At 37.2% G+C, this 288,358-nt stretch overlaps 1 protein-coding gene across 7 annotated transcripts; it reads right to left on the minus strand.

Annotated features, from left to right (window-relative positions):
- Positions 1–42,536: 42,536 nt before the first annotated feature.
- kirrel3b (kirre like nephrin family adhesion molecule 3b) lies at positions 42,537–235,949 on the minus strand. Of its 7 annotated transcripts, none has more exons than XM_028465170.1 (17): positions 235,703–235,949; positions 235,515–235,581; positions 126,675–126,824; positions 119,801–119,950; positions 100,500–100,657; positions 90,566–90,716; positions 80,425–80,530; positions 71,285–71,433; positions 71,028–71,155; positions 69,645–69,771; positions 60,521–60,621; positions 57,349–57,547; positions 54,108–54,215; positions 53,588–53,671; positions 53,166–53,281; positions 50,741–50,827; positions 42,537–46,653 (listed from the first exon to the last, which is right to left on the minus strand). In XM_028465170.1, the coding sequence occupies exons 2-17, from the start codon at positions 235,555–235,557 to the stop codon at positions 46,192–46,194; spliced, it is 2,319 nt and encodes a 772-aa protein (XP_028320971.1). In that variant the 5' UTR covers positions 235,558–235,581; positions 235,703–235,949; the 3' UTR covers positions 42,537–46,191. The 7 variants fall into 7 exon arrangements, with proteins under 7 accessions (XP_028320971.1, XP_028320970.1, XP_028320969.1 ...); XM_028465169.1 differs by having other exon boundaries at positions 53,172–53,281; positions 57,337–57,547; XM_028465168.1 differs by having other exon boundaries at positions 57,337–57,547.
- Between the last annotated feature and the right edge of the window lie 52,409 nt (positions 235,950–288,358).

Raw genomic sequence — 288,358 nt, forward strand, 5'->3', positions numbered from 1 at the left:
TCGCTTTTGGTTGCTCTACTTTGCATCTGTAGCCTCAAAACACACAGAATGTGTCCTTGAAGTGCAGGAAAATGGTTTGCAGAAGCGACTGATGTTAGTCATTGATATGCACTGCAGTATTTTATCTTTTCTTTTCCTTTTTTTTTGTCTTCCCACACTAGAGACCTCGCCTTCTGCTTTTAAAGTGAACCGCCCACCTCAATCAATGAGTTTATTAACATATTCTAGACTCGTTGCGAGGAGAGTTGACGAAATATATAACCTATTTCCAGCTGCAGTCAGTTACCCTGTGGAATAAGTATGGTTCCCAAGGTCAAACTAATCAGACAGCTGATTAAATTTATATCATGATTAAAGGACCGAGGAGAGGAAATAGTGGAGAACATTGAGTATATTGATGAATATTTAATAGCAGAACATTTTGCTTACATGCTGATGCACCGGTTTTGCTTGTCAAATTTAACAAAACTGGGCTTCATAGTTCACCTGAAAGCGTAATTCTTTGTTCAGTTTGCAAAAAAAAACACAAAATAAGTTCATACCGGCACATTTGAAAATGCAAAAGCTGACTTATTTTTCAGTAGATCTTGCAGAAATGGTTACATTTGATGGTCGTTGCAGCATAGAAGTAAAGGAAATCAGCTCATCATGCTTTGAAGTACTTCACTGCCTCCTCTTTTGTATCCGTGCCATGCCGTCCTCTGTCAGTCTCCATTGCTCGTTCCTGCTAACAACATCACCGACTTCCACTCTCTCTCTCCCTCTGTCACTAATGCTTACCCTTTAGGAAGGAATTATTTGCATCATCTGACAACCCATGCAGTGTTTAGGAGTAATAGAGCTTTAAGGTAAACTCATAGGCTAACAGGCATTCAGATCACACATCACAATCATTATTCTCAGCCTCAGGATGAGTAAACAAAATGGGTCAAGATGTTGATCCAAACGGTACAATATCTACCTAGCTAATCTAACAAATGGGCTTTAGCTCGATGAAATTTTGAGGGATTTCTGAGCAGTATACGTATAGTTTCTTGCTTGATTTATTTTAATCATTATATATGTACAGTATGTATGAGTTTAAAAAAAACAGTTTGAGTTAAGCTAGTGTATAAGCAGTTACTTGTAGTTAATCTATTTATTTCCTTTCACAGTATTTTTGCTGCCGTTTTTAATAATTTGTTTTGTTAAAGACAAACCGATACGGATTTATCTTTTTTATGCGTAATCTTTTTTTTTTTTTGTTTTGCTTTGAGCTCCATAGGCATTTTAGCTGCCAGGAAACATACCCAGATAGCACGCATACGTCTCGACAATATTGGCCTCAGATCGTGCGTCGGCATATTACTCCTAATGCATCATTTTGTGTGTTTTTTCCCCCCCAAAACTTATAAAATTGTAGAACTGTAAAATGTCACTTCCATGAAGCTGTTTTTGTGCTGGGGCTCTTTTGGCTATGCTGCTGAAAATATATTTATGATCATGAACTGTGTCTCTCTTTATTTTGTCCACACATAATAAGCTATTTAGTGGGAATATATTGTGTTTTGTTGTTGTTGTTGTTGTTGTGATATTACCATATTCCTATCAGATTTAAGTAAATACTTGACTACGGATATGGATTTACACTAACTGAATGATCCGAGCTAAATAAAGGTTAATATAAGCTGTAGAGAGGCCGCGCTGACCATCTTTAATCCATCGTCCAAACGCCAATATCACACTATAATGTGCATTATCCAAACATCTACTTTCTGTAATCATCAAATGAAAGCATTTACTTATTTATTTTCCACATTGAGGTAGTGGAGAGATACAAACTCTGAGAAAACAACCAATCATTAAAAAGGACCAAGAGAGATTGCCGTAAAATACATCTCAGTGATTGATAATGTAGGTGACAGTTTAGTGTTATCAAACAAATGTGTTCTGATGAACACGTGTAGGTCTTCAACCACTGGGCTGAAGAACAAATTGAAAATTGGGAGCAGGTCAATGCACAAGAAAACAGGAAAAAAAAATCAAGAACACAAGAGTGTAAACCTCCACCAAGCCCCAAATATTGGCACTTATCTATCTTAGTGTTTCCCAACCTTTTTGTCTCATGTACCCCCCGGGGCCTCTCTTCAGATTAGGAGAACCCCTTCGTCACTCCAATTTAGTAGCCTTTCTTGTTTTATTTACATGTTGTTAAGAGCTTGAAAATGTCAACCTGTACGTTTAACGCACACTAAATATTTTCATTTAATATATTAAAATATATCTATATAATATATATATATATATATATATATATATATATATAGAAAAAAATTGTGCATTACAATTATTCTATAGCAGATTATATATTTACCACAATTTTTAGTAATGTGTGTAACATGTTGGTAACAATTAGTAGGACATTAAGGCCACAATATTGTTTATTTCATTAATGCAGTTTATTGTCAACGGGTAAAGCTGTTGGATGAGCATGTACAGTGTCTGAAATAGGCTTAAAAATAACTCAGCATGTTGGAAATAGATACATCAATTTTTCCAAGTACCCCCTATGTGTTCAAGTACCCCTAGGGGCACACGTACCTCTGGTTGGGAACCACTGATCTATCTCAGTAATCCTGATCATGGTACCATACACATTCCAACTTTCAAGGCTTGGAAGAAATTTCTATCCCCATAAATAGCGATACAGTAGGTACTAATGGGCAGCCCCATTTTTCTGAAAAATAGCGAAAAAAATGTGCAATCCGTATCTGATCCAGATGAAACTCAACAACATAACTGAGTCAAGATCAGACCAATCTTAATGAAATTAGAAATTTCTTAACATTTTTGAAATTTTTTCAATGATGAAATAATTAAAATTCAGATTCAGTTCATGTTCCACATAAACTTTGGTTGAAGTGTTAAAAAGGAGATTGTTACTTTATTATGACCTTTATTTTACAATACTCTTCTGCATGTAAGATCATATTCTTCGGTATTTTGAAAGGTAGATTGCAAGTTAAACAACAGAGGGCATTCCCGCCCTCAGGAATAATGTGTATTTTGAATAATAATGTCGTCCTCTGTAACAATATATATTGAGAAATGTGAGAATTAACTTAAAAAGTAAATGCTTTTATTTTCATCACATCACAAAAGATGGGTATCTGGACTATATGTTAAATAGTTAAGATAAAAGGATAGCCATGTGAACATCCTACTGTGAAAGGCAGTACCTATTAGCATGTCAGACAGCGTGTAGCCACGGCCACTCACTGGGAATGCCCCCAACAGGCATTGCTAATCCTTTCGTTATGTCAAATAATCACATAAATCTCTGAGAAAAAACGTGAACTTGTGAATATCAAAGCAAAAATGAATACTAGAACATCATGATCTTTCAAGTGGGTAATAGTGGCTGTCACAGTCTAAATTTGACTTTTGCAAAGAAAACACAATGTTCTCAAAAAACATGCCTGTTCAGATTGCCCAACTGCCTTAATAAAGACAGTGAGCCAAGCTAATTCTTTCCACTAAAGCATGTTCTGATCTTTTGTGAAGCATGGTGAGACAGACAATTGCAAGATTCAATATGAATCAGGGACCAGAAAAAATAAATAAAAAACATCTTAACATCAGACCACACACATTAGCATGAAGCAAAGTTCGCTAAAACACCCCAAAGCAGCTTAAACTTTGGAAACTGTGTTGCAGCTAAGCAACTGTGAGGTTAATCTTTCTCTATAAACTTTAAAGATGCGCATTCCCTCGATGCTATACTCTTGCTTTTGGGTCGCTTGATTGTATTTATTTGGATTATTCTTGTAAAAAAAATCCAAGTCAATAACATCAGGGTATAAATAATGTTTTCTTTTTGTCAGGCAAAATATCAGTGTTTTATTTTATAGCTTCAGGGAAGAACAACGGGGTAATTCTTTTCATTCTGGCTTATAAAAGAGTTGTGTAGACGTGAAACATTTTGGGCCATGTCATAAAAATGCCAAAGCTGAAACATTTTCTATGACTGAAAATTTAAAACCTTTGTTCTTCAGAATGTCACTCAGTCCCAGAAGCCATCAGGAAATACCTTAACTCACCCTCAGGGAAACCTTCATTTTTCTCTTTTAGTTTGATACTGTCAAAACATCCACATTAAAGTCAAACATTGATCCCAGAGCTACCGTTTCGAATAGATGAAGTGAACTGTAATATACAAAATTGTGTAGTGCATTTTTTTCTAGAACGCTGAGGTTCAAGATCCCAATGACAATTATAACATGGATGAAGTGTGTTTTTTTTCCCATATGCCCTATCCTACAGACAAAATAAACATTTGTTCATAGCTAATTATTGTGTGTCAATGGTTTGAACTCTCACAGAATTAACTTCACCATAAGGTTAATGAACTAAACTAAATCACGTAGTGAAAATGGGTGAGATAAATCTACCAATTACCTTCATTTTCATTTGAGTTTCCACATTTTTTGAAGTAATTGATTATGTTAATAATACGCTTACAACAATTGAATATCTTAGCAATATCCACTAAATACCACTAGAAAATAATAAATGCCCCCCATCCTTTTAGAGCTGAATTCTTGCCACTCTCAGGGTTTGAAACCATGGTACCCAGCGGAAAAAAAAGAATAACAATAAAATAATAAATACATAATAATAATAAAAAAAATAAAAAAATAAAAAAAATAAAAAAAACAGGAAAAAATGCATGCTTTCTTTCCATTCACACAGGTGGAGTTCAATTCAATGCATTAGGGTTAACTATTACAGCAATAGAGAACATTTTGAATAGGATGCCAGATTATTTTATGGCTGACACTGTCAACACATGCATTTGAGACAAAGTGGTACCTCAGTAATTTACAGTATTTTCAGTAGCATGACCATGGGGTGGGCTCGGGGAGGCATTCTCCTCCTATAGAAGTCACACTGGTCATCCCAGTAGCCACTGCAAGTGCAACCCCTTCCCCAAATAGCTGGTCAAATCCATGAACCCAGATATTACACCTAATTACCATTGACACACACCTCTCAACCCTGTTCACAGACAATTTGACCAATATAACATTGGTTGGTGGCCACCTCTCATTAGCTCTGTGGCCCACCTTAGCCATTGTGCACTATATTTAGAATAAGTGAAACACGGATCCAGGACTCCTTGGTGCAACACGGCAGGTCTCGGCTTTTCTGCACAGAAACCTAAAAATGGAAAGGTTTTTGCTGTTGAGCTAAGAGGCTTCATGTGGACAATAGGCTAAATAGTGACTGTAGACAGAACTATAATTCCCACATTAATGTGTTAAAAAAATATTGATAGTTATTTTTAACCCGGGCTGCCGGACTCAAAACACCACTTGTTGTTGTTGTTGTTGTTGTTGTTGTTGTTGTTGTTGTTGTTGTTGTTGTTGTCCACACTAGTTAAAATTGCGACTCCTCTGTTATTTGTGAATGGATCAGGCTGACATTTGGTAGGTATAATCTATGAATGTGTACGCATTGACGCTCTGAGCCCAATTTTTGATTTGGGGTTTAGGGGGGCCCCAAGGAGCCCCAAAAGAATAACAAAAAGAAAGTTGATTTCTCAAATATTTGCGAGTCATATATTAGGGTTGGCTGTACTGAATCATTGGCACATACCAATATATGAACGAGGCCCACTAACCCGTATGTGTCACGGTGGCACCCGGGTGCCCCATTTTTCAAATGACTACTCCTCCGTTAGTTCTCGTTAGATCAAAATGCAGTTTGGTATGTATACTCTATGAATGAATATGATGAGACGCTCAGAGCCCTTTTTTTTTAATAGGGTCCGGGGGCCAATTTCCGGTAATTTCCAAATGTATAGGAACATAGTCGTGTGATATATCGTTTCAAAGGTAATTCAACATAGATTATGATTATGCCTTGCACAATTCGATTGGGTTTTTTTTTTTGGCAATTTCTATTAAAGTTCTTTTCTTATTTATTTGTGAGTCAAATATTGCGACAGTTGGTGCTACCGAATCATTGACACCAGTGACGTGCAGTCAGGATAGGCAAGGTAGGCAGTGAATTGATATTTTGATTATTTGTTTTATTTATAATATAATTATAAATTATTTATTTAGCTCATCAGAACTTGTTTCTGACAGGGAGACTTTAGCAAGCTAGTGACAATCTGGCTTTCCAGAAAAATGCATGCAAGTGTTCGAAAATGTACTACATTTATGTAGAATATTTCAAAAGTACAAAACTACACTGTTTCACAGGTCCAGTGTTGGATGAAATACTGGAGTGTTCCAGCAGGAGCTAAAGTGTGTTTGTGGGCCATTGCCCAGATAAAGTAACTGCAAAGTTTCAGAGGCTATTGCTAAGTGGGTGCTTTAAACTGCTGTCATATTGATGTGGAGAAAGATCAGGGACTGAGAGAAGATGTGGAGCAGCCTCAAAGGGACTCAGCTTATCGTTTACTCACGAGAAAGACAAAAGTGGTCAAGTATGTGGCGCTAATGTGACCACTGCACCTCCGTAGGCAATAACAGCTGTCTGCCTGTAAATCACACCTCTGACTAGCATCTGCACCTGTTTGCTTGATTGTCAGTGAATCTATGCAGATGCTATGCTATGCTTCCAAACTGTGAGTAATAACAGGAATACAGGTACAATATTGTGATTACTTTAGTTAATAATGGTAGTTTAGAAAATGAGAGCTGCTCTTTCCTGTAATGTGCACAGACTGCTGTGCCTCAGCAGCTGAATGTAAAAGTGCAATACTTTTTTTCTGAACAGATTTGAATGTTCAAGGTTCAAATTTATTATGCAGTTCTCTCATATTGAAACTATAATGTTCTCAATCTATAAGTTATATTCTTTGTGCACTTCAACAAAATCATTTTAAATGATATATATTTTTAGGAGTAACAGATGTAACAGATTATTTTTTTTTTTTGTGTGTGTTTTACACAGTGAAAACAAAAGCAACTGCATATAGTATGTTACCTTAGTAAATGTAACTGTTTCAAAATAAACACAATTTATGTGCAGTAACTTAATGATTCAGTATGTCATTTACAAATTCACATGATGCAACTAATTGTGATTAATTACGGTGAGATCTACAACTAATCAGTTTTAGTTTTTTATAATTCCACTCACATGCATACTTTTTGCATGCCAAACCAATTCATAAATATTTTTACAGGTTCTGGTCACATGCTCTCCAAGCACAAAGGTTTCTCAGATTCCCAAACCCTTTCACTGTAAGTGTCATTTCTCAGTAATTATTAGAAATTCAATAAATGGGGTTTCCATAGTATCATTGCAGTGCAAATAGAATAAAACCATTAAGTGAAGATAAAAAATGATGGCCTGAATAAAATGGATAAAGCTAAGTGTAAAGGAGCAAAGTGTAGAAAACAAAAGCTGGAATTCAACTGTGTTTTAAAGCAACAAAAGTCACAAAGCAGAAGTCACACTTTAGCATTTATATCATGATGTAATATGTTGAAAACAAGGAATTGTTACAAATTCAACATAATTCATGAACAGTATGCTCTAATTGATTTAAGTGTTTGCAGTGCTTTAGCAGAAAAAAAAAAATAAATCTGTATAAAACAAACTGTTACAGGTAAAACAAGTAAAACAATCGTAGTTATCACAAGCATCCAACCAGGTAATGTCTGTGTATTGCTAATGGCACGTTAATTTTTATGCTGCCTTTTCTAATTCTCCACTTGATTTTGCTGCGACTATTTATAAATGGTATCCAAGCAGTCACCCAGGTAAGTTTTTGCCACTGGGACTTAGAGGTAGGATGCACTAAAAGGACTGGGCTTGCGTCTTTAAATAATGTGCACAGAATTAGGTGCTTGGCTGGGTGCAGTTAGAGCATCCGTGACCTCCAGAATAACGCAGTGTCAAGGAAGCTGCTGTGTCTTGCTAACAACACAACTGGGAATGGGAGCTTGAGGATTTGCTCTCCTGGCTTGTACACTGGAGCCCGCCACCAATACAAGCAGCCGCTCACCTAATGAGGCGTACATGCTAATTAGCAGCGACAGAAGGCTGAACAGACACGCGCTGTTTTCATCTTCTTTTTACGCAAGTTATCGACTCATCTCCTAGCCTTTTCTCCTCACTTGTCTTTTTGATACACTTTCATCTTCATGCTGTTTTGTAACCTGCTCTTTTTAGCAAATGGATCCAGTCTATTTTAGGTTGGGAGATATGTTTCAGAGGAACCGAAGGAATGGTAAAAACAAATGATTACCATCCACAACCGTACCTTTAAAGTAAATTATCTCTCATCTCTGTGAAGTTTTCATATATATACTGTAGATCTTGCAGTTGAGCTATTTTTGTAGTTTGGATTGAGTATCTCTTACTTTAGGTGAGAATCTCGGTATATTTTTAAAAGAAAAAAAAAGTGCAATGCATTACTTTTGAATACTTTTGGTTTTAGCAATCAGATTAACAGCAAACCATGTAATTAATCATTGCAATTCCAAATTGTCACCGAGTTGGCCTTCTATTTACCTTTTCTTTATGTACATTTTCTTGGTGTTTGTTTGTTTTTTCATTGGGTACTTGCTTCTTGTTGATCCCACTGTTTAAAAATAATGAGTTTTACAGTAACACAGAGTAGGCAGGCAGTCAGGATGAAAGATCTGTCTGAACTGACATTTTTCCTGATGGAGCAATTTGTTTTAAGTCATAATACTCCTCAGGCTTACAATTTAAAGGTGCTCTAGGTTTCTACTAAAGGTGTCTTGGGGCAGGTTGAACATGGATAAAAAAGCTCTTTGCACATGGATGCTTTTCTCTACTGCGCTCAACTACTGTAACCGCAGAACTGTACAAAAACCTTAGAGGGGCTCAGTCATGCGGACAAATTAGAACAGGGAAAGAAAGGCAAGGATAGAACTGTGTTTATGTGATGTGTACATGTGTGTGTGTTAAAGGGGGGATTGGGGTAGTGAACGTGCCTCCGTCAGCTTAAAAAGAAGATTCAGATGAAGCCAGTGGAATGACCTTGCCCCGTGCTTGTTCTTGCGTGCATCTAACAATACTGCTATGGATTCTGTTTCCTAATGAGTTTTTCTGAGTCATATGGGATATTTGTCTAGTAAGCTTTGATTCACTATCTTTGCTTGATGAGAATGGAGATATCCTTCTTACCTTGGGATGATATTTGTTATTTTTCTGTTATATGTTGACATACAGTATCTGGTAGACAGCTGGAAGGAATGACAATTCATGGGGAAATTAACTCAAAGTATCAAAAGTAAGCAAGAAAACATTATATTTAGTAAAAAACGAAGTACTTACTACCTTTCAAAAACCTTAAACACGAGGAGAAAACATCAAAAACAATTATACCCAGTGAAGACATCCAACACTCCTTGAAAAGTGAAGGCAAGGTATTTAGAGAATGATCTTCACCTGTGTGAAGACAATCTAGAAAACTACACAACCTCTCTGCACTTACACAAAGACGAGACTGGATTCCCAAACTCAAGAAAGGACTACAATCATTTTTTTAATATTTAAAAAAAAATTATTTATTTTTTTTATTTTATTATTTTTTTTATTTAATTTTTTTTAATTTTTAAAAAAAAACAAAAACAATAATAATAATAATTTGAAAGGACTACAATCATAACAGAGACAGAAAGAAACATACATAGAATAATTACAAAATAATTCTGGATATAAAACATGATGAAAAAGAAAACAGAACCCAAGCAAAAGCAGCACTTGAACTCATAACTTCCAGAACTCCATAACTAATAAACCGACCCCCAACTGAGAGTGTCATCAAACAACTCAAACGCAGAAAGAATTAAAGACAAATGACCTTTTGGAAAAAACCCCGCCCCCTTATTACTTTTTGGGATGCCCGTTTTGGTTCCTGAGTTCGTCTTGTGTGTAAGGTTGAAGTCCTACCGGTGCGTGTTAGTGACTGTTTTTAAAGCAATACCTGTGCAATATCCTCCAGATCCAGGCTGTGGAGGGAAATATTCAATATATTAAAATAAACAATGAAAGGGACATTATAACTATCGAAGCAAAAACATACCAAACCAGTCATGCTCCTGCACTGCTGGGTAAGTTTTCTCATATTGTTTGTATCCATGCGTTACCACAGCTATAAAACAAACTACATTAGCTAGTTAGCTGAACCTACAGCTGACCCAAGGCTAATAAGATTGCAGCTACTAACGCTGGTAAGTGGTAGCAAAGCCTGTTAATAAAGAATAATATAGGCTGGGAGACTTGTATGTTTCAGAAGGTTGTCGACTGAAATATTGATAGTAATAATGTAATATGATAGTTGCTAATAACTGTATACTCCAGTTGTTGCTGTCGGTTTTTTAAGTGTCTTAATGGTCTTGGGCCTTCTTACCTCTCAGAAATACTTTTACCCTATGAGCCTTCTCGAACCCTGAGGTCCTCCTGCGCTTGCCTTTTAATAATCCCCAAAGTCAGGACACGCACACACGGTGAAGCTTCGTTCCAATTTTATGCCCCCCATCTGTGGAACAGTCTGTCGGAGAACCTCAGGGCTGCAGAGAATGTTCATGTTTTTGAAACCGGCTTAGGACCCACCTTTTTGAACTAGCGTTTAACTAATTATTTATTCATTTTAGGATTGTTAACTTTCATGTTTTTATTGTTATCGTTTGTGGTTTTTATAGTTTTAGTAATTTTAGGATTGTCTTCTTCTGTGTAGTTTATGTAATTTTTATTGTTTTAGGTTGTCATCTTTTTTGTTGTTCTTGTAGTTTTAGGATTGTTATCTTTTGTGTAGTTTAAGACTACTATCCCAATGTTTCCTCGGAGATAGCCTTCTGCACTGGGGGCTGTGATGGGCCGTGGGTGCAGTGGTACTGTACTGTGGCTTTCAGTGTTGGTGAATAGCGTTTGCTGTTTTGCTAGACTGGGGGATCTGTCTCAGTGCCCTCTGCCCACGGTCTATGTCCTACTCCTGGTGCAGACGGCTATTTGCGATGTTTCCATAACTAGATCCTCTGTGCCCATGTGCCATTGTCTTTATTTAAACCTGTGTGGCTGTGTGCGGTGGACGGGGTTTGTGTAATACACTTTTTCCAAAACCAAGCCTAATCTTCATGTAAATCATTTGTGGTTAACATGCAACTAGTGTGAAATAGTGCTTTGTTAATTCAGTAGTAGCCTAAGACACCTTAGGCCAACATGAGATGATATTTAACCAAATATTTTATTTTACAACTCATTACATGAGTATTAACTGGTCTAATTACCCTGCCTTGAGTCTATCCTCCTTGCTCCATGCTCCCCTCCCCCTCCACCTAGGTGTAACACTGCTCTCCCTTTTTATATCCTCCCTATAATAAAATGTTTCTTACCCTTCCTTAGGGAGGGCTGGTGATGGTCACAATTAAGCAATAAAATAAATTATTTAATTGCAATAACAAAACATACATTGCTGTCGCATAATGATTGCACTTCTTGTAGTGTTGACCTTTGACAGCTTGTGCAGACAAATGAAAAAAACAAAAAAAAAAAAAACTGGTCTAATTACATATTTGTTTACAGGGATTTAAGAAGCAGCACAGACGTGCGGAGCTGTGTAGTGTGGTGCAGTGTGGTGGTATGTGCTGTCAATGGGCCGTAAGCTCTGGTTTGTCAAGGTTTGCGCTCAAGGTTTTTTATTCATTTCTTTCAGTGAGCAAAGACATGCAGGTTGTGTGTGCATGGAAGGAATATACAAGAGACATAAGTGAATGAATGAAAATTGTTACTCTTTTGACCCCTGAAGGAAATTGTCAATGAATGTGCGTGATGTATTTAGTTTACATAGATATGTCTCTTTGTGTTTAAGCAATGCAAACAAGTTACAATGAACAGAGTTTCTGGAAATTGAAGTCTTGCCATCACTTTAACAACAAAAAGTAATACAATGAACACTGGATTGAATGCCTGTATCTAAGGTTTTTTTCTTTTCTTTTCTTCATTGTCTCCATTGAACCATTGCATTGCAATAGATATTTGTTGTTTTGAGTCACAAACACATCATCTGTGAAACACATAACCTTTTGACATTGTATGACATCAACTCTACCTTTCGTTGGTGTTAGCATGGCAGGACATGAGTCACTGAACAAACCTCAGCCACTGAACTGTAAAGTTTGTGTGAAACCCTGGAGGATAACAGTGAAGGTGGGATGGGTGAGAATACAGATCCCACTACCTGATACTGTGACCAGGTCCAGGATTTGGTTTTATTGCCATTTGATTTAGAAATATAACAGGTAATTAATCCTCTTCCCCACTTCATAACTTAATTTTGTGACAGGAATCAATTTGGTTATTAGCATGTATCCCTTTTAATGTGAATGACATGGTTTTGTTTTACAATTCCAAAGCTAACCCTGTAGCAGTTGGCAAACTACCAATATTTTGTTTCTAAATCTAAGTAAATACATCATAAAAAGAAGAGTTGTAAATCTTTTCCTCATGTATATAGTAGAGATGCTGACTATGCAGGGACAAGAATTCACAAGATAGACACAGAAGATAGAGGTGAACGGAAGAAAATGATTTACAAGTTCAAACCCTAAAGGAAAATGCAGATAGAAGTAGATTGGGTGAGGTATTTAGTTAACATGGACTTTTTGTGTCTAAGTGGGTTGGGAGGTGGATGGACGTATGTTTAACTTTACCAGAAGGAATAAACTGAAGTTATAATAACTAAAAGTAGCCAGTGAAGATGAGCAGTCTTTTCAAGAATTTTATCCCTAACTCAAAATATAAAAGCATGGTTGGGTTTCTCCCCTTACGACAGTACAACACTTTTGTTTGGACTCTAAGATATATTGCTTGTAAAAAGTGAAAACGTGTCTTGCCTCTTGTCAAGGCAAAAGGAATTTAGCTGCATTTGACACCAACTGTCTATTTCTCCCAAGGAGGTTTCTTAGTGATCTATGGACTAGACCCTGCAGACAAGGTTTCGGTACTTTCTTTGCTTTCCTTTGATGAAGCCAAGTGAAGACAACAAGCTTTGTTCATGCCTCTGTCAGACACTACCCGTATCAGGCTTTTCCAGCTAACGATGCATGTCTGCGGTTGTTCAACAGAAACTTTCCCAATACATTATTGTACGTCTGTTTGAGTGTGTCAAAGAAACCTGGATTAGGATAACATTTGCAGTATGCTTACTGTAAATCCAGAGAACACTTTTTTGATGATGTTCATTGGCTTTAAGATACATTTACCAAAAAAAAAAAAACATCACTGCTAACTATGACTCGCACTTGGTCTTGTGTTCATTTATAATAAACAACATGCTTCTAAAAGAAGTCCAGTTATTAAAATGGTCACTGTCTGTAACTGGTATAGAAGAGGGAATATAGTTCCCTCTGTCTTCATAGGGACATCCTAACTTAACAAAATATAACTACTCTGAGTTTACCTCTGCCATAGTTTTCAGTATCCATTGTAAATCATACAGATAGTCCCTATGAAACACATTTTTGGTACATACAGTATATTACTCTTTTCATTCTGACAGTAGCCTCTAGGTTATATATTTTATGAAAACACTGAAAGGCTATACACTAAATTTTACATTGTGCCTGAGATTGGCAAAAAGCTCAGAAGCATTAGACTCTACGCCAAACAACTAGTACAGCTTCAAGTCTGACTAACAAGTCTCTATAGTCATCATTAGGCCTGTATTAGCTGGACACATTGTGCTACCCACTGCTCCGTACAGTCAGTGACTACTGTGTAGAATGACACTGTGTCATAAACTGACCATGTCCTAAGAATTCTCACTTCCCCCTCAAACAGATGGCTCTACTTAGTGGAAATATGGAGAGTTGGAGACTGAAACAAATGACCAAGGAGACATCTTCCCCATGGTTCATCGTTGTTTGCAAGCACATGTCTATCTGGGGTGTTTGTCCAACAAACAATGAAAACCACAAGGGCTGAATCGCCAGCGGTCACATTCATTGAGTGTAAAGGAAATCTGCACGATAAGTTTAGAGGAAGTTTTAAAAAAACAGACTCGTTGTGTTGTGCAATGACAACACAGGCATCTTTGTCTTCAGTTCATTACGCTGTGTCTCCTTCAGGCAGCAAAACATAGCTTGGCTAATTAATCAAAGTCAATACATCCTGATGAGTAAACCTGAGGTCACTGTAAAGGAGCAACGCAAGACTATTTAGGCATGGGACTGTGTAATTAGACAAGTAACTTCAGCTGCAGCTAAACTTGATGGATTCTAGCTTTATCGTAACATTTTTTTAGTTATTCTCTTCTTGTCATCGGGAGCAGATGGCTTTAATGGTGTAACTCATTGAGTTGGCATGTGCTGTTGTGCCTAGTTTATCATATAGGTGTTCCACAATTGCTTATTTGGGTGCTTATATATAGATTAAGTGACATTATGTTCACCATGGAAGTTTTATGAACTAGATTGTTTGATTACTTCTTTAGATTGGTATTATGGGTCAATTCTACAGAACTTAATATTGATAATACAAGTATGAAAAAAATTGACGGCATCTGTACCTCCAAATTTGTTGTGATTATTTGTAATGATTTCAACTTCTAAAATACAAAGCTGTTACTGACAGTACTGATGTTTATTTTTTGACTAAAGCAAGACTAAATGCATTATTTAAAGGAACAAGACTAGAAAGAAAATGATCTTAAAGATCTGAAGTGTCTCTGAGCCTGAAGGCATGGAACATGAGAAAAATGTGAAAAACCACCTACCTTTCAGAGGTAAGGCCACATGTGGCCGAACCTGCCTGTCATTACTAAATCTCATCGAAGCTAAGCAGGGCCATGTACTGGTTAGTACATGGATGGGAGACCACCAAGAATCACCAGTACCACAATGGAGTGGTAGCGACTGGTAGATTCCTCAGATATAGAAATGACAATCACCAATAAATGGAGGTATGGTTATAGGAAAGCATAACAACTGCAATATGAAAAACACCAAACGTTGGAGTTAAGGCTATAGTAATGCATGAGAATAGAAGCTTTTTTTTAAGGTATGGTTATCGTAAGGCATAAGAATTGTAAGAAAAATGTGACAAAAACCAAAAAATCGGACTTGAGGCTTTAGTAAGGCATTGAAATGGAAGCGTTTTTTTTTTTTTTTTAAAAAAGGGGAATAAAAACATAAAAAATTGGAGGTAAAGCTATAGTAAGCATAAACATTTTAAAAATATGACATCAAAAATTGTAGGAAAGGCATACAAATTGTAAAGCATAGGACAAAAAATAAAAAAAAAATGGAAGTAAGGCATAAAGCATTTAAATGAAAACAATTAAAAAAAATTGAGGTAAGGCTTTAGTAAAGCATTTAAACGGAAACATTTTGAAAAAAAAATGTTTTGAAAATTTTTTTAGGTAAGGCTATACTTGCAGAATTGCAGAATAATGACAAACACCGAACATTGGAGGCAAGGCTAGAATAAAGCATAAAAATGGAAACATTTTGAAAAAAATGTTTTTTTTTAAGGTAAAAACCCATGTGGCCCTGCCTGTCTGTCATTACCAAATCTCACCAGATCTCAGAAGCTAAGCAGGGCCAGACCTGGTTAGTACATGGATGGGAGACCACTGACAATTACAGGTACCACAATGGGGTGGTCACTGGCAGATTGTTCAGATATAGAAATGGTGTTAAAATATATAATTTTTTATTTTTATTTTTTGGAGATAAGGCATAACTATTTCAAAAATATGACAAACACCAAACATTGGAGATAATGCTAGAGTAAGGCACAAAAATGAAAACATTTAGATTTTTAGTTTTTTTAAGGTAAGGCAATAGTAAGGCATAAAAATTGTTAAAAAATATGACAAACACCGAAAATCAGATGTAAGGTATTAAAATACATATATGTTTTTTTGGTTTTGTTTGGAGGTAAGGCTGGAGTAAAGCACAAACACTTCAAAAACAATGACAAACACCAAACATTGGAGGTAAGGCTTGAGTAAGGCATAAAAATGGAAACATTTAGATTTTTTCGTTTTTTTAAGATAAGGCTATAATAAGGCATAAGAATTGCAAAAAATCTGACTAACACCAAAAATCAGAGCAAAGGCTTTAATAGTAAGGCATAAGAATAAAACGTTTTTTTTTTTTTAAAGTAAGGCTATAGTAAGGTATGAAAATTGTTAAAAAAATAAATAAAAAAACATGAAAAAAAAAAAAAAATTGGAGCTAAGGCTTTAGTAAGGCATTGCAATGAAAACATTTTGAAAAACTGGAGCTTAGGCTATCGTAAAGCATGAGAATAGAAACTTTTTTTTTGTTTTTTCTTTTTTTTTTTGAGGTAAGGTTATCGTAAGGCATGAGAATTATAAAAATTATGACAAACACCAAAAATTGGAGGTAAGGTTTTTTTTTTTTGGTAAGGCTGTAGTAAATTATACAATTTGCAAAAATATGACAAAAATCAAAAATTGTAGGTACGGTTATGATGATTGAATTATTTATATATATATATATATATATTTTTTTTTTTTTCAAGTAAGGCTATTGTAGGGCATACAAATATATAATAAAACATTTGGGGGAAACAAATGAGGTAAGGCTATAGTAGGGCATAAAAAATGGAAATGGAAAATATATATTTTTTTATGGTATGGTTATAATAAGGCATAACAATTGCAAAAATATGACAAACACCAAAAATTGGAGTTAAGGCAACAATAGCACAGCATAAAAATAGGAGTTAGGGCATAAAAAAGACACATTTTGAAACAAAAATATTTTTTACTGATATAATGCGATGATAAGAACCTAAAACTAGTTCAAATTTGACGAGCAAACTTAAACTGTGGTGAAAATGCATTAAGGCACAAAAAATGAGAAAAATGTGAAAACACCTACTTTTCAGAGGTAAAACCACATGTGGCCATACCTGCCTGTCATTACCAAATCTCATCATATCTCAGAAGCTAAGCAGGACCTGACCTCGTCAGTACATGGATGGGAGATCACTGACAATTACAGGAACCACAGTGGAGTGGTCACTGGCAGATTGTTCAGATATAGAAATGACAAATGCCAAAAATCAGATGTAAGGTGTTAAAATATGTTTTTTTTTTTTTTTTTTTTTTGGAGATAAGGTTATAGTAAGGCATAAACATTTCAAAAATATGACAAACACCAAACATTGGAGATAATGCTAGAGTAAGGCATAAAAATGAAAACATTCAGATTTTTAGTTTTTTTAAGGTAAGGCAATAGTAAGGCATACAAATTGTTAAAAAATATGACAAACACCGAAAATCAGATGTAAGGTATTAAAATACATATATGTTTTTTTGGTTTTGTTTGGAGGTAAGGCTGTAGTAAAGCACAGACATTTCAAAAACAATGACAAACACCAAACATTGGAGGTAAGGCTTGAGTAAGGCATAAAAATGGAAACATTTTGATTTTTTTCGTTTTTTTTAAGATAAGGCAATAATAAGGCATACGAATTGCAAAAATTTGACTAACAACAAAAATCAGAGGGAAGGCTTTAATAGTAAGGCATAACAATAAAACGTTTTTTTTTTTTTTTTTTGTTTTTTTTTTTTAAAGTAAGGCTATAGTAAGGTATGAAAATTGTTAAAAAAAATAAATAAAAAAAACATGACAAAAAACAAAAATCGGAGCTAAGGCTTTAGTAAGGCATTGCAATGAAAACCTGAAGCTTAGGCTATCGTAAAGCATTAGAATAGAAACTTTTTTTTTTGTTTTTTCTTCTTTTTTTTTTTAGGTAAATTTATCGTAAGGCATGCGAATTATAAAAATTATGACAAACACCCAAAATTGGAGGTAAGGTTTTTTTTTGTTTTTTGGTAAGGCTGTAGTAAATTATGCAATTTGCAAAAATATGACAAAAATCAAAAATTGTAGGTACGGTTTTGATGATTGAATTATTTTTATATATATATATATATATATATATATTTTTTTTTTTATTTTTTTTTCAAGTAAGGCATACAAATATATAATAAAACATTTGGGGGAAAAAAATGAGGTAAGGCTAAAGAAGGGCATAAAAATGAAAATACATGACAAAAAAACAAAATTGGAGGTGAGTTTTTAGTAAGGCATGACAATTGTTTAAAAAAAAATATGACAAACACCAAACATTGGAGGTTAGACTAGAGTAAGGCATGAAAATTGAAACTTTTTTTTAATTTTTTTTTTTTTTTTTTAGGTAAGGCATAAAAATGGTAAAAAAAAAAATATGACAAAGACCAAAAATTGGAGTTTAGGTTTTAGGTAGCCATTGAAAGTAAAACCTTTAAATTTTTTATTTTTTTTTTCTTTCTGAGATAAGGCTATGATAAGACCCTAAAACTAGCTCATATATGATGAGAAAACTTAAACTGCGGCGACAATGCATTAAGGCCCAAAAAAATAGATTACCAGGTCTCAGAAGCTAAGCAGGGCCAGACCTGGTTAGTACCTGGATGGGAGACAAATGAGAATTACGGGTGCTACAGTGGAGTGGTAGTCACTGGCAAATTGTTCAGATATAGAAATGACAAACACCAAAAATAAGATGTAAGGCTAAAATAGTAAAGCAATACCCTTTTTTGTTTGTTTTTTTAGGTAAGGCTATACTTGCAAAATTGCAGAATAATGACAAACACCGAACATTGGAGGCAAGGCTAGAATAAAGCATAAAAATGGAAACATTTTGAAAAAAATGTTTTTTTTTTTTTTTTTTTAAAGGTAAAAACACATGTGGTCCTGCCTGTCTGTCATCACCAAATCTCACCAGATCTCAGAAGCTAAGCAGGGCCATCCCTGGTTAATACATGGATGGGAGACCACTGACAATTACAGGTACCACAATGCGGTGGTCACTGGCAGATTGTTCAGATATAGCAATGACAAATGCCAATAATCAGATGTAAGGTGTTAAAATATATAATTTTTATTTTTTTATTTTTTTGGAGATAAGGCTATAGTAAGGCATAACTATTTCAAAAATATGATAAACACCAAACATTGGAGATAATGCTAGAGTAAATCATAAAAATGAAAACATTTAGATTTTTAGTTTTTTTAAGGTAAGGCAATAGTAAGGCATACAAATTGTTAAAAAATATGACAAACACCGAAAATCAGATGTAAGGCATGAAAATACATATATGTTTTTTTGGTTTTGTTTGGAGGTAAGGCTATAGTAAAGCATAAACACTTCAAAAACAATGACAAACACCAAACATTGGAGGTAAGGCTTGAGTAAGGCATAAAAATGGAAACATTTTGATTTTTTTCGTTTTTTTTAAGATAAGGCAATAATAAGGCATAAGAATTGCAAAAATATGACTAACACCAAAAATCAGAGCAAAGGCTTTAATAGCAAGGCAAAACAATAAAAGATTTTTTTTTTTTTGTTTTTTTTAAAGTAAGGCTATAGTAAGGTATGAAAATTTTTAAGGTAAGGCTATCATGAGGCATACAAATTGCAAAAAAATATAACAAAAACAAAAACAGGAAGTACGCCTATGGTAAGGCAAAAAAAGACACATTTTCATCATTTCATCATAGCCTTATCTCAATGAAAAAAAAGAAAAGAAAATTCATTGAGATTAGGCTATGATAAGACCCTATAACTAGTGCATAGATGATGAGCAAACTTAAACTGTGGTGAAAATGCATTAAGGCAGGAAAAAAATGAGAAAAATGTGAAAAACACCAACTTTTCAGAGGCAAAAACACATGTGGCCATACCTGTCTGTCATTACCAAATCTCACCAGATCTCAGAAACTGCAGGGCCAGACCTGGTTATACATGGATGGGAGACCACTGACAATTACAGGTAGCACAGTGGTATGGTCACTGGCAGATTGTTCAGATATAGAAATGATTTAGAAATGACAAAAATCAGATGTAAGGTGTTAAAATATATATGTTTTTTTTTTTGGAGGTAAGGCTATCGTAAAGCATACATTTCCAAAATATGACAAACACCAAACCTTAGAGGTAAGGCTTAAAGGTAAGGCATAAAAATGGAAAAATTTAGATTTTTAGTTTTTTTTAAGATAAGGCTATAATAAGGCATAAGAATTGCAAAAAATATGACTAACACCAAGAATCAGAGGCACGGCTTTAATAGTAAGGCATAACAATAGAACGTTTTTTTTTTCTTTTTTTTTTTTTTTATTAAAGTAAGGCTATAGTAAGGTATGAAAATTGTTAAAAAAAAAAAAAAAAACATGAAACTGGAGCTAAGACTATCGTAAAACATGAGAACTTTTTTTCTTTTTTCTTCTTTTTTTTTTTTTTTTTGAGGTAAGGTTATCGTAAGACATGATAATTATAAAACCAGAAAAATTGGAGGTAAGGTTTTTTTTTTTTTTTTTTTATATATATATATATATTTTAGGTAAGGCTTTAGTAAATTATACAATTTGCAAAAAATATGACAAAAAACAAAAATTGTAGGTAAGGTTGTGATGATTGAATTATTTTTATATTTTTTTTTAAAGTAAAGGCTATAGTAGGGCATACAAATATATAATAAAACATTTGGGGGAAAAAAATGAGGTAAGGCTAAAGAAGGGCATAAAAATTAAAATATATGACAAAAAACAAAAATCTTAGGTAAGGCTTTTGTAAGGCATGAAAATTGCTAAAAAAATAATGACAAAAACCAAAAACAGGAGATAAGGCATAAAAAAAGACACATTTTGATTTATTTTTTATTTTTTAAACTATGATAAGACCCTAAAACTAGATCAAATATGATGAGCAAACAAACTGCAGTGAAAATGCATTAAGGCATGATACTTGAGAAAAATGTGACAAACACTAACTTTTCAGAGGTAAAACCTGCCTGTCATTACCAAATCTCACCAGATCTCAGAAGCAAAGCAGGGCCAGAACTGGTTAGTACATAGATGGGAGATTACTGACAGTTACAGGTACCACAGTGGAGTGGTCACTTGCAGATTGTTCAGATATACAGTAGAAATGACAAACACCAAAAATCAGAGGTAAGGTGAAAATATGACAATTGGAGGTAAGGCATAAAATGGAAAAAATATGGCAAACACCAAAAGTCAGTGGTAAGGCTAAACAGTATAGCATATATATATATATATATTGTGATGTGATGTAAAATGAGCCAATTAAACATAACATCTTTGTCCACTTTCTAATGATAAACTTTTTTTATGCTATTTGTTACTGTGTTTAGAGCACCCTAAACTTTTTTTAAGGTTTCAGATGAAAAAATAGAATAAAAATAAATAAATAAATAAATAAATAAATAAATAAATAAATAAATAAAAACAGTGGATAAGTGACGACTGTAAGTGAAGTCCCTCCACTGAATGTGATGCAGCCAATCGATTGGTCTTTTTGTGAAGTTCATCATTAGTTAGATTTTGTAAATTTGGGCCAGAAGAAGTAAAAAGGTTTGAAAAAATATGGTTTGATATTTTCTTAGGTAAAAAAAAAAAAAAAAAAAAAAAATATTTTGGATTATTTGCTAATCAACATTTTTGTCATTATAAGAACTTGATGAATATGATAAGTCATTTGCTGATTTTATACAATATACTTCTAATCTTCTTGGATATCAACTTTTCAACTGCCGATTCTGCTGTTTTGCAGGAAAATGTGCTTTCTTTTACATTTCTCAATATTAATTCCACAGCAATTTAACGGAAAACCATAAATAAAAGACACACAACATGATCTTATATAATCGTTTGTTCTCAGTCAACCTGCAAATGAAATTTTCGAAAATAAAACTTGATGTACTGTATAATGAACCGACATTGTAGCACTGCGTTTCTCAGAAAGAAGGGTTATTCAAATGCACTGAAGTGCATTGAAAAGTGACTAATATAAGTTCTTTGTATTCTCTCAGTATGAAAAAAGAGAGACTGGGTGAGTTTTCTCTTGAGTAAATGACCCCTGTTTATTAATAATATCCCTGTTGTGTTGAGTAGAAACTTAAAGCTGCAAAGTGCAAAGTAATGGGAGCTAAAATAGCAGTGTTGATTTGATTAATAACTTTTGCCTTGTTGGTGATGTTTTGCTGCTTCGCTAAGCAAGACTAACCCCCCTATGGTGACGGCATATGTTAATAGAAAGCCCTGCTGGGTCTTTCACAGTTTCCTAATATGCTGGTGCTGAAATGAATTTTGAGTGAATGCATGTGTGTGAGATTCCTCTGCAGCAGATCTGTGACAATGAAAATAAAACACAATCCACTCTGTGACCCGTAAGATGCTGCTGTGTGCATGAACATAGTTATTTTCTGTTTCTGTTCATATGCGTAACAGATGTGTGCGTGGATAGAACAGTGACTGACATTTAGCCTTATCTACGTATAATTTTACCTCATTTGAATATACTACTTATAGGTTGATGGTGGTGATAATTGCCTGTTGTGCAGCAAGTAGGGCACAGGCTCCCACTGGGCTTCGCTTTGTCAGCCTGGGTCATTGAATCACTATACAGTACTTTGGGGGAGAAGTGACGTTACATCATGACTCGAGTCCCACTTTTCTAACACGAACAGTAAGCCAGATGACTTCTTAACTGCTTAATTTCTACACTTGCATCCAACACCGCACTGTTAAAGTACTTTACTCATTCATATTTTTGTTTTAAACATACATGGGTTTTATGTGTTATAAAACAATCTTGACAATAAAGTTGAATCTTTATAGATTGAAATATTCCTTTTAGCAGCATGTTCACTTGGATGACGTGCTATGCTTATGGTAGTTATTAAGAGGTTGTATAGCTAAGTGTATATTAACACATTACAGCAGCGTTCATTTATATGCCAAAAAAATGCTTTATGGTTTAACCCAATTGTCATTGATTGTCATAGCGCCATCTATTGGTAAAAATAAAGTATAGCCATTATATTTGCACATACCATTGCAGGGAAATTTGCATTATAATCCTTTAAAATGGTCAACTATGTCTCAACACCTCTTTATACACACTACAACCATTGTGTTGATCTGACAAAGATAAAAAGGCATTTCAGCTGCAGGAATATTTCACCCACCTATTATCATTGACCCCATTCAATGTTTATCATTCAAAAAACAATAGTTGACATGATTTATCTGTGATCCACAAGATGAGAGTCATAAATGTACACCCCAAATTAGAAAAGATTTGGATGAAACTCTAAAACAGAAAGTTTGACCTGATGGTGGTGCTGCAGAAAAGGTCAAATTCATCACCACAACCATTATGGTTTACTCTATTGTGGTCATTAATGTTGTCAGTAGAGTTGAGAAGATTTGGATGAAAATTCAAGAAAAATTCATTCTAGTTTAAAAGTTTGGCCTGGTGGAGGCGCTAGAGAACAGGTCATGGTTTGACTATAAAGGGGTTATTTATGTATTCAACAAACAAACAAAGTTCCTGACACAAAAACTTGGTCAAAAACATTCTGAAAATCATTTTCTAAAGGTAATTATCCCTGGGGTCAGTTTAACTGCTAGAGCTACAGTATGTAGAATTGTGAGACTTGTATTGAATCAACCATGCCCCCCCTCAGTGTTTCCAAAACTATCATTATAAGCTCCCGGTATCCTCATGAACGTGCACAATTGTGGAGCTCTTAGCGACTATTTTCTCAATAGAGACTAGTGACAAATGTAGGGACTCTTGTGTTATTGGAGCATTTCCTGATTCGTATGTAACATTGAAAAATAACTGATTGATGGATGGATGGACAATATTTGAAATATCCATCCATTCATCTATGAATTTTCTGACCCGCTTGTTCCTGGGTCGCAGGATCCGCTGGTGCAAATCTCCAGCTCTGAATGGATGTTAGGTGGGGGTACAATATTTGAACTATTTGAACAATAGATGCTGTTATGTGGCCACAATAAAACCAGGCAAGAGAGACACACTGATTGATTGGACATCATTAAAACTCTACTTGGTTTCAGCAGGTGTTGGATAGACCTACCACTTTGTTTGTTGATTGTTGTTGAATCTTTCACTGTACAACAATACATTGTTACAGTGAGAAGGGTATATAGAACACGGTTCAGTTCAAGAATAAATTTAGATTCAGATTAAATAAGGACACAGACCTGTCACCGAATAAGCAGCAAAACATGTTTTCACGTGAGTCAGTCTGTCCACACGGGAAGTGTTTTTTTTTTTTTTTTTTTTTTATGGCTGCAACCTGAAGTTGCCACTGACCATTAAAAATGATCCCACTCATGTTCTACAGCTGTATGTTCTTTGTCACAGTTCGACCTCGGTGCTGCAGTCCAGCACTACGCTGTGAAGGGTCCACTAATGGGAAGAAACAGGTGTCACTTTAATTATGTGTCCTCTTGTAGGAGCTCTGGCACTGTCGAAATGGAAACTGGCTTGTTTAATTAACCTTGGGGCTCTTGCTGTTGAAACGCAGTGACAGTGGCATGCTGGGCACCTGTAAAAATAAAGTCAATATCTGCTAGTCCACGGGACTCCCCAGCTTTTAATTACGAGCACTGAGGGGGAGAACTCTCATCACTCATGTTATTTTCTCTCTGAGCGGTCAGCTTGCTTTACATAACACTGGCTTCATTTCACATGTATCGGTCCAACGTTTCCACCAGATTGGCCAATAGCCCATCTTGTGTCATTTTTGCCGTTAATTAGGTCATTCTTCCATTCATCGTTGGACCCTCTTGGCGTCTAGCAGTCCAGAATAATACAGCACTTATGCTTTCTACTATTCTGGTTCTGATATAGATGTAAATAAATGAGTTTGTTGTGCTCCTAATGTGAAAATAATGGCCCAAAGCCACAGGGATGAACATAATATGCTACCTTTAAATGTGTTGAAATACGTTCAGGTTAGGGTAAGATCAGCGGTAATTTGGATTTCAATTAAATCTGTTACAGAACAAGTCAAGTAAAACATAAAGTTTATGCATTTTCATTAAAGCTTCAACGGCTTGTCCTGTCTTCAGAAGTAGCTTTGATTGGATATTGTCCAAAAATGTTTTGATGTCGTTTTTGTTCACATGTATAAGTCATAATTTGGGTACTGACACTTTTCTAAAAAAATGTAGTCAACGATAACTATGAAAAGATTTTTTTGTAAACAAATTCCTCAAATGGACTTCCAGACTTTTCAATTAATCAATTTAATAAAATCGATTCCGTTGATAAAAGTAAAGACATTCTCATAGTGCACAGTGCATCTTTATTCCCTTGGTTTCATCATGATAAAGACGCCTGTTGAGGATCATATTTACTTTACCTGTAAAGCTGTATTGTATTTGCATACAGTTTTTGGAGTACTGTCTAGGGGCACGTTCACACCGCAGAATCCTTGATTGTTTTAACCGCTCAAGTGAAGAAGAAGAAGACCCAGCTCATTTGAAGGCGGAAAGCAGTAAATGGGGAACTTAGTCTAAATGTTTGAAGGAATTCAGCAGAATAACCAGGTTTTAGCATATTTATTTAGGACAGGCTTTGCAGATCATTTTTCCCTGAACGCAGTCACTAATGTGCTTTACCTTCACCTTCATGTATTTATTATTCACCTGTTTGGACTGAAACTACTTTGATGTTTTAATAGAAAAGACTGCCACCTTTTATGACCAATATATTTGCTAGAAAATGTTACCTATTTTTCATTCTTTCTCTGTTATCCCAGTTCCTTCATTTTTTCAGATACTCTGCCACCTTCTATGTCTCTAAAACAGCACCTAAATCATTTTTTAACGCATCGCAGTGTTGTCAGAATTGAGTTTTAGACCTTTGGGCTTGAAAGGTATTGCTCTCAGACAGCCTGCCTCGCACCTCTTGCTCTCTATTTTGAATTATACTTCTGTTTTGATTTGGTCCCCTCTTACTGTAGATATTAGATTTCTCTCGCACAAAAACCACCTCATACATCTGAAAAATAATAGAGAAATGCCCAAGGGCAGCATGTGTGTGTGTATGAACTTTTGTTTGCTTACATGAAACACTCACCATCATATTGCTCATCATGTCAATGTGCAAATGAAGTCAGGGTCTTTGCCCACGCTCAAATCCAATCAATAATCCTGTATTTGATCAGCATTCATTTTGCCTGCTGTACTTACCTAACAGGAAACTCAGTTTTCTGGCACCTAGATTCATTCTGTTTGTGTTGGAGGGTTAAATAAGGAATGCAGCCTTGCTTCAGGTGACAGATTTTGTCCATTTTCTCCTGCCGGTCCATAGAGGTACCTGTCAACAAGGCTGCTCAAAGAATTAATTCCTGAAAGGTCAGAGAGGAAAGAAATGTTCTGAGAGGCTGCCTGGAATAGCCGCTCCTCAACTCAGAACTGAATCGGAGCTGTTAAGGAAAACTTTGAAGACTTAAAAAATTGAGAAAATAAGTTTAAAGGAAAAGTGTGTGTGTGTATGTTTTTTTTCTATTTTTTTCTTTTTTTTCCCCCTTTGACATTAAATTGTGTTTTGGGGTTCTGTACCGACTTTTTTTTATTTACATTCTGCTTCACATTGTTGTTGCTGGACTATGCACTGGAATCATGGTATTAATTTCAACATTTTATAAGAAAAAATATTGACATCATTAGTTTACCCAGAAAAAAAATAAAATGCAGTACCCCAAATATGCATATAATATAATCATAACAAAATAAATTTTATCAATTGCATATACAAAAATAGAGAATATTAAAAATGCGAGATTTTAATTCATGACATTGGTGTGATTAATGATATTCAGACAATTAGTTGAACTGATTTTGGATGTTACTGTTGGGTCAATTACATTTTTCAGTTACAATTACAATTTGAATTATCCATATTCAATTACAATTCAGTTATGATTAGAGTGACCGGAATTTTTCCCATTTACAATGAAATTATGATGATTATTTATCCCCTGAAAATCAATTACAATTATGCTTTCAATTACTCAAGTTCATTTAGAATTAATTACAATTACTGAGTGTGAAATACATTACCTTCCTCTTGTGTTAGCTTCCTGTTAGCATCTCTGATGATAGCGGGTCTTTTTGACCCATCTTAAATCAAAATGAAAAATACATTAAAAATATTATCTATCATCTACTTTTACGTTTTTCATCCCAACTTTTGCAATAAATTGAATCATAATTGGCAGGATTTATAGCATTTTCATGCCAATTAAAATTACAAAGTAAATGAGCTAAACTCAATTATAATGGAAGAGATTTTCTAAAATTACAATTAAAATTAGACTGTTGCTGTTGACCAATGTTTGGAAAATGTTCCTTCTGGACATACAAACAAGGACTAAAAGGCTGGTATTGAACATAGTGTTTTATAGAACATGTTTAATAGAACATAGTGTTTAATAGAACTTATGTTTAATATCTGCAGGGGTCTCATTGACATTGTTTGTTTGATAAAGCAACTCAGATAGTCATTTGATGATTGTGATGCAGATTTACTCTTTTTTTTGTTGGACTGACTGGAATCCTGCATGCAGGAAATATCAGGTGAAGACCTTATAATTAAAGAATGAGTTTTGTCCATAAGCACATTGTGTGTATCCTTTGATCTGGAGGAATAGAAGTGTAGAATGGGAAAGAAATGAAATAAAACATGTACGTTAGCTGGCGATATGCACCTATTCAAGTTGGTTGCAACACGACAATAACCAAGAGAGTAGAATGACTGTTGTTTATGCCTGTACAGCAAGCAACAACATTTCTCGGCAGAGAACAGAACTATTTGATGCATTTTCACACAAGTCTGAGTATTTTATTGCAAAAATCCATATTCCTATCAGTGATGTTTATCTGCACCACACTTGTGTCAGATACAGATAATTATTTTTCTCATCAAACTTGGTAAATCCACCAAACCCTTCCTCCATAAAAGCATAATATTACAAAACAGAGGTAAGAACCTTTCTAACAGCACCCAGTCTGACAACAGGGTTTAATATTGTTTTAGTTCCTAAAGATGATCCCATCTGCTGGATGAAATATGTTTCACCAAAGGGTTCGGGTGAGACAGTGATAAGAGTAAATACAGAAAATTAATCAAATCCAATTAATTTTGTTTTTTTTTTTTTAACTGAAAAACACTATAAATATTTGTGTCATAATTTAATAAGGAAAAACATTTTATGAAATACGATGGAGACCCTATCCCCCGATCTCTCCCTGTGAATATTTTGGTTTTCCCATCAGACGACCCTGAAGAATACTGAGTCAAACGCATCCATTGTGCCTCATTGAGCATAAAATAGTGCGGACACCTCTTTATTTATGTTTACTTTTGTGTCAGGCACCTTAAGGAATTCAGTACTTGAGGGGATTGCTCCTTTTTTTTTTTTTTTTTTTTTTTTTTTTTTAATTAATTAAAGAAAAATAATGCACGAAAAATAAATGAAGCAACTAAATTCCTCAGTTTCATCAGTTGGTCAGTTTATTTCATGGCACAGATATTCTAACTACTAACTTCTCTGGAATGTTCCATACTAAGTGCTGTTTTATTTTAATCCAAAAAAAAAAACAGAAAGTTTACCAAAAATACTGAAAAACATGAATATAGCTTACTTAAATTTAAGTTTGTGCTTTGTGAACATCACAATCATAATATTCTTAATCTATATTTCACATATGGATAAGCACTTAGCAGTAAAAATAATGAACACAAATTTGTTGTTTGATTCAGTCATAAACCAAAATTAATTTAGATGAATCAAGATTAATTAATAATAATTAATTACAAAGTAATTAATTTTTTTTTAAATAGAGTTCCACCTCTAATATATATATATATATATATATATATATATATATATATATATATATATATATATATATGTACAATTTTCTTTGTCTTTTTTGCTTTGTTTAGTGTTTATTCTCTTTAGTATAATATATCTGAAACGGAAATAATTTCCCCCTGGCATAACTAAAGTACTTCTGATTCTGATTCTGGTGTTGACAACTCATTGACAGAAAATGTTGCCATTGCCAGTGAACACATGGGGGCAGTATGGATTCATACGCTTTGAGTGGCAGCTCTATTGTATTGAGCACAGTTCATGCTTTCTCAACAAGAGATCTGTAAGTCTAGTATATTTCATCCATAGTGTTTGATTTCTGCTCCCATACACTGATAGGTGATTTGGGTGTAATCACCAGCACCATCACCACCCCCCTCCCCTTAAAAAAAAACCAATAAAAAGGGAACAAAGACAATAATATGGTTTAAAAACTATTCACGCAATTGTCCCATAAGAGACCTTTTCTGTTTCTAATTAACGACTTTCAGCCACATAATGTCATCAGAGAAGATGTTTTGTGATGCCACTGGTTTCCATCTGACTAATCAAGAGACACTTGGAGGGGAATGTTCATCTCATTAGAGAAATGACTCACTATTTTTCTCTTCTTTCCTTGACTGCAGTCATGGTCCCAAGCCTTGTACCAAACCCTGCTCTTCTTTGCTTGTGTGAATAATGCACAAACCAACTCCATAGCACAATTAACGCATTATCAGACCCTCAGCTGGAACTGATGCTCCGGGTGAAGTGTGAGAAAGGAAGGGGCCAAACCCCCCTGACCTCTATTCCATCATCCCAAGGCCCACCGTGAAGCCCTGGCTACTGTTATCTCTGACCCATTTTACACACACACACACACATACACACACACATATTCCTTCTGACATGCACAGACACACTTAAGCCCCCTCTGTTGTCTCCATCCAGCAGGGCAAAACATGGCATTGTGAGTCACGTCAGACTCAGCAGCTGTGCCATCGGCGCCTTGTTTGGCGCCTGTCCGGCTAAGCGGCGGGTGGGTTTGAGGGGTGGGGGGTTGAGGAAGAAGAGCATAATCAGAGGATGAAGGTTGATGTGTGGGCACCTTTTCTCTGTCTGTGTCTTCCCCCCTTCTCCTCTTTTGGCTCTGCATGAAGGATGCCATCTGCCTACTGCCAGTCATCTCATGGCTGCGAGAGAGTCGGTGATACTTTGCACTTTGAGGTTGTCTGTCACCCACCCACCACTCATCTCACGCACACAAGCGGAAACTGCTGACCGTCTTTGATTTCTTATTTGATCTGACACTTCTTAGTCTCAGCCTCAGCTGTTCTGATACATTACATTCCATATCTTTAACATATATGTTCAGTTGTAGCACTACAAATGTCTGGTAAATCTTCAACATAGTTTTTCGTCTAGAGCAGGGGTGTCAAACACATTTTAGTTCAGGAGCCATATACCAAAATGCTTGATCTCAAGTGGGCCGAACAGGTGAGGAATCAAACAATTTCAACGTTAGTCTTACTTTGCATTTACTAAAGCTTGATTTCCATTACAGATTTTTGCCAAATAAAACCAATGTTTTTTAATGTCAGAACCTCTTCATAAATTTTTAAGTATAATGCTAATAAATGTCCCGGTCTCCTCTTCTGTCTACACGTACCGTGCCATGTTTTCTCGGAGAGGAGTGGTCATGTGACCAAGTACCTGTGACATGTACTTGTGGAAAAAGTGTTTCTTTATTGTTTTTGCAACACATTTCAGTATCGAAATGTCTTTATTCCTCCTCATGAAAGCGTAAAAACTTTTAATTAATAATTGAGTGTTTTTTTTCTGAATTCTAAAGTGTTTCCATTATCAGTTTTTATTGTGCTATTTTTAGATTTTGCGCATTCCCAAGAGTAATGAAAACGCAGCTTGATATAACAGTATGTAGTGTATAAAGCACCGACAATATTCGAGCAATAGGTGACAGGTAAGTGACTATATCTATTTAATTTGGGGAAATTTTGTCAAATCATTTGTGGATTCAGCAGGATTTTGGTTTCTTTCAACAATTTGAGTAAAAATAATGACTTTCATTGTTTTATACAAGCATAAGAAAACTGCCAACCCCTACACATATTGTAGTTTCATTGTGACAAATTCAAAGAAACTCCACTTGAATAATTGTAAAGTTCTACTTCCATATATACCAGCATTTATGCTTGGATATGATACAATGATTTAAAAATACTCTCAATTTCAATAAATAATTCCCATGAAAAGTTTCTTTTGAACATTGCCAAAATTCCTAAGCTTAAGTTCCCGTGGAAATCTGCCAAATATTTTACACCCCTTTGCAACCCTACTGTGATATCCACATCTAAATTCTTTGGTAATGTACACTGTTTTCTCAACCATTTTTACTTTCTTCTAAGGACCGATTTGGATGTTTTAAAGCAGTGGTTCTCAACTAGTGTCACCCTGGGACCCACATTTTATCATAGTCATTAAATCGCGAACCACTTTTTTTTTCTTTTTCTTTTATAATTCAACCAACCAAATGTAGTTTTTCAAAAATAGCTGTTGAACAAATGATTAAAAACTGTTGGGAAATGTTCCTAGTTCTTTTTTAGGTTTTTTTTTTTTTTTTTTTGCAAATTCACCACAAACTACCTGTAATATTGCTCAATAAATTACTATATTTTCTTGTAATTTTTTTAAACAGGATTATTTTATGCTGTAGAGGCAAATTTATCACACTTTTGGCAATAGGAGACAATTATTAGCTACATATTACAAAGAAGACACTATTTACTAATGTAGTTATCACATATAAGTTGCATGATATACTCTTTTTAAATAATTTACACTTTGCACACATTGTTTTGAATTTGTAGGTTAAGGGTTAGGAAACCAATGTTTGAGAGACATTTAGGGGTTTATGAGAGCCCACTGTTCCACATATAAAAAAGCATATGAAATTATGGACAGTACTTATGATATAAAGAGGGGGTACACATGATTTAACAGAAATGCAAAGGGGGTACATGGGACGAGAAAGATTGGGAGACACTGGTCTAGATCAACTGCCAGCCTATGTCACTCTCTGCTGATTTAATGTATGCACGGTACGAAACACTGAAAACTTTAAATCAATATTTGTGCAGCCACTTTCCCTGCACAGCTAATCAGCAGCTGAACAAAACACATCCCTTTGTTCTCTGTCTCTGAAGCTGCACTAGCCTTCTTTGTTGATAACATCTGAGACCTGAGACTTGTTTTGCAATATTCTAGCTTAAGCAAAAATAATTTTCTATTTCAGCAGATCAAGTAAAATAAAGGGCATTCCTGTTTTTAATCAAACTGCCTCAAATGGTATTTTTGCAGGAATTAACAAGCCAAGTATGATTTAAAAACAGCTAAATCTCAAGCTGCCAAAGAACTCATCTCATCTCTTTCTTAAGAATGTCTCTCTGTGTCCACAGTCAGTGAGTTATTAAAATTCCTTCATGCTAACAGTTTCCTTGAATGCTTCACAAGCAAAAGAAGTGAATCTAATAAAAAAAAGAAGTCATCCGATTAACGCTTTGCATACAAAAAAATGTCATATCTCTGATCTATTCCATTTGTTCTCAATGCACTCCAAATAGAAAGCATTTTGAAGAGCTGAAACCATCAAAAGCAGCTCTCACCATTGAAGTGCAAAGTAAACGTTGATTAGTAAAATAGATAGAATAGATCAGTGCCCATGCTCATTAAGCTTTACAAATATCCAAACCTCTTTTTCTGACTCCAGCCTATTATCATTTATACACCTCAGCCCGTTAATGTTTGCAAAATGTCATATTGTAATATTTGAAGGTTGCTTTTTTTGTTGTTTGTGTTTTTTTTTTTTTTTTTTTTATCTAAGGACTCATCACATCAATGCTGACACACAATTTACTGGTTGACATTTCTCTTCACTAAAATCTGCATAAAATGACTTTATCCAGACTCAAATCTATCAACAAGCCCTGTCGAATATTAAAACACATGATGGACTTAATAAATCAAATATATTTCATGAATTTAAAATGTTATCCCGCATGAGGAAATTAAGAAGCATGTTAACTTTGACTAGTATTATTTTAAAAGCATGTTTTGATACAAAACATGTATTTTCCTTTACATTTACCCTGATAAATTCACTAGATAAAAGACAAAGTTGGATGTTACCTCATCAGCTTGACCCTGTGTCTTCTGGAGCAAATGTACAGACACAGTAATAAACATACGGAAAGATAATGTTTGATTTATTCAAATTGCCAACAGTGCCTGAGTAAAGTCAGCGAAGCCGAAACAAACAAGTGCAAGCCTCAAGACAGGGATAGGTCAAAGGATCAATAATTCATTTAAGAACCTTCTTGGGATTGACTCTGCAGTCAGCCTGTAATCAGGAAAGGGGATTTATTTATCTTGAGCAAATTTGAATGCACAGCGTGCAACAGAATAACAACAAAAACCTTGTGCCACTTCATTTGATTTCCAGTGCCCTCACAACGCTAATGATCGGTTTGAGTTTGATTCACACCATGATTTGACGAGAATATGTTCTGGGTATTTCAACCATCAACGGAGCATTGATGAACGCTTTGGGGTATACGAGGAAGGAAAGTGTGGAAAACAAATGTAAAAACAAAAACTGCAGATACCATTACATATTAAAACACAGTTTGGAGAAGTTCGGTGTATCTTCATTACAAACTTTACTTGAAGTTTTATATATAAGGCTGACATCACGCTGTCATTATATGTCATTAGCATGAATAAGATGTCATGAAGACTGTCATTGAAGCTGATATCCGCAGTTTCTGAGAAATCTATGTTTATGTATATATATATTTACTATGGTCTACTGCCGGTGGTCATTCATATACATTAATGTAAATAAGTCCCTCCTCCGTCCGATGGCATTTTGAGACTGTCAATCAAAGTGAATGCTGAATTATGCGTCACATCAGCAAACAGGTAAATATGATTTTGGCTCATACCTGACTCATAGACTTATATCAATGCAACCTTGTTATGTTCCGTGATGCGTGTGCAGTTGAGGCATGGCTTCTGATAGATTGGTAGAGGGAGGACATGAAGCTGTTTAGGGCGGGACATTGAGACGTCTCTCAGAAACTCCGAATGGCAGTTTTAAGTGTTGTTTGCAAAAATTAGGACACGTTTGGAGCTATTTTGGCATTTGGCATTTGGTGGAGGGATCTAGTGGGGTTAGGGTTTGGTAGGGACAGACATGTTTAAAGGCATGGGGTACAGGAACCCCTTCTCCCACCTTATAACAGATTTAAAATAGTAAAATCAAAATAAAAATTAAAAAAAAAAAAAAAAAACAGGTCCAGGACTCAATAAAAGAGGATACGGTCTGAAGCTTCCTGTGAGAATAAAAACCAGATTATTGCCTCACCCAATTAAAAAGATTCAGAAAAATAAAGTGCTTGCATCATATAGGATTAGGGTTAAGGTTAGAGTTTGGGGTTAGGGAAACAAAGGGTTCAGGGTTAGGGTAACGAACGACACTTAATTACTGTCTACATGACATGCTAATGACAGGTGTCTTGTCATAATAATGACCGCATAATTTCAGCCTTAGGTATAAAGCTTCAAGTCAAGTGTTACCAAAAATCAAACCTTTCATAAAAATAGGGTTTGTTTAAATGTTTTTAAAGACTCAACATTCAGAGAGCAGGCTTTTTCACACATGCAGCGCACACTGGACAAAGTGTTTGATTCACAGGCATCTGCAGTGGATGGATCCAAAGGGTCTGAGGGGTGGGACCATTCTTTCCCATCTGCTGCGATACATCCCAGCTGACTTTATTAACAAGGTTGGGTACACTCTGAAGACGGAGCTAGTCAAGCACACAGCCAATTTTCATAAACAACTACACACACGACTAATTGACAGACTCCTAACTACCTAAAATGTGTGTTTTTGGAAGGTCCCAATGTACTGGGGTAATCACATTTTTGGAGTTGAGAAATTCCCCTAATTAAATGAATGAACAAACACATTGGCCCTCATTTATCAAACTTGAGTGAAAATGGGTGCAAATTTGAGTGAACATTTAGTCGTACGACAGTAGCCTTGTGTGATTTATGAAACATTCATATATGACCAATCCCAGTGTACCAATGATCGAGTGTTGATAAATCCAGCGGCTGAATTTGATCGTCATTAACATGTTACGCCTTTAAATATTCCTGGTCTGGAGGTTATGCTCACTGAGGACAAAACAAACACTGGCAAGAAAACAAGGGAAATCCTCACATCAGAGTAAGAAGTAAGTAAGTAAACTTTATTTATAGAGCGTTTTTCACAGGTTAAAACCACAAAGTTCATTTCAGTATCATCCCATCTAAAGAAGACATGGAAAAACAGTCACAAATAACATGGGAGACAAGAACGGGAGAACTATGAGTCACCAAGGGCATTGGAGGCACCCCGAATTCAGACGAAAAATGAGAAAAACAACAAAAGGAGAGATTTGGGGAAAAAGCAGATTTTGAACTGAATTCCCTAAAGGAGAGTAAAGTATAAGAACAGGAAAAAACCTCTCGACATACAAAAAACACTGTCAGGAAAACGAGAAAAAGGGGAGGTGGTAGATCTGGGAAGGGGTATTGGGGCGAGGACTGGGTGGAGAAGAGGAAAGGGTATCCAGCAGCCAGTGGGTGTGCCACCAAAACCTTCCATGGGCACGGACGGGAGGGAGCAGGGAGGTGGGCCAGAGAAGGCGTAGACACAATAAAACTTTGCTGTCCTCTGATACAGTCAGATGTTATGGTTTAGAAGATGAGAGTCAAGCTGGTAATCGAGGAAAGGAGGCGGGGAGGAAGAAGACCTGTAAACAGCCCTAGTGAAATTAAAACACATCCTTGAGCTGGCGTGTTGGGGGAGGACAATTGTTGATAATGAGTTGTTTTCATTTCAGGCTAGCATTCTTTTCAGTAGCCATCAGAGTCCAGGTTACAGTAAAATCCAATAGTGTGGGATCAAACAGCAATTGGCTCCATCCTTTCCAAGATCAATTTGATTCTATGCAAACGTTCCAAAGTAGCCTCTTGCTTACTTCTGAGTTTATTCATCATGATATTCTGAGAGTTCAGTGCCCTGTCCTATCCTTCAGAGATGACTGGCAGCCTTCCCAAAACAGCTGCCAACTTAATACAGACTTTACGATAGATCAGATAGCTGCCAGCTTCAATTAGCAGCATCCCTGGAACCATGATTTCAATCATGTAAATATCCTTGATGTCCTCAAAGCGTTTAAAGCTAAGCACACGTACTTCCACTGTCCCAGGAATCCATTGTGTATCTGGCTGTAAACGTTCCATCAGGACACGCAGGCTCACCTCGTCCTGGTCTTCTCATTGAGACAATTTGGTCAATTGCATTAAGTGAACAGCTGACAAATTCCATAGTTTCAGTTTTTGGAAGCATGAGAAAGAGAATCTCGTATTAGCCTCACAAGACAAAACAAGCAGCGAGGGCAGAAAGGGGAAGAAAGCAGGAGCAGAAAATGCCTTCAAGAGAAGCAGAGGAGAAGAGCGAAACAAAGATGTGCTTTTTGACAGAGTGAACACTGGACTTACAGTTACAGTTTTACAGCATTCCTGTGTTTGCAGTGTTTTGCTGTGTGCTGTACGTCTTCCCCTGCCGTCCAACGTACAATGTGGCTAATTAAAACTGCTCTGTGGAAGAGGATCAGCAACCAAGCAGGTGACGTCTGCCCCCCTGTGCGCACTGTAAACAACAACAGCAGAGATCCTGTAGAGCAGCATGGAAATATTCCATTCATGTTGGCTTCAGTTGTCTGGACACTTTAGGCAATAAATAACACATTAAAATACATTACAGAAACCCTTAAAAAAGCCTTAAAATGACTAAATGTTGTCCCTTGTCTATTTTTGTATGCCTTTAGCCAATTTCACCTATAATTTATTACATTTCTGATTAGAGAGATATTAGGTAAAACGGAAAAAAAATGCTCTCTGTAGGGAAAAGGGCTTTTTGTAAATTATTTGTATTTTGTTTCATTTGTTTTAATGGTCTGTTTTGACAGCTGAGTTGTTTAATAGTTTTTTTTTAAAGTCTCAGTCAGGCTTTGCTGTGCTGCACCACAGATCCACTCACTCAGATTTGCATTCAAGCTCAGACCTGACGTGAGGTCTGATCGAAGCGTACACTCACGTCACGTCAGAATTGAAAAATACCGAAGCATGCACAAATTTGGTCGTACGATCAGATCTGATTAATAAATCTTACAAACTTCCATTTATAATTACAACACATGTAATCAAAGTTGTATCAAAACAATTCTTTAGTCAATATGTTAAAAAACTGAATATTGAAAGAAAAATATAAATTAATAAATGATGTGGTTTTTCTGATGTACTGATTTCAAACCAAGAGAGCAAGACAGAAGAAGAGTGTAAGTGTAAGTGTAATTTCTCTGTTTTAAAATTAAAATGGTGAAAAAAAAAAAAAAATGTTTGTATTTTTGTGTATTTACAGGAACATTCCGAGATTCCCAGCTTCAGAATAATCTTAATGCTTGTGGGGGAAACCTCGCAAAACTGCCTAAACTACACTTCAATGTATGACCGCCATGTTTTTGGTGGTTTGTTTTCTGTTGAAATTTGCTGCTAAAAAACAACTGCCGTTTCTGTCTTGTCTTCATTTAAAGATGTTAACACATTTCAAATAATTGATATTGACAGAAACACAAAGCAATTTATACGATACAATCGATTTTATGAAAACAACAAAAGCTACATATATACTAGTAAATAGTGTCCTCTTTATAGACATTTCTTACAAGCTTTGGAAGTGTGAATGATCATGGTACCATGATAAGAATCACTGAGTCCTAGCCAGAATATCAGACCAAAAGGATATTTGGCTCTTGGTTTGAGGTTTGAGTTTTGGTTTAAGGTTTGAGTGTTTTTTTATTTTTTTATCAATGTTTTGTTGAAAGTAAAGTGTGATACTTGGTAAATTATGTTTACCTGCAAACTTGTGAACAAATATTTTCTTGAGGATGCGTGTCTACGTGCTGTCCTCAACCCACGTAATGTGCAGTTTGAAATTTTAATTGCTCATTTTTGGGGGATCAGTTTGAGGCTCCACATTTGTTTAAAAGACAGATGTTGGTTGACTGACAATTTTTGCTGAAGCAGCTGTCTCTAATAACCAATAGACGTGGGGAAAAAAAGGTATTTCTTTAACAATTGCACGAAGAAAATGGTGATAAACAGACCTGTCACTCATCTCTTCTTTTCAGTTTGTATTTATACCATATGGTTCAGAGTCTAAGGACAATAAACACTTTCAATTAGACAATCTTATTGGGCTGTCTTTGTGACAAGACAAACGGAACATTTCTGTGAATACAAATGCAGGGCCAGAGACTCAGAACATGTGACTTCTACTAATGGACTATTGTTCATGTTTGCTCATGCTCAGCCACCCAGCTCCTATTCTTTCACACAATGTAGATATCTGCCTGTAGATAATTTTGTAATAAAGTGTGTTGGCACACCAAACACTTAGTCTGCCATTTGCTCCGCGGTTATGCCTTTGTTAAATTGGATTCCAAATGCAATTATCAGCCAAGGTAATTCATGACTGAGTGGCCTGCCATAGCTGCTCATTTGAAAGGATGCAGAGTCATTTATGAGTCATTTTCAACCAATACTGTGTCTCTTGGATGAGGTGAAGCCCTTGGGGAGCTCAACAAGCTCTCCACTCTGTCAGGAAACGCAGGAATGAATGATTAGTGCCTCCCAATAACCAATTCCAAGGAGAGAGTTTAAAGCAATATTGTAAGCAAATGTCTGGCCTAGATCTGTTCAGTAATGAGTTGGAGCGCTATGATTAGTGAAATCCATCACAAATGGCTGTCTTTGTTTGCTTGCAATATACAGTCATTTCATATGTATCATGGGGATGTTTGTCAGGAAAAGCATGTTGTTAGCAGATTGATTCTCAATATCAAGACCACACTGGTTAGTGCTCACTTTGAGGAAACCTTATGTCAGCACTCAGCTAGGTTTGTTTTTCAGTCGGTGGCAGGGTTGGGGTCAATTACATTTTTCAATTACAATTATGTTTTCAATTATACACGTTCAATTGAAATTCAATTATGATCACAGTAACCTGCACTTTTTCCAATTACAAAAATAATTATTATTTTTCCCCTGAAAGTCACTTACGATTACGTTTAAAATGACAAAATTTCAATTGCAATTTTACTAACTTTTATTCATATAGCGTTGTGATGATTGTATGTGGTTTTGTATGCGTATGTAGCATCTTTACATTTTAGTGCGCTTATTACTTTTTGATCATGTAAAGCACATTGAGTTGCCTTGTGTATAAAATGCGCTATATAAAAACATTTGACTTGCTTTGCCTTGCCTTTAGGTCCAAGCGTAAACATTTGCTGCTTCGTCTCTTTGTGTCCAAGGTAAGGCTAATTTGGTCAACATCCTGAGGAAAATATATGCGCTCACTCTCCTGTTTTCCCTCAGAGTAGCGTTTCGGCTTGCTGCTCTCAGACCTTGCCATAGAGGGTCCAATTCTAACACTGCTCTTTACTTTGTACTAATAAAAATGTTTTATTTATATGAAGAAGTTGCCAGCGGAGAATTCACATCATCGCATCAACATTTAGATAAAGGGAAATCCACAACAAAAACAAAGCAGTCATGCAACCATAGATAATATTGTACTTTTAACTCCTGACTGTTGTTTTTTTTTTTTTAGTTTTGTTTTGTATTGTACAACTGTATGTTATATCATGGTTAGCTGCCTTAGGACAATGGATGAAATTTAGCTATTGTGCTAACTCCAGCATATTTATGTTAACGCTGACACAATGATTAATATGTAATGTCCTAATTTAAATAAATAAATAAATAAATACATGAAATGAAGTGAAATAAATGAAACTTCAAATTACTTCCAGGTCATTTCAAAGGATTGACCTGGAAATTATATTTTATCAATATTATTTTCATAGATCTTGACATTGGAGTCTACATCCTAATGCTGCGTTCACACCGAATGCGTCTTCTGCAGCACCGGATGTGTCTGCCGCACGAAACGTTCTGTAGGTTTTGCAGGATCAAGAAATGTCCCCATTCGCTTCATATGTGCATTTGAAGCGAAGCCCCGCCCACCAGCAACACATCCAACTCGGTGAGTTTCACTGCCTGCTGAAGCGAGGAGCTGCGCTCTTTTTTCTCCTCTTATAAACATAAACCACCAGTGAAAAAAGCTGGTGTGATTAGCGGCTAATGCTATCCTAGCTCAGTGCCGATTTTCAAAGATGAAAACTACAGAGAACTTTTACCTGCTACTACCACCTCCATGGTTGAATGGGTGAACAGACCGGTGCCTGTGTTGATGGCCTGACATCATCATCAACAAAAACTGTGATTGGCTTTCGTCATGCAAAGCAGTCGCATGTGCAAATGTGCGAATACGATGAAAAATTGACAGCGCGCTCGCACGGCCAACGCTCTTGACGAGCGGATCGGATTGCACCGCCGCACAGGAAAGATTTTGTCTCTGGGCCGTGTCTATCCACTGACTTTGTATGTAATCTGGTCGCACGAACATTTTGTGACGCATCTGGTCTGAACGCAGCATAACCCCTAAACCTCTGAACCTACTAAACTGGTTTAGCAGGGATCGGTTCAGGCCGTCTTGAAAACAAACCGAGTCAATCTTTTCATTCATCATCTCTGCCAAGAAGGAAATATTTTCATGGGAGCTTATTTGTTTGTTTGTTTGTATGTTAAATGTATTCCATCAAAAGTACTTAAAGAATATTGACAACATTTTCACCAAAGAGAAACTTTAGGCCATGGAAGATTCACTTTCTATTTGTAGGGAATTTTGATCAATATACTGAATCTGGATCAGTTTTGAAAAACTGAAAAATCACTATTTATAATTTTCAAAAAGTCATATCTTGGTTAATAATTGATCAATCTTTATGAAATTTTACTTACTTATGTCAAGTTGGTTTTTCATTAATCCCAGGTTTTAATTAGATTAGATGCAGGTTTTGCAGTTCATCACAATTTGGACTTATTGTATTGTTATTAATGGGGATACAAATTCCATGCAAGCCTTTAAAGTGTGAATCATAAGTGATCCCATGATCAGGAACACTGATCCACATATATCCTGGCAAAGAGGATATTTGGTGCTTGGCTCTAAGTGCTCTTGATACCACTAAAAAAAAAACAAAAGAGCCAACAGCAAAATATACACAAACTCAAACATCAGTTTTATTCTCCAAATATACAGAGCAAAAGCATCATAGATTCACAAACCAGTACAGTTAAAATACAACCTTTTTTTCTTTTTTCTCAGATACACAGGGCCACTGCCTAAAGATAGCGGTTCAAAAGCATATACATGTTGTCACTGTTACAATTTGTTCATGATCCTCTGTACAAATTGTTGAAAGTCTGTTTTCAGGACTTTGTCATGTAATAATAGCAAAGTATGGTAGTTTGCATTATTTGGAGTACAGCACAATTTTGCTTAAAACAGATAAGTACTCACATTAGACTTCCATCAGGTTTTTGTAATCCTTTCATTTCTGCTGAATGTTTTATCATCTGCATACCAGGCTACTCTCATTACCAGCATGTTGTGCAGACTGTTGCAAACTCTGGGCATTAGTCGCGTTATTATGTCCAGGCCCAATCCACATATAGTATAACAAAACACTAAAAAAGTAGTGCTTGAAAAGGTACAAAGAAAAAATAAAAGCAAACTAGAAGAAGTTGGTAATTTGAAGCATTTACACAGTTAAAAGAAGGCCGTATATGATTAAATGGTTCAATATCCTTCTAATATGCTTCATTATTTTGGGGTTAACATAGGGTTAAAGATAGGTGGTAGCCGTACAATTAAATTATTAAAATGCTGGCCCAACTTTAAGTTAATCAACAATTAGATTTTTTTTTTTTATTTTTCCTGAATAAAACCCTCTCACAGATTTGATTCTTGGTCTACTGATTTTTTGTTAGGCTTTTAATTTTTTGCTCTGTTATTGTTCTTCTATTTAGTACACAGTTGGTAGTCAGTTTTAGTGTTTTTTTCCTGTCTATGATTCTGTGGGTTTAGGCTGGGGACACATATACAGATCATTGGGCTGTCGTTGCCCTGATTATCCACCGTTGCAACTAAGCATGCTACAGCTTATTTTATTAGATTATCCTATAAGATTATCCTGTGGTCTGAGGTGTGTTCAGAGATAATTTGTTGATAATTCTCTCTGAACCAGGTCGGGGCAGAAAATCATAAATATACAAGAATATTTACGACCCAAATTTTTTGTATGTGTGGGGAAAGACAATGACTCCAGACTCGTGAATGGAATGCAGCCAAACAAGAAGCGAGCTGATTGAGAAACTTAAACTCAAAACTCTGCATTTCTGACTTAAAAATTCAACCAAGTTCAGTGGAAACACGTCGAAATATCTCAAATAAGGCTGACCGAAAAAAATATTGATTTTTTTTCCCTGACTTTACCGAGAAGGGGCCCAAACTTCAGGTGGCGTTCCAAGTCACTTCTTCAAGTAGGAAGTTGGAAAATCACAAGTTCTAAGTTGCTTGGAATGCATTAAATCCTGTTTGATCACAAGACAGAGATTGGTGGTGAGGCAGTTCCTGTTTTTTTTTTTTTTTTTTTTTAATCTTCCTTTGTGGGGTATGTAACAGATAAAAAAAAAAAAAAAAAATCTTATGCTTATGCTTTTTCTGAATTTCGAGCCACTCCCTGTCCTGTAAGTATGTATACCACAGCAATGTTTGGTGTATATTCAATAAGAGATGCCTGTGTTTGAGCCCATGTTCTAATACTCATGTTTATGACCTCGGAAAAGATTAAAATCAGTAACATATATGCATATTTAAGAAAAAAATAATAATAAAAAAAAAAACAAGTGAATTGTAGGCTACCTGGCATCCTCAATTGAAATAGAGTTGCTGTTCTTATCAAGGACGGTAACCTCTTGTAATTGTTCTGGGTCTTTGTGTTTGTTCATCTGTTATGCCCTGGCATCTGTGCCAAGCTTGCAGCAAGGCAATCAGACCGTGCCAGCACCAGCCGGCTGGGCATCCACAGGTGAGTGAGGCAGCTTTTGTCCTCACATGGGCTTTGAGTCCCAAAGACTAACATGGCACTCATGTTCTGTTGTCCTCTCCAGCCCAGTGGAACTGGTGCCATTGGGTTAGGGGGGTGGAGAATGGGACAGAAGGCTGGCCTATCAAATATTTATCTGTTTTCTTTGCAGGGTGTGTATTCTACGACCTGGGAAAATGTGTTTGGATCAGTAGGAGCTGCACCAGATTGAGGAAAAACTGGACCATTTGAACAGGATTTTCAGGGAGATAAGTTTTGGAACGTGACAAACATGGTGGGACAACAATGATGATACCATTGCAAATAGAAACAACAGAGAGTATGGCCCTTCTAACCTTGATCACTGTCATTTAAAGGCTAAATATGTGACAAAAGAATCCATCCTTGTGCATATTTGCTTGGAAAAAATGGCACAGATATACAGTATAATTTTAGTGGTAATTGCTATGTAAACTAATGGACACCTTGTAGAGGAGCTGATAAAGTATAATAACCTCTTGGTAAGTCTTATTTTCAAGCTGACACAGCTAATATCAGCTTGCCATCCTATAGCTTCATGAGCGCCTGGTGTGAAGTGTCAATTTTCCCTGTGATATCTGAGTGAAGAGAAAATCAGTGGTGCATGTTTATGTAACTCGTGCATGGTTATTTCTTGAATGAAAACAAGGAGGACATGATTGTCTTCATTATCTCGTAATGATGAGATGTTTTGCTGATTTCCTACAGTATAGCAGGATAGAAGGATAGAAGGATAAACCAGAAAAAAAAAAAAACACATACAGAACAAGACAGCATGAGAGATTTATATACAGTCTAATAAGTGCCAAGCTGGATTATCAGCATTGAAACACAGCTTTTTGTCTCAAGCTTCACAATGGGCACCCATCCATTTGTAAAATTAAAGCTTTCCACTAGAGTTGCCACTCCAATGAAAACCCTATTCAAATGTGCTGAATGGAATCATTGGTAAAGTGCTTACAACAACTTGCTATTGTTCAAATATCATCAACTTTTCAGCAAGTTGAGGGGCACATTTGACTGTAATAGACACACAGGGGTGTAACTGCTGCACTTTATACATAAAACCTGATTGGATGTTACAATTATGTAAACTTTAAGCAGCATAGATGATAATGACACATCTAACTTTAATTTATTATTATTTTTAATTCATATTTTACTTGGATTGGTAATCTAAAGAGCTTATTGAATGGGAAACAAGGGAATTCTGACATGGGATACCAAACAGATGAATAAGGCTTCAAAAGACTCCAGAAACTGCCATTTTTGATGATGTAGGGAAGAAGTAGTGGCAGTAGCTTAAAGCAGGTAGCGGGTTGTTTAATGATATGAAGGAGAAACACATTCGGTGGTGGTTGGAAAGGCTGTTAGAGCAAAACGTTGGACTGTGGCGACTGATGTAACAATCTTCCACCAGTTTGACTACTGTGTAACATTGTTTCTATTCATTGGCCACTACTATTGTGATAACAGCCTAGTATGATGTTTATCCATGATGCAACTGCAGTAGTGTGCACAATGCCATGCATGGTGTAAAGAGTTGGACGTAGAAGAAGGTCAAAGTTTTCTTGATCTGGTGCAGTAGCATTAAGCGTAAAAGAGAGGATTTTTATAAAAAACATATTTTCAATTTTAATGGTTTTTCTGTTGGAAAAAAACATCCAACATGACTCTGCCACTACGGCAATGAGCTCCGTTTGAAATCTTCAAATCCGTAGACTTTGTAAACACCCCACTTAGACAAATTAAATGTCAGTGGGTAAATAATTTTACATTGCAATGCAATGATGTAACATACAGTTGAGAACAAAAACAAAACAATGCCCCAGAGAGTGTTTATTTTTGCGTGTTAAAAAAAAAAAGAAGCAGCTGGTATTAAAACTGAAAGAAAAAATACCTAACACATGTTTCAAGTTATCTTATCATGTTCCTTTAATGACCCGCACAATCACAAGAAGTTATGTAACCAGGACAAGCTAAGCTCCAGAGTCAACAGCGATATTGACGACATGGTATAACAACACAATAAGAAGCTAAAATATGCTTACATTTCTGTCAACAGGTACCCTCGAGTATGTTCTGTATTCTGCAGTGTCAAAACAACTCACAATTACAACACACAGTCATAATTCAAGGGCTTCCCTCCTGCGAGACTCTGTTAATGGATGAATGCCGCTCTCTATAAACAAAAGAGCTGATTGTGTGTATGCCTGTCAAATTTGGTCAAACTATGTTGACCTTGCTCAAAACAAACCCTCATGGCAAAGTAGATATGGACAAAAAAACAAGCGCTCCTTTTTCATTTAGTCATTTATGAGGAAACTCAGAAACATTAGAAAAGAAATTGCAGTCACGTATGTACACTGATATTGTTTTTTATAAGAACTTGTTAAAGCAAAAATATTGACTCAGGAATTTGAAAGGAGATCTCAGCTCTTCATTATCAGTTCAGGTGTGTGGCCACAGTAACGCTGTGGAGATAGAAAACACCCATTCGTTTCAGTGTGTGAAACATCTGTGGGCAAAGGGACGAAGTTTTACTCCATTGGGGCGCAAGTTTCACTGAAGCCAGGCTTTACACAGTGTTAGGGAAAAGACGGTAGAGAGGAAATTCTATTCCTGAAACAAAGGAAAAACCACATGCACATTCATTTTTTGTGCTTTGAATTACATGTGAGCTGCAGGACATCAGCTTGCACTGCTCGGGCAGTCTGTGCTGAGTACATCAACACTTACACCAACAATCTTTGCGATCTTCTGAAGGTAAATCTCCAAAAAACAAAACAAAATTGGTCCAATGCAAGTATGGCTGATTGTCACATAAAGTCTTGTAATCCTGCTCCCTGCTTCGCAAACAATCACACTGAAGTAGTAGAAGTAGATAAAGTATCATTTTCCATCAAGTGTAGTGATTCAGCTAATAAATAGCCTCCTTGCGGCATTCTGGGTTAAAAATTGAGTTAGTTAATGAATGAGCTAAGAATGAGGGCGGTATAAGGCTCCTTGATCCACTTTATGGGGACATTGAGAAGTAAAACAAGTCACAATGGTCATCTTTGGGCCCAGATTGTTGGGCTTCTTTCTGGAACGCAGTGTAACATTGTTAGCTTAGGGCCTCCGGGTGAAAATTCCTTTTCACAATTTCAGTTTTACAATCCTGGCTGCATGCCACTCTCCATTTAAACATCCTCCACACACCTGAGGTCAGACGTGGGTCTGCATACGCTTCTGAAGTGGCCGCGTGAGGTCTGAGTTCTGCGAGGATGACTGGGAATAGTGGGAGGAGGAAGAGGCTGATGCCTTGCTGTCTTTGTCAAACTGGACGTAGCCGTCCGGTTTGCTGTAGCTGCTCACGCTGCTGTCGCACTGTGTGTCGATGAAAGAGCTGGAGTCGCTAAGCGAAGCGCGCTGGAACTCTCGCTCGCACAGCTCAATGGAGCTGCTGCCCATTCCCAGCACGAAGCGCTGGCCGTAGTCATAGAGGCGATTGGGACCCGCTCCCAGGGTGGAGTAGAGATTGGTGAAGGACATGCCCGTTGGTACGCGCTGCTTTCCCAGAGTCCCAGTGTTGGTGGGGTTCCTTGCTTCAGTCGTCTGATTTCCAGCCATCGTAGGTGTAGAGTGCTCCTTGAAGGTGTTGACACTGTAATAGCCATTTGTGGGATCCTAGGTAACACATAAATAATGAGAAACATAATAATAATGAGAATTTTCACTGCTTTATTCGCACTAATCAAAATAATACATTCCAAAAAGAAACATACATTGAAATTAAGGTGCAAAGGTTACACTAGCAGTAATTACTACTTACAATGTTGGATAAATACGGATGCAATTTGCTGTGAACGCGAGCAGGAAAAAAAAAAAAAAGGCTGGTGATTCTTAGTGCTATGATTTAATTAACCCCCCACAATAACCTTAATGTCATGTCTCCAACTAATTAACCAGGGCTTGATGATGCATAGTTTGGCTTCCAATGTGTCACTGCAAAGTTCACTCACACACTAGTTTTAATTGGGCCTCAATGAGTTGCAGGGTCAGTCATTTCAGTTACACACTCACAGGCCCACTGAGGCTTGAGCTGTGCCACATGTTTGTCAGCTAGCCTGCAGGCGTTAGGCTGCGCTAAGGATGCAGCGGGGCCACGCGACTGTTTATTCCATGTCGTTGTGTGAAAAAGATTTGAATGTTTAGTACAGTGAGCAAGGTGGCAAATCCCTGAAGAAGAATCCTTATGTTGGTGAAATGAGAGAGACAACCTACGAGGACTCTCGTTATGCTCAGACGGCAGAGTGTTTTCCACTGGCCTCTTGTTCACTTCCCTTATGTTCTATACATGCTTTCATTAAAAAGGTTTGCTGGGAAAACAGGTTGGAAATATATTCCAGGAGGCAGCATGTGTTTGAGATAGAAAAAAAAGGAAACAGGAAGGACATGTTTGCTCCTTTGACTCTGACAAGCCTCAGCAGGATACTAAGTACGAATGGACAACGCCTGAATCACCAAAGCATCAGCAATCGCATGATGTCTAAATATCTACGTGTGAATTCAGCACCTTGCTGACAAGGATGCAGGTTGGAGGTGGTAGAAACACCTGCTGCGATAATCAGTCATGGCTGATTTACCAAAGCGACTATCCTTAAAGCACCCAGGAGCTCTTCTTAAATAGTGGGAGGCACTTTCACCTCATATGTGGAGCATTTCAATAACAGATGGTGTCAAAAAATCAGGTTTTTCATTAAAAGAAAACAGCTTTTCTTAAGTCAGAGTTTGATACATTTTTTGGCGTTTGAGTAGCCAAAAAACATGTTTGTCTTTCTTTTTTACATTTTTTTTTTCTATTCTGTTTGTAAATGCTTTGTATTTTTGTGTATTTTGTTGTTGTTTTGAGTGTGGTTGAGGTCATTTTGTTTGTTATGTGTTTTTGTGTATTTTATCTTTTTTTGTTTATATTTTATTTCGTTTTATAATGTAGTTATTTAGTATTTAGTCATTTTAGTAGTTTTTATTGTTTTTATTCATTTTGTATATGTTTCTTATGTTTTGTGTTGTCATTTTGTGTGCTTTTGGTGTTATTTTGTTGGCTAGTGTAATTTCCTGTAATTCTGTCATTTTGCGCATTTACTTTGGGGGCCACACAAATTTAAGTGAGGGCTGTATGTGGCCCCCTGGGCCACCAGTTGCCCTCGTTTGCAGTATTGAGTAGGAAAATGGACCAATGACGAAATGCATTTTGAAATTAAGAAAAAGTAACAGATTGAGCAGTTGTCAGTAGGTGGAAGCTAGAAATTAATATTTTAGCAGTAAATCATTTTTGATATGTTTTCATTCATCATGAACTGCACAGAATGGGTTATTGTAAAGTGTATATCTGCAAAGAGCTGATGCCTATGGGTTTTATTTACAAAGAAATGTTTAAAACTGGGGAATTGTAATTAAAAAAAAGTTCTATGTCCTATTCTGGAGAACTACAAATACACAACATTCTAATTCCTCATTTTTAATTATTTTGAACAGGACTCCCTTCTTTGTTTTTTTATGTTTATGTTTCAATAATATAGTGTTAATATTTTTTTAATTATTTCTGACTATTTATGCCTTTTTTCTGATTATTTATGCCGTTTGCTGAAAGCAGAAACTACATTTCCATTGTGTGTATGTAAGCGTATGCACAATGACAATAAACTGATTCAGATTATAAATATGTTTGACTAACTACAGCAAACGTGTGTTTAGTCCATATCTAAACATATCAAAAAGTGCACAAAAAGTCTAATAATTTACTAAGAAAAAGTTGAATAACCTGGCAAAGAAAACAATATTTCTAATAATAAAACATGAAAGCAGTTTTAAATTCATTTGTTTCATCACAGGAACATAGGATTCTATAAGGTCTTATGTGTGGCACTTGGGTCACCTCATTCAAGTGTTTTATGTGTTTTCATCAGCGATAATGGGATTGAACGCGAAAAGACTCATTTGTGCAAACCGAGCCCATCAGTCCCGTATAACTGAACATGCAGCAATGAATGGCACTGACACTCTTATTACTTTTTCTCAATTCTGGCTCCTGCGAAATAAGTCATTCTGATCGTACTGGCATGTCACTATTTGATATAAATCGGCACAGCAGCAGGGCTATTATCAAAGGATATATTCCATACAGGTGCTGGAATCAGAGGATGGATACCTGCAGTCAAACTCGTCTGCCTCATCATGCCGTTATATTCTCCTGTTACTGTCAGGTAAATACATTGTGTTTACTCTCATTCCTTTATGTTATATGTGCTGCTGCTTAATAGGCAGTATCGTCATTAAATATATTTATACTGTGATGCAAGGTGTAAAAAGGGCTAATATTGATGTAGTTAAATACAATGACTTATGTTGGTTCTCTCCAGGTTTCATCATAAAGTTATGTCATTTGCAGCCTTGAAAACGATCATCTAAGTCAGGGGCCTGCAACCTTTATTTTGAAAGGAGCCATTTTGCCTCATTTCGCCTGTATTAAAATCCTTCCGGAGCAAAAAAATTCAAGAGAAAAAAAAAATCTTTAGGGTCGCCAAAAATTCTTGATATCAAAATGGGGTCAAAATAAAAAAAAGAAAAAAAAAAGGTGAGAAACCAGAGGGGTACTTGGATTCAGGAATAAGAGAAAGCTATACTTGAGCTATAAAAGTTTGAGAACCACTGACTCAAATCAAGCTCTTATTCCTTATCGGAATTATTTGATACACACCTCGATGTGTTGCTGCTTCTTTATTCACACATGAACAGAAAGTGAGCATCACCAACATGTTTAAAGGGACAGCGTGCACCCACTGAATGGATATTAAAGCTGTTCACAATGAGCTCACACATTGTTCAAAACATCAGATGGAGTTGATTTATTTACATCAGCAGCACATTTTTCATTCATGATGCCCCTCTTTTCAGATCAAATGTATTTTTTAATTTATATTTTGACATTGTATGTAGTTTGGCAACCTGGCTTCAGTAACAACTGTATTTTTTTTATGTCTCTTAGTGTCTGTAACATGTCTGTTATACAACCTAAAGCTTCACTGTATCCATCTGTAAATAATCCGATGATTATTTTAGGTATTTGTATTATGTGACAGAACACTGTCCTTGTACATTTGCTTGGATTTTATTTTTATAGTAATAATTTTCTAAACTTTGTTTTCTTTACTTTCTTAGAAAAACATCCAGAAGACAAACTAGCCTAATAACTATTTTTAGGGAATTGCCAAATGAAAACAAGCTACCCATCTGACATCACACATTTAATGTAAATAAACAATATCACCTCATTCCTCATCCTTCTACTGAAATGAATTGTATTTTTCCATGTTCAAATATGCAGCCAAGTGATCCAACCTAACCCAGCAAATGAATACTAAGCATTTTTCTGATTCGAATAGCTATTTAAAATCCTTCTCTCATCTGCTTGCACTTACGACATGAATAAAAGCAGAGACGGCAGCTTGAGGGCTGAGCACTTTGATTCCTCAAACCTCCTAGAATACCAAACTAATTATTAAAACCAGACCTACAACAGCAATTATTATGCCTCTGGACATTTCTACAGGAAAAAAATATAATAACTATGTGTAACGGGCAAAGAATTAATGCTTTTTAGCTATTTTGGTTCTTCGGGGTGGCGGCCCCCCGGGTTATCCCACTACCTCTCCCACCTTAGTGCTTTTTTAATTGCATTCATGCTGTCACAGAGTCATTGTTCATGCTGTACCTTAATGTGCTGATACTCCTTCTCCTCCTCTTGTAACACCTCCAGCTGCTTTAGAACAGACTCCTGCTGAAACTCTCCTCGCTCCACCTGAACAAAGAGGAAGCAAAACATGACAGTGAATGTTTGGAAAGTTATTACTCCCCGAAAAGAGACACGTTTTTGGAGACAGTAGGGTATAGCTTTCATCACATATACATACTGTACTTCCCATTCACTCATCAGAATTAAAATCAGAATCAGTTTTATTGCCACATAGTTTTTAGACAATATAAAACCAAAACAAACACCAGTAACAGTATAACAACAACAACAACAACGACAACGACAACGACAACGACAACGACAACGACAACGACAACAATAACAATAACAATAACAATAATAATAATAATAATAATAATAATATTTATAATAATAATAATAATAATAATAATAATAATAATAATAATAATAATAATAATAATAATTATAATTATAATAATATTTATAATAATAATAATAATAATAAACGTCAAAGCTTCAGTGTTATTTTAGTGACATTTTCATCATAGTTTTTGTTGTCTGGACTAGACAATGAAGATTTAAAAAAAAATCAAAAAAAAAAAAAAAACAAACAAAAAACAAAACAAAAACAAAAAAACAAATTAACTAATAAAAACAAAGCTATACTTTTGTCTCATGGTATGAAATCAAATCCAAAGTCACATCCGTCTGTGTGTGTCTACAAATATTGATACCATCCCATATCTGGTTGCTCAATGGTCATCTTAATAATGGATCTACAATAAACCACATACATTCTTATTTTAGTCAACTATATCTCAAACACAGTGGTTCCCACCCTTTTTTAGATCATGACCCCATTTTGATATCAATAATTTCTGACCCTAGACATTTGTTTTCTAGAATTTAGTATTTTTAGTATTATAATTAGTTTGTTATACTGCTCTACAAATATACAGACTACCCAGGATGAGTGACAAACACTGCATCTAAGTGCCAGCTCATATCATTTTTATTGCATTTTATTTGAACAAGACGAGAAGTAAAGAATACAGTTGTTTAAGATTGTGTGTTGTTTTAATTTGAAAAAAGAATCATAGTTAAAACATTCCAGAAATGTATTTTAAATCTGAGGAGACTGACCGTCTTTCAACAGGTCATGTGACCTGGAGAAGGCCTCAAGAACGTTTCACTTTAGGGCAGTCAAGTGACCACAGACTCGGATATATATAATTCCCACGCGACGTCACAACATACGGGCATTTCCCAACCCGGCGCCATTGCTGTGGGCAGCTGAAACGAGTTAGTCTCTGTTTACAGCCAAAAGAGCACAATATGGTAGTTTTGTGTTGGGTTAATGATGCACTAATCGCTGCGATAGTTCAGTTAAATGTGGATTCTATACAAAGGGAAGTCAGCAAGTCAGACCCGTAACTTCGGGATAAGGTTTAATTTGGCTCTCTGGGCTGGGCTCGCGCCGCGGCTACAGTCTATGGGCTGGAGGAGCAGCCGCTACAGCCTAACCGCTGCAGACCCCGGCTCGACCCGCGTCGGTGGTGCTTCCCCCCTACTCCCTGACCTTGCGGCCGTTGTCGGCCCCCTTCGCCGGCAAAGGGGGCTGACGACTGCGGCGAGGCCAGGGAGTAGAGCGGGAGCGCCACTGTCACGGCAAGGAAGGCCAAGTGCTGGGCCTCCAACGGCGGGGAGAGGAGGGGGGCGGTGGCAGCTGCTCCTCCAGTCCATAGACTGTAGCCGCGGCACAAACCCAGCCCCACTTAGCGACCCAACCCTAAGAGCCAGTCCTTATCAGTCTAGCGCCCCTAGTGGCCAAAAGTTACACAGTGTGCTAAAGTACTAAACATTTCAGGTGACCCCTTTTAAACTCCAAGCAACCCCAAGGTTGAAGAACCCTTTAACAGATTCTTGATGCCATTAAAAACTAGACTATAACTGAAATAATCCAGATGACGACATTTTGACTAAAACTAAAATGAACACAGCACGCAAGTGAGCATTTATATATCATCGTTAATGTCAGTGTTAAAAACTGAAGGTTTGTGCTCGGCATCACCATCCTTAAGCACTGACTGTGTTAAGTATTTGAAATGAAAATGCAAACCAAAGGCAGTGCGTACAAATAGCCTCACCCTGGAGCAAACTGTGTGAAATACCCAAACACTGATAGAGCTGAAAGGAGGAAACCATTGTTGGTGTGGCCAGGAGGCACATGCAGATGCTGAGGTACACCCACTGTAGGATTACCCAGTGTGCATCAGCAGAGGTAAAATGAATCAGGCTCATTTGACAAGTAAATATAAATATAAACCCTGTGCTTTGACTATGACACAAATAGCAACAACATTCATCCCGTGACAGTATATTGGACATCTAAAAGTGAAAAGTAGAATGCTGTGACACTCACACTCACCATCAGTTGTTTCATGGAGGCGTGCTCTTCATTTTCTCGCACTGCGTTGTGGTCTTTGTGCACAATTTCCACCCGGATATCATTTTTCGCTGACACCACTCCTTTCAGATCTGGTGGAGACAAACAATCATATCATAACATGTTGGTTAATCACCAGCCTGTATTGGTTGACTCCATAATGTCCCCAGTGCAGTTGCAGAATTACTTTAGCAAAGAACCCTGGGATTGTGTCTTTGTTAGTGCTTCCCCCATTTCCAAAAAAAAAAAAACTAAAAAAAACAATAGAAGGCATTAATATTCATTGGCTTCCCTCCAACATGAGATTAACATTTCTGCACATGTATGCAATCTCGCACAGCCGCTAAAAAGTGGCTCACTGAGGAGTGGGATAATGCTGTCATATAACAAAGTCTTACTTTCTGTCTTAATTTTGCTTGCAAGTTCTCTCTGGTGAGCACAGATGGACACGGGCAGTGAGGGCATAACCAGGTGCGCTTCTTCTGTAGTGTACAGACAATAGACATGCTGAAGGGACCAGTATCACAGTGTGGCTCTTGGATATAGAGACAGTGGATTTGGTTCTAATCTAATGAGTTGGTGGCGGTGAACATAAAGCTTAATGTAAATAAACTGAAGAAAAAAAAAAAAAAACACAAAGCCAGACTAAGATTGCATGAAATGAGTTTCTATCACAATCTGTCTATGACCCTCAAAAATTTTCATTTCAACACTCCTGCTTTCAATATGAAACCCTTCTGATTTGATTCTGAAATGTATTCACAATATATATGAGTGTCGGTGTGTGTGCGTTTCACTCTAAATATTTTAGATATAATTTTGCAAGTAAAAAAAAAAAAAGGTGATTAAATGAACATTTTTGTGAAGTTGTAAATAATTCAGTTCATTGGCATTCATGACAAGGGAAAGAGGACATACTTCTCTGGGCACGAGTACAACAGAACGCTCCGATGGTGCCCATGAGGACAATGACGGCTACAAAAGCTCCTACAGCAATGCCGATGATCACAGCCACTGGGAGCGATTCTGCAGAGAACAACAAAGAGATATGTCCGTCTTCAGCCACATACCATAAACAGCCCGTACCCACATGGCACTGAACATACAGCATGGAACAGAAGCTTTATCACAGACACATGGCCTATACAATGCAGAGGGTGCATTTATTTTGTAATTTTGTATTTTCAGGGACAAAATGCACCATTTTTTTTTTCTAGTTTTGTGTTAAATATATGCAAAGGGAAGCTTTGTCATAACTTTTTTTCTACTGGGAACTTGGACAGTATGTTCTGCACAGTCACAGGTATTAACACACACACAAGCCCATCACTCAAGGAAAAAAACTTTTTTATGCAGCCCGGCTCTATAGAAAAATGTCTACCTTTTCTTTTCTTTTTTTTGTGAACATCACTGGTAACCCAGCAGATATGTCAAAATTATGTTCACCACTGGAAGAAAGCATGGACATTTGTACATGTTTTTTTTTTTTAAGTATGCTGAATCCATTTTATTCATCAAAATGAATCAATTAAAATGAAAAGAAAAATACAATAAAAAATGAAATTACTGGGGATAAGGATTTCAAATCACACGGGGTCACAACTGTCTTTCCAAAAGGTCTCCTCTCAGTTCACAATGTTGTTGCTCTCGTTCCTGTATAATGTCCATTTCTCCCATTTATCTTCCAACTGGGTTCTCTACAGTCTCAACATGTGCCAGACTCTCCATTAGGTAAAACTCCTCAATAGTCTGGATCCATTGTTCCATAGGTGGGGGGTCAGCTTGATACATCTTCCTTGTTATATATTTATTTATTTTTTTTCATGTCACTGTTAACATTTTTAACAAATATTTAACTCTACAGTGTACATGTTCAGCTGGAAAATGGCACAAGTACCAGTTACAGTATATTAACATTCAATGGTATACTTTATCCCAACATTTTTATTATTACTTTATTCAAGTTTTTCCAGTAGTTACTTATTTTTTAACACTGCCAAAATAGATGGCTATGATTAACATTTTGCAGAATAAATTTTTAATGGGATCCATGCCGGCAAGCCAACGGTTCCCACTCAGAATCAATAAATCCAAGATGGCCACCATCCTTATGGTCATTTTGCATATTTAGTCATTACTCAGATATCTACATCAAAAGTTTGAGTTTAATCATTGTAGATGGCAAGTGCTGCACAATAAACATGTCATCAGAATAATGCTTATGCATGCATGCATATAATGATCATATAATGATCTTGAGAAAAAAATAATAAATAAAATAAAATAAATATATACATTTTTTTTTTTTTTTTTTTTTTTCTTGGGTGATTTTAATTAAATCAATCACCCATAGATCAGACTTATATGTCAAATAGAACCAAAGTTATGACAAAATAACCAAATTGACAATACAGATTGTGGTCATCTTGCATTTCTTGATTTTGAGAGGGAACTGTTGGTTTGCCAGTGTAGATCACATTAAAAATGGATCCAGCATACTCAAAGACCCCCATGCACACATTTTCATGCTTTCCTCCAGAAGTGAACATCTTAGCCTAATATTGCTACATATCTGCCGGGCTCTGGTAAACATTAATTTTGCTAATTGTCTCACATTGTCTTTTTGCCTAACAACATTTAATCCACACACTTTTTGGGCAATTAAGACGGAACGGCTTTATTTTCATTAAGGAGGGCATGTGTGTACATTGGAGCATAATAGCGTAATAGTGTGCCGGTACACAAAGTGTTGCCCATGTAAAGACTCTAAACCAGCAGGCTTGTATCTATATGTGGCTACAACTTTATTGGTTCTCATTAAGGCAGACTTTAATAAGGAACCTGAATTAACCAGCCTGTGTTTACAACCGTCTTGCATTTAAATAAATGCAGAGACCTGCTTAAAAGCCTTTTCTCTCTATGGATCACTGTCACTTTCATATAAGCACTTCATAATTTATCCTGAGTAACGAGAGGACAGATGATACACTTTAACCCAGTGAAGAACTGAAAAGGTCACATGTAGTATTAAAGAAAGAGTTTTTAACATTGATGTGTGATAAAATAAATAAAAGTGTTTTGAAGTAATATCAGTTAATACTATACGATCAACTTGAAAAAATATGTACAATATATTTCATATCATTTGATATAAAAAATGTGTTTTGAAATACCAAATTTTAACATTTTGTCAGTAAATATGCCTTGTCCATTTTTAAAAATTCCTTTATTTATCTAAACTTTTACCAATCACTTGATAATCACCTATTTTTTTAATGGTTTTACCAAAAAGTTGTAAAATAAATGAAGAAAAACGTACATTTGATGCTGTTTTTCTTTACTGGCTCCTGCTGTAATGCATGTTGCTGGCAGTTCACATGATGCTCTGGGTCATATGTTCATATGTGTCAATTATGTGCATGTCATTTAGGAGTCATCACTGCTGTAAGATGATAAACCATACAATTATACATATTACAATCATAAACTACTATTATAATTGCTTTTTTTAGTAGATATATTGTCGTGAGATTATTATTCAACCACTTTTTGTTGGCATCCATTAAAAGTGGCTCAAAGAGGGAACACGATCACGGAGATAAGCCGTCAAGATGTAAATTAGAAAGAAGCCATGTTTATTCTGAAGAAGTTGTATTTGGTTAAGCTATTTAGGAAACTGTCATATTTTTCAGTTTTTTTGCTAACGGGGCATGCAAAGTAAGAAAAACTTGCACAATGTTTGCAGGTAATCATAATATTATTGCTCGCATCCATCTAAACTCATCATTAATAATGCATAACAATGTAAAACATTGAAAACTAATAACTAAATAATGCTGATTATTGGCCACCGTTACCACTAGGTTTACAGGTATGTTGACAAGGCAGAAGAAGACATAGAAAAATAAGAAATTAAATAATGAAAAAATTACACAGCAACTTCAAAAAATAAAAATCAATTCAGATTTAAAAGAGAAATAGTAAAATAGTCCTGAGCTTCGTAATTGCGATTGTCACAATACCCAATGTGGAATGGTAAAACACTGAGCAACATGATCATCAGCACAACCATTACAAAGAACACAAAGAAGAGGCTGGTTATGATCGCCTTCAAAACTGAAGAAGAGGAAAATGGAACCTGTCGAACCTTGGCTCCCACCTTGTTCCTTCAGACGTATGATTTCAGTGTCGGAGCCAAAGCTGTTCCACGCTGTGCAGTTATAGATGGTCTGAAAGTCGGCAGGGACGATGTTGCTCATGGTTAGGGTAGAGATAACGCCTTCATCTGTGTTTACCGTCTCTACGGTGTAGCGGCCAGATGTTCCAGACTCCAGCACTGTTTCCTTCCATGACCAGGCCTATAAGCAAAGGGGAGATCACAATTAAGTGACACGTCATTATCAGCATTTCTGCGTATATATACATTCCTGGTAAAATCAGTATTTATAACTTTGTTTTCAGCATGCAGCCAAGAACGCTGCCTTGCATTAGCAAGAGATGTACGATGTGATGACTAATGTTAGCGTTACACTCTGTAACTGGGTTTCCATTACAGTTTTTCGCAAAATAAAAGCAATGTATCGGAAGTTTCGACAAAGAATAATTGCGCTTTGAACGTGTTTCCATTGAAGGTTGTTTTGGGCAGGAGCCTCGTAACTTCCGTGAAATCTCATCCTGCGAGACTTCTCTGCAGGAGCATGGACGCTCCAAACCTCCTTATAACACTCCGTATTCATTTGTTATTGCTAACTATTATGGCAGTGATAATTTAAAAGTATAATGCAAATAAATGTTTCAGTCTCCTCTTTTGTCTACATGTACTACATCAAATTTTCTCAGAGAGAAGTGGTCATATGACCAGGTACGTCAAAGTGTTTTGCGATACATTTCAATATTTAAACGTCTCACATACCTCATCATAAAAGCATTGCATTTTTTTTTTGCAATATTTGAGGCATTTACACTAACATTTTTTATTGCGTTATTTAGATTTCGCGCATTTCCAAGAGTAATGGAAACGTAGCTTGTGATGCTCGGTCATGAGTGTAGGCAGCGAGACAGTGCGGATCGTCGCGACGAGTGTGGCCAATATTGCAGAATAGGCATATTTTTGGCTCCACACACACCCAAATTCATCCTAGCATCACATCTTGGACAGTTCACATCACTCCACATCCCTCCATATTCCTCTGTCTGGTCATCAGGCTGCTGTTATGGGACTGTAAATGATAAAGTCCATTGTGAAAACTGGAGGTGATGCATGTGTGGAGGGCGCCAGCTGCTGTCAGGTCTTGGATTTTGATGTGTTTTTCAGCTGGGGCATTATAAAACAGTGAAATATTAAGTAAGGATACACTCCGAAAGCTTCCCAGCTCTGTTGCGTGCCAAAATGGCTCATCGCGAGGCGACACATGAGCTGTTATACACTCCACCAAAATGGCCACATTCGTGCAAAATGTTTTCACAATGTCAAAAACTTCTCCACAAATGCAACAAACAGCTACGTGCTGTTACAAACCTTCTCTAGTTGCTCTCATTGCAAGTGTTACGAATGTGTCACAACTCAGGCAGATCCGACATTCGTAACGTGTCAGGGCTCTGGGTGATATGATATGTCGCTACAACTTTGCGCAACACTCAATGTTTAACTGCATTAAAGGTGAATAAAGCAAATGAGTGTTCCCAGAATACTTTTTACAACTTCTTATTAGAGAATCTGTCCTTCCATGTGATACAGAAAACTCTGTATTTCTTGAAGCTGTGTGGGCTAGAGGTCATTAAGTTTTCTCACCTTTATGTGTGTAGACGTACGTGTGTGTGTAGATGTGTGATGTGTGTGGTTTTTGCTGTTATGTGAGAAGATAAAAAGAAAGAAAACCCATTGTGATCAAAGCTGTGCAATAGCACACTGTAGGGGAGAAAGAATCACATAGATAGATAGATAGATAGATAGATAGATAGATAGATAGATAGATAGATAGATAGATAGATAGATAGATAGATAGATAGATAGATAGATAGATAGATAGATAGATAGATAGACAGACAGACAGACAGACAGACAGATATATAGATAGTAAGGCTCCCTTACTTTTAGTGGACTTGGACTTATTAAAGGCTATTTCAGGTTATTGATGCATCAATATTTGAAAAAGGACTTCGTTCTTCACCTAGAGAAGCTTCTTAGCCTTATGAAAATAGATATTTCCCCCTATTAACCTCAAAAGAAATATACTGACTGGAGTGTTTTTCAACACACACTCATTTTTTTTTGTAAGTGATCTCTTGTGGTAAATTGTTGACATGTGTTAATGGGGATTCTGCCACAAAGGAAAACAATGGAGACTATTTGTGTTTGACTGCGTGTGAGTTAGTTTCTGCAGTGTATGAACTGTTGAGACACAAATTGTTCGGCGAGCGTTTTAACGCAAGATGTGTGAGGAAGAGAATGGGGAGAGAAAGGGAGAGAGTTATTTCTTCATACTGTGGAGGATTACAAGATTTATTTTCACTTCTTTTGCTTTGACTCCAGTGAATTTCCAGAGAGAAGATTTGATGTGTATAATTCAGAGGAGATAAAACACATTCAAATTAAAGCTTCCTAGCAGGTGGTGAAAACTATCTGTGAAAAATGCGGTGTTACAGCGTTACAATTTCTGATTTGGTTCAAGTATTTTCACTTTCTTACAAGTAAGAGTATGATGTGGAATCAAAAAAGACTGCAAAACTCAAAATTAAAAAGCTTTAGTGCATCCGTTTTGCAGTCAATCCAATATGTGTTGCAAGACTCAAGTTTGAAAGCTTTTTAGATTTTTGTTTAGATGAAAAGTTCACAGTCAGAAAATGAGGAATTCCAAACACACCACCCCGAAGCATCTCATATTAATTACTCTGTGAGTTAATGTTGGGTAACAGAATAATAACAATACACGAGATGACAAAGTATAGCAATTAGCCACATGCGTATCCAGACATGTGTATGCACACATGCACTTGTGCACACAAATTAATAAATGTGCATAGCGAGAACAGCGACTTTATGGACTTTTATGTAAGTCCATAAATCTTAATAGGATTGTGTGTTAACAGAGTGTAAGTGTGTATTAATGAGAAACCAAGGGTCGGAACTGAATTTCCAAGACTTCCTATTCCTCTAAGAAAAAATATGGCACCAGGAATATGAATTATTACTATTTAGCATTCTGTGTGTATTTAGCAGATCGATACGTAGGTTTTGGAAATGAGTTAGATTGCAACAGTAATTTAATTAGGGTGCTGATAAATTACTCCATGGTCATAAAATGAATAAAAATGCAGAAGGAGCTACTCACAATGCGATCCGGAGGGGGTGTACTCCGAATGAAGCATTTGATTTGTCCTTTCTCCCCATGTAAAGCCTGCTGTGTCTGTGTGCTGGAGATGGTAGGAGGTCCTGAAAGAAAACAATTGCAAATGTAAAAGAGGAACAACAAAAGCTGATGCTACATTGATTTTATTTTCAGCTTTGGGATTTATAACAGTTTGGCTGAGTGAATACAAAGAAGTTTATTATACTGTAAAGACGGTGTTTTCAAGTCAGTAACACAACTTTTTTACTCGTGTAGTGATTTTTATTTTTTATTTTTTATTATTATAAAGAGAAACAAAAACGCCTCATTCTCCTCGGTACGCTCCAGCCAAGGACACGCTGGCCTTGAGCAAAGAGTGAAAAGTAGTGGCCTGAACTTCATTTTATATCAAGAAAGTGTTGATTTATGGCTGGGTTGATTTCTCCCACAGAGATAAATGTTGTTCTCTGGTGTGTAATCAGAGCTGCACAGATGGCAGAAGAAAATGCCATTGTGCGGAGAAAACCCGCTTGCTTCACCTCAATCAAATTGTTTGCAGCAGTGTTGATCCCTCCACCAATGGGTCAGCAAACAAACAATATAAGGCATTAAATGGACAAAATGACAGAAGAAAGAAATGGACAACACATTTGTTTATGTGATTGAATCATCTTACATTCATTTTTTTATATAATTTTTATATATAATTTAGATGTGTTCCCACTTCCATCAGACTGTTTAACACCACTGTTTAACTCAATAACTGTAACAATACTGTACTGATCCCCCACCCAACCCCACAATTATATTGCTTCATTTCATCATATGCTGTAACGTGGGAATTTCCCCTATGGATCAATAAAGGTTTATTCTATTCTATTCCATTCTTTTCAGTTCCATTCCCATCCAATTATATTCTATTCTATTGTATTCTACTCTATTCTATTCGATTCTATTCCATTAAATGTACTCCGTGTCTTTATCAGGGCTTCAAAGGACCTAAAATGACTTGTTTATCCAAGTGGTTTGAAGGGATTGACGTAGAGCCAGCACATGTTAAATCTGAGTCAGCCTACAAAATCTTCTCTGCCAAGGGTGATTCAGCCTAAACGACTGGTCTGCCAGCCATCTGTGCTGAAGGCTGCTCTCACCAGGTGACACGCTAATATAAAGAGAAGTTGTCACACGTAACCCAGTACTGTCACTCAGGAGTCGGGAGAAGTCGAAGTCTGAATGTCAAGTTTAAAGAGTGCAAACAAAAGATAGATAATAGAAACATCAACAATAGAAACACACAATTTAGCAGAGTAAATGAACAGATTAAAAGTACTCACGTTGATGAAATTGAGTTGCTCTCATGGGTACTAGAGTATATTTCTAAATCGGTCATTTTACTTTACTTAAGTTTTAAAATAAGTAATTAGTTACATTTTCACACCAAACCATTACTAAGTAAATTATTATTTTATTTTTTTGTTTTAGAATGATCAACGGACATTGTGAAACAAAAAAAAATGAAATGACCAAACAACAATCAGTTGCATCACATCATAGCCAGACAACCAGATTAAACGTATTGAGTCAGTGCATACATTTTGACATACTTAATGCCTGGAAATTTTGTTTATTTTTATTTGAATTCATTGGTATTTTTTTTTTTTTTTTTTTTTAAATAATTGTAGATTTTGACAAACCTTTTATTCTAAACAGATGCCTTTGTGGAAAATAACTTAATTGTCAATGGTCCAGTTGTGCAAGATTTTGTCATTTTCGTTTTAACTTTAAACATGAAATGTTTACTGTATGCAAGGGAACATTGGCAAGATTTATTACCAAAAATACATGAGGGGGGTTAAAGTAACTAGTAACTTTTACTTTGAGTACTATTTAATTGAGCTACTTTTGTACTTGAGTATTTCATGTACGATTTACTTGTACTTGAGTACATTTTCAATAAAGCAACCGTACTTCTACTTGAGTAGGAAATATCAGTACTCTACACTTCTGCAAATTGGCTATTTTTAAATTTTACAAATATATCTTATTCATCTACATCTCTACTGTGTTACCCATGTTCAAGGCTCAATGGGGTACACCTTGGGCTTCACAATTACAGATAAACACGCATTTACTTTGAAATTTACATCTAAAGAAAAGAATCCAATAAATTTACAGTACATGCTCTAGGACGAAACCCATTCACTTCCTGAACACATGCTGGATTTCAGCTGTTTGTGTCTAATCTTTTCATGGTAATAGACAAAAGCAAGGCTCCTGATTGACTGCTCTCACAATCGGGTTGACCTTTAAAAATTAGGAAAGCCGCAGAAAAAAACTGAAACTCAATGATCCTGACACAATCAGACAGATTCGAAACCATCGCAATCAGCATAATTGTGTCACTTTCCTGTATAGATTACCAAAAAACAACAAACAAGTGATATTTCCATCATAACATGCAATGCCTGCTAACTTTTCTGGCTGTATTCCTTAGATTTTTGTCCCTTTATTAATATACAGTGCTAATTATGTACAAAATTATTCAGCAATACACTTTCTTTTGTGTTCCCTCCCCATTAAACAGCTTGGCTATTACAGAGAATTTGGCACAAACTGGAGCCAAGAAAGATCTCGATGGCACCCTTTTTTCTTAATAGGAAGAAAGTCTTAAAATCAAATGTTGTCTCTTGTGATGGTTAAGGTTAAGGGTGTGGGTTTGAGGGGCAGGCAAGCGTGGCTGCTTCTTGATTAGTGAGACAACTCACATCCTTGCCGACTTCCCTCGAACTCCTGCACTCTGCCATCTCTCTGACGATACATAATTGCAGTTTATTACCTGTCTCTTATTAAAATGAATTAGCATTTTAATGAGACTTTGCCAGATGGTGTCTTGGTATGCTATTGTAGAATGCTGGAGGGCTGCTAGTGCTGCGTGTCGAATGGTGCAGACAACCTAAGAGGAATGTTTTGAACATGGCCTCTCCTTTGCCCGATTTGCCAAAATGCAAAATGGCATTAATAAAATGCAAATGAGCAATGCCCCATATGAGGAGGCACGTTTGATCTACAATGGTTAAAGTGTGGTTAAGAGATGAAACACAAATATATTATGGTTAGTATGAGCTCTGGCTGTCAATGTACAGCAAGATCAGTTGCTCGCAGGCTCCAAAGGGCTGGTGGTAGTGGCTGGGGAGGATCTAGTCTCTAGATCAGAGCTGCAAATGAGGAATATAATTAGATAGCTTTATCTCTGCGGCTCAGCCTGGGATGAAAGTTTGTGCTCATCTGCGTGTGTGTGTGTGTGTGTGTGTTTATGTGAGTGTGAAACAAGGTATGCTACCACCCTGTAATCAGAGCGCAAACACGTCAGTTTTTGTGAGGTGGGTGGCACTAGAACATGAATGCCAGCAGCAGGGGTGGTAATCAAAATGCTCGGTGCAATGTTTCACTCATTCATCCGAGGAGGTGTTAGCTCTGGAGTGGACATTGCAATCTGATTACACAATATTACTGTGAGTGTCAAAATGCCAGGACTTATGTTTGTTTTTAAAAAACTGAGGTGTTTGCTTTGAACAACAGCTTGACATTTCCTTCCTGCATCGGTGCAGCGCCTTTGATTCTTTTGTTTGATTTTTTTGTTTTGTGTGTTTATAGAGAGCAGAAAAAAAAAAAAAAACTGCTACAGGGCCTGGAAAACAAAGAGGAGCTGTCTGAATGGTTGGTGGGGGACAGCCATGACTCGAGGACAAACTATAACTGATGAGTTGTTTTTGGCACGAAATGTGTCAAAGCTACGACCAAGTGTTCCCTTTCAGTTGAAAAAATTGAAGAAAAAAAAGATTGATGACTACATGTAAAAGCTAAATACTCTTGTGACTTTGAAAAGCCCCACTTGGTTCAGAACTTTAAAAGTTATTTGATGTGAGTTTGAATGTTCTCCTTGAGCCCTCATGGGTTTTCTGATGGTTCTCTGGTTTCCCCCCACAAAGCAAAACCACATATATTAGACTAGTGAGATTTTCAGACTTGGCTATAGGAGTTTGTGACATTGATATAAACAGTATCACTGTGTATTGGAATTGTACTGTATCTCCGGTGAAGCCCATCTTGGCCCATAAGTCAGCTTTGGATAGATTATTGAAACAGCTGTGTGAAAATACTGTGAAAGAGAAGTAAGGCGTTTCTTTTTGTATGATACTATCGAACCGATTGCTAATAATGACTAATATCAGTAGTATAAGCTCGCCTGTGGAGACTCTTGACGAAGTGTTGCCTCATAGTTTGCGGTGAGGAGACTACCAGAGTGCTTGTAAACCAAAGGAAGTACAAGCCAATCAACAATCTCAGAGTACAATAATTCAATGAATTTACCGATTTCAAAAATGGTTAGATTTTTCTCCTAATTTCTAGCTATGAGAAAATTGTGTCATTTTATTCACTGAAATACAGGATTTAAGTAAGATGTAGTGCCTGTTTTAAGTTGGATCGACTTACTTGATTGTTTTAAAAACAATTGTCATGAATAAATGTAACATGTTTTACATAATATAAGTTAATGTATTTCTCTTATTTTTGACAAGAAATGATAACTAATGTTAAATCATTTTCAGCTTTGTTAATTGCACTACATAAACTAGATGATCTCTACAATCATGTGAGGTGTGAGGTAAAGAAATATTGGTATTGCCATCGGTTATCGGCCAAATGAGGTATTACATTTTGGCATATCGGACATCGTCCAAAAAAATCACTGGTTTTTACCTTCTTCCCAAAATTGTTTATTTTACTTCATTTACTTAGCAGCACAATGGCTGCTGCCTTAGACCAGGTATGCCTTGGGTTCAAGGTGTGTTATCTTGTCCGTTATCATGAGCCAGAGGAGGCGATTCTAGAATACCCAAGACAAAAGATCACCAGTCCATGATGGGGCAAACCAATGTCAGCTTCGTGGAGGAGCATTCGCGGGCCATGCCCCCCCAGCTGACCTACTGTGCCCCCCATACTCACACACACTCTTCCCACTACAGGGGGAGCTTTTTATTAATCAAAGATATCTGATTGGCTATCGCAACTGACTGCCCAGTCACTGACAGTGGATGGGAGTCTGCTCTATAGATATAATATACTGTGGTGTAATTGTTTTACATTCGTGCTATTGAACGTACCATAGTGCTGTTGTTAGGATCAACCAATAGAATGTGTATATGTCTATGGCCTGCTCTGTTGATTCATGTGACGTCACTCACATTGCTGCATTGCAACAAAGCGAAAGTGCAAAATTCAGATGGACGACAGGAAGTGAAACTTGAGAATCTGCCATCTGAAATAATCCAATTGTCCATGTTTTGTAGAGTTTACAGCTGCTCCAATTGTTCTAACCGAGAAAAGGAAAATACATTTTTTAGAAAATTGTCGTTCACAAAGGTGAGAAATGTAAAAAGCTCACAGAACAACGCCGTAAAAAGTGGGCGACTTAGAGCAGAATGTTTTTGTGCCCCCCGAAGTTTTCTTAATGCCCCCCATTTAATACCGCCTGGCGCCAACTCTTGGGCAAACACAAAGATACAGATGACAGGCACATAATATGAAGTTCAACCAATCTGGTGTATCTGGATCCCAAAAATACTGATGCATGTAAAGGACCTATTATTTTAGGTGTCAGTAAATCAATTCACATTTCGTTTTCAATTTTCAGACTGTTATCCCAAATTCAACTGTGCTTGCTTGTCTGTACTATTTCTTCAATGCAAGTCAAAAAAGTCTTACTGCATTTATAAAGACCCCCTCAGTGTCTGCCTACATCATTAATGTGTGAGCCTTACTAAACTTTATAACAAACCCTCAAAACCCGTTTGAAGCTTTTTTTTTTTTTTTTTTTAAAGAAGGGTTTTAGAAATAAATTAAAGATATATTTTTTTTTCATATACAAAATATATTTTCCCAGTATAGCAGCCAGGGGTTGTTTAAAAAGTGCACACAGTGATAAAGCTAGTTCAAAGTCCTTCAGATCATATCGTACTCTGCCTAAATTTAGCCGGTCAGATAAAATGTGCTGCAGCTCAAATGCAGTTTTCCCCCTCATTAATTTGCCCTTTTCTTTTACAAACGATGCCAGTGCCAGTTTAAAGGAGGCTGTAATGCTAATAAAGCAGGCGCATAAAGACCGTCTCGAAAGACGAAATGGTGTAAAAAAAATCTATGAAATGTGAACGCTCTGTGGGATGTTTGGGGATTCTCTTGCCCTCCTTCCCCTTTACGGTGGTAATGGCTTTTTCCCCCGTAGGCTGGCCAAGCACTGAAAATGTGTCATTATACAAATTACTTTGCCCAAAGACACACAAAAGCTCACAAACACATCTGACTCTCTACTCAGACACGGTGATACAATACTTATTATGTGTTGCATGAACTAGTTTTCACATTTAACGCAAAATCTTTCAAGCATGTATGACAACTTGGGTGGTGGAAAAACATACATATTGTATGCAAAATAAATAATAGCATGTATTAAAGTGCAAAACCATCTGAGCGTGTCACAATTCGGTGGCCACTTACATAGTATGGAAAAGCCTCCCTTTCTGAAAATTTTTTCACTAAAATACACAATTTGTATCCATTAGCGACTTAAATACAAACAGCCTCCCCTGCTAGCTGTTTGATTATAATTAAATTACATTTCTCCCTAGGGAAAGCAAAACTCTTATGTTGATGTGGGAAGACGCAGTGGGATCCAGTGACACAAAGCGGCAGAGAGGGTGACGCAGAGGAAGAGACAAGTTATAAACACATGTAATTTAAATGATGGCATCAAAGAACCAGGGGATAACTGCAGGGAACCCTAACAGCCAGGAGTCAAATTGTGCTGCAAACAGCATCACATTTTGACTCCCTTGCATTAGCATGGCATTAGTTCCTGCTTTTATTAAATTAATTCTGATGATTTTATTATTTAATTGCTATTATGATCCATCAATGACCCAAACGTACTTAAGGAATCATGCATAAAACCTGATCCGAGTTAATGAAGGTCGTGGATATTGTTAATTTTGTTTGTCATAGTTTAAAATAAATAAATAAATAAATTAAAAAAAAAATATATATATATACATTTTTCTTAACTAAAAAAATGAAAACTATAATTTTTTTTCACACAGGAAAAAATTCAATCAGACATCATGTGATGCATTATCCATCTTTGTGTTTTTACAAAGATTAATACCATCCCATATGAGGTTGATCAATAGTAAATACATTTTAGTTAATGAATAGTTAATAATAATTAACTAAGTTAATTTTGTTGACTAAAAAATTGGTAATAGTTTTCGTCAGCTGCATTATTTTAAGTGACAATAACTAGACTATGACTATATAAAAAAAAAAAATATATACATATATATATATATATATAACTACAATTTTGTCACATGGGACGGAATCCAATCAGAACTTCTGTGATCATGTGGTCTGATGCATTATCATACCAAATCTGTTTGTGTCTATTTACAAACATTAAAACCATCCCAATTCAGGTTGATCAATGGTACATTAATCTCCAAATGTTACGTCATTTGAAACTAGACTATAACTGAAATAGTCCTAATAATCACAGTTTGACTAAAACTCAGTTACATTATAGTCTAAGGACAATGACTAAAACTAAATTAAAATGTGCTGTCAAAATTAACACACAATCATTGAGTGAATTTTAAATCCCACCATTCTACCCAGAATGCACCATGGCCTGTTGGATAGAATAGGCTTCAGGAATCCATGCAATTCTGTACACGATGATGGCAATGATTAATAACGTGCGTAAAACATGATTGAAGATTGCCCATGCATCACAAAAAAAGATGTGTTTGGATTATTCAGAAGCGTAAATTGAAAAAAGGCTTCAGAGACCGAGGTGAAAGGGAATTATTTCCTGCTGCGCCTAAAATAAGGACTTTTTCTTAGCTTTGCCGCGTGTTTGAAACGTTTTCTGAAATGTGTTGTCATTAAAATGAATCAATTTGTCTTTCTTTCCCACATAGTGTCATATTTAACAACCATATGTTCCCCCCCAGTCAACAGACCATACAACAATGTATTTTCTTTAAAATGTAAAGCTGCAGAATAAATGCTATTGTAGGTTGGTTTCAAAAGACTGAGAGCCAATGGAGTTAGTCATGAATTCACATGTTCTGCTTGATTATATGTGAACAGCACGCTGTGGATGATGACGCTCTTTGCAGTTCATAGAGAGCCATAGTTCTGATCAAAGGATGGTAGGGGGACCGCTGTCCCATTCTTTCTGATATGTAAAGCTAGAGCCTGGATTTAGAAAAGCATATTTTTTTGACACACTGTTTGAAACTTGATGTATCTCCATCCTAGAATCAGCACAAGCATTGCTTACGGGCAAACTCTTGTTGGTTTTCTAAATAAATGATGATACACTACAACAACATCTTGCCAGCATCGTAAACCTCATTCTTGGGTGTTTGTTTTCTTCCCTTTTTTCAATTCCGAGCAGGTTTCTTTCTGATGGACACATTGGGAAAATAAGAAACATGTAAATCCCACAACTAAGAACCTCTGCCACATTGAAGCATGCTTCATGAATATCAAGCACTGATAATGAAGTCATTTGTTTGAGAGTTGCCAGGTCTCCCACCAAGGCTGGTATTCATTAGTCAGTCAGTGCCTCGGAAAAGCCAGCTTCCCGGTGACTCACGCAGAATTTAATTAGCATTTAAGTACATTTCACCTGCTTATGAAATGTGTGACCACATCTTGAAAAGACAAAAATCTACATTTATGTGCTTTCATATTTGAAGCCTTCACAATAATGATAGCCAATGAGACAGCTGGGTTTTCACCACAATACCTTTGTAGAGGAATTTAATTTACATTCTTTTGTGCCTTGACGCTAGGCTCTGAGGGAAGGCATGTGTTTTGATATTATGCCTGTGTTGTAAAATTACAATGCCTGGAAGAAAAGGGTATGTTAAATAAACAAGAAAGCACTGAGGGACCGTCAATTGGACTGTAGTGCTTATGTAAAACCAAAAGACAGCACAATGCTAACAACCGTGACTGCATCAGGATCAGTTTAGGAAACAAAGAGATCAATGGCCCTACTCACCATTGACGGTGAGAGAGACCTCTTTCTCCCCAGCTCCAACACGAGGCACCACAGCACGGCACACATACTTCCCAGCATCCTCTTGCCTCACAGATTTCAGCGTTAGGATGTTCTCATTGCTAAGAACCTGTGACACAGGAATCAGAGATCATCAAAATGTAAAAGTACCTTTGCATCAGTAATGGTAACAAGAAAGCTAGGAGGGGAGAAAACCAGACCACTATATGAACCATCCAATGCCTTAAAGGGCACCTCTTTTCAATTATTAAAATCCAATTTAGGATGTGAGCTTAGAGAAATAAGGCTTTGGCATCTGATGTTGACAAAGGCAAAGGTGGAATGAGTGCGAATTATTGCATCAAGTCTACAAAACTTGTGTGAGAACAGGTCACAGAGAGGCTGGGATGCCAATGGCTGCCATCCATCCATCTATCCATCCATTCATCCATCCATCCATCCATCCATCCATCCATCCATCCATCTTCCGAAACGCTTGTTCCTGTTTTCAGGGTAGCAGTCTGCTGGTGCCTATCTTCAGCACTCAATGGGCGTTAGGCGGGGGTAGTCATTTGTATCAGTTAAACCTCAAAAGCAGTTACTGTGGCATTCTGCTTCACTTCTTTTTCAAAGACCACATTAAATCCATAGATTAATTGAAATTATATGGATTACGGTTCGTATAAGTCTTTTGGACTTCTTGTTTGATGAGCGTCTGCAGCTTAAGCAGCAGCTCAAACCAAGCCTGCCTCATAAACATACTATTATTTACCGTATGTTAGTGACCATTAGTCGAGTCTAAAGCCTAAAGGTGAATTTGTTATCTGTAACCAAACTGTTTGCATCTTTAGTAGCCTGTCTGTATTTTGAAAAGATTCAACATCTGCTTGGTGAGTGTGACAGCCTTAGGCTAGAGGCCAAAGATGAATTGTACCACTTGTTTTTAATAATAACAGACAAACAAAATATCCCAGATGATCCCATTAATATACAATTTTATAATATGGACTAGTACTAAATGGTTGAATTTAGTTTTCTTTTTTCAGCAATTTAGAGACTCCAATCAACCTAACAGTCATGTTTTAAGCCAGAGTACCCGGAGGAAACCCACAAAGCACAGGGAGAACATGTACAGTAAACTCCACATAGAAAGGATCCAAGTCTCCATCCCAGGACTTAAAAACCAGGACCTTCTTGCTGTGAGGCACACATGCTATAAGCCATTGTGCACCCAATGGCTGCAAAACTTTGAAATTAAATTTATATATATATATATTTTTTTTATTTTTTTTTTTTTATTTATTATTATTATTTTTTTAAACCTTGTCCTTGTCACCCTAAGATGGTAAAAGAATGATTCATAACTTCACAAAGCTCAGTACTTACCACACCTGACCCCCTCTTCATCCACACAATGGTAAGAGAAGGGTTTCCTGTCCAGGCACAGTTGAACACAGCATCCGATCCAAGGTCGACCTGCAAGGACTGAGGCTCTGCTGCCATTCGAGGACCAACTGTAGAAAGAAACGACAACCACTGTCCATAACACATCCTCTAAATTGATTTTTTCTTCAATCTGTGTATTCCCTGCAACATAATGATCTTCTTTTTGACACTGGAAAGCTAAATGCACATCGACTCACAATAGACGTCCACGTTGCGGCTGATGTTGGTGCTCCCAAGAGGGTTGGTGACCTCACAGGAGACTGGTTCTGTAAAGAAGGAGTGATCTACCATCACCTCATAAGTGTCTCCTGTAACATCCTTGATGATACTCGCTCCTTTGGCCCATCTGGTGCGAGAATTAGAAAGAAGCACAAAAGGGAGAGAGGAAGAGGAAAATGAAGAACAAGATGCAAATGCTTGAAGAGGTTGTTTTCACCGTCCCTTATGCCAATGGTGTACTTTTATGTGAATAAATCATAATTCTGGGGCAGGTTGACGGTGCTGGCTTCAGAAAAAATAAAAAATAAAATTTGTGGCAACCTTCCATGCTGTGACATGCTCGCTGACAACTCAGAGCAGACAGCACGTTCCTCATTATGGCAGACAGTGAGTGTAGCACAGAGTGCCAGCTAAGAAAAACAAATCACAGGATGACAAATGGGTAGCTCCCCCACCTTTGAAGACATTGTTTGGCACATATTGTATTAAACACAACAGCTGAAAATTAATTTGACACGAGAGCACATAAAAAAACATCTGTTTGTGTTGGTGAATGATGGACCCATGTGACAATGATGCAGAGCTTCTCCGTGAGTGAAGGAGGGACTTTTTATCACGACAGCAGCAGTTCATGCTGCATGGCGTGGATGGCTTTCTCACACTACTGCTGCTGCTGCTGCTGCTGCTGCTGCTGCTGCTACTGCTGCTGCTACTGCTGCTGCTACTGCTACTGCTGCTGCACACATGGATAAAATTAAAGCAAAAGTGTCTTTGGATCTGTCAAACCTTTTTAGGAGAATTTAAATGGTGCTTTAGGACCAATAGTGCATCACTTTCACTGCTATCAGACACAAAAGATTTGTGGCCGCATGATAGTGTGACGGACAGAGACAATGACAACGGCAACAACGCTTGTCCACATTTTATATTCAAGGCAGGAGGGTTTCACAGGATGGGAAATGCATTTGTTTTTAATGACTATAGCTGGCCCCATGCAAGACTGATTTGCTATCATTTAAATGAAAACAGATTACTCTATTCAATCATGAATGAAGTGAGGAGATATCTAGAAGAGCTTCGTATTTTTTTCCTCTTTTGCTCTTGTTTATATTAAAGCCATAGATCTATTTAAAGGAACAGAGCGGAAATCTACCTTCAAATTCTATTTCCTCAAAATGTTGTAATCAAGGCAAATTGTCCTTTTTGTACGCCTGAATGAGAAAAAAGTTGAGATTCATCTTATTTACCATCCAAAATGATCTTAACAGAATAAATCAAACACATTCACATTCAGAGGTATAAAGAGTACTGATCTATAAAACTCAGGTAGAAGTACTGTTACTTGATTGAAATTATACTCAAGTAGAAGTAAGTCATACATAGAATAGTACAAGTAAAACGTAGCTCAATTAAATAGTACTCAAAGTAAAAGTTACTAGTTACTTTCACTTCCACAGTTCTTATTTTTTGAAATGAATCTTGTCACGGTTCCCTTGCATACAGTAAACATCTCATGTATAAACTTAAAAAGGAAGAGACCAAATATTGCACAATAGGAACTTTTTTTTCTTTTCCCACAAAGACATCTGTATAAAAGAAAAGGCTTGTATAAAATATTATTTATTTTTTAAATAAAATAACACCAATGAATTAAATTCAAAATAAATAAAAAAATTCTCAGACTCTAAGTAAAGCTAAATTTATGAACTAAAACTAAGAAATTAACCTCCATTCAATGCTGTTTTGGCGCTGTGCATTATGTTTAATCTGATTGGTCGGCTATTATATGATGCATTTGATTGTTGTCTGGTTATTTCATTTTTTTGTAATTTCACATCGTCTGTTGTTCATTTTAAAACCAAAAATAATAATTTAATCAGTAATGGTTGGGTGTAGAAATGTACCAAATTACATTACTTCTTTTAAAACGTACTTAAGTACAAGTAAAATAACTGATTTAGAAATATATTTTTTTTTTTTTTTAAAAAAAAAAGATTTAGAAATATACTAAAAAAAACCACAAGTATCAATAACAGCAACTCAATTACAGTAACTTGAGTACTGGTAATACATTACTTTCACCTCTGTTCACATTTATGAATGTAATATTTATTGAACTTACACCAACATAAACACAGGCAAACACCGTATTATGATTATGATCATATGCATGATGGTGGTTATGATAATGACAATGACAAAAAAGTAGATTCTGAATTAGAGAATTGCAATAATCAATTGTATAATGGTAAAAACAACCCAAACTAAACTACATTATCGTCATAATTATCATCATCATCGTTGTTGTCGTATTTTAGACTTTCACTTAACTGAGAATATGGACCATATGTCAAAATGTTTCTTTTTGTTGGTTTAATGAGTACCCAGGGCATATGTTTCCTATTTTTATGTTGATAAAAGCTCATGTTACCTTTTAATTTGACTCTGCAGTGAACAGGGAATCCACAAATATTTGAAAGTACCTGCAGGTAAAAGAATTGTGGACAGTATTAGAGCAGAGACAGAATGCAGCTGTCCACTGGGAGCATCACGGCTCCTTTGGTGTGCTGGGCATTATCCAACACTCATGTCTAAACATAGCTGGCCATGGCTAACACAAACACCTGTACTCCCTTAGGGAGGTCAGAGGAGCCAGGGCAAGCTTACTCAATAGCTGACTCACTTTACGCTGTTACATCCTATTCAGGGACTCAATTCACAGACAAGTAGTGTGAATCCCATATGCTTGAGTGTCTCTGCAAATGTGTCTGTGCTTGGATGCAGGGCATGTGTGTTTATATGGATGTTCAAAGGTGCGTAAGCTAACACTGTTAAATAGATAAAAGGTCTGCCGTTAATGGAAGCAGGGGATGAAAGGGACACGGAGGAAGAAAGAAGAGTTTTGTATTGACTGAAAGTGATTAGGGCAATAATGGAGTAACAATTAAATTAGGAAGGTATCAGTGCCATCAGCATCAGGACGCCCAGTAAATCAGGCCCTACGGTTATTATCAGCATGGTTAAGCACAGCACAGCACAGCACAGCAAGGCACTGTTCTGCTTTCCATGCATATTCAAGGTGGTGACTTCAATAAATTCACAAGTTCAGTGGTCGCAGTTATTTTTGACGAATACATAAATTGCTGAAGTGTTTTATTATAGCGCAATAAAAAAATGTGTTCTACACATATAAGCCTCAGTGCCAATGTTGGACATGCTAGGTTGATCACAGCTACTTATGGGGGTTGACTGGTTGAAGTTTTTGGTCTATTGCTATTATTATTATTATTATTATTATTATTATTATTATTATTATTATTATTATTATTATTATTATTATTATTATTATTATTATTATATCTATGTCTTTTAGGAGTTTTTTTTTCAAATCAAAGATAGACATTAAAGCTGATATCCGGAGTTTCTGAGGAATCTATGTTTATGTATGATTCTTTATGAAATGCGAAAAAAAATACCTAACTAGTCTTTTACTATGTCTACTTCTGGTGGTCATTCATATACATTCATGTATTCAAGTCTTGCCTTCGTCCTATAGACATTATACAAATGGAAACGAGCGGCATGATCGCCCAGCCAATAGGCTTTGACTTCCTGTTTTTGAAACTGTCAATCAAAGTGAATGCAGAACTGTGCACGGATAGAATGTCGCGCGTCACAACAGCAAACAGGCAAATATGATTTTGGCTCTTATCTGATCCATAGACCTATATCAATGCGATTCGATGCAACCTTGTTATGTTCTGCGGTGCACGTGCAGAAAAGTAGAGGCGTGGCTTCTGGTAGATTGGCAGAGGCAGGGGGAAGAAGTGAAGCCGTTTAGGGCGGGACATCGAAACCGGATAGCAGCTTTAAGCCATGGAAAATTCCATTAAATTGTGGATGGTATCCAGATCAATTAACTGATTCTGGATCAAATTAAAAAATTGCTATCTTTCAATATTCGTAAAATTTAAAAAATTCTAATCTCTATTCCTAATGAATTCATCTTTATGGAATTTGACTCGTTACAGTATGTTGGGTTGGTTCCTCAATTACCACACTGAGTTTCATCCGAATTGAATCCATATTGCGTATTTCATTGCAACTTCAAAAAAACAGGGGTGTCCCTGTCCATATAATATATTTGGACTTACCGTATTGTTATTAATGGGGAAATACATTTCTTACAAGCCTTTAAAGTTTGAATGATCATTGTACAATGATCTAGATCAGTGATGCAGATAAATGAAAATATCTGGTAAAGAGGACACAGCTTTGCAGAGGTCTGCGTTCCCTGAGTGTTTTTGTTTAATATTCAAACAACAATTAGGTCAACAGCATGATTTAAAAACCATGTTTTTTTAACAACTCAACTACACATTAATGAAGACAACTTAATAATATACATCTGTAATAAAAAAGGTTTATAATAAAAAATTAAGAGTGAAAATTGGTAACAATGAGATTCCTTCAAGCGTCCTAATCAGCTATGGTCATTTTAACACCTTTGGAAATAAGAACAAGAGAAAAGAATCCACCAACAGTAATGAGGACATAAATAACGGCACACATAGCATGTTATTTGATGTGCAATGCTGAGGTAGGGTCTCTGTCGTCTGTGTGTGTACTTGTATGTGCAGATGAGGAAGTTGATTTGCTTTGGTTGTTTTTCTTCCTCATCTCTCAGGTGGGTTCTTGTTTGGATGTGAGAAAACCCTCTGTGTCTTCATCAGATGGCAGCTGACTTATTTGCCAGTTAGCCCTATTCCCATTACAAGTCCTAATGAAGATGTTCAAACGCATTTCTCTCGCCTCCATTTCTGAGTCCCGAATTGTGCCAATTGTCTGAACGCAGAAATAATCCAATGCTTCCTGTTATTACTTCATTTGGTGTCACTTTTCCAAACCTCTATCCTCACTCCCAAAGCACTTCCCACCATCAATGAACTGGGATTTAACAGGAGTTTAGGTATTACTTCCATTCATGTTTATGTCTCTACTCAGGTTTACTGAACCAGTGTGTTGATTCAAATGGGTTAAAGGCATCAGGGGACACTGTCCCTCTGGCTTGGGTCACCACTACGTCTGATTGTGTCATAAGTGTCCATTGAACCAGAGGATGGCTGAGTGGCACAGTGCATACGGGGAATGGATGGGTCATATAGGGATGGAAAAGAGACCATTCGTCTTAAAACTACTCTGGCCTGGTGCTGTATCTGATCATGGGTCGACAGTGTATTAGCCCTGAGTGATGGCCACACATTGGTTGACCAGCTCCCTACTCGCCACATGTGACAGTGTATCAGGGCCTTTTCCTGGTCACAATCCCTCAATTGCCACGGTTACATTATGTTTTTTAATTGGGAATTAATTATTCAGAATATTTTTTTTATTCATTAAAGTGTTCTGCTTTGTGTTTACATGGAAATAGTAATTCAAAGTGAGGTTTACATGGAAAACAGGTTTATTCAATTTTATTCATTTCGGCTTTAGGTCTGGGGGTTGGGAAGGGTTCTGATTGGACATATTCGTGTCTATCTGGAAAAAAAAAACACAACAAACCGTTTTTTTTTTAGCTACAACATAGAAGACAACAAATTAAGAACTGTTGTTACTTTTATTTTGATTGTACCTTTGAAACAGCAGCTCGACGATAACATACTTTCACTTTTCGCATTTCACTTTCATCTGCTAAGCAGAAGAAAGGAGAAAAAGTACAGAAGAAGGGAGGCAGATAACCGTACTTTTGGCCAAAGCCAGTGGTTATTGCAATGATTGCTCTACCTCCACTCTACAGTGGAGCTTAGTGAAGCTCTGTGTCGTGGTGCAAGGTTTCATTTCCCCGATGTAGTCCATTTTGTTTACCGATGTCTGTGTGTGTGCAATAACTCTGTGTGTTTGCGTGAATGTCCGCATGTTTATTCTTCTGTCCATCTACTCTTTTATATTATATCCATGTCTTCTAAAGCTCCTATTAAATAAATAGTCTCGGCTCAAGTCCAGGGGGCCATCTTGGATTGTCATCACGACAGGATGATCATGCGCAGAATGATCGGAATTAACTCAAAGCGGAATTAAATATTTACAAGATTGAGAAGCTATTTAATTCGGAATTAAAATCGGTCACCTAACTCAGATTGAAGTTTAATTCCGGATTACCATTTTCATTTTCAATTAAGTGTTACAAGGTAATTTTAAACATGGCTGATAACATATTAGAAGGCCAAAAAGTTTATGTATTGTTCTTTTTCATAAATGATGCATCTAGATAGGAGAAGATATAACTGTAAGGCTGGCAAATCTAACAAGTTTGAAGTATAAAAACCTATTTGTTGAACTACATTGCATTTCAAAAGCTATGGCACATTGTGTCAATAACAGAGAGCCGGACAGCAAAGAGACCACGACAGAGACAGGAAAAATATCAACAAGTTCAAAAGCTGTGTTCTCAGTCTTTTTTGGCTACTACCACGACAACATTTCATTCTGTACTTTGTCAAACCAACAGAAAAATCCACCTCAGCTGTCATTGCATTTTAGCTCTTGATACCCTGGGGAGAACTCTTGATTCCAGCATTGATCCAGTCCCATAATAAGGGAGGTGAAATCCCTTTGCAGGCGAAATAGACGTTCTGTCTCTGCTGTGCACCGACACAATCAAATACAAACCTTGTTTTCCCACAATATCACTACCCTTCCACCCCTTTTCTTTTTCAAAAGGCCAGGATCCATCAAAAAGGCAACATCTCTTTTCATTCTTTTTTTTTTTTTTTTTTTTTTTTTTTTTTTCCCACCTGTGAGTGTGTTGTACATCCGTTTCATTTCCCAGTACTATTACAAGATTCTGAGCCAGCCAATTCCCTCAGCTATTGATTTCACTCCATTTATTGTTGCTAGGTTTTATAAACCCCAACATAGAAAGCCACGGCTGCACAAAAAACCCATTTAGATTTGCAATTGTGGTGAGTTATACAAGGCATAATGACATTAATTCATGTCCAGAATCTTTTAAGAATTTTAAAGGGCATCAATCAGAGAAAGTGTCACTTAAAGACTCCAACAATGCCTTTGGTCGCGAGATCACTTTTAAATACAAGACACTGTATCGCCATTGTAAATATTGATACACACAACCAACAAAAAACAGGCATGACAATAAAATTGAACTGAAATGCAATGACAGATTTTCTAAATTGCTTTTCAACATTCTTGAAATATCGGCTCCTGGACCTTGAAATTAAACAAGTTAAAAAAAAATTAATGAGTAACCTTCACATGTTGGTAAATAATGTATTCATTTTATTTTTCTTCAAATATTAACTTGAATCAAGAGATTTTGTTAACATATATCTTGAGAGATAACCTTCTTCCCTTAGTTCACTGAAAATAAAATGAACCTTTTTAATGCAGAAAGATTACATTTTATGACATTAGCCTTTTGAACACAGTGCAGTGACATGAGTCATGATGTTTTTATTTGGTGATATCCAGGCTTTCTCATTCCCTTGCTACCAGTCCTTCAATCCAACTGCAGGCACATTGCTTTCATTGTACATCCTTACGTTAACTTAATTCATTGCTCCTGAAAAGCCTTATATTAATCAGGATGAATGTCCCAATTTTATCCTAATTAATAAATATAAAACAGTGTTGCACACATTAAATACAAATTAAAACTAAAATGGTGGCACACCAGATTTGGTTTGATTTTTCAATTTGATGCATATATAATTGAAAAATGATAATTTTACCTTTGTATTGCTAAATTCACCAAGATAACCCAGTAATCAATTACTGTCAAAATATGATGATTCAGCTATACAGTTAAGGTCATTTTGGCATTTCATTGACAATGCAAAGTGAAAACTTGATTAGCCAGAGAGCAAATATGTAAGAAAATGTTGATTTATTTAATGATTACATGACCCTATGTTTGTCAAAATAATCTGTTCGTAGGTTTTAACCACAGACTGTAAATAGAATGGATGACGCACGCTCACCGTGAGGTTACACTTTTTTTTAGAGCTCCCCCTGCTGACTGGCTGCAGTATTTGTTATAAACCCTGCCTCCTCAATGATAACAGATTGGTCAAACTGTAAAGTTAAAATACTCGTCATGCAATTTTTTTCCAAATCTAAACTCTGGTGTGATCATTAGTTGTTATTATTACCCTACATTGTGTTCAAGTGCTCATTTTTCAGCTACAGTGCGCGCCCACTGGTTTTAACCACATAACATTAACTTCTGAAATCAAAAGAAGGATACAATTGACCTATTTCTTCAGCTGTTTAGGGTATTTCCTTCCAAATTATGCTCCTACTCTTGTTCCTGCCACTTCTTCCCAAACCCAGCCAACAAAAAGGCTTATTCGCAAAAAAAGTTTTTGACAACCCCCTACCTGCACCTATTCCCATGAAGAGATTATCACACACTGATTTATGATAATAACATGTGCATGTTGTTTATATACCTGGCCTAAAAAAGAGTAAACAAATGCCTCAATTTGCCCTAAATTATTGTCTGCAGAATTTCAATTTCATTCCTCGTTAGCTGTATTTAACAGTAACACATTGCAATAACAAATAACTTGCAAAAAAATAATGATATACTGTATATATATATAAAACATAAGCATCACAACTTATCATTTTAAAAATCACTATGTCAGTGGGAGCAGATGTGCTTTAATCCAATCTCAGCACATGTAAAAAATGTCAACACCATTTTTTCTGTAAACAGACTGATACAGTTAAAGTGAACAGATAAGGCTTCAAAGCTAAAGTCGACAGCTTTGCCCCACTCTGAGTGGAACCTAGAAGTGCACAGCAAACCTTTCCAAATGTTGACTTTCTAATATCTTTATGTGTGACCTTTTGCGGTGTGACAGCACCTTCTACTTTAACTGTAGTATAAGATAGTCTTCATTGTCTTGTATATAAAAAAAAGCACGTCTAAAGCTGAAATGTCTAAATCTAACCATATCATTGAGTATTATTATAAAATATGTTTTACTGTAAGAAAATCCATCAGACAAGTCCCACATTTTGACATATCACGTACATTAAAATCCCTCGTTCATGCTGCGTCAATGTGATTTTTCTCTTGTCTCATTCTCACCTGTACAGTGTGACAGGAGGATTGGCCTTTGCAGAGCAGTGGAACTTGACAAGGTTTCCCTCCAGGACTGGTTGAGGCTCCACAGAGAGGTTGACCAGTGGGAGATCTATGACAAGGTGCAGACACAAAAGTGCAAATTTAGTAAGGTGTAAAAACGAGATAATTTACTCTTCACTTTTTCTTCTAATAGGTCCACAGGCATAAACATAGATTTATTACATTGCAAACAAACATAATGAGGAAAAAAACAGTTTGGAAAAGACACACAACTTTATATTTTATAGAAAATGTAGATTTGCCTCCTTTGTATTCGTCTTGTTTGAAGAGGCTTTGCTTTCTGACCCTAAACAGATTTGTCAAGCTATTATGTATTTGATCACCACATAGTTTATGTAAAAACGCCCATCTTAAATCCACAGACAGAAAGTGTTTCCCGTTCTAATGATCATACATTATGCCTCGGTCGCACTTAGAACTCCTTTAGAACTCCTTGACAACTTATCACAGTTTGTAGCAACATTTTCTAAAAATAATAGGCAATTATTCCTAAGTTTTTCAATACCTTTCTTTTTATTATCCTCAATGCCACCAGGGGGTCTATGTCTAGCTGTTGAATAGTGTGCCTTTGCTTAAACAGGTGTGGGAAATAACTACTGGTATTAAGAGCAAATTAAAGGAAATGTTGACTTGAAAATGAATTCCCATTAATGGAGATTTGCTCACAGCAAAAAATTATAGTCCAATCCACTGAGAAACATAACAAAGCACTAGGCTTACTGCATTCCTTACATTTACAAACATCCATATTATGCAAATTAAATTAACAGCTTATTTTACCCTAATTGACAAAGGTACAAATCTTTTTGAAGATACAAACTCATTTACACATCAATGAGCTCCCATGTGAAAGAGATACACCATGGAGACAATCAGGATTCATTTCCAGCCAGGTTTCACTTCTTCACTTTCATTTTGAAACGTGTAAATGTACATTGAATATTACATGTGTTAACAATAATATACCTTGACTGTTTTACCAATACCACTACTTTTCATAATAAAGTTGTGAAGACATTCTTGGTGTAAAAGACACTCCTACAGCTACACCTGTAAGGAAAATTATATGTATGTATTTAGATTTTCACTTACTGCATTTTTATGTTCATTTTTCATCATTAACTCAAAAAGCGTATAGTATTTTTGACATATACTTAATCATTACAATTCCTGTTCTAGCAGTGTTGGCAATAATACTATTTAATAGGTCTCTCGATACAACTTTTTCACTTCTATTACAATACTGATATTGCAGCCTTTATTATTGTCCAATGCTGACATTGATCTGATATATATATAGGCACAAATCTTACATACTTGAATTCCTTATTGTGTAATGTAGTGTGGAATATAAGACTTGTTCAAGTGATATAACTCAAAGAATCTCAATAAAAAAAAATCAAAAACAAAACAGCATATATTATATGGGAGATTTTAGATGCAGGCTGATTTAATTAGATACTCATTATTTTGGTGATGTTGGACCAATATTCAACATCAATATCAAATCGGGAGACCCTTATTATTCAGATTAAATATCTCACTGTTAAACTGCTACTGTAATGTTCAACTGTTGGCATTCGCCTCTCCAGAGGTCACTGCATGTACCTGGTTTAAATAATGAGTCTAGTAATTAGTAAAAAAAAAAATGCAAAAAAAGAGGTAAAACCGTGAAAAATGTATAATATATATATATATATATATATATATATATATATATATATATATATATATATATATATATATATTTTTAAAGGGGAAGTACACCCCTGCCTTCTGCTAAGCTGCCATTAGGAGAGAAATTCATAGAAAGCTATGATTATGGGCGTTACTGCTGTAGCAGTAATACACGCCCAGTTACTTTCAGTAACCACCCCCTCCCATCTGTCCCCGCACACACAGAGTCAAAACCCATCACAACTACTAGCTAACGAGCAAAACATGAGCGAGTCCGACAGTGCGGACACTTCTGCCACAGAGAGGTCATTTGAGGTGGAGGACTTACGTGCTACAGTTTGCAAGGGGGCGGGTGTCAGGTTTTATAGGAGAGGCGGGGCCAACAGTTAAAGTGATGTTGCAGGGGTTTCAAAGGCTTACCGTTCAACCAATAGCAAAATTCAGTTGTAATAACCGGCGTTCAACCCTTAGTGGCCATTATACTGGACATTTTAAAGCCAAATACACAAAATTAAAATACTTTTATGTTAAAAGTGGGACTAGGATCAATCAACAGCACTACTTAATACCTAAATATACAGGTATATGTATTCAGCGAACTTACTCTTTAAGTTGTATTTTTAAAATATACATCACACACAATAAATATCAAACAACTGTATCCTATACTTAAACTTTCTCAAATACATAAAAATAAATAAATTAGAATGCAGTATAAAAGTATCTGAGGTGGCGCACTTGTCACTTTGTGCACTAATACTGGCTACGATGTATTTGTAACAAACTTTAATAAAGATGATCAAAAGTAATTCTTGAAAGGAAAAAAAAAAGTGTCCGGGGTCACCAGACATTTATGATATCAAAATGGGGTCATGACCCAAAAAAGGTTGGGAACCTCTGAGTTAGGGGCACATTTATCCTTGCTTTAGTTCCAGTAGTATAACTAGTGAGATTCCTAGGAAAGCAAGTGAGAGAGAAGAAGAAGTGACTGGATCTGAGTTGGATGCGGGTGTGACCATCTGTTTCAAACTTATAACTACTGTGTGTTCAGAATAAAACACTCAGTATTAGACAGGATTCGTTTTTAGATGTTGTCGGAGAGCAGCGTGTTTGTTTTAAAGCCCATCTACATATGGAGAGTGAATCACCGTGTGTGCGTGTGTGTGCGTGTGTGTGTGTGTGTGGGGGGATGGGAAAACAGTTTTCACCCTGTGGCTGTGCAGATGCTCTAGGCTGCCTCAGCTGCTATGGACCCCTCAGAGAGGCGGTGGTCCAGGTGCCACATTCCACTCACACACCACATTTCCAACGCTGAGACTTGCGCCCTTCCCTCCCAACTGCCTTATCCACAACAACACCTTGAAAATCCAGGTAGTCCACCTGTGTCAGTATTCCCTAGGTATTCTAAATAAACAACACGGCAGAGAGAACTCTGAGTGTTTGTGAAGGCTGATGGTTACAGGGGGTTTATGTGCATGTGAATGAGCACATAGGTGTGCGTCATCACAAAATAGTACACCATCAACGGCTTGTGTTGAAGTGCTAGCTGCCCACTAGGTGTTCATAGTAGGTAAGAGAGGGAATCAAAAAAAAAATGGGCAAATGGAACCTTGGGGGCAAAACAACAGACTTGGCCGTGATGCGGGTGGGAATGAATTTTTCAAGAAACCACAGCAGTAAAGCAAGAGGCAGACATTAAAAATAAGTGTAGCAGATTTGAAGGTAGTGTCCTCACTAATTAACATATTTCAAAAGCCGTACTATTTAATCATGCCAACCATTTCCTTGCTGCCAAGAGACTTCTAAGGATTCGCATGTTGGTTTATCGTTACCGTCAATGTGGCAACAAAGTAAAGTTCATTTGAAATGATTGAACTGACCTTGCTCAGATGAAGTATTCATGCCACGATGACTCTACATCTATAAGTTGGATGAGCAATTTGTTGTTAGATTTATAGCCAAAGAACTAAACAGAAATAGCCAGGGGAGGAACAGCTGTTGACAATCTGTCAGCTGTGGATCATGGCTGAGAATCATAGACCATGTCTTATTCAACCTTTGACACTTTGAATCATGCTGATCTCTTCTTAATGATGAAGTTTGTTTGCCACATTTATGCGTACATGTACAAATTACTACTGTGGCATCATGCAATTGTACATTATTATTGTTATTATACGTGACTCTTTATTCCTTAAAATCATCAAGAGAGTGGACTAATGAAGGGACGGATGGATCAGAGCTTCAGTAAAAACAACGAGATGAATCAGCAAGGCTGGTGGATAGTTGGCCGATAGCTTTTGATCAGTTAGTTCAAACTGGAGACCAGATGGTGTTTTTGGAACAATCTACTAACTTTACTGTTTCCTGTAAAAAGTGCCAGCATAAATAGTTTTTCCCCTTTCTAAAAGCTCAAATTCTAATCTCTCTGGGTCACTCCACACAGCTGTTTTCTAGCAGGGCTGGCTTCAAACTCCAGTAGTGTTGGATGTCTCTGAAGGATGTTGAAGCTGTTTATGGGACATCTGCTTGGGGCCTATAGCCTTAGCAATATGGGCACGCTGTCACATGGCTGGCTGAGTAGAATTCTTGGAGGGAGAAGAGGCTGACTGACAACCTGAGGTCTTAGAAGCTGATCATAAGCTCTTTACTCAAGTAATTTTTTTCAGAAATTTAATCAAACCCGAGGTTTAATGAAACCAGATGTTCTCACAAGCATCCAATATAATAAATGTTTATTTCCTTTTAGCACATCTGTAAAAGACTAAATATGCTCGACAAGGCTTTGTGACCAACTAATCCAACGCAGTTATTCTGTTAAAATTTAGAGCACAGATCTGTGGAATCAATAAAATGTGATATTTTGTATTCAAGTCATCAAACAACAAAAAGCCTCGTCTAATCGCCTTACCCCCCACATTCGTCCCCCTCCGCCACCCTCACCTTCAGATTCTGTCACAGATAAATTTGCCATTATCTGCTTGATTAAGCAAGGAGAGTGTGTAGCTGAGCAAGCTTCCAAAACAAATCCTCCCCAACTGCACATCTGCATGTTCTTTATTAATTAGTCTCGCAAATGACATTCATTTCCTCCCCCTCAAGGCTCAGCATTTTTGCAATGCAAACACACCCAGAACCTTGGCTCGGATCGTCCGCGATGCATTCATTTCCCACCACGTGTATCAAAGCATGTTTCTATGTGGGTAATGCTCTGAGCATCGGCAACTGGACCGGAAAATATGTGAAGAATTTTTTAAACTGTGTTGAGTGGGAATTAGCAGGACGTGAAACTGTGGCATCAATCACAAATCACAGCAGTGGTAACCCAGACATTAGGGGGGTGGTCAGGTTACTGATTTAATGTGAGTCATATTTTTGGAGAAAACAGCATCAGGGGGTAATCACCTCTGAGCAATCAGGCAATTATAGTTGGCAGCTGGACTGGAATGGACAACTGAAGTCAGCAGTCTATCCCAGTTCAACTCTATTGGCTCTAATCCCTTTTATATTGGCACCATCGCTAGCGCATGCTGCATTTAGATGCTAAACCGTCCCTATAACTGTGTAAACTTGGTTGTGCAATGAAAGTGCTGAGGTTGATTATCATAAAGAAATGATAAAGGACAATAATGTAGATATATGCATTTAGTTTCAGGCAAATGGTCAGGGTGTGATGCCATTACTTTGTAAACTGAGAGTCGACTGGATTATGATAAACAAGGGAAAGTAGATGGAAGATGGAGTTTTATTCCTTTTTTGTCATCATTTTACAAACACAGAGCGGTTCCAGAGTGTTTCGAGGAAAGAGTAGAAATGTACGATTTATTCTCTGAGTGTTTGATGGTGTGGAGGACATTGTCCACATGTTCAAGGCAATCACAGCTATTTGCTTTTTTATTGTCTCACTGTGAAATGAGACCATCAATGTCAGTTTTAATTCAGATTCATCACAGTTCAATTACATCGAATGAGTAAGAATTTGTAGAATGTGTTACCATTGAGTGCCAGTTCATCTTTCAGGATAAGAAATACAACAAAAGGGGAGAAAATTATATCTTTTTAACTACATCATTCAGTATGAGATAGAATTTACTTTTTGCATGGTTTGACTGTAGGATAGATTATTCACAATATTCAACAATGGTTCATTTCAAGTGATGTTTGATTTTTGCTCTGACCTATAAAGGACTATATTTGGCCTGTTAAGGTATATCTGCTTTTTTTGCCAATTCACTGACAAGGCCACATCTTTAAATTACAGTTGATTTCATGAGCACGTCAACACCTGTCCTGATAAAGGGCACAATACAATTCCTAAAGACACGAGCGAAAAAAAAAAAAATAAAAAATCATAGCAGTGGTTTTATAGAAGAACATTTTCTGTTCCAGCCACCCACCCCCACCCCCTTCTCCTTAAAAACTCATAAAATAACGTATTTTTTATGCTCAATGTTTGGCATTGCTATCCCTTGCGAGGGCCCTAGTTTGGGAAAATCTGTATTGGAGTATTAAACCCTGAATGAGCTGAGTAAGAAATTTCAGTTTAGACAACTAAGATGTCACATCTCAAGGAGCTAAGACATGATTAGTAATAAACCAAAACATGTCTTTACTACGCAACATTGGATTTAACTAGAAGCAGATTAAAAACACAAAAAAAACACATATTTTTGGGTCATCATGAATATAATTAAAGATGGTGCATCACACATAATGTACTGTTGCTACAGAGTAACAACTTAGTTGAAAACAGAAAATCTTGCTGAATGTTATGCATTGGATGTCTGGCTGAACATTTTTTTTTTTTTTTGCAAAAAAATACATCACTCCTAGCAATTACGTTCCTGTGTTTTCAGATGCTTGGTTGTTTGTAGCAGTAAAAGAGAAAGAACACCTGAACACGGTTGTAAAGATGAAATTGCCAAAAGTGTTACATTTATATCACAAACTGACAGGAAGCTCCTGAAGGAACCATTGTCTTGATAGGTGATGTGATGGCTTTCAGCTACCCAAAGACAGGCTCACTAAGAGAAAAGCAGAAGTTCTGTTTCTCTCACCTATAAGAAGTAACAACCTGCTTTTACTGTTCACCGTGATTTGATACATGGCAGGAGTTTATAACCCTGCTCATTTACGGTTACAAGAGAAAATGGGTAAGAAAATATATACGAACCACAGTAGTGGGATTAACATGAAGGAAGCTGGTGGTGAATTTTTGATTTGTAGGAAATTAATTTCACTTTAACAACAAAGTATTGGGTCAGTGTTTAGCTGCTGTGTTGTGTTATATTAGACCAGCGGTTCTCAACCTTGGGATCACGAGACATTGGGTGGGGGTCGCCAGATGACCAAGAAACTCAAAACATTTTTTTAACAATATGAGTCCGATTTTGCTTATTTTTTTTTTTACCATTTTTCACCAAACTTGTTATATTTTAACATTTTTTAATCACTTTTTCTTGCCATACTTTTGCTCCATTTAACACATTTCTGCCAAATCTCAATCATATTTCAATGACTTTTCTTCACATTTTTTCCACTTATAAACCCTTACCACCTAATGCTGCATATGTTGACCAATTATTGTCACTTTTAACCTCTTTTCACCATATTTCATGGTTATTTTTTTTGTCAATTTACCCACATTCACATTTTGTCATGGCCATTATTTACCAGTTTAAGCTAATTGTTCCAATTTTGACACTTTGAACCCTTTTTACCACTTTTTCTGTCTGTTTTTGCCCACTCCAATCTGCAACTTTTAACCAATTTCTGTGGTTTTTAAAATTCCATTTCACCACCTTTTTGGTCACTTTTAACCCATTTTTTTTTTCTGATTAAAACAAAGATTTACATCCTTAGGATGACTATGTACTATGATGCAAATAATAAACTTCCTGTATAACAGTGGATATTAATCAGATAAATAAATAAATAAATGAGGTTATCACAGATTCACAGAACAAGGGACCATCATTTTGCTGACTTTAAGGATGAGCCCCAAAAAACACAGGCTGAAAAGGTTGAGAACCACTGTTTTAGACCAGTGCATGTAATGATGTGGATACTAACTTTGATACTAGCTTTGAGTTTGGGTGCAGGTGCCTCTTTGATTTGATTTCCGGTGCTGTGTGCAATCCAAAACCAAATATCAAAACCAAATATTCAAATGTAGTGGATTATAATCAACTTTTGAAGTACATCTTTGCTGAACTCTACCGAACACTACCTGTCACTGGGGAGAGGAGCGGAGGAGGAAGGGGGAGGTAGGCAGGAGCCGAAGCTTTGAGTGAGACAATTTGATTCTTGACAATTAGTCTCTGCTGTGGCACAGTTTGATCTCAGACAGAGAGAAATCTTCTTCAGGAGCTTTAATTGTGTGAAAAGCACATTTCCCGGAAAGCTAATCAGAAAACAGCTCCTCATGCTTATTCCAGGTTGAATCCCACACACACACTCTAAGATAGCAACTGTTTATAGGAGACAGTGTTATATGTGGTAATTTCCCTTCCTGAAAAAAAGTTATGCTCATGCAATGCTTATTCTCACTACGTTTGCCCTTTGTCGAGCACATAATGAAAAGAATGGAGCCGTCAGTCATAATGGCTCTTTAAATAGCATGTTCTGCTTTATTAGTCATACTTAATGGTCTCGACTGGGTTGCGAGCGATGCGAAAACCTTTATTCACAGACCTTGTCTTACTGTGAGCACTTTTTGATCGAAAAAAAAACGAGATTCCCTGACAATTGAGGTTGAAGCGTTTTACACGGTGGGTTTACTCTGCCAATTTTAGAGGGAAAAAAGGTGGATGTTCACTTCAAAAAGATTGATGGCATCAGCCTAGAAATAAAAGAGGGAGAAGCAGTTTGCATGGTGCCACAGCAGGCGGGTATAGCAGGGCAGACCCAAGCAGATTTGTTTGTTTTACATGGTTGCCTTTTTTGTATATTTCTTCAAGGAAACATCTCCATGTTGCATGTCATTAGAAATGCTGTAATGTGCTCAAAAAGGAGGCTTGACGTTTGCAGTGTAGGTCAAAAAATGCCTCTCTAACAACATGAAGAGTCGTCTTTTTGGTTGTCTTCTGTATTATACACCAAAACACGTACTTTTAAATCAAATCAATTGAAACTGAAGGTAATTTCACATATACCTCTTTGGTCCACGTCATGCTCCGTTTCCTCGGATAGACCGGTACCTTTGCGGTGGTGTGAAAGCTCAGTGGAAGTCTGGTGCGAACCAAACAAGCAAAGTCTGGTCTTCTGTAAAGTTTGGGACTCAGTTCGCCTCAAGTGAAGTCTGGCACAGTTTTCATGATGTGAGAAAGCAAGGCCAAATATAGGAAATGGAACCAAATAGAAGACATGACGTTGAAACTTAATTGTGATGGAGCAACTCCTTTAGCGACTGGCAGGCGGCATTTCCACACTGCTTTCTGTTGACTCACACATCATAGATATAATTCACTTCTCTCTTTTCCTCAAACTTCTAACATAGTCAGCCATGGGTGCAAACTTTGACTGCTCTATGCTTCACCTGCGCATACATTCTTACGTCTACACACGTAGATCTTCCAGCGGCATGACGCCTGAGCGCTGACAGGCGAGACGGGGCGGAGTCTTCTCTGTACTTTTGAAATATTGATAGATAGATAGATAGATAGATAGATAGATAGATAGATAGATAGATAGATAGATAGATAGATAGATAGCTTTATTTCGGACTCGGGGTCCATAAAAACCATACAAACACAAATAAAAATGTCTAACAGTAGAATTCTAAAGGGCACTTATACCAGTGCTTCCAGAGCTGAGATGTGCAGCGGGCATTGTTTGCAATGTTCACTGCTACAAGAACAATGTCATTTTCAGAGTCATTTAGCCGACTTATAAACCTATACATTAGATGTCTCAGTGCAGCTTGGAGAGTTCACACGGGCAGCCACAAACTTTCACCTTTTGGCATTTTTAGCATTATTCTCAGTGCATCATTATAGTCCAGTTTTTTTTTTACTATTTTCTGAAGGCTCACTTTTTTATACTTTGTCCACAGATGTGCAGTGTACAGAGGTGTGCAGAATGCTTTGAACGGAGTCAGTTTCACTCCAAGGGTTTCCTTTGGAAAATTCATTTTTCTAACTAGAGTGTTGTTTTTGTCTTATTCTCTGCCTGAGTGTTGACAGAATTTCACTCAGGCAAAAGAAGAAGAAGGCAGAAGTATTCTGTCCAATAGGTTGTTTTGACTGTGTGACGTTGTTTAGAAAGTTTGGTGCACTTGGCAAAGAGTAGTGTGAAAGCAGATCATACCAGATTAAAATGCAACACATGTTGCAGATTTACCGCAGGACTCTATATGTAAAAGCAGCCTTAATTTTAGATAAAGAAGGAAAAGAAGGGGCTTGCTTACGCTGGATGTCAATGGTGACACTGCTCTCCTTGCCATTGGGGACAGCCTTGTTGGAAGCCCTACAGATGATTTGTTGACCCGTTTCGATGTTGGAAGGCGATAGGTACAGCGTGCTCACGGTGCTCTCTCTCCTGCCATCACGGAGTAAAGTCTGCAAAAGGAGTATGCATACACACAAAATTAAATCCACATCATGCACACGGATTGACGTTTTTACTCCTGCAAAGGCATTAGAATGATTGTTTGTCTGCTTCAAAACTTCAAAACAACCAACTAATGCTTGTTTAAGCCTGTGATTAAAAAAGCCATCATGTACATTGTCGTGTGTCTTCAAAAGCACTACTTGAAGTAAGGATTATAAAGTGTTCAACAGACATTACAACAAAGATGAGTTGTCGAACAAACACCCTGTCAGACAAGCTTTGTTTGAGAGGCTACAAAAACATGCTAAAGTCAGCAAATTAATGAATACACACACTGAGATACTCCCTCAAGGAACCAGAAGCAAAAAACCAAAGAACTCCTCTGCTTGTAATTTCACTTTAAAGTAGATTGAAATAAGAGAGAAACATTTTAAGTAGAAGTATGTTTTTGAGCTCTTCTTCTTTGTATGAATAGAGAGCGGCGCTCGAGCGCATGGCTTGTCATACTACACAAAGAAAATCAATCTTCTTTTCAGCGTTCATCCTCTGAGCCTTACATTGTGAAAGCCATCTGGAATCGGTTGGTAGCGCTCAGTAGCTCACGCTCTCTCTCGAACGCTCAGGGGAGGGCTATGGGAGTTTATGTTAACCAGTGCGGGACAGAACAAAGTCAATGACTAGAACAAATTGCGTGGGCAAACAGGGCACTGTGTGGTCAACCACAAAGTCAAAATGCATTTTCCTGCCTTGTCTTTAAAGCAAACTCGCACTTGCTCTCGATTCTACTAGTAAGAAGACCTCATGAGTGGAGCACATCAAATATTTTCCTGAAATAGAAGCAGAACGGCCTTATTGACCAATGAAGGCTCACAGTGTGCTTGCTTTAATGTGCCTTCGGATTGCACCAATATTGATTAAATGCTGTACTTTTTCCACTGCACAGCATGACTTGGAAAGTTTCATTTCAAAGATTTGAAGAAGTATTTTTTTCTCACAATCACCCTATAGGATAATAGTAATGGCTTTGATTTATGTAACATTTATCAGAGAATAAACTTAAAGAATTGGGAAAAAAAAGGTATATATTCCTTCAACACACAGACACAACAATGACAGAACTGTAGCTGTAAATCTGTGCAAAACAACCTTTTTCACAAAACACAAAACATCAAGTCACATTTATTGAGTGCTTTGCCCAAGGACACAACAGCAATCAATGGCAATGCGTGAATAGAGAACAAACTTTGTAGCTAAGTGTGCAAAATGTCGACGCCATGATAGAAAGTTAAAAGCATTAGACACCGGTGGATCCAAATGTTAAGAAGAGCTACAGAGCAAATTTTTCTACACATTATATCATTTTAATCATCAGTCGAGTCAAACCATGCATGGCTCAATGTCAGAGAGCAAATCACAGGTAATTATCCACACATTTTATTGCCATGGTACCATTTCATTAAAGCTCTACTCTTTCACACTTAAGCATTCATCATATTCTGCATCATACAATTAAAATGTCACTGCACTTGTAAAATCCACCGGCATTCATTTCGAAGGAAATCTTTTGATCTACCACTTAATAGTTCAAGTACTATGAGATACCTCTTCAATCCATGAGAATGTGAAAGTAAATCTGCATCACTGAAGGTGGCTTTTCAGAGGAATGAAGTGCATTTTGTTTGAAGGATACATTAAAAATATCATAATTACACCGCTGGAGCCCATTTGTATCGAGAGAATCATGCAATAAAAATTCTTCCAAGTTGTGCATATACGTCACATTAAAAAGCTGAACACATTAGCTGTCAGACACAGAATATGTCAGTGTAATATTCTTTCTGACACAGTCAGGATTGTTTCGCTCGCTCATCGCCCTGGACCTGTCGAAAGTCATTAATCCTGGAAAGGGGTTAGCTGCCTGCTGCACTGAATGCAACACCATGGCAGAGTACAAATGGACGCGTTTCTCTATCAGCTGTCAAATCAGACGAAAAATGAATATTTTCCCGAAGCAAAATAGGAAAATGAAAAAACATGACCATCGGCCAAAAACGTTTAACGCCTGATGAAAAAACAAACAGACAGTGAGAACGCCGGCTTCAAGTTACGTGAAGGAAGAGGCGTAATGTTTCTTATGCAATGTGCTTTTTTGTTGTCCTTGTAGATGAGACTTAGCAGTAGAAATGTGTCTGTTTTGCAGACATATTTCTTTGATTATAGATTTCAAGGTATATACTGAAACTGATTGCTCTCTGCACATCAGTGCAGATCAGCAAACCTATGAAAGTGAATGCCTGAATAATCCCTGCTGAGGCACTTCACAAAATATGAAGTGAAGTATAATAAAAAAAAAAAGAGAATAGATAATTCAACTTGTTACTTAGCATAGTGTCAGCCAGTGGTTTAAAGAGTGCAGCAGTACTGGTACTTGATGGCGATTGTACTCAAGTACACGTACAAGTAAGTCGTACATAAAATACTCAAGTACAAGTAAAAAATAGCTCAAATAAAGAGTACTCAAAGTAAAAGTTACCATTTACTTTCACCCCCCCACATTTATTTTGGTAATAAATCTTGCCACGGTTCCCTTGCATACAGTAAACATCTCATGTATAAACTTATAAAGGACGAGACCAAATCTTGCACAACTGGAACTGAATTTATTTGTCACAAAGGCATTTGTACAAAATAAAATGTTTTTATAATGTTAAGCTGTCTAGAAATCACAGAACAAGGAATTCTCCCAAGGCTTGTAAATGTCATTGAAAGTACACTTTTAATTTCAAACGCCTTCATTGATAAGCAGTGGAACAAGTTGATTTCATCAGTTTATTGCAGTGTGAGGAAAATGTTTCTATCCGAGCCAAAGTTAAAATCTCTCTTTTTCCCCTCATATTAACGACAGATTAACGCTTGTTTGTGTGAAAAGCCTGATTTTATTAACTTCTTACATTCCTGCATTCAGAAATGATAAGCGCGCATCATCATCGTCATCATCATCATCATCATCATCAGCCATCAATGTTTCACTTGTTATTCACTCTTGTAGTTTGATCAAGCTGTGGCTTTACATTATACACAATGTTAAAATCGTTGGACATCAGTCTGACGTCTGTCAGAGTTTCACTGTAACGAGCTGTAGCTGCCAAGGTGCGTACCGCGGCAGCACACAGCTGATAAGCTCCCTTCCAGAACAAGGAGTCAGTGGCACAGGTAAAATGTAATTAAATCTAACACATTTTGTCCCGTCTAGAACTGGTAAATGTGAACATTTTAGAAATGCTAATGGTCAATCCTTTGGCGTGCTTGTGTGACTTCCCCCACCCCCGTGATAGCGTGACTGTGTCGCTTTGGATAAATTCTTTCCGGGCAGTGTTGCCAACCCCTCAGTAAGGAATGTAGCTAGTGGCTGTCCCAAAAGGCGCTACAAGTCGCTAAATGACGTCATCGCCTAATTTGCATTATTAGCCATTTGCATGTAATTGTAACGCTGCAGGAGAAGAATTACCTCATGGGAGAGATGAAAAATTATTAAAAAACACAGTAATTTTTGTATGTTTAGACAACAAATGAACTTTCTTCTGTTGATTCTTTTTTTTTTTTTTTTTTTTTTTTATGATGCCATTGAAAGAGGCCATTATGTCTCACAAGAACTTCACTAATCAATTGATCTTTATTTGTATAGTACCAATTCATAACACGCGTTATCGCAACACACTTCACAGAAAGCAGGTCTGGACGCAGAGTGGTGTGGGTCAGGGTCTCCTCTGTTCTGACTGCAGCTGGGAGAGCTCGTGAAGCTCCTGTGGGATTGACAGCCTGTGAGTGCTTTGGAACAGTGGAGGGGCTCAGGGCAGCACCCGCTGCTCGTTGAGGACAGTAACTGCAGAGCGATACATGCTCTCACGTCACGTCAGAGTCTGAAAAAACATCAGAAAAGTCTCAACTAATACTGGGAAAAGTAGCTAGATTTGTAACCAAGAAGATCTGAAAAGTCACCAGATTTAGCGAGAAAGTCACCAAGTTGGCAACACTGTTTCCGGGAGTCTCTTCTGCAAATTTATGAGTGCGTGTGGCTTAAATTGTAACTAAGTCCATTGGACTCCATTTTTCTAGTGCAATATAATGTTTCACCTTATCGGGGCGCTGCACTTATTCCAGGGTTAGAAGCAAATAAGAGGAAAAGGACTCACGCACACGGGACAATACGCGTAAAGCCAGATTTGAATGGGAACGCCCACATTTCAGGGCTGCTCCGCCCAGAGTGCATACCTGGGATGGAGGCACGCAGTAACTGACTTAAGTACAGGGCGAGAATAGCGCGCAGCCAAAAACAGTGCAGCTGCGCAGCTTTTTGAACTTACGCGCATGGGAGAATCGAGCTCTCCTTTTTTTTGTAGTTTCACAATGTCCATTAATCTTTTTAAAACAAAAAAAAAATAATAATAATAATTTACTCAGTAACAGTTAGGTGTAGAAATGTAACAAATCACTCTACTTTTATTAAAATGTACTTAAACTACAAGTTAAATTACTAATTTAGAAATATATTCAAAACAAAAAGTACAAATACGTTAGCATTTCTGCCTCTCTCTTTGGTAAATCTCCCCCTGTCTGGAGAGTATGCATGTTCTCCCCATGAACATGAAAAAATAAATTTTAAAAAATACAAAAAAATGTGAATTTATTTTTCTGAAACTCTGAGGAGCTGTTTGATCTACACTGCATGAAATCCTTCATTATTTATTTACAGTTTCATTCAGTGACCACAAGACAAGGACACTTTGGAAAAGTCATCAGAATATCACAGGGTTAAGTTAGAGAGCAAAGGGAAATGTTGGAAGATTCAAATACATAAAAATAAAACTGATACCACCCTGGATCAATATATAGTCTTTGGTATTTTTACCAAGTTTAATGTATAATCAAAATGTATTACTTGTCGTTATACTTTTATAAGCATAATTTATATCATGATTTGTTTTCTTTCTTCAATGAAATGAGTTTTCATCCTGTTCAGTTTCTTATTAAAAATTGAAGTTACCTCTAATATACAGATGCAGAAAGAAGCACCGAGGGGACTCTGAGGTGGAATAAATTGAGCTCCTTAATTGTTTTGCTTAATATGCTTTAGTATTTTGCCTAACAATATAAAATAATCTAAAACATTGTGCAGAAAATAATTAGTTACAAATAGTTCTAGGCTTATCTTTTACTTATAGGAGTTAAATGAAGGAGGTTAATTGGCAAATCATATCACTGTCAAGAGTAAAGAGCCATTTAATTTACACCACACCTGTCTTAAAAAACTTACATAATCGTACCCAGCCAGCAAATCTTTAATTAATTACTTCCTTTTTTTTTTTTTTTTTACCTATTGCTCAGTGAGTGTAATGATTAAAATGCAATAAAGTGCTCTAATTGCACTAAAACTCCTGGGGATTCACAAGGGAAAAAAAAGAAGAGGATAGAGCAGGATAATTAAACCTGCTTTGAAGCAATGAATCTGAAGAAAACCCTTCAATAAAAAGGTGGCTTACTTCTCTCTTAAATGAAAGTGATATTTACTTGCGTTAAAACAACAATGCTTATAATTAGAGTAATAACATAATTTATACCTATTGTAGTGATTGTTTTGGGAATTAATCAGTAACTAAATTGAAATGCTGACTTTTGCATTGAAGAGCGATGGGGAAAACCTCTCAAAATTTGTACCTTGTGAAAATTAAAATACTAATTACACTATTTGAGTGTAAAAATTTCTATTTAGAGTTTTTATCCCAATACAGCAATTGGGAATATACTTTTTACATCATACCCTTACAGAACAAAACTGTGGCATGGCATTTAAATATTCCATAATTTAGAGGAGGAGTTTCATTTCATTTTAGTTCAGGGGCCAATTATGAACCAGTTTGATCGTAAATTGGCCGCAGGTTTCAGGCGAGAAACGAGTAATTTCAACATTGTTGTGCCCTAGGTTGAACTTCCACATATAAATGTTATGTACAGTGTGTAAGACACCGATAATATCCAAGCAATGAGATCAGTCCCTGCAGGATCTTCATGATTTCCTTGATTTTGTGACCAATTTCTATTTAATTTGGGGACATTTTGTGGCATAATTTGAGGAAAATTGTAGGATTTGGGGAGAATTTGAAAAGTCTTTCAGCAATTAGAGCTTAAAAACTATAGCCATTGTGTGGTATAAGCATGGGAAAACTAAGAGCGCTAGCAAATATTGTAAAGTTTCATTAAATGTTTGTATTTGGAGGGGATGAAATATCTGTAACTAAATTAGTTGGTGGATTACACAGTGATTCATGTTTTCTCTGGCTGTGTTTCCAATACAGATTTCCACAAAATAAAAAAAAATTTTCTAAATGGCGACAAAGTATAATTGCGCTTTGAACGTTTTTCCATTGAAGGTTGTTTTGGGCAGGAGCCTCGTAACTCCCGTGAAATTTCATCCTGCGAGACTTCACTACAGGAAGACGGATGCTCCAAACCTCCGTATAACACTGTATTTCCTACTTCTGTTTACAAGTAACGCTTTGTGTTTTTTCGGAAAGAAGTGGTCATGTGACCATGTACGTCACATCATGTGACCATGTACATCACATCATGTGACCATGTACGTCACGTTCTGTGACGTGTATTTGCTGAAAAAGTGTTTCCATAGCGCTGTTGCAACACATTTCAGTATTGAAACGCTTGAAAAACCTCCTCATGAAAGCGTAAAAAGCTTTTTTGCGATATTTGAGTGTTTTTTCAAAATTCAGGTGTTTCCATTACTAGTTTGTATTGCGCTATTTAGATTTTGCACATTTCCAAGGGTAATGGAGACAGCTTTTGTCAATTTTGACATTCTCCTGCAGGCTGAATTGGATGCTTTAAAGGGTCCATGTTATGCTAAATAAACTTTTTTCGTTAGTAAGAGGGTGATTTGCTCCTTTCTTACTGCAGGGCGAGCCCAAACACCTCGCTCCAATTTGATGTCGAATTTGAAGCGGCACTGGGCTAGAAAAGCCACGCCTCCAAGAAGCTCTCTGCTGTGATTGGCATGTAAACAGACACACCCACGAAGGTGAGCATTTCAGCGTAATTAATATTTTTGAATATTAATTACCTTTTGTTCCCCTACAGCGCAGTGCTATGTATGTATTTTCTACAGTCTATGTATGTACTGGCGAACGCCCCGCCCCCACGTTCTGTCTCATGTTTTTAAAGCAGCATGAGCTCGGCTACGGAGTGGGTGGCAGGGGGACGGGCCGTCCTCTGGCCCTACGTCACCGTGCGAGGAGGAGGAAGGCAGTGTCCAGTCTATAAACACGCCCACTAATGAATATGCATAAGTAGGCTGCAAATCAGCCTGTTTGTGTAGAGTTGCTCAGAGGCTAAAACTCTAGCATGACATGAGACCTTGACCTTGGGCCTTGACTTTCATACGTGATTTAGAACAAGTTGGTTGTATGTGGTTTTGCAGCATTGCACTTTTTTTTCTTCTTTAAAACCTTTTTTCAAAGTTACCCTTATAAATGATAAACACTATTATGGATTGATTGGATCTAAATTCCACTTTAATTAAAGGATAACTTTACACTTTTCCCCTTACCTAGTGGTCCAGCAAAAATATAAATTTGACATCACATTAATGAGGTTTTGGAAGCCCAGTGGGGGCAGATATCATTACAAATGACATCATCAGGAAAGCTAGTTTTTGAGAATTTTCAACCACATCTGTTCACATTAGTCTTCTTCACCAATGGGATATGAGAAAACTATCAGAGCAGAAGATTATGGTTACTGCTCTGTCATCCCACGGCGTTTTAGACCTAAAAAAAGAGTCATCTTCCTTTAATTGAACCCGCATATTTTTATTATCGGGCAATAGAGTTAAGAGAGGAGAGTCACAACCCGAGCATATGTACATCCATCAGGCACCAGCAGAAAATGTCCCCGTATGAGCCTTCGCACAGAGGGGAAGTGAAGGCAGGAAGCGCACTCCCCGCCCACCATTAGCAAACAACACCTCCAGCAATCATTTCATTCAAAATGACTTGGTGCTGCTCCCCAGTCCAATCAATGACATTTATCTGCTGTTTAAAAAAAGCCGATAATGGGAAGAGGCAGTGCAGGGGGGAGAGAGGTGGCAGAGGAGGTGTTAGCACTCTAAAGTGCCTCATCTTTTTATGTCCTTTGTTTAAATGGAAATGTAACATGACAGCACTGAATGTGTAATTAGCCTTTAAGGCTAATGTCAATCAAGAGTACCTATATGAGTTCAGGTTATCCTAACACCAGCCAAGTGCGAACAATGACAATTATGTCCTGAGCCATCTGACCGGGAATCACCAGGGATCTGTGTGCTTTGAAGGGGACACAGGAGATTAGGTATTGGTCAATTATTGACGCCAGGGTCTACAGCATCCCAAGTCGTTTTACCTCTCAGGCCAATAGGGACGTCGAGGGGATGGGTTCAAACATTAAAATATGTGAGAAGCAACTCAGCATCCAATTATAGAGGATTTCAAGCAACACTAATGGAAGTCTAGATAGTGAATGTTGCTAGTTTTACAGGCTGCAAAGTGTTATCTACAAGGTACCTCAGTCGTTTCACAGCATTTAGTTGATTAAGTGAAACAATGGAGAATCTGGACCAGAACTAAGACTAATTACTTAGAATTTTTGCTAAAATCAAAACCACTAAGATGCCATGGTCCATATCAAGGTTGAATCTGACTAAAACAAAGTAAAACTATACTTCCAAAACTACTCAGGCTAAAGGAACTACTAAGCTAACACAAGTACCAGGAGACAAAGAGGAAATAAAGAACCCAAGAACAAAGAACAAGTATAGTGAAAGCATGCACACAGGGTGGCCGGAAGCAAAATACAGCAAAAAAAAAAGCATGAAAATGCAAAAACCCAAAAATACCCAACACAAGCCAATGAAACCCAGACAAGCACAGAATCATATGTTCTAAGTCAGTGTTTCTCAAATGGGGGTATGCAATGGCACTACAGGGGTCACCTAATATTACCAGCAACTCACAAAATGGCAACAAAAACACACAAAATAAGAGGAAAATATACTGAATAATAAAAAGAACAGAAAGAAGAAAATACACAAAATGACACCAAAAACACACAAAATGATGATAGAAATAATCTTGATTAAAACATGAACTGAAATTACAAAGATCAGTCTTGGTCCCACACCAGGAGGGAGATGACTGGAAATGATAAAAACTACAGAAATAAATCTATTCAAAAGTTCTAAATACTGCTTCATTGCACTTATTTACATATTAGATTAGTGTGTTATCACTCATTCACTCCATCATTATGCTCTATAGTTGTTTTTCATTTAATTCTTAGCAAAACGGAGTAGTCAGACATAAGGGGGTTTTTGCATTCAAAAGTAAGTGAAACGGATTACTTGAGACAAAAAAGTTTGAGAAACACTGTTCTATGTCATTTATAACAGCAACAAGTGCCTTTATGTACGACTATAAGTGTTTCCTCAAGTTCTACTCTTAAACAAACACAGTAGTGTATTGATATCTGTAAAACAATCTACCTAATAAAGTAAAAGTACAATGTCATTGCCAATCTTAAGCACCAACCGTAGAAATCAAAACAATCAACACTGTCATGATTGTTTTATGGATGTCACATGAAATATATTGACACCATTGCCAATATTAAGTCATCTCCTATTATCTAACACCACCAACTACTTCTCAGGTGATCTACGTACTTGGAATGAAACACACCTCTGTGCTTACCTTGGAGTACATGGCCCCATTCAGGACCTCTCCATTACGAATCCAAAGAATGGAGGCGGCAGGTTTGGCGTTGTCAGCATGGCAGGTGAGATTGAGAGGGTCACCGGCCCTTAGGCTCACCACAGGTCCTCCACTGATGACTGGATTTTCTGGGGGAACTGTTATAAAAATGAAAATAAAAAGACAAACACAAAAAGTTAGAGTTGTGCATGTGCATGTGATGATTGATAGATTGTATTACAACAAGAAAATAATAAGCATATCGTCTTGATTTATAAATTAAGACTATTTAGTGTGTAATTTACACTTAGCAAAGACCAAATTGATTTACCTGCACTTCAGTGGAATGGATTTATGCTTCAGGCCTTTTATTAAAAGCTCAACATTTTTAAAATGTTATGTTGTAAATTTTTCGAACAGGAATACTACTTTTAGTGCTAATAGGAGGTATAATTTTTTTTAGTTTATTCCATTCTTTTAAAAAACACAAATAGGTAATTACATCAAAGTCAGAGAAGTTTGTCATTGTTGTTTTTTATCATTATATTTTATGGGAGACAAATGCTTGAAAGATAAACAAAAGATTTCCAGCAACCATGAAATAAAACTCTGAATCTAAATAACTCAAAGCAGATGAACAACACAGATACATGGTGGTTATTAATAAAAATAACTAAACAGCCCCCTACATACTGTGGGCACCAATGTATAATACTTCTTTTCTCCATTCCTTTCAACTTTGACAAACAGAAAGAAAAAGAAAAAGAAAAAGAAGATGAAGATGAAGATGAAGAAGAAGAAGAAGAAGAAGAAGAAGAAGAAGAAGAAGAAGAAGAAGAAGAAGAACAAGAAGAAGAAGAAGAACAAGAAGAAGAAGAAAGTGTCACAACACTGTGATATGTGCTCCCAATTGTACTGATCAAAGTCTTATTTCCTTTTTACTCATGAGTTGATCTGTTTTTTTTTTTTTTTCCTGCTCAGTTTTTTAATAAGCGAAACTACAGTGAATTATTGATTGACCTGAGTGCTCATTACAATGTAGATCTGGGGCAAGATGAAATCAAAGGCTAGAGGCAGCTGCCATAGTCCTTTGGAAAAGCATCATCACTGGAAGAAAGGCTTGATTAACGCTGACAAACTGATCAAACATTAAATAATAATGTAATTTGGCATTATTTGTACATTTAATGACAATTCGAATGCATCTCCTCTTTCTATAAAAAACAAATGACAGCAACAAGGAATAAGAATGCATAGAGAATATTAATGCTATTCTGTGTTATTTGGGACAACTCAATAATGGCATAAAGCTATTTTTTATTTATTTATTTTTTTAACAATTTCTCCTTATAAGGGTGGGAACAGAACAATGTATTCTGTCAATACATTACAAAATAATATATCTTATATACCGTAATTATTATGATGCATTGTATATATCGTATTGTGTAATTATATTTGTAATAATAATTAACAATAATAATTTTTGTATAATAATGACTAAGAATTGGGACTACACATTGAGTTCACAATAGGACACAATAGCCGTTAATGATCTGAGTCAATCAGAACACCAAGGTTTTTGACTTGGTCTTTAGCTTTTAAAGATAAAAACTCAAGATAATTGCTGACAGCAGTCCTCTTTTCCTTGTTACCAAAGACAATCACCTCCATCTTGTCATGGTTTAGTTGAAGGAAGTTTTCACTCATCCAGCAGTTTACTTTTTCTAAACAGTCACACAACACCTCAATGGGACCATAGTCATCTGGATTCAGTGATAGTTATAGTTGTGTGTCATCTGCGTAGCTCTGATAATCAACCTTACAGTTCTGTAAAATTTGTCCTAAAGGAAGCATATAAAGGCTAAACAGAAAAGGTCCAAGAACAGATCCCTGAGGAACCCCACAGGACATTGGTAGTCTGTCAGATTCAAAGTTTCCAATGCTTACAAAATAGCTTCGCTCCTCCAAGTATGACTTAAACCATTGCATTACTTTTCCATTTAGTCCAACCCATGTTTGCAATCTGTGCAACAAAATTGTATGATCTACAGTGTCAAATGCAGCACTTAAATCCAACAGAATGAGAACAGATACTTTTCCTGAATCAGTGTTCAACCTTATGTCATTGATCACTTTGATAAGAGCAGTTTCAGTGCTGTGATGAGAACGAAAACCTGACTGAAATTTATCAAATATTTTGTTGAATGTTAAGAATTGACTCAGTTGGTTGAAGACCACCTTCTCAATGATCTTGGCCATGAATGGAAGGTTGCTGATTGGTCTATAGTTAGCCAGTATAGAGACATCCAGTGTTCTCTTTTTTAACAGAGGTTTCACAGCAGCTACTTTCAGGGATTTTGGTACGGTGCCTGATTGGAATGAGCAGTTAATTATCTGACACAAATCAGTGACAATTGACTTTACAACAGTTTTAAAGAAGTTTGAGGGTATTGTGTCAAGGCAACACGTTGATGGCTTCAGCTGCTGAACAGTCTCCTCTATTGTTTTTGGGTTCAATGTAATAAACTCTAACATTGTAGTTGACTCATCCCTCAGTGGTTGAAGCTGTTCAAGCTTTTTGTGATTTTGCTGGTTTGTTCTGATGTTTGACCTTATTGATTATATTTTTTCATTGAAATATACCACAAATTCATTGCATTTTCCAGCTGACAGTAATTCAGGGGCTATGTGATCTGGGGGTGTTGTGAGCTTTTCAATTACAGAAAACAACGTGCGAGAGTTGTTGACATTTTTGGCAATAATTTCAGAAAAGTATTGCTGCCTTGCTTTGAACAAGCCATCATTGAATTTTCGCAGACTTATTTTGTACAGTTCTAGATGAATTTGGAGTTTTGTTGATCTCCATTTATGCTCAGCTCTTCTACAGTCAAATTTCAAATTCTGCATTGTCTCAGTCCTCCTCCAAGGTGTTTTCTATGTGTTTGGTTTTCTCTTGGTTTTGATTGGAGCCACCACATCTATGACATTACAGACTTTTCTATTATACTCATCCAGAAGATCATCAACTGTCTCAGCACTCAATGTTGGTGTCATTGCTATGGCTTCCATAAACTGTGCACTTGTGTTCTCATTTATGTACCTTTTCTTTAAACACACATAACTAGGGGGAACAGATGTTACAGTCTCTAGGTCAAAAAAGACAGAAATGATCAGATAGAGCTAAGTCTCTTACATCAACAGCAGAGATATCAACACCTTTAGAGATAACCAGATCCAAAGTGTGACCTTGAGTGTGTGTCGGACCAGTCACATGTTGTGTAAGACCAAAAGTATCCATTAAAGCATACAGTTCTTTGGCAGTATTGTCCATGTTATTGTCTACATGAATATTTAAGTCACCTGTTATTATTAAAAAGTTGTATTCAGTGCATACAACTGACAGCAGTTCAACAAACTCATCCATGAATTCTCCAGAATATTTTGGGGTCTATAAACGACTAAAAACAGAACTCTTGAATCACCCTTCAGTAAGAATGACATATATTCAAAGGAGATAAAATCCCCAAATATTATTTCTTTGCACTGAAATATTGATTTAAAAATGGCAGCAACTCCACCACCTTTCCTGCAAGTACGACACTTATTTAAATAAATAAAGTCTTGTGGTGCACTTTCATTGAGAATAGTATTACTGATACCATCATTCAACCATGTTTCATTAAGAAATAAAAAGTCCAAGTGATGTGTCAAAATAATATCATTAATTATTAGTGACTTGTAAACAAGAGATCGAACATTAAGAAGAGCTAATTTTAAAAACTTTACTGGAGACACTGGTGGACTTTTTGGATGACATGTTATAGGAGTCAAATTTTTATCTCTATAAAGCTTTTTGCTTTTCTTTAATTTCACAATTTTACCTGTGTCACCTGTCACCACAGGAATTAAAGAAGCTGCATTAACTCCATAGGGCCCTGACTTTTTCTGGTTGTTCCTAAAAATAGTCAGACCTGTGTTGCTCTAAGATGAACACAGCTGGCCTGAGGAGAAGAGTGATCCTGTGCCTGGTATCGTCGAGGAGGGATGGGTGGTGCAGATTGGTTCTTTAGAGGAGATAAGATGGGACCATGGTGGGGTAAAGGATGGGGTGTCAGTCTTGTGCCAGCCAGAACCAGCTCGTTCATCTGGGCAGTTAAATCCAAGAAGGCAGGGGTAGGAGAGAAGCTGGATGAGGTGGAAGTAGGTGAATTTTGGGGTGAAACAGGTGGGTCCTGAGATGTGGGGGTTGGGTTGACCTCTTAATTTTGGCGATTTTTATTTCTTGCTGGAAGCTCATCGACTCCATGTTCTTTCCTTGTTATTTTGTTCTCTGATGGTACATGTTGTCCTCTGTCTTTATCAGAACTGATAGCAGTGTGACTGGTGAAGTAAAACAAGTTGGATGTGAAGAGTTTTACTCCAGCCTTGTTTAGACACAGTCCATCTGCTTTAAAAAGATGACGATGTTCCCAAAAAAAGGAACATTTTCTATAAAATTTAGTGAAAGGGCAGCACAAGCCGAAGACAGAAATTTATTCAAAGAGTAAATCCTTGAGAATTTCAGATCTCCTTTGCGGACTGGAGGTATCGGGCCACTGATGAACACTTTAGGCTGTAAACAGCTCACAGTTTTTAGCAGATGGGTGAAATCCTGCTTTAACACCTCAGACTCCTCCTTGGCTAAATCATTTAACCCAAAATGAATCACAACATTTTCCAAATGTGGGAAATCTGCAACGATATGCAAGATTTTGTCAGCCAGGTCTGATACTGTGTCATTAGGTAAACAGATCACTTTCACGTTGCTGCTAAACATCTTCTGAGCATCTTTAACAGAAACGTCTCCCACTATCAGTGTGTGAGGTTGTTGCTTTGGCCTACCATGTCGCTTTTGTTTTCCTGAAGCACTTTCAGTCTTCGCAGTTCCAGAAGGTTTTGTGTTGACCTCATTAGAGCCAGATCCTAGGTCATTCAGCAGTGGGGCGAATCGATTACCCAGTTCTACATGAAACTGGGTTTGTGACTTGGTGATACTCCTGCCTTTAGCAGATGTCCACTTTTGTGCCTGGGCAGACAAGGGAGTTGATGTTGAGGCTGCAGTCTGCGAAGCCAGTGCAGGACAGTCCGTCTCATTATTGATATCAGGGCGCTTTGCTCGGCCCGTTAGCCTTTGAAGTGGATATGACTTTTTCTTAGGCTTAGCTCCCAGGGTATTCCAGGGAGGACTCGCACCTGTTGGCTTATCAACAGGAACAGGATCCTCCCTAGGCCTGATACCTTTGTTAGCACGGGCTGGTAGCTAGTTAGCTTTATCCACTCCGCTGTTTTGAAACAGCGGCACAGTCGTATCATTATCATATCCACAGTGTCCATTAACCTCAATGTTCACTTGTATTCCTCGCACTGTAGTCTCCAGTTCAGTAATCTTTTGGAGAAGACTGCTGTATTCTGTTGTGGAAAGAGCCATTCTTCTGCTAGTTCTGCTAAAGCAAAACATGACCTAATCTGGTGTGGAGTCGATCAGGGAATTTTTTTATATAACTGAAAATAAACTGGCACATATTATATATTTAGGTTACTCTGAGCTTTCGTAATGCATTTGTGCAGATTGATTTGAATTTCCAGGACACAACAATCAATTACAATGTGGTTTAGCAAAATGCAGCTCGAGGGGAGTCAGATTCGTATTACTGATCAGCCTCCTTAAAATGTATGTCAGAATTTTACTTTTCATAAAGTCTGTTTAGTATACCAAAGACACCTACCAGACTTACTACCAATTTGCTTAGTTATACCATGCATTTCCTCAGTGCAACATTCAGTCACTTGCCAATCCCCTTTGGTGGCACGTCAGGTGTTTACTGTGAGAATAGACGTGACCTCCTTCTCTTCACACAACCTCATTAATAACTTTGTTTAACGCTCCAAGCCACACTTTATTACAAAAAAATAAAAATAAAAAATTTGTCTGACTATATATGACACTACCCACAAAAAAGTGTGGTTAAAAAAAGGCTCTTCAGCAAAAGCTGCGAGTGACGTTTGTCTATAAAAAGCCTGTTATTTTAGCATGCTACTGGACAGGTGAGATCCTTAATATAGATGCAAAATCCAATGAGTCTCCAGATTTAGCTAATGCTAACTGTACACCCACAAACTTCACACTTATATTTGATTCATGTCCATGCACAATGGTTTTGATATGCACATATTTAATTGGAGATACTTTTTATTTATTTATGAAATGTAGTTGTTAATTTTTTATAGAAAATACATATTCCCTGGGAGCTAAATAAACCTATTCCAGTTTGAGCTTAAGTAGGCCACAGATTTTATGCGTAAAAACGAGTAATTTCAACATTTTTTTGCACCCCAGAATCTTCGCTTTACATTTCCTAGATTTTTTGACCAATTTCTTTTTCATTAAAGCAAGTATTATGTTGTGATTTGAGCAAAATTGAAGGAATTTTGATTATTCCAACAGTTAACATAAAACATTTCTGCATTCATGCGATATAAGCACCAGGAAAACTGTTACACTGAAACGTGTTCTATTCCAACTAGACTGAATGATTGCAACCCTGACAACTTGGATCAGTATAATTCAGTGTTCTGAGACATTTAACATTCATTTATCCCATACATGTGGCTCATGGAAGGCTGCAGCCAATCCTAGGCAATAGTGCACTACACGCTAAGATCCCACGTACAAGTGTTTGTCTAATGTCGTCCAGTTCAGACTGACTGGCTCTCACAATGTGCTTTAGTTTGAAATGCAGCGTTAATTCCGTCTGGCTACCTTTCATCTGGTCTTCATTAATATGCGTAATAGTGGCAGAGAAGGAATCCCGGGTCAGCACAGGAACATCAAGACAAGAGAATGTGCTGATCTAAGCAAGTCAGACAGAATCTTTGTGAGAATGTGGTCACCTCCTGGTCCGTTATCAGCAAATGGAAGCAAGGTCAAGAAGATCACATTAGTTTATTCCAGCGCTAAGAATAGAGCTACTGCATAGTATGCAAATGAGACAGGGAGCACGAGAAAAGCATTATTAGCAGAGACTTTTTAGACAGCTTTCACATTCTGTGGTTGAAGAATCCGAAGGAGGAGTAGGGGGGAAAAAATGAACGTGACACTCATTGATAGGAGCGTGACAGCTGATTATTTGGGGTTATTGGTTTGCTGTCAGCTCTCTGTTACACACATGACTGAAACATTAATTAAATGTCAAGCACATAAAGCAGCTCTAGAGTTCGGTGTAAGAAGAATAGTAAGGAGGGTCTGACGGTACAGGACTGACAGCTCTCAAACTTAGACTGTGCATTTTTGTCAGATCATTTTCATGCATAGTAATTGCCCAAAGTGAGATCAGAAGTGGGTTTATTTTACACAGATTGATACTCATGGTATGTATAATAATGCACTATGGTCTGTAAAACATGCCACTGTAAATGGTTCTATCATTGTCATCATTGTTTTTTTCTCACTCCCTCCATTCCAGCTTTTGACCTTATGGTCTGACATGTCTACTGTCATTAAACAGTAGGTTTTCCTTTGAAGGTTACAAGACTGTACAGCACAGCTGGAGTTTATGCATTGGGAAGTGACATGGAAGAGGAAGTCAGAGTCAATCCATGCTCTGGTACACTTCCAGGTCATGTCCTTCTGGAGGGGTGCCAACAGAACAACAGGGGTGAAGAGAAGAACACAGAAAGAGTGCCCGGTTGCCTCCATCCTGTAAACCTTTTGAGAATTGTTTTTGTGTTAAGTCTTACAGATACAGTTTGTGACAGTCAGAAATAAAAGCCGACTACCTTAGGCGTTCTTTAGAAATTCCTGAAATGTGATGAACTATTTTCACTAAAAAGCAGATGATAAATGGTAGAAGAGAAGCTTTGATCTTTTTGTTTTGGTGAGGATGAATTGGTTTTGTCCACGAGGAAAAATTCTGCCTTTAGCTGAACATCAATTGAATTGGCTCTACAGACTCAAACAATATTCAAAATAGATATTTTGCTCTTCCTTTTTAAACAGAGAACACCCATTGATGGGTCTTATTACTGCCAGGTCTGACAGTTGTACGGAGGCCAAGCCTTGAACTTGGATCAGCAGTCATCATTACTGGGCTGTTTGCAAACTCGGCAGTCCCTAATGGTTCTAAATTAGCTTTTTACTGCAGCCATTCAATGGATTTGGCATAAGTAGTGTGGTCAGTGGTACAGATTGATTGCTCCTCTTTAATTACTGGCTCGACTCACTTGCAAACTCAACTTCACTCACTTCTTTTTTTTTTTTTTTTTTTTATCTTGAGGATAATAAAGCAATCCTTTTCAACACTTTCACAAATTTGCATTCTTCTGGGCTTTCAGGGACACCTACACTGTAGCCATGAACATATGCTGAATACAGCCTTTAATGAGATATCAGTGATTACAGGTTTTCAGCACATCACAGCACAGGGATGGCACTTCAATTGCGAAGGTGTTTCTACAGACGGACTTGATGAAAAAAAAAATAGTTACATGATCATAAAGAATGCAAATCATTGGATAGATTAAGTCCATTCCTTTTCTATCTGATCCCTTTTGATTGTCTTTCCTTTAATGCTCAAGGGATCCAAGGAGGAATTATATCTTACTCCAACTTTTAACACTTTTCTAGTTAATAATGTCCAATTGTTCTAAGGTAAACTATACTCAACGTAATGTAGTTCAGTGTACCCTTTCTTTCTTTTTAGATTTGATTTTTTTTTTTAAACAATTGCTTTCTTTAAACAGTTATTTATGAAAATAAATAAGTATATGCACACATATTAAATACATATATAATAGAGGTGCACTGATTGCAATTTTCTGGCCGATCACCAATTTTTAAAAAGCCTGATCTGCCCATTCTGATTTTTGGCCAATCCTAATTTTTTATTTTTTATTTTTTTGACAACTGACATACACCTTGAATGTTGCAATCTTATTTTATTGTAAAACATTAAACAATACTAATGAAACAATACAAACTTGAGGCAGTTATTGCAAGTTTAGAACAATGCTGTCCAAACTACTAAATTATATCAATTCCTTTAGTCTTTAATTTTTGACATTTTGAAAATAAACAAAAGTTGTGCAACAACTTACACTGCATACCTGTTTTGAGCTCTTTGCCAAAAAATAAAGTGCACAGCAGTATTTTGCTCTTGCAAATAAAATTGGCACAAAAGATCGGTTTGATATGCAAGGATTGGCCGATCGCCCGAAATCAGGGAAATTGGTGGCCAATCGATTGGTGCTTCCTTAATATGTTCATGCTTTAATGATGCATTTCCCCTATTATAAGCTGACATTTGTCCATGTAACACATGGCAGTAAAGTTAATTGTCAAACATTAACTTTGAATATGTTTCATCAGAAATTATCCTCCAATCAGAGAGCTTTCCTACAAAGACATGAATTAAATCCTAAAAGAACTTTATGTTGTTCAATAGCGTAACTGAAGGAAGAAAATGTGCTTTAAGGCAAATAAATGAGCATCACATAAATGTACAGGTTTATGAAGTTGAAGGTGAAGCTCGGCAACATGTAGCAGTTGCTGCGCTGTGCTTCAGCAGACGCGTCCCGATCAACAACAACTTGCTTCTTGACTTTTCTGTCTTCTTCACAAGAATGTTTGCAGGGGCTGCTTGTCACCTCACTGTGACAGCTTGTAGAGTTCATGATAGATAGATGGGGGGGAACGTATAGGCAAGGCGAGGAATATAAAAAGCAAAGCATGCGCAGGTGGATGAAAAAGAAACACGTGTGGTTCACTGGCCCAAATCACTGCCCCTCTGCAAATGCTGTCATTGTACATCTGTTTGACAACCAGAACATCTTTAGTCATATGGCCTCAGACACATTCAAGAAAATGAAAACAATAAAAGAGAAACATCTTTCACAATGATGGATAATCATATGTGTCTATTTATTTCCTACTTGAAATATGTTATATTGACTTATTAACCCTCCTCTTATCCTTAGGGTCAATTTGACCACATCCAAAGTTTATCATAAAAAAATGCTTACTGTTTCATGACTTTTCCTAACTTGATAGGTATAATTGATTGAGCATAAAATTATTATTATTATCATGATGGTATTTTTCAATGTGCTGAACACATTGCATGCAATGGTGTTCCGCTGGGGTCTAACTAACTATTCAAGATAGATTAATTCTAATTTAGTTTAAGCCTGAGGGTAGCGCTGGATAACAGGTCAAAGTTTCATTATCAAGGGGTTATTTATTTATTCAACAAATTAACAAAGTCTTGGTCAACAATTTTCTTTACTGGAGGCAAATGTGAATGGTATATGTGTTAGGCTAATAGGAGAGTTAAAGAATTGTCTTCTATGAATATATTTACTGGTATTACAACAGTGTATAAAAACAAGTTGTTACCGTGCATACATTCAAGGTTTTATTTCCAACTTTGGTAAATGACATTAGGGAGAATGACTCATATCAAAGGCAAAATTAACACCTCCATGCCCATTGGTTTATCAGCCATACAAGCTATTCAAAGAAAGACAGTCAGAAGGAGAGAGATAATAACAATGGCAATGAGGACAAGGACATTTTGTAGGACAATAGAATGTTCAGTACTTTAAAGAGGAACTAAACCCCAACTTTCTGCTGACCTGCCTCTAGAAGGGAAATTCCAAAAATGCCTTGATTATGGGCATTACTGCTGTAGCACTAAGACACGCCCACTCTGTCAACCCACACCGCTGTGCGCAGAGACAGACGGCAATACACACAATGATGCGTTTGTAGACACACATATTGAGTTAATAAGCTAAAATGTGTGACTACGACTACAGGCACACACAATCACAATGTGAAGCTCACACACAGCCTTACAGACAGCACTCAGGGACAAACAGACCTGTTCTCCTACTGCCTCGCACACAAAGAAATAAGACGGACTACACACGTCCGTACACACACAGAGACAAACGGGAATACATTCATAGCATAGATGTGTTTGTAAATACACACATAGCTTGATTAACTCTCTGATTAGCGCAAAATCTGCTCTTTATAGAAGCACAAAGTCAAAAACATCACTGCACACGAAACACAGTGGATCTTCTCATTGAGGCTGTCAATCAATGCTCACTGAGGGCTGTGATTGGAGGAAACCCTCCTCCCTCCTCTCAGCTTTTATAGGAGGGGCGGGGCCAACTGTGAAAGTTCAAATTACTTGTAATAGCTGGCGTTCAACCCTTAGTGGCCAGTATATCTGACATTTTACAACTAAATATGCAAATTTAAAATACTTTTACTAAAATGTGAAGAGTGGGACTAGGATTAATAAACAGCACTACTTAATACCAAAATACACATGTATTCAGCAGAAAAAAGTGGGTTTGGGGTTTAATACTGGTCACATTGTAAGTGCTTGAAAAGCTGTCATTTCTTTTGGTTCTGCACAACTCTTGGTTTTCCGTCATTTTATTTATGAGAAAGCACCATATTATGCAAGGCTTTAAAGAACAGACATTTAGTTGCTCTGCGTCTTTTTATTTTTTGGTAAACTTTAAGTACATGTCACATTATTTATACATCAGTCCTTTCTGTTTCTCCTGTGAGGTGGTATCGGACAAAAATAAAGGGCACATTGCAAGCTTTTTATCGAAATGATTTCCATCAAATATTGTTAGTTTAGTTGTATTAATTTTTTAAAACTCCTGAGTGTCACTTAAGTAGGAACATATTTCAACAGATATCATCCAACAATAATTTGTTGGCATAATATATACTTCTGATTAGCCGAAAAATGTTATGATCACCCACGCACCATCCTTGGATTGTAGATCCATTGTACAAAAATCTCTGCAAATAATGACGTTCAAGAAGTAGATAACGCAGGCAAAGGAATTAGAATGAAGATCCGATTGGAAGTGTGTGAGCTAGAAAGGCAGAAGATTAGTGCCAGTTAACATTTTATTAAACTCCATATGGAGGCACTTCTTACGCTTTTGCTAGTCTTAGTGTCATGATCTCTCTAAACAGCGCCACAGAAAAATGGAAGGAGGGATGGATGAAGATGAGATGAGGAGCGGGAAAATGCCAGAACTGTCAGAGCTGTGCTGCGTACGCTTCGTCACAGTGCAGCCATGTGCAGCCCCAGAAGCTGCTCTTCACAGATTGGGAGGGTGCTGACATCCCTGTTTACCACCCGGCTGAGCTGTGCTCGAAAACTTTGTGGGCATCTGTGAGTGTGAGCAAAAAAATTAGCATTCAGCTTTTAAACTTTGATTTAGGAGCTTCTGGATTGCTATTTTGTCTTCTGGCTGGACCTTGTTTCAAAAAACTTAATAATTAGTATGAATTAAGAAATAGTTCTATGATGTGTGAATTGGATTCAGCACAGCACCTGCTCACAGTTAGTGCTTTTGTTTTGTAGAACAGATGAATTCACGTCAAATTTCCTCCTGGTAAAGACTGTTTTTTAAAAATATATATATAATAAATCCTACATGCAGCCTGTCTCCTATAATGATGCACCTGTTCGCACTCACTCAGATATTATAGATGTAGTTAGGATCCCATCTCTTGTTGCAGACAAAATGGCAGAAAAGGCAGTGTAATTTGAATTCTACCGTTAACTTTTCTTCAAGAACGACTGCCATTTAGGACACCTTATCTCTTCCTTTAGCACTGAGATGCCTGACTGGACTTAAATGGACTTTTATAAAAGACAAATTGGCTACTTAAGACGCAATACTGTGAAATTCAATCAGTGTTTCTGGAAATGAGGCTTGGTCAGACATTTATAATAGTAGTACTGAGTATCAAGAATACAGGAATGAGTGATTTCATTCACCTTAAATAGTGATATCAATTCATCCAAGAAAGTGGCTTTTTAAAGTTTCACAAAGCGTGTGTTTGAAGCAGAATATAATGCACAATATATTATTTTAGTGGATGCGCATCTGTGAACATGATGTAAAAATCCTTCATAATGCATCATACATACAGTACACTGCTCAATGTAAATGACCAATTGTTTTTAAAGGGGTTACGTAAATGAACCCAACAAGCTTCTGTTGGTCAACAAAAAACAACAACCTAAAAATCATTTTTATTTCAACAATTGAAAAATATATAATAAACAAAGCCTTTCCAAATATTGTCTAGATTTTTATTATAAGGTACCTTTGTCAAAAAGTGCATTTATGGATTTGGTTGAACAGTTGAAGCTTTTAATAAAGCAGAAAAAAAAACTTTTAATTTAAGGCTTTTTTTCTTCTTATTTTATTGCCCTCTGAGTTCATTTCCATTACTGGAATGATGGCAGCGTGATCCTTGAGAAATAATGAATTCCGACTCATCCACTGAAATGGCTGATTCAGCTCTGGCAGTCAGAACTGATGATAACAAAAGATACCCTTGGGCTTTTGTGTACATGAATATCATTAGTGGAGCATAGGTCCACAACATTAACAACGCCAAAAGTGATAATCAAATATCTTGAACAAAATATCGTCTTATGCTATCCATTATGTTGGTTTGACAACCAGCATCACATTGTGATAATAAATGCTTCTCTTTGTGGAGTCTTTAGGTTTCACCACTTGCAACAATTACTGGAAGATCTTTTTTTTTTTTTTTTTACCACAAGCAGGCCATAAGGGAGCTCTAAGACAACAAAAAAAACCTGACATCACACAACAAAAAATATTATTACAAAAGCACATGCACACAAAGATCTGAAAGCATCAGGAATAATTACGTGTGGTTGGCATTCAATTTGCTGTGAGAGCTGTTCATTAAAAATGAAGGACGTATAAGAACTTAAAACATTTCATTCATACCTAAAGCTCTTATCCATCACTGAAGATCCTTTAAAGGCTTTATATAGAATACTATCAAACGTGAGAAAAAAATATGATTCTTATGATACATAAAGTTAAAAGTAAAAGAAAAAGAAAAGTAAGAACCTTTAAGATGAGTTTACAAGAAAAAGACTGAGATACAACAATAGTAAGCTCCTTAAAGATGATTCTAGTAGTCCTCACTTCAGGCAGAAACATTAGATCAAAAGGTCAGAAAATGGTGCCAACTTGCTGCAAAGGGAAATAATTAGCCTCTTGGGTCTCCCCTGGCCTTAAATATCACTTTCTCTTTTTTCATGAGTAATTCACAAGATCTTGATTCTTTTGTGGCATTTGTGGAACAGGAGGGAGTCTGTGCAAACACCTGCTTAAAGCTTGTTTGGTGTCTAATTTGTCAAGGTTTCATTTATTCAGACAACTCTTTTCAGGAAATGTTTGATCTCCTGATATGTTGTGACTGCCACCTGTGTCATCTACTTATTGGTTTCATGTGTCCTTATAAGTTATTTCTGTCATTGGGCCCCGTCAGTTCCCCCAGTAGATGCCTCTGTGGAAGACTGACAGTTGGAAGTCGAAACATATCAGGAGGTCAAAGTAAATTTCAAAGTACATTTCCTGAAAAAGAAGACAAAATAAAGTTGTTGGAATTATGTTTTTTTGTCTCCTTACCCTCCGCAGCTATTTGGAACTTAATAACTACAGAGATGTGTGTTTGATTATTTTTAACTTGAATTTTGTTGGATTTTTTTTTTTTTTAAAGAAATACTAATAAATAAATTATGGAGCATTACAGACAAACAAACATCATGTTGATTTGGAAGTAATGTAGATACAAATTTTGTTTGTGAATGGATGCATTTTATTTATCAAGCTTATCAAAGTCAACAGCAAAGGAGCTCATTCAATACAGCACACAAAGGCATTCTGGCTGGTATTGATCAATGAAATGTGTGTGTGTGTGTGTGTTTACCTTGCTAGGTTAAGGTGTGTTTAAGAATAATGTGTTGAAGCCTATACTCATATCTCTGTGCGTGTTTGGCCATCGCTGTCTTGCAAATAAATAGACACAGTCAGTGATGGCAAAACATTGACAGCCTGAAGTCTGTGGTGACACAAGTCCAGCATATATTTCCTATATTACCTTATGTGTATGTCATCTTAGAGTTCTTCTTGGATTCAGGAGTCAGCGAGTGTGGCAAGGGATTAAACAAACATCTTTCTATTCAGGCTTTCAGGAAGGAATGATAAACTTTCTCAAGCTCAATAAGCCAAATAGGTAATAAAGGCTTTCTTGAAGCCGTTCTAATTACATAAGTAGAGTTGGGCCAATTGCTACTTTCAGTTCAAAGTCAAGCACTTGCTAATAATGTCTCACTGTTTTAATTACTCCAAGTAGTCTGCTTAGGTTTTCTATTGATTTTTTTACACTCAGTTATCCTGATTAAGGTCACGTGGATCAGAAAATCTAGACAAGATCTGGGGCTTGTATACCTTGAATAGGATCACACTGGGGACAACATACACATTTATTTTATTTGTTTTATGTTTTTGTGTGAATTTAATTAAACTCATAACGGTATATTTTGACCTAAGAACCCATTGTAGATTTTTGACAAATTAAAGAGTAACTAAACCTCAAACCAACTTTTTTCTGCTGAATACATATGTATTTGGGTATTAAGTAGTGCTGTTGATTGATCCTAGTCCCACTCTTCACATTTTATTAAAAGTATTTTAATTTGTGTATTTAGCTGTAAAATATCCATCATACTGGCCACTAAAGGTTTAACGCCTAGTTACAACTGAATTTTGCAATTGGTTGAAAAGAATTCTTCCGGATTCCTCTGCGTCATCAATTTTCACTTTTGGCCCTGCCCCTCCTGTATAAGCTGAGAGGAGGGAGAGGGTTTCCTCCAATCACAGCCCTCAGTCAGCATTGATTGACAGCCAATGAGGAAGTCCACTGTGTTCCGTATGTAGTGATGTTTTTGACTTTGTGCTTCTATAAAGAGCAGATTTTGCACTAATCCGAGGGTTTATCAAGCTGTGTGTATTTACAGACACATCTGTGCTATGTGTGTATTCCCGTCTGTCTCTGCGTGTGCGCGGATGTGTGTGTTCGTCTTATAGTTATGTGTGTGAAGTGGTGAGAGAGCAGGGTAGTTTGCCCCTGAGTGGTGTCTGTAAGGCTGTGTGTGAGCTTCACGTCATGATTGTGGGTGCCTGTGGTTGTACTGACACATTTTAGCCTATGAACTCGACATGTGTGTCTACAGATACATCATTGTATCACCGTCTGTCTCTGCGCACAGCGGTGTGGGTTGATCAAGGCCTTTTTTGAATTTCCCTCCTAGTGGCAGCTCAGCAGAAGTCAGGGGTTTAGTTACTCTTTAAATACTATATATATATACTGTATAAAAATGGAAATTGTAAAACAAACAAATCACAAATGCCTCTGAACAGTGAAATAGTGGTCTTTTGATTGGCCAACTACGGGGCCATATAACGTGTGACAGGATATTGCAGTATAATAATGTCACAAGATGTATCGTCAATGGTAAAAGTGGTTTCGCGAGATGGGGGACTGATAAAATCAACACGATCTACTATACACCAGATTGTTATGTTTTTTTTTTTATTATTTATATTTATTTTGAGTTGAATGCTCATATCCAGAGTAAGTATGTTCAGAATTAAAGTCAAATACAAGTATGTTTATTTTTCCAACGTCTATATTATTGTATCATGAACACACTGTATCATCCCACCCCTACCAACTACTACTGTAGGAGAATACCCCAAAAAAATAAATCGAAACATGTATGGGTATGAAGAGTATGTGCAACACATCCCTCAACCTCCACCCCTAGAATCAATGGTCTGTTTGAATACAAATACCAACAATACAAATACCAATAGTGAAAAAAAAAAAGTGGGAAACTCAAACATCTGAGCAGCAAATCATTTTAGGAAGTGTAGACCTACAGGTAGAATAAAACCAACTGTAGCAGAAAACTGAAAAGTGTTGCCACATTGGCTTTTTCAGCTCTTTGAGTGGAAGGATCCATATTTTATTCACTCATCCATTTGCACGGGTCTTGGCTGCCAAATAAATGTTATACGACAATTTTTCTCTCCCTCTCTCTTTTTCTGACTGCTTTCTCTCGTACAAATTGTTAGTTTCACTTTTCATTAGCCTGAATCAATAAGGCAGATCAGTTCCTTGTGTTGAATACTGTGTAGCAGACACCCTTCTCTCTCTCTCTTCTCTCTCTCTCTACTCTTTGTTCTTGTTCCTCTTTTTATTCTCTTTTGGCCTGTCATTGACTCCACACGTTTTCTTTCTACCATCCCTTTGTTGGAATAGGCTGTGAGTATGAATGAGTTGTGCCCAATAAGGGAAAAATGGCAACACTGAATGATGACCCAATACATTTTAATTAAGAGCCTAAAACCTCTCAAGCTTATGGTGGTAATGAAAATGGAGGCTGGATGCAGAGGGCGGGAATTGGAGTGAAAATGTAAGAGTCTGTCGAACTTTAGTCATATAGACATTGTGCGCTGGAGGGGAAAACATTATCACTGATTAAATTCACTTTGGTGATTAAAAATACATCCTTTGTCTAAGAGTTGTCACAGTGGACAATTTATTATGCTCTTTATCAAGACTGCCTCGGGGTAAAGGTAGCTATGTGTATATCTGCTCAACGTTATTCATTGTCACCATCCTATGGATTTTTGTTGTCATAAGAAATAGGTATTCTGGTTTTGACTTGGTTAGTATCTTTACACTTTATTCATGCATAGAAGTGTTTTTATTTCATTCTTACCGTGATTTCTTGTGTTTGCCACCAAAAGCTCTGCCAAAGTGACTTCCCAACTAGGCATAGGCAATATATCGAGATTTCTATTTTAGCGATATGGAAAATTACAATGTTGCCTCTCATGATGTATAGTCTACTTTCTCTACTTTTGAGAACAGCATAAAATGCACATTTAAATGGATTTCTGAGTGCGTCTTAACCCAGACCTTGACTTAAACAAGCCACACTACAGGACACACTCACTCGTGCTGTCCCTTATGGGAGGAAAAGGCCAAAAGTGGGACATAATTGTGCAGCTGTTTGTTAATAAATGTGCCTATGTGGCATTTTGCATCAGCAAATTTAACCCATATAAGACTGGTAAGACTTTGTTGAAGTAAAAATATCAAGATTCATATCGTATTTTGAGAAAAAATATGGAGAGTTTTGGCCCTTTTGAGTGGCAAATTTAACATATATATCTTTTTTCAAGCAAATAATCTTTGATTTATGTCTTCTGTCTTAATCAAATAAAAAGATGTTTGTCTCCAGTAGCTTTAATAAACAGCACCATATTGCCCCAATGCGACCATTACCCGACTTTGTCTTCAAACAATTGTGCTTTGCTAAATAATTGTTAGACTACAGTAGTAGTTCCTAACCTTTTTAGGGATTTTGATCTCAAGAATTTCTGGCGACTCTTGACATTTTTTTCTAGAATTACTTTTTCATCATGTTTTTTATATTGTATTACAAATTTGGAGATGCCAGAATTAGTAGCAAGTTGTTCCTGCTCAGATATTGTATCATTGACCTTAAAGCTAGGGTAGGTGATTTTCTCCAGATTCACTTTATAAGTTATTGGATGAAATTTTCTTTATGTACTGACAGAAATTAAGATCTTATGTGTTCTGAAAAAGGAACAAAAACAATCAATCATCTATAGCAGCTGAAAGCCTGTAAAAACTTTGGCCAATGAAAAGAGAGGTTGACCTCTCCCTGCTCATTCTCGACCCCTCGCATGCACGAGCCCACACTCAAAGTGCGTCACCGGTGACGGACTTAAAACAGAGTTTTTAGTCAAGTTTTTTTTTAACATATACGTATAATGATGAGTTTAGTGTGTACTTACTGCTGAATGAGACGTTAGACGACAAAGTTTCTACACAATACAAGCGATGGGCTGAGGTCTGCTTCTGGAGCAGCGGCGCTAGTGCATGTGAGTGAGACGGAGTGCAAAGGGGAGGGGTGAGGGGGTAAAAGCGGAAACGTTGTGGAAGCTACATTCAAAATCATGCTAGCTTTAGAAAATCACCTACCCTGCCTTTAATAACTAGATTTATATTTGACAAAGTGAAAGTATACAACACAGTTGTTTAAAAATGTGTGTTTTAATTTGAAAAATTATAATTAAAAAAAAATATGTTTCTAATCAGTAATTATTTTCCAAATCAATTACTAGACATTTCAGGTGACAGCAAGGTTGAAAAACACTGGACTATAAAGTGAAGACACAAATAAGAAGGAGAATGTGACCCAATACCAGTCTGTTCCTATTTCTTTGATATTAAGAAAACAAAATGGCATTATTTGGTGGGAGCTTTTGTGTTTAACTGTTCTTACCCAGCACAGTGAGACGCGCAGGACGGGACCTCATGGCAGCCTGGACAGCCTGGCACTCGAAAAGGGCGTCATCCATCAGCTCGACACGCTGGATTCGTAAATGATGCTCTCCTGAACTGTGATCGCCGATCACCGTGTAACGAGGATATCCTGCAGAGTGAGCACATTTTGTTTGTTTAAAACTCCTGCAAGATCAAAGCACGACATCATTACCAACGAAAAACACTACACAAGAATATGTTGTGTACAAGATTTAAAAAAAAAAACAAAAAATATAATTACACGCAGGTGAGAAGCCCACAGCTTTATCACTGCATGTAGATTGTTCATTTCTCACGTTTTATAGCATCTCTGACAATGTTAATGAGCTGCAGGTGAAGTTGCAACATTCTTGAGAGTGATTTTTTACTGCAACCATAAACAGCAACAGCTCAACTTTGAGTTGTCTGAGTATTGCTCACTGAGATGATATATGGTTTAATAATGCAAGAAAGCAGTGCAATTTTCAATGGTCCTGAGCATTTTACTCATGTCAAGCGAGAGAGTTTCAAAGACATCCCTAAACTACAATTCAAATATGCATTGTGGGTGTGTGTTGCCTAGTAAAATTATCCGCTGGGGCAAATAAGCAGAACGAACAATCCCCTTTAACCAGGAAGCGCAATGGAGTACTTCACACAGTTACGGAAGTGCTCTTCTCTGAAGACTTCCTCTCCTGTTTCTTGTTCTAATTATTCTGGATACAGTCTGTGGAATGAGATCACAATGTCTCTTCATGGAATAATGTTCCCTGAAAAATGTGAATGATTTTCAGCTAAGAATGAACTTTTCTTCTTCACCAACTTATGTAATACATTGATCAATGATGAAACTGCAGGATTGGATTTGGGTGTTTTATCGGAGGACACGGCCAGAATTTTAATACAGCTCGGCTCAAATGATGTGCTTTTAAAACAGAGACCAAACGTCTGTGCACGTACATATGCATACATACAATCTCTACATTTCCTGGAAACTTCCATATACTCTCTGCTTTGGTCACATTTGTTTAGTTTATGGTTGCATGAAGTGATAGAGTTTCTGCTGGCACGTTCTTGGTTTATTGATTCAATTAATTTTCTTGAACCCCAAAATTGTGTCTATAATTAAAAAAAAAAACCACATGAAGTTTTATATATAAGGCTGAAATTATGCTGACATGACATCTGTCATTAGCATGAATAAGGTGTCATGAAGGCTGTCATTAAGTGTTGTTATTCTATCTCTAACCCTTCGTTAACCTAACCCTTAATCCTAACCTTAACCCTAACCCCACTAAATCCCTCCACCTAACTCAAAAAATGCCACAATAGTTTCAAAGGTGTCATAATTTAGTAAACAACACTTAAAGCTGATATCTGGAGTTTCTGAGAAACTTCTCAATGTCCCGCCCTAAACAGCCTCACTTCCTCCCCCTGCCTCTGCCAATCTACCAGAAGCCACACCTCTACTTTTCTGTAAGCGCATCGTGGAACATAATAAGGTCGCATTAATATAGGTCTATGGTTCAGTTAAGAGCCAAAATCAAAGTTACCTGTTTGCTGTTGTGACGCGCAACCTTGTTTTCGTGCACAGTTTTGCATTCGCTTTGATTGACAGTCCCAAAAACCAGAAGTCAAAGCCTATTGGCTGGGTGATCACGGCGCTCGTTTCCATTTGTATAGGGGTCTATGGGACGAAGGTGGGACTTAATGACCACTGACAGTAGACCATGTACAGTACATAAACATATATTTCTCAGAAACTCCGGATATCAGCTTTAATTACAGCCTTCACAACACCTTATTCATGCTAATGACGGATAATGACAGCGTAATGTCAGCCTTATATAAAACTTCAGGTAAAGTGTTACCAAAAAACAACGACAACACTCCTTCAAAGTCTGATTATTGTTGGTTGTTTCATTGGATCTGAAATATAAAAGGGCCTTATTTTATGATACAAGCTATTTTAAAAAACAGATTAGATGATCATTGCATAAGATACTTGTGTTAAAACTCCTTTAAACTGCCTATTTTTCATTGTTTTAAACTCTTCTGTGCAGCTTCAATAGTCTCTATTCACATTCATTTGCTAAAGGGTGCTTTCCACTTTTATACGGCATTGAACAATATCAGAGGACAAAACCACAATGTCCAGAGGGTCACCGAGAGAATCATTTTGCTTCAGTTTTATGTTCAATAATGGGATTTGAAGCAATAATGTCACTAGAAATCACAAGGGTAATGATCATTGCACGAATGAGAATGAAGACACCTTGAGTTGACTCCATACTTCATATGCAGACTGCTTTGCTGGTTCAAAGGGTTTTACAGGTAGAGGCCATGTATGGTACATCACTGGCAGTCAAACAAAGGACTTTGTGTTTCTTCTGTGCCTTTGACTGAATAAAAATAATTTTGTTGAACGAGAACGTGGCTGATTTCTAGTTTTCTCTCAATGTATTACCTGTTTAAAGAAAAAAAAAAAAAGTCATTTGAACTTGTGGTGTTGGATTGTAAATGATAAGAATCCTTTAATCTCATTTCCGTAGAATAGAAACGCCCTTTAATGCCTTTGCATTACCTCATAAGATCCTGTGTTTTGTAAATCAGATTGAAATGACTCTGTCACTGACAAAGACTGAAGACCTGTGTTCATGTGATGTATGCCTACGCAGGGCCATTGATCTTAAGATCTCAGCGAATTCCAAAGACATAATGTGTTACCCAAAGCCAACAATGTAAAATAGGCCCATTAAGGAGTAATGAATCCATCAGGAGGGAATGGATTTGTCTTCAGGCTAAATCAATGGCGTACGTGCATGCACGTGTGTGTGTGTATGTGTGTGTGTGTGTGTGTGTGTGTGTGTGTGTGTGTGAGTATGTGTGTGGTTGTGCAGATGTGACAGACACACAAGCCTGTTGATTTATAGCATGTTTCACACAGTGTAACCAAGAGAGGACAGAGGGGTGGGTTTACCATGGCAGGTGACCAGTATTCAATGTGCTGCTTCCCAGAAGTGAAAGTAATAGATTATTAGTACTCACGTTACTGTAATTGAGTTGTTTTTATGAGTACTTGTACTTTTTTAAGTATATTTTAAAATCTGTAATTTTACTTGTACTTAAAGCTGATATCCGGAGTTTCTGAGAGGACGTCTCGATATCCCGCCCTCTACAGCTCCACTTCCTCCCCCTAGCCTCTACCAATCTAACATGAAGCCACGCCTCTACTTTTCTGCATGCGCATCACGGAACATAACAAGGTCGCATTGGGTCGCATTGATATAGGTCTATGGGTCAGGTAAGAGCCAAAATCGTATTTACCTGTTTGCTGTTGTGACGCGCGACCTTGTTTCTGTGAACAGTTCTGCATTCACTTTGATTGAAAGTTACAAAAACAGGAAGTCTCAGCCTATTGGCTGGGCACACTCAGGGTCTATAGGACGAAGGAGCTTCTTATATACAGTAATTTATATGAATGACCACCAGCAGTAGACCATAGTAAAAGACTAGTTAGGTATTTTTTTGCATTTCAAAAGATTCATACATAAACATGGCTTTATCAGAAACTTTGTATATCAGCTTTAAGTACGTTTTAAAAGAAGTAAAGTAATTTGGTAATTTCAACCATTACTGAGTAAATTATAATTTTTTGTGTTTATTTTTTTTTTTGTTCATTTCCATTTCATGGTCTACATTGAACATATGGATTACATATTGTATTATATATCAAAGCCCAGCCACTTCTTTGGGTTCAGGATTCTACCTATTACGTTGTTACTTACATAGCACATTTGGCATGGCACTGTTTTAGAGTTCATAAATGTAGCTCATACTTATATATATATATATATGAAGAAAAAAAATTGGCAAACCTTATATTTTATACAGATGCATGTGTGTAAAAATAAATTAAGTTCCAATTGTGCAAGATTTGGTCTCTTCCTTTTTAAGTATATACAGATGTTTACTGTAACTGTGGCAAGATTTATTAGCAAAAATAAACATGGGGTGAAAGTAACTAGTAACTTTTACTTTGAGTACTATTTAATTTAGCTACTTTTTACTTGTACTTGAGTATTTTATGTATTTATTACTTGTACTTCAGTCCAATTTCAATCAAGTATATCCGTACTCTTCACACCTCTGCTGCTTCCAAAGGTCTACTGTCAACTGCTGTATTCAACAGCTTATTCTCATATTCCTACAAAAGCAATTAATGATGTACACAAACACTTCTTTCTCTATCTTGCTCTGTGTGCACAGCAAGAGAATTCACTTAGAGCTGCTTTGTCCATTTTCACCATCATCTCCTGTAGCAGATACGTGTTGGATCATCCATATTCATGACATTGATTGGTATGTCGAGCTGCTGTGGGGCTACTTTACTTTTCTTTAATTGGAGTGGAAAAGCGTGACACAAAAGGGAATGAAAAAGGAAATTCAGAAACAGATAGAAATCATTGGTTTTTGTTCTGCAATTTCTTGCGCTGAATGGTGACAGAGTTCTCGGGGTTTAATCACTGCTCCTGTGAATGGAAACAGGTCCCAGGCTGAGTGTGCTGCCAACGCAGCTTCTTTCTATGAATAGCCCAGCAAACCTATATTACTGGAACGCTCCGTGTAACATTTGATTCGTCGCACTTTTTATGTATACAGCTGCCACTTTCCTTTCCCTTGTGCGAGTTTGCAGCGATGTCGCTGCGTCACTTTTTTTTTTTTGTTCTTCCTGCTCTGTGTTTAGGTAGGCAGGAGTGATAAAAGAGGACAGCTGTGGAGCACTTTACTTTTTTTTAAGTGTCATTGGCTTTAATGGAAGGCACTCTGCCACTGTCCCAGTATCATGCTGTTGATTCCAGCTCACTATCTTCCTATGGCAGGCACACATTGCTCTTCAAATGAAGCCCCTGCACATTTTTTAAGACTTTGACGCTCCATCTTAAGCCTGAATGTCCTTTTCAAACGTCAACAGGATGATGTTGTGCGGCTGCCAAGGATGCTTTATCCTGTCCGTGAGTGTTAAACTTTGTACTGATATCAGACAGATGTTCTTAATAGTGTGACCTAAGATACTTGCTTCTTCTTTTTTTTTTCTCTCCTTCTTCAGCCCACAACCTTCACCACGGCAGCAAACACGTCTTTTCTTGATGGTCTTGTCAAATCAATAAAAGAGAAAAAGATATCTCTACTAAACTCTGACCTAAAACAAAACTATGCTTTCTCTCTTTTGCTCTCAATAGCTTTCAGTGTGTCTCAAGCTATCAAACGTAGTTGTTGTCAGCCTCGTTCTCTTACAAAGAAAACCAGGCCTCTATGCCTTCACCTGACCTTGGTAGGGAATGGGTTGACTTGATTCAGGCTGTACTGGTCACTGACAGTTAATTACGCAAACATTGCTCCAGATGTGTTTTCCAAAGCCAGAGAGCAATGGATTTATATCCGTTGGTGAAAGTCATGCTTAATCAATCCTGATTGTTGGAGAAATCAGTGGTTTGACAACAAATTGTGTCATTTAGATCAGTGGTTTGCAAACATTTTTGGCTCAAGTTTCACTTTTCTCTTATTGTAGTCGGACAAAGTACCCCCTTTGTCCGACTACAACAATTTTGCTTAAAAAACTATCTAAAAACAACTATAGAACATAATGATGGAATGAATGAATGTAAACACACATTTTAAATAATCACATTTTATAACAAAGTGGAATGAAACAGTTTTTAGTGCAGTGGTTCCCAACCTTTTTTTGGATTGTGACCCCATTTTTGGTATCAAGAATTTCTGGCGATCCTAAATATTTATTTATTTTTTTCTAGAATTAGTTTTTGATCATGTTTGAGCTCATATATTTTATATTTCACAAAGTGAAAGTATAGAATTACAGTTGTTTAAAATTGTGTGTTGTTTTAATTTAAAAATAATAAAAAAATCAAAAAATAAATTTACATTTTTCAGAAAATAGAGGAAGATTTTTCTGAAGTTTAGAAAGAGAGTGTGCACGAGTCCAAAGCTCTGTTTACAAGTGTGTGTCGGCATCGCTCATGCAAGCTTACTTTCCAAAAGAAGATTTGCACTTTTCCCACTATGTCAGACTCACCATTGGTAAGTGACAAGTGTGCATACGCAGCAAGCAAAAACTAACTAGAGACTAGCACGTACGAAGACTTTACGTAAACATATCACCAGAATGATTGACAATTAGGACCAAAAGTCTTGATGAACCACCCGGAAGTTGAAGCCAAAAACACATCGTCCCCAATACCTTTAAACTCCACATGGGGTCCTGACCCCAAGGTTGAAAAATACTGATTTAGTGGCTCCTGAATAGATATATATTCTATAGTTTTTTTTTATCATCTCTCTCTCTCAAGTATATACCCAGTAGTGCAATTAGGTACACATATTTAAAAAACACTGATTTAGATCTTGGTTATTATTATGCCTTGATTCACGATTCTGCAGAGCAATTGTTACCCAAATCCTATTTGTTTTTTGGCCATATGTGACCTATGCTGTATCTGATCGGTTAAAGACTGTTTGAACAGCACAAATTTGATTTTGTTCAAATCTGAGAGAGGCCACTTTTGTATGTGGTCCTATATCTGATATGTATTTAATATGAATAGTGCATTAAAACCTGCTGTCTGATTGTAGCCTAAAATTATTATAATAATTAAGGCTGTGTACCATTATACAGACATAATTTTTACTGCTTCATCCTGCTCTGTAATAGAGCCAAAACATCACACTAGTTCCCCATTTGAACATACAGTAAGCCCACATTAGAGACCTGGTGGTATTACAGGAAATAGTGGGAACAGAGAAACATAGCATGTTGTGTTAATGACTTCTACCTGAAAGGTCTCGGCCCACTCCGAGTGCCAGCCCGTCTTTAATCCAGAGGACGACCCCATGGTATCCGGGAATGGTGCACGGTAATGTGACTGGCTGGCCTGCAACCACTACCAGGTCCTGTGGTTGCTGGGAAAACACGGCTTCCACTCCTAGAAAGCAAAAAAAAGAAACAAAAAAACTATTTATATACAGTTGATATTTTTATCTATCAGATTATTTTGCAAAAAAATTACAAAACAGTGGGAGATATATGCCTAAAGATAAACTTCTGCTGCAAGTGTGCTATCTGGCTCTTGTAATGCTGAATGCGGTCAAAACAAGGTACATGAATAAAATGCCCATTTGCACCAATTTCGCTCAAACCGTTAGTCTGAGTCATGTTGAAGTCTGAACTCGAAAGGTGATGTGACACGTTCCTTTACTATTCATGATTGGAAGACAAGACACAGTAAAGGCATCACAACAGGGCGGCGGCACTGATGCACAGGCTAAAAGAGACAGCCATCACAGCTCAGCTCACTTCATTTATGAAAGATACCACCGTACAGATGGGCCGGGCCCATTCGCACAAACTTGTCTGCCATCACTATTCCAGCTGCATACATTACATCAAGCTCACACCCATGTATTCCAACTGTGCAACGGCTATTAGCCGCACTCCTCCGCGGTGTGCTCGGGCGGAAAGTGGTGTGCAGTGAACTCCATTAGAGGCCAGAGTGTGTTAATGGGGAGAGGTATGTGGTTGAGGTAAGGTGTGTTGTGAGTGTGGTGTTGGTGATCAGAATGGAGAGCACTGAAGGGTACTGATGTGTAGTTAGAAACGCTGGCAGCCTGCCTATCAAGCCTTCGCTCACACAGAAAGCCAGCGTGCATTTGTTCCAACACTCTCAGTCTGCTATGGAAGCACAAATCCCAGCAGAAGTTACAACAAGCTGGTGAAAACATCGCTAACACGGCTTGCGTCGCAAATTTCATTTGTTCAAACTAAATTGTCTATTATTTCTCTAATGATTTGTTTTTGGTTTCATGTTCAACTGCAAGAGCGGCTACAATTATTTAAAAGTTATATTTGTTATTGCTTTCAAATGAACTCCTACACACATACAGTACAAGAACACAAGCACACACACACACACACAAATGAAATGGTGTTTAAAGGGTTGCACAAAGAGAGATACACAACTAAGCAAAGCAAAGACTGCTGCTGCTTGTTGTCATGGCACATCATTGGATGAAAATCCCTCATTGTGTATTATTCAGATTAAGTTAGTAATTCATTGTGATTGTAGGCCTCAATGTGATTTTTTTTTTTTCTTTTTCTTTTTTTGTCACACAACTAACAGATTTTGAGAAAAGCTCAGCAATCTCTTTTAGCATGAAACCAACTCTCCAATCATGTGCTGGATAGTAAGGGAGGCTTATTGTGAATGCATGTTTCTTGTGTAGAGAAAAATCAATCTTGTGACTTGTCTTCTTTCAAATACATTTATCACTGAACTTACATTAAGGAAAAATAAGATTTTTTTTTTTTCTTTTTTTTCTTTCCAGTGTTCACCATATATGGGCTTTTAATCATTTTAAAAGTCGACACCTTTTCTCGGCTTTTCATATAGCTTTGTGTATTGGGTGAGACTTTATCGCTCCATATGTATTGCCCTTCAAACCCAGACAGCTTTGTTCAGCCTTGACTACTCGTTCCCACACGAGGGACTTATCACGGCTGTAATACTCTGCAGTCAGTGCCAAGATAAAGCACGCACCCATATATACAGACGACCAGTTGACTGATGACTTTTCTCCTGTTCATCAAAACATTGTAAACAGCAAGAAAACCCCTTCTGCGCACCTGTCTTATGGATCAAACACATCACGTGCAGCCATCATTGGTTAAACGCAGGCAGAATATACATTTGTGTGCTCCCTGTATAGCTTATTGCCGTAGCGCCCATTTGGACGCGTCAAGATGAACAAAAGATGCTTTTAGTGATGTCAAATGATCTGGCCTGGAATTCGCAATGTTGCGATCGCAACTATTAAAGCTGCAATCTGCAACTCTTATAAAAGTGACTTTTTGTTTGCTAAAGCTGTCACTATATAAGGACAGCTTTACATGAAACTAGTAGTGTGTGAAAAAAAACAGACTCATTGAGTCCCCCCCGTTGCTCCTGCAGCCTTTGGCAGATTGCCAGAATGCACTGCGACCGAGCAAAAAGAACCAATCCGAGCCAGGATTGAGTTTGATGGGCTGTCTGACAGGTGTTGCTCACAGTTCCCTGCCACTTTCCCAGAGCAGTGTATGGTCTGGGTCTGGAGGAGTAGAAGATGGAATTGGTGACTTTTCTGCTTGAAAGGTAATTACTGCTGCTTGATTTACATTATTTTTGATTTGTAATTGTTACACTAGAACTCTGTGGTGCATGTGTTGTTCATGTGTGCACAGCAGTCTCAGTGTGGGCTGCTGTAAGTGACACCGTGTTGCTGCTGCTGTTGCTGAGGTGTGTGCACATAGAGAGAGCGAAGCGCTGCAGTAATATGCTTTTAACAGAGCACAGTGTTGCTGTCAGGCTAACGTTAGCTTGTTGCTTCTTTTGAGGGAGCGACTTTGGAAAGTTTGGAGGCAGGGTAAGAGAGCAGCAGGGATCTGAAAATTGCGGACTGCACTTTTAATGCAAATTCAGCCAATAGCCGGAAATTCTGTCCAATGAAACGCAAATTTCCGCAATTTTGACTCATCTGACTAAAGATTACGGTCGATTCGGTGGCCAATATCACTGGTGCTTGCGCCCCCTGGTGGTATCTCCACGCACAAATTTACAAATTGCTGAACGTTTGGACTCTTCTGCAGCAAAAGTGTTTGTAGCTAAAGTCATGAGTGCATTGATGAGATTCTGAAAGGAAAATAACCCTTACTTGGTTTGTTTTTTGCTCTATTCTGGTTTGTTATGAAAGAATTCAAGGGCAATCAGGTTTTTTGGCAAATTGACAAGTTTAGGTTAAGTTATAGAAAATAATAAAGCCTCAAAATGGTGCAACTTTTGCCATAGTTCACATCCATACAAATACAGCATACGGTTAAATGCAATGATATTGGGAGACATATTTGAATAATTAGGGTAATTATCTCGGCACTGGGTATGCCAACTGTTCTTTTTATGGTAAATAAATTACGATCAGCCAAGTGCTTTCTTTTGGTCGCAGTAGTAGAAACTGATAAAACTTTCTTTGCCCTTTTTCACTCAGACTCTCTATTAAAATGAGTTTTTGAAGATCAGAGTTTTGATCCTTCTAGAACAACACAAATATAGTTTGGAATAGATTTACAGTTTTGGTAACAGAAAGACAAATACAATTTACAGTATTTTACAGTCAATTGGTGGTGCAACAATTAAGGTCCCTACATTTCTTTCTTTTCAAACTTTTTTTCTAAAAATATCCAACAGTCATTTCCAGCTGCGATTTGTGTGAAAACAATAATAATTCCACGCATGTTATGAAAGTCATATCATCTAACTTTTGTAAAAAAAATATATATATATATATATATATTTTTTTTTTTTTTTGGACACTCAATTCACAATTGTGTTTATTGTGTTTGGTTGGATAAAAGCATAGGACAAAACTGAAAAAACACACTCATTATTTTCTGCAGCAGGTAGAAAAAGCATTGAGTTCATGATGTAGTTTTTTGTGAATACATGTGCACAAAGATAAACATTTGTTTCAATAATTTGCACTGCGACGTGAGTTTTTCCCTTGGCACAAAAAAGTTAACTTCTCAGTTTGCCTCATAAGAAATTCTGACAAGTGACAGCGAAATAGACAGGTTTCACCTAATCTCCTTAGATTCCCTAAATCCATCCATTGGTTTATCCAACGCTGATATTATACTAGAGCAGTTACATTCTCACAGCTTGACAGTGAAAGTGTGAGTGATGACCATTACCAGCATCATGCAGCGGGATGGATTCCTTGAACATTGGATACAAAAACACAATTTTGTTAAGTTCTGCAATTTATCTATTCATCTATTTTTCAAGATTTCCAAAAGAATGTGATTTTTCCTACAAAATTGCTTTTACTTTGAGTAAAGTTTGTTACCATATAAATATAGTTGTTGCTTCAGGCTGAGCGATTATTCTCCAAAGACCTTTTTGACGAATACGGCTCAGTTGGTTCAAAAGTGTGTAAAACAAACATGCGGTTGGAATATGCTCACAGAGGCAAATATGTAACACAAACTGGCACTTTCAATTGCCTAATGTTGTCATTTCACTTCAGATAATTTGTTTACCAGTTGACGGCGGCTGCATTTCCACACACTCCAACACTATTTTCCCCTCAGAGCTAACTGCCCCCAATTTCATCGCTCTTTGTCAATCAGGCTTGGAAATTACCATTACGGACACACATCCTGGCCACTTCAGAGACTTAATCAGCAGCCTGTCTGTGCAGCTTGTGGCCACATAGCACCAAAGCATAGCCCAAGATCATTATCAAAAACTATTACCCCCATGGCCTGAGCATTTTACACATGCAATTCAAAAGCATAGGAGGGCTTCAGAAAATAGAATTGAGGCTGATTTAGCCATACGTGTTTCTGCTTGGTGACCATTGAATGCAGTATTATGTTAATGTGGGTTTTGCTGGTAGTTTTCTGCATACTGAAAGTGGATGTTGTCGACAAGTTAACAGGTATAACACCAAGAGTTATTTTTATTGTGCAGCTCTGGTGGTGTTGCTTCATAGGCTGCTCTGCTTGTTAAAAGTGTGATATAAGTGACTGAGCCTTCATTATACTTTTTTACAAACAAAAACCAAGTCAAAGTAGAACTTGCATCTAATCCCTTTGCTGGAACAAAATAACTTGCTCAAAGCAAAGCAAATGATTTTCAATCATCAGAAGAATGTTAAAAAAAGAGATCTATTTTAGTCTTTTGATTCAATACAATCATATTTTTTTGCAAAAGTTATTGCTAATCGCTAACACTATTTATGAAATACACAACAATATTACATTTTCCTTATAATGAAAATGACTAAAAGAATAATAATCAAAAAGCCAAAAATTTTATGTTGATAAAGTTCTGATGTCACATTTTATTGAAGTAGTTTTCCTTGACATAACCACTCAAGATTATGGATGAAAATACAATATTTCATGATTAGAATTTACATTATGAGCTAAAGTCATCCAATAGCTAAATTTTGTCTCTTTTTATAGTGTAAATCGGTGAAGATTATTGTACAGAAGTGTAGTATTAGATATTACAAGAAGTAGGGTCATATAAGTTTGTACTTCCTCCTAGTCCTTTTGAACATGTACAGGCTTCACGTGCAGGATTTTGTAACCAATTTGGTAAATACACTGCTGTTGTGTTCATGTTCAAAATCAAATCAAGCCAAATCAAATTTATATATATTCTTTTTTTTTTCTTGTTTCTTGTGTATGCCTGTTTATCAGTTGTAAAATAGCATAAATACTGAAACCTTGTATTTTTGGTGTCACTATTGTCTTGCATACTGGTATTTATTAAAAAACTATCTGAAACATAACTTTATTAATGATAGACACAAACTTTTCAAAACTATATATTCGTTTAGTCTGCCACTGATTCCACTACACACCAAGCAGTGCCCCCCACTGCCTCAAACAGAGAATATGAGACACTTGTCCAAAGATGAAAGTATATGTGCTGATGAAAATTTGAGATGACCAGACTGAAAATGCATGAATTCTTCTTGGCGGTAGGTAGACGCGGCGATAGTTCAGCAGGTATCCAGCTTTGGGCATCCAGATATAGACACATGCACACCCGCACACACACACTACTCCTATGAGCTACAACTAAACCATCAATTCAAACAGAAAGTTACATTCAAGTCTTTTTTTTTTTTTTTTTTTCTTTAGGTTTGAAGATACATTCCAATGAAAATAAAAAGAGAAGAAAGAAAGAAGCAGAAGGAATGATTCTGTAAATGTTGGTGGTGATAAATTCAATATGGCTTCTCTGATGGAATGAATTCACAGAGCTAGTGTTAGTAGTTTTTTTGTCCAAAACAACTCCCAACGTACTTTTCCCAAGGTTTCACATACAAAGACATGCAGACTCTCGAAGCAGTTCTGCTTTTGTTACGCAGACTACTTTATGAATATAAAAATGTAATCCCTCAGACGCAGCTGTCAATGTACAACAATAGTAAGCAATAATGAATATTTCATAAAGCTGTACCAAGCCCATTAAATGAGGCATGTTCTACAATGAATCTGTTTTCTTCATCAGAATGTTCAAATACACTTTTTTTTCCTCCCTCTCTCCTGTCTGTCCACTTGTAAAACAAACACTGCATACTGGCTGATAATAGAGCGAGCCTGTCATCATCTTGATGCCCACCATTATGAGTACATTTTGTCGGTGGGAATGCAAATTCATGAAGCAAGGAAGATAAACATCAGTGCTGCCGGAAGACACTGCGTTTATGCCCTCTCTCATACTGTGCATTAGTAGAGCATGACAGTTGCCAAGACACAATCAAGATAGATCGCTTCTGATGATGACTTCTAAAAATTACAAATGACAACAGTGAGAAGGCCTTGCAGGCACTCATTTCATCATCAGTTACACAGCTCGAAGAAGTCCGATTTCACAGACATCAGAAGCTAAAGTTACCGAGGGTCCATAAATGACTTATTCAATTTCTCAAGGCTGCATTTTTCTGGTTGTTTGCTGCTCTAACACTGGAAGGTTCAAAGGTCATGAAGACACCATGAGCATTGACGTGGATTTCTAATCCAAAATACACACTGTTTAGAAAAAAAAGCATCTGTTTCAACATGTATTGTGATTGATGAATGTAGAGTTTGCTCTAATGAAGTGTGAAGGTCACGAAGGTCAGCATTCTAGAAGCGAGGCATGATTTTCAAACACACAAAATGGTTGGTATCTGTAGTTTATAAGATGTTCTGCCAGGGTACTTTTTTATTTTTTTCCCACAAAAAAGACCAACCCTAACCACTGATTGTAGTTCATGTTATAAAACACTGTCTTCTGTTGGTTGTTTCCAGGGTAACCAGAGTTCAAAGAGAACAGCTTAAATATTCTAGCTATCATAAATGCAGCCCAACACTACATAGCCCTCATACCCGACTGGTATTGATTAAAAACAGCAGGGAAATAGAATGGCTCACTTTGCAAGCTGGGCTACTTTTTTAACCTATACTTTAGCATAATAGGAGGAAAAGACCTAAAAGAAATGCAAATTTGAGCAGGAAATGGAAGATAGTCTGAGTTAGCATGTTGAGATTGACCTGATTAAAGAGGAAGGGTCCCTTTCTTTTTTTCACTTCATCACTAAATCAATTTTTCTGTCCACTTCGCAGACGTTAGTACTTGGGCAATTGTCTTGTTGTTGTCGGATACAGCCTGTGTTTTTGAGTGTATTGCTCTTGAAAAAGTTCAAATGACTTACAAGGAGAACACTGCTGTTTGTAGAATGAATAAGACCTTGAAGGATGAGAAAAGTGGGCTTGCATCAGGATTGATAATGTTCATTAATGCACGATGAGCATTTGAAAAAGACTCAGGTGGTTGATTTGATAGATGCATGGTAGAGAGGGTCTTAGTCCAATATGAGCTAACACGTATTGTAAGCCAAAGTTCCATTTTTCTATTACACAATGTGTCAGAAGAACAGAGGGCTGTATATTAAACAGCCTTTTGTCCAGCAATAATTCATATTTTCAAGGGCTGACAAGATAAAAGCGTACCTTGACTTTCAAGACTTGGGGCATCTTTGTCTCTTTTATCTCTATTGAGTAAGATTAAATCAGGTGACAGATCAAAGCACCTACAAAAATATAAAATGAAATAGATCTACTGGTCTACAAAGGTTGGAAAGGATGTTGCCTATTATTTTAAAGGATTTTGTTCAAGGAAAACACATTAGAAAAAAAGCTACACTAACAACTACATTGTGTCCAAGGTTCTCACGCAACAGCAAGTGCATTTTATTTACTCACCTCACCATCCCTCCAAAATACATGCTACAACTGTCAAAATATCTTTCATAAAACCGTACGGTATATTTTCACTCTGTTCTCAGTGAGCTGCAAAGTGCATGTATCAACGTTTTTGTTCTCTGTGAAGAAATATTGGGCTACATAAAATAGCAAGTTAAGACTACAGGATGAACGAAAGGTTTAGCATCACATTGTAAGATGTAGAGAGGGGAGGAAAACATAAGCTCAGCAGGTTTGCCTTCACTTATTTACATCCTTTAAGTAGAAAAGACGATAAAACACGAGGTGGGCTTCTCCGGAGAGAGAAGGATGAATTGATATGGCCCCATCCACTGTCAACGTCAGTGATGACAACAGAAACCGTGGCAGTATGAGCAGAACATTTGCAAATAAATGTGCTTTTTACAAACCAAAAGGAGGAATCATTCAGACATACTGTTGTCTAGGTTTGGCAGTGGTGCTCAATCTACAATGCAAGCTTGATCTTTTTCTCTGTTTGGAGGTTTCATAGTAAATGTCCTTCAATCACTGAGCCTTGAGATGTTATTTTGGAAGAAAAAAAAATGTAGTCTTACTGAGTTGTCTAATTGACTCATAAGTCCCATTCGACTTCCTCCAAACAGTGGAGATGTCCATTTTTCTCCAATATACTTCAACCAGTTGCTTCCCTTTGAGATAGCCTCATCTCATTCTTCCTTGCCAGCTGCTGTGACATTGAAACAGACCCTTAATCAAAACATTTGTCTTTCTTTCAGCCTGCACTCAGACCGGTGAATGAGAGCTGACAACAGAGGGATACGTATTTGTCCCAATCAGTGCCTCGTCTCCGTGTCACCGCCAGGCGAGTGTTTCATCTCGACAGGGCACTGATGAATCCGCCACTTAGCCTTGATTTGGAGGAGCGTTGCACGGTTGCCAAAGTGCTAGGTTAAATCACAACATATGGGCTTGTACAGGCATTTTGTCTTTACCATAAATGCTTATAAATGTTGCAATGATCTTCCCTGCCTATCATTCCTTGCCTATCATAATTACAGTGCGCGCTAGGCAATTCTGAAGGCTTTCAAGATTGTATTTCTATATTTCCTAATTACCTTCTATACAGCAGCCTAAACAATTTACAGCTGTAATAGCTGGATTTTGCAACATCATTCTAAGCTAGACATTTTTTTCTTAAGAATATAAATTATTCAAATGGTAAATAGTAAAAGGACTTGATTTATATAGCACTTTATAACCACCTAGATTTAAAAAGAATGAAAAGACTAAGACAGATCAGCATATGATTTCATTGGGTGAAAAAATGTGAAGGCTTTTGTAATTGTATATTTTACCAACACCAGCCACTCCTTATGGGTGACATTTTAGTTGGTCAAACCAGAAACAGGTGCTGAATAAAGTAGGTAGGCTGCAATAATATAACAGTTTATTGCTATATTATGGTGTGTATTAGAGCAACCAAACTATCGGCAGGAAATTCAAATTCCAATTGTATTAAACACATCGCCATTTTATTAGTCAATATATTTCTAAAGATGCTATTGACATTGAATCACCAGATGTTGGCAACAACCCATGTAATCCACACATCAAATCAAACCATCACAAACCTCACCACGCAAGACTCCAATGCTGAAGAAAAAGCACGTTGACGCTTGTTTAAAGTTTGCTGCACAACATTTGGACAAGCCTGTAAAATACTATTTAGTCTGGTGGTCACTCTTTGGATGCCAAAATACACACCATGGTTGGAGGACAAATGGCTCTGCACATCATCCCAAAAACACCATACCAACAGTAAGGTTTGAAGGTGGGAACATTATGATGTGAGGCTGTTTTTCAGCATACGGTACTGGCAAACTTCATATACTGTAATTGAAGTAATTGAAGTATAATGAAGATGAAACAAAGGTAGACATTTCAGCAAATCAATGGAAAGAACTAAAGACCAGAGTTCATGAAAAAGGCCCATGGAACCTTCAAGATTTGAAGAGTGTTTGTGTGGAACAATGGGCCAAAACTCACCTAAGCAATGCATGTAACTAGTTTATCCATACAGGAACGTCTTGAAACTGCTATTACCAAACAAAGGCATTGACCTTTGTTAGCTGCTGTAGTGTATGTTACTCTGTTGCTCAGCACAAACCTTGTAAGTTCTCGAAGGGAAATATTGTGGTTGATGGGACACGCGTTTGTGTATGTGGTCAAAATAGGCACACGACCTGAGGAAAATCTAAACTTGGTTAGTTTGAAGTGGAGCAAAAAAGGCTGGCCTGATTAATGTAATAAAATATCCACACACCACATGGTAGAAACTTTGATTAGAGGTATCTGCTCTATCATGCCATCTGAAGAACTTAGAAGATTTACCTAAAGTAAGGAGAACATGCCAACTTTGAGACATTTATCACACATTACATTTTCTACTGAGGACTGCAGCGATTCATCAGCTTTACACATTAACAGATTGAGATATGCCAGCTTCTAAATGCTTTTGTTTTAACTGAAGGCACATGAAATCTTTGTGTGAAAGTAGCAAATGACTTGTATGTGTCTAAGAGGTAAAGCAGTGTGAGCGAGTATGGCAACAAAACAAAGAAAAAAAAAAAAAAAAAAATGAAAGGAGGCTTCTGCTGTCTACTGCACAAATTGGAATGTTGTTACAAGACAAAGGAGGGAAGGACGCTTTTTTCAAGGTGTGCAGGATAACACTGACATGAGATAAGAGACTCTAGTGGGAACTACATTATGCCACACCTTCTCGAAGACGGCTCTGTCAGGGGTAAAGGGATCCATTTCAGTGCAGGAGCCACCTTATTACTTGACTGCTGAAAGCCTTTACCTTTCAAGTACACACTCAACCTTTAAGTGCATATAAGGCATTTAGGAGACACTAAATGTATCTTGTAATTTCATTTCGATTCTTCAAGCTTTTCTCAGAAATTTTCTCTTTACTTTACTACACCAAAAAACATTACTTCCTGAGGGCAGAACTCAGGCTAGACCCAGAAAGCCACTTTTAAGAGAGTCTGATTTATGTTACCCCGGATGAGAGGATACTCTGCAAATTCTGTTCATCATGCTTCAGGAAATGAGTTTAGAGCTCAACAAAGAGTCCTATAGAGTCCTCAACTAGTTCATGTGCTTCTCGTGCAATTCATCACCTCACTAAACCTGAGGTGGAACCACAAAATGTCTCCCAATGGAAACACTTTTACATCACCACATTATACACACCACCCTTTCCACAGAAATCTGTTAATCAATGCATAATTTGCATTTCAAAGTAGGACTTTACTGCTATGGTGGGGGCATAAAATCACATCTGCCCTCAAATAAATAAAAAGGGTTTCTAAAGGGTGTAAAAAATGATATAAAATTAAGAGGTGGCAAAAAAAAAAAAAAAAAAAAAAAAACTGAGCATGTCATTTTTTAATATACTGTACAGTAGATTAGAAAATATAATAAAACTGCACAGCTGCATTAAATGTAGCAGTCAGAGGATTTAGGAGACTTAAATCCGTAAAATGAATTGGAAAGTGGAGATTGGAATAAAATGTGTCATTAACTAACTTCAATGCAGGCCGAACACTATAAAAGCATGCATCTCCTTTTAACTAATACTCATATTGTAATTACAAACATGTAGTTATTCAACTTGACAAAAAAACAGCAAGGGATAGAATATTTTATTAGTTTAAAGTTTTACTGCACTGTGGATTATTCAGTTTAACAGCTCAGGATTTACTCCTGTTTAAGATCTGTATTTCTTTTGAACTTTTCAGAAGTATCACCATCATTAAATACTAAACCTATAATAAATCAAAAATATTACCTTTAATTCATCCACCAAATGTACAAAGGAACTGTGTGAATGCTAAAGCTATGGTAACTCACAATTGTTCGTTACAGTCTTTCAGTGCTTTTGGCCTCCCCTGGGGCCCTTTCCCACATCCAACTCAGCATCTTGGTTACTGGGCTGTGAAGCATCAAGAAACTTTTCCCCCTTGCTCGTTTACTCAACACCTCTTGAACCTTTTTTTTTTTGCCGTCAGCAATGCTTCAGGGTATAATTCTTCTGCTGACAATGTAAGGGATTTGAATCCCTAGTGTTCTTCCTATTGCTTCCTCAAAGCCACTAACTACCACATCTCAACCATATATTCTTACCCATTTATCTGCATTGAAGGTTTTTTTTTTTGCTTCTTAAACACTACCTAATGCTTTTTCAGTTAAAAAAGGAACATGTTTACCAAGCATTCGTCCATTCCAACATTATTAACAATTTTTGCTCAGCTCGGTGTTGATTTTACCGACACCAATTACCTGTAACTGTTCATTTACGTTACCTCTGCAACCAACTTAGCTCATCTATAGGCTTAGTTCTTCTTTTCTTGACTTAGCCTTAGTTGCTTTGTCTGAGTACTATATTGTATGTTGTTTTGTTAAAGAGTAAGTACACCCCAAACCAACTTTTTTTCTGCTGAATACTCACTAAGGAAGTCTAATGCTTTGTGCGTTCCTGCGGTGATGTTTTGGACTCTGTGCTTCTATAAAGATCAGGTTCTGGTCTAATCAGAAGGCTCATCAAGTTAGTGTGTATGTACAGACACATCTAGGCTATGAGTGTATTCCCGTCTGTCTCTGTGTGTGTGTCCGTCTTATCGCCTTGAGTGTGAGGAGGTGGAAGAGCAGGGCTGTTTGCCCGTGACTGGTGTCAGGCTGGGCGTGAGCTTCATGTTGTGGTTGTGTGTGCCTGTGGTTGTAGTGACACATTTCAGCTTATGAACTTGCTGTGTGTGTGTATCACCATCTTTCTCTAAGCACAGCACTGGGCAACCAGAGCGGGCGTGTCTTACTACTACAGCAGTAACGCCCATAATCAAAGCATTTTTTTTTTTAATTTCCCTCCTAGTGGCAGGTCAGCAGAAGGCAGGGGTGTACTTACACTTTAAACCGAGAATATAATATAACCCAGACTTCGCAACACAACATATGATTATATAATTATCGACAACACAAATAGACTTTAGCTAACAAAAAGCTTTTCAACTCGACTCAGCCATCTTGGAACCCCAGCGTAGTAGTAGGTACAAAATACACACCTGAAGAGCTAAGACAAGTGGAGCTGAGTGAGTACTAGTGAAAAAGCCCTAAATTGGACATTTCTGACCCAATGAGCAATGATGATTTAAGTACATTCAGCTCTCATTTTGTATTTAATTAACCGGAAAAAAAAAAATATAATGGTCCTGCTTACACCTAAGAGATCTATATACAGGGTATAATACAGAATAAATATTTGAATGCCCATTACACTATTTAGAGACATGCTGAACAGCCTTTTCCATAATAAGCTCTCATTAGGAGTACAGGCCATTACAGCCAGAATGCCAAGTATTAAAAACAGCCATAAAGCTGTGCCATATAACTAAAAGTCCCCTGCAGAGAATAGCTAGAACTTAGACTGCCAAAGGGTTTCCCATTTAAACCATCTCATGATTCAAGAAAGTGGCTGCCCCCCTAATGTGCACAGTCATTGGGTTATGAAAGCTTTTATCTTAAACCCTTTAAAGTGTAAATGCCATGGTTTCCAAACTGATCCAATGGCTAATACTTTATCTCAGCCTTTTGCAGGTCTGTATGCACTTACACCCTTCTCTACACTTGCCTTCCACTTGTTCTCTAAACTACTACTTTGACTCTATTACTAGTGGACTTCTTCTTGGAGTTTACCTTTGGTAGCCATTGCTCAGGTTTTCCAGGCATCTGCCTTGCTCCTGGGCCGGGGGCCAGAGGTAAGCTAGAAAATGATATTTCTTAGAGTAACTAAACTAAAATGCCTCGATTATAGGCGTTACTCCTGACGCAGTAAGACACGTCCACTCAGGCAGCACTGCGCTGGCAGTGACAGACCGCTACCTGCTTAACTACTACACACAATACACAGCTCACAACCATAAACACACACACACATACAGCCCCACAGATGCTATAATACTCACAAACTATCCCTGATCTACTCCTGCCATGAGCGTCAGAACACTGCGTCCTCACGCACACACAAAGACATGCAAACAGCACCGATAAGTCCATGCACCCTACTTCTGCCGCCTAGCTTTTATAGGAGGTGTGGGGCCAATAGTGAAAGTTGATGACGCAGGAAAATCCAAAGAATCTGTTTCAGCCAATAGCAAAATTCAGTTATAATAGCCAGTGTTCAACCCTTAGAGGCAACTAAATATGCAAAATTAAAATACTTTTACTAATATGTTAAAAGTTGGACTAGGATCAATCAATCTCACTACTTAATACCCAAATATATATGTATTCAGGAGAAAAAAGTTGGTTTGGGGTTTAGTGACTCTTCAAGCATTTTAAAACTTAAGGTGTATAAAGTCATGATTTCATGTAGTAACGCCAACAAAGAAAATCTGAAGGTCATTTTTGTCAACACTAATAGAGATAATAGTACTGTGAAAAACCAAGTGAGGTTAGATTAGAACAGCTACCATACCGACAGCCCTGACCTTTAGTGAGCTGGTCTACTCTTCGTAGTGAGACTTCTCCTCTGTTAATGTAGAGCAGCTCTTTGGCCATACATTGGTTACACAACCCAAATTAATACACTGTCATAGTGTAAGCCTGATTTCTACTTAATAATAATATTAAAGTAGCATTTTGAACTCAGAAATAATTTTGAAGAAATTAAAATATTTAAAGAGTAACTACCTAAACCCCTGCTTTCTCCTGACCTGCCACTAGGAGAGGAATTAAAAAAATTCCTTGATTATGAGCGGAGCTCCAGGAGCAGTTAAGACACGCCCACTCTATACTATACAATCTCCAATGAACAGTCTATGCAATGCTAACTAGCTACTCATTACTCAGTATGCCTCTCTAATAACTCTTCTCTCAGAGTACTCACCACAGATTGTAGAGCCCACAGGTGCGAGTTTTAATGAAAGGGGCGGGGCTAACAGTGCTTGTTTGTGACGCAAGACGATCCATAAAACATCACATGATCTTGTTCTCTGTAGCAAGAATCAATTGTAATAGCTGGGTTTCAACAGGGCCGTCACTCTGACATTTTACAAATATGTCAAATTGAAATACGTCGACTAAAATGTTAAAAGGGTTGAACCAAGATCAAATCAACAGCACTACTTCAGACCCAAATAGATTTTTGAGCTACAGTTTTGGGGTTTAGTTACTCTATTTGGAAAAAAAATGACTTAAAAACAATTCCTGATTTGAAAAAAGTACAAATCCAACAGAGTGACACATTGAAGTACGTGCACATTTCAGTCAGTTTGTATGCAATCAGTTGGAATGAGTTGGACTGCTGATGCCCTCGAGGGTGTTGAACATCACATTTATTTCAGGGTTTAGTGGACATTGCTGTTATGTGCCAACAGCTGTGTGTGTGTGCGTGCGTGTGTGTGTGTTTGTTTGTGTCAGTGCTACCTTTCAGTTTTAAAAGAAGTAAAGTGGAGAGTTGGCAGTTTCAGACCCTGCGAGATGACAAGTCTTTGCTATATTGAGCTGGAAAGGAGCAATTAAACTCTCACTATCTGAACCTTCTGTCATAAGCCTCCTCTGGCTCTTTCTGTCTTCCCATGTGTCTTTTTCAATCCCTCCATCTCAAGCTACTCCTTAACTGATTTGTCAACAGCCGCACATATACTGAAATGTCGGAATAGCCATGCTTAGGTCTGTAAGAGCAATTAAGTCTTACATGTGTTCACAATTTACAAAACACTTGTATATGTAAAGGAAAAAAAAAAAAAAAAAATATATATATAAATCTTATCATAAAAGGAACCACAAAAGCATAGATCAATGAACATTTAGCAATACCATCGACCCCTTGTATGGACACACACAGTGTGACCTTCCTTTACACCTACATTTAACCATTGCACAAATATTACTTTTGTGCATTAATTAGTAATCCCTTTGATATACCTCACATGAATGGAATAAAGTAGTAGTTATTCATAATGCCTCTCCAATTATTTTTAGCTACACTTTTTTTCTGAATAATTACATGGTTTCTCATATATTTCTGATGTCATACAGGACAAGCAGGGAGATACAGTGGAGTGTATAGCCTGTATCTGTGGTGGAATGATGGGTGAAGGCATCAACAGAGGGACCATATAAAAATACTGCAACTTTATATTACCTGGATGAAAAGATAAAATGAATTTAATAAAGGTCTGGCTGTAGTTTGTTGATAAAGTAGTGTGGCTACTCAGACACTCCTTTTTGGCTGGGCTACTGGACTCAAAACACCACTCACTTTGTTCTTGTTTTTCTTCTTCTTGTTCTTGTTGTTGTTGTTGTGTACACTAGTTAAAATCGCTACTCATTTGTTATTCGTGAACGGATCGGGCTGAAATTTGATAGATATATTCTATGGATGTGTACGCGTCAATGCTCGGAGCTCAATTTTTGATTTGGGGCCCCAAAATTAAAACACAAAAAACACAAACGTTTCTCATTTACTGTATTTGTGAGTCAAATATTATGACGGTTGGTGATACCAAGTCATTGGCACATACCAATATTAAATAGACCCACTTACCCTGTACGTGTCACGGGGGCGCAAGGGGGACCCCGGGGGCCCAATTTTTCAAATGACTAGTCCTTCATTAGTTTTTGATAGATTGGAATGCAGTTTGGTATGAATACTCTATGAATGAATATGATGAGACACTCAAAGCCTTTTTTTTAAAAAATAGGCCCCGGGGTTCACCTCCTATTTCTGTTAATTTCCAAATTTATGGGAACATAGTCCTGTGATATATCATTTCATAGGTAATTCAACGTAGATTACTATTATGCCTTGCACAAGTCGTTTTCTCATTTATTTGTGAGTCAAATACTGTGACAGTTGGTGGTACCAAATCATTGACACATACCAATATATGAATGGGGTCCATTATTCCGTATGTGCCACGGGGGCACCAGGGGGAACCCGGGGGTCCCATTTTTCGAATGACTAGTCCTCCGTTAATGCTCGCTGAATCGGTCTGTAATTTGACATGAGCGGATGTCAAGAGCCTCTCTGAGACCGTTTTGAAAGGGGAGGAGACGAGGCCCCACCCCCTTTTCTGGTCATTTCTAAATTCATCAGTACATAGTCAGGTAAAATATTGTTTAAAAGGAAATTCAATGTAGATTACAATTTGACGTTGCATGATTTAATTTGTTTTACTTGGTGGAACCGAGTCATTTCACTGAATTCTTGGGAACATGCTACGTGCTATTTGGCGCAGAGACGTTCCGCGGGCCTGGCCGTAGTTCATCAGAACTTGTTTCTATCAAGCTTGCATGATAGACTGAGCAGTAGTAATCTTCTTAGCTCAGCGTTTTATTCTGTGCTTAATAAAGCCGCGCTGCATCTGTGTTATAGAACCATCTATGTTTCAATTATGAATTTTAAACTTTATTCAAAAATGGTTCATACTAGCTCCTGAATTAGATTAAATGAAAGCCTTTTACAATTTGAAATTCTGTTCTGTAGCATACTAGTGTCACCTAGTCCTACCTAGCTAATCCTCAAAGCCAAAATCGTACTTCTAGAAAAAGAGTAGAAATGTGTGCTTTAGTGAAACCTGTTGATTTGAGAATGTATGAATGTATTGTTACAGTTGTCTCAAATTTCACTAAGTGAAAATGAGTGCAGTGGTAATGACCACTAATTGCTAAAGGTTGGTGTTCGACATTTAAATGAATTATATAGATTTCATTTATTTTTTAAAATCTTTACAGGAGATGCTGAAACAGACACTGTGGTTTCACCAACAACACTGATCGGACAGTATTTCTACCAGCAGCCTCATCTGCTAGCAGCATAAAGCTCAAACCGAGGCTTGATATTATGGAACTTATAAGCTTCTTGCTCTCGCTAACAAAGCTATAATCAATGTCCTTCAACTTCTTCTCTGTCTGCACACTCTCTTTCATTCAAGTGCAAAGCAAATAAATTGTCACCAGGAAAAAAAAATTAAAAAAAAGTTTGCCCATCTTTTCACTTGATAAGAAAGCATATTTAAGTGATCCTTTGAATTAGGGGTTTTCAATAAAAAAAAAAAAAAAAAAAAAAAAACAAAACTATATCATCATCAGACACTGGCTTCACACTGCAAGGCTCTAATGAGCCCTAAGCAAACGGGCTGACTATTTTCTTGTCTCTACCAATTGAACTGTGACACTGTGAGACCTTACAATTGAAAGACATCTTGATTCTTCTCATTATTTACTTGCAGCAGTAAGGCAAGAAACATCATTAAAGTAATCCAAATAAAATGCGGCAGGAAGGGAACGCATTACGCCCGATATTATCATATCTTTGTTTTGCAATTCAATGCCTAAAGATCATAACAGCCAATTAAAAAAAAAAAAAAAAGAAAAGAAAAACAGACTCTCTATCACAATATGTACAGAGGTTTTTGCGTCTGCCAGTGCAAAGCAGTGAAAGTTGTATTGTTGTCACTATACGCAGTGGCTGTGGTATAAGTATGTGAAGATGAAGAATAATTGTTTTCCTGTCTGTCTCTGCGGACGATGAAAAGATGACTTAGCTGTGTCGGTGGCGCCATCAATCATTGCGTGGATTGCACTTATCAAGCACCTTCAGTATCACGGAAAGTCACTTTGTCTGTTACCACATTGAGTCACTTTGCTAAAGAACACCCAGAAGGTCAGTTTCCTTGACACGCCTTTTTTTATACATGATGTCATATCAGAGAAAGTCATTCCCTTATCAAAAGGTTGAACACATAATCTGCTGATGGACACAGTGCAAATTAAATATTTAGAATGATTATCATCCGCTTATAACCACTGGTTGTGTATACCGAGTATCACAATATATGGCAATCTGACAGTTTCAATCATGGAATTATGCCGAACATTCATATTCTCTAATCAGGAAAGACTCTGATGTTGAAATATATCTGAAACATCCTCTTTTTTTGTGTGCACAAACAAACATACTTGCCATACACAATTTACCCATTAGAGGAAAGCTTTTGGATGTCATGGCAACATGTCCTAGAGGAAGACATAGAACATGTCTTCAGGGAACTCTGAGGATAGAGAGAAACCAGTATGCTCTTTACAAATGTGGAGAGAGGCTAAAAAAAGGCTGGGCATTTCATTTAGGCAGCCATTAAAGTCAGCTTCATTTAGTGCATTCCTGGCATGCCACAGAGGGACATATAAGACATTGCACACATTTGCAACCATGCCAGTGATCATTTGCTGGACCTGAACAATATGCTGTGAGGCAAATTCTGTTGAATATAATTAATAGGACGTCCCCTTCCTCCCAACCCTGAGAGTGAAGAATGCATATATTGTATCCTCCACCCACTTTCCTAACACACACCAGAGCCATCCGTCATTCTGCCTTAATGTGTTTAGTTGCACCACACAAGGACGAGGGATTTTGAATGAAATCATAAAGGACACTTAGATTGCCGTTACATGCGAGAGGGGATCCCATATATCACACCCTAGTGTATGTTCATTTCCAGGAAATGACTTGTGCCTTATGCCATAATAAATGGAAGATCTATCTCTTCCTCCACTTCTTTTTCTCCACCTCATAATAATAGAAAAAGCTAAAAGATGGCAACACGCAGTAATGCTGGAACTTTATTATTCTAAAGATTAGAGTGCATCATATATAGAATTTATTCATTTCCCCGTTTTTTTTCCTAGCGATAAACAAGCTTATCGCGTTTCAAAGCTGTGTGGAAGTTAAAGTAACGGTATTCGATGTGATTCTCGTTCATGTCAGTTTAAACAGAGCCATTGACTCGCTTTACACTCGCCTGCCTTCTACTCTTTACAGTTGCTGATCCCTAAACTTGAACCTCTGACTACAAGTCCTCCCCTGAACGTTTAAAAAAAAGACTGGTGGACTAGAAAAAGAAAAAAAAAAAAACAAGTGAAGAAGAAGCTTATAAAGTCATCACTGATACTAAGTGACAATTTGACAAGGCAGTTTGCTAAAAATATGTCACATTGGTGAAAGAAAGCATGAATAAATGATGCAGAGAAGATGTCAGCTAGCCACAGACGAGTGAAAGAGACAGAAAAAGGAGTTAAAAAAACTGGAGAGGCACAGCAAGGGGACGGTGAAATGTTTGGACACCTCTGGCTCAGTTCCCTTGCCCATTACAGTGTCAGGATCTGACTTCACTTGCTATTAGAGGCTGTGTAAATCAGCAATTAGGTGTACAAATGAAGAAATGTCAGCTATTACCTGGAGCACAACAGGCCAGCAGATCTTACATGGTGCATCCAAGCTTATCTTGGATCACATCTTCCAGCCCACTAGCCTCACACACACACACACAGACACACACAGGCATGCATGCGCACGCACTCTAAAAAAAAGTTAAGTTTATAGGTGAAAAGTAGATGAATCTAAGTAAATAGTATTGATAGTAAGTAAAAGGTCAGTGTATGTTTGGGTCAGTAGATTACATTGCATTACTACATATAATGCAATCTTTTTGCAACAGCAATGCATGTTTTATCATTGCAATTAAATTCAGGAACTGATTTTATTGCATAGCTGTGACCATCACCAGCCCTCCTTAAGAAAGACAATGAAACTGGTGACAGTTTTGCATAATGTGTTTTGTGTTGTGTCAGTTAGGCCAGTCTGGTGACAAGTGTGGAAAAAATGAAATTAGTCAGTGGATTTTCCATTTAGCAAAATATATGAAACTTTTTTTTTTACTGTGCCTTTTTTTTTTTTTTTTTTTTTTTTTTTTCATTGTGTGACCAGAAGTTTCTGTGTTTAAAGTAAGAGCTGATTTTGGGATGCTGATAATACAAGGTGTCCAATGAGAGGTTTTGATTGTTTTTGATTTAGTTTGCTTTTGAATCACAGTTCTTCCGTTGAAGAGTCAACACATGGAAGATACCATTTTTTGATTGGCCTTTATTTTTATTGACCCGTCAGAAACTCAACTTGTAATATTGCTTTGTGCTAAAATCCCTTTTAATTATATTTACAAGTTATTGTCATCTAAGCCCTTACCTCCCAGAATTGATACACGCAGTTTTTTTTTTTTTTTTTTTTTTTTTTTTTTTTTACAAGAAAAGCACACAGAAAAGAGGGGTCGTGCTGAAAAAGAAGGCCATTTAGCACTTCTGTCAACACAGTTGTCCTATTTATGCAGCCACCCAAACAGAGCCCCTTCTAATCCACTAGCAAATATCAACAACTCTCCTACACAACACGCCACCAAGCAGACTACACATACAATCACAGATCTTGTCCTACATCAGAAAAGGTATAGCATTACAGATTTGGAAGAATTCCACCGCTGTGATAATGACAAGTGCGATCTTGTTGTGCCCTAGATTGCTCGAAGTGTCAGCTTGCCATTGTAAAGGCCATATAGTAAGAACTCAGGGGATAGAAGCGTTAGACTTACCCCTCCAGGGATGTGCTTACTGTAATGCAACTTATTAAGGCAAACAGCTGCATTAGCCATGGGAAACCTTTTTGTGTGAGTGCCTTTTTGCTTTATTAAGCAGCGTGAAAATTCACAACTGTGTCATAAACACACAGTGCTGATCTAGGCCGATCAGAGAAACTCCATATTTGCTTGATTTTTTAGATGGTACACAACATTTTTGATACATTGATATGTCCCTTTGGTTTTGTTCTGCAATGAATGTAAGAATATGGCTAGCCTAGTGACACAAGTATGGTCACGGATACATGACTATCCAATACATTAAAGTGATTATCTAAATATTGCAGAATGTTCTATAGAAAGCTAGATGGTCATCAGGAAGCTCAAACTTATAACGTATTGTAAAGAAAAAAAAAAAAAAGGGATGTAGCTACTGTAGTTTTGTAAGTTTAGTAACAAGAAACAAGGATCCTAGGCAGGGAATAAAGTCTGCTCTTTCCTGTTTCTGGGCAGATCTTTTATGATCCAGATCTTTGATTCCTGTCTGTTTCCGGGCAGTTTGAGCAGATTGTTCATGATTCGGATCTTTGATTCCTGTGTGTTTCCAGGGAATAGAAGCAGATCCTTTATCATAAACCGGCTCACTTGATTCCTGTTTTCTTATGAGATACTGACAGCGAATAGGAGTTCCGGTGAATCCTCTGTTAATGGTAAGTTTGTTGACTTAATGTACTATATTCACCTAGCAGCAGCCTCTCAGAGGACTCATATTATCTGGATTAGTAGAAACTAGGGATCCATGAGGCCTGATTCAGTACGAATATTCCAGATTTGAATCTTTAACCTGGATTGTTCATTAACCGACCAGCTCTACATGCAGCTGACGACAGCAACTCTTTGCATAACAATTCCACTTTTTGGCTCAACCTAGCACAAAATGTACTCTACGGTATGTACTCTACGGTCCCTGAAGGTGTGATGGATGTGGCATATAGAGAAAAGGGGAATTACGAAATTTTCACTCCTGAGCATAAACATAGATTCAGCTTAGCAAGCACAAATTTGTATATGACTTTGTCCAACTTTGTTCCCTTTCCAGATGCCGTTTGTGTTCAATCATAATGCTTATAGTATCTGCGACCATCTGAGCAGCCCTGCATGAGAAATGTGAGATGGCGTGTACAGAGCTATGTGTTGAGAAGGATTAATGTGACACAGCCTCCCAAACGTGCCACAGAACCATCATCTTTAGCACTGGCAGTCAAGAACCTACTCTCACAAAGGGGAGTTAGGAGGACAAGCTAACTGGATTGTTGCAATCTACCGCAATCCTCTCTTGCCACAACTAAAACGGGGAGATGTATGCAAATGAGACATCATAGACAAGCAAATGACAGGGCGGAGAAAAATGTGCACGCTATTAAATCATGGCTCTTCTAGCATTTTAAATAACAATAATGGGTATTGCTCTGAGATGCCTCTTGATATTAATGTGTCTTTTATGGCGTGCCTCAATTGATGACAGAGTGACACTAATGCATGTACCCCGTGGCAGAAATGAAAAGAAAAACCATTAGAGAGCATCTGCTGTTCCTTTAATTGTATAGTGTTTTAAGAAAATATGATGAATACATGTTTTTTTTTTCTCTCTCTCATATTTAGTTTTGAAATAGGATTTATCTGCTTTGCAAGAATCAGAGGTATCATGTCACAATATGCCCAACATAAATGCAATAAATCTCCTAATGGCTTGGGTGACGAATGCTTACCAAGCTGGCTGGATGGGAGATCTATTGGTTAAGGTGCCACTCTGTGTCTGTTGGGCTTACGCACATTTGTTCTTACCCAACTGGCATTACTAAGAGTCCACCATATGCTGTGGAAAAGCAGGTCACATTTTAGGCACAGCTGGCTCTGTCCAGCATTCCACAGTAACAATTAAGGCATTTTATCTGCAGTTCTATGTGATTAAAGTGGATTATTTGGTTTTTAAAGCACACAATCATCCATCATTTTAAGGTAAGGCTTTAAGCAAATCTGGCAAGCCATAGCACCCCTGAAATAATGGGTTGAATAATTATTCACAGAGGACAGAGGACATCTTTTCTTTCTGTCAGTAGATTAAATTGCAAATCTTTGAACTCAAGATGAATTGCAAACAACTGGAAGCTAAATCTGTTGAATAGAAAAAGTGTATTTTGATCATTCTTGATTTGTAGCACACAGACACTTTTAACACTGGAATCTGACTCCGAGGTTATAGAACAACTGGAGCTTTGGTTCTAATTCAGCTCGCAACATTTTGTGTTGCATACATTTTTACACTTAAGACCCAAATTCTCAAAGATCTTCACCTGTATAACCTCAACCGCCACCTATGACCCGACCATATAAGGAATCCTGAGCAGGATCTCTACAGGCTGCATATGCTTCCCTCTGAGGGAGGGTGTAATGGAATAGTGTTTTCCTGGGGCAAAGGCTGAGTACAGAAATGGTGGAGAGCATGGTTAAAAGCATATGAGCGTACTTATAAGAGGGAAAGGCCAGGCTGCTCAGGAAAGGGCAAGCTTTTATGGGGAAAACCTTTGGCTACGAGTGAAGGCAATCAACATCTTTTCTGTCTTCAAGGCTCTCAGGACTCCTGATCTTTTTTTTTTTACCCTTTCTGCTGTGTGTCCTTAAGTTTGTTGATTTACTCTTGATTTTTACTCTTTTCCTATCAACAGCCAAGCATTGCATTTCCAATGGGGTTTTGGTTCATTGCAAGCTATAAAACAACAGTTTAAATTATGACCTAATATCACAGTGTTAATGAGGGGGCAAAAGTGACTTTAAAAATAATAGCATACACCCAGTTCTCTCTCTCGTTGATTTGCAGTCAGATGGATTAAAAAATCCACTTCTAGGTCATTGGGGACGATTGATAGTGGTTTGCAGACTAAATTTTGAAAACAGAAGCTACATGGACACTGCAGGAAGGTGGTAGAGATTGAGAAGCAAATGAAAAACAAAAATAACAAGGAGAAGCACTGCGATGTAAGTTTGATGATTAAAGTGTTTGTTTTAATTAACAGTAGTGACTGCACAGAAGGTGAGCTGTTAAACAGGTTTGGGGACGTAAGAAAAATGGGGACACGGTGACCGCTGAGAGCAGGGGGATGAACAAACAAATTGATGAGAAGGAAGCAACAAAGGCATGGTTCACTGATTGCAACGAGTGGCCTTGTAGCAAAGACCTTGAGTGAGTGGTCGATGTCAAATCACTGCGGGGCCGCAATGTTGTAGAAGAAGGAAAAAAAACTCTCGGTGTTATCATCTTGAAATGATTGCTTTGTATCCATTCATGTAAACATAAAGACTTCCATTTATTCCAAAAGAAAGAAAAATCGTTTCAAACTTGGTCTGTGAACAAGGCTTGCTTATTATATGTGTGTGGGTGTGTGTGTGTGTGTGAGGGAGGAATAGGTAGCTGAGAAAATAATACAACAATGTACTAAATTTATCTTTAAGCATTGATTTTATGTGACTTTTTTTCCCCCACACACAGCAAACCTCAGTAATGTATCAGTGAATCTTCTTGCTTATTCTTTTAAGCTTCGGCTACATCGTAACTCATATTTATTATCCTTGATATTGCAGTTTCCTTCAACTCAAGCAAGTTCCTATAAAAGAATAAAAAATATTTCTTCTCACTCACTCGTGCTCACAAGCAGCGAGAGAAGAATGTCTTTTTGTCACATTGTGACTTTCTGACAAGTAGTGTTGAACGCGTTGCTCAGAATGATTTCTTGTTTTAATGATCTTTGCAGGAATCATAGTAGAGTTGTGTTTAAATGACAGCAACATTGTAAAATAGAAAAAAAAAATGCAAATTAACAACTAATGCATCATTTCAACACACGTAAAGTAGATTACATCTGTTTCAATATCACGTAATGTTGATATCTATATTTAATACGCATCACTTCCTTACAAACATGTATTACCACATCTAAAGCCTAACCTGACCTAATTTTGCCCTATGATGAGGAAGTACAAAAAAACAAGTGTACAAAGCATACTGAAATAAGCTTTTCCTGATATTTTTACATATTTTCATTAGCATTCACCATGAGCCACGTGTTGCTCCAACAAAAGCAATGGAAAACAACAGTTTTCATTGAGGACTGACTTGAAAAGAGACTCAACTTTACATATGCATTCGTCTCAGGTGAGTTTCAATGGATGTACTTTCATTTGTAGGAAAGCCTAATTTGACACCTGCCTCATCATTTACAATTACACATTATAGGATCTAATTGGCCATCTGCCTCTGCCATCTTGTGGTTCTGGAATGGGGCCATGTTTGTCTCCTGCTGTTTGGAGGGCCGGTGCGCTTAGGGATGCTGTTGCAATGTGTATGACCCTTTTTAAACTATAAGCCTGTTGTAAACAAGGGAGCTAAGTGTCATTAAATCCAATAATATGAATATTGAAATGTTATATTATGAATAAACAAGACAAACCCTAATTTTATTACATTTTCGGGACGATAAATAATAAACTGACTTTCTAGTTTTCTTCCTGTCTGCATTCGTGCTCCTTCACCGAAGACTCAAAGGCAAGTTCTAAGACGTAATTAGTCAGGAGATGCAGGGAGTCAAAGTGATTTTCAAGGAAAGAATATTTGGCACACGTCACATATTGCCTCCTAGATTTTCCTCACCTCCAGTGAACCTAAGAGGTGCTGTAATTGCTCTGTTCCTTCTGTCAGTCACAGTTAACACTCTTCTTAGCTGTTCCCACTTTTGGCTCCACCTGCGTCTGCTCGATGTGATGACAGGCACCGCATTTTTGATGACAGGCAAGAAAATCTTGAGTGACAGTCACTTTCAGTCATTCATCCAGGCCATGGGGAACAAATGTTTGGGAGTAAGTTTTGTAGTCTCTATACCATGAAGGCTTAACATGGACAGGGTGGAATTACATCTCACTATTAGCATTCGTCAGAAATAGGATGTGCGACACGCGGCTACAAAGAGCTGGCAAGGTGCTTTTGCCGTAAATAAATGACCTCATACTTAATACAGAGATGAAAGGAGAGTCTGCTAGTGGGTTTTCACTAGCTTCAAGCAAAGTCCTGCAGTTCGAACAGTGCCTCTGAAATCACTGCTGTTTCTCTCAAAAGTGGAGTTCATTTTTCAGTTCACTGCATCATGGGGTGACAACACCTGTGAACCTTTTGAAGTGTTAATCCTTCGCCATGTAGCTGCATAAATATTGGCTCCTACAAATCATATAAGCATAACATATACCTTTTCACATGTTTTTTTTTTTTACTAAACCCAAATAATATCTTTTTGGCCCCAGTGAGATACGACACCAAGTGAGGCAGTACATAGATAATAGATGAGAGTACTTCCCTTTAAAGTCCAGTGGGATGCACCACACCAGTTGCCTGCCAAAATAAGAGCATTTAGATGTCTCAGGATATACGCTCTTAAAAAAGTCTTCATGGAACCGAAATAAGTAATGAAATCAAACATGTGCAGTAGGTGGCGATATGCACTTATTCAAGTTGGTTGCAACTTGCCAATGAACAAGAAAGAAGAAGATACGTCTTTATGTAAAACTATTTCTTCTTCTGTCAGATTTGTCACTCACAATGTCCACGTTCATATGACAAACATAAGAGGCTACATCTGAAATGGAATTAAACATATCATGAGATCTGATAAATATTCAAACTGTGAGAGCCCGAAAATCTGGGGCACCAGTTTAAATAATGTTTGCATAGCATAAGTTATTAATTGTGTATTTTGTTTCAGATTTTAATGAGGCTTAATGGCTCCTAAACAAAATAGCATGGGAAAGTTTTCTATTAATTGAGGTCATTCGAAGCAAGTTCATGTTTGTGGACACTATTAAAACATGCCTGAGCATGTTTTACTTTAATTATTTTTCTTTCATTTAATTTCCTTAATTCTTACACGAGCGCTGATAATGTGAAAATAATAAGATCAGCTTAAAATCTGTTTCATTTTTAATCCTTTTTCTTCTGTTGGTTGTTAAATTAGCCAGCTGAGCCAACAGGATGTGATTTTAAGGCCAGTACATGCAATATAATGGTAAAATCAGGAGTTGTTTGTTATTTATTGCCAGTACATGGCTTTTCTTTAGTTTTTTAAGCAATAGCTACATCTAACTCCCCCTGTATCCACTGCTATTTCAGATTTTTACACTTTCAAAGTGCAGTCTTGGTAGTTCTCAGTAGTGTTATATACTGTAACCCCTGTTGCACTGATCTATGCCATATCTGTCTATATCAACGTTTTTTGGCCCTTTTAATGCACTCAGACGTTGCTGCACTATATAGTGGCATATGTCCTGCCATAGAGGTGGGTGACGGCTCGTTGCTGTGTCACAATGACAAAACATGATAGATGAGTTCAGGCAGTGGAGTGCCGAACCTGCCATGTGGTATTAGTCTCACATATACGAAAAGGAGAGCACTGGGTATTCTCCCACAAGAAGTCAGATAATGGACATAATAATAGTTTCTCTGATGTGAGGTGTCTAAGGGTGCCATGAGAGCTGGATACAGCCTAACAGAAATACTAAAAGTCTAATCTTAGCTGATATAAGGGATTTACAAGCAGTTCTGTTGAAGACTTTGAAAAACTGTATTTGATAAGAGTTGTTGTTCAAATGATTTTCAATAACTGTTGACTAGTATAACATGCAGATAAATGAACAAATGTAAAATGATCAAAGAACATCTCATCATTCTTTCAACATTCATTAAGAATTTTCACAAACAGCCAGATGATTATTAATTCATAATTAAGAGAAAAAACGAGCGAGCTGTGCACATCAGGTTTGGAAAGCTGACAGGTTTGACAGGTAGCTTTTCATGTTCACGTCTTCTTTGCGTATGGGGCAGACTATTAGTAAAAAATATCTGGGATGAGTTTGATGAATAATAAAAAGCATTATAAAAGCTGTGAAAAACCTTTATTTTAATGGAGGCTAATGGTTAAATACCTTATGCAATGTCCTACTAACTCCATTAAAGACCTGACCAGGACAAGTAATGAAAAAAGTAACCCTTTACTCCCATTAGGGACCTACCTGGGCTAAGCTTTCCTCTACTGAATGATTGCTAAAAAGGTGGGTAGCCTCAGATAACCACTTCAGCACTCTCATGCCCAAAAAAGACAAAAGCATGGCTTTCAGAGCAAGCTTGAAATAGTGGTGCATGGGTTGCTATAAAATTAACTGCCAGATTCAATATACAATATATTCAGAACATGTCCGTAGGGGAAAAGCTTTGATCAAATATACTGTATTTAGCTTTGGCTTGATTACTACAGTATTTAAAAATCAAAAAGGATCAAGCCAACATAATGTATATCTCACATATATGAGCAAAACAAAGCCCTGTAAAGGACAAGCATTGCGAGATGTGTATAAATCGGTGGCCACAACCGTCAAATCTGTCAGTCAACAATAAGTAAACTGTAAAATGTTAATCTCTTTAATTGGCTCTTTCCTACATCTGCTGTGTTAGTTACTTGTGAGCAAAGTAAGATGACTGTCAACAAAAAAGAACAAAGCTAAAGCAGCTGTTAAAGATTGTTAGACTGGTTATGAACACAGCTTTTTCAAAACAGGGACAAAGAAAACAGATATTGTTGTCAATATATCACACTACCTCTCCAAGACAATAAAGAAGTACTTTAGAAGCTGACTCTGACATATTGAAGATTTATCAACCCCTTCATACATACACACCTTTTCAATGGTTTGACAGTTGTGTACAATGCAAAGAAATTTCAAAATACACAATAGAAAAATACAAGAACTGGCTTTATTGACGTTTCTGGCTATAGGCAGACTATGTGGTTCGCAGCTCAACTAGTCTGGAACACTCAGGTGGACTATCCCTCTATCCTATCCTGTTGGTCATTCTGTTCACTAACCCCAACCAGTCAAAGCAGTTGTCTTCCACCTCTGAACCTGGTTCTGCTGGAGATTTCTTCCTATAAAATAGAGGGAGTTTTTTCTTCCCACTGTCACTAAATGCTTGTTCATGTGGATCTTGTTGGGTTCTTTTTCTTACAAAGGAAAAATCCTTTATTTAATTTTATTTTTACTTTTCATGTTTGTATGCATGTATATTCAGTTTGAAATTTAAAATGCTAATACAGGGTTTAAAGTCTAATGAATTAAATTCAATATAATAGTTATAATCGATAAATAATGTTTTTTGGTCTTTTTGTATACTTTATTTATTTTATTTTTTTCTCACTAGACTTTATTGTGAGTGGTGATGTATTCTGACTAGTGGAGATGAAAACAATTCTGAGAAAGAAAAGCTTTGTCAGCTTTAGTCTTTGGTATTGAGTTATATATTTCACTGTAGTCTTGAATTAGAGTTGAGGCTGGACTCCATAAGTCTCTCTATGAAGCCTGGTCTCATCTCTGAAGGATAGTAGACACACCAGGCCTGGGGGGCCATGTGTGAAGTGCAGCCGCTGTCAACACAGCTGTGGTCAGAGCAAAGGTCAGTTTACTCACACCCACTGGCTAAAGAATGGGTCTCTTTCACTTGATGCCATGTATGAAGCTCTCACTTACACAAATATGGGGAAAAAATGTTTATTCCAAAAAAAATAAAAATACAAGCCACAGAAAACTTATTGGCCTTCAACCCAGAAAAGCCAGTAAAATACTTGACCTATTTTTTACATTATTTATTTTTTTACTGTACGGTAAAAGGTGATAATAAATAACCAGAGCTGAAAGTAACAGATCACAAGTACTCACACTATTGTAATTGTGATGCTGTTATGAGTAATTGTACTTTTTGAGTATATTTCTAAATCAGTAATTTTACTTGTACTTAAGTACATTTAAAAAAAAAAAAGTTAAATAATTAATTACATTCCTACACCCAACTGTTAAGTATATATTTATTTGTTTTAAAATGATCAAAAGACATTGTGAAACTTTAAAAAAATAAAATGACCAGACAAGATTCAAATGCAACACATCATAGCCAAACAATCAGATTAAACGTGATGCACCGCGTCAAAAACGACATTTAATACCGGTTATTTTCTCAATTTAAGAGTTCATAAATTTAGCTATACTTAGCGGCTGAGAATGTTTCTTTTATATTGAATTGAATTTATTGGTGTTATTTTGTTTAAAATAAAATTTGTGGAAAATAAATCAAGTTCCAATTGAATAAGATTTGGTCTCTTTCTTTTTTAGTTTATAGTTTATACATGAGATGTTTACTGTAAACAAGGGAACCATGGCATTATTTACTACCAACAATAAACGTGGGAGGTGAAAGTAACTAATAACTTTTCCAAATGCGGACCAAAATACAGAAGTTGTTCTGGTAGCTGGAGAGGTGCCAGGGCACTTCTCGAGCACTGTCGAGGCGCCCTTGAGCAAGGCATCAAACCCCAACACTGCTCTGGTGCGCTCCCTTCATTGTGGAAGCAGCCTCACTCTGACATCTCTCCATTGATGCATGTTCACAGGTCCTGTTTGTGCATGTGTGTGATTCGGGCCTGTGTGTGTGAGAAGCATGTCCCTAAATACAACAGTGTGTAACATAATTTCCTTTCAGGGATTAATAAAGTAATTAAAATGAAAAAAATAAAAAATAAATTAAATTCATGTATGACTTACTTGTACTTGAGTACAACTTCAATCAAGTAACAGTACTTCTACTTGAGTAGAATATATCAGTACTCTTTATACCTCTGTAAATAACCTCAAACTGCAATATCACCATAAACCACAACTGAGGAATATAGTTGCATGCAAATATGACAGTGAGTCACAAGCTTACTAACTATTTCTATCCTGAGACACTTAGCTGTCGCCATGGCAATTGAGTTTCTTGATGAAAGCTGTCCACCATTGAGATGCAGACGTCACTCTAATCGGTCAGGCTGTCTGCTCTTGCTTACAGCCTTCCATATACCCATTAATTTGTCTGCCGCGAGCTTTGAGAATCTGCACATTTTCTTTCTTTCTCTTTTCACATCACAAGTACAAAAGATGCTAATGAGAGCCCACATGTTCAAGTCTAGACTGAAAGTGGTTCTGACTTTGTACCGTAAGCTACCACTGAATTCAACACTTGATGCTGCTGTGGAGTTTGACATTTCCTGGGCAAGGGCATATTCACACACCTTTCACAAGCCTGTGCTCTGGGCAAGATTCTAAAAATAATCTGAGGATGTTGTAGTGATAGAGTTTCGCAGCATAACCTCCTGAGAGCTTTGGTCCTTACTTCTCTCTAATTAGCTACAGGACCTTCTTAACTACTTCATTGGATGTTTTGACTGATTAAAAGACAAAGGACTGCATCAGCCCTTAGGTTATCATTTGTTTGAACAGTGTTAGAATTTATGAATCAAATGATGTTTAATCAGTTTCTAAATTGAAATCTGCACACAAAGCCTTAATGTCATTACAATATGCTGACTGTCAATTATATTAGTTATGCAGTAAAATAGTACATATACTTATCTATTATACTTATCTATACTTATTCAACATGTTCTTTGACACTTATTACAGTTGCATTAGGCTACAAGTTGCAGTACAACCTGCAAGGAACAGCAAACAGAAAGCCAACACCGAGGTAGACAATTTACTATTCATTGCAAGCACCATATTGAGAAAATGCATTTCAAACCCCATCTTTATCTTGAAATTATAAGAAGTTGCTTCCAAAAATACATGTCATAATAATAATAATAATAATAATAATAATAATAATAATAATAATAATAATAATAATAATAATAATAATAATAATAACTTCTTTTGGGACTCAAAGCCCTTTTACAGAATGCAGAAAAAATAAAAAATAAATAAATAAATAAAGACATAACAATAAAAGTATAAGAAAGATAAGGGAAAAGCTAGTTTGAAAAGGGGAGTTTTAAGGAACGTTTTAAAATTCTGTAATGAGTGCATTCTTGATGGGTCGAGGGAGTGAGTTCCAGAGGGCGGGGGCGGCGGCAGCAAAAGCTCGGTCCCCCAAGGTTTGGTGTGTAGTGCGGGTAATGAGTGTAAGGAGGTGGGCATAGGCACAGTGGAGCTGGTGGGTGGGACAGTGTTGTTGGACATACGTATATTGTAATTTATGTTACTAGTACAGTGCCCGTCGGAGGTATGTATTCATATTGACATTAACAGTAGTTCCTCATTGTGGATGGGAAAATAAATAGGATATGTATATATATGTATATTTATATATAGAGATTTTTTTTTTTTTTCTTTTTCTTTTTTTTCTTTTGGTAGACAGACCATCACCAAAATTTAAACAGCTGTTCCTTGACCCATTATCAACATTTCCTGACAATTTCATGAAAATTCATTTAGAACTTTTCAAGTTTTTGTGTACAGACAGACAGCGTTGCACTGCATTAGCTTAGCATCAGCACTAGCATAGAATAGAACACTGATGATGAAGTCACTGTTGTGTTCCTAAACAATGTTTGACAGGAGTTCCACAGTGTGGATTGGTCATTTCAAATTGGTTTTGGAATGACAAAATTACTCCAAAATGACAGATGCACACACTCGAGCTATTTGGAAAAAGTTGACAAAGTTTGAGGTCGAACACACACAGGCGTCGGGGAGATATTCGCTCCACAAACACACACACACATGCACACAGATGTTCCTTGCTTTTAGAGATAGATTTACGTTGTACTTATTTTCCTAGTATTACAAATATTTTATTATATTATATTGTTTTCCCCAATGTAATGTTTTTTTTTTTTTTTTTTTTTTTAATCATTATTTTTTTATGCAGGTAATGAAGTCTTCATTATGATCTCAATAATTTCCACTTCATGCAATCCTAATTTCAGTGATTTTTGTAACACGCGATTGTGGCAGCCTATCAGATATAGTGCAATGTAGCACATGCATGAAAGGGTAAGGGAGAAAAAGTAATTCCTTTGGTGCAATTGGCATCAAAGACACCAAAGAAATACCATCAAGCTTGACAGGATGTCTAGCTTCACTGCATTGCCTGTCGTCCCTTAAAATGCATTGCAGAACATCAGGGTAGAACTAGGTCTAGCTAAACGATGTGCGACTGAAGCATCGATAAAATCACTGGCTTGTTGGCTTTGGTGAAACGTGTTCTATCATTTTTTTTTTTTTTTTTTTGGCTGCATGGTTTCTATTTTAGTGACACTTAAATATCAGCTTAATTTTAAAGGAACATCAAGCAAATGGATATGATCCGAGCAATAGCTCAGAGTAGCAGGAAAATTAGAAACAAGGCCTGTTCTATTTAATTGTTAAACATCCGGTGTTGTGCCAAGTTACGCTACCAAGCCAGATTGCTTTCTCCCACTCTTAGAGCCTTTTAACCGTAATTGTTTTCAGTCAACTAAAAAAAAAAAAAAAAAAAAAAGGAGATACATAGTAAAGACAGTATAAATAGATTAAGAGGTTTGTGTGGCAGCTTTTTGCTGTTGCATTATGAATAAACAAGTACCCGGTATATAATGAGGAAGGAGGAAGACTTTTTGTCTAGACTGCTCCCTTTTGCCTACAATCTAATTGATACTATTGGCCTTGTGGAATTGCCTCTTCCTTTCAAGTAGGTGAACTCTTTAATGTGCTAAACACATTTACTACAATACAAGTTAACTCATAAGCTGGGTAACCATCTCTTCTGCCTCATCTCTTCTCTTTGCCCAACTGTTAAATGCTGAAATCGACTGAGCCATGCTAATCAGTGGAAAGAGGCGAGTAAAGCTACTGCTAATCCATTCTGGAATTACGGAGGAGAACAAATTAAGAAACTTCAACTCATTAGCTAAGCTTTAATTCAGCACCCCACTCCGAGTAATCCCTAAACTCGGGAGCTCCGGTTAATTATACCCAGGCCCTGGATGAGAGTCCCTTCATTGTGTGCCTCTTGTTGTTGTGCTGTGTTGAGTCGGTGAGATGTAGATGTGCGCCTTTTTCGCCTTGGTGATTTCAACACAATAAAGCAAAACAAATCAATATCCAGGGTGTATGCTACAGTGAGACTTAGTCAATGCTAAATATTCATTGGTTCATACAATAACTAAAAAACTTGAAGATGTCCTGGTCATTTCTTGTAGTTGTGTGAAAATGGTGGAATTTTGGGTATTTTCCATGTCATATGAGGCTTTGAGACCCCCCCCCCCAAAAAAAAAAAAAAAACAGGGCACATTTAGAAGAAAGTAAGCATATACTATATTTGTGATACAGGTTTAAGGGATTTCTGGGGCCTTTACAGAAGGCAATGTTTGAGTTTGATGCCATGAGGAGAAGCAAACATCAAGAAATTGAAAGATATCTTGCATGCTAAATAATTTACATGCCTTGGCATCTCCTCTCTGCTCCGAGTATTGATCTAAACAAGTGTATGATGCTGGCCTTTTCGGATATTCATCCAAGTGCAATTCAACAATTTTCTTTGAAAGGGCGATAAATAGTTTGAATCATGCAAAAAAAAAAAAAAAAAAAAAAAAAAACTAGTGCACTTATGCTCAATGCAATGTTATTTTATTGTTTTATTGTCTATATGCTGTTATATAGACAAGTAAAGGTAAATAATTATGTTGGTGTGTATTTAAAAACTTAAATACAATCCCATATCAGATTGATAAATATCAATTGATTTGTTAAAAAGTTAATACTGTAAACTCGTATACCTATATATGTTACTGATTTAGATGGATAAAATGTTGATGTAATATAGTAAGACTATAGTTCTGGTGACAACATTTTGAATAAAACATACTCCAAACACTATGACTAAATCCAAATTTGCTGCTAAAATTAACACTGGTGGCCATCAGCATCGTTGAAGGAGCATTTCAATGGCTTTCTAAGCTGTGCTGATGGATTCACATTCGAACTTTGTCATTACATGGGTGATAAGCCACCATAAGAGAGGCTTTTGTAATTTCAAATATGGCTAAGAGGCAGGAGAGGATCAAGCTGGATCAAAGGATGGCTAGATGAATAAAAGGATAGATGAGCAAGCCTGTGCGATAAAACCACTTCATATACTTCACTTACCATGTCGAGAGATGCATGCAGTGATTGTTGTAATCATACAAACCCCCTTGGATAGCCTAATATTACACTGCATAATACCTGTTTTGTTTATGCTACATTTGCACGAGAGCATCGACCATTTGCAATCACTACCTTAATAATAAACCCCAAGCATTACAGTTCAATGGACAGGATGGATGTTTTTTGTATCCCTTCCTTCCAAACACCTTATTGTGCGCTCATTGATTTGTGGGCAGTGGGAGGTTAGTTCGGGTGCTCCCATCAGACTAATGAGGCATGGCGTGACAGCTTTGGTGATTAGGTGAAGAGAGGATGCTGCTTGTGGCATGTTCTGTCACTAAGCCCTACATACTGGTGCCAATCGCTTGTCAGTGCACTGTTTTTATCCTTCTACAGGGTCTTGTTAAAAACAAGGGTCAACCTTTTAAACAGCTTTGATGCACATTCTAGTGGGCATGTGATGTGCCTGAAAACAATCCTTTGTGTATACAACACTATGTTCTGTTCATGGACATCAACAATGGCAAGCTTTTTAGAGCCCAAACAGAGGAGAGAAAGCAGCAAGTACAGTTTTTGTTTGTTTGTTTGTTTGTGTGTGTGGCATGTGATAAAAGACAATCCAGTTTGTCAAATTAAAATGGAATGTGTTGTGTACTGGTTCAAAGTCACAAAGAATGAACTTAATGGAAGCATAACAGAAAACCTTGATCTTTTTTTTACAGTTTCTAATTAGTTTTTTTCTGCATATCAAACAGGCTTTTGTTCTGTTTTGCCTAGACAGTATTTAGTAAGAACTGTAAGTTTTCATTGAGTTGCAATCTGAAGGTACAATAAATGTAACTGGAGCCAAAAAAAAAAAAAAAAAGAAAAAAAGCCCTTGCCTATCAGCGTGATTGAGTTAGAGCATTTGAACCCTCTGATTTGCACGGAGGATTGCTCTTTTCTCATCACCAAATTCCATTTCTGCCAGAGCTTCAATCTGACGCCAGATTGCATCTCATCTAACGCAGTTCAAGACCACATCCACGCTTACGCCAGCAGCTAGACGGGGGGATAAATAATCTGGGTTTAATACCTGAACCTAATTGGAGCTTTAATCTGAGGTTAATTATACAAAAGGAGGTTAAAGTAAGTTACTTGGATTTAAGTGACGACATTCCAGATCAAAAGAGCCTCTGTCTTTCTTTTAGTCACTCATCTTTGCTATCAACAAAAACGCTATTTTATCTACCTCCACGTGTATTCAAAACCCATTTAAATACCTTGTGTAAATAACACTTGTTCAGATGTATTTATTTGTTCTCCTGTTGGGAACAAACTATAAAACACACAGGAGAGCAAAACTACTGTTGAGAAAATTACCTTGTTTGTAATTTTCCCATTCAGGTATAAATATTAGTTATCAAGTTAGGTCATCCTATCTTGTTTACTGCTGTCTGTCCAATTACTTTAATAAAAACTGTATTAATATACCTTGGTTTAGCAACACAATTAAAGCAAGCAAGAAAAGGAAATGAGGGGATTGCGTTGCTCTACAGAATGCTTGACTGACAGATCAACTAATAACCATCAAGAAACCTTTTGGGAGGCCTAATGAGTCTACCAGAATACACTAAGGGAAAAGGAAAGTTACTTTTCTGTCATATACATCAGATCAAGTAAAAAATTTATTCAAAACGTACATGCAAAGCCTTATTTGTAATCTCCATCTACAGTCCCACAGGCTCAACATGCTCACACATACTAATATAAAACACAAAGTAACACTTGAATGGAAACCAATTCAAAGGGATTGTCTTGAAATGAAGAGTTGAAGAGAATGACACTTTTAACTCAGCAATCTAAGGGCTAATTCAATCAATCACCAATGCTAAAGCCCAATTTAATCCTTCAAACTGTGAGTTTGGAAATGAGAAAAAAAATGAGGAAAAAGAAGAAATATGCTGTGAGATTGTCACTCCTCCTACATTACCCAATAGTTGTAATCATCAATACAACAAAGAGAATACAGATTGTCCTCATTCACATCATCCTTGTCCTGATCTTTCGACTTTGAGTCCTACATTGAAACCAATAAAATAAATCATTCAAGTTTATTTTGCCATGTACAGTTTAAAAAAAAAAACAGCACAGGGAATTTGACTCGGTAGTCGGTGCCCAGAGCAAAAAAAAACTAAAAAACTAAACACAAGCCAGCAACAGTTATTATAATAATAATAATACTAATAATAATAATAATAATAATAATAATAATAATAATAATAATGATAATAATAATAATAATAATAATAATAATAATAATAATAATAATAATAATAATAATATACAGTATAACGGATAAGGTATACATAAAGGATAAATAGAGGATCAGAATAAGTTATTTCTTTTTTTTACTTTTATTTTTTAATTTTTTCCAAAGATTAAAATAAGTATAAAAATATAAATATATAAACATATATAGAGTGCTGTAGGTAATATTGTCTTATGGAGATGGTGATGAAATGCATTTCTGACCTTAATAATAAATAACACTTGTAACAAAGGCTGTCCAATTATCAGGCTCATTTTTGTTTTGAACAGTACTTTTTTTTTTTTTTTTTTTTTTTTTGGTGATAACCTTTGGTGGGGGATAGAAGAAGCAAATTGTCCATTTGTGCTTTTTTTCAGGACAGAGGTGACATGGTGATATTCTGGCTATTGTTGGCACTTGAAAGCCCACTACTCGTATGGCTGCCACCTGTGTTTGTTGCAGAGCTTTGTTTGCACTCCAGCTTTAAGTGATGCTTACTGTCCCTGCTGTTTGCTAATGATGGTTGCTAGGTTCAGCTGTCTACTCAAACCACAATGCATCTAACCCTTAGCTGGAATATTCTTTACCCACAAAAGCAAACTCTAAACAACCCTGAAATTTTTTTGTTGGCTTTTTTCTCAACAATAAGTCCTAATTCCACCTGGTATACTTTATTATTTTTGTCTATATAGTAGCCCAAAGTGTGAAAGACATTTCTGAGGAAGCATTTTATTGTTTTTCTTTAGGCTACCTTAGGTGAACCACAATATGTGCTAATTATATCATAGGGTTGTTATACTTCAATTTCAAAAGAAAGCCCAACCAGCATAGAACTTCTGATAATCACTAAATTCCACAGTTGGTTGAAGTTTACTTTCTTTACAGGATATCATTACTGAGAAAAGAACTATAAACATCTGTCCTATTATTCTTTCCCTTAGCCTGTATCTCTGCAGGCTCCACACAGTATACAGGTAGAAAAAAAGTAGCACAGTTGAACACTCACTCTGTGTGGCCCCCAATCTGTCCTTTACCGCTCCGCGCTCCTGCAGGATGAAAGAAACACCCTGAGGGGGGTCATTTGTATCGGCCGCCCCAGTTTCTTGTCTTAGTTGTCCAGCCTGTAGGCTTTTCTAGTCACATGGAACAAGGTGTCAAAAGGAGTAATGGCAAAGGATGGACTAGCGATGGGGGAACATCCTTTTTATGACATTTTTCTCTTCCCCGTGGATTTAAAATACCCCATTGGGAATTTATTTTGACCTATCTAAGATTAGGCGTTGCTGAGAGGTTAGAGGGCAATATGCAAACATTTCTTCTTCGGCTCATTGTGCAAGCCACTTGCCCCTTTAGCAGAACATAAAAGTATAAAAGAATGACCACATTAGGGCACTTTTGTAGTTATGGGATTTTTTGATATCTCCATGTTGGTCTTGGTTCGTGGGATGTCACTGAAGTAAAACATAATTTTATTTCTACATTTTACAAAAAATCGTTCCCCAACAAAAGCACATTGTTTTGAGCTAAATAAATGGTACTCAATCACACCTAAAGTTGTCAGATAGGATGTAAAGATACAATATTGGTAACACTTAGTTTATTAACGATCTAATAAAGGGAAAAGTTGATGGAAACCCCTTGTTTATCAAAATTTGATGAACAAAAACCAAGACCCAAAGAAATTTTTTACCACAGGGGGCGACGATTCCAACTCTGCTGTTTTGTAGGCAGCATAAAGAAGAGAAGAAGAGCAAAAAATCAAGACTTAAACCATTAAACCATACCTTCAACTATTTCTGACAAGAACACCGGTTCTTTGCAGCAGATCAGATTCAACTTGGGTCGGCGTTAATGAGCAGCAGTCGATCCTGGTGACCTGTATTTACATGCATGGAGCTCTTCTTCTCTTCTTCATGCCGTCTACAAAACAGCAGAGTTGGAACTGTCGCCCCCTGCGGTCACAGATTTTTTTGGGTCTTGGATTTTGTTTAGCCTCTTTTGCGAAACAAAATAGGTTTACATCGACTTTTTTAACTTTTACTGATTTTTAGAGCAACCCAAAGCAGCACAAGTTGTCATTTTGACTGGAAAAGCTCCTAAATGATCCTGAATGCTTCACCTCCTATAGAACTCAATGGATTAAAAGGGGCAGTTCGCATCGATGATGTCATTTCAACATGGCGGCGCACAGGATCAGAAATGGTAAAGTAGTCCCATTTTTAAAAGTTAATAAAACAAATATGGTGCAAAATAATGTGTTTTGTTAGGCATAGATCTTCTAATGAGGACATTTCAAAGGTTTTAGGCCACATTTGTAAAAACAGTGGAGGATTTAACTTCTTATGATTGATAGTTATTATAAAGTGTTACCAAAATATTAGTTTTTTCCAGCTTTGTTTCTCTCATAAAAGTACATTTTAATTGGAATAAGAGTAAGAACTGTACAATCTATATTTTGATGCCAGGTCTGAAAATACAGCCTGAGATCATATTGATAGCTGGTTATGATTTACAGTCCGCATAAACAGGACTGAATCATAACAATCTGATTGCCAGAGCAAACATGGGCTCAACTGTAAGCGGCCGCATTTTCTGGTTCAATAAACAGGAAGAGATTCAAATTCTGATGTAGCTGGTTATGATTTACAGTCCGCATAAACAGGACTGAATCCTAAAATAACCTAACCAATAGAGCGGACATGGACTCGTCTGTGAACGATCACATTTACAGACCTTGGAGTCACTGTTAGCATACCAATAAATGGGAAGAGATTCGTCACCTCAGATTTGCCCAAGGCCAAGGCAGGCTGACTTTATAATACTGTATCTTGTTTTTCTGCAGTCAGTGCCTTCTCCTCGCCCTTCTCTGTCTGCTGTGTTTCAGGTGTCGTGAAGCTGATGATGGCAGTTCTTGATCTGTGGTTCATGGCTCAACTAGTCTGGGACACTTTGATGTTCTATCTCTCTATCCTGTTCTGTTGGTCCTTCTGTTCACTAACCCCAACCAGTCGAAGCAGATGGCTGCCACCTCTGAAACTGGTTCTGCTGGAGATTTCTTCCTGTTAAAAGGGAGTTGTTTCTTCCCACTGTTGCTAAATGCTTGTTCATGTGGATCTTGTTGGGTTTTCTATTTCTTATTATGAATTTTGAAAAGCGCATTGAGATTACTTTGTTGTAAATTGCGCTATACAAATAAAGTTGAATTGAATTGAATTGACAACATAACATTTTATTCATGAACTTATCACTACTAAAGTTGAATACAAAATAGTTTACATTTGTAAGAAAACTTTACCATGTCAACTTAGGTGAATTCATTTAAAAAGTATTTGTCGTCGCTGTATTCCCTTCCCAGCACCGAGAAATGGCCACACCAATGTACACTTCCAACTGCTCTGTAGACCAAAGGCTTTTGAAAGAGATTACCAGAGTAATCATCAGAATGTGGTTCCTTCAGGATTCAGCTACGAGAATGAATGGATTACATGAAAGTAATTCCAAGCTCAATATCAGAAGCTATCCCGAAGCCAAGAAAACAGAATCTGATCTCATACTTCTGCTGTGTCCTCTGGCTCTCTGTAGCTGTCTAAGTACCTTTGAGACTCTCTAGTGCATAAACCACCTTTGGTTTATATCACTATCAAGGTCACAAGTTCACTTCATTCCTTTGCACATCTTTCTACACAATAGCACAATGATAATAATATCAAATTTGATTAGTAGTCTTTTTTTTTTTGTAATATTGCCCAGAGCATCAGATTTCCTCTTCATGTAGTTTAAACAAATGTTTAATCTCTGAGTATTGTTGTACACCAGTGTTCTTTTTTACTGTAATGACATGAGTTTTCATCTGTCGCCTTTCGTCCAAAGACCCAATCTCCTGGGAGAGAAGGAAACAGGCAGATAATAAGTCCTCTTTGACGCCACACACAAAACCACAGACCCACTGAGTTGCACACGTGTGGACACAGCAAACACACACGCACACACACAAGCCTGAATAGCTACAGACTTAGGAAGAAGTGCAAGCTGATAAAAAGGATAATGGTGTTCTTCAAGCCTCACTTTCAGACGCGGAGTTTTTGGGGGGCGGGGGAATTTTTTGTAGTCAACATTATCAATTATGTTTTTAATATTTTTTGCATTATTGTTTATGTTACACACATTATGGTTGGTGTAAATCTCAAAATGTTCTATGTATTTAATTGTGTTTGTTTTTTTGTTTTTTTTTGCCCCCCCCACCGGCAAGAATCTCAAACTCCGCCGATGTCTTCTTTACCGTAAGTCTCACAGGTTAAAATCTTTAGAATATGAAATAAACAGATTCCACTGGGCAGAACCTTCCTGCAGGTGGAAGATTTTTATGAAATGTTGCGTAACCTGATGATCCTAAGTCTGTTTGACATTATGTTTGAACCCATCAAAAGGCGTCACAGATCCATGACAACTCATCAATCAAAGCATGAACAGCAAAGAACAGACAGCCGACCTATCACTGACTATCTTACCCATCAATTACCTTAAATCAAAGTTGTTTTTTTTCCATCATCACATTTTAGCCTATGGCCTTTCAGATCAAATATGACTTTTTCTATCTAGTGAATAACTGGAATGTGAGGGTAGCAGCTTATTCCATTTTCAGATGCACTAACAGATTTTTTTTTTTTTTTCCTTTCGATACAGATTTGTTATTTGTCCTTGAAGTGACCTAACATTAAAGATCAGCAGCATACAGGAATGAATTAAAAGAGCAAATTAGGTTTGATAGTAAAAGTAGCCATTGGCAAGCTGTAGTCTGTGATGGATAGTCGTCATTTGGTTAGAAATGCATTCTAAAAATGAATGTTATCCTCATTGAGGTGTTCCCTCACAAAGCCTGACTGCAACACTACCTGGAGTAAGTTTTCTATAGAAAGCATATATCATAATGATATATATATATATATATATATATATATATATATATATATATATATATATATATATATATATATATATATATATATATATATAATGTATTTCATATGAAAATCTAGCATTTTCTATATTGGGATTACAATGACAACCCTGTCAAGTGAAAAGATTTTCTGCACTTACCACTATCTTTTTCCTTTTCCAATACGAACCCTTACAGGCACCTGAAATCTCCTGACATTTTATAAAATGTCAAAGATAAAGAGAATATTGAGCAAACTGTAGTGACAAAAGTGCTTTTAAAATTCAATTTGGTTGGAAACTGATGAGGTAACCGGGGACCTTCATTAATCTAAAACCTTTTTTTTTTTACGTGACTCGTTTGTGTACTGGGAAAGGCTAACTGAAAAAAGAAAAACAAAAAAAAAAAAAACCAGGTATGGTTTTTTGAAGTAAATGTGTGAGAAGTTAAGTGAGGGTAAAGATGACTGCTACTGCAGTATGAGAACCTGTCACTCAATCATTGCTATGATCTCGGGTAAGCTAAGCATTAGCTCGACATTAGCTGAACCTTGACACACTAATCTTTGAGCAGAGGACAAGCACCTATTGGATATTTTGTCGGGAGCAGCTGCGATGGCAACATCTGATGCTGAGGAGAGGTAGAAGGAAAGTCATAAGGTTAAAAAAATATTTTTTTTTCTGGCTTTACGTAACCTTTTGCTCATAGATTTTAGACATCTCCTATTTTTTTTTAACCATCCATTAAAAAACCTCTTCACCTAAACCAAAACAGTGCATTTGCCTATTTTATTTATTTATTTATTTTTTTACACAAATACAAACTCACATGCTGTGTCATGTCCTGACAACCAATGGGCCAAACCTAGCATTTACCTCAACAGCTGGGTTTACCACCAGCTACAATTACAACCATTAGCATGCTTAATTAACAGATTCGCTGGCAGCTCATGCAGGCTGAGCATGGGTAACCCTCTCTGCTTTAACCACCAGGCCTCCAGGGATCCACCTCCCACGCTGCTCCCCCACCATGCAGCACAAGGTGGGCATTTAAAGGAAACCGGAAGAAGACCATTTTACAATGTATGCTCGTATAGCCTCAAAGGAGATGGATTTTCTTTATATATATATATATATATATATATATATATATATATATATATATATATATATATATATATATATATATATATATATATATATATATTATGACTCATTGATCAGAGCTGGACCTCCACACAAGTATTTTCAATTATTTATTTATTTTTTTTATTTAAAAAGCAAATAAGGTTGACATCATTTGGTTACCATGCTTGTTTTAACACCTGTACAATACAACAGCAAAGGACTACTTTGAGACATTTGTAACATTAACTTTTTTTTCAAACAATTAGGAAATCACTCATCGTCATTAGAAACGCACCAAAATGTTTGGCCGAAAATTGCCCAAAAGTGCATTTGTACTGTACTTAGTCCGCGTTATAAAGATCATTACTTAGATGGGATTAAAATTAAAGCAGCGCACGCCATAATCAAAGCACACGGAACTCACACTCTGTGTGTGTCTCCACGAACATGCTTGGATAATAATAAATGAAGTTAAGAATGGTGATTTTCATCAATAACTTCAATGCTTTTTGTGTTTTAATGAGAGAACATATTTAATTTGACTGTCTTTTAGCAGCCCAGTCAGTTATAGGCTTGTATATTATGACTTATTGTATGAGTGGGGTCAAGTTAAACATTATTATATGCGTTTTTGGTTTCGGCCAAGAGTTTCTATTTCGGTGCATCCCTAATTATCATCACTTTTCTATCTCCACTCTTTGTTCCCTCACTCTAATAAAAGTCAGATGGTTCCAAGTTTTTACTCACTAAGTTAAACAGCAAAGAACAAATTGTTTAGTTTAAATGAAATTCCTCTATAGTCTGAACAATGGGATTTTAAAATATCCTTCTCTCTGTATTTTCATTACAAAACAAATAAAAAGATGAACAAGGAAAGTGCCACGGTTGAACAATCCTCAGTGAAGTACTTGGGGATAAGAGTCCTACTTTATGCTATAATATTAAAACGCAACACTGATGTTAGAGGAAGCAAACCCAATTAGACGCAGGCACTGGAGCACAGTTATCTTGAGGGATCGACTGGCTCTGTTAAAGATGTATCAGAGAGCTCGGCCTATTAAGATGTCATCTGTGCAAGCTCTGCAGGTTCAGGGTAAATACCCTCATGGCGTATACTTCTGTGGGCACGTCGATCCACCCCGTCGACACTTTTGCAGCCGATGGCTCTTTAGTGGCTGTCACCGCCTGCCTAAAATGCTTCATAAACATCTTGAGCATTTTCACATAATTAGGCTGTGGGGATTTTGTTAAAATATTTGTGAAGGAGAGTTTGTGGAGGTTTGGCTTTCTGTTTGCCTCGGCAAAGTTTAAGATCCTGCCTCCACATATCATCAATAAGACTCTAAGCTTAATTTGGTTTTGTTTTTGCTCATGTATTATATACGTTTACTCTAATGGGTGTTTTGTTTTGTGCTTTCAAAACACAAAAAAAGAGAAATAACAGATCTTCATAATGGTTGCAGTCTGTGTACAGAGTTAAAAAAACGTTTCAAATACTTTATACAACTCAATTTGATTTCCAATAAATTGTTGCAATACTCTAACAGAGTAGTTCCCGCTCTTTTGCTTCCCGTGCTCGTCGTATGCCCTTCAAATAGTGGTGAGTAGGTCTATAGTGTTTCATATTGAAATTGTGTTTGTGAACATGTGGGCCGCTGTGCCAGTTTTACAGGATCTGAGTTGAAATGGTTAAAGTGGGTGTCAAAATGATATGGCCGCTATCCGTGGTGCTGAACTGCTTTGCATTTATGTTGTTTTAATATTAGTGACCATCCTAATGTTTTTGTTGTTCTCTTGTTTTGTTATACTTCATGTCTGTTTGATGGACTTCTAAATGACATTGTCGCTCTCCGTGGTGTTGAAGCTTGTAAGCCCCGCTGTTGCGGGCATGTGTATGTTGTAAAATTATGTTATCATGAGCTTTATTATTTGGGTGTAAAGGGCCCAGTTATTTGCCCGCCCCCAGCCTGGCTCTGATTTGTTCCGCTAGTAGTCAGAAGTATGATAAAATGGCCTCTACAGCATGAAACAATCCTGTTTCAATGAATTACAATTATCTTTTACTGAGTACTGTTAGTTTGTGGTCAGTTTGTCCAAAAAAATAGCCTAAAACAAGAAACATTTCCCAATTTGTTTTAAATTATTTGTTAATCTTTTCAAGTATCACCTTCAATGTGCTCCTGTACGCCTAGGGGTACACACACCCCTGTTTGGGAACCACTGCTCTAATATAAGTACTGGTAGTATTTTGGTAACCTTGCCTGCAAGATGGATTATCCTGGTGTTCACAAACACTGTTCCTGCCTTTGCCTTTCGAAACCGAATCAAACCAATGTGAACCAATCGTGAGGCAGTGTTGTGGTTTAGGGCGGGATATCCGGGTGTGACCAAGGCAGAAGCGCCGAAGCAAAACAGGCGCATGCACAGTTGCTGGGAGAGGAACTAGCTTGGTTACGCTATTAGCATAGCTCCAAATAAAAATAGAAAGACGTCGACGCAGGAGGATGGTTAACTCGCATACTTGTGTTGCAAAAATGGCAAAAGTCACTCAATGACAGCAGCATTACTATACCAAAAGAAAGTTTTCACTAGCGGAGCCTTGTTGTTGTGGTTGCAGCATCTCTGTGGCGCATGCCGCTGACGACATCATTTGTTACAGTATGATTGGCTAAAACAAATCATGGTGGACAGGTGCTTCGCCCAATCAGCTTCAAGCATTCTGTTCATGTCCCTCCCTGGTTCCGGAAGGATTCGCCAGACACAGACCCAGATTGTTATGGAGAACTCGTGTTAGAGGGAGGGGCTACACATCAATCTGGCTTTGCCCAGGTTATTATTTTGGTGTAGTGACTACGTATATTAAGCTGTGTCTACTAACCACTCAGACCCACAATGTCATTTCTCAGTTTCATTGTGCAATTCCCTTTTTGTGATTACTTTCATTGCATACTTCAAGTGAATTATCTAGAACTGTGTGAATGAGACGTCTACATAACCAGACCAGCTGACCAGAGACTCACAGAGCTGCTGGTGACTCCAGGGAGAAGCATAATAGAGTTTCTCCTGCCACCTTCCTGTTAATTACAACACACCTTGGCTCAGAAAAAAATATGTATTCATAGGATAAGGCTATCAATGAGCATATTGAACACAAATGAGCTGTGGACAGACAGGACAATGGTGGTATTGCTGTGGGTAACCAGCATCAGAACAAAAGTATATATTTATGTAAATAATTGTGGGTTTTATGATATGTTGAGCCAACTTGATGGTGCTTTTAATTACTACCTCGCCAAAATGTCCCTTTGTGGCTGGATTAAATCGTAGGTTGTCCTATTGTGATGTTTCCTTACCTAGATACTCTGTAACCAGCCATGTGCCATTGTCCCTATTTTAACCTGTGTGTCTATGTGCGGTGGGCGGGGTTTGTACAAGGCGGATGTTCTGTTTGTTGTTGTCTATGTGAGAGCACTTTGAGCTGCATTTTATTGTGGGGTGTCCTGTGGATCGTTTGTGTGTGGTATTTTTTCATTGTATGGAAGGTTTTAATGATGTAAAGCACTTTGAATTATATTGTATATATGAAAAGTGCTCTATCAATAATATTTGATTGATTGATTGATTGAAAGTGTATGTGGTTATATAATGTAGAATAATCTACATAAGCTTGAGGGTGGCTGGGTGCCTCCATACATAGTTTTATAGTTGTTTTCTTTTCCCTCTCTTTCTCAGTGCAATAATAATATACATAAACACATCTATTAATACTAACCATGTGCAATATGTCTATGTGTCAAAATATTAGCACTATTATTCGCTTTGAGTAAAAGACCCAATAAACTAAATAAAGCTTGTTCTGATGTAAGAATACCTGAGTATAGAGAGTGCTAAATGTGTTAACAAATTGGAAGTGAAATAAACAGTAATAAAGATCCTATACACCAATTCACTGCATCAACAATTACTTCTACAATTTTTCACATGCATTGAAGGCTAAGAAAAGCTCTTAGCAAAAAGTTCCATTTACCTCAAGTTATATGCCAGAGCAGTGTCGGCGTCATGGGGGGGCATTCGCGGGCAGTGCCCCCACATGCACGCACGCACGCACTCTTCCCGGCCACTACAGGGGAGGTTTTTACTAATCAAAGCTATCTGATTGGCTAACAACTGAATGTGTCCATTCACGTGACGTCACCCACATTGCTGCTTCGCGACAAAGCTAGAGCGCTAAATTCAGATGGAGAGCAGGAAGCTTGGGAATCTGATGTCTGAAATCATCAAAATGTCCATATTTTGTGTGGTTTACGGCTGCTCCAATCTTTCTAACCGAGAAAAGGAAAAGAGATTTTATAGAGTACCGAAGATTGTTGTTCACAAGGGTGAGAATCGTAAAAAGCTCAATAACGCCGTAAAAAGTGTATTTTAAACCTACGTCTGTGGTCGGGAGGAGCAGAGTCTGCTGATGCTGTAGCGACCACTTCATAAGGTATGTTAGCGAGCTAACTTTGTTTTTGTGGTTGTGTTTATATAGCATTGGGAATCTGTGTACTCTTTGTTCTTTGGTAATTTTGTTTTAAAACCAAATCATAATAACAAATACACAGTGTGGTTATTTTGTTTTTCTGATTTAAAACCAAAACAGAAATACAGAAAAAACAAAATACAGATAAACAGCGTTTTTCATTTTTTTTTTTTTTTTTTTAACTTGTTCTGTTTGTGTGACATTTATGGAGAATTAGAGTGAGAACTGAAGTCCGCTGCACCTGGTTTCCCTCCCCATGTCCTGGACCAGGTCTCCTCATACAATAGGACTGTTTAGGATTTATTTCAGGAGTTTTCTGGTCCTGCTCATGTTTTCATTCAGTCTGTGGAAGTTTTAGCTCGTAAAATGCTGCTCACACTGTAGTTTTGTTTTGCGGTGTTACGGTCCAAATAGTATCCAAATAAACTGGTGACTGGCTTTTAACTGTGAGGCTGGTGTGAGGAACAATGGGTGTTAGAACTTCTACCATTTGACAGTTTTGCAAAAAAAAAAAAACTTTACGGTAGTAAAAATATATATATTTTGCATGTTATAAATACCACTAACAGCAGCCATCAACACACATGGAAGAGAGATGCTACTCGGAATTGAGTGTTTTTGTGCCCCCCACTGTTCTCTTAATGCCCCCCCAGTTAATGCTGCCTGGCACTGACTCTGTGCCAGAGCCTCTGCATTTCTCTGCATTTATTGTGATTTATACTATATACTGTGTATATTCCCATCCATATTTGAGGCAGACCTTTCATTACTAAAGTGCTTGACAAGCCTAGCCTAATTGAAGATGAAAAACTCATATGTATCAAATGTGGTGGATATATTGAGGACTATATATATAGGGGATAATGGTTTCTTACATTAACAGTTTCCGCTCTTACTTCAGCAAGTGGTTTGGTTAATTTTTCCCCATTAAGATTAAAAAAAAAAAAACCCTGCTGCAATACTTCTTTTTAATGGTATGTATCAGACTATATATGCTACCAATCAATTTTATGTATATGTCATAAAGTTAGTTGTGCTAACACTGAGATGCAACAACAAGGTACGGGATGGACTGGAACAGCTTTGATGATGATATATTACGTTTTCTGAAGTGCTTGTCAACACCTTGGTTCACCTGTTGAATAAGTCACAAACTGATGAGTACTGTGTGACTATCTTACAGCATCTGCTTTGTTAATTAACTATGTTATAAAAAATGTTTAGTATTATTTTTCCTCTAACATATATAGTTTTTCACTGTATGTTAATAATAACCTCTGCTATGTGTTTTATTATCTTCTTAAGAGGCCTCTGTCGTTAATTGGAGACAAGATGACGTCGTCTCTAGAAATAAAAGTTGGGGGAACAAAAAAAAACAAAAACATTTGGTTCGTCAGATCTTTTATGTGGTGAGAAAATGAAATGTCAGATTTTATTTGGTCAGAGTTATGTCAACACTTCCTGATCAAACAGTAACAAGCAGTGTCAACAGCAAATGAAGCAAGTTAGCCACTTCAGCTATAGCTGTTTTCACTAACCATCAATGTATTTCTGTGGCTCAGAAGCTTCTCTCAAAGCCAGAAAAAGGACGTGTTTTTAGAAAAAAGCAAAAAAAAAAAAAAAAAAAAACATGCTGCTGTTCAGTTTATGTTTTTCACCATTTACAGAAATCCAGTCAGTCAGTCAATACGGCTCAAAAGCATTGACTTTCTTTGGTTCATTTTTATTTTTTTTTCCATCTGTGCACACCTGGCAGTTTCTTTAAACTACAGCTTCATTGGATAAAAGAGAAACCAAAAATCAATAAAAGAACTGTCTTTTCATCCAATCAGTAATAAACACACAACCGAATTCATTTCCAGAGACATTGCAGATGCAGCACAACTCAAGACAACAGCAAAACTGCAAAATTCAAACTCCAGAGGAGTTCGGCATTATTTGCTTTGCACCACCAAGGTGCTGCTATAGCTGCTGACTGTACAAGTGGAAAAGCAACTGAATTAGGGTAATAAATAAAAAGTGGCCTGATGAAAACACAGGGCAATCATTGAGAACAGAGCCCAGTCAAGGACAAGCAGTGAGCAATACCATGTGGGACAATCTTTTATCCCCCTCTGATTAATTCCTGGTCGTCTGCACTGAACGCTGAATACAGTGTCATCAGCAACCTCTATGTTAATGGAAGTTTCACCTGGGTTGCAGGAATTTGCCCTGTAGAGAGCTGTTACCAAACACAGATTAACCTCCTGGCCATCAACGATATTTGTTGGCTGTTTTTTCCAACCTTGCATCTGCTGCAGTTTTTTTTGCATTCACTACATTTAGAGTTTTGGAGCAACGTGATTACAGGATGTTGTGGCTTTAAAGGATTTCATTCCCCATGAGAGAAAATCAATATTAGGAATGTATCTCTAAGAAGCCATCAGTAAACATCTGGAATGTGAGATCACACTACAGAAGGTCAGCATTGCTTTCTGTGAATTCAAAAAAACAACAAAAACAATGTCACTTTAAAGCTGCACTACCTGATTTTTGAACCATGACAGAGGGGCATGGCTGAATTTGAACCGTAAATCCCGCCCCCCACTCTGATAATCCCTACCAGTCCCCTCCTCTCACGGAAGTGCACGAAATCGCACACGAGAGCTGAACGTGCACTACTGGTAAAACATGTCGTCAAGCAAAAAGATGCAGACAAAACATAGGAAAAGGGAACAATAGATTACTTGTCTAAAAGGAAAACCGCCACTTGCGCGTCCAAAGTTAGTCTAAGACTGAAAACAAGTTTGCACCGTGCACACACTTCACTATATAGCGCTGCAGCCAATGAGGAGACTCCTTTGTGGGCTCTGCTCACGCCTCCTTTCTCTAAATCCTGTGATTGGAGCCTGAGGGGGTGACCGCCAAGACTTTGTCTTCCGGAGTGTCTTCTTATAAAGCATAAACAGCATACAGACGTACAATTTTTTCAGAAGTGATTACTTGTATAATATACTATATGATGCTAATAAGATTGGTTTTGTTTTTTTTAATTAAAGAAAATAATTTGTGTACCCCAAGCTTTAAAGTAGTCTGGGGGAAAAAAATTAAAATGTGTAACACATTACGTTGTCATTATCATGACATGACACATGTCATTAGCATGAATAAGGTGTCATGAATGCATTAGGTGAACCTCCCTCCACTTAACCTGAAAAATGCCAACATAGCTCCAAAGGTGTCATATCTTAGTGATCAATTATTGACAGCCTTCCTTTTTTTCTTTTTTTCTTTTTTATTTTTTGAATTAATAATAATGACAGCCTTCTTGACCCCTTATTTGACAGATAAGGACAGCATAATGTCAACTTTAAGTATAAAACTTAAAGTCTCACCATAATGTCTTTATAGAAGTATCGAGCCTCAGAAAATTATTCAGGAATCACAATTCAAAGGAACCTTGGTTCAGGAATTAAAATTTTTGGAGAGTCATAATGTTTTTTTTTTGTTTTTTTTGCTTTTGGGAAAAAAAGGAAAAAAAGACATAATTGCTAGTTTGTTGTTGTTTTTTTTTTTTTTTTTTTAACAGTGGTGTTTTTTTTTTTTTAAATGAGCACAAGTGCCACTTTTCATTTCTAGAACTACATCTGAATTTTACTCTTTAAAAGAATAGCCATAGTGATCAAAAACCCCTGAATTAAATAAAGTTATTGTGACCTTGCAAATTGTTCTCCCAATGTCATGACTTGCTTTCCCAAATCTGCCTGATTTATCACATCAATTGGAGTCAATAAATTTTGATTTAACCACCATTTAATTTATTCTTTCTTAATCTGGACAACCTCATACTACATATTACCGCACATATTCTTTATTTATTTGCTACTTAGGATTTCTCTCTCTCACAGCTCTTATCCTTGTACCAAATCCTAGATGCTTGTGAATGATAAACTGCTCCTTCAATACAAATCTTCATTTATCACGCAAATAATGGTGTGCACTCTCATAGCCCACTTGAAAGCTAGTGATGGATTGTAGATGCCGTAGGGGTAGCACCAAATGACGCACCCCATTAGGTGTAAGGTAGAGGTATTCAAATCAATACCTCTGTCTTGTAAGAGAGCACCTCCTTCCCTTGAGGTCAAGACCTGTCAAGAAATGACGCTTTCATTTGTTTATCTTGTTGCACACTAACCTCTTGTTTTATTTTATTTTTAATTTTTTACCATATACTGTTTACTACAAACTCATTATGTCCTGTGGTAGTGTTTTTGTACCATCAACTGTTATTAGCATGAATAAGGTGTCATTAAGTTTAGTTCGCTAAATTATGACACCTTTGGAGCTATGGGTTAGGTGGAGTGATCTAGTGGAGTTAGGGGTTAAGGTTAGGTAGAGGAATGTTTTTTTTTTTTTTCGATAAGAGGGTTAGGGTTGGGGGTTAGGGTAACAAATGACACTTAATGACAGCCCTCATGACACCGTATTCATGCTAATGACAAGTGTCATGTAAAAATATTGACAGCGTAATGTCCGCCTTATGTATAAAACTTCAAGTAAAGTGTTACCCAAAAATCTTTGTAAATTGTCATTTTAATAATTTCCTAAAAGAAAATGTATTTATTTATTTTGTCTGAGTAGTTAGTTTTGGAGGAGCTGGACCCCCCCACTGCGCTCAGATCTTGTAAAGCAGTTGAAGTTGAAAGCAAAGAGGTAAAACAGGAAATCAGAGTTGGTTGTTCTTGATTGTTTTTGAGTAATCCCTCCATACACTGTGTTAGATCCTCCAGGCCCGCTGCACTGCATCTGGTCCAAGACAGAGCTAATCGCAGGCGACGGCAATGTGAGGGATTCTGGAAGATGGCTCCACCGCAGGGCAGCGAACTCATGCTGGGTGTTATGTTTGTGTGTATAAATGTGTGTGCATGCCACTTTGATCATGAGCCTGGTGTGGGGGTGGGGCGGGGGAGAGGGGTGTGGGGGTGTCAGTGAATAAACATCACAGACACTAACCTCAATTTTTTTTTATTTTTTTTTTTTTTATCATGCACATGTGGCTTGTTTTAATATATTATTTTATCATACAAGACCTCAGATTGCCTGAAGCTGTTTTCCAGAGCATAAAACATGATTTCTTCCATTTTGCTTTGCTGAAAAACAAACATTCATCATATGAGACATTTGTAGATATCACACGAGTTTACCAACACACCAAAAAAATGGGTTTCATTCCCCTATGAACACTGGCTACTGAATTTGACAAGATCTTTTAGAGCACACGTGCTAATGACCCAGTGTTGCCGTCATGGGGGGGCATTCATGGGACGTGCTGACCTACCGTGCCCCCCCCACCCCACTCTTCCCTTGCTACAGGGGGAGCTTTTTATTACTCAAAGTTAAGATATGTGATTGGCTTTCGCAACTGACTACACACACTGACAGCGCAAACGGAGCCTGCAGTGTTGATTCACGTGACGTCACTCAGACTGCTACATTGCGAGAGCCAGAGACAAATAGAGATATAGAGCGCTAAATTCAGATGGAGGGCAGGAAGTGGGTAGCTTGAAGTGGGGTAGTCCGTGCGGAGCGTTCTTGTGCCACCCCCATTTAATACTGGCTGGCGCCGTCTCTGCAATGACCGCTTCACTGCAAAGCATATTAGCCAGAGTGGGCTAAATTTAATCTTTCAAACTCAAATCTAAATGGCAGTGCTCTAGAAATGGAGGAGAAGGAAGAAAAACTGAATGATTTTGGGATGTATGTAGCAAGGATGTATATAGATAAGGATTTAGCAATTCCGATGCTTTATCGATTCCTGCTGTGATTTTTCATCGATTCTCTTATTGCTTCCCAAATAGGTTGAAAAACAAAGTAGTACATGAGTACAAATAAGAACACAACCTGGTTCATTACAATAAATAAATACACCTCGGGCATTTCCGTGCCTGCCTGGCTGAAGATGGGGGCTAAACAAGGTCCTCCTGCTGCACTGCCATGCACTGACGTTATCTGCAGACTGACTACCAGAGCCAGCAGCAGCCTGACTCTGACTGCCTCTGCTGTTATCTACAATACATGGATGGAAAATGCAAAATGCACAAGTGAAAGCTGGTGAATCGTGGCGCTAAATTAACCTCATTTTTATCAATATCACACAATGTTAGCCAGTTGTTTAATTAGGGTCAACAATCTTGGTTTTCATGCAGTGTTACCTGCTGTGCTAATGCTAGCACTGGGGCTGCTAAGTGTGTCAAAGACATTTAGGGGTTGCCACCTTTCTGAAAAGAAAATAAGGGGCACCTAAGGGCCCGGGAACACAATCCTCAAAAATTGAACAATTTTGACATAGAACAGTGTTTCCCAAATGTTATTGCCCTATGCACCCCTTAACTCATGTTATACATTATTTATTTGTGTCTGCAGGCTCGTCAAAACTCTTTCCTGGGTCTCGTTCAACATTAACCTTGAATTTAGGCCTTTTTATTCATTTATTTCTGATGTTCTGCTCATTTTAAAATTTTAATTTCCCCTTTTGATGTATTTTAAAGAGTTGTGCCACAAATTATTGATGGATGAGAAAAAAGTCTGTGCGCATGTAAAAAAAAAAAAAAATCTACAATATTGAAAAAAAACTGAAATGTTTCTGTATACCTCCTGAAAGGTGTTCAAGTACCCTAGGGTCATGGGAATCACTAGATTATACAGAAATAATGTTTTACTGGTTTATAAATGTATAAAAAAATATTAATGTATTTATGAATTTATTGTTACCCTATTGGTATGATTTGTTTGTTAAAAGGCTATACATAATATGACTATTAATATTGCCTAATGCTTCTGTAATAATAAATAAATGATCTTTCATTTGACTTTAAAACCTCCACATCCTAAATATTAAATCAAATCCCAGTATTCTAATAAATCAATCCAACTATGATGTGTTTTACTGTTTTGCCTCAGGAGATGATGGATGTATGATTGTTCATATCTACAGTGTTGTTCTCCTGAGGCTGTTTGACGTCAGACAGTCCACCGTGGGACACTGAAAACTCTCTAAAGTTGGACACATTTAGGGTCTGAGCAGCACCGGTGTGGGGGATTGCATCGTACTGAGATTGTATATGAAATACATTATTTCACTTCTTAATACACCATATCAATGTCAATCACAATTAATATATCATGGCAGATGGCAATTCCAGCATGGGTACAATCGCAGTACATGACTGCTGCGTGCTCAGATTGTTTACAAACTCAGTACGTGACCCCGTGTGTGTCGTCTCTCTCTCCAACAGTCTGTGAACGTCTCACACACACACACACACACACACACACAGTTTGTGTGTGTGTGTGTGAGACGGTCTGACGGACATGTCTATTGTTCTGGTCATTTATGCAAATACGGAAGAAACAGCGTTCCATTTTGGCTCAGTACAGGATGCACCATTTAACGGCCTAATAAGTCCATATTTTAAGAGACGGGTGGCAACCCTACAAAGACATGGCATTGCTTGAGTATAATGCCGTGTTGTGTGGCCAAATGTTTGGATATATTGGTTGTGTTACCGCCTTTGGCGCACAGATCCCACTTGCAGGAATTACAGGTGACGTTCCCAGAGGTGTCGTCCTTCTTTGTGAAATGCAGCCAGACTTTAGATTAGTTTTTGCCAGGACGACATTTCTCCACAGTGCATCGCATATAGAAGTTTGTGTGTGTGACGTCATTGCAAATTTGCGAGTGGAGTACGTTTCATTACAGTGTTGGAGCAGCTCGGGAACAATCGATAGTGGCCAGGGAGACAAAACCATTGATTAACCCTAACCCTAAAACGAGCAAAAATATGGCAAGAAAAGTAATTAAAATACGTTAAAAATATGGTGAGTTTGCTGTTACTGCAGAAAAAATGTAAAAATAAGCAAAAATGAGCTTGAATTGTTCAAAAAATATTCTTAGTTCATGCATTTCTGTCATTTTAACTTTCTCCTGTGAGCAAAAATTAGATGCTCTAAAGGACCAGCTTTGGACTCTGGGCCTTGAGTTTGACACGTGTATTAATGGCATAAAATGTGATAATATTATCACGAAGGAAAATGCATGTTAACGTGACGAGTTAGCACAGGATGGGCTCGCAGCAGTATTGTCACCATCCACGGTGTCTTCTTGTTCGACAACTTTTGACACATATTTGATAATAACTCATTATGGGGAAACTGACGTTAAGAGCAACATACAGCAGGGCCTCTGCACTGACTGACAAAAACTCAGATTTTTATTTTTGGGGGATTAGGGAGGAGTGCCCCCCCCCCCAGGCGTAGGCCCGGTGCAATTGCTCATGCTGCTACCCCAGTAGAACCAGGCCTGGATAGCAAAATCATGAAGGATTTTTGTTAGCGATTCCAAAGAATCGTTTGACTTTGAACAGGTTCCCAAACGATACCGGTTAATGATGCACATTCCTAGTAGGTTGTCATTTGTGAACTTTTAAAACTATGTGGAGGCAAAGTCAAACATAAGGGATAAAAATGAAGGAGGCACCAGTGAAATAGAAAATGAGAAGAGGGCAGTAGCCGAGCAAACATGGAAAAGCTGTGAAGGCAGTGAATAACCTAATTAATTAGAAATGGGAGTAAGATAGCGATGGATGAAAGGCCCAACGGACAGGGTCAGGAGGAAAAAAAAAAGCCAATCACGAAGCAGTGAGCTGTGAGCCCCATCCATTATGTGGGGACTGACAAGTTACTACCAGTCAGAGCAGGAGCTGCACTTAATAAATCAAAGCTGACAACTCCTCCCTGGCCCCATCTCAAGTACAGCTTTCCTACTTCCCCTTCTCCTGCTTCCATTAAGCTTCACCTTCTACAAATACGAGCCCCACTGCTGCCCACCTTCCATGGGTTTGAAGTTGGATTCGTTGATTCCTTGGTTGTATTTCCAAATAAATTCTCCACTCAGGATTATATGGGTCGGTAAAGGCTTGTGGATTAATAGTTAAGGTACACCAAAGAACAGTGCAGGTGTTCAACTTAAAGTTAATGAGAGGCCTGTGACTGTGGTTCAAAATATGTTTGATACTTGTTGAATCTTGAACACACAAAATGAGTCACTTTTATATTTTAACAAATGGGAGAAGCCATTTTCAGCCCAACCACACAGTGCAGTCAATTTGGGAAGAGTATTTTGACGTGTGTGACGGAGCCACTTTCATATTTTTGTATGTCTGTATATATGTGGCTAGGTATGTACTAGCACATGTTGAATTTTAACATTGTTGTTAAAGCGAACCTGTGCACAACATCAATTGTGTTTTTAGTATTTCCAATAAACAAAATGAACACATTTGAATAACTTGATAAAATGATTTTAACAATGTAAAGAAGCCATTTTCAAATTACACAGTACAGTCAATTCAGGAAGCGCATCTTACATCAGTTTGTAACTTCTTTTTTTTGTTTTCTTCGTTTTTGTTGCGTTTCTTCACAATTTCTTTAATAAAGTTTTCATTTATTATTACAGACAGCACAATGTTGTGGTTTGTCTTTAAACTTACTTTTGTAGACCAGATAATGATTGTTTGACATGACACAAGCTGGCAAAAAAGACTGCATGTCATGATGGAGGAGACAGAGGATATTCAGGTGATTCATAGGAGCATAACTCTACCAATAGCACTAAATGAACTTTTTTTTTTTTTTTTATTAAGAGTAAAACACATTTCCTTATGTTTTGTTTACATATGCACCGTATCCCCTTACCCTTTGAAATTATGTTTTAAAATTATATCACCAAACATAAACTTGTGTTAGCTTTCATGAGAGTAAAGTGCAGAATGTATTTCCCAGTTGTTATATTTTAGTTAATTAATAATAATGTTGTAGTTCGACTGAAGTACATTTTATTTTTTCTAAATGTGCTCCCAGGAGGTCTTAAACATTCCTGTGTAATTTATCAGAGTCTAAGGTGTTTCTTTTGCATTTACAGTCAACAAAGGCATGCGCACATTCACATTCACGCATGGAAAACAATTACTACTACAGGTCTTATGGCTGTGAAACTTCTTGGGGATCAATTGTAATCAAAATTCTAATGAAAGGAAATTAGCCTTGGCATTCCCCTTTTACTTTATATCAGTTTCTAACTGATTATACGAAGGAGCTGATGTTTCCTCGGTAGGTCTTATAACGATTCATCCAGGTACAATCAGCATGGAAAAAACATATTGCTTTTATTCTTTATCTAATCGAATCCAAATGATTCTAAACACATTGTTATTATTATTTCAAATGAATAGTTATTGTTTTGTTTTAGTGTTTTCTCTCTCTCCTGAGATTTTCGATTTTTCTTTCTCCCCTTTTAAATAATTTATCGTTTCACCCCATGAGGTAGACTTTGTTGCAGGTTGCCTTTTGTTGAAGTTAAAGAAAGGTATCACTGCCTCTAAAAAAAAAAAAAAAAATTGCTATTGCTATTGCACTGGCTGTAGTTCAGAATGGCTATAGGCTGAGAGCAGATAACAGCTGCTGAAACACTGGATAACTGCAATAAGCTCATTGCTCACACCCCGAGCACTCAGTTACTCTCCAACCTCTGCTGACATGCTGTGCTGAACTGTAAACCTGCAGTTTTCAGAGATCAATCAAATGTAGGCAAAACCGTTTATTTATTTATTTTTTTTAATTTCTAATCGCTTTGTTAATTATTTAAAAGTGACCAAAAAAAAAAAGCAAGCAAATTAGACAAAATGCTATGAGGTACTTTTTTATTATTTGTTTTTATTTGTTTTTGTCATATATAATTATTAGTCCTGGATTACAAGTACTCTCATTACTGTAATTGAGTTGCTTTTATAGATACTAGCACTTTTTTTGAGTATATTTCTAAATCAGTATTTTTACTTGTACTTAAGTAGGTTTTAAAAGAAGAAAAGTAAGGCATTACATTTCAACACCCAACCGTTACTGAGTAAATAATAATAATTATTATTATTATTATTATTATTATTATTATTATTATTATTATTATTATTATTATTATTATTATTATTATTATTATTATTATTATTTTTAAATGATCAATGGACATTATGAAACTACACAAAATAAAATGACCAGACAACAATCAAATGCATCACCTCAATCAGATTAAACATAATGATCAGCGCCAAAACAGCATTGTTTTAGACTAAGAATAGTTTTTTTTTTTTTTTTTTATTAAATTTATGAGTGTTATTTTGTTTAAAAAATAACTGTATATTTTTGACATACCTTTTATTTTTTACAGATGTCTTGGTGGAAAGAAGAATTAAGTTCCAAAGGTGCAAGATTTTGTTTCTTTTTTTTTTTAAGGTTATGCATGACATGTATACTGTATGCAAGAGAACCGGGGCACTTGTACATTTTATTGTGAGTTTGATGTAATTGAGCTACTTTTTACTTGTACTTGAGTATTTTATGCATGACCTACTTGTACTTGTACTTGAGTACAATTTCAATGAAATGACAATACTTCTACTTGAGTAGAATTGATTGGTACTTTTTACACCTCTGTCCATGGTTAACTCAGTATGACATTGACTTCATCCTGAGTTTGGGTAATAGGTGTGCCTGTCCCTGAGCCCAGAAGGCTAAAGGTTATATGACTCAAAGGAATGAAGCAGGGATAGTGGCAATGGTTCACTGGCAGCAGGTATGCCTTCACAGAGTCTTTCTGACGAGGTCCCATGAGCTCTGTGCATCTGCTGCTTCAGATAAGCATGCCACTGATGCCACTGGGAGAAGGAGGAAAAAATAGAAAGATGGATCTTCTACTCAAATTTCCCTTTTCTGGAAGGAAATGTAGAGAGAACTTTTGCTTGAAGTCAAACACGCAAACCCACAAAGAACAGCCAGCATCATGTTAGCAGTGCCTGTAACTATGCTCATAGAGCAGTGCTGTGCTCGTTTCAAATGGAGTGCACATGTTGTTTTCCCTCCTCAGTTTCTCTGTTCTCAATCAGTGTTTCTCAAATGGGGGTACACGATGGCACTACAGGGGGTACTTGAAAGACAGAGAGAGGAAAATTAACAAATGAAAGCATTAAAATATGGGGTTTATTTTTTCATTTTAAAATGATAATCCTACTAAATATTACCAGCAACTCTCAAAACGACAACAAAAACACAGAATAAGAGAAAAATATACTGAATAACAAAAAAAAACAAAAACAAAAAAACAGACAAACAACAACAAAATACACAAAATGACACCAAAAACACACACACTTAGAGAGGAAAATACTCACATTACAAGCAACGCAAAATGGAAACAGAGACACACTAAATGATAGAAACATACACAAGATCACTACAAAATAGACAAAAATAATAGAGAAATTACATAAGAAACAACCAAATGACACCAAAAACACACACAGAGAAAATTTTTTTAAAAAAAACAGCACCGACACACAAAACGACAACAAAAACACAAAATAAGATAAAAAATATACTAAATTATAAAAAAGAACAGTCAAACAACAACAAAATACACAAAATGACACCAAAAACACACAGAATGACACAGAAAACACACAAAATGATAGAAATTAGCTTAAATAGAACATGCACTTAAAATACAAAGTCTTGGTCCCACATCAGGAGGGAGATGACCATAAATGATAAAAAAAAAAAAAAAAAAAAAAAAAAAAAAAGACTATAGAAATAAATCTATTCAGGAGATACTAATCTACTTATTTACAAAATTAGATTCTTTAAAATGTGTGTTATCACTCCTTCATTCTCGTATTATGCTCTAAAGTTGTTTTTCACCGATTTCTGAGCAAAATGTGGTAGTCGGACAAAGGGGGTACTTGGATTTAAAATAAAAAAAAGGGGGTACTTTAACCAAAAAAGTTTGCGAACCACTGTTCTCGATAATCACAATTTGGAACCAGCTAATTTCTAATGAAAATTCAAGAAACTGTCTATACTGTTCAATTCTCAAATGTTGGAAGTGTGTACACTTCCAGTGGTCAGAAGTGACACCCAGAAAGTAGTGATACATTTTTTGGCAGGTTTGACATTTCCCTCCCGAGGCCCCGTGACACACAGATGGAAGCTGAGATTACAGAAGCTGGATGTGCTGCCTGCTTTCTCCCTTAAGTCATGGCCTTTGATGTTGCAAGGCCAACACTTTCAAAATAATAACAGACACACGGTCTGGCTCATGCATTATGAAGACAGGAAGAAAAGCGCTGCAGAACATCAGCAACAATAATAACATTAACTTTGGCAAGAAAAACAGCAGACTGTACAGCCTTGAATAGGGGCTGAGCTTTGCACAATGGAGCTTTTCTACCATTTTACTTTCAAACACACGGACCACATTCTAGGGACAGTAGCAACCTGTTATATTGGAATAACAGTACTCCAAACACACTTTTAGATTTTCCCTGGCAGGAACAACATTGTTTCTTACTATTAAAGAGTAGTAAGCTTTTTTTGTATCCACTATCCCCGCTACTTTTCTTCTTTTATTTATTTATTTTTTTACTATGCCAGTAAATCGTAGGGAGTGTTTGGGTGACATCTGATACAGACTCACTTACAGCATATCATATAATCTGCCAGTGCTGGACTCACAAAGACGTGATGTCGATGCAAACCCTCAATGAAAAATTGGAAAGCATGTGTTTTTTTTTTTTCCCTGTGCTACTAAGTTGTTTGCACACAGCGGAAAATTTCACTCAATTTATTGAGTTTCAAAATGTTTTTTGTGTACTTAGTTTAAAATAATGTATCGTGAAATACCCCAAAGAGGTGTAAAGGTTACGGAATACATAAAATACTCAAGTACACGTAAAAAAGCAGCTCAAATAAAGAGCACTCAAAGTAAAAATTACGAGTTATTTTGAGTCCCCCCCTGCTGCTCCTGGAGCCTTTGGCAGATTCCCAGAATGCACCGCGACCGAGCAAAAAGAACCAATCAGAGCCAGGATTGTGTTTGATGGGCTGGAGCTCCATCTTTTTTACAGTGTATGGTCTGGAGGAGTAGAAGATGGAATTGAAGATTTTTCAGCTTGAAAGGTAATTAGTGCTGCTTGATTTAAATTGTGTTTGATTTGTAATTGTTACACTAGAACTCTGTGGTGCATGTGTTTGTTCCTGTCTTCATTTGGGTGCTGTAAGTGACAGTGTTGTTGCTGCTGCTGCTAGAATGGTGTGTGCACATAGAGAGAGAGAAGCGCTGCAGTAATATGCTTTTAAGAGTGCATGTTTTATTACTGTGATGTTGTTGTCTGGCTAACATTAGCTTGTTAGCTCCTCTGAGGGAGGGACTTTGGAAAGTTTGGAGGCAGGGCAAGAGAGCAGCGGGGAGGGAGGAATCTGAGAGTTGCGTACAGCACCTTTAAGTAAAAGTAAAATGACAGATTTAGAATACCCATAAAAGCAACTCAATTACATTCACCTCTGAAAACATGCACCACTTTATTTGACAAACACTAGTGATGATTTCCATCAATCCAAAAAGTGGAAATGTTTCAACTTAAACTTAAACTTAACTATACTATCATAGCTACCGTCAGTCACTCTTGGACTGATTATTTGAGAAGTCTCACGTTTAAAAAAGCTGCAGTCTGAAATCGTAAATTACACTTTTTGATTTCTATTCATGCAAAACTGAACTATTAAAAAAAAAAAAAAAGACTCTTAAAACTCAAAGTATCTACTTTGTACATGAATAAAAAACCCAAGGATCCATTGTAATTATTAGCTTTTGAAGGCAGACATGTGACCCCCCCACCAAACATAATTCTGCTCAGAAAAGATTAATCTGTGGTCCAGATAAGCTTGAATGGATTAAGGAAGATATACTTGATTTTCCGTTTTTCATTACTCAGCTTTTTATAATGTGTTCAAGGGCAAATAAAACATCTACTAAAACGTAATTCTTTAAGCATAGCAACAACTCATTTAAGCGGTTTGATTCAAAAAACATAAAATAAAAAACACCTTTGAAGAGTTCAAAGTCACTCAACAGGACAATCACAGAAAGTCAATATCCTTGTCCTTCTTCAGCTCAAAGTGACTTTGGTCCGGTTCTCGAGTAAGCGCGTCTGGCTTAATTAAAACGTGGCCGAGGCACCTTCCTGTGGACACCTGTACTCGTAAATCCAGTTAAACTGTGGTGTGTCTGAGTGGGAATGTGTATTCGGGTAAAGGGAATCTTCTGGGAGAACGTTTCCATTCCTGCACTACCATCGCCACAGCTGAGACACCCTTGACCCGGCTGTCACCAGTGCGTCATGATGGCTGAGTGACGGTACCAGTGGATCTCCTAACCTTCTTTTAATCAAACTGTCTCTCTGCATCACCTTAAACATAGGAAGAGACTGAGAGTTTGAGGGGGGAGCGGCAGGGGGCATTTGTCTTTGCATTATGGGTGGACAGCCTCTCCTTGAGAAGCCCACTAGATTCATTAGTGTGATAAACAGGTGTGTGTGTATACCCCTCGAAGCAAGCCTTGGGAAGGTTAAGAGCAGAAAAAGTAGAGGACAAAGAAAGAAAATAAATAAGTAATAACAGAACATTAGACTTTATGTTAGGGTGGTCAGAAGCTTTGCATTCGTACTTTAAGAAATCAATGCTAACATAAGTGTTCAGCAGTGCTGGATTAATCCATTTTGGCACCCTAGGCAAGATTTTAGGTGGTTCTCCTTTGTATAACCGTATATGTCATGGTCAATTTAGATACCCTCATACAATAAACTGAATAACTATGTCTTTGACTATTTGTTTATTATTATTGTTTTATTTTTAGGAAAGAAAAACCCAATCATAAGTTACCTAAAACATATATTACACATAGAATAATAAATACAAAATCATTTTAAATAAACAGTAAACAGAAATGAATAAAAATGGTCTAAACAAAATGTAAAGACCTCGGTAACACTTTCACTTTACGTGTAGTTTTATACATAAGGCTGACAATACGCTGTCATTAGCATGAATAAGGTGTCATGGAGGCTGTCATTACCCTAACCCTACTAGATCCCACCACCTAACCCAAAAAAAAAGCCAACATAGCTCCAAATGTGTCATAATTTAGCGAACAACACTAAATGACAGCTAATTAATTCTAATGACAGCATAAAGTCAGCCATGTGTTTAAAAAGTAATGTAAAGTATTACCAAAACTCTGAACTAGTGATATATAATACATTTTATACACACAAATCTCACCCATCCCACCAGAAAGCAACAAATTCACTGAGGGGCGAGTGGTATTTATTGTTTTTATTATTATTTTATAGGCTTTGCAATGTTGTGTAGTTTTTTTTTCCACACCGTTATTCAATTATCAGCAACCAATTTCATGATATCTTTAGTTTTCAGTTGAAAAAAACTTTACAAAATCATCTGTCAACATATTTTCAATTGAGCCTTGAAAATCTGCACATGGACTCTGGCAATGCAATTGTTATTTGTTGTTGTGTCTCACCCAAAAAATGGGAAAGCTTAAACTCCAGAGTGCCAAGGAAAAAAGAAAAGCTGTGAAAAAGCTGTAAATGATTGAACTCATTGGCCACGTATTTGTTGTACAGACAGGTCACAGAAAGTAGAGAAATAAAAAAAAACTGTATCTTATTCAATCGGTGCAAAAAACCATTACATATCTGCTCGAGTAACAAAAGCCAGATTGTATCTCACCTTATAAAAATTACACAAGTCACTGCCGAATGCTGTTTTCTATTAACCAGAGGCTGAGAGTGAAAAGCACATCCAATTGTTCAGTCCATTAGGCTACCCATAACCCCTGCTGTTGTTCCAGCTCTGAATGTGCTTCAGTTAAACACATTTTCCTTTTTATCCATGATTCCAAACAGCCACATACTGGTCCCCAGTTCTCCACCTTCCTGTCATATTAACTCTAGCAGGGTTTATGTTTTCCCTAATTCTATAGACCTTAAGCTTTATTACTCACCAAAGAGCCGGCCTCCTCCTCCTCCTTCTGCACTCACAGTTATTTATACAGAATAACTTTCAGGCATATTCTCAACGATGACAAATGCAAACCAAGCTTACCCAATCAAAGAGAAGCAGCCTTGATCTTCATTGTCCCAACAGGATACGGCACTCCTTTGCAAAATAGGCTTTCTGCTCCCCAAGGAGTCCACATCCCAACTATGGCTTCTGTTTTAATCTGGATAGAGATTTTCTTTGGTTGATTTTTTTAAAGGAGCACAACAAAGAGAAGAAAAAAAAAACTGTCTTGGAAGATTAAAGAAAAACAAAAATCTATAAAAAAACAATACGATGCGTGTGGAAGTCATTTTTTCTTAATTAAAGCTCAACAATATAGCGAGAGACATTTTTTCCCCCCCGACTGCTTCCATGTGTTATTTTGTTACGTTCAAGGACAAATTCAATAACACATATGAGAACTTTTTTCAGACACATTCACAGAAAAAAGACAGAAAAAAAAAAAAAAACCTTTAGTGTCTATTTATAAATATGTGATTGTATTCACATACAGAACCCCAAGAGACGCGAGAAAAATCATTAAAAACAATATTTCCTCTCAAGGCATAACAGCACAGTGCTTTTCACCTTTTGGCTGTATTAATCTAACTTGCTGCTAATTGATTACCTACTGAAATATAAAAAATGACTAAAAAGGTCAAGGTACGGCACCATGCAATGGATAAACACCTCATGCAGCAGGGAAAGGTCACAGCCCTTTTTGCTGTTTTGAAGAAAGGAGCCACAGACGAGTTCACAGGAATCCCAGAGGAGACGCAGCATGAATAATTTTTTGGGCAGACGGCAGTCTTGTCTAAATGTGAGTTCTCAAGCTGTGCTAGATGGCACATGTTGAGCACCCAGTCTTGAGACAATGATGAAATTCAGGTCAGGTTGAAAAATCATATTTTTGTTGTCTATTACTAGTATATAAAAAAAAAAAAAGATTTATTTCTACAAGTGTCAGACATGAATACATAAATTATGACATTAAAAATGTCTTCCAAAAAGTCTAGATGTGAATGGATTCAAAGGTGTTCCTCACCGTGCCAACTTTTTGTTTGCAGCCGAGTGCACTCGGATGGGATTGAGTAGTGTTGAGTTTTGGTGAATCATGTAATAAAAATAACAGTCCCATTTGTTTTTTTCACCATCATTGCTTTTAGCAGATGACAACACTTTAGTCTTTTGCCTATCACTTCCAAAAAAGCAATGAAGTGTAATAGTGGTGACAGTCCCATCCTTGCCACAGCGGGCCAGACGATACTTGTTAACACGAGTGACACGAGATGAATGCACACTTGAAGAAAGAGAGAAAAGGGCTAAATAATTGAAAACCCCACTCTCAATAGAACAATGTGTTTGAAAGGTCTGACAATCACATTGCATTATGTTCACTTTTCTAGTCGTTTTCCGTTCCGGTGCTGGGTGGCCACTGTGGCACATAGGCATTAGGTTTTCTTTTACGTAAGCCCCAGTTCTCCCACAAGTGCTCAAGCTGTATTAATGAACAAAGAGGGGATACTCTTTGATGGCTTTGACTTTGCCCAGTATAAATAGAACAGAACTCATAGAGTTACTACAGCTTGGAAGATAACCAACAAGGTTTCTGTGGGCTGAACGTTAAAAAAAAAATAAAACATTTAATTAGTTCAATGTTTAAAGATCCAGTATTATGCTATTTTTCACCTATCTCCAATTGTTCTAAGAACCCCAACAACATATTATTTGAGATATATTTTCCAAAACGTGCCTGTTTACCAGAGTTTTAGCCATCTGAAAAGTCACTTTCAGACCTCTTCTAAAAACAATCTGTTTTGGGGCCTTCATGCATATGCATGAGTAGGTGTGTCTGTAGAACCAGACTATTTTATAAAGGCAATACGAGGCAGTATAATGGCTGCTAAAAATGAAACTGATTGTGAGCGCTCACGCTGCGCCTCAGAATTATCTACGTACTGGATATAATCAATACACTGAATGTAAATATATTAACTGTGGATAAAGGGCAGTGGTGGCCTAGTGGTTAAGGGAGCGGGTGTGTAATCGGAAGGTCACTGTTCAAATTTCCCAGGGCCACCATTGTGGGAGGTTGAGCAAGGAGCTCATATTCTTATGTAGGGTAGGAGGAGACAGGATTGTCAGGAGGAGGAGTTTCTGCCCTATGAGTCATAAGGCAAGAAAAAACAACTTGCCCATTTGGAGGAAACATAACTTTTCAACTTTGGATCTATGAATGCGGCTAAAGGAATGTATATCACTGTCGCAAAATCATTATGAATACTGCCCCTTTAAAGCAACTAGTACAGTGCCCGTAGGAGGTATGTCTTGCTGTAGAAAAGTGGGAGGTTAAGTAGCTTTTTCATGGATGGTTTACATGGGAGATTTAATTCATAATAAAAGTTGAATTGTTTTTAAACTGACCTTGTCAACATTGAACTCTTCCAACTTATCCTGAGTTACCATGACTACCTGTCAACATTGAGCTATTCTGCAAAGCTGCATTTAAGAAAATTGTATGAAATAATTGACTGAGTGTACTTGCCCAGATGGCACAATCTGATATCTTCTGCACAACTTGCAAATTTTAGCCTGTTTTTGGTAATTATTTATTATACAGTTTGATAAGGGCAATTTTAGGAGTGTTCTGGTACCCGTTTATATTGCATTTGCTGATAAATGAAAGAAGTATCCAATTGTCAGCTGCAGACCAAGGGGATGAGGGGAATGGAGCAGGGAGAGGGCTGTAATAATCTTGACACATATTTTACTTAAGACTAATGCTCATAAAACTGTGAAGCAAATAATAATGATGTGCCAAACCCTGCTCGGCCTTTCCTCCTCCTATGAGATGATTTGTTTATATAATCATAGAGATCATAAAACTAATTTATTTTTGTAACCTTAATCTCTATTCCTCCTCTTCCTTCCTAACAATGTTAGTGAACTGATGGCATTTTTAATCCTAGCATAACATTTACAATAATCCTAGCCCTGACAATCCTGCTTTTGTATTGTGTTAGCATAGTTACAGCTAATTGCTATGTACACTGTTTTTGAAAAGAACGATTGGTATTATTTGCTAATTTATCTAATAGAGCAAAAATATATCTCTAACATTTATGGTCTATTCCTGAGATAAACATCACTAATTAATCCTTCATGTAACTGCAAACTGTAACATTACAGGCTAGACGAGGCTACTACCGCTTGTAGCTTAAACATTGTGTGCGCTATTACACCTATATTAGCTTATTATACTTCCCCAAGGATTAAGTATTTATCTTTAAATAGCTTTCAAATCCTGATAATGCTATCATGGTTCCATCACTGGCTTTAGTCGCCGCCACCCCCAACCACCCGTTGACCGTTCTTCTGCATCAGCTTATCCTGGTAATACGTTTTCTCAAGGTTTGTGCACATTGAACAGATCCATGCACACACCAATTCCCTCCAGTTAATAATTCAGGGTCTTCCTAATATATCGCCGAATTCACAACATGTTCTGGACTGTGGGAGATAGCTAAAAATGTCAAAGAAAGAAAACCTCCCACACTTATGGAACATGTAATCTAAGCTCCTAATGCACAAACTCATCACCTTTAAGCTAAAACTTTACAAATAAAACTTCTTAAGAAATAACTCTGCTGACCTGCCTTTGGGCAAATTCAAAAAATGCCTATATTACGGGGGTAACCACATTGCACACACACATACACCAGGAAGATGCACACACAGAGTTCCACATTGGAGCCGTCAATCAATGTTCACTGAGTGCTGTGATTGGAGGAACCCTCTTTCTCTTCTTTCTTGGTTAATGCCGTGTTTCAACCAACTTGAATAGGTGCATATCGCCACCTACTGTACATGTTTATTTTATTACTTTCAATGTCCGAGGTCAACACAAAGTCCATTAAAGGACTTGTTTCTTCCATTACTGGGAAAACTAGTCCCCCCTCCCAGCTTTTACAGAAGGGGCGGGGCCAACAGTGACAGTTATGCTTGATGGTTAAAATAACATCATAATCTGTCTCAGCCAATATCAAAATTGATGCGTAAAAGCCAATATTAAACTCTCAGAGGGCAGTCACTCTGAAATTTCACAACTAAATATGCAAAATTAAAATTGTTTTATTAAAATGTTAAAAGTTGGATTATGATCAATCAACAGCACTACTTAATACCCCAAAACTATTAATACTACTGCTACAATATTCAGCAGAAAAAGTGGGTTTGGGGTTTAGTTACTCTTTAAATAACCTATTTTTCATTTAAATTCAATGTAGACATTTATTTTACTGCACTCAAAGTTTGAAAGCCTGAAATGTCACAAAGAACCATGTGATACTTTCCAGGCACTGGGGAGCACCATACTCCTTAGCATGGATTTCTCACATTTTATTTTTCAAAAAATAAATATTTGGAGTTTTTTTTTTGGCTGATTTCTTATACATTTTACATGATTAGGTTTTAGTAGAGTGATTTCTAAGTGTGAGAAGCTGTTCTCATCTCACTATTAGTTATTAGCCAAAAAATAGACAATGGAGATCATATTTACGACATGAACATGCAGTTGAATTGGTATGCGTATATGCACATCTGCTAAAGCACACGTTTTCCAGACAATAAAATGATGGCATGTAATTATTTCTTCAATGGCCGACCATATTTTATCAGAATGTTAATGAATGCATAATAACAGGCTCTGCATCGCCTGCAAGAATGTCAAGGCTGTCGGTCTGTCAATCATGCCTCAAAATAGAATTGCAAATAAGTATGCACTGCTGTCATGCTAAATGACATTTCAATTCAATTCAACTTTATTTGTATAGTGCAATTTACAACAAAGTCATCTCAATGCGCTTATCAAAATATAAAATTCATAAAAAAGAAAAAACCCAAAATTTAGCCATCTAATAAAATCAAAGTCATAAAACACCATTAAAGAGACATGAACAATTATTTAATATAACCTCCATACTCTCCCAACAAGATATATCTCATGACACGGCAGCACATCCGTGTTGGAAACACAGAAACACGAAGAAAATGACAACAACAACAACTCAGAACAGCCTCAGTGAGGCACATCCAGAAAACCAATCCTTCCTTTTGTACCATTCACTGTAGAAAATACAAACAATAATCTGACCTTACCTTTGCTGAAGGTCTGGTAGCTCAGGTGTTGGTCTCCCATCTTTTAAATGCTGTCGTTTTTCCTCAAAAAATGTTTCTTTATCATCTCTCGCGCTGTCATCCTGCCTGTAGTGTTATCCCGCCCACTAGCTAGAGAACGTAGCAGCAGGGATCACGTGATATCTATTCACTAATGCACTGTGAACTTAAGTATAGCATTTAGCATAGCGCGGTGTTGTCCAAAGGCAGCGTAGAGCGATGCCTTTGGACGTAAATTGTTGTCATCTTGGGGATCTGACTGCACATGCGCAAACACATAAAAACACGCTATGGGTACAGAGACAGAGCAGCAACGTGCCTTTGAGAAGGGGTGTGGCCTCCTCCTGCCTTACAGCGATTAGGGAATAGCGATGTTTTATGAAAAGCACAAAATGCTGACACTTTCAAACTTATAGGTATTGTAGGCTGTCGGAAATTGAAAAATAAATAATTTATGATTATATTATAATTAAAGCAAATAATCAAAATATCAAGTCACCCTTCGGTAGGCACTGCCTACCTTGCCTAGCCTGACTGCACATCACTGGCGATAGATGAAAAAGCCTATGCCAAAAACAGCTACATCTTCTTTCCTTTGTTTTACTTTTGTTACTATTTACATAAGTACCAACAACAAGCAAACTATTGTAATCCAGCCCTCGGATAAAATCATCACCAACTAGATCAGAACATCCAACTGGCATTTTCTGCAAATTATTTCCAGTTTATATAACGATTACAGACAATCTGTTGGCTCCAGCTCATCTCGTTCACAATGCAGTCAGAATATAACTTTTAAACAAAACAAAGTAGATTTTAGTTTTCTTTTTTTTTTGTGTACATAGTTGTCAGCATGTTAGAATTTATCTGCTTAGTCATATTAAAAGCTAATTACTACCAACGCCAGGACTGATTTTTAGATTACCCCTGAGAATTACTTTTTTTAAAAAGGAGATATGGTTTGGTAGGAATTGATTTAGGAAAAGGTATGAGCTGGATAGGGTTGAGCCACCCTGATCAAATCTCTGCTTGACTCCACAACACCCCAAAAGACTTATCTGTAGATTTTAGCTCCTGCCTTGACCACATGTTGGGAAGGATTACGACTTCCAACAGCCTTGTGTGGTAAGACAGGAAAGCTGTTGGGATGCCTCAACAGCTCACACACACTGATACATTCCTTGAATAGAGTTTTTTGTGGTTTTGTTTGATCTCGGTCAACAGATTATGAAATGATCCAGATTAAACAAACATCGATAGATGGACTATGGCAGTGGTTTTCCAACAGTTAGATCCAAAGCATAACTTCACTATTTTACCCTGTGGTGCAATATCAAAAAGCTGCAATTGTAAATATTGTAAGTTATTCAAATTCAAATTCTATTTACTCCTGAAAGAAAGGAAAAAAATTGCAACTTGAAAGTTTGTTTTCATTTCCACTGTTTGTTGATTTTTGCTGCTTTGCATTGTTGCGTGTGGAGTCTCGGAGACGGATGCGTGTTAAGTGTTTTACAATCCTAACCTTTTTTTGATGCTCGATCATTGATCTACGAGGCTTACACTATGACTTGATCTGATATAAAAATGATCTTGTAATACATAAACTGATGTAGTGCATTAAATCAAACATGTATTTGTGGCTTTTTTTTACGATTTAGCAAAGTGGTTGCATTATTCTATTTCATATTAACAGTTTTGTGTAAGTCTAGCTCTTCTCATTTCATCTCGTCATCTTTACAGGTACATATCTGATACTCTGACAAGGCTACAGAGGATATTAGAATCCAAATCTACACAGGGAACCACCCAGGAAACACATGCCTGGTTTAAAGTATAGTAAAGCTAAACTTAGATTAAAGGTGCAGTCTGCAACTCTTATAGAAGTGACTTTTTGTCATATTTGCTAATGCTGTCACTATGTAAGGACAGCTTTACATCAAACTCATAGTTTGTGTGAAAAAAACAAAAAAACAGACTCATTGAGTCCCCCCTGCTGCTTCTGCAGCCTTTGGCAAATTGCCAGAATGCACTGCGACCGAGCAAAAAGAACCAATCAGAGGCAGGATTGTGTTTGACGGGCTGTCTGACAGCTGTTGCTCACAGGCCCCGCCCTTTTCCCGGGCTGGAGCGCTGTCTTTTTTACAGTGTACTGTCTGGAGGAGTAGAAGATGGAATTGATATCTTTTCTGCTTGAAAGGTAATTAATGCTGCTTGTTTTACATTATGTTTGATTTGTAATTGTTACACTAGTGCAGGTGTTGTTTGTGTGCGTGCAGCAGCCTCCGTTTGGGCTGTTGTAAGTGACACTGTGTTGTTGCTGCTGCTGAGAGCTTTGTTGCAGTGATATGCTTTTAACAGTCCATGTTGTATTCCTGTGATGTTGCTGTCAGACGAACGTTAGCTTGTTAGCTCCTCTGGGGGAGGGACTTTGGAAAGTTTGGAGGCAGGGCAAGAGAGCAGCGGGGAAGGAGGGAGAGAGAGGGTTCTTCAGAGTTGCGGACTGCACCTTTAACCACAAACAAAACATCCTGACTAGGGTTAAAGTTATAATTGTGCAAGAGATATAAGATTCATTCAACGTGAGTGTTAAAGGCCAAATTGGTGTTTTATTTGGTGTTTTTTCTTTTGCTTTCTACAGAAAAATTGCAGCTATTACAAATGGGTTTCTTGGCTGTTATTGTCAAGGACACTTGGGGCATAATCCTACTAGTGACTTTTCCAACAGCGAGGTCATCAGACGAAAAATTTAGAAAAAGATGTGTCATTTCACATGAGTGAATGCCGCTGAATAGGGTTAATCAAGCAGAATCTTCTGACAATAATCAATTCTTAATTTCATGCTGAATGCCTCGGATTAATCTCTACAGCAGGGACAGGAGTCAAGTGAGCTTTGATTATGTGTGTGTTGTGTTTCTCTGAAGCTTTACAATACAAAAATGAATTACTTAGCTGCAAATGTTATGTATATGATTCCTGCTGTTGAAAGGATTTAGCTCTTGTAAACAACCTCATAGATTATGATAGGGAAAACCATGTTAAAGGTAGCAAGTACACATTAATTGTTACCAATAAGCAGAGGTGTAAAGAGTACTGATATATCTTACTCAATTAGAATTACTGTTACTTGATTGAAATTGCACTCAGGTACAAGTACAATTAAGTCATAGATAAAATACTCAAGTAAAAAGTAGCTCAATTAAATTGTTAATTTCACCCCCCCATGTTTAAATTTTGGTAATAAATCTATCAATGTTCCCTTGCATACAGTAAACATCTCATATATAAACCAAATTTTGCACAATTGGAACTAAAACTCTTTTCCACAAAGGTATCAGTATAAAATAAAAGGTTAATGAAAATGTCATTTTTTTTTTTTTAATTAATAATTGTTTACTTGAAATAACACCAATGAACTCAATTTAAAATCCAAAAACAATCTCAGGCTCTAAGTGTGACTAAATTTTTTATCTTAAAAACGGCATTCAATGCTGTTTTGGCGCGGTGCATTACGTTTAATCTGATTGGTCGGCTATTATGCGGTGCATTTCATTGTTGTCTGGTCATTTCATTTTTTGGAGTTTCACAATGTCCGTTGATCATTTTAAAACAAAATTAGTAATTTACTCGGTAATGGTTTGGTGTAGAAATGTAACACATTACTTCTTTTAAAACCTACTGAAGTACAAGAAAAAAAAAACTAAAAAAAAAATACAAGTACCCATAAAAGCAACTTAATTAAAGTAACGTGAGTACTTGCAATCCATTACTTCCACCTTCGCCAATAAGAAGAGAGCAATTAGGGACTCAGGCTAAATGAGTCAGATCATTCATGTGAAATTAAAACAAATGTTCTAATTCAAAGAACAATAATGTATGCCTCAAGTACTGAAACTTTGTAATGCATCACAAACATTGTGAGGCATCAAAAAACTGTTCAATCGGAATGTTAAGCAGTAACGGCCGATGACCTCATCCCACTGATGTATGATTTATGAGCTTTTTATAGTGTAATCAGCAATATATCCAAGTGAGATTAGTATGCCTTGGTAAACACTTTATTGAATCAAGACGAGCAACTTTCATATTAATGACGGCACCCAGTAGGCCAAGCTGACAGCATCACAGTAAAATGTACTGATATGGTACATAGAATCTTCTGCATGTTTAATGAAACTTCTGACCTTGATCAAGGCAACCTTGCAAATGTCTCTCTCTCTCTCTCTCTCTCTCTCTCACACACACACACACACACACGCACACACACAGATAGACACAAATATAAATGTGCTTAGGCCTGGAACTCTATTTCTAATCATTGGGACCAATCTGGTGAAAACAATCACCCAGTTAATTGAGAGCAGTTTAGTAAATAAGTGCATGAAAGGTGCACGTACACACACACACACAGACGCACACACACATTCAACTCAGAGGAAGAGAGCTTACGGATGTCTCAGTTATTTACGAAGACATTTCTCTTATCACTTAGGCTTTGAAAACAGCCAGTGGGGAGGTAATGCAATCTCCGGTGCTGCTCACTCAAGTCTCAAATCAGGACGAAAAAAAAGTGAGGCCCACATTTGTTTTCACCCCGTTTCATCAATCATGACAAAGCAGATCGCAACACAGACTTGAAAGTAATGGATTACATACAATTACTCACGTTACTGTATTTGAGTTGCTTTGATGGGTACGTCTACTTTTTTGGCTATATTTCGAAATCAACAATTTTACACGTACTTAAGTACGTTTTAAATGAAGTAATTATTTACATTTGTACACCCACTGAGTAAATTGTTGTTATTTTTTTAATTTGACTCATTCAGTGCCAGCCATTTTTGAACATTTTGACTGATTTTAAAGACCCACAGAATATTTTCTATTATGACTATCTGAAATGTGACACCAGATTCTGAAAGATTGAAGTCTCTACTTTCATCAAAAAAAATTAAAACATTTGTTTCTGGCTCATTTCGTTCTTTTTTAATCAGCTGTTGAATAGAGCAAGTTGTACACAAATCTTCAGTTTCAGAGCAAAAAAGCCTTTTTCTAAAAAAAACCCTGTCAGTGACTTTAAAGCAATTTTTTTGCTTTATTGACAACTCTAACATCTGAACATTGTTCCTCATAAAAAAAATTAAAAAAAACACAGACGAGGCTTTTGATGGCAAAATTATTATTATTTATCTATCTGGTTCAGAGTTGAATGAAATTCTTACTGTATTTTGGCGTTCCTCCAACTTTCTCTCCCGTCAGTCTGCACACACGCAACTTCCTCTTCCTCCCCGACATGCAGAGTGTCACTGCTTGCCCCGTTTTTTTATTGTTTTATCTCACCATCACCACACTATCCATGAGTTCTACACATGCTCTGGTCGAGTACCCCCTCGAAAACGAGATGTTCCATCTCAAGGGGCATATCCTCCAATAAATAAATTTGAAATTTGAAATTTGAGTATGCGCTGCTGTACGCTGCTGGGAACGTCAACCCTGTACTTGGCGCCATTTTCTGTCTTATAAATGCCTTTCCTCTTCTTTCCTCTTAGCTTTGCTGAGCATGGATGATCTCTCATCCAAAGGTGCGCTGCTACCTCCTACATGTCACCTATTATTTTGCTATCTGGCTCACAGGCTGGGGGTATTTTGTACCCACCTCCACACCACCCCTCCTCCCCCCTCCTCCCTACACGCAGCAATGACCCGTTTGGCCCTGTTAGTTGATGGTTTTATCTCACGATCACATTTTCAATAATCCACTCAGGTCCACACATGTTCTGTGTTAGTATGTGGATCTGTGAGCTGCTGGATACTTCACAATATCACTCTGTAGCGCCATAATCTCCCTTTTTCTTGCTTCTTCCTGCTTTGCTGGGTAGCATCAGTGGCTAATCTCACATCTAAAGGTGCACTGCTGCCATCTTCTCAGTTGGTCACTACAACACCCCACAGCTTAGATACTGATGGGGGACCTCCGCCAGGGTGTTTTCTAGTAATCCCCGTGAAAAAACGCAAATGACGAGTTAGCTCGTCAATGGCACAGCATTTGGATTCGAAATGACAAGATATCGCGTCAATGGCACTGAGTGAGTTAAATGGATCAACAGACATTGTTAAACAACAAAGAAATGAAATGACCAGGGACGTGAAAGTAACTAACTTTTACTTTTAGTACATTTTGATTTTATTTTATTTATTTATCTATTTACAGAATAAAATAACAAAACCGGCTTCCAACCCCAACTACTCGCCCATATATATTCATACCATAAACACCTGCACATTCCTAGTGTTGTGACGGGAAAGTGAAATATAAATAGAAAAGGAGAACAAAGCAAACAGAAAAGAACAACATAACAGAATCACCACCTTAAAAATGCCAACGTTTCATCAGACGCTCGCCATTACTGCTGCTTCATCAAATCTGTAGTGGTTGTGTGTGCGGCGCGTGTGCTGTGTAAAAACACAGGCTCTGATTGGCTACCATGAAACATGACGTCACCTTAGCCAATCATAATTCCACATTGTTTTTAACCCACCTCCTCACTACAGCTGGCTATGAAGCCAGGGGTGCTTTCGGATGAGTTTATTCTATCAATGCATGTAACGCACCGCATTTAACGTTCAGTAACATTAACGGTGTTGTAACGGCATGAAAGGTAATTAGTTAGATTACCCCGTTACTGAAAAAAAAAAAACCTGTTACCTAACGCCGTTATTTTAAACGCCGTTATTCCAAACGCCGTTATTGCAAACACTGGTCGCTACATAAAGTAAGGTTAAAAACAAAGTCTACTACGGGGCTATTCAGTTCTATTTCCTCTAGTGCAACATTTAGTAAAGCTATGGTCAGAGGGCCAGATATAGTCAGAGTGTGATACTGCTAGATATCAGTTGAACAGCCCTGGCCTATACGTGCTATTATAAATTACAGCTTTTCTCCTTCTGCTCATGGATTACAGCACTATGCAAACACGTTCCTATCATTATTTGGATGCTATTTCAAAATTACAGGACTGTGTTGAATGCTAACCCACCATCAGTGGCTTGACACACACACCCATGCATGTCAAAGATTGATTTAGTCACTGACCTTGCATAATTGAATTGTAACTATTTTGTAATTAGCGATCATGAGGTGGAACAACCCACCTCGTAGACAGAATTAAGTCCATTACCAGGGAGGATCACAGGCTGGCTGTCACTTTTACTCCTTGTCAACTGAGAAGCCAGGCTTCAAAATGTGGGAAACAAATCAATCATCTTTGCATTTACGAGGCTTAATAGGATTTATAGCAAATTATTGCCTCGGCAATATACAGTAGATGTCACAGAGAAACTGTGGTAATGATGATGGCATAAATTTATGTGAATATAACTCTTTCCGCCAATCAGTTGCTTCTCATTTGCACTTAAAAACAAAGAGTAAAACTTGATGAATGAGTAGGAGCATATAAATCCATACTCATGTAAAAACACAAGAAATTAGTTTGAAAACTAGTCCCAACAGATGGATCTTCAGGTTTCTTTTAATTGTAAAAGGTGGAGTTGGAATAGTGAAAACTGGGGCTAGAGATACAATACATGAATAAAATTTGGACATTCTATGTGTTTTATAGTGATTATGGGGGAGGGGGGGCACCATGGTTTATATAATAGTGAAGCTTTTTTTTTTTTTTCCCTATTTAAAAAAAAATCCATTGTCAAGCAGTATTTGTGTGGGTAAAGATCCAGACATGTTTATCAACCACAGCTCAAACTGTTGGGAAAAAAAAAAAAAAAAAAAGTTATGCTCATGTGTCAGAATATCTATGATTGTTGAGCAAACTTTTGCCTAAAGTAAGAAAGCATCTTTTGATTAGTCAGAAAAAAAAGGAGTTGCTGTGTTGAGAAGTTCAACATTCTGTGTATGGCCGAGTGCGTGTGCGAGTAGAGCCAGGATGTAAGATTAAATGACGGCAAGCTAGCTGATACGCTGTGATGCTAGGGGCGATGGACCGCCGAGAAAATTTAGACTTTTACCTGAACATTACCTGAAAATGTACAAAACATCAGTGTTGGAGCAGATAGTGTGTAAGTTAAAACAGAACATTGTAAAAGTTGTGGCTTCACGGTTGTGTTAGCTTAAAAAAAAAAAAAAAAAGTGTTGAATTTAAAATGTGTTTTTAAGATAGACTTGGCCTACAAATTACTTACATTGTTATGTATTATGCTATATATATATTCAGTAACTTCAGACCAGGGTTGGGGTAAATTACATTAGTCAGTTACAATTACGTTTTCAACTACCCATGTTCAAATACAACTCAATTACGATTACAGTAACCAGCATTTTTTTTTTAACTGCAATTAAATTACAATAATTTTTTATCCTCAGAAAGTCAATTATACTTACGTTCTCAATTACTAAAGTTAATTTTCGATTAATCACAATTACTGAGCCTGAAATAAATAACCTAACAAAAGTTAACCTTCCAATTGTGTTAGCTTTCTGTTAGCATCTCCTATGATAACGGGTCCTAAATCAGCTGTAAAATACACTAAAAACATATATATATATATATATATATATATATATATATATATATATATATATATATATATATATCATCTAATTTATTTCCTATCTATCGATTTCCTCGTTAGGATTCCTAATCAATTAAAATATAGGTTTTAATATTTTTGGTGTGGGCGTCTGAGCCTTTTTGTGTCAGTTCACCCCTACATTTATATATATTTTTGGTAAAACGCGGGAAACCTTGATGTGAAACAAATTTTAATTTTATTAACTACATATGTGTAGAACTGTAACATTGTTCCCCAGTTTATTTTTTATGAATTTTTTATGACAATTATATTGACAAAGTCAATTATCTAACAGCAACAGACTACAGGTACACAATTGTACATTATTAACAATTACACAATTACAATTATAACTGACCCCAACCCTGCTTCAGATGCATACAGTTTCACACAAAAATCCCCAGGTTATGTTTGATGTTTTATTCTTTCTAAAAAGCCTCTAAAAATCTCATAAATCAGTAAAAACAGCTCCAGTACTTTATCAGTTAAACACACTCCAACCACAGTGCTTTGTTCCTGCTTGATTTGCCAGTAAAAATCAAAGTCACATTTTCACATGACAAGAAATGTTTTGCGCATCAGCTCACTCCACATAATGCCCAGAGTTGGAAGAAGAACTCATTTACATTGACATCTTTGCACAAAAAGTGATGTTCGTGCTGTCAGATTTCTTCCTTTTCTTTTTTCTTTTCATGCGTTACATGCAACATCCCCTGAGTGGTATCAAATCCAGCTCATCCTAAGTGGAGAAAAGCTCAATCTTGCATAAAGATATGATCTCTGCATCTAAAAAGCTAGTTGAGCACAGTACGTTAGTCATCCATATTGAGCCTCACGCCCAATTCCCCCAACAACATGCCTGGTTTGCTGATTTCCATAGCAACTTACACTAAGTACTCACAACTCACATTGAGGATTTGGTGTCTACCAGGCAATGATTCAACATTTCGGCTTTTAGTTTCACATCCTTTTTACAAGCTTATGATAAGTTCCTGAATATAAAGGAAGTGTTATTTCCTTGAAAATCCCTGAAACAGACTGCACACATAACACTATTAATTTATCTGGTCGAGCAGTGTTGAGCAGGATGTATAATTCCTTTCATAATTACAGATTTTTTTCCCCTGCATTTATCGCTATTTTTCTTTTTTTTTTTTTGTGAAACTTCAAATCTAAAAACAAATAAATATGTAATAAAAAAAGAAGAAAAAAAACTGCATTCTCCATAAAAGATGGAAACAGCTTTATTCCTTTCCATGATGCAGGCAGATTAAATTGAATTGATTTATTTATTTTATTTCATGGACAAAAAGTGTACATTACTAAAAGCAAATAATAATAATAATAATAATAATAATAATAATAATAATAATAATAATAATAATAATAATAATACATTGGATGTAGGACTTTGTCATAGACACTCAAGGCACTTTGCATTTACATGTAAAATACAGCAAATTAAACAAAGCAATAAGAAACAATAAAATGACGGCTGTATGATATTGATTTGAGAAAACTAAATTACAAAAAAACAATTCCAATTCCTATTTTTTATATACATAATTTCAATACAGATTTTGATGGGATTAGCCTCAAATTTCAGTTAAGAAAATAACAACAAACAAAACAAAAAAACAACCTAAAATAAAACGAAATCCAGTGAATCACCTACAGAAAAAAATCAGTTGAAAGCTCAGAATTCCCGCAGTAACATCAGCCTTTTTACCCCGACTTCGTGATGGGAACAAAGGTCTTGAAGAAATGATCACCCTCATTTAATGTAAACATTTTCACTTGCTGTAATAGCATTCATTCATGACAAAATATTCATATAATCTCCTTCAATGTGACTAAGAAGCAAAAACATATTATTTTCTTTTGAAGAGAATACAACACTGTATTTGTTTTTGACCTCTGGCGGTCACTCCAATAGCAAACATTAGAAAGCCATGCAGGCAATAAGAGGCACAACAGTTGAATTGTGCAGCCAAGTGGATTCATCAGAGAAAGTCAAGGTACATTTCATACATCAGGATTGGCCACACTATCAAACTCAGCAGCGAGCCAATTGGTGTTTCAGGACCCTGAAATTGCCCTTTAGCCACACAGTCAGGGCCCTTTGTATCAATTGGTCAACAACGAACATAATGGTTTTTCACATTGTTGCTGGTTGTACTTTATAAATTAGTTTATGGTGGCTATGAAAAGATTGTAATAATGCAAAATAGCTTTGGCCACTTTCAGGGTTGGGGTCATGTATCATTGTAATGGAACTGTTGTTGAAAAAACCTGTTGCTGTTGTAATTGAGTTCAGATAATTGACGTTGTAATTGTAATTATTATGAACATTTTGTGAAAACTGTCTTTTACGTCCATATCAAGTTTACATGTTAGTTTTTTCTTGATGATAATTTTAACATTTGAAATTAAATGAAATTAAGGGGTATGCAGACAGAAAACATTAATATTAATACCAATAGGAAGTCTAGCTGATAAGACATGGGTCAAAACTGGCCCGTTATCATAAGAGATGCTAACAGAAAGCTAACACAAGAGGAACGTTAACTTTAATGGGGTTATTCATTAGAGGTGGAAAACTGGAAACACTAACAATATTTTCTAAAAAAAAAAATGTGCCCCAAAGATAACAAATTGACTCTAAGGATGGATGCAGGGTTCATGGGATATTACACCTTCCTGTCCAGTAATGTAGGGTTACTAGGTGGATTAACAGACAACCTAAGCTGAGTGCTGCAGATTGTCAGGATTTAGGGATTTGTTCGGGAGGGATTGACGATAGTGCACGTTAGATCGTGGTGGAGATTGAGAACAGATGGCTGTGATTTGGGAATGATTATCCTGCCAGCATTGTCACTGATCTTCATCATCCTGTTTATTTTTCCTCAGGAAACACAGCTCATCTTCAACAGTGGCCAGCAACCCTTTAATCCGAGGTGATGTACGTTATTAAATGGAGGTACGTGATATGTTATAGTTTTAGTTATAGATCTGAAAGCAAACAGACAATGTGATATTTGAAGTCTGAAGTAATGAATTTAAGCTTCATTGAGCAAAACTTTTCAAAAATATTGATGGATAAGCCTTAAATTGGAAAGGTTTACCTGACACCTTAAGCTCTAAGCAAACTCATGCTTTAATTTTTTTTTTTTTTTTAAGCATGGATCGCAAAATTAGATCATCTCATTTTTCAGGAAAAATAGACATTCTGCTTCATAGAAGGTCTGCCAAAGAACAGAGGTCACATTGACTTGCCATTAATTTACGGTTATAGCAAAAAGGGAAGGCTGCAAGGCAAACAATATTAATCTCAAACATGAGCATATGTCATTGCGGCATTACTTGGCACTGTGACGTCCATTAACAGCCAGTTTCTATGAAGTGTGATGCAATGTCCAAAGCTCGGGCCATGCCAAGGTCAAGCAATCTTTCTCACATGGGACATTTAAAACAAGGTTAATCCTGGTGCTGTTGCTGCCTCATAGTGGGTGCAGTAATCTCAGCGCTCCATTAAAGGCCTTAGGAAGGTTAACTCAGAGGCAACACAATTGCATATTTTAGATGCATATGCACACATAGTCCATTGGGGACTTTATATGATAAACATAATATGTGCATTGAAAAGTATATATTCCTCCAGTATAATACAATGGAAACACTGAATCATAAATGTAAACACAATGGAAAAGAATACAGCACGACTACAATATTTGAAGTTAGGAAAATTTGAGAAAATCTGGGAACCAAAATTGAAAGACTCCTCTTCTATTTAGATATGTTTTGATTTGGTTATTCTTGCTTGACGTATATATGCTTTTATTAATGTAATTAATATGTATCTGTCCTTGATTTTATTTCATTGTTTTGAATGAAAAAGTAAAAAAAAAAGTAAATATTTCATTCATATAAAAACATAGTATAGTGTTTAAAGTGTTGAGAAGGATACTTTCAAAATAAAATTGTTACAGAATAGATGCCATAAAATTTCATTTCTAACACAGTCCCTTACATGGCTCAATCAGAGTAACGTAATATGATTACTTGGATTACTTCCACATTGAATTGGATTTTTAAGTGCATGAGTGAAAGCCATCAATTGGAAGAATAAGGAGGACTAATGTAAATACAACATCCAACTGATGGTGACATTATACTTCACAGTAATAATGCGTACTCATAATAATCATCTGTTTTTAATGGGATGTGTGAAGTCTACTAGTCTATTCAACATACAATGTTAACACATGGCCTCTATTATTTCATACCAGGGACGTTTCCTTATCGACGACACTGATGCTTTCCTAGTCCATTACATGATGTTTTTCAATTCAATTTAAGCACCAAATATTCCAAACATTGTCTCTAATAGCTATCATACCAAGTTATTAGTAGAAAATACAAGTGATACATGTGCACAGCGTGAAACAGACGGGCAGATGAACTATGCATCAACACATCTCCAATAGTGATGAATCAAAGGAAGCAAACCATACTGAATAGAAACTAATGAGCGTTGGAATCAATGTGTGGCATTTCCAAGGTATTTAGTTAAAAGCAACAAACAGACATTTGGACAATAACAATCTTACAGTCCAACAGGCAGGAGTCACATTAGGATCAAAGTGATCAACTTTGGTGACTCACTGTACAAAAGATAACAAAATAAACAATCAGTGACCAGAACCTACTGTTCAGCTCTTCACACTATTTCCGGCCTCACGTTTATGAGAGAATGAGAGGAGAAACCCACCCATTACTGAATACAAAGATGTAAAGCTTTGACTTCTTAATCATACAAACCAGTGACGTGTGGTGAGGTTCGTGGCTGTTGAGGCACTGACTTTATCAGAGTCAGATTTACAAATATTTGAACCTATTTATAGAGTAGCTTAAAGCTGATATCCAGAGTTTCTGAGAAATCTATGTTTATGTATGATTCTTTTGAAATGCAAAAAAATACCTAACTAGTCTTTTACTATGGTCTACTGCTGGTGGTCATTCATATACATTAATGCATATAAGTCCCTCCTTTGTCCTATAGACCCTTATACAAATGGAAACGATCACCAGGTGCACCCAGCCAATACGTTTTGACTTCCTGTTTTTGGGACTGTCAATCAAAATGAATGCAAAACTGTGCACGGAAACAAGGCTGTGCGTCACAACAGCAAACAGGTAAATATGATTTTGGCTTTCACCTGACCCATAGACCTATATTAATGTGACCCGATGCGACCTTGCTATGTTCCACGATGCATGTGCAGAAAAGTGGAGGCGTGGCTTCTGGTAGATTGGGAGAAGCGTTATTACCCAGCATCTTTTAAACGCTCAGGTGGCAGTGTTCCAGATCGGCTCTGCTGCCCCTTTTGCAGTGATGACCCCATCGCAACGGTGAGACGGAGAAGGTCTGTCTGACCCAGCGGTCCTCCCCATTTTCTCAGCAGCTCCAAATTGTCATATCTGAACCCTCAGGAGCTACAGGCAGCAGCCCCTGATGCAGCATTCATCAAACCCTCCGCTCTGCCCAGGGCTCCGCGTATGGAGCCTCTACTCACTGCTCATTTATTAATTGGAGCCCTTTAGCTTTCTTTACTGTATAAGCAGCTTGATGTTATGTTTTCTCTTGATAAACGTGATGATGACAACCGCAGATCTTTCCCTGCCCCTCTTTGATGTCGCTCACCGTGCTGCCCATCATTTGCTCTAGTGTATTGATTGATTTATATGCAGCCAGAGATGCTAACATCATTATTCTGGTGTACTGTTCCAGCTCCTCCACTTAGCTTAGATTTCAATGGCTTAGTCCAGCTATACTAAGTACACACGTTCCATACAGTGAAACTGTGAATGCCTCAATATCTCTCGAAAAAAAACAAAAAACGGTTTTTATATGTACTCGTAGAAGTGTGCAGGTTCCTGGCCCCATTTTTATTTTCAATAGCAAATACAGACCAATGCCCCGTCCCATCACATAAAAAATTGTGAGAATTTGTGTTTTTTAAAGGCTTGCATTTCACTCTTTCGTAAATATATATATATATTTATTTTTTGTTTTTTTAAATCACAAAACTAACAATGAACCTAAATGCTTTATTTACACATAATTCCAGCTGGTTCAATTTGTCTTCGTTTTTTAGATATATGTTATGGTTTCATTTATTCAGTCAAGTTTTTTCCTGGAAATGTTTTCTGCTGAAATGTTTCAACGGCCAACTGCCAGTCTTCCTCAGAGGTGAATGCTTTGATGAGTTATTTCCGGGCGTTGGCTGCACCCAGAGATAACTCATAGGGACACATGAAAGACATCAGAAGATGCTTTGATGCTTTTTTCATGCGATAACTCATTGGGATACATTAAAGCAATCACCTCTGAGGAAGACTGGCAAGTGACATTCAAAACATGATAAAGAATTTCCTGAAAAAATGTGCCTGAATAAATAAAACCTTAACATATATTAACTAATAATCAAGATATTTCCAAATGTTAGTGTGTTTCACTTACCCTTCGTAATATATACATTTTCAGATCGCGTTTCCCCTTTATTGCCAGAATATATGAAGTTATTTAAGGCTTTACCCATTTTTTTTATTTTTTTTTATTTTTTTTAAACTTTTGTTATTACAAATTACATTTTAAACAATGGTTTATATTGAAAAAATATAAAATTGCCAACAATTATGAAAGCGTTCTATAAAGTTGAACACACATGGGTCGGAGGAGAAACAGTCAACCATTGCACCTACGTGTGCCATTTTTTTATGACAGAGCCCTCAGTAAAATTGAGCCGATAGCATATTACACCAGTAAGAGGTGTGAGTGAGAATCCTACCACCACCACCACCATTAATGAATCCCCCCTTCCATTCCACTTGATACCCATGCCATGCCTCGTCTTTGTGAGGATAGTGTCAGGAAAGGATGTGAATGTGCGTGCTGGGACTGATGTACAAGACCCGGGGCAGGTGTCAAACACAGGAACTCTAAATTTGGAGACGGTGGCACCTCTGTAATGAGCGTGAGGTGAGACTAGAAGTCCCAGGCACGCAAGATCACAACCTCCTGACCCCTGTCTGCACATCACTCACAGCATTATTGCCACACTGCTGCTTTATTAAAACATAAGTCAGTGTGTGGGTTTCAAATAAGCCTCTGTCTGGCTCAAATTGCATGCTTTTATTTCTTCTTTTTTTCCCTTCCTATTTGAAACAAAAAACACTTTGGTGATTGATCACAGAATCACTTTAAGGGTAATTTCTAATGCCTCTGCTGTTACAGTGGCAGTTCATTCGCCAACAACAATTATAATTCCAGTGTCAGCTCTGCTCTTTTAAAAGCGGTGCTACGACCTAAAGGCTTATAGGGCTTTCTGTGGACGCCATAGCAAATGTTGGATGTAAGTTTAGTGATGGATCACTTTAAATAATTACCAGGTGCAGAACAGCAGGTAGGAATACTTATACGTCACTGCTGAATGTGAAATTACTGCAGTAATTCACGCAGCATTGCAAACGTGCGCAGTGCAATTCTCAAACAAGTCGCTTTTTTGGTCTATTTATGCTTTTATTTATTTGGTAATTATTATTATTTTTTAAAATCTATCCATCTATCTATTGGGGTGTAACGATTTGTTTAAGTAAGGATTCGATTTGAAATATAATTTGTTGTTGCTGATTCGATTCAAGGATATTGGTTCACTTAGAAAGATTCGATCCAAAACGATTCAGTGACTTGAAATTGATTCAGTAGCTTTTAAGCCAAAGTAATAATGCAACCATTGCGAGTGAAAAAAAATCCCTGAATAGTATACAGTGCAGGTGAGGTTTAATCGATTCTTGATGTTTCTTGTATAAAGGAATCATCTAGAAATGTATTTATTATATTATATATAAACAAACAAGTAAACAACATTGAATGTCAAACGTATTCACATTTTATTTGAATAAGCCAACACTTCAGTTTAAATTAACAGGATGTTAACCTGCTCTGCTCTCATTTTTAATACTTAATGCGTTTTCATTAAAAATACACATCTCTTCTGCTTGGTTTTTATAGGTAAAAATAATACTTAATTGATATCAATAATGAAGTGCAACCAAGATATGTTCAGGTTAAATGTATCAATACAATCGATTGATTACCTTTTAAAATGATTTTAGATAGATTAATGTAATCTGGAAGGACAACTTGCCGAGCACAGATTGATGTAGTTGGATCGTCAGACTATAAATTGATTGATCCATCTAAGGGATGAATTGATACATCCTTACTATCTATCTATATATCTATCAATCTATCTATTAGGGATGTGTATTGCCTGGCATCTGACAATACGATTCAAATCCCGATACATTGGTCACAATATGATACAGATATATTCCGATTGTAAAGTATAAGACGATTTATATGTATATGACTTAAGAAACAACAACAATAATAATAATAATAATAATAATAATAATAATAATAATAATAATAATAATAATAATAATACATTTTATTTATAGCATAAAAACAACAAGAGCATTGAAAATATTACATAGAGCAAAGAAGTGAGTGAGTGGGTGTTTAACATTAAAAGCCTAACCCTAACCTTAACAGGTGAGTTTTGAGTAGTGATTTGAAGGATGGGAGGTCGGTGCAGTTGCGGATGTGGCTTGGTAGGGGATTCCATAGGGTGGGAGCAGCTACAGAGAAAGCTTCATCCCCCCAGGTTCTGTGCTTGGTCCTGGGGACAGTGAGGAGGTTTGCATCTGAGGAGCGGAGGCTGCGGGAGGGAGTGTAGGGGTGGAGCAGATCTGTGAGGTAGGAGGGGGCCTGATTATTAAGGGCGCTATAGTTGAGAAGGAGGAGTTTGTATTTTGATGCGCTGAGGAACGGAGAGCCAGTGGAGGTTTTGGAGGACAGGGGTTATGTGGTCACGGGAGCGGGTGTGGGTGAGGAGGCGGGCAGCTGCTGTAAATGTGTACACCTTCATGAGAACATTAAGTATGAAATATATTTTATTGGCACTCAAAACATTGGCTTTAACATGTTATGTGCCAACAACTTCATATTAAAAAAAAATAACAATCTGTGGTTTTTAAACCAACTTTGACTTTAGTGCAACATGACTTTACTTAAATTAACTTAACTGAGGTATATGCCTAGAACAACAAATACATTCAGAAAGTTACTACTTTCTTTTTAGATTTTTTGGAAAAACTCAAGCTGGTCAACATGTCCAGGTTTCAGCGCACTTCTTTGTGCAGTTACTATGTCTCCTGCTGTGTAAAATACTTTCCTGGTTAAATATAGGTAAACGAAAATAAATAATCAAAATCGATATGGATGCATTTTGAATCGATCCGATAATCCCACGACGTAATATACATTTTTTCAACACCCCTACTATCCATGGATTCTACATTTTTTATTTAACTCCTAACCAATATCATAATATAAAACAAGAATATCTAAATAATAAGTTCATAAAAATTTGCTTCATGAGTGAGTCAGTCGCTGATAAGGCAGACAGTGACTACCTTTAATTTGTTGATCCAAACACAATATTTTAAGCAGCTGTTTCTCTTCTTTGTCATTAAAAACTAAAGGTACACCTAAAGTGCGTTTGAAAGCATGAAGGACAGCGATTAAGAGTTTTCTTGTTTCCAACCTCAGACGACGTTCCACCCTCATGCTATAGGAACAAAAGCGTTATTCTAATGATAGCTTGTACAAGTGAAAAATACATTCACTGTTTGAAAACATTTTGGCCTCCACCTTGGGAGCTAATTGAGTTCTCTGACAATGCATTGCTTGGCTGCTTCACGTACACTGAGGGGTGGAAAATTCAATTTCGCTGCAGGTTCAGAGCACTCTCACAGAAGAAGAAGAAGGGTGGTGCTTGGATTAAAGAGTCTGAGCAGGCTCTGTTCCTTTGTGTCAGGACAGTGGGTATATTCTTTTCATTACACTATTGTGTTTTTTAATGTTTTATTGACCAGCTGATAGAGTAACGAAACAAAAAAATATAGAGTGCAGTGGCTGGCTAGGATAGTGCTTAAAATGAATGCATTTATTTTTAAAGGTTTATTACAGGTCAGGGCTGGAAATGCTTCTTTAAACTGGGAAAATGGCTTTGCTTAATAATAACACAGCCTCTACAAATTTCAACTGACAATAAATGGCGTTTTTATTTTCAAAATATAATCAGAAGTTTGATTTTTTCTTTAAACATTGTGAAATATTTTCAATGTCCACTTCTTTTCTTATCAAAATGTTACCAAGTCAACCATAATTAGTGAAACACACAACCCAATAACTGCTTTCAGTAGGTTTGCCACAATAACCACGAAAGGCCGACCACACATTTAAGGGGCTACTAATTTGAAAGCTCTTCAACCGTAATGGGAGTCTTAATCAAAGTCCTATTTAAAGCCGGCACATTGAAAAGGTTTGCTAATTAAGTCCCCTATATGTTAAATATGCCAGCTCCAATAGTAAGCAGGGTACAAAACACACATTATCCACCTAATTAGAGCAATCAGGCTGCTGTAATAATGATTAAAAAAAAGGTGTCCAGCAGCACAAAATAAAAAATTACTTTTTTAAAAAGTATGGATTGATAATCTTTGATAGTTTCACACTCCATGCTGAAGATTCAAGATTCAATATTTTCATTTGCCACATGCTCATACAAATGTGCAGTGAAATGTAAAAGATGCTGTCTACACTTGTATTATGCTGTTAGAGTATGTATTACAAGTGCACATAGGAACCCAGCTGGTGCTGCTGGAACCAAACCTTGACCCAGTCACAGTAATGGGGTTGGCCCTTGTCACAGAGGATTGGTCTCTAAGTCTTTTTTGCAGATACGAGTAAATAGCATAGACGGAAGCCTAAAGAAAAAACAGTCAACAAAATAAAGCTAGCACATCACATCGCGTCAGACTTATAGGCCCATATATGTCACTTATATGGGCCTTTATACCATATATGGGGTGACCGTGGTAGAGGGGTCATCCCCTGATACAGAGGTTGGGGGTTCGATCCGGTCTATGTGTTGAAGTGTCCTTGGGCAAGATACTAAACACCAGGTTGCTCCCAGTGGTTGACTAGCACCTTGCATGACAGTTATTTCCCATTGTGAATGTGAGTGTGAATGAGCTGATATGTAAAGCACTTTGTGACCTCTGTCTGTGAAAGGTGCTCTAAAAATAAACATTACTTACTTATACTACACTGCATCACAATGTGGAGAGTGCACAGGGGCCACATTTACATGGGAGCTTTAATTCCTCTTTAATTCAGAATAAAAATTAAATTCTCTTTAAACTGACCTCAAACATTTAAATCCAAATTAGGTGTCTGGCTTATTCGATTTTAATTCTGAAATAAATAATTCCTCTATCATGTAAATGCTGAATTCCGCTTTAAGCTAATTACGGTTGTTCTACGCATGCTCGACCAGTCGCGATGACGTGCTGGTGACAACATAATTAAAGATGGCGGCCTCATGGAAGACGTGGATGTAATGTGAAGAGAGGATGGACGAAAGCATAAACAGGTGGACATTCACACGCACACACGAAGTTATTGCGCACACACTGACATCGGCAAACAAAACAGGCTTCACCGGACGGGTGATATTAGAAGAGATATTAGCTTATGTGCGTCCCAGAGCTAACTCGCTCACTAAATGACTCTTAATTCAGAGAGGCCTTTTCTCTCTTTGGATACCAAGCAATTAGAGTCTGATGCTAGAGGTGCATTAGATTGCATTAGGTATAGCAATGAGTTTGTACAGAGGAGAGGATGAGTGATGTTAATTTCATTCCGGGGGTGGGCAGCCGCGGGTGGATGAAGTGGAGATGGTAGCCTTTTATACATTTCTAGCTAGTAAGCAGTTTCCACCATGAACCTGGTTTTATTGAAGGCATTACCGGAAGCCTTTTTTTTCCCATATCTTGTCTCATTTGCAGTTTATGCCAAACATTTTGTAGGAGGATAGTTTTTACTGAAGTTAATGATGCTGCCTTTCTACTTTGTACCAACAAGTCGGCAGTCAGTGTGGCGGAAGGAGACAGAAAGGGAAAGAGAGTGAGGAACTAGGCCATTGTGTTGCAGACATTGTCTCCCTAACGAAGGATAAGAGTTCATCTTTTTGTTTTGTGGATGGCAGACGGTATATTATGGTATATCATTGTGTTATTCTTTCACAAGCCTTTAAATGTTCTTGGCATATTTGCTACAAAAAGCTGTTATAACTGGCAGTGCAAGCCTGCAGGTGGGTTGATGTTTTCTGTGCTCCTGTGGCCTTTTCACAAATGGATCAATACATTCTTGCAGCTTATGTATAATGTTTTTTTTTTTTTTTCCAAATGTGTCTTAGGATACCTCATCTATCCTCACTACGTTTAACCTAATCCTAACTAATAAATGCATTGAAGGTGAGGACATCAAGGGATACCACGGCCCATGAACAGTAACCAAACATTGAGATGATTAGAGAAAGACCAACGCAGTTATAATTAGTGAGGATGCAGGAGGCAATGTTATCTATTTTTTATTTTTCTTCCATCTCAGATTTTGAGTTTGAAGATTGAGATATCAAAAGGTGTAAAAAAAAAAATTCAGGACAGGGCTGCTTGTACTTTTGTGATTCATAACTTTTTCTTCAAAAATATCTTTATTCATTTTGATTCGGAAGTTCAGCCTTTTCAACTTTGTTTTCCCTTCAACTTTGAACTTTAGCTGTTCAGCCATTCTTCAAGTGATTCCAACCTTTCAACTTTTAAAATATTCAGCTGTCTGTTTTCTTTCAATAGTTATCTTCAATTATTTTTGACCTACACGCCTTCAACTTTACCGTCTTTTCAGCTGCAATCCCATTTTTAGAGTGGAATGGATGGATGGATCTTCTGAATTCCCTCATGCAGTGTACATGCATCCTCACTCGCATTTTCTTCAGAAAATGCAAATATTATAATTTCTTTTTTTCCCCTCTACATAGTCTACTAATGACACATTTATGTTTACCTGTGTGGAAAGTCTGCTTTCATGAAGCAACTGTAGGAATATACATACATTTCCACATTCGGAAATGTCAACAAAAGAGCACATCAGCATGCAACAAATACGTGCAAGGTGGACAGGACTAGAGTGTGCGACGCCATGGAGCATACACCATAGGAGACGGAAGAGAAAATGCTAAAAAAACAAAGGTAGGAATATTAATTAATGCAAAATTGTTTTAAAAAAAAAAAAAAAAAGGTAAAAGTCCATTATTTGTTTTCTTCACTAAGACGCAATACTCTTCAATCAGTCGTCCATTTGCTCTACTGTCACACAAGCATATGTTTGAGTTATCCTGTCATGTTGCATTTTGTGAACCATAAGATTGCCCTGACCTGCTTTATGTCGCCTAAGGCTGAGGAAGTTGTGGTTTGGGATGATGGGATGTAGGCTGGTGTGCAGTGTCCCAGCATGAATCTCCGGGGTGAGGTATAAGTAAGTGCACACGGGAAACGCAGTCATGTTAATACGTACATGTTGCCATTTATTTATTTTGCTGTCATCCCTTTGCTCCCCCAGCATGCGGCGGTTCAGTTTCCCAACTCTCACTCCAGCCCTGTGACTTAATCAGTCTGACAGACTCTTTGTGCCTGGGGAAAGTCTCTCTCTCCACAGTCCCCCTTTCTCCTCAAGTTTACGCTCTCTGTGACAAACCCATTCTGGCACCTTTCGAGATGCAGAGCTCTCTATTGGACAGCCCTCTGTGGGCTCTTCACACTCACACACACACATGCATACACGCCAATGCTAAATGCACAAACTACAGCATATGTCATAAACAAACCATTGCACACAAGTATATACACACTCACTAAAAAGAAATTGGTTCAAAAGCTGGAGGAACATTATCCCCGAGCCCCACCTTTTATATTACCAACACCTCTCTCCCATAATAAATCTTTCCTCGTTGTAGTTAAAGTCCTCGCAGCCAGACAGAGGCAGAAATATTATTGGGGTGCTGCTGCTGAGTGACTATGATAATTAGTTTTTTGAAGAGTGTTTGAGGTGTTCGACCTCCTGAGTCTTTAACCAATGCTCATTATAAAAGCTGTTAAATTCTGCATTCGCCTAGCCACAGTTCAGTAATAGCCGCCAAACAAAGTAATCTAAATAAAAATTTTAAAAATTTTAAAAAAATAAACATTTCTTGGGAAAAGTTTTAGGGACGCCTGAAGAACTCCAAAGAAGCACAATTCTTTAATGCCCCAATAATTTAATTTTTATATCAAATGATAAAATCTCTTATCTTGAATAAAAAGCAGAATTTTAATCTTCAAAAAACTTAATTTTACTTCTTGCTATCAGTTTAACCCTCAACACTAAAAAAGTTTGTGCAATTGTTATTTCCAAGGACATACTTTGAGGAAATACCAAACTACATTCGCACATCCACCATTGGCCACGGTTACATGATGTTTTTTAATTCGGAATTAGTTATTCTGAATTAAATCATTCAGAATTAAGATGTTCTGCTTCATGTTTACATGGAAATAGTAATTCCCGAATTGAGGTTTACATGGAAAACCGGTTTATTAGGCTGGGCAAACGTCTATCAGAAAAAAACACAACAAACCTTTTATTGTCGGCTATAACACAGACAACCACATATGAGAACTGTTTTCACTGTTATTTTGATTGTAGTTTTGAAGCAGCAGCTCGACAATAACGGTTTCAGTTTGGACAGCGGAGCAGAAGGAGATAGGAGCTAATCACCGGTAAAAAGCCCAGTAAAACTCCGGGAAACAATAACCAGGAAAAAATAGTTGCTCCCTCTGGACGCATTTAGTCCACCTCCAGGTCCTAGTGCCAGCCGTCCGGTGAAGCCTGTTTTGTTTACCGCATTTACCGAGGTCCGTGTGTGTTTAAATTTTTGTGTGTCCGTGTGAAAGTCTGCATGTTTATGTCTATCCACTCTTCATTATATCCATGTCTTTTAAGGCTCTTATTAAATAGTCTCAGCAGCAGTCCGGGCTGCCGCTATCTTGGATTATGTCGTCACCAGCGCATCATCGCCGCAAGTCGCGCAACCGCAGATTTACCCGAATTAATTTAAAGCGGAATTAATTTGAATTTATGTTTAATTCGAAATTAAATTAGCATTAGGAATTAAGGGTTTACATCGTCAGTTTGAAGAAGATTCAACTTTTATTCTGCTTTAAAGAGGAATTAAAGCTCCCAAGTAAACGTAGCAATTACAGCTGGTTGTTGCTGTACATTTCACAACACAGTGATTGAAATGTATAACAAAGAGCATAAAGGGAATCCCTGGGTCTTAATTTGTTCCAATGTAGAAGTAAAAAAAACCTTGCAAAATACTGTTCCAAAGCTACATACAGTGTATGCAAATGCAAGGACTTAAACTAAACTCTACTCTGTGGTGCAGAATCATTAAAGTCACCGGGAGAGGTTTTAGAATAGAGATTTCCAATCTTATTCTTTCAAATGGATAGAGCTCAATGACTCACCTCAGTGTTTCATTGCTGGGGGTTTTAATGTCTCAGATTGTTTTACAAAATTAATCATACACCTAGCAGCTCCCTCTCTGATCAGGTTACTGCAGATTGTTTTTGCGTTATTATTGTTTGATCTTTTAGCTTTAGGTCTCTTGAATGTAGAAAGTCTCGATAGGCAGCTTTCATACTGAAGTGGCTGAAATATATTTCTCAAGACCTGCAATTTTACCTGCTCCCATCTCTAGTCATTGTTTTCCACATGCATAAGCTTTGTAATGCCACAGGCTTCCAGGATTTCTTTGGCCTGAGCGGATTGATGGAGGACGGGTCCTTTGGAGCAGAACAATCTACAGCCTTGTTTTCAAAAAAGGCAAAACAAGGCTAAAGGGAGGAGGGACGCAACCGGTGGCAAAAGATGGTCAAGGGGAATCTTATGAGTACCTTCGGTATTTTTCTATATTCTTTGTTTTAAAAATCACAATAAAGTGGACAAAACATGGCCTATTTTTCCAGCTTGCTGATGTATTGCATGTGTTACGAAGGCCTGATATTCTTTCATCCACTGACTGCATTAATTTTCTTCCTGTTTCCTATAATTTTTTTTTTTTTTTTTTTTACAGCTAATTTCACTATTCTTCTGTTAGGCTTTGTTTGTTCACACTTTCCGTAGCTATAATTTATTAGAGCTGCCAGCGTAAGTGGTGTGGCATGCCAACACGGCCCAGTAAATAGTACCCAACCCCCCCCCCACCCCCCTTTATTGAGATCTGCCCTAGTTTTTTTTTTTTTTTTTTTAATTTTTTTTTTTACAAGACGGAAAAGGGAAACATTACAAGTAAGGTGGTGACTTCGACCCCCTGGTGGACGTGCATAGGGACCAGATGTCCTGTTAGAGAGACGCTGGCTGCTAACTCCAGGGATGTATGGGTTGAAATCTGGTTCATGTCTCAGTAGGGGAACCACTGCTCTGGTTCCATCGTCAACTAAAAGACAGATAATTCCCAAAATAGGCGCATTTGTTTTTCTTTCTACAATAGTTGGCATTTTATCAAGAGAAAATTACACATCAATGTACAGACTGAGATACATAATATATATATATATGTTTGCTACATTAAAACTCCATACTACCTATAAAAAAGAAAATAAATTCACATGTCTATGAATAACATGAAAACACATGACATAAATGGTAAATGGTAAATGGACTTGATTTATATAGCGCTTTATCCCCACACTGAAGCAGTCTCAAAGCGCTTTACATATCAGCTCATTCACCCAATCACTCTCACATTCACATTCACACACCAGTGGGACAGGACTCCCATGCAAGACGCTAGTCGACCACTGGGAGCAACTTAGGGTTCAGTGTCTTGCCCAAGGACACTTCGACACATAGTCAGGTACTGGGATCGAACCCCCAACCTCTCGATCAGAAGACGACCCACTACCACCTGAGCCACGGTCGCCCATAGTATTCAGTCGTTTTTTATAGAATGTATCTTTTTCCCATCTTTGTTCAACCTTTGGTTTTTGACCCGACCATCAATGCTACACAAATCGAAGGCCTTAGGAAGAACAGTGATAAAAGCAGACCCTACAATCTCAACTTTTTCATTTACGAGCTCAAGATAATGTTTCCATCTCTCATTCTGCTCTCTTTTTGTACATGGCAGGTCTTGGTTTTTGGAGATGAAAGACCCTTATTTGACAGTCTTCAAAGAGTCACAGAACTCCAAAAGACACTTGTATTGCTTTGCTGCACATTCTCCATTTTGTGCCTAATGTGGTGTTGATGATCAAAAAGATTGGCGCTGTGAGAAAGGCAAAAATATATTCGTTTTGGAGAAAACAACCTCAAAACTGACTCAAGTTTGTTTTTTTAAGAATTTTCTTTTTGGTTAATGACACGCCTGGTCTTACTCGTGTAATGACAAACTCTTTTGAAGCATTTTACTTAGATGAGCACACAGCTCGCATCACACATTTCAGACAAATCAATGGCAGGATTTTATAAATAGTTGTTAAGCAAACAGTGAGAATGTGGTGCTGAAATAAAAGAGGGGTTTTTAATTTGTGTTGGCAAACGACACAAATTATACTTATGGTCATTTGGCAGCAAAAATGATGCTAACAATCATTAGTTGATGTATTAGGGATCATTGACACTTGTTTCAGAGAACTAATGTACAAAGGTAAAGCAAATCATGTATAAATCATATATAACTTAATATCTGTACAAAGCTAATTAATTAGAACAATAAAACTCATTTTTGCTTAGGAGCCAAATGCATACCATTTTTATCACAATTTTGTTACCCTAATTTGCCTTTTCACATGTAAATCATATATACAGTATGTAATGAAACCTATATATCCACCAATAAATTACTTATATCAGTCCCTACAGGATGTTCACTTCTAAATTTCTTGACTTTGTGACCATTCTTTGTGTCATTTTTAGTGAAATATTGTTTGTGAGAAATAGCAAGATTTTTGAAAAATGTATAATTCTTCCAATATTTAATTTGCAATCAAACGTCATGCAGTCATGTTGTAATAGCAAGGGAAAATTGTGATTGCCTGCAAACATTATGAAGTTTATGGTTTTTTTCCTGTACATTTTTATTTCTCCTGCGGGCTGAATTGGATGATCTGAAGTGCCACCAGGCTTTAAAGGTCCCATGTCATGCTATTTTTCACCCATTTCCATTTGTTCTAAGAACCCAAAAACATAGTATGAGGTTTATTTTCCCAAACTCAACAGTTTTAGCCTCTGAAAAATCACTTTCTGAGCAACTCTACACAAATGGGCTGATTTGCGGCCTACTTATGCATATTCATGAGTGGGAGTGTCTGTAGACGGGACACTGACTTCCTCCTCCCCGCACGGTGACGTAAAACCAGAGGAAGGCCCGCCCTTCTCCCACCCACTCCATAGCAGAGCTCATGCTGCTTTATAAACATGAGATAGAGTGTGGGGGCGGGGCGTTCACCTGTACATACATACTGTATGACTGTAGAAAATAAATACATAGCACTGCGCGAAGGACACTGAAATGCTCAACTTTGTGGGCGTGTCTGTTTACATGTCAATCACGGCAGAGAGCTTCCTGGATGCGCGACTTCTCCAGCTCAGTGCTGCATCAAATTTGTCATCAAAGTGAGAATGTGTCATCAAATTGGAGCGAGGTGTTTGGGCTCACCCTGCAGTAAGAAAGGAGCAAATCACCCTCTATCTAACCCTTGAGGAAATTAATGAAAAATACACTTTGGGCATGTGTATGAAGCCTATATAGTACTTTGATATTATATATTGATATTATGGTACTTTTTAAAGTACAGAAAAGTTGATTTAGCTTAACATGGGCCCTTTAAGTTTAACATGTTTAATATAGAAGAGTCTCCGTTTACAGCGGTTTACAGCAATAACAAGTGAATTTGTAAATGATATAATATTCAAAGACATATCTTGGGAAGCATTAAGGTACACACAGTGAAGGTGATGTAGGCATTGGCTGAGCTTTCCTCACGTCCTCCCTGCCATGATCATATTTACCCTTATGCATATTTAATGCCCTGCTGTGGCGGTGTCACGCCGCATTGGGACAGAGGCAATGATTCTCTCCAACCACATCATAGTAAAACAAACTAAAAGCCACTAAAGGGTTATAGTTTAAATAATAATAATCTTGTGTGCGACTCTGCTGAAAGCAAACAGTAGTGTTTCCTTTGAAAAAAAACGGAAGTTGGAAGCAAAGCTGTTTACAGTGCGATAGGCAAGCAATGAGAAGTAAAAAGTGAAAAATAATCACATTTTGTCTTGTTTGCACATTCACACAACTGCGCCACTCTGACAACAAATACACAGGAATTAAGGATTAGTGCTCCAAGACACAGATATCGCTTTAATTTCAGACAACAATGCTCTTTCTTTAGGGATTTATTTCTAAATTTATTTCTCATTGTTCATTTATGTTGTTCCTTATCCCCCGCTTGGTTCTTTCCTTAGACCCTGGATATCTTTATTTACCATGAAAGGCATTGTGTTGTCGTCGCTATCATCTGCTGACTCTTGCTTTTAACATCGCTTTTAGCTGAAAGAAGAGCCATGAACCACTGGGAAAATAAAAACAGGGTCTTTACATGAAGCATATTTTTGTTCAAAAAAACTTAGACTCTTCCAAAAAAAAAAAAAAAAAAAAAAAAATATATATATATATATATATATATATTTATATTATTTGATTTTTTTTAGTTTTTTTTCGCACTTTATGTTTTCAAAAATAGGTTGAGTAAGTTTTTAAAGTAGTTTTTGTAACAAATACAAATACTTATTTCAGTGTGACTATAAATGTGATGCCTTATTGGTCTCAAAAATCAAATAAATCTAACTAGTATAGTTTTCAGGGCTGGGACAATATGCTTGTGACCCAATAGCAGCCAATTCAATTCATATTAAAATTTGTATTTACTAAGTGTTACAGTTTTATAGTAATGGTTGTTGCTATTTTGGTTCCCGGTAAAAGGGAGTTTTTTTTCTCCCCATTGTAGATTTTTTCTTAACAATTTTATATTTTGATAAGCATTGCAAGATGACTATTGCTGTAATTTGCGCTATATATATATATAAAGTTGAAAGCTGAATTTAATTTTATTTTCCTTATCCAAAAACAAAGTTGAATCATACACTTTATATGTCATAGGTTGCACTCAGTCTGCCTTTATTGTCAACTGCATATAACGGTGTATTGCACTACATATAGTGTTAACCTATGGCAAAATATGTAGAAATGTTAAAAATAATGAAAAAAAAAAACTTATTTCTGGGGAGAAATAGCCATTTCCATTATTGTCACAAAACATTGTGATATATCGTAAATCAATATTTTTTCCACCCCAGTAGTTAACCGCACAACACTCCAACAATCCTCACTTAGATATATCAGTGATGATGTCACAGCACAGTAAACATGTAGTTAGCGATCCTTGTATCTTTTTCATTGTGACTTTAATTCAGTTATTCTGCTTTCTGACTGTACCATGTTGGAGTTTGTCATTCTACCATCATGTTTCATGAATTTTTCCTCGCTTTTGTCCAATGGGGCAATGTTCACTCGTCTGTCATTACATGGGTCTTCCACTAGTAACATTATCGCTTTAGATAAGGCTTCAATAAACCAACGCTGCTTTTAGGGCTCTCTCTCTTGCCACTCTAATCCAATCTCTGATGTGAAGTCTGTTCATCATCCAGCACCACAGGCGTTTTCCATGTCCCTGTACTATTGGTTGCACAGGGAGTAAAGGATGGCCTTGCCCTTAGTTCACCCCAAGGCCTTCGGGTTTCTCTTCAAGTGTTTGTCTTCAGGTTGTCTCAAATAACTCTGCACTGTGATATTTTGATTTGATTGAATTAGCTTTATAAGATTAGATTTGGAGTGACACTTTGTGTCTGCCCCTCCTTAAAAAATATGAGCCAGTCCTTCTGCTATTTGGCATTGGAAACTGCAAAACTGAAATGACTGCTATACTGTTGTGGAATTTTAAATAAAATTCCACAAGGAGTGCACAACGCACACTGATGTCCCCCAGGACACCCACCAGATTGAAACCCCTGCCATAATAATATGAAGGCACAGCAAATCTTCTAAACTCATTCCATATCAGTATTTCTCTCAAGGCCAGGCATGTTAGATTAAAGAAAAATGAATAAATAAAAACTTAGAGTCCATTACTGTTTCAACTAAGATCAGCACATTTAGGATTTGAGTATTTTTGGCAAAATATTACTAATTCATTTTAATAAATGTTTGTCTTGCTAACTAAATCTTAACCGTGATTCACTAGAGTTCAGTGCATCCACTTGGCAGAATATCTTTTAAAAGAAAATTTATATATATATATATATATATATATATATATATATATATATATATATATATATGTTTTACTAAAGGTGGGCATACACTGCGCGATTTTTGCCAATTTTGAGCCGATTTTGTTAAGAGTTAAACACACGCACCCACACACATTTAAACATGTCTAATGCCCAACATGTCTCTAACCTAAACTGCCGCAGGACTGATGTGCTGCTAAAAGCATTAGTTTGTTTTACCTTCTGCAAGCTGTAGAACATTTTAACCTCAGGTAAAATCTGGTAGTTGTTCTAAATCACAGGCTGCAATACATTAGTTAGACTAACGTCTGCTCCTTAGCCTATAGCAAATGTCACAAGGCTTTATCCTGTAGTGTTTCCTACTCAAACCCTGTCTAAAGGGTTTCCTGTAACCTGTGCAAAACTTTTGACATCCAGTTACTTCAAAAAAAATACACTGACTAACAGTCTATTCTCAAGTTATAAAGGTTAGGTGAGAAATATGCATGTTTCCTATATTAATCACAACAACCACACTATATGAAATAACACAAGGTCAAACATTATAACCTAGCAAACGGCAATAAACTAGATTCAAACTTTATCAAAACTCAAATTACACAAATGTGTAATTGGGCTACACTCTGGCAAACACAATAGTTTCAACCATAAAGATCATGCCTTTAGCAGACCCTGCCTATGTGACACCAAGATATTACAGTGCATAACACAAATCTATACAGCAAACATAGCAGAGTGTGTCTAAACTTGCTACATCAAAAAAGGCCTGTCAAAAGATCAACACAGCTATATCATTATATTAGAACGTATGGATCAATAGAGACATTTATTTTTAGCTTGGTGCAGATGGTGTTCAGTCATCACTGCTGACATGCATTATGCTTTCTGGTGTGTTTTTGTGCTATTAGATTTTGGGGAAAAACACACAAGTGAGCATGAATGGTTATAGGGTTTTGAAAAAGTGGTTCTGTATGATAACTTTTATCTAGTTTTGAAGACATGGAGCCATGGTCTTCAAATTGAACATACCTAGACAAACATGGGAGATATGCTGTATGCATGGCAAATACCCAGTGCCCCTGCCCCTCTATAGACAGGGTTTTATATTACCTTTGCTCCCTTTGACGGCAACTGGGCAAATAGGAATAATAGGATATGGCACTTTGCCAACACTAGAGGTTCTAAAAGAGTTTTTGTGGGGGAAGGGTGGAATGCAATCCAGCTTTGGGGCTTTTGCTAACATTTCCATCTACATTTCTGAATAGCCCTTTCTTTCAATTGCTTTATTGTCTTAGTATAACAAGCAGGTGGCGCTGAGCCTCCTTTGGCAACTGAAAAAAGCCCATCTTCACAGCTGATGGAAAAGTTGGGGGAGGGTCGTTCAACTATTCAACTATCTACTCATTGCTTTTGGCAGACTATTTAAAGTTTGGCTACAATTGTGTCAGTTGTGATTTCCTAAATAAATAAATAAAAAATCTCTTAGTATCAGTGCCAGATTAATTCCCCTTTCAAAAAGCCATGCCTCTCTCTGCTGGTTCCCTTTCTCTTTTGATAAATAGGCGTTCCCGAACCATCCTGTTTTGCAATACAGAGCACGACTTAGACAAATCTAAAATGGAAGCCCACAAGTAGGGAGGTAATGCCAGAGGCACAACACTCCATGAGACTTTCCCACACAATGATGCTTTACAACGGGTCCCATGGGTCTTCTTTATTCTACAGGAGTTCAGACACATACGGCAGCCACAAGGTTCGGTTATAAATTGAGGTACTGTACAGGCTATCAAGCTCTGGTTTATAATGCATGCACAGGAGCTGTATTAGGAGACAGCGATACATTCACCGATGAGGGGCTCCTCTCTCTTTACATTCTGCTGGAGCACATTAAAAGGCTGATTTACATTTATATTGCCATTTAAGACCTGTAACCATAATTGTGGGAGCGTGGCAAAGGTGTAAAGATGCCACCAATACTTTCAAGTAAACAAGGAGAAAAAAAATAAATTTCAGTGTAATACAGAATGAGCCCAAGAAACTTCCTTCCAAACCATTAGTTAAGCAATAACTCAAGTACCAGATCAAGCTTCCAAGCTCTTTTCAAACTTCTTACTCAAATATCCAAGCAATGCTAAACAAGTTTACTTATATATCTCTGATATACGGTGGCTCACAACGACATATTCTTATTTTTTTCCTGACAAAAAAACCAAAGCGGAGAAAATGGAAAGAGCAAGAATTGTACAATACTTCCATTAAGCATATGCCATTCATTTCAAATTAGTGCATATATGTGAGTGCGTCTCAGACTTCTTTACCTTTACCCTCTTTAGAATCATGTACATGGCATACGCTGAGTTTGCGGGGGGGGGGGTAGGGGGGCATTCCCCCCCCAGTGCTAAAAAATTTTCATTACAGTTTTCCCAATTTTTAACTCATTGAGTGCCATTGACGTCTATAGACGTCAATTGTGTTTTTCGGCTGGGGTTGCGAGGAGACAGTGTGACGAAGCTCTGCGGTGAATATCTAACTTGGACAATGGTTTAGTGACCAACTGGTGACATGTAGGTGGCAGCAGCGCACCTTTGGATGAGAGATCACCCATTATGAGCAGAGCTCAGAATGAGAGGAAAATAGTTTGCAAGACAGAAAATGGCGATACTGATTTGATGCTGAAGTTCCCAGCAGCTCACAGCAACGCACACTCGACCATGGCATGTGTGGAACCTGAGTGGAATATTGAGAATGTGGCAATGGTGAGACAAAATTATCAAAAAAATGGGGCAAGCAGTGACACTCAGCATGTCCGGGAGGAGGAGGAAGTTGCGTGTGTGGAGAATGAAAAACGCCAAAATACAGTAAGAAATCCATTCAGATAATAATAATAATAATAATAATAATAATAATAATAATAATAATAATAATAATAATAATAATAATAATAATAATAATTTTGCCATCAAAAACCTGGTCTCAGTGTTGTTTTTTTGTAATTTTATAGAAGTAAACCAATGTTGAGGTGTCTCTAAAGTAAAAAAAAAATTAAAGTCACTATTAGTTTTTCTCAGCCTTTTGTCACAAACTGGTGATTCGTGTGAAATTTGCCTCTATTCAACTGCAGATTACAGAAAAAAAAAAAAAAAACAAAACAAGATAGAAACGTAATTCTTTTTTCTGATGAAATTAGAGACATTTTTCTTTCAGAATATGGTGTCAGAACTCAGATTGTTTTAGTACAAAATATTCTGTGGGTCTTTAAAAATTTGTCAAAATGCTCTGAAACAGCTGGCACTGAGGGGGTAGAAATTTTGAAAACGGCTGGCACGAGTTAATATAACTTACACAATATACAAATATTTTAAGTGCCAAAAAACATAGTGACTAGGAAATACTAAAAACTGCGACATAAAATCCAAAGGTTAACAAAATAAAAACCAAGTTTATATATATATATGTATATATACATTTTTTTTTTTTTTTTTTTTGCTGCTCCCCCTGGCAAGGATCTCAAACTTTGCCTGGTACATGGTAGCTTCAATCATAAGGCACACTTACATTGATGTCACAAACCTAATTTTAGACATTATAGCATAATAATAACAATAGTTCAAGTAGAACCTTTTAGTACTGAGAATATCTTAAAGGAAATATATCAGAGCAGCACTTAGCAAGGGCAGAACTGTCACATAAAAAGCAAATGTCATTGAAAGCTTGTTTCAACCCTGATAGTTTGGCACATGGTATTTCTTTGTGTGCAATCCCAATTTTGATTGAAAGAAATCAATATAGTCAAGCTCAAACAACTGACATGACTTTTTGCCCAGCTGCATTGATGGTACGTCTCTGATTTACTCCAGCTTAACATATAGCAACCCACAGCTGGCCACATGAACAGTGTCTTCGTGAAAAACATAGCATGTTGTTTCCTGTGTATTAAACTGCAATTTAGATGTCAGTAATCCATCCTATAATCTGTCACCAAATAAATTCCTGACTGGGGCTAGAGAGGGTTTCCACTGGCGTCGCTTTACTCAACATGCTTACTCCATGTAAGTCTTATTAAAAACCACTAACCTCTGTCATCAGTCATTCAAGGTCAAAAACTGGGAAGGATTGAACAGTAACGGCAAAGAAGTGAATGAAGAAGTGCATCTGCCAGCCCTGCCTTCACAGGTGACCCATTGATCTCTACGGCATCTGGTTGAATAAACTTAACACTGCCGCCCAACAGACATGTAATCCTGGATAATGCCCTTTTGCTGAGTGCTCCAATCTGGATAAATTCATCCCAGAGGAATGAGATCTCACAGCAGAGTCTCAAAGAGGGAGAGGAGATGAGCCGCTTGGGGTTGATTGGTTGGTGCTAAATAAAAACTGTTGGGGCTGGGAAGGGGGTCTTCTCCATGGATAATGACGCCCGACTGTAAACAGCTTGAGTTTGTCGAAAGGGTGACTAACGGCACGGGAGAAAGCAGATCATTGCTTGGGTTTTTAGGAAGACTACAAACTAATAATTTTCTCTTCCCGGCCTGACCTGAATCCCATAGACCTTGATCTAAACTAAAGCTGTGACAACACACACACACACACACATAAGTCAGCAAATATATTCATGTTTTAAATATGGATGTTCTTTTTTAAATCAACATCTCTAACATTTGTTGTCCATGAATGACAATGAACAGTTTCCGTCTTTTTTGGCACTGATAATTTGAAAAACTTTTTTTTTTTTTTAAATGAATATGTAAACCTAAATTTAAATCACATTATTCACTATTCCAAACTGTAGGAATTACAAGCTGCAGCTGTCCAGCGGCAGCGTCTTGGATTATTTATTTTGTCATATGTTTACTTATTACCATAAAAAAAAAAAAAAAAAAAAAAAATCCAACAGGGCACTCGGCTCAGAGGGATTACAGCAGGCTTAATCTATAGTGGCACAGAAATGAGCAGGGTTCACAGCAGCTGAGGTGACTTAAGCTGGCTAGCCTTGATGGGGCAGGCAACAAAAACAAGAAAACAGACCACATGCCAAGATGACGTCTTTAGTCACTAATCATGCAAGAACACCGTTTACATGTCTACATATACTCTGTCGATAATAAAACGCACCAAATCTATTTCTTTCTCCAATTAAAAATCATACTCAATAACTGGTTTTTATTTGTTTTATAGATAATGTGAAGACAATTTCTGAATTTCTATTACTTGTATTAGAAAAAATCACATTTAATAATAAATCATCACATAATTAGTTTACAGTTAAAATACTAAACCATTGTTTAGACAGCATCATGTCATGCTTGGAAAATATCCTTTGACAGTAATGAGCTTGAAATAAGGTTTTAAATAAGTTCTTGTTTAATTCTCTTGTACCATGCAATGGCTGTATTTCTTTCTTTCTTTAGATATGTGAGGATACAAAAACAAAATTAAAGTTCACATGCCAAAAACATTGAATTGTAAAAACATTTAATTATACCTTCTTGGTTGAGAAATATGAATTAGAGCTTGCCGCCCATGAAAAGCGGATTTAGAGTAATCAGACAGCAGTTAATAGACAGCAGTAAATGAAATGGGGGCTGTTGGAAGAGGGGGGGGGGGGGGGGGGGGGGGGGGGGGTGGGGGGGGGGGGTGGAGTTCGTGAAGTTCACTAAGACATGCTTTCCAGGACTAAGAAACAGCTTAGTCGTGCTGGGTGGTGAAATCAGGAGTTCTAACATGGGCCGTATGTGTGAGTGCGAGACAAAGAAGGAAGCTGATGATGGAAAGAAGCAGGAGATTTAGGGAAAGGACTGAGATAAGATTTCTGCACAGCAGCACTGCCCCTTGTGGGCAAAAGTTCACCAAAACACAACAATACAAGGTGAGGAGTGAGAAGTAGATCAGTGTGAAGAGAGTATGCTGTTCTGATTTCTTATGTTGGATACAGATCGTATTGTGCTGTATCACCGGGAAATGTAAATGTTTATTACATTCATTACAGGGTAGGCATATATAAGACTTCTAGCTTCAGCCTACTCTTTTTTTTAGCTTCTATACCTGGATAATGTGATAACGTAAACTGTTCAAAACTAAACTGAATGGAATGGATGTGAGGAGAGAAGACATAGAGGTGCGTTGAGAAGATGGAAGATGTCCCAGACACATTGGGCCTAAGGTGAATGTGCTCCTGGAGACGTCTACTAGATTTTTTTCTGACCAGCACTGTGTCATTTGTCACAGGCTGGAAAAGTGACAGCAGAAGAAAAGGTGCCCCAGATGTGATAACAGCGCAGTCGTGATATAGAACCGCTCTGAAAACCTCTCTCTTTGCAGATTCTTCATCTTTCATTTATTCCTCAAACTGCAGAATAAAAATACTCACTCATACTGTCACACTCTTTGTCTCGTTTCCTTTCTGTCTCACAGAAAAAGCTGCGTGTAAGTTAATGTCTGTGGCTAGTAGCCCTCTCTGAACCTTTGTTCATAAAACCAAGATTGGTTCCTGTAGCTTTCTGCTGACAATGCCCCGACGTATAAACAGAGCCATAATTTGTTGGACAATGGTAAGCTTTCGGGAAGCACTTTCCTCCCTCTTGAGTCACGCCAAAAAGAAGGGTTGTTATCCCATTTTACCTCCCTGCAAAAGTACTACTCTATCCTCCAGAAAACAAATTGCTGTACTCAAATGCAAAGCAATCCCATCTCATCTTAGTCTTTGCAATAGCCTTTATTACAATGTGAGATATGATGTTTGTTGATCCGAGACATAAAAATAAGTCTGCCATGACATGAAGAGGAAATGTGATGCTTGAAGAATAAAAAGCTCAAACAAAGGGGGCTCTATTTCAAGAAATAATAACACATCTTTGATATTATGTGTGACTAATCATAAACATAGAAACACAATAGAGAAATGATGAACATTATAGGTCAGATGTAAACTTAACGAACGGTCTAGGAAAGAAAGAGACTTGTAAAAAAAAAAATCGGTCACATAAAGATTAGTTATACATAATAAACAAGAAAGGCAATGCAAATATTAGGACAAGCAGTAAAAACATCAGCAGCACTAGTTAGAGACGGAGAAGCTACCACTGCCAAGACTCAAACATCAGCCTCGGTCATAAGTAAAATATCTAGTAGAAACAATTAGGTTTGACCCTGTCAAACAGATCTGTTTGTTATCACATCACTAACTTTATATTTGACACCATGGCATCACATTTTCCCTTTTCAGAGATACATTCTTGTTTATAGCTCAGAATTCCCATTGGGACGCAGCAATACACAAAAACATTCAAGCAAGGACTTCAGAGAGTAGTCCAGTGCGACAGGGTCAAGTTTTGAAAAGGGATGACGGATGTGTCACTGACCCTGACCCCCGCAAAGCATAAACCCGGGCCACTGCAAGTTGGCTGGGAATCGTACTGCCAACTAACAAACAGCCACTACCTGAACCCCTTCGGTGTGTGGGTTAATTTCTCACACTATCACAGAAGGGAATATGTAAAAAAGAAGCTTTGTAAAAGACAACCACCTGATGAGAAATTGGGGAATTTAGCATATCTTCTTAGTCTGGCTACAACCAATTGCTCTCGTTTTAGGAATAAAAGCTGTTCGTTCCCAAGCTTTACCCAGGAGTCTTCCTTCTAAAGTCTCTCAGTTAACTTTCCCAGCCTCTATTCATCTGACTTGACCCCCTGTAGTTTATTTCAGAGGGGACACGCTGTCAGTTCAAAACAATGTGAGTCAAGAATGAACGCTTGACCGGACTGGAACAGACTAGAGTTAGGGGCTTCTGTGTGTGTGTGTGTGTGTGTGTGTCTGTGTGAGCATGTGATGTGAATGTCAACCCTGCATAGGAAGTATTTAACTTGTCTGGTCTGAAGCCTGGGACACAAAACTGACAGAAAACAAGAGAGAGCCTTAAAGACTGACAGCTCCGTAATCCAGCGACAGCCACAGAGACTTTTTGTCGCTGGTTCCCATCATGCCTCTCTAGCATCAGACATCAACATGGGAGAGCTTATTCTAAAGCAGGTAAAACACGGGCAGAGCGGGGATTTGGACAACACAAAAAGAGATTCATTCAGCATTTATCATCCAGCAAGCAAGTTGTACATCTATTGTCAACTCTTAACGCTATGTTCCCTGGTTTAATTTCAGGCTCTCTCCATTGATAAGAGTAAGATAATATGCTGGGAAACATTAAGAAGCATGCAGCATGCAACGAATCAATAAGCGAGAAGGCTTACCTTGTTTGGAGATCCAAAAGATCAGAAGGACCCAAGGGATCATGGCTGAAGAGTGGAGAGGGCAAACCTATAAGAAACAGTGGGTGAGTGTGAAATTAAAGTTGGCAGGTACCAACACACGCACAAGATGAGAGAGTGGTGCTGAAAGGAGAATGTTGTTACAGTCCCACTGTGGAGTCTCTATTTACCGATGTAAAGGCTGGTCGTCTGTCCCCGTCCTGCTCCTCTCCTACTCAGTCTTCTTCTTCTTCTTTTTTCTGTGTGTCTCTCTCCTCTCAGTGTCACTCTTCAGAACAGTCGCTTGTCAGCTCTGCCTCGCACACTGTCAGTGATGGGAGCTGGAGGACTTTCTGTGTCTCCGTTGCTGATTCTGAGAATACTCACTCTTTTTCTCGCTCGCTCTCTCGCAGTTTCTCATCACCCATCCATTCTGAGCGCCTTCAGCCCTCACTTGTCCCCCTCCCTCCTACTCTTTCTCTCCTCTGCTCTCTCTCTTTCTCTCTTTTGCTCCACCACCACTAGACTCCTCCCCCTACATCTCTGTCTCTCTTTCTTCTCCTCTCTCACTGTGTTGCCCCTCAGCCTGGCTGTCTGGGTGGCTGGGGCTGAGCATGGTGCTTGGACGGCTTATCGTTCTCACTCTGGGAACGAGCTCGGCTCTGAGAGGGAAAAAAAGAGAGGGCACAGTTCACATTAGAATGAGAATAGGAGCGAGACCTCTTTAGCTACAAATAACGCAGACAAACCACAAACAAAAAGTGCAGTACCGCCCCCCTCCCGTTTAGGATGTGGGGCTTTTTTGTGGGATACCACGGATGGGAGTGAATACTAAACGATTTAGAGAGAGAAAATTAGCATTCAAGGATAACGCTTTTGCATTAATTAGTATCCAATTTTTTTAAAAGAACCACAATTTAAATTCATAGTCACTCACTCAAGGAGCAATGATGCAAGACGACATAAACACCCAAATGCACTGCATGCTTACAAACAAGTTTTCTTGGTTATACTTGTTAAATTTTTAATAGAGCTTATTATTTTTGAATATTTTAAGGCATGCACAGTCTAGGTACAAGTTTTCTACCTGTAAGCTGTCATCCCATTTATTGTGGTAACTAGAAATTGATCTAGCAGATATCTGTTTTTGGATCCAATCGTTTGACCAGAAACACTACTTTAATACAAACTGAAGAATAAAGTTGAGCTGCATTACAGTGTTTAACCCAGATTTGAGCAAATATCCAAGGAAGAAATTGTGCCCAGGCATATCAAAGCAGATTTCCACCCTTTGCATTTTTAAGAGTTTTGATGCTGAACCAAAGATGTTGTTTTTTAATATAAAAACTACTCAAAGTGCTACAGCAGACTTTTCACTGCCCTTGTGTTTAGTCCAAGAAGTATATGTCCTACTGAATGTTTTTTTTTTTTTTTTTGCACTTTTTGATCATGTAAAGCACATTGATTTCCTTTGTGTATAAAATGCGCTATGCAAATAAATGTGCTTTGCCTTGAATTCTGGAGGCGTACTATAGGTACAACTTCACGTGCAGTAGAAAAGTGCAGTTAACACTTTGCTAAACCAACTAACTATGGTTCCACCCAATGGAACTAAATATAGATCACATTTTTTATTTATTTTTTTTTTATCAGTATAAGCCAATGGCCACCGCTACATGATGTTTTTTTCTTTTTTTTAATTCAGAATGAATTATTCTAAATTAGATTATTCAGAACTAAAGTGTTCTGCTTCGTATTTACATGGAAATAGTAATTACGAATTGAGGTTTACATGGAAGACAGGTTTATTCGGCTTTATTCAATTCAGCTTTGGGTCTGGGAGTTGGGAAGGGATCTGATTGGACAGGGGGCAAACATGGCGTATCACGTCTATCAGGAAAAATTACACAACAAACCCTTTATTTTCGGCTACAACATAGAAGACCACATCATAAGGACTGTTTTCACTATTAATTAGATTAATTGATAGTTTTGAAGCAGCAGCGGGGCAATAACATACTGTTTCATTTTCATCTGCTGAGTAGGAGAAGGAAATAGGAACTAATCAGCAGTAAATAAAGCACAGTAAAACTCTGGAAAACAATAACCAGGGGTAAATATTTACTCCCTGGTAAAGATAGTAGCTCTAACAACCGGTACAATGATAAACTTGGTGATATTACAGCCTGTGCAGCAGTACAGGGCCACATTTACATTCCCTAAGGGAACATAAAGGAGGGGGCAGATGGTATAGAGCTTAGAGGTGGTCTTGCTAACTCAAATCATGCTAGGTTTTCAACATTCCAGACTGAACTTTTTAAGTTATCAGATTTTTGTGCTTTCTCCTTTTTAATCAAAGCAAAATAAAGAAATTGTTGTTTTGTGTGCATAGAACATTTGCCTGTCTGTACAGCATAAATGTGTGCAGCCATCTGTTATACAAACAAAGCACCTGTATCTTTCTTTTTTTTTTTGCATTTTCTGTTTTAATATTTTTTTTGTCAATTGAAATATTTAGCATAATAGAAGTTGAAGCCTTAAGGCTGCAAAACACTGCAATTTTTTCAATCACTGTACTCAGCTCCAGCTCAAATTGTGCGACTCGTACTCACGTTTCATATTTTCACACTATACAGACCATCACTCTGACCCTGCTCACACTGTACGTCTATACACGACACATTGGGGTCTTGTTTCCAGAAAGGCAGAACAAGAACAAGAAGAACAAGAAGAACAAGAACAAGAACAAGAACAAGAAGAACAACAAGAACAACAAGAACAAGAACAAGAACAAGAACAAGAACAACAAGAGGAACAAGAAGAACAAGAAGAAGAAAAGGCAATGTGATGGACCAGGAACTGGCTGGACAGATGTGGGCAGTACAGTCAGTCAATTTTACAGCTGTCCTACGGTCTTTGCGCATGCGCAGTGTGAGAGTTTAGGGTGAGTCAGTCCGTGGCACTGCTTAAACTGTGAGATACCCTCATGAGGAGCGACTGGATTTCAAACATGTTTGATTTCCTTATGACCATACAATTGCTGATCCAGAGCTGGTCGTCAGGTGTTAATCGCTTCTTGTGACCCCATGTATACTACATGATGCACGACACACTATTTAGCAGAGACTCGGCCTTTTCCCAAAAATGGGCTCAAAATAGCCCAAGAAAATTGCACAATGTATGCCTGCGTTTTGTCAGAAGATAGAATCCCAAGATGGCTTCTTGGGATGCTATGTAATAGCATTAAAAATTGATATTAGGGTTGTCAACCATGTTTTTAAGGGGGTTATATGTTGAATTGAGGTCAAGTAATGGCTCACATGTTTTTGCTGTGACATGGCATTTCCATGTCAGCCTCACTAGGTTTGTGAAAGGGTCCCCACCAAACATCCAGCTGTGCTTTACTGAATTTGCAGCAAATTATGGTTTGTAGTTTAAGAGCACAAAGGAAAAATATATTACACCTTTATCAGAAACAGTAAAGTATAGATCAATAGGTCTAGTGAACAATAGACTTTTAAGCTGATTAATACTTGGTAAGTTTGGGCTTTTGGTGGATTTAAAGGTCAAAATATAGAGATTTTACTGGTGTTATTTGAGAAGTGTATTGATCAAACTTTGGTGGACGATGTAAATATGTTTACCTAATTAATTCACACAAATGACTTTCTCAGAAAACAAAAGTAATAAGACTGTACTTTTCTAGTTATGGGTACATAAATAAATGACTAAAGTGACTAAAAATCCCTGTAGAAATCAACAGAGACTCATCTTCATTTCCTGCTTTCCATTTTTGGCATTTTCTTTTTCCTGCTTTTACAGAAATGTAATCAGGTCACGTGACTAGATTTTTGAACATTCAACTTCTGTTCCTTTCCAAACTTTTTTGTTGCTTTTACTGTGTGCTTTGGAGCATTGCCAATCTGCAAGTCAAATCATCATTCAGGGAGCGCTAAAGCCTTTGATTGAAAATAAGCAGTTATTGTTGGCAGACAACACATTAGAATTTATCCTTTTGCCTTTAGGCTACTAATAGTCATATCAGCATATAGAAAACAGTTTCCTTAACTGTTAGAGCAATGACACTTCTTTTTTTTCTCACTTCTATCAAATATTACATCGTTGTGAGTGTTTTTAAAGGTGTGGCTGCTTCTTACACAGGCTCAAACTAATAAATGGTACTGCATGGAACCAATCAATTTTGGGGATTTTGAGGATTTGTTCTGTGATGACTAAGGGATTTTGCTTTTTATCTCATGCTTAGCATTGGTTAACATCTTGCGTAGAAAGCTCATGGGTCTTCACTGAATTGCTGACTTTGACCCAGATGTGTTTATTCTTAAGTATTAATCAGGCTATCCGTGAAGACGGTTGTTATTTTTTCAATACTTAAGGGATCTTTTAACAAGCTTTACTGAGCTCACGTGTTGATGGATTCCTAATATTACTGGCAATTAGAACACAAAATCTGCATAACACATTAAAAAGTCAAAGCCCGTATTTGCATCATAACGTGTGCCTCAAAGCAAAATGGTTATCAATAATTCCAGTGACAAGACAATTCATTTTTGTGAACAAAATATGAACAGGTATGAACCACCAAAACAACAAAAATAAGCCCATTAATTTATTTAAATCCCTGTGAAACTGAAAATGAGCATGAGGGTCAGAGGTTGAATTGATGTATTTATTTATTTTAATTAGTTTTTGCCAGACAGAACAATAACAGTTTATAATTGAAAAAAATCTGCAGATCTGGGAATGGTTATACGTCTATATTTATATGAGGGACACTGTAATGCTCAGTATGTCTAGAACTGATATTTTTATAATGAATCACTAGGCACAGTATGAGGTCCTAGTCTACTTCATTGCAATTTACTTCATCCTTATGACCTCCTAATCTAATCATAGGACCAGTGGATGACAGGTGGTCTTTTCATCAGTGCAACTAACAGCTACACACAAAAACATCCCCAGCGCGGACAAAACAGCGGATAACAGATTTGCATTCTGCCTGGAAACATGATGAGTCGGGGCATAGAATAGCAATGAACTGGAGGTGCTCGAAGGTTGAGCAATAAGGCTAAACAAGGTGAACTTGTAAAACAAATCTTTAAATGACAAATCCCAGCCTGTATTCTGTTATTTTATATAGTGCAATATACAAGCATAAAAAATGAATGAGCAAATAAATTGAAAATAATAAACTAATAAAAAAAGAACAAATCAACCTCATATAAAGCTTTGTATTTTCCTATGCAGAGAGATGAAAGGAGATATGAGGTCTAGCCAAACAGTGAAACACTGTTAAAACCACAGTACACCCACAGGGGGCATAATATGAAATGAACAAGACAGGGGACTATTTTCTTGGAGGTTTAAGGGTCTCTTTATATTAGCTACAACTGTAATCCTATAGGGACATCCTGGGTGACGTCACGCCATCTGGAGCAGCCATCTTGAAGGAATAGGAAATGCTAAATTGCCTGTGATACAACAGCTCGTCGCTAGATATTCCTATCATGCCGGTGCTCCAGGAACTGGCGCGGTGGCTCAACCTCGCTAATCTTTTTGAAGGGGAAAGAAGTGACATCCTGGACATGTCCATAGTCCCAGAGGGGATCTTTGGCTCCACGGTGGCCTCCATGCAACAACAATGTGAGGCTAAAAAGAAGGACAACGAGGTCCTCCGCCTCTGTCTTCCTCAGCAATCTCCGGCCCCATCTTGACCCTGCTACGGAAGGCAGTTCAAGACGCCAAGACCAGCATCTCCTCGGCCGCCCCAGCACCTCAACGCGGTTCGTCTGGCTGGCCCGAAAAAACCTTCAGCCTCGGTTGCAGCTACGCCGGCAGAGCCCGCTCAGCACCCACAGGCTAAGAAGAAGAAGAGGACGACTCAACTGCTCTCCTCCTCTCCAGTGAAGCAGCTGGATGTTCCCCGTTCCCTAGCTCCACCTGCTCAGCTTTCATGCGTGCACCCGAGGGCTCTCCACGCCCCGGGCTCCCCGCTACCATGGTGCAGTCTGGTGATGGCCGGGAGGGACTTACGTGTTCTATGGGAAGTTCAGCTGTTGCCCCCCTCTTCATGTCCACGAGCGCGAACACGCACACATGTTCCAATAAAAGTGATGTATGCCCCGGCACCCAGGCCGAAGGCGCAACAAATGAAAGCAAAATCTGCCATATTAAGCAGCGCAGTGACGACACCTGCTGTCCCCCTCCCCTGAGTCGGGAGCAGCCTATCATGCTTCATATGGATCTATGATTCCTAATTCCTTTATCTTACTCTTGTATATCTCTTTTTCAGATGCTAATAAGTGCAATGACATGACGCTGAGTCGCTGATGGACATATTACATCAATATGGCTGACATGCGGCTAGCAGTCACGTGACTGGGTGATCCCTATATCAAATGAACTTGCTACAAAGAAATTGAAAGTAATCTAAAACAAAGTATACTTGGTGTAGTCAGCCAGTGCTCTTTTTAGTTTGGATTATGATTTTTATAGGAAAAGTTTATGAACCATTTTTTTAATCTAGCCGCAAGCTGTTTTTGGCTCCTGGAATACACCAAATCACACACCTATTCGATACATTTAGAGGAAGTCTGATTTAATAGCTGGAGCCTAGTCCAGTTTACAATTCCCACAAGATAGGATACCCATTAAATATGATGCCGGTCCACCAGCAAGACTTGAATCCATGGTCTCCGCAGTGGAACGTTTGAGTCAGAGCAATGTTTTTTGATTGAATTCAGAAGGTAGTAACAATGTACTGAAAACATGGGGAATAAGTAATTAGATTGTAAATCAATAATTAAAAAAAAAGAAACAAAACCATATCTTCAATTCTAATGAGAACATTTGTTGGGAGAACAAAGCCCATTGAATGATTTGAGCCTGATGTCTCTATTGCAGCTCTGACTTAAAGTACAGAAAATTGTATGTTGAAGGAGCAAATAATTCAGTAATTATTATCCTGAACTAAAAAATATATATATTTTTTTTTTTTTTTCTTGATGGCTTTTAAGTTCATTATGAAGTCCTTCAAGTAAATTACTGACTTATTACAAAATCAGTAGAAGCACTGACAGGCTAAATTTGGTATGGGCTTTCAGTTACACGTGCTGTTGAAAATAAAGCAGCTATAAAACAACTTGAAATCACACTTTAGTTTGGGAATTTCTGGATTTTTTTCTGATACCACTGCCAACAATATACCTGAAGTCAATACACAACAGATTCTTTCTCTCTTTCTTTTTTAAGCCAGGGAAAAATTATGTTATATTCTGTCACCTTTGTAGGTTACATTCATGCATTTGGAGAATATACATGATATGGAAAAGTAATTAAAATAACAATATCATAACATTTGGGATGAAAACAGAAGGAAAGCGGAAAAAACAAAGCAGCTGCTAGGTTTGAGATGATCAACTATTAGTCAGCCATTTAACTAAATCATCGAGCAGACTGTCAAATGTTAATTATTTAAGGCTGCTTTCAGGCCAGGATATTGTGGGGTCTCAGTCCGTACAAATGGAAGAAGCTGAAACCTTTATTTGGTTCCATTTCTTTTCAACCTGCACTTTTCTAAACACTTCAAACAGACAAGAAAACATTGTAGAGTTACTAGAGCTGCAAGTTCAGGGAAAGAGACAACATACTAGCACATCGATTGGCCAGAAACGCCTTGTTCACAACAATCAATATTTACCCTGAAATGCTTCTTATCTTTAGGGTGTCTGGCTATACATTGGTAAATTTGCAATTTCTTCATGCAGCAAAGTGATATGTCGGGTAATTAGAAGGGGCACAGTTTTAATAAAAAAAAAAAAAAAAGTGTCCTGGGATGTGACATTTACGATATTTGTTTTCATTGTGATGTGAACAGATGTTGTTAATTACCTCAGACTAGTATTTTCTCTGACCATCCAATCAATGAGCTAGGGAAAATAAGCTAAAGGTTAATGGGAGGTAGCTAGTGTGGGTGAGTCATCTCGGAATCTGATTGGTTTAATTAAGGAACAGTTTTAGTCTACAAAGGCCAGAACTGCTTTTTCTGCAGGCTTTGGAAAGTGACACTGGCAACATAAAACATGATTGGACAAAAACTCCTTTATCAATCTACACCACACAAGGCAGAACAAAAAAAAAAAAGAAGAGAAGTGTTCACTAGCTATAAGGAATCAAAATAGCAATTTCTTCAAAAATAAAGTAAACCTACAGGTATGCCTGTTTATCCTAATAGAGAAGGCTTTGCTGGCCGGGTCCACAACTGGAACATTGGCTAATCATAGCGACTAAGTTGCATAATTGGTCACACTGAACCTGCTGCTCCCTGCTACTCACCTTCTGCATTTCTACTTCCAATGCCTTTTTTACGTCACTTTACGCATTAATAAGCCGTACAAACTCTAGGGAATCAGGAGTACGCTGCTGCTGCATGTCGCAATGCGCTCTCAATTCATTTAGCGTGTTTCCCTCTAATGAATATGTATAGTAGGCGGAGCTCACAATGCCAGCAAAAGAATGGGAGATGGAAATGCAAATAAACTAATTAATGCAGGGGACGCAATGCAATTCATCAAATCTGGAACTGTTTGCGGTGATTGTTTTAGCACAGAAGAATAGTACGACTGACAAGCAGGTGCAAACACGTACGCAGAGATCCTCTGCAGTAGATGTTGACACAAAACACAGTGGAGTTGGGAAAAAAAGGCTGCAGTTAACCTTTCTAGTATAAGAAAATAATTCAAATAAAACAATAGTCCACTGAATGAGAAAATAAAGACTGAGTAAAGTGTGTGTGAGGGAGAGAAAAAGATGGATGCCTGAAGCCCTTGTGGAGTTTACATACATGTCCACTGCGGTGCAGGGCCAGAGGATGATGTGGGCGGACCTATATGGATGTTGCTTCGGACGCACAGCTCCAGTGAACTTCTGTGTCTTTGTCTCCATGTTTTGACCATCAATAAACTGTCGTGTTGCCTTGATGTCAGAATCAGCTGGAAAGGATTTAAATGTGTAATTTACGCAGTGATGGCACAATAATGTTCTCATATAAGAGTGTGCGTCACACAGCGCTGCTCAGACCTGCTGGATAATTGTCAGTAGATCATCTTCAAATGGTGCTAATCGACTGATAGACTGTGTTGCTGCATTAACTCAGATCAATGGCATCAACGGATCAATAGGACAATTTCTGTCGATAGACGATAGACTGATCAGAGCAAAGTTACAGGACCTGACAAAGCAGTCACATTAAATTTTATCATTAGGATTTAAAGTTGTTGTTTGTTTTTTTAAAAACATTTTTATTTGTGTATTTAGTTTTCTACATTATTAAATGTTTGTGCAGCAGACAGAAGTCCATCTGCCTCCAGTTTAACTTCCTCAAATGTGTGCTTCTGTGCACCTCACCTCTCCACATTGAACGTGCCAAACGCTCATTTAAATTAGGTGAACTGCACGACTTCTGCACGCACGCTAGTCATTGCTGCAATCTTAGTGAATTCCTTGCAGCAGGTGAGAAAACCTGGTTTACCACCCTTTTTTCCAGATCTTAGTGAATCCGCCCCTCAATGCACTACAGACCATTGGAGCGTGCTCGTGTTCACATTGCACATAAACTGCTCCAGGGTGCGATGGTGCCCTCTGAAACCTTTGATGTGCAACAGATCCTGCAGGGTGCAGTCAGACCTGGCCAAACCAAGCACACTCTCTGAGGAAACCAACCTGAGGTTTGAAATGAACCAAAGGGGTCCCAGAGTAAGCCTAGCAAAAGTTTTTCTATTATTTAAACTCCTGTAGGACTATTGCTATGATTATAACAATGAGGCTCTTAATTTCAGTACCCCTTCACCAAGGTGACTTACACCCAAGCACAACTAAAATTTAAGAAGCATTAATGCAAACTATAGGCTAATGCTTAAATAATGTTATTACAATTTAGGGAATGAGCAAGATTTCACATGCTGGAATCATATATAAAAAAAAGTAAGACAGACAGTAGAGGTGGAGAGGGAGTGGAAAATAAGAAATAATGCTTCTGAAGGACAGGGAGGCAGGATGACATAACGTGTCAAACAGAGTTATCTGATGTCATTTTAGAAAAGAGGTCAAGGAAAGCATTTTTTACTCTTACTTTACTTAAATGACAAAAATAAAAAAAAAAAAAAAAAAAAAAAACCTTGGCATTTAGGTCATTTTAGCAACATTCATCATTTGTTTATTTGGTTTCTAAAACCTACTGCCAACTCTTAAGGTGCATTCTCAACAAACTTGACTTCAGCTATTCTGGTGACTAGATTACATTAAAAAATCAATGTAAATGGTCAAGCAACCTCCCTTCAAGCGACACAACTCGCACGATTCCAGCGATTCAGTCTCACGATCTAAATCGCTGGAAGTCCCTCACAGTTGCCTTTGATGAATATACATATATCTATATTGGAACAAAATAATTGTATATTCTTAAGATAAATTTTTTGTGTAGCACTTTTTTCTGAATATGGAAAAGCATCTCATGCTGTAAAAATAATGCATGGTCTGAAAAGGTTGGCAAATACGATCTCTGGCAATAATACATTTGCAAGAAATAACATTAATTCATTATTAAGTCCATTCAAGTAGCAGCACTTTTATTTATATTGCTCTGGTAGTCTACATAAATAAATAAATACAATGTATTCACAAATATAAATAACAGTTTGTGCTGGACCTGGATCGCCTGCAGTTTCTTTGCTGTAGCTCAAGAGTTTCTTCTTCTAATAACACCTCCAATTCAACGGCTTCAAGTTTCATTTTGTGCTTTCAAACACTCAACTCCACTCTATTATTCATGTTAAACACTTGTGCAAACTCCTCAACGCTGTCCACAGGTTCATCGAGTCGCACTGCAATTTTAAATAAATCACCTGCATTCAAAGTATTTAAGCACGCAGACAAGATATTCTAAGCAACATCTTAGAAGGTCTTTGTATATCAGCCTCAGAGAGTGTTTTTATTAGATGTTATCAATAATAGTGAGAAATTAAACAAAAAAAACACCTGCTACAGCAATTATTTTCAAAGACAAATAAGTTTAATAAAACTCAAACTAAAACATATCAAAGATCATTCTCACCTCTAACTCAACTCGTGCTTTGTCAGGTCTGTATGACAAAGCATGAAAACCACTAAATTCCTAGAGCAAGAAAAACACAACTGCTTGTCTCGTAATGAATAAATTATATAGTTACAGAGTGACTCTGAAAATGCAACGTTTACATTTTAAGAAATTTAAGCTTAAAAACATTAGGAAACCTGTGAATGACACTGTCTAGATAAAATACGTCTATGATTGCACTCATTGTCAAGCATCTCTCAGCAGTAGCTTTTTAGATGACGTCCAAAGTCTTATTCTCAAATGAGAAGTAAGATGCTCTAGGATGATGGACAGCCGCTCTTGTTTTTGAGGCAAATAGAAAGTGACATATCGGTTTATTTCGCTTGAGCCTGTATATTCTTGAGTGAGGCACGAGGGGTCTGAGACACAGCTGTCTGTGAACGTTTGTGTATCAATGTGCATGTGTGTGTGTGTGTGTGTGCGCGCTGTGTGTTACCATCAATTTGTGTTTTAAAATTAAAAAAAAAAAAAAAAAACATCCAGTTGTCTTTCAAGGAAGGACATCCTCTCAATCTTTGTCAGTTAGATGATTCCCTTGGGACACCACCTCTCTGGTCCTAATGCTACAGATTTTCATTCTAATCAAGTCTGCAAAGTGGCAGCGCAGAGGCTTAAATGAAAGGAATTAAACAGTATGGTGTGATGCTGGAGGGGAGCTGGAATTGTGACATCTTATTTTCCTCCAGAGAACATTTAAACAAAGGACACTCTGGAGAAATGGCTTTGCTGGTGGCAATCCATTCACTTACTGTTCAGATAAGTAATGAATTTGTTTTGTTGTCTGATTGCCAGAAATTAACAGCATCGTAATGCACTCGATTCCCATTTTTATGACATACAGTACATGTTAATAAAAAAAAATAAAACAAAATTGTAAGCAATTTATTCAACCACGGTCTGAACTTGTTGTTTATAGTTTGTAGGGCGATCAATAGGCAAGCATTTATTAGCAAGTCTTCATTTGTAAGAATGGAAAAACAAGGTACACCCTGGACAGTTTATCTGTATCTTGTGAATTCTGTCAACCAAAGAAATGTATTATCTTATTAAAAATCCATGCCAACATGTTAAATAGTTTTGGTTTGATTTAAAAATCTGAAATATTTCTTCATAACATGTAATGCTGTGTCTTTTTTAATAAATTTATATCAAAGTAAATAAAACCAACCAAATCATGAGCTCACAAACAAGTTAATTAATTTCATTAAAATTGGTAGTGCATACGGGAATTAAAGATTGAATGAAATGCGTTTGTTTTTTTTACATTATGTGTATATATGTTCTGTGTTATATTGTTACATTTAAAGGTGCAGTCCACAATGTTGGGAAGCTAGCAAGATTTGAGATAGCAAGACCTCCTCTAAGCTCCACCCCATCCTCCCCTTACTGTCAGTGCTCTGTCCGAAGTGACATCCAAAAGCCACGCCCCCAACACCTTAAAAAATAACTAATCCCCCAAAGCAAAAATGAGCTGTCCAGCAGAAACACAGCAATCTGTGCTGAATATTTTCAGGAACAGTGTCAAGTGATTAGAGATGGGTACCGAGTTCTGTACTTTTTTAGGTATCAACCAAATTCCTTCAGTACTACCTGGTACCGATTCACGTAAAATCAAATGGTACCATGTTCCGGTACATAAAAGCATCCTTGTGACTGTGTGGGAATGGAAGAGTAGGCAATTTCCAGTACAGTACCTGAACACAGCATTGCACGCACGCTGATAGAAAGTGGTCGTAAGGCTCCGCTTTTTAAAATGCGATGCAGACCGAGCACCTGTCGAACCCCCGCTCCACGCAGAAACATGATAGGTGCAAATGTGAGCTTTACTCCGAAACAGCGTGCTGTATGACTACAAGAGAGTTGGAGATCAAGCTGCTAAGTAGGTGTGTGCCATCTAAGGGACCTCACAATTCGATTCCCTTTTCCTGGTGCTTCTGAACGGGGTTGTGGAAAATACCTTTAATTTCTCCAAGTCAAAGGTTCTGAAAAGCAGCAAATCTTTAATAAATGAGACCTCCCCGTATATTAAATTTGAAAATACAAAAGCTTTGGCATTGGTCTAACAGACACAAGGCACGCATGAAATGAGATAGTAAAGACAATTTCCTGATCTTGGCTAGACAGTACCATGCATTATAATGGCATTCATTAAGGCATAGACCCTACTGATCCCGCGTGGATGATCTAAGATTGCTGTGAAGGAAGATGATGAAGCCCAGTGTTGGCAAACGTCTGTATTTCTTCTAATTTCCAAGAGAATATTCATGCAGCTAGAAAAATTTTGCACCTATTCCATTTTACATTTGAAATCAGACACGATTCAAGGCCTGCAGATCTGGCAGGTCATACCAGTGCAACAAATCTGGCCATAGGGATGGTTTGGGAGCCTTTAAAAAACACATGGAAAATAAGCGCACACAAACTAGTCCATCTACATACATGAGTGACTGAATGCTTTACACAAAGAACAGTTTTAGTCACGTAAACTATGTAATCAAGGCTCAAAACTGCTAAAAAAACAAAAAAAAAAGACAAAACACTAATCAAAACACATTTTGTTTCAAGTGTTCCATTTTGGCCACTCGTTGTTATTTGATTAGCTTGTCACCTTCACAGATACAGGGCACATTTAATGAATTGGCGTGTGTACCACCTCATCCAATTACAAACTCACAAATGAAAACTGTGTCAAACCCAATCACACTGTGCCACATGTTTTGCTTGCCCAAAAAAAAGTAGTGCCAGTAAGGATAAGGCTTCATGACATACTCAAGCTGCTAATAAAGGATCAGAATTCTAAATATGAACATGGAGGTCTTTACCATATGAATTTCTATGTTCTCTTGAAATGCCAAGTTTTGTCAGAGTCTGGGCTAGGGTGGTTCACAACGTGCCATAATTGAACTGATGCTCCTATACAAAGTCAAACACTCCTGATATCTCATGGAATAAATTTGTGCTTGCAAACATCATCCAATATTTTGTAACACCTTGTATGTTCAGGTAATCCGTTCCAAAGAAATTTTTTCTGCCATGAAATTATTATTATGATCACAAACTTCGAGTCTCTGTTCAAACCATCCCAGTATGATATAAAAAAAAAAAAAATCTCCTTCACTTCTTTGTCAGAGTATAAATACTGTGCTAACAAACCCCTTCGTTCATGTAATCTGACCAAAAGTTTATAAACCAAAGTATGCAGCCCTCCTCAGCCTGTATAAGTCCAGTTTACACTTGCCACAGGCTGCTTGGCTCATTTGACTCTTGCTTATTTGCTAATCATTGCCCCGTGGACATTCAGTTTCACCATGCAAAACTATACTATACATTTGCCTGTCTTGCTCATCTGTAAGGATGTAAGTAGCAATGGTTTGCATTGTGCACCTTGGCCAAAGTCTGTCAGAGGTCAGGACGTTGCAGGCAGATCAACCATTGATATCTTCACTGAATCCATTATTGTGCCGCTTCTTTTCCCTGACACAGTGCGCGGTAAATAAAAGCAGAGTGGTGAACTATGGATTTGCCCTTAAATGAGGACATTGTATCAGTGGTGAACAGATTTACAGATGGAAGGAAATAATCATCCAAGGAACGCAATGTATATAAGTTATGATTAACATATTTGGCATGCATATCTTAACGAAAGTTGGCGAGATACCCGTAACTTTTTTTTTTTTTTTTAAGTCGGACCAACAAACTTTGACTAAAATCTCCTTTAACTTTAATTTCTGATTTCACAGTCTAACTATTGTCAATGTTTATTTTCTACACCGAGGGTTTTATCACAGCAAAGATGCAGAACATTCCTAAAGGTTTTTTTTTTTTTACGTCTGCAGCTGAGCATCTGCCTTCATACACAAATGATCTTTAAGGAGAACAGAAAACCATAGGGAAATGTTATGCAAATCGGCCGACAACTTATGCAAAGGTGATTTTACATTTGTGTCCCCATGAATTAACTTGAAATTTAAACTTATACTTAGGAGGTTGGGATGGCTGGATGATTAAACATGTACAATCATTGAATGTTCTTGGTTTAAAATCATCTCTCTCGGTAAATGTCTTAAAATGGACACGGCTGTGTGCCTGTGATTGTCTGTCTCTGTATATTCTAGCCCTGCGATAGACTGGTGACCCATCCAGGGAGCACCCTGCCTTTCATGCTGAGCAAGCAGAGCTCCAGTGACCTGGAGTTGGATGTTCCGTAAGATGGATGGACTGACATGTACACATCTGCACACATTGTTCACACAAATTGTGTTTAGAACTGGATACAAGTCAACACACGAAGCAAGTGACAAGGCCTCTTATAGAGGCTGGAAAATAATCTAAATTATTTAGTGCAGTTTAAGCAATATTCAATATCTCATTGTTTCTCATAAACAGTCAGTCAGTATGAATGTGGATGGAATATATTTATACAGCATCCATGGACTCTGAATTGACAGATTAGATACTGTATTTACATATGCTATCTTTGTTGTCTTAGGGGTTTTTTTTGTCGTAATTATACCAATGAGTTTTATATGTTCTTAGAGTTTCTAAGCATTCCAGCCAGTCAGTCTTTACCAAAACATGATATGATCACAAAAGAGAAAAGAACAGTACTGTATAAACAAGCACAAATTACCAAATGTATCATGTGACACTTTTTGCACATTCAATAGGAAAAATTGTCTTATGTATGTTATTGTTTTACATGTCTTCCTATTGAGTTTAATAGTTAGTCAAATAAAGGCATTGCTATTTTTAGTGCTGACAAGAGGTTAAAAAAATGCATCTCACCTGAAAAATGTTGAGAAAAGCCCTGAACATGAGGTATTTTAATTTAAATGAATTACATTATTGTGGCAGATCAAAAGATCAATATATACAAAGTGGCTTTTTAAAGTTATTTATCGTTTTTAACAGATGCAGGCGTAGCCATTTACATTCTGCTGTATTTGAGACCAGTCCAAAGGGCTGCTGCCACCTTTAGTTTTGGCCATCAGGGAGGAATATTGCTGTGTACTCTTGTCATTGTCCAATAAAATACAAATTTCATAAAACATCAGGTCTATATGAAGTGCTATAAGTAAATACATCATAAACAGTAAGAACACTTTTTCTGAGCAATAACATTATTGAACACTGAACTTGTTGCTTTTTCTCTCCTTCAGATAATAATATTTTGTCCAGTGACTTTGTTCATTTGTCAGTCATGGAGTTCATTTTGGCTCTGAACCCTGACATCTTTGGAGTGTAAAAAAAGCAAATAACGGTATTATTTTCAGGCTGGGCTACCGGACTAAAAATGCCATCACTGTGTTCTTCTTCTTGTTCTTCTTGTGTACACTAGTTATAATCGCTACTCCTCATTATTCGTGAATGGATTGGGTTGAAATCTGGTAGGTAAAATCTATGGATGTGTATGCATTGACGCTCGGAGCCCGATTTTCAATTTGGGACTAAGGTGCCCCTGTGACACGTACGGGGTAATGGGCCCCATTCATATATTGGTATGTGCCATTGATTCGGTACCACTAACCATCGTAATATTTGACTCGCAAATAAATGAGAAATCGACTTTCTTTTTCTCGACGACAGTCGATTTGATTATTTGTGTCAAATATTGCGACAGTTGGTGGTACCGAATCATTGACACAAACCAATACATGAATGGGGCCCATTACTCGTATGTGCCACGGGCGTGCAAGGGGGCCTCCAGGGGCCCCATTTTTCAAATGACTACTCCTTCGTTAATGAATCAGGCTGTAATTTGACATGGGTATTCTATGGGCAGATGTCAAGAGCCTCTCGGAAACCTTTTTTTTTTTTTTTTTTTTTAAATCGGTGGAACCGAGTCATTTGACTGAATTCTCGGGAACGTGGCATGTGCTATTCGACGATGAGACATTCCGCAGGCCAGGCCATAGTTTATTCAAATGTTTTTTTAACTGCGTTATTTTTCTGTAATCAATGAATCGCAATTAGCGAGTTGAAGTTCAAGCCCTAGGTATTTTTTTCCAAGTGCATTTTAACTTTTTTTCTCTTGCCAAAATGTGTATTGTATCGTTATCATGAGCTTGGTCTATCGTCCCATGCCCACAAATTACACTCAAGCTGCAAAACAGACCAATGAATACATGAATATAGAAAAAATGCCAGAAACCATTCAGGTGGAGAAGAAGTCAGCACTTACACAGGGAACACATTTTAAATAGTGTTGGATAGTAATTTGGTAATCACAAATGACCTGGGAGCACCCGCGGCGCCATGGGTGGGCCTGGGTCCCACCTATTATAATCAAGGCCTGACCCACCCATTTTAATAAAGGCCCACCCCGGTGCTGCTTATCCAATAACAATCCCAAGAACAGCTTTGAATGAAAGGCTTTCAGCGTATCAGCGGCTAGCACCCCACATGTGGACTCTTAAGCCCGCCCTCAGGCTGCATCGTCACCAGGAACTCACTGTCCTCAAGCTGAGTTCAATGCAACTCAGAACTTTGGTTTTATCAACCTGGGGTCGCCAACTGGAGTCAGAGCTCCTACACGGTAAAGTCAAACTTCCTCTAGAAAAAACGTCTCATAACAATGGCACCATGCCGAACCACATGTTTGTGGTAAAATGCCAAAATCTTTAGGAAATAATGTACCATATTCACTACGTTCATAAATTGCTTACCACTGTTGTAGAACACAGTAATGCAGGCATTATTTATATTGCTGTTTTTATGATTTTAAGATGCATTTAAAATTCTTTCATTTAGATTTTTTACTTAAGCCCTGTATCATTATTTTAAGCTTTATATGAATCACTTTGAATACCTTGTTGCTGAAATATGCTACATAAAGTTGCCTTGTTTTGTTGGGCCAGTATAAAAACGCTATTCTAAACAATGATAGCTTTAATCACACAAACATTATTGCTTTTATTGTAGTTTCTCAGAATTTTCAAATGAGAAAGGCAGAGTTCAGAGTTGCGTCAGTGTCGTAGAAATGCGCTGAAACAGAGATGAAGGGAAACGCGTTATTTTGTTTTCTTCTTTTGCCTATTTTAACTGGCCCATCCACTTTTCTGAGGCCCCACCCACAATCAACATCCTGGCACCGCTACTGCCTGGTAGAGGCACAAGCAAGCTTAATAATGTCCTTATTCACACAGGCTGACTATTCCAGGAGTGACATAAATTCAACAGAAAAGTAGATCCAACCAAATGGAGGAGCTCCTTTTTAGGAAAGCTCCCTTTTATTCTGAAAATCTGTTTAGGCAAAATGCCTTGCTTTTTAACAGTCAACGGGCATTGTAATCCTATATACATATATATATATATATATGCATAATTAAAGCAATTCTATATGAAAGTAATGTGACTCCAAATAGATTATCCAAGAGAGCCAATAAAAATCCATAATATTCATATTTTTGTCAAAAGAGTGAAAATAACAAAAGTATACATTAAAAAGTAATATATGGGCTTTCTTCTTGTGGAAGGTGCTACATGTTTCGTATTCACAGCAGTTGGCCTTCATAGTAAAAGCACTTAAGAGATAATACTTTTACACTAAGCTACACTGTACTGCACAGTTTGGACTTAATCTTTCCTCACTACTGAGACCGTTTCTTTTACCCGTTTTAAGTGAAACTAATTTGATCCATTAAAAGGTTGCCAATTGGTTCTTATAGCAGGTGTGGACAATCCTGTTAAATGGTGTTTGCGATTCACCTTAACCTCCTATTCCAGTAAATCTCTCTTTTGTTTGTACAGCTTCCCAGTATGAAGCTTTTTTGCCAAGAGGATTTAAATACATAAGCGCAGTGAGTGGGCAATGAAGGGCTGTTTTGGTATCCACCCACCAATTTCTCCAATTAATGTTCAATGAAATTAATAAATAGTTCACTTTGCAGGACAACAATTTAATTCTAAGACGTTAACCAGTTTCTGCCGACTGTATCATGCACAAAACTATTTATTTAAGGAAAAGCTCTGAACTTAAAATACATTGTTTTATTAAAAATGTTTAATCGTGCAACACTTCGGGTAAATAGCACATCAAACAGATTCCATAATATGTGAAGGATGAAGCAGCACCACCACAGAGAGCCCTTGTGCTTGCCTTTTCAACCAGTTGCAATAAAACATGCTAAAACACTAATATGATGCTTGGAGGGCAGTCATAAAATATGCAGGAGCTAAGAGGAGACAACAGTGAAAAGGTTGGTGTTTAGCCAGGTTCATAAAGAGGAGGAAGGGGAAGCAGAAGTAAGAAAAAGAAAAAAATAATAATTGCAGGATTTTCCTTTAATGTGTGGATTATTAATCATTACTAGGCAACATGTAAAACACGCAAACACATTTTAATTGGTGGCAGAGCTTTTTAAAAATGCTTTGTATCTTTACATAGTAACCGTATCATTACACAGCCTCTTTGGCTAAAGATGTGCAAATCTATTCGAATTTTCTTTTCATGCAAATCCTTTGGGCACTAATGGGGCTATTTTTGTTAATTGAGAATATATTGTTTTGTATGCTACACCGTGGCAGGTTTGATTAATAGCTCAGTGTATAGCTCAGGTGTAGATTGTTGTCAGAGGTAGAACGAAAAGCCGCCATGTACTTCTTGAACGCGTCGCACGCCCACACGTCTATAAGAAAAAAAAAAAAAAAAAAACCATAATGATAAACAAGTAGGCCTACTTTGTGGTAATTAAAATAATGTTAGCTTTATTTCAATTTGCCAAATAAATGATTGAGTTTGATCCCTCTGTTTTGCAACTGTAATGTTGTTGAGTAAAACAGAAACCGTTAGCGTCGTATCTGTGTACCTGTGAAAATGTCTATTTGTACGATTGCCGTACATATAACCAACGGTTCTATTGTTACGGTTACTGAAGTACACTTAAGTAGCGTCTTAGGGTTAGGTTAAAGTTAGATTTAGGGTTAGGTTTAGGGTTTCTTAACTAACATAAAAAGGAAATGGGCATTTCATTCTGCAAAGGATGTTTTTGATACTGCACTTCAAAGACGTTCCTAATTCACTTTTTTTTCTTCTTTTTTCTAAGAGCACCTTTAGATCATAATTAATGGCCACCTCAGTAGTTCAAGTGCAGATGAGTTATTTAAATAGATAATTTTCCACTCTTAACATAAAACAGGGGAAAAAAAGACACTTTAGTGATGAGTGACACTTCAATTAGCCTTTTGTCCTCTATGACTAATAATCAGACTGTGTGCCTTGCAAAGGACAATGCAGGTCATTAAAATACCCTCCGAAGTCTCACATGATTTACTATAGGACATAGTTTTGGCTTGTATTAGCTGACAGCTGTAGTACTCAACCCCCTCCTAGGCTCCCCAGATAAAATAAAAGCTATCTTGTGGTAATTGCAAAGGAAAACTGATTTGCAAGTGTCTGAGATGCTTTATGTATGTGCCCTCTAATTTCATTCAGCTCCTTGAATTGCCGGTCTCCTTGCAGAAGCCCTCATCCATTTTGCTCAGTGCTCTTCAGTGTGATGTTGCTGCAAACCCAGATAACAAAATTACGCAGGAACAGCATTATGACAGCATAATCAGACTACCAGAGATTTGCTGAAATTATTGAACAATTTGTGTGAATGCCAAAGAAGAAAACTCTACAATTAGCCTGTGGCCTATACATGGCCGGCATCTCACATTAAAGATGTTCACTTGAGTAGAATCCAAAAACAGCATTTTTTAGAGCCAAAATCAGTTGGCAAATGACTGTTGTCATCCTAGTTAGATGCTAATTGTTAAAACCTAAAGACAATAAAACTATAAATGTAAAATGATTATTTAAAGGGGAAGAATTATTAAAAAAAAAAAAAAAAAAAAACTCTACAATGGTTTTGCTACAGTGATATACATTACCGTATTTTTCGGACTATAAGGCGCACTTAAAATCCTTTAATTTTCTCAAAAATCGACAGTGCGCCTTATAATCAGGTGCGCCTTATGTATGAAATTAAATACAAACATACTGAACTGAAAAAGTGAGTGTTTTGTTCTGTATTTTATGTGTTAAACTTGAACAATGTTGAGAGTTATTGTTAGTGAGTTGAATAAAGTTTGACCTATCTGACTATTTTATTTTGCTTAATGCATCTTAATAATAATAATAATAATAATAATAATAATAATAATAATAATAATAATAATAATAATAATAATAATAATAACTAGAACTGCAAGCAGTTATGAAAGGGGGCCAAGCCTTCCTGCGCGACTCGGCCCCCAGGTTTCGTGGAGCCCGTGGAAGTACGTCATGAAGGATGACGGGCTTGTGGCGAGCGTCAGGACACAGGCCAATGTGCCATTTGCTGTGAACAGGTGGATATGACGTTTTGGAAGATGTGATTTAAAGTGTGAAAGTTACAGGCCAAAATGTGTTTGCACCCATTATAGCGCCACCTAGTGGTGCACTTTTTGGTATGGTTGATCTGTGTGCTCTTCTATAGTTACCCTGTAAATTTCACAGCCCTCAACATAATACTTCTGCTGAAATAAAAGTTTGTTTATTTATATGTTATGTAGTAATAAGCCATGCCCACATTGACCAATCGCGATTAAGTTTGAGATACGGTCCCAGGAGCGACCCAAGGTCATACACAACAAATTTGGTAAAAATCGGTTGTGCCATTTAGGAGATATACATTTCTCATAATTGCAGTGCCCCCTAGTGGCCTAATTTAGTCAAATTTGGCTCATACACCCACAGTCACATGGCAACCAAGGATTTCTGAATTGGTGGTGTTAGCAATTATTTTGACCAATATATGCAACAGTTTGCGTTTTAATAGTTGGCTAGAGAACTTTACTCGATAATATTTTGCGCATATTTTGCCTGAACAAATTTTTTTGCTGAACTGTAGATCAGGTCCAAATGAAGACTCTACGTGCCAAGTTTCACGCTGATTGGACAAAACCCCAAAAAGGAATTTGAAAAAGTAGGTTTTTGATATGTAGTGACTTACAAAGAGCAATGTGCTGTGGGAGTGGGCGTGGCCTATGTCAGAAAATGCGACTCTATGTAGGGGACATGTGGATATGATTTTTATGAAGATGTGAATTAAATTGTGAAAATTAAAGGCCAAAGTGTTTTTGCAATTATAGCACAACCTAGTGGTGCAATTCCTGGTATGGGTGGTCTGTGTGGTCTTCTATATCTACCCTGTAAATTTTACTGCCCTCAACATAAAAAATCAGCAGAAATAAATGTTTGTTTATTTAAGTGTTATGTCATTAGCCACGCCCACTTTGACCAATCATGAATAACTTTGAGATATCGCCTCAGGAGGGACCCAAGATCATACCCTCCAAATTTGGTAACAATTGGTCTTGCCATTTAAGAGATATAAATATTCGTTATTTGTAGCGCCCCCTAGTGGTCTACATCATTCAAATTTGGCGCATACCCTCACAGTCACATGCCAACTATGGATCTCAGATTTGGTGTTGTTAGCACTTATTTTGACCGAGATATGCGCCAGTTCGCATTTTTATTGCTAGCTAGAAAATTTTACTTGCTAATTATTTGCGCATAATTTACCCAAACAAACTTATTTTGATAACTGGATATCAAGTCCAACTGAAGACTCTACGTGCCAAGTTTCACGCTGATTGGACAAAACCCCAAGCAGGATTTCGCAAAAGTAGGTTTTCCAGTTTTTGCGATTTTACTCCGAGAAAAGTTTAGGCGGAAATGGGCGTGGCCTAGCCCAGGTGATTTAGTGCTATTCAAGGAATCTGTGGATATGAAGGTTTTAAATTTGCAACAAACGGCGTGGGAGTTATTAGCCAAAACGCATTGACCTTTTTTTTTATAGCGCCACCTGCTGGCGGATATTTGTGAATTTTTGCTTCCAAGGTCCCCTGGGGGTTTTGGACCCAATCACCAAAGGGCATGGCCCTACCTTGCACGGTTTATTCTGCAACACCACTTTTACCAACGGAACTATAAAAGGTAACAATAATAATAATAATAATAATAATCCTTACGATTACAATAGGGTTCCTAGCACCGCGTATGTAAGCATACGCGGTTCCCTGGCCCCGCGGGCTTGGCTCCCTGGTTCCGAAATGATTCGCCAGACAAACTCAGATCGATGTGGAGAACTCAAGTTAGAGGGAGGGCTACACATCAATCTGGCTTTTGCCAGATTAATTCAGAGGGCCAAAGTTGAAAAAGTTAGGTTTCCTCCCTCCCTTGTTATTCAACATTTTGAAAAGTCAACTCCAAAGGGACGAGTTGGATTTTTCTCACGTTGTGATGTCACAAGACAGAAACTCCTCCCCCTGACAATCCTACCCTATAAGAACGTGAGCTCCTCCATCTCAAACTACTTCACAAGTAAAACAAACAGCGATTTAATAAAGAATATACATAAATACTTTATTGTCATACAGTATACAGTATGTAGAGCTACACACACAAAATGTGTTCTCTGAATTTAACACCTACCTGAGGAGCAGTGGGCAGCCATGGTGTAGCACCCAGGTAGCAGTTAGGGTTAATATAAAGGGACTGATCAACATCCCACAGTGATGAACCATGAGAGATTAGAACCAGTGAGCCAAGAATTACAAGCCCGCTTCCCTAACCACTGGTGCTTTTATCCACAAACAATATCTTTAAGTTCAGTATATAGATTATCCAGTACAGAAGCGCTCACAATCAGTTACATTTTTAGTAGCCATTATATCGTCTCGTATCACATCACATGATCTGACGTGTTGGTGACCCATTGTGACGCAGCTGTTGGAAAAAACAGTGGACTATCACCTTCAATCAACTATTCCTGTGTTCAGAATGGATAGGGATGACAAGAAAGTGACGTAGCAGCTCTGGTGAGTGTTTGAAACAGTTTAAACAACTAACAGACTCTCCTGCTGATGTAATGAACACACCCCATGAAGCAGCGTTTGTTGGACTCACAATCACAATAGCCTCTTAAACAACCATGTGTTTTACTGCAATGTGCAGTTTTTTGGCTGAAAACAATGACAAGAGTGTGTGGATAGCAAAAGACAATCACTATGGTGATCAGCTGTGATGTGAAGTCTGTGTCTACAGACATGCTCACTCATGCATATGCACGAAGGCCCCAAAACAGCCTGTTTTTAGAAGCGTCATGACAGTGACTTTTCAGATGGCTAAAACTCCGGAAACGAGTTTGGGAAAATAAACCTCATGTTGTTGGGGTTCTTAGAACAAATGGAGATGGGTGAAAAATAGCATAATACTGGACTTTAAAAAAAAACTGTTTGAGGATTCAAGTCAAAATGATAAATGTCAAAACTCAAAAAAGAAGTTAATCATAGGGGATATTTCCTTTGTTCCTAATATTAATATCAATCAATCTCTGCATTAATGACGTTTTAGTATTTTTACATTTTATTTTTTTTCACAAATCTGTGTAGGAATAAAGATAAAACCATGCTGGGGACCACATAAAATTTTGGGTCCCTGTGTTTAAATTACTTGATAGTTACAATTCCATAAATATTTGATAACTCCTATTATATTTGCTTGAAATGTTATTTACACAGGATTGTTTTTTTTTTTTTTGTTTTTTTTAAATACTTAGTTTTTTTTTTTTTAATCATTCTTAATTGCACTCCATAAATTTTGTGACCAGAAAAGACAGCAATTAATTTTATAAATTTGAAATACAAATATAATAGCATTTTCTTTAGAGGCTGCCAGCTGCCATAAGTCTAGTTCACTTGAGAGCGTAGTATCTTAGCTAGCACTGAACACTTTTGGACAGAGAAGTAATACATTTACTTCAGCATTACAGAATGCTCCAGTTCAATAACTTTTCAGTGAAAATGTTTTTTTTAATCCTACCATCTGTTTTGAACATGATAAACATTTTTTGTGCGGTTATTTAAAATTGACATCTTCGTAATATGAAACTGTTGGAAGATCTCCTGCCATCTGTCACTTCATATCAGGAGAGCATAACAAGCCAAAAATACAGTAAAGCGATAATAAAATTCTTTAGCCATTTATATAGTGTATTACAACCCTAAAAGTAACTATACATAATCCTGTAACAGAGAAAATTATTTTGAGGATCACATCAACTTTATTCTTGTCTTTGATATATACATCATAACAAAATCAAGTTTACTTACAGGTTAGAAAGCATAACCTCATCAAAGGATGAGATCAATTACATAAACCACCTTTGTTATATTTGAACGAGCCACGGATCTCTTTGTACTTGAATATTTAGGACTCAAGCTCACAAAGGTTAAGAATAACTGAGCTAAAAGCCTTTGTATAGCACAGTGTTGCCTACGGACTGATTAAAAGAAGAAATGAGAGATACGTGTTGCACAGCGTCAAAAGCTGCAATGAGATGCAACATCACCAGGAGAGGAGGGTGCCCTGCATCTACAGAAAGTCAAATTTCATTTGGCATTTTTGACAGAAGGAGTTCTGTGCTATAACAAGCTCTGAAACTAGACTGGATTTCTGACTGAATTTTATGATGCATGGTTTCTTTTGAAAAATCCAATCATTAATAATAAAAAGTCTGACAGAGAGAATACATGTATGGCATTTAGCCCTAACCCGCTCAATACCCCCACACCCCGACTAAACTAAAACTATACTCAAACCATTGAGTTCAGTTTCCCCCTGTTGGGGCCTTCATTAGAAAACTGTCATTCTGCTCCATTGTTTTCTAATATTTATATATACACAGTATCTGCGTCATGGGGGGGCATTCGCAGGCCTTGCCCCCGTGGGGGACAAACTTTTTATTACTTGACGAGATCTGATTGGCTATCGCAACTGACTGTGTCCATTCACTGCCCTGAGCCTGCTCTGTTGATTCTGAAGGCTTTAGGAAGATTTCATAAACCCTGACAACAACACAAGCCAGCTGAAGCATGATTGGATAAAAACTGTACCATAATATACATCACTGGAAGCAGCAAAACCAATAAAGTTGCTTTTACGTGACGTCACATTGCTGCATCGTGAGAGCGCAAAATTCAGATGGAGGGCAGGAAGTGAAGTAGCTTGAGAATCTGCTATCTGAAATAATCAAAATGCCAATGTTTGGTGTAGTTTACGAGTGCTATAATGGAAAAAAAATAAAAAGAAATTTTATAAAGTACCAAAAATTGTTTTTGACAAAGGTGAAAAATGTAGAAAGCTAACCAAACAACGCCATAAAAAGTGAATTTTAAACCTATGTTCTGCGGTCGGGAGGAGCAGAGTCTGCTAATGCCCATGTCTGTAGCGGCCACTTCGTCAAAGGTAGGTTAGCGAGCTAACTTTGTTTTTGTGGCTGTGTTTATATAGCATTAGGTTGTCGTTAAATGCTCATTTACTATTATTTATCTTCTTTCTTTCACCCCTGCTGCACACTGTGCACAGTAAAAGCTGAACACCCAAATGCTATTTTCACTACATGCCATAAAGTACTATTCAGTAGTATTAGCATGTATGTGACAAACAAACCTCTTGTATTCTAGACCGTCAGGCTAACGTCGCAGTTAATATGTTTTGCATGTTTGTTACATTATAGCCGTTACTGCTAGCATCTTAACACAAAAATTAATATATAAACCCTGGCGAAGACCAAACGATAATCATTGTGGAACCGTTTGGTACCAAGGTTGTGGACCTACCCCTTCACAAAAAAGTCATATGCCTCCATACTTATATAGGCTTTCATCTGCTGTTTGGTGCAGTGTTTTTAAATGGCAAACTGATGTATACATAGAATTATTCTAGGAATTAACAAAAATGTGTGCCCCCTGCAGTTTTCTTAATGCCCCCCCATTGAATTTTAATATATACACATATAAATGTGACCTTAAAGATTGCTACCCACAAAAATACACTAATTAGCATTTCAATCAGTGGGATTAAAAAAAAAAACCAAGCAACGTCCTCGACAACTTGCCTCCAACATGAGTTCAAATCAATAAGGAGAGTTCAATATCTTTGATTCAAGAGCAGCATTCCACTGTCTGCTGCATTCCCCCTGACTGTACTCTAACTCTGTTTGAATTAATGAATACATGTTTGCATTCCATTGAACCCTCACAGCCTCCAAATTTCCATGTAGGTATCAAAGCAAGAGCAATACACTAATATGACTTAAAATTAAAATGCTAAGTGGGCAGTGAAAAGAATTACAGTTGCTAAAAGTTTGTGTGTTTTCTCAAGTTCATATTGGAGCTGTTGCTGTGAAGGTGAGTAGGAGGAAGGTGATAGGGCATGAAAAGCCCTCTTGACACACCAGGAGTATAGTGAGCAGGTCTGAACTTTGATTTCCTCCCATTTTGCACAAGGTGTACACCCACTCAAGCTGCGAGAGGATGACTAACTATAGATCTAAAGAGAGAAAGATTTAATCATGCAAAATTATGTTAGGAAGTTATGGACTTCTGTCTCAGCATTGCTACTTCTGATCCTCTAGAATGTATTAGATAACGCAAGGTCTGGGTAATATTACTAATATGTGATGATGTATAAAGATGTTACCTTCTTTCTTTAATTTGTGAAGAAATTTTTTTTTGCAGCCAGACGTATGGAAAAACGTAGTACCGACTGGATGTTGTGACATAGCGTTACTCAAAAAACTTTGATTTGACTTGTCCTAAGATCTTATTATTATTATACATCAATTTTATATAGCACTTTTCTGGGTACTCAAAGTCACTTTACAATGAAGGGAGCAGTGTTGGGGGTCGGTGCCTTGCTCAAGGGTACCTTGGCAGTGCTTGAGAAGTGCCCTGGCACCTCTCCAGCTAACGGAACAACTTCTGTTCTTTTAGTCCGTACTGGGACTTGAACCGGCAACCCTCCGGTTCCAAACCCATGTCCCTACGGACTAAGCCACTGCCACTGGATTCACGCTCGTCGTGTCGCGTGAAGGGAGGTCGCATCATTTACACTGATTATGAATGTAATCTAGTCATCAGAGTAAGGCAAGGCAAATTTATTTGTATAGCACATTTCATACACAAGGCAACTCAAAGTGCTTTACATGATCAAAAAGTGCAACGGAAAACATTCAACAACTTAAAATCAATAAGACATTAAAATCGGCAGCAAAAAGGATTTAAAATCATCAACAAGCATCTCTCTATAAAAAGATGGAATCTCTGTGTGTGTGTGTGTGTCTGTCTGTGAGTCTGTGGCTCAAATATTTGTGTTATTCAGGGACAGACAGATCACATACTTTGAACATGCCTGCAGCTTGGTTCAAAGCTGTGCAACGTCATTATTGTTTGGACTGTAATAGTAGAGTTAATGAATAATTTCATGATATTGTCTACCGCGATCGAAGCAGAGCCACTAAAGTCACGTGTGCACCCAGAGCCAATCACTGAACAGCTCTGCTCCAGTGTGTGCCAGAGCGAATCCTTTTTACTTTGCTGGAAGTTTTTCTTCTTTATTCCTAAAAACAGTATTTCCTACAGTCCCTGTTTACTTTTGTATATTTGATTATCTCGTCTCCTCATTATGGCTCCATCCGTTACAGTATAAAGTGTTATTTGGGTTTTTTCTGGCACCTTATAAGCTACAGCACCCTTTGCATTTTTCCACCTTGTGTTTACTGTAGATTGGCAGCCTCAACAGACGGCAATACGGGTATAAAATAAGCTGTTTTAAGGAAAATAAATGTCACTTTTTTGATTACTTGCTTTCGTGTGTCACAAGAGTCAAAATTACCGTCACTGGAAACAAAAGCAGGGAGTCACAAAGCTCAATGAACAAACTCTTGTAACACTGCAAGTTTCATATAAATCTAAAGAAACCAATGCTACAGGAGGATTGTGGCCTCTGTTGTGCAAATGAATCCTGGCTTCAGAGTAAGATAATAAATCTCTGCACCAATATTTTATTATTGGATAAATGAAAAACATGAAGACAGAGGGTGTGAGAGGAAGCAGGGGACATATGTGATTAAAAAACACTTGAAATATAACATGAGAGAAGCTCTTGATATGATAAAAAAAAAAGGGTTCTGACATTCCATGAGAAAATACTGTAATTTTGTGAATTTATGTTGGTTTTATTAAGTTTATATTAGTTAAATATTTAGTATTCACAAGCTTTTGTTCGACTTAGTTTAAAAAAATTAACAAAAAGGATGTATCTGATGTTCTTTTTTTACATATCTATGTAACCCATCAGGATGGTTTAAATTCCTGTTCGGAGCACGCTAGAGAATGTGAGAGGTGTTCCATCAAACGCTGGGGAGGATCAATGCTCTCAGATCGCTGCTATGCCAAAGGGTTAGATTGATGCAGAAGTAGAGAATGACTTGACTTTCCTGCCCCCCAAGCAAATAATGGTACGAATACAGAAGAGAAAATTCCACTCTGGTGAGCGCCACCAGCTAGCCATGCATCCAATTCACCATGAGGCTCTCCACACTTTCTGATTGCAACCCGAGACTACTAGATCACCTTCAGTTCCATCACGGCTGTTGCTCAGCATGTCCTCTTCTTCACCCACCACCAATGCAGCGCCTGGCCAGAGGGCGGAATGAATCAGAGCTTCATTCCATTTTCATTTTCAAGATCAAGACTACATTAATCAGTTTGATTTTGACACCAGATATGAAGCTCATTCCCCGAACAAAAAGTTTCTTCCCCGATATGGTGCATAAATTGACAGTATTTGCACATCATCTGGTCCCTTTGTGAATCAGTGTTTACATGATGTTTTTTAATTCAGAATTTAAGTGTTCTGCATTGTGTTTACACAAAAATTATTCAGAAATGAGGTTTACATGAAAAACCCGTTTATTCGGCTTTATTCAATTCCGTTGTAGGTCTGGGGCTTAGGGAAGGGTTCTGATTGGACAGGGGGCAAACGTGACGTATCATGTCTATCAGGAAAACACACAACAAACCTTTTCTTTTTGGCTACAACATAGAAGACCACATAATAGCTGTTTTCACTTTTATTTTGATTGTAGTTTTGAAGCAACAGCTTGACAATAACATACGGTTTCACTTTGGTCAGCTGAGCAGGAGAAGGGAGATATGCTACCGAAGAAAAGCGAGACAGAAGACTGTACTTTGGTCAATCAAAGCCAGCGGTTAATGTAACAACTGCATAACTCCACTATACAGGACATTGATTTGACTTTATAATGATCAGCGCATAATTAGGGAAGCTTAGGTGCTCCGTGCCTCGATGAAGCCTGTTCCGTTTGCCGAGGTCCATGTGTGTAATAAGTCTTTGTAAGTGTCCACATGTTTATGCTTTCGTCCATCCACTTCTTTCATTATATCCATGTCTTGAATGGCTCTTATAAAATAAATAGTCTCGGCTGGAGTCCGGACGGCCAGCTTGGATTATGTCATCACCAGTGCGTCATTGCAAAAAGTCGGGCATGAGCAGAATGACCGGAACTTAAAGAGGAATGAAGTGTTTACAAAAAAGAAGAATTATTTAAAATCGTTATAAACCAGCCACCTAATTCAAATTTAAGTTTAATTCGGAATTACATTTGCAAGGTCAGTTTAAAGAAGATTTAACTTTTATTCTGAATTAAAGGGTAATCAAACCTCATGTAAACGTGGCCAATGGCGCTCAGGTCATCAAAGTTTTCCTTCCACTCAACATCCTGTATTGCGGAGATAGAGCGGCTGTTGCATTAACCGCTGGCTTTGATAAAGTACAGTGTTGTGCCTCTCTTCTGCTACTCTATCTCCCTTCTACTGCTCAGCTGTCAAAGGTGAAACAGTGTGTTATTGTCAAGCTGCTGCTTCAAAACTACAATTAAAATACAGTAAAAGTGAAAATTTTATGAGGTCTTCTATATTGTAACCGAAAAGAAAAAGGTTTGTTGTGTGTTTTCCCGATAGAAATGATAAGTCACGTTCGCCCACTGTCCAATCAGAGCCCTTCCCAACCCCCAGAACTAAAGTGGAATTGAATAAAGCCAAATAAACCAGTTTTCCATGTAAACCTCAATTCGGAATTACTACTTCCATGTAAACAAAGCAGAACACTTCATTCTGAATATTTTATTTCGGAATTATTAATTCTGAATTAAAAAAAAAAAAATCATGTAACCATGGCCAATGCCTTGATTAACAGTGTTGGGAATGTAACTTTAAAAAAGTAATTAGTTATAGTTACTCACTACTTGTTCAAAAAAGTAACTGCGTTAGTAACTAAATTACTCTATAATAAAAGTAACTCATTACCAAGGAAAGTAACTATTTGCGTTACTATTGGAAAAAAAAAAAAAAAAAAAAAAAAAAAAAAAATCAGATTTTTTAGATGCGTGTATCATGAGGTGCTTCATTAAATTTGAGTTTCTTACAACAGATGTGGACAAAGTCTTCTCTCCTGGATATAATGAACACTTCACATACACGTTCTTGCCTTTGACCACAATTAATTTAAAGTAGTGTTTGTATCGTCACCTTAAAAATGTCAACTTTTCATCAGACGGGTCCACGCTCACCATCTCTGCTGCTTCATCCAATCTGTAGTGTGTGTGTGTGTGTGTGTGTGTCGCGGGAGCTGGCACGTTGCCTTAGCCCAGGGGTCAGCAACCTTTACTCTCAAAGGAGCCATTTTGCCCAATCTCACCAGGATTAAAGTCCTTCTGGAGAAAAAAAAAAAAAAAAAAAAAAAACCTTCTCAATGCAAACAATACAGTGTATAAAATTCTATAAAGTTGAAATAATATCAAATAATTTTATGAGTTAATGAATTTAATTTCTTGCAACATATCAAACAATCTATTTTCTTCCAGAATAGTCTTTTTGTTAGTTTTGTTATCTTACCAGGGATTTCATTACAACTTAAGGTTAGCCACAGGTGCAAGTTATTGCACAATGTGATTTATTTTTAGGTTAACAAATTGTTTTTAATCCTAATTTTATTTGAAATTAATGTCATTATTCATCAATACCCTCTGTAAGAAATAATAATTAATTATTTTATTAAGTTTTTGAAAGCTATCTAGAGCCATTGCAAAAGAGTCAAAGAGCCACATGTGGCTCCAGAGCCGCAGGTTGCAGACCCCTGCCTTAGCCAATCATAATCGCTCACCTTGTTTGTAACCCACCTCCTCACAACAGTCGAGTCAGAAGCCGGGGATGCTTTCGGATAACATTTTATTTAATCAATGTATGTAACGCACCGCATTTAGCGTTCAGTAATGATAACGGAGTTGTAATGGCGTAAAAAGTAATTAGTTAGATTACCCCGTTACTGAAAAACAAACGCCATTACCTAATGCCGTTACTTTAAACGCCGTTATTCCAAACACTGTTGATTATTGTGGTTTAAACAAAAAAGCACATATTCTTTTAACAGCATTAATGGTGCTGTGGACAATCAATCATATTGCTTAAATACATTCCAGGTTTAATTTTAGTTTTTGTTTAACGCCTAAAAAAGTATTGTGGGTATATATAAAGTGAACACGTGGTCGAAGAAGCAATAAATATCTCTCAGTGAGGTAAATGCTCGACAGCTTGCAAAGAACCAGCATGAAAAGTTACATTATTGAGTTTTGGTGTTCACTCAAAGCTTTCACTGCTGTTATTAAGCGTCCTTCAATCAAACTGCGACTGACAAAATCCAAGTGTTTCGCGAAAACACTGGAAATTCCCCAACAATGCAGCTGCCATGTTTATTTCATTCTATCACTTTATTCCTTCCATCCCTAAGCATCTATTTTACACATGAATGTTTGACTTAAAGGCTTCAATGAGAAGAGTCCCCAGTTTCTGCTGTCGCTCATTCAAATCTTGGCACTTTGCATTTCTTATAAAATGGTTGGCAACAGAGGGTGTGTATGCCCTGCAATAATACTGACAGGTGCAATTGTTGGTTTATAAGCCTTTTGATTTACAAATACAGGGAATTGTATTATAATACACAATGCAAAAACGCCAGAATCAATTACTTTAAAGGACAGAGGAACCAAAGTGGTGCGAGTTTTTAAAATACCTTTAATAGAAAAAAAAAAGATGAAAAACTCATTTGTAAATAATCCTAGTGACATGACAGTTTTTATATTGGGCATTTGTCATCTTAGACAGACGCACCCCATCACAATGAGGACCATTTTCTCTTGTAAATTTCCCAAAACCTTGATAACCACATAAATCAGACTTGAGACGTAAACAGATTTTTTGACGGACTGATTTGCCGTACCTTAATGCTATTGTCTATTGATCCAACAATCACATTTAATTTATAGATCCCATTTGTAGCTGAGTCGACACAACTATATCTACTTTACTTACAATTCAACATAGCCAAATGAGTCCAGTTTATGGGAATTCCTCCTCCTACGAGAATTACAGTGTGTAGCTGTCAATGTAAATGATAGTCAATTGATGCACATGATGTTGGGGCTAAAGATCAGTAGCCCTGTACGTATTGTTACATTAGAGCATGTTTGCATATGGGTAATTGGAAAAAAAGCACAGCTGCAGAGGAATGGTTACGTAGGCTGTTGCAAACTGCTAACTAGCAGATTTGCAGCTTTTTTAGGTCTAAGAAGTGTTTCAGAAGCCTCATTGGTAGACCTATATGACACTTGCATACAATCAAATATGAACCCACTACACATACTATGTGAGATCGAGACACCAACTCAACCTCTAAGCTATGCATAACTCCAATTTCTCCAGCCACTACAAAACAGATAAGATTTTTGTACATTTGCCAGTTCTGTGAGGAAAAAAAGTTGTTTTTCTGCAGCCTTTTTTTTTTTACCTGATGTGGTGTTTTTTACATCTAAAGGTTTTACTTAGATACAAGCACAAAAATGTCTCCCACTGCTCTTTTTCTGCCCACTTGATACAACAGAAAGTGGTCAAAATAGACTCAGTAGCCACATTACAAAATTGAAAAATTGAAGTGTAGCTTTATTTATGGTAAATAAAGAATATGACAAAATAAGTGATTGCAAGGCTTGCAAGCCATTACTCTATTTAAAAAAAAAAAAAAACAAAAAAAAAAAAAACAAGTGCCATGATGTGACATTTACGCTTGTTTGTGTGTCCCAGCAGATAATATACTGTTTAATGATCATGTATTACATACTGTTGGTAAACCACATAGCGCTATGATTGAAATCATGATTGAGAAAAGCTACGACTGTGTCTTGTTGTCCTAAAGCAGTTAACCCCATTTTCTTTAGATATTCCTCCTCCCTTACCCCTTCCTCTACATCCACCTTCTAATCATCATTGTCCACCGTCAACCTGCTCGGCCTTTTCCTTGTGCTCCTCTCCAACTTCTATGGAGCCCAAATCAGGAGTGACAACTCTTCCTGTTCCTCTACAATATTCATGAATAATGTTCCATTAATCATGCATTTCTAAAACATTCCAATCCCAAGGAGCTTTCCTCGATACTAAAATGCAATAATAAATGGGTCAAGTGCATATAAACACTGACACTGCTTTTCTGTGTCATCTTGTCTCATTGTATAAGTAACTGTCATTGTTTATGGCATAAATGCATTCAACAGCACTTTCAGCAGGGGGCTATAAAGTAAGCCCAGGCTTCACAGTTGTATGTATTTTTTTTATTGCTGAATCCAAGTCCATTAATGACAGTGAATTGTGCACCTTTTTGATATTTGTGTAATGTTTCACTGTTTGGACATGGCATAATAATCAATACCATGGGTGATCAGTCATGGACATGTTGAGCATGTTTAGCCTCCTTAGCCGCAGGAGGACACAATGACGTATTCATTAGATTAAGGTGTGTCCCGAAAAGGGAAATAACTAAAACTTGCTGAAAGGTGCAGAATTAAAACTCAAGATAACAGGAGAGAGAATGCAGCCAGAGGCAAGAATTGCATTGTTGTCCAAATTTTCAAACCAATACAGCTTCAACAAAAGGTCTAAAGAATTTTCTGCTGGGGGTTTCCATTGAATACACAGTAATACTTCTGTCATCTAAAGATATTGTGTTTCATAGTTAATTTCTGCAGCATTGTTTAAATCCATCTACAAGTTAGCAATGAGTTTGCAATGGCTATTCAATTTCAGTTTTGAGTAAAATGGAAAAAATAAATAAAAAAATAAAAACTAAACTTAAGGTCCCCTCAAGCAGTGTTTTTAAACATTTTTTGAGTCATTTTCATTGAAAAAATTTGCAAGGCATGCCAACTGAATATTATGAGAATGAAACTTTGTAGCCTATATTAATATACATTCATTGTTATATGAATAAAAATCAAATAAACACAAAAAAAAAAAAAAGGTTTCTTGTCATCAAAAGTGCAATTTTATATATATATATATATATATATATATATATATATATATATATACACACACACATACAGGGCTTCAAATTAACACCCGTAAAAATTAATTTTGGAGGGTAACTTTGTAGCGTTAATAGCCATTTTGACTGGTGTAGAACGAAACAAATTCCACTTTGAATCGGCAGTCTCCAGACACGATGCGACAAGTCATTGTTGCCAGATTGGGCTGTTTTCCTCCAAGAAATTTGAGAGTTTTTGTGTGTGTAAAGACTTTGAAACGTACTGTATATCTTGCAACGCTGCTGGCTGCACTAATCACGTAAGCGTGTTTGTTATTGTTTGGTATAGGAGACGACATGCGGTATGGCGCAAAACAAAAAGTAGGGGCTGAAATTAAGTTGTATAATAAGTTAAGAAAAGACTAAAACATGTGGAGATAATTATAGGGTGCTGAAAAACTTCAACTGCAAAAAAGGAAGGCTGCTGCCAACACAGGAAATGAAGATGAAAGAGGATCTGAAAAGAAGAAGAAATTGAGGAGTTTAACAGTAATACTATGTCGGGTTGTGAGTATCTGGTATTTGACCATTTGTTCAACTTTAAAATGTGCACAATACAGTTTGTGGGGAGTGGGATTTGCTTACATTTGAAGAGCATGCGTGTTAGTAAAAAAAAAAAACATTCTCTACAGCACATATCATTTTTAGTACTGATTACTTCTATTCTTTCTAACTTCAAACAGTGTTCCAGGGAGCCAATTTTCATCTGAGTTTAGTTTGTTTATTAAGTTATGAGAATAAACTTTATAAAAGGTGCACTTCTCCGACACACCCAAAGTTCCATATTGCACCTTTTGCATTGTTTTTAAATTAAATTTGAATATTCTTTTCTCCATTTTAATGTATTTCTGCAATAAACTAAAATAAAAACTTTAAAGAAACAGAAATCTATTCTGTGGCACTCATAATGTAGTTTATTTTTGCTCGTGGAAAATCTGGTTGGCTGGTAACATACATGTATTATGAAGCTGAGGACAGCTAATGGCCTGGGAGCAGAAGTTAGTCTCCCCTATGTCTTCCAACCTTGGTCTGGAGACTGGAACAGGAAGGGTTAACAGGGTTCTTCTGGCCTCTCTGACCTGCAGCTGTGGTCAAAAGCTGCTCTAAAGCTGTCTGTCAAAGCGCTTTGGGAAGGGGAGGCACTCACGGCAGCACAATGGCATATTTGCAGATCATTTTTTGAAATTTAATAATTTCCCATGGCACACCCGACGATATCTCACGGCACAGCTCTTGAAAAACCCGGCCCTGAAAGAGCTTCTTGACTAAGATTCATATAAATAAAAAAAAGAAAAAAAAAGAAAACGACAATCAATTTGTATTAAAGCAGAATAAAGAAACTTTTTCACCTTAATAAATCTTTATCGTAGCCCCTGTGAGGGTAATACTAAGTGTTTCTGGCCAGAAAACAGCACTTTCAACTTTCCTGCCTCCGACTCGTTGGCAAGACGTTGACATAGATTATGACCAGCCCCGTGGCTGCACACGGTTGTCTACAAATTCACTTTTCTGAAATTTATATCATGGCAGATCCAGCAAAAAAAAGGCAGAGACGACCTTTGTCCGAGGAACAGAGCAACGCCATGCAGTGACAGCTCAGCAGCAACACACACACTGTCGTCGCGACAGTGTGTGTGTTGCTGCGGGCCGATGGGTGGCTGGTTCATGGACTGGGGTGGGGGGCTCTCCCCAGGAGGCTTCACCCAAAGGCTCGCCCTTGAGGTAGTGGGGTATGGGTGGGGGTGGGGGGCCTTGGCTCCTTGAGGCTTTCTCAGGTTTGTATGTGGGGGATGGTGGCTGCTTCTCAGATTGGGATCTTGGCGGCGTCTGGGGGGCTGCTCGGTCCTGGTGGAGTGGCCTGGGGCTCCTTGGCCCTCATTCTTTCTGCTGGCCTGGCTGCATCTTGGGCCCGGGTTGGTGATGGTCACAATTATGCAATAAAATAAATTATTCATTTAATTGCAATAACAAAACATGCCTTGCTGTCTCTAAAAGACTGCACTTCTTGTAGTGTTGACCTTTGACAGCATGTGCAGACAAAGTGAAAAAAATAAAAATAAAATACAGTTAAGGGACTTTGTACGGATCACATTTTTTTCTAATCTGTACACAGCCTACTCCAAATTTAGATAAAAACTTAGTCACTTGCTGTGAAAATGTGGGTAATTGTGCTTTCAAGGTCTGTGGGAGTTTCTTCTGCTTTTATAAAGTGACCTTGAGTTGGGCCACTATTGGGGATTACTTGGCCACATGTGGTCCATGGGCTGCAATTTTATTATTAATGCTGTAAGCATTTTTATTGTTAGTGTGCATATTGTATTGAAGTTTGCCATTAATAACAGAGAGCATTCAGAGAGGGCAAACCTCCGCCAAGTTTAGAGGTACTGTATCTATAGATTCCAGATCATCTCCAAAATTAAACTTGTTCTTCCTTTTGACATTGTCAATTTCATTAAAATCCGTTCAGAACTTTTTGAGGTTTTCTGCTAATGGACGGATGGACGCCGGAGAAAACATTATATTCTTGGTGGAAACACACACACACACACACACTTAACATTATAAAGAATGTCACCGTTTTATAAGAAACCTTTGGAATATGGATTAATCAGCAGTGGAAAGAGCAGACCATTGGTTTCAAAGCGTAGCTTGTGTCCGTCTCTTTCACTTCAATCCATCAATATGTCTCGCTGGGTCATTCTGCTGCAAGAATGGGCTTTTAATATAGCAATGCTATTTATATCAAATGACTAGACCTCACGTTGAAGTTCCAAACAATGCTCCTTTGCATGCGGTTTTTATTCTTCAGATTTTATTTAAGAATTACCCTGCAAATATAAATAAGTGTTTTCTAATGCATTCAGAGGCAAAGAATGTTTGCGGTTATACAAAAAGAGATGTGATCTTACTGCCTATTCCCACTATTCCCTCACAGATGTAATGCATGCATCAACTATTACGGAGGCCAGTCATAATGTGATGATCAAACACATTTCTTCGCTTGAAGCTCATGACCTGTGACTTTATCTTGAATGTTATTGGGCTTACTGCTGTGCTCTAATTAATTGTGCAAGATGTAGTGACTTTAAAGGTTAGCTTCAAAATGTATATTTATTTGTTTGAACCCATTCTTTTGTAGATACCAGAACTTTGACCAAAGGGCAATTGTTCCTACTGCATAAAGAAAGAGTAAATATGTAAACGGCAATGGAGTTGTCTTTTTTTAACTTCAGTTCAAATCCATAACCTCTCATCCACTGTCAATCCGTTTGATTGGCACTTTGGAACTTGTATTGGTTAAAATACATACAGTAGTGAAATCACTCCATAACAAATTCACTATTTATAGGGATGGCCAGAATTACTGTGTATTAAAGGGACGCTCCAATGTTTTTACCAGTTTGGTATAAAATCTTCATAATGTACTTATTAGAAGATATATGCCTAACAAAACACAATATTAATGCACCATATTAATTTTATTGCCTTTTAAAAATGGGACTACTTTACAGTTTTAGAGCCTGTATTATGCCATCTTGAAATTACGTGATTGATGATGTCACATGGCCTTACTGCCTGTAAACACCCCATTGAAGCATTTAGCATGCTTTTGTGGTCAAAATGCCATTGTGTGCTCATTTTGATTGCTCTAAAAAGACAGTTAAAGTTAAAGGAGCCTATGTAACCCTCTTTTGTTTACCGAAACAGTTTTGACCCGACGAAAATCTGTTACCACAGGGGGCGACAGTTCCAACCCTGCGGTTTCGTAGTAGACAACAAAGCAGAGAAGAAGAGGTCTCTTAAAGTTGCACGAACCCTGAAGATAAAATTACATTGTTTTTTTTAACTGGAGGAGCTATAGGTATTTGAACACTGCGGCATGAGCGCAAACCTGAAAGAATGGGCGTGTGCACTTTTGGACTATTGATCACTGAAATAAACATGGATTCTGCTTCGATGCCAGACAACGGCCTACCTCACCACCTCAAGTACAGCATGTCAGGCCAGGTATTTCAGAGGCTCTCATACAATAGAACTACTAGATTGGCTACAATAGCGATTATGTAAAAGGTATATTGTGTTGATCATTAGATTATAGGAGAGCCAGGAAACCGTTTCCCCCCCCCCAAAAAAAAAAAAAATGTGTCCTTTACTGTGGGCTGCAAACCCATGCCAATAAGCTGGACCAATTGGTTCTGCAGTGTTTCTGTAAATTTGATTTCCACTGTCGATAAACTGATTCAATAGGATCACCCTAGTCTGTCGTGCTACTGGTAGGCCCACTGACAGGTTTGCTAACGGGCTGCATTCTGCAGGCTTTCCCGGTTAATGGGGAAATCAAACATATTTCCAGTATGAAGACTAAAACCTGACGATTCAGGGAAAAAAGCACTATAATAACATAAATTCTTCAGCTTATCACTAGGTTGCTGTCTTTTTCATAGGTCCAAATTCCTATGCATGTTTCCCAATTGAGACCCAATGTTATATTTCATATAAATAGTTTCACATGCATTTTACTTGATTTCCCTTTTTGGCCATCTGTAGCACCAGATAGTAGTAGAAGCTCCATTTTGGTTCTTGAGATTATCATGTGTCCCCTTTTATTTAGGGTCCATTTTCCCCAAATCAATCCAATTTGCCAAAGTGTTCGATCTGATTGGAATCTAAAGCTATTGATCAGCAGCTCTGTATCTGCGGCGTTGCATCTGTTTCCTTTCCATCAGTCCTCATGCCTGCTGCCTTTGTCTCACAGAGCTTGTAATGAGAAAAGTCTAATATTAGTTACTGCAGGGAGATTTAGTATATAGGCTAACATTGCAATAAAGGAACCCATATTATGGAGAGTGATTGCACACGTGCTTTAATAACACATGCTGCAATGAGAATATTGATTTTACACTCCTTTATATTCTGCCTTCCCGCTGGCAAGAAAGGCGATATAAAGGAGCAGATAAACCTAGTGATATTAAACTAAAAAATAAAACATTCATGGTCGATATTATTTGCAATACACCCTTTTTGTTTTTTTTTAAGCCAAACAAAAATGTAGTAAATAATTGAATAAAGAAGTGTTTTACATAACAATAATGTGTAAACTATTTAAACAATCATATGGAATCCAATTAATAAAATACAGTAAAATATATAAGTTTTGTTTCTTGCTTAGTTTTCCCCTTTTAAAAATGCATTACCCTCTCAGAAAACAGCAGCAAGTATGCGTTCAACGATTCATTAGAGTGTGATGCATTCCTAAAGTTTCAAAGCAGATGTCCTTCACTGGTAGAAACTGTTAGTGCTCTCACTGTGCAAGGATATGGGAGCGTGCCATGAACAAAGGATCTCTGCTTGGCTTATATGGTCTTCTGCAGCTGTTAACTGGAGTTTAATAATGGTCCACACAACAAGCATCCAGGAAAAGTGTCACAGTTAATGGACCCCGACTGCCTCCATAAGCATTTTCTTCAGTGAATCAATGAAAACCAAAGGAGTGCGTCACCGCGCACAAGCCGACTCTTACCTCTCAGTGTACAGGAATCAATGCTAAACATGTTTTCATGTACATTTCTTTTCTGTTTGAGAAGCACGCTTCTGTAGTTTCTTTTCATTAATGGATGTTCTTTTTCACTCTTTCTACTAGGGTGATCCAGATTATTTAGACATAAACACACATTATCTTATAATAATAGCACAGAGTGTGTATGTCTGTGTGTGGGGGGTTATTTCAGGACATTTTTGTGAAAAAAAAAAAAAAAAAATAGCTATTGAATAAAGATTAATGTTCTCTAATCATAGTGTCTTTGTATGATTTAAAAAAAGCTAATTTTCACATAGTATCTCCCACAATAAAACTGCCCTGTTCCCTGTGTATTTATACTATAATTACAGTTTTGTAACAGTTTTCTTTACTTGATGGCTACGTTTACATGGGATCTTTAATTCAAAATAAAAGTTAAATCCTCTTCAAACTGACCTTGTAAACACTTAATTCCAAATGCAAATCTAATTCCAAATTAAACTTAAATCCGAATTAGGTGGCTGGTTTATTCCGTTTTTAATTCTGAATTAGATAAATTCTCTATCTTGTAAATGTTTAATTCCACTTTAGGTTAATTCTGGTCATTCTGCGCATGCTCGTCCTGTCGCGATGACGGGCTGGTGACGACATAATCCAAGATGGCGGCCCAGACTAAAACTGAGACTATTTAATAAGAGCCTTTGAAGACATGCATATAAGAAAAAGAGTGGATGGACAGAAGCATGAACATGCAGACATTCACACGGACTTATTACAAACACACATGGACATCGACAAACAGAACAGGCTTCATCGGACAGGTGATACTAAAACCCAAAGATGGAGTAAATGCGTCTCCGTACTGCACGCACAGGCTGTAATATCACCAAGTTTATAATTGTACCAGTTGTTAAAGCTACTCTCTTTATCAGGGAGCAAATATTTATTCCTGCTTATTGTTTTCCAGAGTTTTACTGGGCTTTATTTACTGGTGATTAGTTCCTATCTACTTCTCCTGCTCAGCTGACCAAAGTGAAACTTTGTGTTATTGTCGAGCTCCTGCTTCAAAGCTACAAAGCAAAGCAATATCTTTTTTTGGTTTCTAATTTTTGATCAGATCAAAAGATTATGAGGCCGACGAATTAAATACCAGGACTTGCTGTGGGATGTGAGATAGGAAATAACTGTTGTCAAAAATAAATAAATAAAGAGTTGGTGTAAAAAAGACAATGATTTTCATAGTATGTGTAGTTTTTGTTGCTCAGCGTTAATCATTGGTCTGAAGAAAAAGCTGTGAAGCTGGTTTTTGCTGTGTACGACCAAATCTATTTTAATTTCCAACTTTATCATTGAAAAATCATGTTTTTTTTTTACCATTGCTGTATGAGATAGCAATGACGATAATTGTGAGAACAGTTTTCACCCGTCTTGACAAGCTCTAAGCTGAGTGAATTGGTCAAACTTTTTTTTTTTGGTTGTTTCTTTAGCTTTCCTCTCCTTTTTGTAGAGTAAAATGAAGTTGGAGGTTTTGGTTTGAAGTGTATTGAAGCAGTTCAACACAGAACTTTTGAGTGCCGTTTTACAGTACAGTCTGCTCATTTATGGCTGGATGTGTTTTTCTTTTTCTTTTTCACACCAGTTAAATATGTTCTTTATATGATTCATTGGACTCTATAATTAACTTCCACTATAAGTTGTCCTGAATTACTGACTGCAAATCCGCTCCTTTTCCATTTTAATTAACCAAGGCCTAAAGAAAGAGCATGAAAGTGACGCAGAAATGAAATGAGTGTGAAAGAATGAGAGATAGATCAGATCTTAAGTAACTGGCAGCTTTCTTTGACAGAAAAATAGATTAATTTGCTGCAGTGAGCAATCACTGTGATTTGAACTGATTAGTTCTTGGAAGATTTCTGAAGATGCGCCAGTTGCGTAGACGTTAAGAAGTACAGCGCTAGTATTTATGCTGCCAAATTAAACAGATGTTGTTTGATTGTGTCAAATGAATACCAGGCAATGATTTTCAAAAAGTAAATCTCAAAATTAGTCAAGCGATTACAACTCTGATCCAACATCAGAATCACATTGAAAAAAAGGTGCGATTCTGATGCGTTTCGTAATCATGTGTGATTACATCATTTCATCTGAATTTAGCCAACAAATAGCCAGGGTAAAAAAAATGTTTTAACTCATCAGGAAATGTTGGATTTATCTGAAAAGATAAAACACTTGAATATAATATTGTAGGTAAAGGTATTTTCCTTTCAAATCTCCTTATGAATAATCTTTTTTTTGTGTCAACTTTTTACTTGTATATTTTTTTCAAGTCTTTGTTCATTTAACTAATTGTAACTGTAATTCAAAGGCAGCCCAGTGGTTGTCAGGTGAGCCTTGAAAAATCTTCCTATTTATTTTGGGTCGAAAAATATTTTGACAGCAAAATATTTGCATTGTTGGATATCTGTGCCTGCAAAGTGTAATTTGACAGTAAAATTCAAATTCTAATCCTGGCCAGCAGAGGCAGGAGGAAGCACATAAATATATTGGCAGGTCAAGTGTGACAGACCAATCAGTGGCAGAGAGACCAGAATGACACTAAAAGGTACCGAGTACCTAGGGGCCCTCAGAAGTCTGTTTTTATATGTACAAAAATGCATTTCAAGCATGTTTAGATTATTTATATTGGAACTAAGATGGCACAGTGTGAAAATAAGCTGTTAGCACAGTTTTGTACGAAAAAACATGCTGCATCAGGGCCCAATAGCTACCACCCTCTTTAAAACAGTGCAAATGGTACGACCCGCATGTCCTGCGTTGTGGCAAGTAGTTTAAATCGTGGATGTGACAAGGAGCGAGAGATTGACAGCAGCAGGAAACTATGTCTTTCCCTAAGAAAAAAAAACAAGCCAAAAACACAAAGAAAGAAAGGAAAGGGAGAGAAGGTCAGATAAGAGGTGACCTTTACCACATGTGTCTTTGATTGAAATTAACTGTGTGCACTCATGCATTTCAATGCTGGAATTAAAATAGGGTTAAAAATTATTATTAAAATACACAACACACACAATAAATATCAAATAACTATCTCATACTTTCTCAAATATAAATTTAGTACAGTATAAAAATATCTACGTTGGTGCATATAAAGCTTATATATTAATGCAAGGATACCACTATTATTTTCAGGTGAAAAAAAAAAAAAAAAAAAGTGTACATAAATTCCTCTAGGGACCCAACAAGATACTTTGTCCCCAGGGCCCAAAATGTGGTTCTGCGCCCCTGGTAGTGCATATATGTGCTGATAAGTAAAGGTGCTAAAACCTAAAACCAGTATTCCTCATTTTTACCTGGGACCAGTATTACCACAGACAAAAGAACAATCTCCTTTACTAAATAAAATTGTGTGTATTTGTGCCACCAATGCTTTTAAGGGTCAGTAACTGTGATTAATTGTAATTGAACTTTAGTAATTGAGAATGTAATTGTAATTGACTCTCAGGGCAGAAAAAATGATTGTATTTTTAATTGTGTATTCATATTTGAGTTGTAATTCAACATAGATAATTTAAGACTGATAGAATGTTGGTATATTGACACGCAAACGTATGGATAGCTACTGCTTTTAAAAATGTATTTGACCCCAACCCTGGCGTAAAGCCATGTAAGGAATGTGACTTTTTCAGGGAAAAACCTGCTTCCACACTTTCGAAAAAACTGGATTTAGGAGACAGAATGTAGTGAAAGAAAATCTAAATACCGTGTGAAAATTAAAAAGTACATTTTATAGAGTGAGCATTAGTTTAAATCATGGTAAAGCTTCTCCCGTTGCCACAGATGAGAACTGGTTTCTTCCAGTCTATAAAAAATGGCTGCATATTCAGCTGGCTCTGATTTAAGGTGAGTATCTGCTACCACTCCATATTGACAGAGGAGAATGCACCCCTGGGCATTTTTCCTTGTTGGTGTTCCAGGCATGACTAACTGTGAAGAGACTCTGGGTTGGACCCAACACACCCTGCGGGGTGCATCAATTCCCAGAATGCCCTGGAGAGCAACAGGTAAAGGGGAGTAAGGGGGGAGCTCATGATGTAAGAAATGCATGATCGGCTTGTCTGTTTTTTTGTGTAACCCTGACCTACTTCAGCTGTAGAAATAGGGTTGAGAGTACAGAGACAATGTTGCCTGAACAGACTATTAAGATCTATCTGAAATTACATTCCATGCGGAGCCAATCAAGGGTTTAATTTCATCACCATTGCTTAGATCAGCGATTCTTAACTGGTGGGTCGCGGACAGCGAGGCAAAAATAAGTAATAGTTCCAGTGAGATTAATTTAGTTTTCTTTTTGAACAATATGTTAAGTTGAGGTTTCGTTTATTTAGACTTGGTTTTTCACGAAATGTCCATTTCCTCAAATAACTCCTCTGACGAAGACTGGCAGTTGACAGTCGAAACATGTCAGAAGATAAAAAAAAAAAAAAAAAGAATTAAAAATCCTGATAAACCTGGTCTGAATAAACAAAACCTTAGCTCAAAAAGAAATAAATACTTAATATGTCTCTTGGACTTTATTTTGAAAGAAACATTTCTTCTGGCAGGCATGCTGTGAAATGCACGTTGCACAAGAAAATACAGTATATAGATTTGTTTTCAAATAAAAGGGTGGGACTAGTTGAGAACCCCTGGCTTAGATGTAGTATCAAAAATATCTTAATATAGAAGTAAACTTCAATATTGAACTTCTGCATTGAACCAAAGTAATATCCATCATTTGGTGTGACAAACCCAGGCTTAAAAGGTGACAAAATGAGGACACAGTCTGAGCAGAGCACCAGTGGACCACTTGCAGATTAGAAGCAAAACGACATTCACAACAAAGAAGTCAGCCAGTAATTTGGCCGTAACATGGGAAACTAATAAAAGATAGAATTAGCATTGGGAATTAAACCACAACTTTTTAAATATTGCTCAAAAATGATGTGTTAAAGGGTACCTGTAGTGAAAATGTATATAACAAAAAATGTGTTTAATGTATTACCAATAAACAAAATATGTGCACCATTTTTTTTTTTTTTAATAAAAAAAAAAAAAAAAACACATTAAAGAATGATTTCATACCTTCTGGCTATAAACTATGGACAGGATATGACGCACTGGCATTCATCGGCCTGCAGCCTGTTGCTTTAAATAACTGGTGCATTGTGGGAGGTAGAGGCGCATCAGGTTTGTTTACATCTCCAACCTCCTGCTTCTTGTAAGTGGCCTTCAAAAAAAGTTGTGCAAAGGAAAAGTAATACAATAGTGTGTATATTAACATAGGGAAGTTTAAGGTGTTTCAAAAAAAAGTAAAAATCACTGACGTGTCTTCTCATTTAGAGTAGTCAGATTGGGAATTTTCTTGAGAAAGAACCATTTTCATAACTGAGAGAGCAGCACTATACTGACAAACAGTGGCCATGGTTACATGGATTTTTTTGAAATTCAGAATTACTTATTCCGAATTAAATTATTCTGAATTAAAGTGTTCTGCTTTGTGTTTACATCGAAATAGTAATTCCAAATTAAGGTTTTCATGGAAAACAGCTTTATTCGGCTTTATTCAAATCCGCTTTAGGTCTGGGGGTTGGGAAGGATTCTGATTGGACAGGAGGAGAATGTGACATCTATTGGGAAAAAAACACACAACAAACCTTTTTATTTTCGGCTACAACATAGAAGACCACATGAGAACTGTTTCCACCTTTATTTTGATTGTTGCTTTGAAGCAGCAGCTGGACAATAACATACTGTTTCACTTTGATCCGCTGAGCAGGAGAAGGTAGATCGGAACTAATTGCCGGTTGCACAGAAAAGCAGCAGGAATGACAGAATCCAGAGCTGTTCAGGAGGTCTTTTATCCCAGCTGCCATAAGACTGTACAATGGGTCCTACTAATGAGCACTTTTATTACAATCTTTTTTTTTTTTTTTTGGAACTTTTTTAACTTTTTATTTGTGTATTTATGTGTCTGTGTATGGAATGTATGGCACACAGTATGCTACTGGGCACTTTAATTTCCCCTTCTGGGGATTAATAAAGTATCTATCTATAAATCCCAGTAAAACTCCTAAAACAATAACCAGGAATAAATATTTGTTCCCTGGTAGAGATAGTAGTTCTAACAACTGGTACAATGAGAAACTTGGTGATATTACAGCCTGTACATGCAGTGCGGGGACGCATTTACTCCCGTCTCTGGGTTTAAATATCACCCGTCCGATGAAGCCTGTTCCATTTGCCGATGTCCCTGTATGTGTAATAAACAGTGACGTGTGGTCAGGGTAGGCAAGGTAGGCAGTGCCTACCCAGCCGTGAATTAATATTTTGATTATTTGTTTTAATTATAATATAATTATAAATGAAGTATTTTTCAAGTTCCGATAGCCTACAGTACCTATACAGTTGTGTTCAAAATGATTCAACCACCACTGCAGTGAAGTGTTTTAGCAAGTTTAAAATGTATTTTTTTTTTTTATCTTGTTTATAATCAGTTCAAATAAGGACTTGTAAAATAAACAAATTCACCTTAAATTACAACAATTTTTTTTTGTTATATACCAACAAATGTAATTTCTCTCCATAAGCAAGGATATGGATATAAAAAGCAAAGGCATTAAACATTTCAAGAGACACAATTGGAAGCATAATTCTCAAGTTTAAAGCTAAAGGCACAGTGGAAACGCAACCTGGACACGGCAGAAAGAGGATGCTGTCGGCAACTGCTCTCCAGTACCTGAAGCGAAAGGTGGAAAAAATCCCTGAGTGACAGCTGAGGAACTGCGACAGGACTTGTCATAGGGAGGTACAAGGTAGAGGAATTATTTCATTTGGAATTAAAATCGGAATAAACCAGCCACCTAATTCGGATTTAAGTTTTATTCGGAATTACATTTGCATTGGAATTCAGTGTGTACAAGGTCAACAATTTGTACATCCACCAAGAAGGTAATCATATTTGCACAGGCATTCAATATTTGTTTGTCTGTTGACAGGATTACGTCAACAGTACTGAACAGATTTTGACAACATTAACGAAAAATAGAATTTACGCCGTCAAAGATTGCGTTCAATTCCTACTTTCAACATTGGCAAATATTCAATTATTAATAGACCGATCTTTATTCAATCAAATAAATTATGTTGGTTGAGTTTCTGAATTACAGATGGGATCCAAATTGCATTGTAGTTTTTTGAAAAAATGGGGGTGCCATACATCCTGAGCATGGTAAAATGATCAGGATCGTTGTTCCAGATAACTGCTAATATCTGGCAAAGAGGATATGACACTTGGCAGAGGTTTGCGCTCTTAGGGGCAGATTCACTAACGGTTTAGGGGTATTAAAACGTGTGCAAACTTCACTCCACGCGCTAATAGGGGGTACAAACCTCAGGGATTGAGGAGCGTCAATGCATTTATCCATTAAGCACGTTTCCCTCTGATGAATATGTAATGTAGGCGGATTTCACAAGGGGAACAAATAATGGGAAGGGAAAATGCAAAGAAATTAATCCAGTGGACGCAAAGCAGTTCATCAAAAACTGGAACTGTTTGCGGTGACTGTTTCTGAGCCGAAAATAGTATGACTCACAGGCAGGTGCAAACTCACACACAGAGATCACGGCTGCAGTAAATGTTGACAATACAATAATTTATGCAGCAATAGCAAAAGGCTCAGGTGAGAGTTTGGTGATTATGTGTTTATTTGGTTTTCTACATTATTAAATGTTTGTGCAGCAGACAGAGAAGTCCATCTGTCTCCAACTGAACTTCTTCAAATGTCATTTTGTGCTTCTGTGCACTCACCTTTCCATGTTGAACGAGCTAAATGTTCATTAAATAGTGCTGCAGTCTTAGTGAATTCCCCACAGCAGGTGAGGAAACAGCGCCACCAAAGGATTTAGGGATGCACATGGTTTACTACCCTTTATTAAAGATCTTAGTGAATCTGTCCCTTAGAGTGATTTTGTTGGTACTGCAAAAACAAAGCCCTAAATCTTTAAAATATGTGAGGTGCAACAATTCATTTACTGTATTTAACAGGCAGCCTGCAATTTAATTAGCCACTAAGGTCAAAAATGTATTAAAAGCTACAACGGATGAATTACAGAGCCAAAACGAACCTCAAATAACAAGCTATTGATTAGAACCAGTATGTTCATTTACATTTACATGAAAAGAAATGTCTAATAGCAACCGGCATGCTATTGACTGGATTAGAAATAGATGTTTAACCAGGAAGATAGAGAGAAAGAAAACAAACTCATGATTACGACAAAGCCATTAATACATGCTGATAACAATGCTGTGCTTATCATCATTACTCTTCAAACAGCATGCTGTTTCTGAGAGTGATGCTACCAATCAATGATTAGCTGAGAGATGTGCATCCCTTGCATCTGAGTCCCCGCAACAATGCTTTGATCTTTAGTGTAACAAATGATCATGCTCGAAATTAATTACACAGAGACACGGAGTCAATTGGACAGCAAATACATGAGACTAGTCATTAAAATTCAGATTTGTTTCCCTTTCATTTCAATTAGCTAGCTAATATTCTGTCAGTATATTTGATATAGTGTTGCCAGCATTTTTGCTTTTTGCATATGTTGCCAATAGTTACTATAATATATTTCCATTGTAGTGCAAAGTAGCATTAATTATGACTAAGAAGGAATAAATGCTTTCATTTTTGTGTATAGGACAACATTTTACAATAGAAACAGAAAAAAATATTTAAAAAAGATCATAGATTTATCATGAGCAATTTAAAGCAAAAGTTTTCTATGTTCAAGTGTCAGTTTATTTTTATGTAATATGCAAAAGGTTGGGCCTTTGCATAACAACTGTCAAAAATTAAATGCCTTGTGCATCATTGAAAAATTGCTCAACAATGCCAGTAGTCACAAACCTCCACATACATGATTAATCAAATAGTTATTCCTGAACACAAAATCCTCCAGAAATGCCTCATTTTGCTCAGCGAGGGATTGTCATCTGCAAGTATTTCCTGTTTGTTTATTACTGTCATTAGCAGACATACATAAACTGAAACCATTCACAAAATCAATGATCCAGATTGCAAAACCTCTGCAATCAATACTTTCATTGATTAAAACATTGTTTATGCAATAAAGCAGCCAATACAGCTTAGAACAAGAAGTCATTTCTAATGGGGGATATCAATTAGTTGTATTTAGGCAGTCTACATAGAGGATTGAGTTGTATGAAAAGCTGAATAATTTAATTTGTATGAGAATGTGTGGGAGTGTGCGTTCAATAAAGTAATGTCTGACACTTACTCAGACAGGCGTCATTTTGTAATAAATCCATAAACACCTTTGAGCATATTGTAATTTGAAGTGTCTACAAACAAAGTGGTCCATGAGCTGTTTTGGGTGTTACTATTGGCTGTTCGACTGAAATTGATGCACGTTCAATGACAGTAAAAGTGTAATGGCGGACGTTCCAGCACAAGTCCCCATCGCAGCGTAAAGCACAACGGTTAAATGGCAAAGCAAGCGGCAAAAGGAAGACCGACCTCTAGAAGCAACAGTATAGAGGCACAAACGTTCTGTAATGTATGTTTTTGAAGTCATCATTGTGTATTTTTGATCTTTCATTTTTGTATAATTATTGTTTTTTGTTGCCATTGTAGTGTGATTCTCGAGTCATTTTTTGTATATTGTTTAGTTTTTTGTTTTATTTTACTCATTTAGTATATTTTTATTATAAATACTGTGTGTGTGTGTGTGTGTGTGTGTGTGTGTCTACATCCATCTCTTCCGTGCATTATCTTCACACACACGCGCCCCTTGCACATAATCTGTCGCAGGTTGTTAAGAGAGACACGGAAGTACCACGAAAAATAAACGTTTTGCAACACCAAAGTAGCAACTCTCTCTAAATGGCTCTGTGTGATCGTCATCAGCCGTGTGTGTTTACATGGTAGCTGCTAGCATCTTTCTTAGCACATAGAATAATATAAGAAGAAACACTTACCCTTGCGCAGAACAAACAATAATCAAAGTAGAGCCGTGTTGTGGACCCATCCACTCACAAAAACGTTACATTCCTCTGTCTGAATAACCAGATAGCTTGTAATAAGGTCGACTAATGACCATCAGTACAGCCACCGCCCAGAGTCATGAGACGTAGGAGGAACTGAAGTCCGTGACCGGAGAATTAAAGGAAGGTTGGAATCACGGGAATAATATTAAATAACCATGAAATATTAACTTAAATGACTTTAAGCGGTACAAAAACATTTTTAATATTGACCTTTCTTTTTTTTTTAACCCAAACAAACTGCGACACGGTGACATCATTATCCCGGAACCGGAAGTAGCGCCCTCAATACCGCACTCTTACCGAGGGAGCCGTAATTATAAAATTAATGTTTTGATCGTTTTGCTTCACCAAATTACTCCAAAATAACAGATGCACACACTTGGGGTATTTGGAACCCGTTGACTAAGTTTCAGGTCAAACTCATACCCCGTCAGGGAGATATTTGCCGCGCGCACACGCGCACACACCTTTTATAGATATATATTTCAGTGCAAAGAAATAACATTTGGTGATTTTATCTCCTTTGAATATATGTCGTTCTTACTGAATGGTGATTCAAGACTTCTGTTTTTAGTCGTTTATAGACCCCCAAAATATTCTGGAGAATTCATGTATGAGTTTGCTGAACTGCTGTCAGTTGTATGCACTGAATACAACTTTTTTAATAATAATTGGTGACTTTAATATTCATGTAGACAATAACATGAACAATACTGCCAAAGAAGTCTATGTTTTAATGGACACTTTTGGTTTTATACAACAAGTGACTGGTCTAACACACACTCAAAGTCACACTTTAGATTTTATATTTCTGTTGTTGATGCAAGAGACTTAGTTCTGAATGATCATTTCTGTGTCTTTTTTTTGATTTTGAGACTAACAACTGTCCCCCCCTACCTCTGTGTGTTTTAAGAAAAGGTACATAAACGACAACACGCACACAGTTTATAGAAGCCATAGCAATGACACCAACCTTGAGTGTTGAGATAGTTGATAATCTTTTGGTTTGGTTTAATACAAAAGTCTGTAATGTCATAAATGTGGTGGCTCCAATCAAAACTAAGAGAAAACACCTTGGAGGAAGACTGAGATAATGCAGAGTTTGAAATATGACTGTAGAAGAGCTGAACATAAATGGAGAACAACAAAACACCAAATGTATCTAGAACTGTACAAAATAAGTGCGTAAATTCATTTAATTGGAAAATGCAATGAGATGGCTGTATATTTCAATTAAAAAAAAATACAATCAATAAGGTCAAACATCAGAACAACCAGCAAAATAACAGCTTCAATCACTGAGGGATGAGTCAGCTACAATGTTAGAGTTTATTACAGTTAACCCAGCTGAATCCATCAATGTGTTGCCTTGACACAATACCCTCAAACTTCTTTAAACTGTTGTAAAGTCAATTGCTTCTGAGTTGTGTCAGATAATTAACTGCTCATTTCAGTCAGGCACCTTACCAAAATCCCCGAAAGTAGCTGCTGTGAAACATCTGTTAAAAAAGAGAACATTGGATGACTCTATGCTGGCTAACTATAGACCAATCAGCAACCTTCCATTCATGGCCAAGATCATTGAGAAGGTGGTTTTCAACCAACTGAGTCAATTCTTAACTATCAACAAAATATTTAAAAAATTTCAGTCAGGCTCAAAGTGATCAATGACATCAGGTTGAACACTGATTCAGATAAATAAAATAATAAAAACAATTATATTGGATCTAAGGTCTGCATTTGA

Source organism: Gouania willdenowi, chromosome 13, assembly GCF_900634775.1.
Source record: "Gouania willdenowi chromosome 13, fGouWil2.1, whole genome shotgun sequence".
Taxonomy (NCBI): Eukaryota; Metazoa; Chordata; class Actinopteri; order Blenniiformes; family Gobiesocidae; genus Gouania; species Gouania willdenowi.

Excerpts from the sequence above, each read along its gene's own strand:
- kirrel3b (XM_028465168.1), bottom strand. The coding sequence starts at position 235,557 with ATGATCCCTTGGGTCCTTCTGATCTTTTGGATCTCCAAACAAG. Across the intron at positions 71,434-80,424 it reads CCTCCTGTCACACTGTACAG|ATGGGCCAAAGGAGCGAGTA; the intron begins GTGAGAATGAGA and ends TTCTCGCACCAG. Across the intron at positions 54,216-57,336 it reads GGAACAAGGTGGGAGCCAAG|AATCGCTCCCAGTGGCTGTG; the intron begins GTTCGACAGGTT and ends TGTTCTCTGCAG.